Raw genomic sequence first — 250,519 nt, 5'->3', positions numbered from 1 at the left:
TAATAAAAAAAAAATATATATATATATATATTCTCGAAATCACCAACACCATTACCACAGCCCAAACCAGAGACATACCAGAACCAAAGAATCTTCCACTCCACAAACAAAATGGAAAATTACATATACAAAACCACACTTGCCATCCTAATACTTTCACTACTCATTTCCAACTGGCAAACCACAGGATATCACCTATCACCCATCCCAATTCTGACAACAACCTACAGACAACCACAACCACCCAGAAAAATCCACACCACGAGAACCCTAACATCCTGCCCACTGACCAGCCAAGACCACATTCCCACCACCTGGGGAAAAAGACCTCCACCAAAGCACAAGACTACTACTCAAAAACAACTCACACCACCAAAAAATATCCTCTACCTTAATTGCAATCCTAATTCCAACACAAAATATACCTCGTTAACCTGTGCCTACATGAATATAAGATCAATTAGCCCAAAAGCAAACCTAATTAAAGACTGGCTGACTGAAGAACAACTAAGCTGTCTCTTCCTAGCCGAAACCTGGCTAACATCCAATTCGGACCCATGCATAACCGAATTCTGCCCCAAAGGGTACAAATTAGAGCTGGTTTGTCGAGAAAACAAACGAGGGGGAGGACTAGCTATTCTAGTACAAAACAACCTCAACCTAAAAGTTCTACACAAACACTCAACCCCTCACTTAGACCTTCTTGCATGCCAACTCTCCGACAATACACTAACAGACACCTTGAACTGTCTATTATGCTACATCACTCCAGGAAAATGGAACACTTCAAAACTTGAACTCGAAGAATTCATATTCCAAAACTCTCTAACCTCCACATACAATTTGCTCCTAGGAGACATCAATCTCCACCTCGAGGACCACACATCCAAACAAGTAGACGATATACTCTCATACCTCGACGTCCTATCCTACCAGATCTTCAATCCTGAACCCACGCACGAAAAAGGCCACCAACTTGATATAGCAGCATTCACGTCTCATAACCTCCACACCCCAAAAATTCATATCACCAATGGTACCTGGCATCCCTCTCTTTGGTCAGACCACCACAAATACACTTTCACCATCAACTGGCCTCAAAATAACACAAAACCCAAGCCACAAAAAACAACCTTCAAATCTAGACAGAAAATTGAGCCTGCCACATTCTGGGATAAAGTTGACCCTATAATCGCCCCCATCGACCCAACTGACTTCGTAAATCACTGGCGCATCCTAAGTGAAACAACCTTGAACGAGCTAGCCCCTGAAAAAACCAAACATAGAACCTGCAGATCCTCAGACAAGTGGTTCGACTCCGAACTCCTCCTACAAAAAAGGCATTGCAGACAACTTGAAAGATCTTGGAGAAAAAAGAAAAATGATCAAACCAAATCCGCTTGGAGAACCCAAATCAAACTATACAACATCAAACTTAAAGAAAAGCGCAAAACATACTACTCTAAACTAATTGGCACAAACACCTCTGACACAAAAACACTCTTCAACTTAGTAAAAAAACTTACGGACACAAACCCATTCCTTGCCACTCAAGGCAATAAACCACCAACAGCTTCTCAACTAGCAGACCACTTCAAACACAAGATCACTACAATCAGAAATACCTTCAACAACTCAACCACCAAACTCTACGAGATAATAACCCCCACAACGGAAGAAGCCATATCTGCAGACAGAACATGGACCACATTCCCAACCCTACAATGGTCTGATTTGAACCGACTATACAAAAAATACAGCCACACCTCATGCGACTTGAACTACTGCCCATCGTATCTGCTTACAAATGCCTCCCTTAAATTCAAAACCAACCTCATGCAATGGATTCAAAGCACTCTCATAGAAGGTCAATTCCCACAAGATCTTGGAGAGATCATAATCACACCCCTACTGAAAGATCAAAAAGGCCCTATAGACGCTCCTACCAACTACAGACCTATCGCTTCGATCCCATTATATGTCAAACTGATTGAAGGACTTGTGGCTCAATACCTCACCGACTACCTATTTGACCATAATATACTTCACTCCTCTCAATCAGGATTTAGATCTCACCACAGCACGGAAACACTACTAGCAACACTACTAGACATAGCCCGTCAACACCTCAGTAAAGGACACAGGATCCTAATTATCCAACTAGATCTTTCCGCCGCCTTCGATCTAGTCGATCACACCATATTACTCCAGATACTTGATGCAATCGGGATCTCAGGGGTGGTTTACAATTGGTTCCAAGGATTCCTTAAAACAAGAACGTACAGAGTTAAGACAAACAACACGAAATCTAACCCATGGTCAAATCCATGCGGAGTCCCGCAGGGGTCACCACTATCGCCCATTCTATTCAATCTCTTCATCTCCTCCCTCGGCACCACTTTAGACAACCTAAATGTAACATCATTCAGCTACGCAGACGACATAACTATTCTCCTCCCCTTCGAAATCCAAGACCACACCTCAACAGGACACCTGGAAATAATTCTGGATGAAGTAGAAAAATGGATGACAAACCACAAACTGAAACTAAACTCGGACAAAACCAAATTCCTAATGCTTGAAACGGACAAAAACCCATCCATAACAGACCTAGAAATTAAAGCAACCAAATACCCAATCCAGACCTCACTCAGAATCTTGGGAGTGCTGATAGACAGATGCTGCACTATGCAGACCCAAATCAACAAAACTACCCAAAAAGCATTCTTCACAATGCGCAACTTAAGAAAAATAAGGAAATTCTTTGACAAAGAACACTACAGGATAATTGTACAATCCCTGGTACTAGGTCTCGTGGACTACTGCAATATCCTTTATCTACCATGCCCCACAAACATGATCAAAAAACTTCAAACTGTTCAGAACACAGCCCTTAGACTAATTTACTCACTCGGAAAATTTGACCACATCACCAATGCCTACCTAGACTCACACTGGTTACCGATTCGAGCCAGAATTCAATTCAAACTATACTGTCTACTCTTCAAAGTAATTAACGGTACTGCACCCACCTACCTAAATGACCGCCTAAACCGTAACCTTCCAACCAGAACAAGAAGAACACTGACATCATTCACATACCCACCACTCAAGGGTACTCACCGCAAAAAGCTTTATGATAGCCTCCTGGCAACACATGCTGCAAAACTCGAACCTTCCATCACCAGATTGTTAACCACAACATCAGACCTCAAGACATTCCGTAAAGAAATCAAAACACTGCTGTTCAAAAAGCATATACAATCTACCTAACCTCCCTCACCCCATCCCCCAAGAAACCAAAACACTGCCGTCCAAAACATCTTCCGAAGCTATTAAGTCTTTACTATCATTCTGTTATTAAGTCTCTATCCTCAAACTGTATTCTCTATTGTCATGTACCATCCTGGAAATGTCCAGTTCTCTTCTTATGTAATCCGCTTTGAACCGCAAGGTACAAGCGGAATAAAAATCACTAATGTAATGTAATGTAATGTAATATATATGTATATGTATGTATGTGTATATGTAAGTATATGTATGTATGTATATGTATGTATGTGTGTATGTATGTATATGTATATATATGTATGTATGTGTATGTATGTATGTGTATGTATGTATATGTATGTGTATGTATGTATGTATATGTATGTGTATGTATATATATGTATTTATATGCATGTATATATGTATGTATATGTATATATATGTATTTATATGCATGTATATATATATATATATGTATTTATATGCATGTATATATGTATGTATATGTATATATATGTATTTATATGCATGTATATATATATATGTATTTATATGCATGTATATATATGTACGTATGTATGTATATATCTATATGTACGTATGTATATGTATTACATTACATTACATTACGGATTTCTATTCCGCCTGTGCCTTGCGGTTCTAGGCGGATTACAATATAGAAAATATCTGGGACATTCCAGTAGAATTACATTTCAGGATAGGAGTAAGTTACAGGAACAGTGAAGAGTTATGATATTACAATTTCACAGAAGATATTACTTATTACAGAAGATAATACATATAGCAGAAGATAATGCATTTTGCAGAGGTAATACTTGTCAGCTCGATCAGTTAAGTCGGGTGTAGTGTAGAAGAGTTACAGTACATTCTTGATCACAGACAAAGAGATGATATGGATGAGTGATTCCGAAGTCGTTGAATGGGAACTCATTGGGCGGTGGTTAGAGTGATGGGAGATATTTTTTGAACAGTAGTGTTTTTATTTCTTTGTGGAACTCTTTTATGTCTGTTGTTTTGGTCAGTAATTTAGAGATGTCAGAGTCTATTTTGGCTGCCTGTGTCCCCAGGAGGTTGTCATAGAGTTTCTTACGACAGGTACCGTTGAGTGGTGGATAGGTGAAGAGGTTCTGTGTTCTCCTTTTTCTTGGTGGGTTGTAGTAGTGAAAACGGTTATTTAGGTAACTGGGTGCCGTGCCATGGGTTACTTTGAAAATGAGACAGTAGAGTTTGAATTGTGTTCTTGCTTTTATTGGTAGCCAGTGGGATTCTAGGTATGCATTGGTAATGTGGTCGTATTTGCTGAGTGAATATATGAGTCTGAGTGTTCTGGATGGTCTGTAGTTTTTTTATTGTGTTGGTCGGGCAGGGTAAGTAGAGGCTGTTGCAATAGTCGACGATACTTAGTACCATGGATTGGACAATGATCCTGAATTGGTCTTTTTTAAAGAATTTTCTGATTTTTCTTAAATTTCGCATTGTGAAGAATGCTTTTTGGGTGATTTTTTGGATTTGTGTTTGCATTGTACAGCATCTGTCTAAGTGTATTCCTAGGATTTTGAGGGAGTTCTGTATAGGGTACTTGATTGAGTTTACTTCCAGTTCTGTTAGGGATGGTTTTTTGTCTTTCTCTAGTAATAAGAATTTGGTTTTGTCAGAGTTCAGCTTCAACTTGTGATCTATCATCCATTTATCCACTGTTTCCAATGTAGTTTTCAGGTGTTCTGTGGAGATTGGGTTATGTATGTCGAATGGAAGGAGGATGGTAATGTCGTCCGCGTAGCTGAGAGAAGTAATATTTTGGGCGTCTAGGACGGTACCTAGGGAGGATATGAATAGGTTGAAAAGTGTGGGAGAGAGGGGAGAGCCTTGTGGTACTCCACATGGATTGGACCATGGTTCAGATAGAATGTCTTTAGATTTGACTCTGTATGTTCTATTTTTGAGGAAGCCTTTGAACCAGTTATGAACTTTACCTGAAATTCCTATTGCGTCTAGTATTTGGAGGAGTATGTCGTGGTCCACTAGGTCGAATGCAGCTGATAAATCAAATTGGATGATTAGCAGTTTATTTCCTTGGCTGAGGTGACTTCGAGCTATGTCTAGTAGAGATACTAGTAGAGTTTCGGTACTGTAGTTGGTTCTGAATCCGGATTGGGATGGGTGTAAGATATTGTGGGATTCTAGGTACGTGGACAGTTGTTGTGCGACTAGTCCTTCTATTATTTTGACGTATGTAGGGATAGAAGCGATTGGTCTGTAGTTTGATGGGCTGTTTGTTAGACCTTTGGGATCTTTCAGTATTGGCGTGATTATAATTTCTCCGAGGTCTGGTGGGAACTGGCCTTCCCTGAGTGTGGTTTGCAGCCATAATGTGTAGCAAGCTTTGAAGTTGGTGGAAGCTGTTGCTAGTAGGTATGGTGGGCAGTTATTCAGATCACATGCTGATTTGCAATATTTTTTGTATAGCCTGTCCAATTCGGTCCATTGGGTATGTATGTATGTGTTTGTATGTATGTATATGTATATATGTATATGTATGTATATATGTGTGTGTATATGTATGTATACATGTATGTATATATGTATGTATGTATATATGTGTATGTATGTATATGTATGTATATGTATGTATGTATATGTATGTATATGTATGTATATGTATGTATATGTATGTATGTATGGCCCGCGCTGCTCCCGACACTCAAAGGTTTCGTAGAAGAGGGAGCATGTTTGATAAAGCTTCTTTGGCTTCCAGTGGAAGCCAGAACATGGTTGGTTTTTTCGTGTGCTGTTTAAAATTTACCAAGGAGAAGCACCAATTTATGTCTTTTTTTTTTTACCTTATCCTGAAGCAGGATTTCACGGCTTAAGACAAAACTCTTTATTTTGATTTCCAGAGGTGAGGGGAATGAAATATATTAGATCAGTGTTTCCCAACAGTGTCCTGGAGGACCACCAGCCAGTCGGGTTTTTAGGATAACCCTAATGAATATGCATGAGAGAGATTTGCATATAATGGAGGTGAAAGGCATGCAAATCTCCTCCATGCATATTCATGTATTTTCCTGTCCCTGGAGGGTTACAGTCTAGGTCTGAACCTGAGGCAATGAAGATTTAAGTGACTTGCACCAAATAAGAAGCTGTAGCAATAGGATTTGAACTGGGCTTCCCTTGTGCTTAAGCAGGCTACTCATTCACTCTGAAAGGAGAATAGGTCTTGGAAGTTGGTACAGATTTATTGGGCTAAACTAATAAATTACTTTTGGAGGGAATTCTGTGCTAGTGGAGGCATAGCCTGATGGATAGTGAAAAAAAATTCAGGGGACTTAGAAAATATTCTGAAAAAATTTCAGGTGTATTAGAAAAAATTCTAAATAAAATGTAGGGGTCTTAGAAAAAATTCAGGGGTCTTAGAAAATATTCAGGTGACTTAGAAAAAATTCTAAATAAAATTTAGGGGTCTTAGAAAAAATTCTGGGGTCTTAGAAAATTTTCAGGGGACTTAGAAAATATTCAGGGGACTGAAAATATTCTGAAAAAAATTCAGGGGACTTTGAAAAAATTCTAAATAAAATTTAGGTGTCTTAGAAAATATTCAGGGGACTTAGAAAAAATTCTAAATAAAATTCAGGGGTCTTAGAAAATATTCAGGGGACTTAGAAAATATTTAAGGGACTTAGAAAATATTCTGAAAAAAAATTCAGCGGACTTAGAAAAAATTCAGGGGACTTAGAAAATATTCTGAATAAAATTCAGGGGACTGAGAAAAAATTCTAAATAAAATTTAGGGGTCTTAGAAAAAATTCTGGGGTCTTAGAAAATATTCAGGGGACTTAGAAAATATTCAGAAAAAAAATTCAGTTGACTTAGACAAAATACAAAATAAAATTAGGGGTCTTAGTAAAAAATCAGGGGTCTTAGAAAATATTTAGAATACTTAGAAAATATTCTGAAAAAAATTCAGTTGATTTAGATAAAATTCAGGGGACTTTGAAAAAATTCTGAATAAAATTCAGGGGACTTAGAAAAAATTCAGGGGTCTTAGAAAATATTCAGGGAACTTAGAAAATATTCAGGGGACTTAGAAAATATTCTGAAAAAAATAAAGGTGACTGAAAAAATTCTGAATAAAATTTAGGGGACTTAGAAAAAATTCTAAATAAAATTTAGGGGTCTTAGAAAATATTCAGGGGACTTAGAAAAAATTCTATATAAAATTCAGTTGACTTAGAAAAAATTCAGGGGTCTTAGAAAATATTCAGGGGTCTTAGAAAAAATTCAGGGGACTTAGAAAATATTCAGGGGACTTAGAAAATATTCAGGGGACTTAGAAAATATTCTGAAAAAAATAAAGGTGACTGAAAAAATTCTGAATAAAATTCAGGGGACAGAAAAAAATTCTATATAAAATTCAGTTGACTTAGAAAAAATTCAGGGGTCAGAAAAAATTCTGGGGTCTTAGAAAATTTTCAGGGGACTTAGAAAATATTCTGAAAAAAATTCAGGTGACTGAAAAAATTCTGAATAAAATTCAGGGGACTTTGAAAAAATTCTTAATAAATTAATTTTAGGGGGTCTTAGAAAATATTCAGGGGACTTAGAAAATATTCTGAAAAAAAATTCAGGGGTCTTAGAATAAATTCTAAATAAAATTTAGGGGTCTTAGAAAAAATTCAGGGGACTTAGAAAATATTCTGAATAAAATTCAGGGGACTTAGAATAAATTCTAAATAAAATTTAGGGGTCTTAGAAAATATTCAGGGGACTTAGAAATAATTTTATATAAAATTTAGGGGTCTTAGAAAAAAATCAGGTGTCTTAGAAAATATTCAGGGGACTTAGAAAATATTTAGAGGACTTAGAAAATATTCTAAAAAAATTTCAGGGGTATTAGAAAAAATTCTAAATAAAATTTAGGGGTCTTAGAAAATATTCAAGGGACTTAGAAATAATTTTATATAAAATTTAGGGGTCTTAGAAAAAAATCAGGTGTCTTAGAAAATATTCAGGGGACTTAGAAAATATTTAGAGGACTTAGAAAATATTCTAAAAAAATTTCAGGGGTATTAGAAAAAATTCTAAATAAAATTTAGTGGTCTTAGAAAAAATTCAGGGGTCTTAGAAAAAATTCTGGGGACTTATATTCTGAATAAAATTAAGGGGACTTAGAATAAATTCTAAATAAAATTTAGGGGTCTTAGAAAAAAATCAGGGGACTTAGAAAATGTTCTGAAAAAAATTCAGGGGATTTAGAAAAAAATTCTAAATAAAATTTAGGGATCTTAGAAGAAATTCAGGGGACTTAGAAAATATTTAAGGGACTTAGAAGATATTCTGAAAAAAATTCAGTTGATTTAGAAAAAATTCAGGGGACTTTGAAAAAATTCTGAAACAAATTCAGGGGTCTTAGAAAAAATTCTAAATAAAATTTAGGGGTCTTAGAAAAAATTCAGGGGTCTTAGAAAATATTCAGGGGACTTAGAAAATATTCTGAAAAAAATTCAGGGGTCTTAGAAAAAATTCTAAATAAAATTTAGGGATGTTAGAAAAAAAAATCAGGGGACTTAGAAAATATTTAGGGGATTAGAAAATATTCTGAATAAAATTTAGGGGTCTTAGAAAAAATTCAGGGGTCTTAGAAAATATTCAGGTGATTTAGAAAAAATTCTAAATAAAATTCAGGGGTCTTAGAAAATATTCAGGGGACTTAGAAAAAATTCTATATAAAATTTAGGGGGTCTTAGAAAAAACTTCAGGGGTCTTACAAAATATTCAGGGGACTTAGAAAATATTCTGAAAAAAATTCAGGGGTCTTAGAAAAAATTCTAAATAAAATTTAGGGATGTTAGAAAAAAAATCAGGGGACTTAGAATATATTTAGGGGATTAGAAAATATTCTGAATAAAATTTGGGGGTCTTAGAAAATATTCAGGTGATTTAGAAAAAATTCTATATAAAATTTAGGGGTCTTAGAAAAAATTCTGGGATCTTAGAAAATTTTCAGGGGACTTAGAAAATATTCTGAAAAAAATTCAGGTGACTGAAAAAATTCTGAATAAAATTCAGGGGACTTAGAAAAAATTCTAAATAAAATTCAGGGGTCTTAGAAAATATTCAGGGGACTTAGAAAAAATTCTATATAAAATTTAGGGGGTCTTAGAAAAAACTTCAGGGGTTTTACAAAATATTCAGGGGACTTAGAAAATATTCAGGGGACTGAAAATATTCTGAAAAAAATTCAGGGGACTTTGAAAAAATTCTAAATAAAATTTAGGGGTCTTAGAAAATATTCAGGGTCTTAGAAAATATTCAGGGGACTTAGAAAATATTCAGGGGACTTAGAAAATATTTTAAAAAATATTCAGGTGACTGAAAAAATTCTGAATAAAATTCAGGGGACTTAGAAAAAATTCTGGGGTCTTAGAAAATATTCAGGGGACTTAGAAAATATTTTAAAAAAAATTCAGGTGACTGAAAAAATTCTGAATAAAATTCAGGGGACTTAGAAAAAATTCTAAATAAAATTTAGGGGTCTTAGAAAAAATTCTGGGGTCTTAGAAAATAATCAGGGGACTTACAAAATATTCAGGGGACTTACAAAATATTCTGAAAAAAATTCAGGTGACTGAAAAAATTCTGAATAAAATTCAGGGGACTTAGAAAAAATTCTAAATAAAATTCAGGGAACTTAGAAAAAATTCTGGGGTCTTAGAAAATAATCAGGGGACTTACAAAATATTCAGGGGACTTACAAAATATTCTGAAAAAAATTCAGGTGACTGAAAAAATTCTGAATAAAATTCAGGGGACTTAGAAAAAATTCTAAATAAAATTCAGGGAACTTAGAAAATATTCAGGGGACTTAGAAAAAATTCTATATAAAATTTAGGGGGTCTTAGAAAAAACTTCAGGGGTCTTACAAAATATTCAGGGGACTTAGAAAATATTCTGAATAAAATTCAGGGGACTTTGAAAAAATTCTAAATAAAATTTAGGGGTCTTAGAAAAAATTCTGGGGTCTTAGAAAATAATCAGGGGACTTAGAAAATATTCAGGGGACTTAGAAAATATTCTGAAAAAAATTCAGGTGACTGAAAAAATTCTGAATAAAAATCAGGCGACAATGCAGAAAGTACCCTGTGAGACCCCACCAAGCCTCCTAAGGGCACCTAACAGCTTGCGCTCAACCCCAGATTAACAAAATATGAGACCACTTCAGGCATAGCCCTGAGCTCCAGAGAAAACTATGCAGGCTGGCTAACAGGTACCTAGTGGGATCGGCCTATTAGCTACAGACCGAAGTCTGTGATCTTTCAAGCAAGCAGAGCTACAAAATCGCTCCAAGCACTGAATTACCCAAAAAGGGTATGAAATTGCATTGAATTAAAATAATACAATGGAGAGAGCAGAACAAACATTCCTGCAGGCACGCGTGCAGAAGAACTGAAGGTGGAGCTAGAGAGCCCAGTGAAGTACAACAGAAGCAGAGTGAATAATCCGGAGTGGAATCCTTCTGCAGCAGCACACGGCTATAGGGAAATAACCCTACTGTCTAGAACAGGGGTCTCAAAGTCCCTCCTTGAGGGCCACAATCCAGTTGGGTTTTCAGGATTTCCGCAATGAATATGCATGAGATCTATGTGCATGCAGTGCTTTCAATGCATATTCATTGGGGAAATCCTGAAAACCCGACTGGATTGCAGCCCTCAAGAAGGGACTTTGAGATCCCTGGTCTAGAATGTCTCACCTATTGCACGAGAAAAAGAAATTAATATAGTCCTTTCTACATCAAAGGCAGGTAAGCACAGATGGGTTTTTTTTTTTTTCTTTAGAGGTCACCATCAAAATCATCATCTGTCTGAAAAAGACAAAGTGCAGAGGCCTGATTTTTAGCAGGAGTAGAAAAGGAGGCAAATGAAGAGCAAGGCATAGGGGTGCTGAAGAAACAAGATGGTTGGGACTTAGTTGACGACTCTCTTGGCTTCTCATGGTCCAGCTTGCTGTAATCTTTCCAAATACAGTTGTCTTTAAGCTCTTTGGAAGGTGTGTCCCCCAATTTGGATCCTGTTATACCACTGCCAGCAGATGTAGTCTTAGTGCTCGATACTGTACCACTGAAGGACTTGAGCGAGTGCCCCAGTGATGTTTTTCCTCGATACTTGAAATGCTCCACATCCTCATCTTTGAATGGATCTATAGAACATTGCTCTTGTGACTGAACTATAGGTAGGGCCATAGAAGCGCTGCATGATTCTGACTCTGCCCAGTTTTTTTGGGTCTTAGATTTAGCATATGTACTGTCATTCTCATCATATTTGAAATTGTAATCAAATCTTCCCCATTTGGAAGCTCTGAAATTAGCCTGTTCAGAAAGAGAAATCACAGAATAAAGACTCCTTGTAAGCAACAGAATTTTATTACTTGACAGAGCCCTAAAATCTTCATATATTGTATGTCTGTGGCAAAGTTCAGCAACAACTGTTGAATTTTTCTAGCTCTGTAAAAGTGATAACTATGGGAATTTATTTTAATTATCTTGATAGCATAAGGAATCAAAGTGGTTAATACTGCAATACAAATAGCAAATTAAATTTATCCTAGGCTGAAATTATCCAGAAGTTTCATAGCTCAGCACACACAGCTACCACTAGAATATTCAGTCTGAATTATTTGAGAAAATTATTATACTTGCTACATATGTGATCAGGCAAGGAAGTACCAAAAAATAAAATTATACAATAATGGTTTTTAAAAATTCTGTTGCTCCAACTAGATTTGCTACTGAAATAAGTCTTAAAAGTTGTTTGTGTTGGTCTCTCTCATAATTGGAGTCACAGAAACGTGGTGGACTGATGACAATGAATGGGATGTGGCTTTACCAGGATTCAAACTCTACAGGAGAGATAGGTCACACAAAAAGGGAGGAGGAATAGCGCTATATATAAAAGATTCTATACCTTCAACCAGGATGGAAACAACAGCAAGGGCGGACGACTTGGAATCACTATGGGTTAAGCTACCAGGAGGAACTGGAGCAGACATAAAATTGGGTCTGTACTATCGCCCACCTGGACAAACGGAAGAAATCGACCAGGATCTGGAGGCTGAACTGAGGCAGGTATGCAAAAGCGGAAGTGTGGTGGTGATGGGAGACTTCAACTACCCGGGAATAAACTGGAGTATTGGGCACTCAAACTGCATGAGGGAGACCAAATTCCTGGAGGTCACAAGGGATTGTTTCATGGAACAGCTGGTCACGGAACCAACACAGGGTGATGCCACTCTTGACCTGATCCTCAACGGACTAGAGGGACCCGCTAAGGAGGTGGCGGTACTATCCCCGCTAGGAAACAGCGATCACAACACGATCCAGTACAGGCTAGAAATTGGATCATCAAAGGTGAAAAGAACTACAACGACTGCACTTAACTTCAAAAAAGGGAATTATGATGCCATGAGGAAAATGGTGGGAAAGAAACTCAACGACAGCGCAAGGAAGATGGAATCTGTAGAAAATGCCTGGACCATACTCAAGGGCACAGTGCACAAAGCACAGAACCTGTGCATCCCCAAGTACAGGAAAGGGTGCAAAAAAAATAGAACAAAAAACCCAGTCTGGATAACAAATGCAGTGAAAAAGGTGATAAGTGACAAGAAAGCATCATTCAAAAAATGGAAAAAGGACAAATCAGAGGAGAACCAAAAGGAACACAAAAAACACCAAAAGGAGTGTCATCGAGTGGTTAGGGAAGCAAAGAAAGAATATGAAGAGAGACTGGCAGGGGAAGCAACAAACTTCAAATCATTCTTCAGGTATGTTAAGGGGAAACAACCAGCAAGGGAGGAAGTGGGACCCTTGGATGATGGGGACAGAAAGGGAGTGGTAAAAGAGGAAAAGGAGATAGCTGACAGGCTAAATAAGTTCTTCACGTCAGTTTTCACGAGGGAGGACACAACCAACATTCCGGAGCCCGAGGAGATCGTAAAAGGAGAGCAGGATGAAAATCTGGTCCAGCTAGAGGTGAGCAAGGTGGATGTCCTCAGGCAGATAGACAGGCTAAAGAGCGACAAATCGCCAGGTCCGGATGGCATTCACCCAAGGGTACTCAAAGAACTAAGGAACGTAATAGCTGAGCCACTTCGACAAATATGCAACCTATCCCTAAAGACTGGAGAGATTCCGGAAGACTGGAAAATAGCAAATGTCACATCCATCTTCAAGAAAGGCTCAAGGGGAGACCCAGGAAACTACAGGCCGGTGAGCTTGACCTCGGTCCCGGGAAAGATGATGGAAGCGCTGATTAAAGACAGCATCTGGGAACACATCGACAACTATGGGCAGCTGAAGTCGAGCCAGCATGGCTTCTGCAAGGGTAGGTCATGCCTCACGAACTTATTTTACTTCTTTGAGGGGGTAACCAGCCAGGTGGATAAAGGGGAATCCATAGATATCATTTACCTTGACTTCCAAAAAGCCTTCGACATGGTGCCACATGAAAGACTACTAAGGAAGCTATGGAACCATGGGGTGCAAGGGGAGGTCCACCGATGGATCAAAAACTGGCTGGAAGACAGGAAACAGAGGGTTGGAGTAAAGGGACATTACTCAGACTGGCAATGCGTCACAAGCGGAGTTCCACAGGGGTCGGTGCTGGGACCGCTCCTATTCAATATATTCATTAACGACCTGGAGGCAGGAACAAAGTGTGAGGTTATTAAATTTGCAGATGATACCAAACTATATCGCAAGGTCAATAACATGGAGGACTGCGAAGATCTCCAAAAAGATCTGACAATACTGGAAAAATGGGCCAAAAAGTGGCAAATGAGTTTCAACATAGGGAAATGCAAGGTCATGCATATAGGGAAAAAAAAACCCGATGCATATAGGGAAAATGTGACTAGCGGTGTGCCCCAGGGCTCGGTACTTGGGCCCATCTTATTTAATATCTTCATCAATGACCTAGAGGATGGAACATCCAGTGAGATCATCAAGTTTGCAGATGACACAAAGCTATGCCGGGCCATCAAATCACAGGACAGTGAATTCCAGAGTGACTTGAGCCGATTGGAGAATTGGGCAGATAAATGGCAGATGAAGTTTAATGTAGAAAAATGAAAGTGATGCACTTAGGCAGAAAAAATAAGGAACACAAGTATAGTATGTCAGGTGCAACTCTGGGAAAATCTGAACAGGAAAAGGACCTGGGAGTATTAATCGATAGGACACTGAAGCCGTCGGTGCAATGTGCGGCGGCAGCGAAGAACGCGAATAGAATGCTAGGCATGATAAAGAAGGGAATCACGAGTAGATCGGAGAAAGTCATAATGCCGCTTTATAGAGCGATGGTCAGACCACACTTGGAATACTGCGTCCAGCATTGGTCTCCATACCTAAAGAAGGATATCATACTGCTAGAGAGGGTGCAGAGACGAGCAACAAAGCTGGTGAAAGGTATGGAGAACCTGGATTACGAGGAAAGACTTAAGAGACTGGGGTTGTTCTCCCTTGAGAAAAGGAGACTACGAGGGGATATGATCGAGACATTCAAAATACTGAAAGGAATCGACAAAATAGAGCAGGAAAAAAACGTTATTTACAATGTCCAATGTGGCAAGGACAAGAGGACATGGGCTGAAGCTAAGGGGGGACAAGTTCAAGACAAATATCAGGAAGTTCTGCTTCACACAACGAGTGGTGGACACCTGGAATGCTCTCCCAGAAGAGGTAATTGCGGAATCCACCATTCTAGGATTTAAGGGTAAGTTAGATGTACATCTCCTTATGAGTGGCATGAAGTGACATGGGTAGGGGTAGGCTAGATGCACTTCTCTTTACGAAAAGCTTGGAGCGATATGGGGACCAAAACTATGCCAGGGTACACCTGGCGGGGCCTCCGCGTGTGCGGATCGTCGGACTTGATGGACCTAGGGTCTGTTCCGGAGATGGCGCTTCTTATGTTCTTATGTTCACTTACAAAATGGGGGGATCAGCGCTAGGGGTGAACGACCTTGAAAGAGACCTGGGAGTGATGGTAGACACGACATTGAAGGCGTCGGCGCAGTGTGCCACAGCTTCAAGGAAAGCAAACAGAATGTTGGGTATCATTAAGAAGGGTATCACGACCAGGACAAAGGAAGTCATCCTGCCACTGTATCGTGCCATGGTGCACCCGCACCTGGAGTACTGTGTTCAGTTCTGGTCGCCGTACCTCAAGAAGGACATGGAGGTACTTGAGAGGGTCCAGAGAAGAGCAACTAAGCTAATAAAGGGCATGGAGGACCTCTCATATACTGACAGACTGAAAAAGCTAGGGCTTTTCTCCCTGGAAAAGCAGAGACTTAGAGGAGACATGATAGAAACCTTCAAGATCATGAAGGGCATAGAAAAAATAGACAGGGACAGATTTTTCAAATTAAGGGGATCAACAAGTACAAGGGAGCACTCAGAGAAATTGAAAGGGGAGAGGTTTAGAACGAACGCCAGGAAGTTCTTTTTCACACAGAGGGTGGTAGATACATGGAACGCGCTACCAGAGGATGTGATAAACAGGAGCACGCTACAGGGGTTCAAAGAAGCTTTGGATAGGTACTTCGAAGACAAAGGGATTGAGGGGTACAGATAAGAGTAGAGGTAGATTATAGGGATGGGATTAGAGGTAAGTTACAAAATTAATCAGGGACCACTGTTCAGGCACTAGGCCTGATGGGCCGCCGCGGGAGTGGACCGCTGAGCAGGATGGACCTCTGGTCTGACTCAGCGGGGGCAACTTCTTATCTTCTTCTTATGTTTTTATACTGCTAAAAAGCTGACAACCAGCCAAAACAAAATATTACAGGTCAATGCAAATGATGTTTAAAATTTAGCTAAGGCCTTTGGTTGAAGCTCAAGATGAGTTACATTCAGGTACAGTATGTATTTTCCTGTCCCTGGAGGGTTACAGTCTAGGTCTGAACCTGAGGCAATGAAGATTTAAGTGACTTGCACCAAATAAGAAGCTGTAGCAATAGGATTTGAACTGGGCTTCCCTTGTGCTTAAGCAGGCTACTCATTCACTCTGAAAGGAGAATAGGTCTTGGAAGTTGGTACAGATTTATTGGGCTAAACTAATAAATTACTTTTGGAGGGAATTCTGCGCTAGTGGAGGCATAGCCTGATGGATAGTGTAGCAGCCTCAGAACCTAGGAAACTGGGTTCAATTCCCAATGCCTTATGTAAGGAACATGCTTGCAGAAGGGAAAAAATGAGGAGCTACAGCATTAGCCCTGTGGAGAAAGAGGTGGAGCTGAGAAAATAATTGATGCCTTCTGTAAGGAACATGCAGTTTGGAGATGACTACCCAGTTGGTTCAGGACCTCTACACCTGTTGCACTGAAAATAAAAATTATACAAACATTTACTTTCATAAGCTGATAAAGAGAAAGATATGGACATGAACACAAACCTTGCACTGATTTACTTTCTTTGCCTCATAGGTGAGTGCATAACAATTGCTTTCATCATCACAATCCTTGCCATCATAACCATGGAAAGTCTTCTTGCATTTTCTGGAAGAAAAGTTTACAGATTTATACTGATTAGAAGAGGAGGTTAAAAGTATAAATTTAATTAAAAATGCATATCAGTCTCTACAATATGAAAATGTGGTTGGGCTTCTGGCTTTGGGGTTTACATACGTTAACAAAGTTGGTCTGCAAATGTCAAGGAGAGCAAGCCAGCACCAACTTTGCTCCTGACCTAGAAGCAGCCATTAGGTATGAGCTATTAGTGGGGGTGGGGGAAGGGCATATACTCGTAATAATGATTCTGTCTGAAGAATTATGGTATAGTAAACAAAGGAAGCCCAAGAGTTCCACAGTAAGAGAAGGATATCAAAAAGGCAGAGACTGTGGAATACAATGTTCTTGAAGTAATGTTTATTAAAGATGGTTGAATAAAATCAAGGCAAATACATCCACTGTGCAGAGCATCTGACCCTAATAGTAGTGATGGGCCCAACATAGTCCGTGTTTCAGCTCACATCAGCCTTCTTCAAGGGTCTTAAGAATGTGAAAAGAATGAAAATGTATGTATATTTTAATCAAGTAAAGGAAAGTGCTATCTTGGTGGAATGCAAAGTGCTCAAAATTGTGATGTGGCAGTATTGCATAAATTTGTGTCTTCTGACTATTGAGATAGTAGAACCCTTAGAAAACATGGATTGGACAAAGAATGTGAGGACTGAAAAGCATGAGATAAGAGGATATGAGAGCGCAAAAATAGTGAGATGGTGCTAGTTATATGCCTCTGACATGAGGGAAGGTTTCCGGGTCAGCCGTGAGCCTCATGCTGAAATCAGTGACGGTGGCTTTGTGAAGTGCCACTGGGAAGAGAGAGCTGGCCAGAGGAGGTAAACACCCGCAGGAGGCATGAGAGGGGGGTGGGGTGGTCAGGCTGCCAGGTCAGCTGCGAGCTGCAGCTTTGCAAAGAGAACTGCGATGGGAAGAGGGAGCTGGCCAGAGAAGGTAAGCACTCGTGGGAGGCATGAATTTGGGACACAAAATGGAGAGAAAGATGACGAGGGTTGCGTTGGGACATAGAAGGGAGAAGGAAGGTCGCGTTTGGACAGGAAATGAGGAAGAAGGGGCGCATTGACAAAAGTGCGATAGGATCCTGGTTCGTAAGTACAAGTTTGACGCAAGTCGAGTGTTCTTAAACCGGGGATTGCCTGTACATGCATTTTAGGCGAGGCTTAAAAACATACTTGTTCAATAAGTTCCTAAAAGAGCATGAAACCCTGTGCTCTCTCCGCATGTCACTCATTCTCTCCCCTCCCCAGAAGACTGTAAAAGCTCCATGCAGATACATTACTACCTACGCCCACTTTCGTTACCTGCATTTGGGATTGATTCCCTTTCTACAATTTTATCTGTATTCAAAAGATGTTCACTTGAGTTTTTTGTATTAACTTGTATGATTGTATTTGATGTTGACCTTGTCCTGCTCCTAAGTTAATTTCTGTTAACTGCATTGAACTTCAAGGGGTACTGAGATATACAAATAAAATTTTATGTTATATTGATATTCAAAGCAATTTAAGTGGGCAGGAGAGGCTGCTGGTTGGTTAAAATCATTTGAGGGGCTCTCCGCTGAAATTCAGCACCACTTAACTAGTTATTTTGTGGGTGATCTGGGGCAGATTTGGCAGTTATGTGGTTAAGTGCTGATATTTAGCACTTAACTGCCTAAGTTAACTGGACAAATCGAAACATAGAAAACATAGAAAATGACGGCAGAAAAGGGCCACAGCCCATCAAGTCTGCCCACTCAATTGACCCACCCCCTACTGTCTTCTTAGAGATCCCACTCTGATGACCCCTCCCCTTAACTCTACCCTCCTAGAGATCCAACAAGTGCATCCCATTTATTCTTAAAATCTGGTACGCTTCTGGCCTCGACCACCTGTACTGGAAGCTGATTCCAATGATCAACCACTCTTTCTGTGAAGAAATATTTTCTGGTGTCGCCGTGAAATTTCCCGCCTCTGAATTGAATGCATTAAACAGTCCTATTTTTATCCCATTTTACTTAGGGCAGTTAAAGTGCTGAATATTGTACTTAACCAGATAAAAGACAGGCAGCAGCATAAACCTGGTACTGATTATCTGTGCGTAACGACAGCAGTGGCCAAAAAATTGCTGACTATAGCTGGTTGACTATTTTACCCCTTTGTATCGATTTAAGATACTAAAATAATGAACCAATTACATTTTCTCTCTCCTTTTTTTCCCTTTGAGCTAGTAATAACATGCTTCTGAAGAAAATAAGAAACCTGTTTTGCTTGATAATGCACAACTCCTGAATTAGTTACATTCACTTTGCAGTCAAAGCTAAATATCATAAAATAGCGTTAAGTCACTTGCACCTTTTTTCTTTGGCTCTATTCTTCATATCCAAGTAGAACTGCTGCCTGTCTGTATAAAGTATTTCTTCTTCTTCATGTTCTTTATTTAACTCTTCATTGTTTTTCTCCACATATTTACTCCATCTGCTGACAGGACATTGTTCCCTCTGCAATAAGTGAGCAAATACATAAAAACCTGACCGATCTTGTGTTCTTGGACATTTCAGAGACTCCTTTCTTTGGCCAAGAAATTCCTCCTTTGCAACTACCCAAAGATTTCACCCCTATTTTATTAGGCCCTTCTACTCTTATTATTCTGGCCATGCAAGAAATGGTTCAGAGGTTGGGAGCAAAGGCTCCTTTTAAAAAGTCTGTAGCATTGATTTTAATCCAGCCACTAGGTTTCACCCTTAACAATGACCAAGCTTTTTCCTCTCCCTTCCCCCTCAGAGGGTGTGTGAAGGAGGGGTGTATTAAAGATCAAATCCACAAATTAAACTGGGGAATACTGGTCCTTACAGAGCCCTTTTAATTAAGGGTGGGAATTCACAATCATGGAGGTTCCTGAAAAATTTTGGTCAGCCCATCCTACAAAATAAATTACTATTATTGTTGACATGATTCATAGTTTTAAAATTTCTGAAGTTATTTTACAAATAAATATGGACTCTGGACTGCTTTATTGATGTCTTTTTTTTTTTTACAATAAGCTCCAGTTTGCATTCAGCACCAAATGACAAATCATTAACCACATTTAGAGGAGGTATTCTGAGTTCACCCACAATGATAATCTTTGAACCACTGTACAGTTTTTGCAGTACAGCTTCTGATTGACTCAAAATGTTCCTGCTACCTGGGTAATACTAGCTTATTTTAACTTATTTGCTTTCTCTTCCAAAGTTTTTAGTTTCAGAAACTATTTTTTAAATCCTGTCTTCCATTAAGAAAAATAAACATTTTGTATCTGTTACAAATTTAGAGTCTCTTTTACCTGTAGGTTGGCACTTTCATCCAACTCACTGGGCGTGGTCTTGTTTAAATTATCTGGAGACCTAAAGAACAAGAAGTATTGATTTGTTTATATCTTCGTGCTATACATTTGGCTCTGCTACCATCTCTATACTTAACCTTTTGGCAAACAGTCAAAAGACTTGTTTAAAAATAATCTTTTTTCATTTTAATTTTAACCTTACTCAACCAGAAAGTTACCTATCTAACACACAAGAACTTACCCCTCTTTTACAAAGCCACGCTGCAAAAGTCCCGAAGCCCTTTAAAGCCCTATGAGCTTCGGAGAAGTTAGCACAGTGGCCCATGCCATTGGCTTTGTAAAAGAGGGAGGTTAAATTTCATCACCAGTGGCAAATACTGCCATCAAATATTCATAATGTACTTAATTAACCGATCCAATAAACACTGCTAATCTGTCACACTTAAAGGAAAATTTGGTCTTACTTGCTAATTTTCTTTCCCCGAGTTCCACTTTACCAGTCTAGAACCAATAGATTGTGCCTGTCACCCAGCAAATGGTGAGAGAGACAAGTTTGTCTTTAAGCTCATCCCTATAAAGGGCATGGTGCAGTTCAAGCTCACTAGTTTTTTAAACAAAGCATTGTGAACAACTCTTATTTCCACCCTTAGAAAACAAATCAGAGGAACCTAGGGTGTTAGGTAAAAAACATAATCTAAAAAGGTCAGTACAATGCTAAAAACATCTCTTCTCATCAGAAATAGCAGTAAACAGAATATAGGGAGGAACACGGGCCTGGTTTGGGGAGGACAAAAAGGGATTCTACCTGCTAATTTTCTTTCCTTGCATACTACTAGACCAGGTCAGAACCAATGGGATATAAGAAACGCAGCTCTTAGTGAGCAGGAAATGAAAACTCCTGCTTTAAAGCACCTTGGCCCATATGCTGCAAATTCTTTGGCAGTCACACCCAACCAAGTACTTAGAAAAACAAACAGGGAGGACCAAATTCCAGTCCTACAAAAACCTTCTTGTGACACAGCATGAACCTCCATCTTAGAAGCTGTTGAAGTTTAAATTCTTCCTCAGAATCCTCTTTCCTAAATAAAGGAAGGGGGGGAGGTGACATGAAAAAGAGCAACCATTTCTAGCAGATGGTGGTATTGTCCAGACAGAAACAGCTCTTGTGATCTGTAAAACATGTTCTCTAGAAGAACATAAGAAATGCCTTCACCGGATCAGACTGAGGTCCATCTTGTCCGGCGATCCGCGCACGCGGCGGCCCATTTAAGTACTCCTTTTTGGAGACCCGAATTTCCCGTATCCCTCAATATGATTTTCAAGGTGTGCATCCAACTTGCGCTTGAAACTCGGAACAGTAGTCTCCGCCACAAACTCCTCTGGGAGAGCATTCCAAGCGCCAACCACTCGCTGTGAGAAACAGAAAACTTCCTAACATTTGTCCTAAACCTGCTGCCACTCAGTTTCAGGCTATGACCCCGCGTCCATGTCACCTCCGAAAATGTTAGTAATTCTGTTTCCTGGTCTATTTTATCAAATCCTTTTAATATTTTAAAAGTCTCTATCATATCCCCTCGTAATTTTCTCTTCTCGAGGGTGAATAGTCCCAGTTTTCTGAGGCGTTCTTTGTAGCTCAAATTTTCCATACCTTTGACTAGTTTCGTGGCTCGCCTCTGCATCCTCTCCAGCAGAGTCATATCCTTCTTAAGGTATGGAGACCAGTGTTGGACATAGTATTCCAAGTGAGGTCTGACCATTGCTCTGTAAAGTGGCATTATGACCTCTTCCGATCTACTCGTGATCCCCTTCTTAATCATGCCCAAATCCTGTTTGCTTTCTTCGCCGCCGCCGCACATTAAGCCAAAGGCTTTAGGGTTCTGTCTATCAGTACCCCTAAATCCCTTTCTTGTTCGCATTTGGCTAATGTCACCCCCAACATCTTATACTCATGTTCTTTGTTTTTCTTTCCTAGATGCATCACCTTGCATTTGTCTATGTTAAAATTCATCTGCCACTTTTTCGCCCAAGTTTCCAGCTGGTTTAGATCCTTCTGGAGATCCTCGCAGTCCCCTAGAGAGCCAACCACCCGACATAGTTTTGTATCATCCGCAAACTTTATATTGCATGTTGTTTCCTCTTCAAGGTCATTTATAAAAATATTAAACAAGATAGGCCCAAGAACCGATTCCTGGGGCACGCCGCTAGTCACTCTCTCCCAGTCCAAGAATTGCCCATTTATGCAAACTCTCTGCCTTCTGTTCTCCAGCCATTTGCCAATCCATCTGTGCACTTCTCCTCCTATTCCATGGCTCAGTAGTTTTCTCATAAGCCTTTCATGCGGAACCTTGTCAAACGCTTTTTGGAAGTCCAAGTAAACTATGTCCACTGGATCTCCACTATCCAATTGTTTGTTCACCTTCTCGAAGAATTGAAGTAAATTTGTCAGACATGACTTCCCTTTCCTAAAGCCATATTGACTAGCCCTTATTAAGTTATGATCTTCCAAGTGTTGTACAATGCTATCTTTAATTAGTGCCTCAATTATCTTCCCAGGAACTGATGTGAGGCTCACAGGTCTGTAATTTCCTGGTTCACCTCTTGATCCTTTTTTGAATATTGGGATGACAGTAGTATAATGGGTACACCTCATGTCAAACTGATTGACAGGTGAGATAAGATAAGGATCGACCAATCAGCGTTCACTTCCGGGTTAAGCCCCGCCCATTGTCCCGCCTTAGTCTCCGCCCATAGCCCCACCCCCACCCATGGCCACGCCCTAGTCTCCGCCCATGGCCCCGCCCCTCCCATAGGAATGAATGGTGGTAGCCCCGCCCATGGCCCCACCCCCCACCCATGGCCCCACCCCACCCTTCACCTAAGCCCCGCCCCTCCCATAGGAATGAATGGTGGTAGCCCCGCCCATGGCCACACCCCCCGCCCATGGCCCCACCCCTCGAGCCCCGCCCCCCACCCTGTCCCCACCCCTCAAGCCACGCCCCCACCCATGACCCGCCCCCTCAAGCCCCGCCCCCGGAAATGCACTTTTGATGACATCACCGGAAGTGGGGGCGTGTTTAACCCCGAAAATACGCTTTCTGATGACATCACCGGAAATGGGAGTGCCTGCCCCCTACCGGAAATGCGCTTTTCTGATGACATAGGCGGAAATTGGGTAAATGACGCGGCGGAAATGCGCTTTTCTGAACACGTAGGCGGAAGTAGGGTAAATGACGCGGCGGAAATGCGCTTTTCTGAACACGTAGGCGGAAGTAGGGAAACAGACTCGGTCAAAACACCCACCCAGAAAAGAAGCGTCTTTATTTTAACAGTTTTTAGTTAAAAGACAGGGTTTAAGAGCTCACAGATAGAGCAGAGCACAAAACAAAAGGCATTCACAAAATCTTTCCTGCTTTTTAAAACAGAGTAGGGGCAGAAACAAACGAGAAAAAAAAAAAAAAAAGTTGCATTTGCTTTTAACACCCTTTTCAGTAGGAATTCTGAGCTAATGGTTAATGGGTCAGCTCCCCTATTGTCATGGTAACAGCTGATAAGACCCTTGCAACACCCCTCCCCCTGATAAAACCAAGGGGAGAGATGCGGATGTGTGTTTAAACATGTCTGAACTTGTCCCGGCCCCCCTACTGTTGTCTTAACAATCTGAAAAAAAAAAAAACACAAGGCAAAAGTCTTTATTGAAGCAAATTTATTATGATCCACACGAGGCAGGAAGCTATGGAGGCATTAACCCTCTACTTCAAGCGGCTAAAAAGAGTGATATAACAGTTCGGAGAAAAGATGTGGTGGATTGGGTCACCGGTCAAAACGCATACAATTTACACAGACCGGCTAGAATCCATTTTAAAAGAAATAAAACAACAGACAGTGGCAAAGTGACTTAGTCAACATGTCAGCCTTTGCCCCCCTTATAACAACGGTTACAAATATATCTTAACGGTAATAGATAACCTGTCAAAATATGCACGGGTCGTTTCTTTAAAAACAAAAACCGGTCGTGAAGTTACCGAAGCCTTTGAAACAATATTTAATTTAGGGCGTACATCTGAAAAACTTCAAACAGACAAGGGTAAAGAATTTTGTGACCCATAATGATGTTAAAGCAGCTGTAGTGGAAAGATTTAACAGGACTTTAAAATCCATAATACCTTTACTTACCAAGACGTCCTACAGGCTATGGTGTACATCCGTATGGGCACGCGTTTCCGGTTGCCGCGCGGCGGTACACGTACGGCACAAAGGAAACATAAGTTTAACCCCCACCCTGACAGGTAACACCCCCGGAAATACGCTTTCTGGTGACATCACAGGAAAAGGGAGTGCCTGCCCCCGACAGGAAATGCGCTTTTCTGATGACATAGGCGGAAATTGGGTAAATGAAGCGACGGATATGCGCTTTTCTGAACACGTAGGCGGAAACAGACTTAGTCAAAACCCCCCCACCCGGAAATGAAGTGGGGTTTAAGAGCTCACAGATAGAGCAGAGCAGAAAACAAAAGGCATTCACAAAATATTTCCTGCTTTTTAAAACAGAGTAGGGGCAGAAACAAACGAGAAAAGTTGCATTAGCTTTTAACATCCTTTTCAGTAGGAATTCTGAACTATATATATATATGATGCTCAGGTTTCTGTGATGTACGTACTTAGTAAAGGCATTCTCTATTTCGCCGCTTTTACAGGCAGAATCCATTAGATCATCTATAATAACCAAGTTTACTTTATGGGGTGGAAACATTCGGTCATCGTTAAAAGTATCAGGCAAAATGTCCGTAAAAGTAATAAAAGGATATTTATTTAACATTTCTTTATACAAAGGCTGTCAACAACTATAACAACAAACAATATTTTCAGGCATGACAGACAATACACGGCCAGCGTGTTCTAACAGTTTTTAACAAAGAAGCTCTTGCCAGAATTGGACGGTCCTGCTAATATACAAGAGAAAGGGTGCGACCAACGGGCATCCACCGTTCTAGTATCCGTAGGGTAGTGTGCTGAACCCATCCTCCTCCTTCACTCTTTTGTCATACACAACTTGCTGTGTTTTTTTAATCACACCGGTCTCTATAGCCCACCTCTTTTTGTTTCTTATAATACCGGTTTGTTGCACCCCTATCTTTTTCTGGGGTAAACCCTCTGCACCCGGTTTGTAGTCAAAAACTAGATCTTTTAAACTAGTAAAATTGATTTTCTGGCTGTTTTCTACATTTAACGTTATCCCTTTCACTTTCATACAGGTCTTTCCACTTGTCAGTTTGTAACCGTATGTTTTAGGACCAGCTGATACATACTCTGTTATATGTTCATCTGCAGGTATCTCACTGGTGAGCTCCCCTAAATAATCGCCCAGAGGGGGGGTTCCAGTCACCTTTGCGGCTCACAAATATCACAGAATCTGTATCGTGGTACAGACAACGTTCTTGTAGATTGTCTAGAAGTTTGTACAACTCTAAACGCGCATAGGCTGTTGTAAAACAGGCTATGAAAACATTAGTGTTACCGGGCAAAGTAGTGCGGTCTTTTGAGTGCTTCCAAGACACGCAGGCTGTTTCATCATCGATAAAGTCACACGATGAAACCTCAAATTCAGGGGAAAACAGATATTTAAAGAGATCATCAGGCTCTCTGACAATGCTAACGGTAGGCAGGTTTGTCCTTTGCCCAAATTTCCCCCACAGAGAATTTAAGAAAAGTTTTGCTATTTGGCGTTTAGCAGGGTTTAACTGAATATGGTCTCCCCGCAAAAGTACACCTTCTTTTCTATAGAAATCAGAGATGTACATGTTTTGTTTTTCTGTATCATTGCACCACCGGGGGTAGTCAGAAGCCTCTTGTTTTTGACGGAGGTGTATTTTGATGTATTCAGAAAAGAGACTGTCAGATTTTTGCTCGAAATGCCAGATTTCATAGATTTCAACAACCACATAACCTTTTGCAATGGCAACATCCATCTCAACCGTGCACCAAGTCCCCACGAAAGCTCTCTCCTCATCCGTATGGGTACACGTTTCCTGTTGCCGCGCGTCGGCGCACGTACGGCACAAAGGAAACATAAGTTTACCCCCCACCCTGACAGGTAACACCGGGAAAAAGAGATTTCTTGGAGGATATACTTTTGCTTTTATAAAACCAAAGTAATTTGTGGGTGGACCAAAGTTGTCATAAATGATTTGCGGATGGCCTGTTGGATATTCCTTTGTTTTGTTGACAAATGGGTATAGGCTGGTAAAATCGTAATAGTGTATTTTTTCCTCAGGTTTTGTTTTATAGTACAGAGAAACAGCATTTGTTCTACCCCCAAAAAGGGCATCTCGTGGGGCCAAGGGTTGTGGTAATGCAGCGCTAGCCAGGAAGTCTGCACAGCCCCTATCATTTTCTTTGACCATCCGCTTCCACTCATGCTCCCACAGACTTACGACCTTGAAGCCCAGGCTTTCCAGGTAGGCTGTCTTTAGCTGCTTTTTGTAATAAAGAGAGCCATAGGTCGTGGCTGTTACAGGATTCTGGTCTTTATCATTATAACAGACCGGACAGCCGTGATAAAAGCAACCATCAAATTCAAAAGCTGTTTCTACCCCATCAATGACGGCGTAACCGTCAAGAAAATAAGACCCCACCTTTCTTTCACCCCCATTCAGAGCATGCATGATCTGTATATTTTGTGCAGCCTCTTGATACAGCAACCATTGAATAGAGGGGGTTGAATATCTCTTTATGTGTCTGTGATAGTTATCCGGGGGGATGAGCGCCACGGTCTTGGGTTCTAAAAACATAAATCTGAACATGGCCATACATACAGAGGCTAGGGTTATATATTGGAAAGGGTCTAAACAATTCATTAGAATTTCTGAAGTACCCTCACGTTCTACAACCACATCTTTCTGTGTCATTTTCATGATTTCTGCTCTGTAGAGAACACATGCCTGTCGCAAAATAGCCACATCCTGTTGACAGTAATAAGCCAACTCTTTTTGCAAATCAAACATCTTGTGCTGGTTGTCCTTGTACCATTTTAAAAATTCCTCTTTTTCTTCAGGCATCATGTTTCTTACACCATAATGCTCCTTATCCGGCATACACCCCACATAGTTTTGATTTTCCTGAGTATTAAAAAAATGTGGGAAATAACCCTTACAGCCTGGAAAACCTAAGGCCTTTGGAAGTTTGCTAAGTTTCATAGGTAGGAAATTTAGAGAGTCTATGAAACGAATAGCTAAAGGTTTTACTGTGATTTGTAAAAGCTTACCACCTTGAACCAACAGATCTGTGTCCATCTTTTCCTTTAACAGTTGGCTAAGAACAAAATACCCGTCATAGCCTTTGGCATTATGGGCTATGAAGGTATAGTCTTTAAATTTTTTGTCACAAAAAACCTGTATAAAAGCAAAAATACACTCTAGACCCTTGAATTCCCATTTTCTTGTTTCGTACAAGTCCTCGGCATATATGTAATTAGGAATGTGCCAACCTGTTTCCTGCATACACTCGCAATCGTAAATAATATACTTTTCAGATGTTTTGAGTTTATCGATGGGTGTCATAAAACATAAGTGTATGTCATCACCGCTTAAGGGTTCACGGCATAGCTTACACATCCTACCCTTACATTTATGTTTTTCGTTCACATAGGACTCACATTTCAGACACAGTGTTTTAGATAAACACTCCACTTCTTTTTTCTGCGCCAGCTGCGTATGTCTATCTAAACAGTCTTTAGAGCGACAACACATCTTGCAGTTAGGACACCTCTGCTGTATACCGTCATTGTTCAAACATGTCTGTGTCGAACAAAGACGGCACCATAATGTACAGGAGTGGTCGTGACTATAGGGCTTCTGGCAAAAAGTACAGAAATTACGCTCCCCATAGAATTTTTTGACATCGGTTATGCCGTAGAAATGATCGTCATGTAGCAACAAGAAAACCGTTTTTGGATAAATGGGCTGGTCTGATGTTTTAAAACAACACCACGAGTTTGTATAAAACACAACTCTTATATTTATCTTTAAATGTTGTTCCATGGTTGCTACATCATCGAGCATGACTTTTTTATGTACCGACCACCCCAAATCATTATGTAGCTTTTCAGCACCTATTAACAGTTCAGCATCTGTGAGTTTTACGGGGGATATAAGGGCTGTAAGGCTACCGGCAAAACACAGGTTATTGCCTGTGTTATTCAAATCTATTAAATACATCCTTTTTTTCTGCAAAATCTGGCTAAACAGTATAGATTTTAACACCCTACGACCCCCACCACCCTTGTTTCTTATTACAAGCACAACAACACGGAATAAATCACAGACCTGTATTTCTCTGTGACTTTGAAGGAGTTTAGCAACCTGGTCTAAGAATTCATCAGCATCTAGCGATTCGGGGTTTAATTTACCAGAAAACAAGGAGTTGTGAAAAAGTGACGAATGTAGGTGCACTTGTACGTAGTCACCGGGCGATACTCTGCTGCTAACATCGTCCAGGATATGTTGGATGCCTTGGCGTATAGCATTTTGAGCATCACTTAATGATGTTATCCTGTCTAAATTAATTAAACGAAATTCTTCTGAATAAAGCACACCATGAAACTTGTCCAGTTTACGATCCCATCTTTTCACAAATTGGACATAGTTGATTGGTTCTGAATCTTCAGAAGGACCTAATGCACCCTTATTTGAACCATCCTCTGACACTTTGCTGCTATCAGGATAATTATCAACTTCATAATATTCTCCTTCTTCTGTGCTGTCCGGCTGTGCTTCTGTGCTGTTAAACTTTTCTGTCGGTTTCACGTTGTCTGTTTGTGACTTTCTAACATTTTCCCGATCTACAATTTATAACATAGCATAACCGTTAATACTTTTTCCCCATCAACCATTATAAAAGTAATGACATTTTCTTTTACATGAGTCTCCTTACAAAATCAGAAAACTTACTATTTCGTTTATCTTTTGGTTTCCTGTAAGCAGCTTTGGACTCTGGTTCCCCGTGTAAGAAACTTTTACTATGCGATCTTTTCCTGTTATTCTTTTCCGTCAGGTTCATGGTATCTGCTTGCGACTTTCTAACATTTTCCCGATCTACAATTTATAACATAGCATAGCCGTTAATACTTTTTCCCCACCAAACATTATAAAAGTAATGACATTTTCTTTTACATGAGTCTCCTTACAAAACCAGGATACCTACTATTTCGTTTATCTTTTGGCTTCCGGTAAGGAGCCGGTTGTTGGTTAGAACTTGTCGATGTAGAAGGTGTCGGCTCTCCAGCCGTTTCTTGGCCTAATCATAACAAAAAAAAAAAAAAATGTTTTGTACATGCTGTTTTTAAAAACGTAAGAAGCTTTTACTATGCGATCTTTTCCTGTTATTCTTTTCCGTCAGGTTCATGGTATCTGCTTGCGACTTTCTAACATTTTCCCGATCTACAATTTATAACATAGCATAGCCGTTAATACTTTTTTTTTTCCCCATCAACCATTATAAAAGTAATGACATTTTCTTTTACATGAGTCTCCTTACAAAACCAGGATACCTACTATTTCGTTTATCTTTTGGCTTCCGGTAAGGAGCCGGTTGTTGGTTAGAACTTGTCGATGTAGAAGGTGTCGGCTCTCCAGCCGTTTCTTGGTCTAATCATAACAAAAAAAGAATGTTTTGTACAATGTTTTTAAAAACCAACATATGTGCCATATAATACATTTGTCACTTACTGTTTAATATCTGTTGTCTTTTTCTGGTAAGAGATAGTTTATTTCTACCATCAGATCCCCGTTCCTGTTTTTAAATGCAATGATAGATTCAGAGAAAGAAAAAACGATATCCCTAAAACCAAAAATAAAAACCCCCCTTTTCTACTCACCATGTTAGCAGTTGATGTATCCGGGGCCCCGGCGTAGCACCCACAAAAACCAGAATGTTTGCTGGTCTTCTCATAGTTTATTTTATACACTTACAATCCCCTCTATAGAGGTTATCCATTCACGAAGGCTTTATTGTATGTCTAAGACCTCTGATAGAGCTTGTTTGTCTTGGTTAGTCAATTTAGATACCAAAATGACTCCTACGTGTCTAGAACCTAGTTCCTTATAACCTGTCACACCTTCTATTGTTTTAGTTTGGGTTGATAATACATTTTCTAAAACACACCACACATTTTATAATTTTTAAGAAAATCTTTATTTTACAACAATAAAATGTTTAAACTTTTATACAAACAAACATACCATTACACATTGTATTTCCCACAATCCCGAGAATAAAAAACAAAACATGTTTTAAAAAGCATTTCTTTTGAAGAATGATTTATAATCGGTGTCACGGATTAAATCATTTACAATCTCTACATATGTACCATCTCTCATGACATTGACCATTCTGTTGAGTAGCCGTGGCCCATTTATAGAGGTTTTAATATCTCTGATTAAATCAATGATTATATTAATGCTTTCATTACAAAGCATCAATATTTTCATTTTATAGCCTACAAATGTGACTACATTTACCACACGTCCTAGGCATAGCATGTCACAAGTTTTTTTGAGTTTCTGCTGTATTTCCTTATGTCCCCATATCAAGCAATCGTGGTGTTTTTGCCCCCCAGTACGTATTAAGCAGGCTCCACAATCTTCATCCTTCACGCCTTGCAGACATTTATTTAGAACGCAGTATACAACGACCTTTATAAATGATTTAAGTTCTGTTGGTGTTTTGGAAAGGCCTATGCCTGTCCACAGTCCATAATCACAAGAATCTTCAGGTTTACGCACATTCACCGCCGGTTCTCTTTGAAACGAGCAGAAAAAACACAAACATGATAGATTTATCATCGGCTTGTACACCTTGTCCACAGGTTTCTGTGATCGTGAAGATCCGCCACTTCCCTACAAAAAAAAACAAACATACAGAAATAAATTTTCCTTTTTAAAACACATGAACACATACAGCTTCATAAACCCCTTCAACGACCACTGGTAATAAAAAGTGCGTGTGTGTCTCTCTCTCTCTTACCGTGAAAGATCCTGGCTTTTCCAACATGTCTGTTGCTTCGGCTTCAGCAGCGGCTTCATAAAATTCAATATCTGAAGCATTATCCTCTGGTAGTTCATAGCCTACATCTTCATTTTCTATGTCTGAATCATATAGCTTTTGAGCATCTGGAAACTCTTGTATTTCAGAATCTGTTAATTCGTGCGTATGCTCCCCGGTATCTGCCGTCAAGTCAATCGGTTTTTCAGACGGTGAGTAACCCTCTTTCTCCGCATTACAGTCTTTAAGAAAGTTACGAGGCCTCTTGGTAGGCCTTTTTTCAGTTACCTGCGTGTTAAAGGGATCCATATTTTCTTTGTCTGATTCGTACAGTTTTTCGGTCTTTGGGTAACCCTCTTTTTCTACATCACGATCTTTAAGAAAGTAACTCAATCTACGAGCCTTCGTGACAGACATTGAATTCCTACTGAAAAGGATGTTAAAAGCTAATGCAACTTTTCTCGTTTGTTTCTGCCCCTACTCTGTTTTAAAAAGCAGGAAATATTTTGTGAATGCCTTTTGTTTTCTGCTCTGCTCTATCTGTGAGCTCTTAAACCCCACTTCATTTCCGGGTGGGGGGGGTTTTGACTAAGTCTGTTTCCGCCTACGTGTTCAGAAAAGCGCATATCCGTCGCTTCATTTACCCAATTTCCGCCTATGTCATCAGAAAAGCGCATTTCCTGTCGGGGGCAGGCACTCCCTTTTTCTGTGATGTCACCAGAAAGCGTATTTCCGGGGGTGTTACCTGTCAGGGTGGGGGTTAAACTTATGTTTCCTTTGTGCCGTATGTGTACCGCCGCGCGGCAACCGGAAACGCGTGCCCATACGGATGTACACCATAGCCTGTAGGACGTCTTGGTAAGTAAAGGTATTATGGATTTTAAAGTCCTGTTAAATCTTTCCACTACAGCTGCTTTAACATCATTATGGGTCACAAAATTCTTTACCCTTGTCTGTTTGAAGTTTTTCAGATGTACGCCCTAAATTAAATATTGTTTCAAAGGCTTCGGTAACTTCACGACCGGTTTTTGTTTTTAAAGAAACGACCCGTGCATATTTTGACAGGTTATCTATTACCGTTAAGATGTATTTGTAACCGTTGTTATAAGGGGGGCAAAGGCTGACATGTTGACTAAGTCACTTTGCCACTGTCTGTTGTTTTATTTCTTTTAAAATGGATTCTAGCCGGTCTGTGTAAATTGTATGCGTTTTGACCGGTGACCCAATCCACCACATCTTTTCTCCGAACTGTTATATCACTCTTTTTAGCCGCTTGAAGTAGAGGGTTAATGCCTCCATAGCTTCCTGCCGCGTGTGGATCATAATAAATTTGCTTCAATAAAGACTTTTGCCTTGTGTTTTTTTTTTTTCAGATTGTTAAGACAACAGTAGGGGGGGCCGGGACAAGTTCAGACATGTTTAAACACACTTCCGCATCTCTCCCCTTGGTTTTATCAGGGGGAGGGGTGTTGCAAGGGTCTTATCAGCTGTTACCATGACAATAGGGGAGCTGACCCATTAACCATTAGCTCAGAATTCCTACTGAAAAGGGTGTTAAAAGCAAATGCAACTTTTTTTTTTTTTTTCTCGTTTGTTTCTGCCCCTACTCTGTTTTAAAAAGCAGGAAAGATTTTGTGAATGCCTTTTGTTTTGTGCTCTGCTCTATCTGTGAGCTCTTAAACCCTGTCTTTTAACTAAAAACTGTTAAAATAAAGACGCTTCTTTTCTGGGTGGGTGTTTTGACCGAGTCTGTTTCCCTACTTCCGCCTACGTGTTCAGAAAAGCGCATTTCCGCCGCGTCATTTACCCTACTTCCGCCTACGTGTTCAGAAAAGCGCATTTCCGCCGCGTCATTTACCCAATTTCCGCCTATGTCATCAGAAAAGCGCATTTCCGGTAGGGGGCAGGCACTCCCATTTCCGGTGATGTCATCAGAAAGCGTATTTTCGGGGTTAAACACGCCCCCACTTCCGGTGATGTCATCAAAAGTGCATTTCCGGGGGCGGGGCTTGAGGGGGCGGGTCATGGGTGGGGGCGTGGCTTGAGGGGTGGGGACAGGGGTGGGGGGCGGGGCTCGAGGGGTGGGGCCATGGGCGGGGGGTGTGGCCATGGGCGGGGCTACCACCATTCATTCCTATGGGAGGGGCGGGGCTTAGGTGAAGGGTGGGGTGGGGCCATGGGTGGGGGTGTGGCCATGGGCGGGGCTACCACCATTCATTCCTATGGGAGGGGCGGGGCCATGGGCGGAGACTAGGGCGTGGCCATGGGTGGGGGCGGGGCTATGGGCGGAGACTAGGGCGGGACAATGGGCGGGGCTTAACCCGGAAGTGAACGCTGATTGGTCGATCCTTATCTTATCTCACCTGTCAATCAGTTTGACATGAGGTGTACCCATTATACTACTGATGACATTTGCTATCCTCCAGTCCTCTGGTATTTGCCCGGTTCTAATTGACATGTTAGCTAAGGATTGCAAAAGTTCTCCAATTTCTACCTTAAGTTCCTTTAATACTCTCGGGTGAATTCCATCCTGTCCAGGGAATTTGTCACTTTTTAGTTTGTCAAGCTGAAAGTATATCATGTCCAATTCCACATATACTGTTGTGAGGCTGTCCTCTATGCCTACGGTGAATATCTTCCCTGTGTTTGGAATTGTTGTAGTGTCCTCATTTGTGAAGATAGAGAAAAAGAATGCATTTAACTTATCGGCAACTTGTTTGTCTTCTTTGATTGACCCTTTCCTTCCTTGGTCATCGAGAGGGCCCACTGCATCTCTTGCTGGCTTCCTTCCTTTTATATATCTAAAAAGAACGTGCTAGTAGCTCTTAAATTATATGAGCTAAAGAAACAGCTACTAGAAACACCTGCCTTTTTTCAATGGCTCAATGGGAAACAAAAATAAAAGATTGCAGCAACAAATTTAGATTCCATTCAGCAAAATTCAAAAATAATTTGAGGGGGGCAAAGATGTGCCACTCCCTTTAGGGGTGAACTACACCTGGATGAAGTGTTATCTCAGAGGCTTGTGTTTTACATGGTTCCTTGTATGCAGATTTATGTAGTCATATTTTAATTCTCTAAAGGAATAGCTAAATTAAAGAGAACATGAGGATACTGCAATTATAAGCAGCCATACTGAAATTTGATTCTACAGTATTATAAAAGTTCAACAACTGTCAGCTGGAGCATATGGAAAATTTGTCAATATCTAGGAATTTTAAGATTCCGTAATTTTCCTAAGGCTTCATTCCTTTTTCCTACAGAGCTGTAAACTTTTTTATATTTTGAAAATTCTTAATATTGCTTTGGTTGACATGAATTTTGTCTCCAGGATTGAATATACCTGTTGAAACAAATCATTCATGATGCTGCAGATGGTCAGGATTTGTTGACTGAACGGTGAAATTTTGGATGCAGCAGCTTTCCTGGAATCTCCAACAACATTCCTAATAGGGTTACTTTGTTGGTTACATTTGAAAAATATGCATGGGAAGCAGCCAAGCTTTAACATACAAGTGCTATGCTTATATTATCACTCTCATCAAGTCACTTCATCGGCTCTCTATCCACTTCCACACACAGTTCAAACTCCTTTTATTGACTTACAAGTGTATTCGCACTACAGTTCCTCAGTCCTCAGTCTTTCTAATTTCTTTTCTCTCCCTATACTCCTCCCTTATGTCTCATCTCGAGCACTACAATCTAACAGTCAGAATCTATTAACTATTCCATCCATAAGGGACTTATTTTACGATACTATATGCAATACTATATTCTCTGTCAGAGCCCCCACCCTATGGAACGCTCTCCCATTGGATATCAGACTGGAAGAACCTCTAGACAAATATAAGACCAAACTAAAAACTTTCTTATTTAGGGACGCATTTCTAACATGAGAAGGGGCAATAGATCTAGCCTACATACTCAGTGCCCAATAATGAATAGCAACCGCTTTTAAGAAGCATCATCCCCCCTCCTTTGTTTTTCTCCTTGCCTTCTTGCCACCCTTTTATATTTATTTTATCTCGATGTATTTTACTCTGTACGTTTAATGTCTTGTCTATTGAACATTTATTTTTTATTCTTTTAAATTTTTAGTTTTGGAAACAGTCTAGGTACAAGTTGATAGACGGTATATCAAGTACATAATAAACTTGGAACTCTATTCATGGATTTTATTTGTATCCTTCCCCCCTGCTGCCAACTCAAGACTCCATCCTTTCTATCTTGCCTGGAACAGGCTGCCTGAGTCAATACGTCAAGCTCTGTCTCTGGCAGTATTCAAATCTAGGCTAAAAGCCCACTTTTTTTCAAGGCTGCTTTTAACTCTTAACTCCCACTCAGCTGGAAAGTACCCATGTCTGTTTTATCATTCTCTCTTTAAGAAATCCCATAACCCCTATTGTCCTGGTTTTTTAGTTAGATTGTAAGCTCTATTAAGCATGGATTGTCTCTTACATGTTTAATGTACAGCACTGCATACATCTAGCAGCACTATAGAAATTATAAGTAGTAGTAGTATTAGCAGGAGAGGGGGAAGCAGGAGCCACAGTTACCCTGAGGGCCATTTTCTGAATCACAGCATCCTCTGTGGCTTAAGAATCCGATTTATAATGTTTCACAAAAAAAAAAAACTAGTGAAACAAAGACCAGAAAGCTGCCTTATAAATATCTTCTTTAGAAAATAAATCTCTGTCCCAACTTAGAGCTCCACAACATATCACTCTTAGTATAATTCTTTTATTACAACTCTTCAATTCTTCTTTTTTGTGTTATATATCATCTTGTCTTAACTCCAACAGAAGACCTCAGAAACACCACTCCTCTGTCCCATGTATTAGGTTACAAAAAACATTTACGAGAGTCAGATGACAGCGGTTATGGACGGATCCTTGACAAAGCCGTAGCGAAACATGTCGGGTCCAGCCGCCTAGTCTATCAACATAAAGCAAAGACTAACTACTACAAAATAAGTAACAAGAAATAAATAATACTGAAGAAATAAAAACACAAAAGCACCGTATTTTTCGCTCCATAAGACGCACTTTTTCCACCCAAAAAAGTAGATGGAAAAAAGGGTGTGTCCTATGGAGCAAATACCCAAATCCCACCCTTACCCCCACCCCCGTTACCTTCCAGGACTGTCGCCCGCCCCCCCGCTGCGGGTTGCTCACTTCTGAAATTAGAAGAAGGGAAAGGCCAGGCGGGTGCAGCGATTGCATGCTGCCAGCCAAGAAGCCTTACCCCCGACGTCAATTCTGACATTGGGGAGAAGGTCTGGGCCAGTGCACTTTGGTTTCCCTCTGAAACCCAGTCCCTGTATTGCCGAGCATACTTCTCTCCATTGAGCATAAAAAGCTCAAGTCTTTTGAAAGAAAAAGAGCTTATTTTTCCACATCAAATATACGTAGTCCAATTTCCCCAGTAGCTGAGTCCTTGTAGAGGCTTTTTTCAAGGCTACTGCCAGCACTAATCTACTGGCCATAAGCATACTCACAACCAGCTTATGAGCATGAGCCCAGATATCTGAGCCAAATACCTGGAGACTGCATATTAAGAAAGCAACATTCCAAAGTTTCAGGTACAGTAAATCCGTTATCTCTGTAAGGAGGATAAGCACCAAATCCCAATGTTTCAGCCTTAGGACAAAGTTCACTAAATATGTTGATGTCCCCCTCCTTCACATTCACGTCAACATTGGTCATACATTCGCTTCAAACACATCGGGGTATAATACCATTTATATCCCTTTTCAATAAGGCTATTATTTATAGAAGCTTCAAGTAGAGATTTTAAAATTCATTCCCAGTATCTTCCAGCTGTATACCAAGTTCTCATTCCCACTAAGAAAGATATTTAACCCAAGGACTGCTTGCAATAGTAATGCCTTGTGGTAGTACTACAGGGTGAGGGTTGTAGGGGAAGACTCTCTCTAGTGGGGTTTTCTCTGTTCCTAGTTCCTTCCAATGCCCTTATCTTCAAAAAGGCAATATTTGACCTTCTATCTACTGCCTCAGGGTGCTGAGGCTCTAACTATCCCATCTTTTATAAGAAGGATCCTCCTGGCTTGACCCAAAGCCGTTTACACATTGGGCTGGAGTAGAAGCTAAGTACAGTCTGTTTTTGAGAAGCCTAACCCTCTGCTGACCCAACAAAGTTACTGAAAGGTACGTAAAAGGGAAAGCCCCATGTTGTGGCCTCCACAGCTCTCTTAAAAAGAGAGCCAAGAAATAGTCCATAACGGAACACCTCCAAGTAAGTGTTGCCAAATAGTGAAATAAAGTCTGGCACAATTACTCCCTCCCTGCCTCCAGAGCCTAAGAGTACTCCCTCCAACACTGCCTCAGGAGCATCCCACAGGGTTTTATGAAGGGAAACACTCTAGAGAGCTTCTGACCCCCCTCCCCCTTTTCTAGGATTTTATTTCTTTGTAACCCCTCCTCACTCAATGCTTCAATGATGCATAGAAAGCTGTGTTGTATGGAATGTTAACGCTCTGCTGGAACAAGGAGATGGAGGGCTCCTCACCTCTTCCTGAGGAAAATTCCCTTCTTCTAGAGACAGGCTGCCAATGCGATAATTGCCAGGTCAATTACATTTAAGTGCAGAATGAGCTGGTTTTAAAAAATTATTAAACACACAACTATTTGTGAATTCATGTGAATGTGATGTTAGTTTGAACAGAAGTGCAGTAAGCAGTGCAGAAGGCAGCTGTTAACATATGTATTATATATTGTTTGTTTGTATTATCTTATGTGTGTTCTTTTGGAAACCGCCTACGCTTTAGGCGGTGTATAAATTTTAAAATAAACAAACTCCCTCAGTCTTTCTCCAGAAACAAGGATAGAATGGACTCAAAGATCACCTCAGTCTCTTATGGCCTAAGGCGGTGGACATCCTTCATAACTCTTCCCAGACCAAACAGCCCAGTGACTGCACAGAAACTTTGCTGAAGGCATTGTATGAGTGTAGATCCCACCAAAACAGGGTGTCTCAGGGATTCCAATTCACCATGGCCAGTGGCTCAGATTCTGCTCTTAAGAGCACTAGAGATGCAGCTGGGATCCAAGATGGCCACTATTACTACTGGGGCATAAGTCTCTACTTGGATGGGGGTGGGGTGGAGCACGAGACTGCATACCTGGTTTGCCCCACTGCACTTCTGCATTCAGAAAAACCTCAGTGTCATCCTATTTACACTTGCTCAGTGTGATTGTATTTAGGACAAAAGAGCTGGTCAGTGTCCTAATATGCTAGCTCCCAGGAACAATTGCAGTCTCTCACCTCCCCCCCCATGTCATTAATACCTGCTCTGGCATTCTATTCTCTCTCCTCACCCCCTCCAAAAAAAAAACAAAACCCACACCTTAACTCCCTAGTCCCTACTCATGCAAGGAAAGGAGCCATGATAGAGATTATGACGAGGTGGGGGAAGGGATATGAGATTACCACTTTGGCTTTGATCCCAGGACCCTGACCTACCTCACTTCCCAACCTCACAGGTGTCTCACAGGCCAGCTATCAGGTCTGACCTTCCTAAAGCAAAGGTCTGCAGACCAATGCTTATGAAAAGATCTACAGACCGATCTCTGAGAGATCCTGACCAAATAAGGCTTGCTCCACCAGAAGACAAAAAGACTCCCTTAAGCTCAATCTATCCAGAACTTCTGCTGCATCAGTACAAGATGTGCCATCACTTTCTGGAGACAGAATGCTATTAAGTTCAAGTGCTGCACCACTACTTAACACCAGTGGTGATACCTTATTCTCTCTGTCTTCATCTGCTGGCAGGGTGGTATAAACCCAAGTGTTGTACTGGTCAAGCTGGATGATAAAGAGGGTTTTAAAAATATATTTCATGAACCTAGTCAGCCAGTTATGTTTTTGAAGTGAAGGATGATTCCAGGGATGGTTATGACTGGCAGGAGCTTTGAAAATGGATTTGTAGGGCTGGCTACAGACAGCATGTGTTTATTATTACTGTCCCTCAAAGTAAAGATGTTTACAAGTATTTGGGGGGAGGCGAGGGGGATACAGCATACAAAGAAAGATACTGAACGTGTATGGAGGGGAGTAGAGGGAGGAAAGGAAAAAGATAGATACTGGACTGGGGAGGGGGGTAGGAAGGTACAATGCATTCTACTATTGTTAGGATACAACATATCTTTACATACACACACATATATATGCCAAAGTTCAAATACCCTGCTGTTCTTTCAGCCTCTTGCATCATCTCGCCTCGCATCATGTTTAATTTTTGCACATGGTGCCTGCAGTCCGCTCCAGAGCCTTGTCCGTAAGACTTACAAAAACAACAAAAAAAGAAGCAGCAAGATCAGTCTGCTGTGAACATTTACTTGCTTACTGGATTATTTGATAAAACACTATTTGAACCACATAGAACAAATCATTGCAGATGCAGAGAAACAAGACACAGATTTTGAACTAACCACATTAGAAATAGGACAACAAAATCAATCACATACACCAGAAAAGAAGAGAAACAGAAATGAATATCAAGGAGCAGGCCACACTATCATCTGGGAGAAATTAGTTCTAACAATCTGGATCTGAATGTTTGATAAATCAAGTCTAAAGACTATCTTTAAAATTTACTATAAAAGAGCTTTCCAAGTTGAAGGACTTTTGGATGCCACCGCCTAAGCATCCCTGTTTGGGCAGCTATAAATAGAAACATAGAAACATGATGGCAGATAAAGGCCAAATGGCCCATCCAGTCTGCCCATCTGCAGTAACCATTATCTCTTCCTCTCTCTAAGAGATCCCTTGTGACTATCCCAGGCTTTCTTGAATTCAGACACAGCCTCTGTCTCCACCACCTCTTCTGGGAGACTGTTCCATGCATCTACCATCCTTTCTATAAAAAAGTATTTCCTTAGATTACTCCTAAGCCTATCACCTCTTGACTTCATCCTATGCCCTGCCATTCCAGAGCTTCCTTTCAAATGAAACTCGACTCATGTGCATTTTTGCCACGTAGGTATTTATTTTAAAATTATTTCTTTATTGAATTTCAAGTTTTCATGACCATAACAAAAATTAAACACAATAGCTGTATAATGGAAATTATGACACCACAAAAAAAAAATTATTACAAAATAAAATAATAGGAAACAATCTTTATAAAGAGAGGGGTGGTGATATCAACGGAGATTTTATACTCCAATTTTTAAAAGATAAAGAAAAAAAAATGAGTGCCTTACTCTGGGCTAACCTTCCTTTTCTTACAAGTTTGTGCCTGAAGATCCAACGGGGTACTAGAAGAAATAACCACTTTACCCACTATAAATTTAGTTAATTGTGATGCACAATGGGAAGTTAAAGTTTGACGTCAATTCTAACATCGGAGAGGACGTTCTAGGCTAGCCAGGCAGCGATTGGCTGGCCCAGAACGTCCTCTCCAACGTCAGAATTGACACGAGTGGCGAGAGTTGGCCGGCCCCACAGGGAAAAGCAGGGAGAACTTGGCGCCGGCCTGTTCCCGATGGCGGCGGTGGCACTCAAGTGGCTAAAGAGCCGCAGTTTGCCGGCCTAGGGAGAACACTGGAGGGTGGCCAGCTGTGCACCCCCTTGGGACGTAAACTCGGGGCGGGGCGGACCGCCCCCCCCCCACCCTGATATGCCACTATCTGTACCTCCCTCCCTCCCTATGACCAAAAATTCTCCTTTCTTCTATTCCCCGTGTACACAACCATCTCTTACCCTCCCTTCCTCTCTCCCAAGTCCATGCCTTCTGTGTCCATAAACCCATTCCCTCCCCCACCTCAGCATCTCTTTCCCTCCCTTCCTCTCTCCCAAGTCCATGCCTTCTGTGTCCAAAAACCCATTCCCTCCCCCACCTCAGCATCTCTTTCCCTCCCTTCCTCTCTCCCAAGTCCATGCCTTCTGTGTCCAAAAAACCATTCCCTCTCCCACCTCAGCATCTCTTTCCCTCCCTTCCTCTCTCCCGTCCATGCCTTCTGTGTCCAAAAACCCATTCCCTCCCCCACCTCAGCATCTCTTTCCCTCCCTTCCTCTCTCCCAAGTTCATGCCTTGTGTCCAAAACGCACTCCCTCCCCCCTTTTGTGTTCCGCGTTTGCCTCCCAGCCCATCTTTGCAACTTTCTCAGCAAAACGGAGCTCGAGCCAAGAGGCTTGTCTCCTGTTTCCTGCCTGCCCTGCCGCGCACAAATAGCCGACCGGAAGTATTCTCCGACGTCAGCGCTGACGTCAGAGGGCAGGCTTTGCTTAAGCCCTCCCTCCGACGTCAGCGCTGACATCAGGGAACACTTCCGATCGGCTATATGTGAGCGGCAGGGCAGGCAGGAACAGAAGACGAGCCTCGCGGCTCGAGATGTATTGAACTCCGCGGGTCGCCCGTCCAGCTCTCTCCTGTCCACGTGGGGCGGACCGCCCCCCGCCCTAGACTGTGGCCTAGGACCCTGGGGGAGCCTAGGCCCTCTGTCAGCTCCAGGCCCCTAAATGCAGGACTGGTGGTACTGCCCTGATGGCGGCCCTGGTTGTCACACATAGGAAGGGAGAGTGGTTGATCCAGAGCTCTTCGTTCTTCTGGGGAGAAGCTGACTGCCTCCAGGGAGGACATTGACTCCGTTTGGCTGCCACCTCCAGCCGAGGACTTTTCACCCGGCACAGCTGATAGCCCCCGCTCCACAAAAGCATCCATTGGACCGGATAGGTGCTGAGCCGACCCAGGTTCAGCTGGATAGATCCGGGTCTTAGCCTTCCTCTTAACCACTGAGCAGGTAATAATTTTCTCATGGCATCCTGTCGAGCGCTTCAGGCACCCATTTTGTTCAGTCTCCACCCCACGTAGGTATTTAAACATCTCTATCATATTTCCCCTTTTCTGCCTTTCCTCCAAAGTATACATTTTGAGATCTTTAAGACTGTACCCATATGCCTTATGATTAAGGCCGACCCCATCCTTTTTATATCTTTTTGAAGATGCGGTCCCCAGAATTGTACACAATATTCTAAATGAGTTCTCACCAGAGTCTTATACAGAGGCATCAATACCTCGTTTTTCCTTACTGGACATATCTCTTCCTATGCACCTTAGCATCTTTCTAGCTTTCGCCGTCACCTTTTCAACCTGTTTGGCACATAAGTTCTTCACCCCATAAACTGTACCGTTCCTTTGGGTTTTTGCAGCCCAAATGCATGACCTTGCATTTCTTAGCATTACATTTTAGCTTCCAAATTTCAGACCATTCATCATGCTTTGCTAGGTCTTTCCTCATGTTATGCACACCATCCAAGATGTCTATCTATTGTAGATTTTGATATCATCTGAAAAGAGGCAAATCTTACCCAACAGCCCTTCAGCAATATCACTTATAAAAATGTTAAAGAACAGGCCCAAGAACAGAACCTTGAGGCACACCACTGGTTAACATCCCTATCCTCAGAGTGATCTCCATTGATCACTGCCCTCTTGTCATCTTCCACTCAACCAGTTTCTGACCCAGCACTCAGTTTATTTATTAGACATCTGTGAGGAACACTGTCAAAGGCTTTGCTAAAATCTAAATACACCACATCTAGCATACTCTCTTTATCCAATTCTCTGGTCACTCAGTCAAATAAATTGATCACACAAGACCTACTTCTAGTGAATTCATATTGCCTTCAGTCCTGTAATCCACTGGATTCCAGAAACTTCACTATTCTCTATTTTAAAAGTATTTCCATGAATTTGCTTACTACAGAAGTAAGACTTACTGGCCTGTAAAGCACAGTTACTTACCGTAACAGGTGTTATCCAGGGACAGCAGGCAGATATTCTCAACATATGGGTGACATCAACCACAGAGCCCTGATGTGGACAGCTTTACAAGCACTTCCTTGAAGAACTTTTAGAAAGTTCATGAATGCTGCACAGCGCATGCGCGAGTGCCTTCCCGCCCAACATAGGGCATGCGTCTCCTCAATTCAGATACCTAGCTAAGAAGCCAACCAGGGGAGGTGGGTTGTGAAAATATCTGCCTGCTGTCTCTGGATAACACCTGTTACGGTAAGTAACTGTGCTTTAACCCAGGACAAGCAGGCAGCATATTCTCAAACGTAAGGAGTTCTTCTTCACCCAGAGAGTGGTGGAAAACTTGGAATGTTCTTCTGGAGGCTGTTATAGGGGAAAACACCCTCCAGGGATTCAAGATAAAGTTAGACATGTTTTTGCTGAACCAGAATGTACGCAGGTAAGGTAGTCTCAGTTAGGACACTGGTCTTTGACCTAAGGGCCGCCGCGTGAGCAGACTGCTGAGCACAATGGATCACTGGTCTGATCCAGCAGCGGCAATTCTTATGTTATGACCACATCCAAGTAACCCTTGCTCATCAGGGCCACCTACTCAACAGCCATGCCGTAAGCCCACAGTATTCTGGATTCTCAATAGAGACTACCAAGTGAGATCTACTTGAACTGGCAGTCTGAAACCTTCGTCCCTCTGGAGACTAACAAGGTCCGCATACCATGGTCTGTGGGGCCAAATCTGGAGCAACCAGGACTACCAACCCCAGATGACTTCTCCTAGCATGGGCCATTGGGGAAACATGTACAAGAGCCCTTTTTCTAGCCACTGTTGAACTAATGTGTCCAATCTCGTGCTTCCAAGCTCGTATCTTCTGCTGTAAAAGTGATCTGCCTTTGTGTTTACAGCTGAGGTCATCAGATCCATCTATGTACGCACCCACTGCTGAATTATGGAGATGAATGCCTGGGGGGATAGAGACCATTCCCCCGGGTCGAGTCTGCTGACTGAGAAAGTTGGTCAGCACATTTTCCACTCCTGCTACATGCACGGCTGAGAGGGCCTGCAAATGAGATTCTGCCCACTGAAAGAGAAGTTGAGCTTCTAGGCGTAATGGGGCACTTCTGGTGCCTCCTTGACTGCTAACACAGACCATCGCTGTCGCATTGTCTGAGAAGATTGACTGCTTTGTCTTCCAGAGACTTCTCCAGTGCCTAAAGTGCTAGTCAAACGGCTCTGAGTTCTAGTCTATTTATGGACCACTTTTGCTAAGAGTGTCCAACAACCATGAACTGGGTGCCTGTTACAATGATCCTCCCCCTCCCAAACTGTAAAGGCTGGCATAAGTTGTTAGAATCTCCCAGGAGGAAATTTGGAGAGGCATGCCTCTCGAGAGGGCAGTCAACTGCAGCAGCCACCACCACAGACTGCTTTTCGCCTTCGGTAACCAGGGAAGAAGTTGCCGAAGCGAGTCCGTCTGAGGAGACCAGCGAGAAAGAAAAGTCTTGGGGAAGCCTCTTGTGCACTCTTGCCCAAGGGACCATCTCTATGGCTGCGACCATTGACCCCCAGGAACTGCAGATAATTCCATGCGGTGGGAGTCCAACTCTATAGCAGTTCTGAAATCTGTTTCTGGAGCTTAAGTCTGTGTGGCTCTGGAAGAAAGACCTGGCCCAAAGCAGTGTTGAAAAAAACTTCCACATATTCCAAGCACTGAGTTGGCTCCAGCTGGCTCTTCTTAAAGTTGACAATCCATCCCAAATCCTTGAGTTGGACCAGTTCCAAAATTGCTAGTTCGCCTTCCTCCTTGGACCGGGTTCTGATTAGCCAATCATCTAAATATGGGTGCACTTAGATCTCTGCCTTATGGAGGTGCACTGCTGCCACCACCATCCTCACCTTGGTAAAAGGGTGAGGTACCAAAAACGCAGTTAATTGTCCAAAGAAAACAAATTTAACTGAGCGGTGGCAAATAATACACTTGCAAGGATGTCTCAAATAGAATGTTGTCCCCAGTGAAATGACCTCTGGTCTCAAAAGAAGACATTCTCTACGACACTTTTGAGTTTCTCTTGAAAGATCAGGAAACATTTGAATTTTACATCCAAGAAACTATTTCTGTTTGTTTTTAAAGAAAAGCCTAAATAACCACATTTTATCAATTGAAAGAGCTACTGTTAATATCATCGTAGATGGTATTGCAATGTCTCTATCTGATATTTCCAAAGTTTCTGATATATTTAATGATGCTTGGTCAGTTATTTTTGTTTGTAATTGAGTCCCATTTTTGTTAGGCAAATAATACACTTGGGAAAAAAGGTGGAAAAGTTTCCTATGGAACTTGCAGAATTTCTACCAGTTATCTCCTAAGCCAGGGGTGTCCAACCTTTTGGCTTCCCTGGGCTGCATTGGCAGAAAAAAATGTTTCTGGGGGCCGCATAAACGCGCAAACGCTGCAGCAAGACAGAGGAGGGAGCCGGCAAGATGGTAAACACCCGGGGGCAGCAGAGGAAAACACTGCATTGCCCTCGACCGGGGCATCACAAAATACTTCACAGGGCCGCATGCGGCCCTCGGGCCACAGGTTGGACACCCCTGTCCTAAGCATTTCCCTAGGAGTTACTATTGTTAATCTAGGAAAATTAATAAATCTCAGATTATTATTCTGTGAATTATTCTCAAGTGTTTCTAACTTCTTCCTAAGTTTCACATTGTCCTTAACTAGGGACTGTTGTAGTTGTTTAACTGATATTAAGTCCTGGTCAAGCTTTTGAACTGCAGATTTTGAAACAGTCAGATCCTCTTTTAAAGCCTTAAGCTCCTTAGTATGTTGAATCAATTTATCTTCAACATATTGGAAATTGGGACTAATAGTCTTTGTAAAATTTGTAATTAAATCCCATAAAGACTCGAGTCACTTGTTCTGGCTTATCCAAAATTGAAAGCTTTTGCTGAGTGTAGAAATGCTCACTCGCCCTCTGAAGAAAAAGATTCTTGGCTTTGCTCCAGCTGATTATCTTCACCTCCCATTGCTGAATCTACCCCGGTTTCTCCTACAGAGGCACCCTGAACCAGGGGCTCTTTCTCCAAGCTCTCCGATGGTAAGCTTCTCGCCTCAGGGGAAAGTACCTCCCCCCATCTCTGGGGTTTCCTCATCTCCTGGAGAGCTGGTAACCCGGGGTTGTGGGGGTAGGGCTCTCACATCGGGACTGAGCGTGGTATCCAGCCCAAAAGAAGCGACTCTGGTCTCGCCATGTCCAGGCGCCCTCAGTAGCTGGCGTCAAAACTGCAGCTCCTTGCATCGGCCGCAACAACTCATCAATATTGCAAAAGGTCAGCACATAGGAGCGCAGCGAGGCTCTAGCAGCACTCCTGCCTTTCCTCTTCGGCATCAGATAAGGTAGGCCACAAGAGCCGTCAGTAGAAAGAAAAGAAAAAAGTTCTAAATGGAGCGGTTCAGGTGCATGCCTCTCAGCATTTCTGTACCATGGCCTTATCCCAACTAGATGAAGGAAAATCAAGTGCTCAATAGTTAATTAAGCCACTCCTACCTCAGCACTACCTGTAGTTCATCTTGCTATATAGCACAGTTACTTACCGTAACAGGTGTTATCCAGGGACAGCAGGCAGATATTCTTGACTGATGGGTGACGGCACCGACGGAGCCCCGGTACGGACACTTTTAGAGTGATTGCACTCTAAGAACTTGGAAAGTTCTAGAGACCGCACCGCGCATGCGCGAGTGCCTTCCCGCCCGACCCCGACGCGCGGTCCCTCAGTTAAGATAAGCCAGCTAAGAAGCCAACCCGGGGAGGTGGGTGGGACGCAAGAATATCTGCCTGCTGTCCCTGGATAACACCTGTTACGGTAAGTAACTGTGCTTTATCCCAGGACAAGCAGGCAGCATATTCTTGACTGATGGGTGACCTCTAAGCTAACAAAAAGAGGGATGGAGGGAAGGTTGGCCATTAGGAAAACAAATTTTGCAAAACAGATTGGCCGAAATGTCCATCCCGTCTGGAGAAAGTATCCAGACAATAATGAGATGTAAAAGTATGGACTGAGGACCACGTAGCAGCTTTGCAGATTTCCTCAATGGGTGTGGAACGGAGGAAAGCTACAGATGCTGCCATAGCTCTAATTCTATGTGCCGTGACAGAACCTTCCAGTGTCAGTCCGGACTGAGCATAGCAGAATGAAATGCACGCAGCAAGCCAATTAGATAGCGTACGCTTAGAAACAGGACGTCCCAACTTATTAGGATCAAAGGACAGAAAAAGTTGGGGGGATGATCTGTGGGGCTTAGTACGGTCTAAATAGTAAGCTAAAGCCCGCTTACAGTCCAAAGTATGAAGAGCCTGTTCCCCGGAATGAGAGTGAGGTTTAGGGAAAAAAACAGGTAGTACAATAGATTGGTTGAGATGGAACTCAGAAACAACCTTAGGGAGAAACTTTGGATGTGTACGTAGAACCACCTTGTCGTGATGAAAGACAGTGAAAGGTGGATCAGAAACTAGTGCATGGAGCTCACTGACCCTCCTGGCAGAGGTGAGAGCAATAAGAAAAAGTACCTTCCAAGTGAGAAACTTGAAAGAGGCAGTAGCCAAGGGTTCAAATGGAGGCTTCATCAAGACGGAAAGAACCACATTCAGATCCCAGATCACCGGAGGTGCTTTGAGAGGTGGTTTCAAATTGAAAAGACCTCGCATGAATCTGGAGACCAGGGGATGAGCTGAAAGGAGTTTCCCCTGGACCGGCTCATGAAAGGCCGTAATGGCACTGAGATGAACTCTGATGGAAGTAGACTTGAGACCAGAAGTAGACAGAGAAAGCAGATAATCCAATAGAGGTTCCACTGCAAGAGACTTGGGGTCATGATGATGTAGGAGGCACCAAGAAGAAAACCTCGTCCACTTTTGATGGTAACATTGTAGAGTGGCTGGTTTCCTGGAGGCGTCCAGGATGGAGCGAACAGGCTGAGATAACAAAAGATCAGCTGAAGTCAGCCCGAGAGATACCAAGCTGTCAGGTGTAGAGACTGCAGGTTGGGATGGAGGAGGGTTTCCTGATCCTGTGTAAGCAGAGATGGAAACAGTGGAAGTAGAAATGGATTCCTGGAACTGAGTTGAAGTAGAAGGGAGAACCAATGCTGTCTGGGCCACCGTGGAGCAATCAGGATCATGGTGGCTCGTTCCCTCTTTAGTTTGAACAAGGTCCGAAGCATGAGAGGCAGAGGAGGGAAAGCATAAAGGAATAGATTGGACCAATCCAGAAGAAACGCATCCGCTGTCAGACGGTGAGGAGAGTAAAGTCTGGAGCAGAATTGGGGCAACTGATGATTGTGAGGAGCTGCAAAAAGGTCCACCTGAGGAGTGCCCCATTGTGCAAAGATGGACTGTAGAGTCGATGGGTCGAGAGTCCATTCGTGGGGTTGGAGAACTCTGCTGAGCTTGTCCGCTAAGAAGTTCTGTTCTCCCTGAATATAAATTGCTTTCAGGAATAAGTGGCGCGAGGACGCCCAAGACCAGATTCTCTGGGCTTCCTGGCATAAGAGGCGAGAGCCCGTTCCCCCTTGCTTGTTGATGTAGTACATAGCCACCTGGTTGTCTGTGCAAATTAGAAGGACTTGAGGAAATAGAAGGTGTTGGAAGGCCTTGAGGGCATAGAACATTGCCCTGAGTTCCAGGAAATTGATGTGATGCTTCTTTTCCTGAGGAGTCCAAAGGCCCTGAGTTTGGAACTCGTTCAGATGAGCTCCCCATGCATAAGGGGAGGCGTCGGTGGTGATGACCAGATGATGAGGAGGCAGATGGAACAGAAGGCCCCTGGAGAGATTTGAGGATATCAACCACCATTGCAGAGACTGACGAAGAGACGATGTCACAGATATGTGTCGTGAGCAAGAGTCTGTCGCTTGAGACCACTGGAGAGCCAGGGTCCATTGAGGAGTGCGCAGGTGAAGCCGCGCCAGGGGTGTGACATGAACTGTGGAGGCCATGTGACCCAAGAGAATCATCATCTGCTTTGCAGAAATGGAGTGCTGGGACAGCACCTGCTGACAGAGCGATTGGAGGTTGTGAAGACGGTTGTCCGGCAAAAAGGCTCTCATCTGGACCTTGTCCAGTACCGCTCCAATGAATTGAAGTCTCTGCGTAGGCAGAAGGTGAGACTTGGGTATATTGATTTCGAACCCCAGAAGTTGTAGAAAAAAGATGGTCTGGTTGGTGGCCAGAAGAACAGTTTGAGATGAAATGGCCTTGATTAACCAATCGTTCAGGTAGGGAAAAACCTGAAGGTGGTGGGAGCGTAGAAACGCTGCCACCACTACCAGACATTTTGTGAACACTCTTGGAGAGGAGGCAAGACCGAAGGGGAGCACTCTGTATTGGTAATGACAGTGATTGATCATGAAACGAAGGTACTGTCTGGAGGCCGGATGAATTGGAATGTGAGTGTAGGCCTCTTTGAGATCGAGAGAGCATAGCCAGTCGTTGTGATCGAGGAGAGGATAAAGCGTAGCTAGAGATAGCATCTTGAATTTTTCTTTGACCAAACATTTGTTGAGATCTCGCAGATCTAGAATAGGTCTGAGGTCTCCTGTTTTCTTGGGTACTAGAAAATACCGGGAGTAGAATCCTTGCCCTCTTTGGTCCAGAGGAACTTCCTCTATGGCGTTCAGAAGCAGGAGGGACTGAACCTCCTGACAAAGGAGGGCAGATTGAGGAGTGTGCAAAGCAGACTCTTTTGGTAGACTTTGGCCCGGAAGGGTGTGAAAGTTGAGAGAGTAGCCGTGGCGGATGATGTTGAGGACCCACTGGTCCGAAGTGATAACTTCCCACCGGCTGAGAAAGAAAGACAGTCGTCCTCCTATCGGTTGAGGGAGGAGAGGAGATGGTTGAACGCTGGCTATGCCCTCGAGTATCAAGTCAAAAGGGCTGAGTCGATTTTTGTGGAGGAGGCTGCTTAGCTGGTTGTTGCTGCTGAGGCCTAGGTGTTTGCCGCTGCTGTTGCCGCTGCCTCCTAGGTTGCTGAGTGGAAGGCTGCAAGGGGCGAGCCACAAAACGCCGCTGATAGGCCGTTTGGTGTCTGAATGGCCGTGAAGGTGGAGGTTTTTTCTTAGTCTTAAGAAGGGTATCCCAGCGGGTTTCATGAGCCGAGAGCTTCTGGGTCGTTGAGTCCATAGAATCTCCGAACAGCTCATCCCCTAAACAAGGGGCATTAGCCAACCGGTCTTGATGATTAACATCAAGCTCAGAGACTCTGAGCCAAGCCAAACGGCGCATGGCTACAGATATGGCTGTTGCTCTAGAGGTAAGCTCAAAAGTGTCATATATAGACCTTACCATGAATTTTCTGAGCTGGAAAAGAGCTGAAGAGCACTGATGGAAAGCCTCACGATTTCCCACAGGAAGGTACTGCTCAAAGGAAGCCATGGTGGTAAGGAGATGCTTTAAATAAAACGAAAAATGAAAAGCATAGTTACCAGAACGATTAGCAAGCATCGCATTCTGGTAAAGTCGCTTACCGAATTTGTCCATGGCTTTACCCTCTCTGCCAGGAGGGACAGAGGCATAGACACTAGCTCCCAAGGACTTCTTGAGGGTGGATTCTACAAGAAGAGACTCATGAGAGAGCTGTGGTTTATCAAAACCAGGAATGGGGATTACTTTATAAAGGGAATCCAATTTGCGAGGAGCTCCCGGGATAGTAAGAGGAGTCTCCAGATTCTTGTAAAAGGTCTCCCTCAGGATGTCATGTAAAGGGAGTTTCAAGAATTCCTTTGGAGGCTGGTCAAAATCAAGAGCGTCCAAAAAAGCTTTGGACTTTTTAGACTCAGCCTCCAAAGGAATGGAAAGAGATTCACACATATCTCTTAAAAAAGAAGAGAAAGAGGTGGAATCAGGTTTGGAGGAAATATCCTGCAGAACAGGCTCGTCTTCCTCTGATGAACACTCACCTTCTGACTGAAGGGGTTCTTCAGAGTCGCCCCACAGATCAGGGTCTCGAACATGGGGACCACGGTCCCGAGACTCAGGGGTGGATGGTTCTCGGTGTCGGGACTTCTGTACCGACTTACCCGACCTCACCGACGCGGTACCGGGCGATGTTATCGGTCGCACCGGAGCCGATGTCTGAACCGATTGGTGATGAGACCTGGGCTCCGGTGCGAGGACAGGCATCGATGCCGATGAGGCCAAGTGTACCGGTACCGAAGGAGTGGATGGTGACAATACAGACTGTTCCACGATCGGTACCGGTTGCTCAGTGGGGACCGATACCGGAGGGCTCGGTGTCAGGAGAGCTGGAAGGAGTTGTTTGAGCTGTTCCTTCAGCTGTACCTGCAAGATGGCCGCAATGCGATCATCAAGGGAGGGCACCGGTACCGCTTTTTTCTTCTGCGGTACCTGCGGTGCCGCTCGACGCCCCGGAGATGAGGAGCCCGATGTCGAGGGACTCACCTCAATAGGGGCGGAGCGCTTCCGCTGGCGCCTCACGGTCGGCAGGATTGGACTCTCTGCAATGGAGACCGGAGGACGTTCCAGCGGGGAAGGCTTCTTAGCCGGCTTACCTGCATGCTGCGACGTCGACGCGGTATCGCGTGGCGTCGATGAGGTGGGTGCCGACGAAACAGGTACCGAGACCGGCGCCGAAGACGTGGGATCGGACATGTCGGTGCCGAAAAGCAGTCTCTGCTGTATCTCTCGATTTTTGAGAGTCCGCTTTTTCAAAGTGGCACAGCGGGTGCAGGTAGAGGCCTGATGTTCCGGACCCAGACACTGAAGGCACCAGTTGTGCGGGTCTGTTAGGGAAATAGGCCGTGCACACCGCTGGCACTTCTTGAACCCGGGCTGAGGGGGCATGAACGGAAAAACGGCTTCTGCCAAATCGAAGGCCGAGGCCTCGATAATGGCAGTAGGCCCCGCCGGGTCAAATTAAGAAAACTCGACAAAACAAGAGAAAATTTTTTTTTTTTTTTTTTTAAAGAAAGAAAAATGGAAGGGCAAAAAGAACCCGAAAAAGTTTACGCGAGCGGGAAGGCGAATGAAAAAATTTTTCAACAGCCGTTGAAAATGCGACTTCTTAGCTCCGCGGAAACTAAGAAACTGAGGGACCGCGCGTCGGGGTCGGGCGGGAAGGCACTCGCGCATGCGCGGTGCGGTCTCTAGAACTTTCCAAGTTCTTAGAGTGCAATCACTCTAAAAGTGTCCGTACCGGGGCTCCGTCGGTGCCGTCACCCATCAGTCAAGAATATGCTGCCTGCTTGTCCTGGGATAATGTTGTATTTCCCCCTTGTTTTTTCGCCTATGTGTACTCGAATGGAATTGGTCTTCAGGCCAGAGTGAGATAAATGAAGCAAATACTCCAGAACCAAAGATACAGGGACCGACACCGGGTCCTGGCTGTGAGAGGAGCACCAGGACGAGAATCTAGTCCATTTCTGGGAATAGCAGAGTCTAGTTGAGACTTTCCGAGAAGCCTCCAACACCTCCCTGACCGACTGAGATACAGGGAGAGAAGTCAGGGGGAAAGAAACCAAGCAGTCAGATGAAGAGACTGAAGATTGGGATGTAACAGTGAACCCCGACTCTGAGATAGCAGAGAGGGAAACACAGGCAGAAGCAAAGGTTCCCTGACACTGAGTTGAAGTAGTAGGGAAAACCAGGGCTGGCGAGGCCACCGAGGGGCAATCAAGATCAGAGTGGCCCTCACCGATTTCAAATGAACCAGCGTCCGCATAATCAGAGGAAAAGGCGGAAACGCGTAGAGGAATTTCCCCTCCCAATCGAGGAGGAAGGCATCGGCCTCGAGACGTTCCGGGGAGTATATCCTTGAACAGAAGAGAGGCAGTTTTTGATTGTCGGGGGAGGCGAACAGATCTATCTGAGGAGTCCCCCACCTGTCGAACACCTGTCGCACGACATGAGAATGCAGGGAGCACTCGTGTGGCTGGAGGAGGCGGCTGAGCCTGTCCGCCAGACAGTTTCGCTCTCCCTGTATGTAAACCGCTCGAAGGAAGATGTTTTGGGAGATCGCCCATTCCCAGAGACGCAGAGCCTCCTGGCAGAGGAACCATGACCCCGTCCCTCCCTGCTTGTTTACGTAATACATCGCCACCTGGTTGTCCGTGCGGACGAGAACCACCCGGTCGCGAAGCAGATGTTGAAAGGCCACCGCGGCGAGGTAAATGGCCCGTAGCTCCAGCACGTTGATGTGGCAGTGACGATCCTCTGCTGACCACATTCCTTGAGTGCGGAGACCATCCAGATGAGCCCCCCAAGCATACTCCGACGAGTCCGTGGTTAGGACCTTGTGGTGTGGAGGGGCGAGAAAGAGCAAACCCTTGGAAAGATTCGAAGAGTCGGCCCACCAACGAAGCGATCTTTGCAAAGAAGGAGTCACTGTCACGGGGCGGGTGATCGGGTCCTGGTCCTAACGCCATTGTGAGGCCAAAGTCCACTGCGGTAACCGCAGATGAAGACGGGCGAACGGAGTGACATGGACGGTAGAGGCCATATGACCCAGAGCGTCATCATTTGTCGCGCCATGACGGAGGTCATCCTCGAGATCCGGCGGCTCAGATTTACCAACGCCTCCAGACGCTGAGGGGGGAGGAAGGAACGAAGGCGGACAGTGTCCAGCACGGCCCCGATGAATTGTAAGGACTGAGAGGGGCACAGCTGGGATTTTGGAAAATTTACCTCGAACCCCAGACTCTGAAGAGAAATAATAGTCTGTTGGGTCGCTGAGATAACCCCCTCCCTGGTCAGAGCTTTGATCAACCAGTCGTCCAGGTAGGGAAATACTTGCAGGCCCTGGGAGCGCAAGGCAGCCGCGACCACTACGAGACACTTCGTGAAGACCCAGGGAGACGAGGTCAGGCCAAAGGGGAGGACCCGGTATTGCAGATGAAGGTCTCCTACCTGAAAACGCAGGTATCTGCGACAAGCAGGGTGCACCGGAACATGGGTGTAGGCCTCCTTCAGATCGAGGGAGCAGAGCCAATCGCCCTCGTTGATCAAGGGGTAAAGAATCAGAAGGGAAAGCATCCAAAACTTTTCCCGCACTAGAAACTTGTTTAGGCGTCTTAAGTCCAGAATGGGGCGCACATCTCCCGTCTTCTTCGGTACCAGGAAGTAACGGGAGTAAAACCCTTGGCCCCTCTGATTGTGGGGGACCATTTCCACCGCCCGCAGGCGAAGGAGATCCTGGGCCTCGGACAGAAGGAGGGACAACTGCGCTCGATTGGGGAGACACGCTCTTGGCGGGCTGTCGGGAGGAACCTCTCGAAAGTTGAGCGAGTACCCTGATGAGATCACGCCAAGGACCCATGAGTCCAACGTTATGGCTTCCCAGCGAGGGTAATAGGCTCGCAGGCGGCCCCCGATGGGAAGAAGGCCAGGCGGTGGCGCGGAGGGGGCCAGCCCCCATCCGCACATCCCGTCAAAAGGACGGAGACGGCTTCGCAGGCACAGTAGGCTGTGATTTCGGTAAAGCCCTAGAGTGAGCCTGGGGGCGCCGAGGCGGCGGCCTAGAAAAGGCCGGGGTGGACTTCTGAGGGTAACGACGAGGCAATCCCCGGAAAGGTCGAGAGGCCGGCGGTTTAGGTTTTGGACGGACGAGGGAAGCAAAGGATCGTTCGTGTTCTGATAACCGCTTCGTAGCCGCCTCGATAGTGTCGTCAAACAGTTCCTTACCAACGCAAGGAAGGTTAGCTAACCGATCCTGGAGGTTAGGATCCATATCGACCAGCCGCAGCCACGCCAGCTGGTGCATGGCCACAGCAAAGGCTGCGACCCTGGATGAAAGTTCGAAGCCGTCATAAGCGGCGTGGAACAAATGCAGGCAGAGGTTTGAGAAATCCTCGAGGAGGAGGCAGAATGCTGCCCGGCGAGCGGCAGGTAAATCTGCCGAGAAGGCGCCCAGCAGCCCAATAAGGTGTTTTAGCCTTCGCGTCCCGGAGGAACCTCCGCGGATACCCTAGAGGGGTGAGCTTTCTTCAAGGAAGACTCCACCAGCAAGGACTGGTGGGACAACTGTGGTTGCTCGAACCCCGGGCAGGGCACCGTACGGTACTTAGACTCAATTTTAGATGGGACAGCCGTCACCATGTAAGGAGTCTCGAGGTTCCTGATGAGGGTCTGCCGGAGCACCGGGTTCAGCGGCAACCGGAGAGACTCTCGGGGCGGAGAAGGCATATCCAGCTCCGCCAGGTATTCCTTGGAATACCTCGAGTTAGATTGTAAGTCCAAGTCAAGGGCACGCCCCATGTCCTGGACGAACCTCGTAAAGGAAGGGCGGTGCGTTCCCGTAGCCCCTTGCGGGGACGGTGAACGAGACCTCTGTTTCGCTGAAAAGGAAGGGGAAGCCTCCCTCGAATAGCGAGGTTCTCGCTCGGACCCTCGATCCAACACCGGGGACACGCTTGGGAAGCGCTCCAGGGTCGAGGACCTGCGTCACCTCGAGGAGCCCCTCGGGGACGCCGCCGGGGTAAGGGGCACCGACCGATGTCGGGTCAGAGACCTCTCCCCGAACTCTCTCGGCGAAAGCCTGGAGCCTCGGACCGGAGCCCCGGACCGAGGGGGAGTTAGTAATAGCTTAGGGTTAGCGAGGGACAGCTCGGTAACCTGTAGCGGTCCTCCCGATTGAGTCGAGGGCGAGCGGCCTCGGGTCGGAGGCGAACTCCGAGCCTTCTTGGAAAGTCGGTGGCCCGAGGACTCGAGGGGCTTCGACCTACATTTCGCCCTGCGCAGCTCCACCGGGGACGAACGCCTCGAGTGGCTCGGCGAGGAGTCGGAGGAAGAAGAGAGGCGGCGAAAACGGCGCACTTTGCCCCGAAGGGCCTCGACACAGGGCTCAGGCTGGTCCGGCGCACACGAGGTCGAGGTCGGGGCCGGGTGAAGGTGAGCCAAGGCAACAGATAGCTCCGTCGTGATCATTGCCCGGAGCATATCCTGGAACACCGGCACAGACAGCATCGATGGCATGTCCAAGGCCGCGGTGCACTCCACCGAGGGCGATCTCGACTTTGAGCATTCCCGAGTGATGGAGGCACGTCCAGAGGGTTTCGCCGGGGCCGTGGGTAAGGAACCCCTCCCATGCCCGGACATCGTCCCCGAGGTTGGCTTCTTCGGAGGGATGGACCCTGAGGAAGGAAGAGGGGACTTACCCGGAGTCGAAGACTTTTGAGAACTCAGGGTCTTCGAAGTCGAGTCCCGAGGCGGGGCCAAGGGACCCGAGGCTGAGGTCAAGGCCGGGGCCGAAGCCGACCTCGAGGCCGAGGTCGAGGGTTGGTCGGCAGCAAACAGGTCCACCATGCGGGCCCGGTGTTGGAAAGTTGCGCACCGGGGGCAAGTTTCGGTCGGATGATCGGCCCCCAGGCAAAGGATGCACCAGCGATGCGGGTCTGTGATCGATAATAGACGCTCGCACCTAGTGCACTTTTTAAAGCCAGTAACAGGCCGGGACATAGAAAAAACCAGCGGCTGCGGCCTACCAGGCCACGCAGCCGCGACGACCTGGGGGCCCCCGCGTCGCGAAACGAAATCGCGGTTCGCGATGAGCAGGAAAAAGAACTAAAAAAACAAACAACTATGGGCACAGCGACTTTTTAAACGAATAAAACAAGAAATCGCGGTGCTTAGAAGGCACTTGGGGCAGAGCTAGGAAAAACAAGTCTTCTTAGCTCCGTGGAAAAAAAACGAACTGGAGACCACAAGGAGGGGATGCGCCCTCTAGTGGAGCAGGAGGCACGCATGCGTGGTGCAGCACAGCAAGCTTGAATCTTCAATCAAGTTTGCTTGAAATGCTGTCCGCATCGGGGCTCCGTAGATGACGTCACCCACATGTGAGAATATCATGCCTGCTTGTCCTGGGATAAAATTATTTTCCTGTTTTGTTTTTTTCTTGTTATAAAACTGTGTTAAGGTGTAATATGACTTACATTTTATGAAGTTGTTTTCAGACTAATCCACTTTCTGTACAAGTGTTTTACTTGATATGTAATAATGAAAAGTTATAAATAAAAAAAAAATAAAAAAGGTGCGAGGACTGCTGGGCACGATGGACCACTGGTCTTATGTACCGTCATAAAGCCAAAGGGGAACACCGAGAACTGAACTGCTGCTCCAGCACATGAAACTGCAAGTACCTCCTGTGTGCCAGAAAAATGGGAATGTGGACATAGGCCTCCGTCAAATCGAGGGAGGCAAGAAACCCCCAGCATCCTTTCCACTATGATCAACAAAAGTCTCCATGCAGAAATGCGGCACTTTCAGCATAGCACTGAACGGTACAGTTTAGGGGGTGAAGAACTTATGTGCACAACAGACGAGCGAGACTTGGGTATGATTGTATGTGATGATCGTAAGATGGCTAAGCAGGTTGAAAAAGTGATGGCGAAAGCTAGAAGGATGCTGGGGTGCATAAAGAGAGAAATGGGTAGTAGTAAAAAAGGAGATATTGATGCCCCTGTATAAGATTCTTGTGAGATCTCATTTAGAATATTGTGTACAATTCTGGAGACCAGACTTTAAAAAAAAATATAAAAAGGATGGAGTCAGTCCAGAGGAAGGCTACTAAAATGGTACATGGTCTTAGTCATAAGGCGTATGGGGACAGACTTAAAGATCTCAATATGTATACTTTGGAGGAAAGGTGGGAGAGGGGGGGAGATATAGAGATGTTTAAATAACTACAAGGTGTAAATGCACATGAATTGAATCTCTTTCATTTAAAAAGAAGCTCTGGAATGAGAGGGCATAGGATGAAGTTAAGAGGTGATAGGCTCAGGAGTAATCTAAGGAAATACTTTTTTACAGAAAGGGTGGTAGATGCGTGAACAGTCTCCCGGAAGAAGTGGTAGGGATAGAGACTGTGTCTGAATTCAAGAAAGCGTGTGATCTCTTAGAGAGAGTAAAAAATAATAGTTACTGCGGATGGGAGACTGGATAAGCCATTTGGCCTTTATCTGCCATCATGTTTCTATGTTTAAAAATAGAAAGAGAACTTCAGAGTTGTGCACTGGGACCTACTGATGTAGCCCAAGAAAGAAAAACCAAAACAGAAAACTTAAACAAGAGGCATATTTCAGATGTATACCAAGGAGCACAATGTACTCTAAGTGCCCACTTGTGACAGGTATACAGTGCCAAGTGCTCGAATTTAAAAACCAGTAGTGCTCATCACCTTTGGCATCACTGGATATCAGTGGGTAGGACTAGCAATCAGCATGAGCAAGGGAAATCACAGATAAGAAAGAAACTAAAGAATAAAACGCCAGATTAAAATACAAAATGTCAACAGTGAAATAGCACTTTTATGTGGCTTCTGTGGTCTGAACTGAATGCTATCTAAATTGAAAAAGATGTGTATCATTGCCTGAAAGCCAAAAAGTGTTGCATGTGCGCTTGATATGAAAACAGAACAAATAAAGTTTACTGTGGTTATTATAAAAAAAATCACCAACAATATATCATCAAATTTTACATTAACAGTTAACATAGTAAAGTATCATAACAACTGTTTGGCATTCAAGGGGATCTTACAACAGTGTATTGAGCTCATATATGTCTCTCATTTCGTGCTAAACTGCACAAATGATATTGTTGCCCGAAAGCAAAAAGTAGGTACTGTGGATGGAGGAAGCTTACCCAAATGAGTAGCTGTGAGCAAGGGAATATATTGAGGCTGCAAACTGGGCAGACTTTGTTATGGGGGGGTTGATATCCATAATGACTAAGCACGAGAGATTTATATGCCTACTACATCTATTGTCTGCTGCTTTCTCTCATGCATATTTATTGAGGATATCCTTGAAAGGACAGTTATTTACCGTAACAGGTGTTATCCAGGGACAGCAGGCAGATATTCTTGATTGATGGGAGACGGCACCGACGGAGCCCCGGTATGGACAATTTTAGAGTGATTGCACTCTAAGAACTTGGAAAGTTCTAGCAGGCCGCACCGCGCACGCGCGAATGCCTTCCCGCCCGACGGAGGCGTGCGGTCCCCAGTTAGGATAAGCCAGCTAAGAAGCCAACCCGGGGAGGTGGGTGGGACGCAAGAATATCTGCCTGCTGTCCCTGGATAACACCTGTTATGGTAAGTAACTGTGCTTTATCCCAGGACAAGCAGGCAGCATATTCTTGACTGATGGGTGACCTCCAAGCTAACAAAAAGAGGGATGGAGGGAAGGTTGGCCATTAGGAAAACAAATGTTGCAAAACAGATTGGCCGAAGTGTCCATCCCGTCTGGAGAAAGCATCCAGACAATAATGAGATGTAAAAGTATGAACTGAGGACCAAGTAGCAGCCTTGCAGATTTCCTCAATAGGAGTGGAACGGAGGAAAGCTACAGATGCTGCCATAGCTCTAACTCTATGGGCCGTGACAGAACCTTCCAGTGTCAGTCCGGACTGAGCATAACAGAATGAAATGCACGCTGCAAGCCAATTGGACAACGTGCGCTTAGAAACAGGATGTCCCAATTTATTCGGATCAAAGGACAGAAAGAGTTGGGGAGTTGATCTGTGGGGCTTAGTACGCTCCAAATAGTAAGCTAAAGCCCGCTTACAGTCCAAAGTATGTAAAGCCTGTTCTCCAGAATGAGAATGCGGTTTTGGAAAGAATACAGGCAGAACAATTGATTGGTTGAGATGGAATTCAGAGACAACCTTAGGGAGAAACTTTGGATGTGTACGCAGAACCACCTTGTCGTGATGAAAGACTGTAAAAGGAGGATCCGCAACTAGTGCATGCAGCTCACTGACCCTCCTGGCAGAGGTAAGAGCAATAAGGAAGACCACTTTCCAAGTGAGAAACTTAAAAGGAGCTGTAGCTAAAGGTTCAAACGGAGGCTTCATTAAGGCGGAAAGAACCACATTGAGATCCCAGACAACAGGAGGAGGCTTAAGAGGTGGTTTTACATTGAAAAGACCCCGCATGAATCTGGAAACCAAAGGATGAGCTGAGAGAAGTTTACCATGAACTGGCTCATGAAAAGCAGCAATAGCGTTGAGGTGGACTCTGATGGAAGTAGACTTGAGACCAGAGTCAGACAAAGAAAGAAGATAATCTAACAAGGTCTCCACTGCAAGGGAAGTGTGATCATGATGATGAAGAAGACACCAAGAAGAAAACCGTGTCCACTTCTGATGGTAACATTGAAGAGTGGCAGGTTTCCTGGAGGCATCCAGAATAGAATGAACGGGCTGAGACAAAAAAGTATCATTTGAAGTCAGCCCGAGAGATACCAAGCTGTCAGGTGCAGAGACTGGAGGTTGGGATGCAGAAGGGTCTCCTGATGCTGTGTAAGCATATAAGGAAACAAGGAAGAAGAATCGGCTCCCTGGAACTGAGTACCAATGTTGCCTGGGCCACCGTGGAGCAATTAGAATCATGGTGGCTTGTTCCCTCTTGAGCTTGAACAAGGTCCGGAGCATGAGAGGCAGAGGAGGGAAAGCATACAGGAACAGATTGGACCAATCCAGAAGAAATGCATCCGCTGCTAGACGGTGAGGAGAGTAGAGTATGGAGCAGAAGAGGGACAGTTGATGATTGTGAGGAGCTGCAAAGAGGTCTACTTGAGGAGTGCCCCATTGAGCGAAAATGGACTGGAGAGTCAAAGGATCGAGAGTCCACTCGTGAGGCTGGAGAATCCTGCTGAGATTGTCTGCTAAGGAATTCTGCTCTCCCTGAATGTAGACAGCCTTCAGGAATAATTGGTGATCTGTCGCCCAAGACCAAATCTTCTGGGCTTCCTGACACAAGAGGCGAGAGCCTGTCCCACCTTGTTTGTTGATGTAGTACATTGCAACTTGATTGTCTGTGCACAGCAGGAGAACTTGAGGGAAGAGAAGATGTTGGAAAGCGTTGAGAACATAAAACATCGCTCTGAGTTCCAGGAAATTGATGTGATGCTTCTTTTCCTGGACTGTCCAAAGGCCTTGAGTTTGGAACTCGTTCAAATGAGCTCCCCAGGCATAAGGGGAGGCGTCGGTGGTGATGACTAGTTGATGAGGAGGTAGATGGAACAGAAGACCTCTGGAGAGATTTGAGGATATCAACCACCATTGTAGAGATTGATGAAGAGATGATGTCACAAATATGTGTCGTGAGCAAGGATCCGTCGCTTGGGACCACTGGGTAGCTAGGGTCCATTGAGGAGTGCGCAGGTGAAGACGTGCGAAGGGGGTGACATGAACTGTCGAGGCCATGTGACCCAAGAGTATCATCATTTGCTTGGCTGGGATGGAACGTTGTGGAAGCACCTGCTGACATAGAGATTGAAGAGTGTGAAGACGGTTGGACGGCAGGAACGCTCTCATGAGAACTGTGTCTAGGACCGCTCCAATGAATTGAAGTCTCTGAGTGGGGATGAGATGAGACTTGGGTAGATTGATCTCGAACCCCAGAAGTTGTAGAAACAGAATGGTCTGGTTGGTGGCAAGGAGCACTGTCTGAGAGGAAGTGGCCTTGATTAACCAGTCGTCCAGGTAAGGAAAGACCTTAACCCTTTCAGGACCAAGGGACATATTTGTCCCATAACTTTAAAATCCTATAAATTTTGATTGGGATAGTCTACAGTTCTAAATTTGATATGTACGGATTCCATATGATACTGCCTTTATGTAAACAAACTGGTTCCGACATTCATTCATTAGCGTCGTTGCTAGATTGACGAGAAGATTCACTTGCCATACTGTCCATAAGCCAGAAGTGTGATTTTTTTAAATAAAAATAATGATATTTCACAAAAAAAATCAATTTTTTGGCATCTGCAAGCCCTTTTTACCATAAAAATGTCGTCAAAACCACAAAAATTGGCCTACGATCCTTATGGTCCTGAAAGGGTTAAGGTGGTGAGAGCGTAGAAAAGCAGCGACCACAATCAGACATTTGGTGAACACTCTTGGGGAGGAGGCAAGACCGAAGGGTAACACCTTGTACTGGTAATGACAGTGATGGATCATGAAGCGGAGGTACTGTCTGGAGGCCAGATTGACCGGAATGTGGGTGTATGCCTCTTTGAGATCGAGGGAGCATAGCCAGTCGCCTTGAGTGAGAAGAGGGTAAAGAGTGGCTAGAGAAAGCATTCTGAATTTTTCCTTGACCAAGCATTTGTTGAGATCGCGAAGATCTAAAATGGGTCTGAGATCTCCTGTTTTTTTGGGGACGAGGAAGTAACGGGAGTAGAATCCCTGCCCCCTTTGATCTAGAGGAACTTCCTCTATTGCGTTCAAAAGGAGGAGGGATTGAACCTCCTGAAGAAGAAGGGAAGACTGAGGAGTGTTCAAAGCAGACTCTCTTGGCAGACTTTGGGCAGGAATAGTCTGAAAGTTGAGAGAGTAGCCGTGGCAGATGATGTTGAGGACCCACTGATCCGAGGTGATGATCTCCCAACGGCTGATGAAGAAAGCAAGACGTCCTCCTATGGGTTGAGGAAGAGAAGCAGATGGTAGAACACTGGCTATACTCTGGAGAACGAAGTCAAAAGGGTTGGGTAGACTTCTGTTGTGGAGGAGGTTTCACCTGTTGCTGTTGTGGTGGCCTAGGGGTTTGCCGTTGTTGCTGGCGCTGACGCCTAGGCTGTTGAGGAGCTGGTGGGAAAGGGCGAGCCACATAACGGCGTTGATAGGCCAATTGCTGGCGAAAAGGCCGGGTAGGTGGAATCTTCTTTTTGGTTTTCAGAAGAGTGTCCCAGCGAGTCTCATGGGCGGATAATTTCTGGGTGGTGGAGTCCATGGAATCACCAAACAGTTCATCCCCCAGGCATGGAGCATTAGCTAGGCGATCCTGATGATTTACATCAAGCTCCGACACCCGGAGCCAGGCTAGGCGCTGCATGGCAACAGACATGGCCCTGGCTCTGGAGGTAAGTTCGAACATATCATAGATAGAACGGACCATGAACTTACGAAGCTGGAGAAGAGAGGAAGAGCATTGGCGGAAAGCAGATCTCTTACGATCAGGAAGGTACTTCTCAAAAGAAGCTAGAGTCTGAATGAGATGCTTTAGGTCAGGGGTGTCCAATGTCGGTCCTCGAAGGCCGCAATCCAGTCGGGTTTTCAGGATTTCCCCAATGAATATGCATTGAAAGCAGTGCATGACATAGATCTCATGCATATTCATTGGGGAAATCCTGAAAACCCGACTGGATTGCGGCCCTCGAGGACCGACATTGGACACCCCTGCTTTAGGTAAAAGGAGAAATGAAAAGCATAATTTCCTGACCTTTAGCCAACATAGCGTTTTGGTATAATCTTTTACCAAATTTATCCATGGCCTTCCCTTCTCTGCCAGGAGGGACTGAGGCGTACACACTAGCTCCTGCTGACTTTTTAAGCGTAGATTCCACCAAAAGAGATTCGTGTGGAAGCTGCGGCTTATCAAAGCCAGGAATGGGGATGACTTTGTATAAGGAGTCCAATTTACGAGGGGCTCACGGGATGGTTAGAGGAGTCTCAAGATTTTTATAAAAGGTTTCCCTCAATATATCGTGGAGGGGTAATTTGAGGAATTCCCTTGGAGGCTGGTCAAAGTCCAGTGCATCAAGGAACGCTTTGGATTTCTTGGACTCAGCCTCCAAGGGGATAGAGAGAGACTCTCACATCTCCTTCAAAAATGAAGTAAAGGAGGCAGTATCTAGTTTAGAGGATGGATCTTACACCGAAGGCTCCTCGTCACCAGAAGAACATTCACCCTCAGAGAGAAGAGGCTCTTCGGAGTCACCCCACAGATCAGGATCCCTGATTTGGAAACTTCGATCCCGAGACTCCGGTGTCTAGGGTTCAAGGTGTCGGGATTTGCGCACCGACTTACCCGACCTCAAAGAAGCGGTACCGGGAGAGGTTAAAGGCTGTACCGGCGCCGAAGTTTGGACAGCCTGATGTAACGCTCTCGGTTCCGGTGCGAGAACCAGCATAGAAACCGAGGAGGCAGAATGGACCGGTACCGATAAAGTGGAAGCGGACAATAGAGGCTGCCCCACTGTCGGTACCGGTGGCTCAGACCGGACCGGGACTGGAAGGTTCGGTGCCAATAGAGCAGGAAGGAGCTGCTGCAACTGCTCTTTAAGTTGCACCTGCAGGACGGCTGCTATGCGCTCGTCCAGTGAAGGCACCGGTACCGTTTTCTTTTTCTGCGGTAACTGTGGTGCCGCTCGACGCCCAGAGGATGAGGAACCCAATGACGAGGGACTTACCTCTATGGGGGCGGAGCGTTTGCGCGGGCGCCTCGTGGTCGGCAGGACTGGGCTCGCTGCCACAGAGACCGGTGGGCGCTCCAGCGGGGAAGGCTTCTTAGCCGGCTTATCAGGGTGCGACACCGTCGCGGTGTCGCATGGCATCGAAGAAGTGGGTGCCGATTGCGGGGGAGCCAACACCGGGGTCGATACCGCAGAATCAGCCATGTCGGCACCGAAGAGTAACTTTTGTTGAATGAGTCGATTCTTTAACGTTCTCTTTTTCAAAGTTGCACAACGGGTGCAGGTAGAGGCCCGATGATCTGGACCCAGGCACTGTAAGCACCAGTTGTGCGGGTCAGTGAGTGAAATGGGCCGTGCACACCGCTGGCAGTTCTTAAACCCTGGCTGAGGGGGCATGAACGTAAAAATGGCTTCTGCCAAATCGAAGGCCGAGGCCTCGATGATGGCAACAGGCCCCGCCGGGGCGAAACCGAAAGGAAAAATTTTTTTTTTTTTTTTTAAGAAAAGAAAAGAAAAAAGAAAGAAGGAAGAAATACTTCCTCACACAAATTTTTGCGAGCGGGAAGGCGAGAAAAAGGGCTTTTCAACAGCCGTTGAAAAGAACGCGTCTTCTTAGCTCCGCGGAAACTAAGAAACTGGGGACCGCGCGCCTCCGTCGGGCGGGAAGGCACTCGCGCGTGCGCGGTGCGGCCTGCTAGAACTTTCCAAGTTCTTAGAGTGCAATCACTCTAAAATTGTCCGTACCAGGGCTCCGTCGGTGCCGTCACCCATCAGTCAAGAATATGCTGCCTGCTTGTCCTGGGATAAAACCTCATTTGCTTCAAGCTCTTGAAGACTGAACTTGGTCAAGCCTGATGTTAATATTTTTTTTCCCTTATTTGGATGGAGAGAATTTTCTTGTCTTTCAAAACTGGCAGATGCTCACAGCTACTCATTTGGGTAAGCTTCCTCCATCTACAGTACCTACTTTTTGCTTTCAGGCAACAATATCATTTGTGCAATTTAGCACGAAATGAGACGTATATGAGCTCAATACACTGTTGTAAGATTCCCTTGAAGTCTGCCCAGTTTGTGTATATATATATATATATACATACACACACACACACATACTCAAGGGCTGCAAACTGGGCAGACTTTATTGTTATATATATATATATATATATATATATATATATATATATATATATATATATATATATATATATATATATATATAATACCTGTAACCACAGGGTTTTAATATACCAAAGCACATTAGCATTAGCTCTAGCATTCAGTGTGCTTAAACATGTCTTCAAACTGAAGCAAACCTCAGTTTCCTAACATGCTCAGTCTGTTTACTGGATTCCAGTAAGAAACTCGTTCAGAAGGAAACCCACAAACAAAGCGTATACAAGATATTTATTACATTCAAAGGGTTTAATTTTTGTTAATTCCCCCTCCAAAAAAAGGAAAAATAACAAATGAACAATCCCTTTCCTCTCGCCCCATAAAAAAAACCCTAAATCTGGATGCAATCTAATCAGATTTTACATTTAAGAAGTAATATAGGGCTCCTTTTATCAAGCCACGCTAAACCGCCGGCCGCCCTAGCCGCTACCGCCTCCCTTGAGCAGGCGGTAGTTTTTAGGCCAGCGCATGGGTTAATGTGTGATGAAACATCGTGCGCGGCTTGATAAAAGGAGCCCATAGTCTTATAGACCTCACCTTCAAAAATGATTGCTTTTCTCCACATAATTTGCAGATCCATATTTTGCTCTTTTTTATCTACAAGATTAAATACAAAAATTCCATATTTATATTATTCAACAAAAAATAAAACTATAAAATATTTCTACTGGGTCAATACCATTATTTTATTTTATTTATACTATTTTTAAACAATTACCAAGCAAAAACATCTTGCACAGAAAAGTGTGCTCAAAACATACTAACTTAAATTTATTTACAAACTTGAAAGATAAATCACTCAAATTATTTAAAAAGAAAAGGAGAGAACCTCACTTAGGGCTCCTTTTATCAAGCCGCGCTAGCGGGGTTAATGCACGTGACGTTTCATCACACATTAACCCCCATGCTGGCCTAAAAACTACCGCCTGCTCAAAGGAGGCGGTAGCGGCTAGCGTGGCCGGTGGTTTAGCGCACAGTATTGCGCGCATTAAACCGCTAGTGCTGCTTGATTAAAGGAGCTCTTAATCACACACCAGTCCTCTAAGCTCAGATCCAAGACTTAAAGAGTAGAATAGTTAAATTCACATATTCATCAAAAGAAAACACATTAACTACTGCAGAACAGAGAACTAATCCTTATTAGGCGCAGTTGTTACTTCATTCTCAAGACATTTCATTGAGAGAAAACTTATCAAACGAGATGGGTTTTCAAAAACATATTTCAAGGAACGATATCTAACAACACACTTGCATGGCTATCTTAAAAAGAAAAGACCCCCTATTTGGGTTTCAAAATTAAGAATTCTCTTCTTTTTTGAGTCTCCCTAGAGACATCAGGAAAAATCTGAATGTGGAATCCCAGGAAGTCCTTAGATCTATTTTTGAAGAAAAGTTTTAGGATCCAATCCTTGTCTGGAGCCCAGGCCACAGACAGCAAGAGTGTGGCTGGTGTAGCCACTTCTCTATCTGATTGTTCCAGTATAGCCGAAATTTTTGGATCATCCTGAGACTTCCCAACCTTTTCTTTTTTTCCCCACTTGAGATTTAACAGGAAGATAATAAGCCCTTGTGAGAGGAGGTAGAGAACTTTCAGGTATTTGAAGAATTTCCATGAAGTAGCGTTTTACCATTTCTCAGGAAGAAATTGATAGGATCTTGGGAAAATTTATAATCCTCAAATTATTAGCTCGACTATTATTCTCTAGAGCAGGGGTGCCCAATATGTCAATCGCGATCGACCGGTAGCTCAGGAAGGCAACGTGAGTCGATCGCAGAGCCCATCTCGGGCTCCGTGATAGACTCGTGTTGCCGTCCCGATCTACCGAACCTATCAATCTTCCTCTCCCCGACGTCAAAGACGCCGAAGCCGGGCATCCACTTTAGGCTGTTTTTGTCATTTCGGGAGGGGGGGCGTGGTGGCGGCAGCAGCAGCAGCCTGAAAAAGAAATCATCCTGGCCCAGGTCGGTGTCATACTCCGGAACTTCTACCTCTTCCAACAGCCCTCTCCCTTCTACCTGCTTCCGGCCACACCCCCTGCTCCGCGGCTCTCTTCGGCAACTCAGCAGCAGCCATCGACACAAGCTTCTGATGTCGGGGCCTACCCTCTGCGAGTCCCGCTTGTTTCAACTTCCTTTTTCCACAAAGGCGGGACTCGTAGAGGGAAGGCCTTGATGTCGGCAGCCTGTCTTGATCACCGCTGCTGACAAATTGCTGAAGAGAGCCGCGGAGCAGGGGGTGTTGCTGGGTGCAGGTAGAAGGGAGAGGGCCAGATGCAGGACTCGTGAGTGAGGGAGCAGAAGAGAGAGGGGAGGAAAACAAAAGGAAATATTTCATACTGGGCTGGGCCGGAGTGGAGGGAGGGTGGAAAGATTCTGGCTACAGGGTGCATTAACAAAGGAAAAGGGGGGAAAGCTGAAAATGGAGATAGTGACACAAAGGGTAAGCAGGACCTACTGAATAAGGATAGAGATACAGAGGGGACATGAAGAGGAGGTGAAATAGAAACACAGAAGTAATGCTGAAAAAGTGTGTGTGTGGGGGGGGGAGATAAAGACATTGAAAGGGCAAATGGTGAACATGGGATAAAGACAAGGACAGAGACAAATGAAGATTCTGAAAAAGTGGCGAGATAAGGATATAGGTGAGATGGACACAAAGAAGGGGGATGTTGGAAAATAGGTGGAATGGTAATTCTGACAGACACAGAAGTGAAATGCTGGATCAAGGAGAGATGGGGCTCAGGCTGGATGGAATGGGGAGAAATGCCTTGTTGACGTCAGGGAGCAGAATGCTGGTCAGCGCGACGCTTCTGCAGGGAAAGCTTGGGACGGCGGTGGCTTGGGGGCTGTTCCCCAATGGCGGTGGCAGCACACCGAGTGGCTTGGGGGAGGGTACGGAGAAAGAAAGAAAGAAAAGGGGCAGACAGGGAGACAGAAAGAAGGGGGAACAGGGAGACAGAAAGAAAAAGTTGGGGGAGAGAATGAGGTCTGGAGGAGAGGAAACATACAGGAGGCTGAAAGAAAGGAAGAAAGATTGGATGCGCAGTCAGAAGAAGAAAGTGCAACCAGAGACTCATGAAATCACCAAACAACAAAGGTAGGAAAAATGATTTTATTTTCAATTTAGTGATCAAAATGTGTCTGTTTTGAGAATTTATATCTGCTGTCTATATTTTGCACTATGGCTCCCTTTTACTAAACCGCAAAGCACAGTTACTTACCGTAACAGGTGTTATCCAGGGACAGCAGGCAGATATTCTTGACTGATGGGTGACGGCACCGACGGAGCCCCGGTACGGACAATTTTAGAGTGATTGCACTCTAAGAACTTGGAAAGTTCTAGCAGCCGCACCGCGCACGCGCGAGTGCCTTCCCACCCGACGGAGGCGCGCGGTCCCCAGTTAGGTAAGCCAGCTAAGAAGCCAACCCGGGGAGGTGGGTGGGACACAAGAATATCTGCCTGCTGTCCCTGGATAACACCTGTTACGGTAAGTAACTGTGCTTTATCCCAGGACAAGCAGGCAGCATATTCTTGACTGATGGGTGACCTCCAAGCTAACAAAAAGAGGGATGGAGGGAAGGTTGGCCATTAGGAAAATAAATGTTGCAAAACAGACTGGCCGAAGTGTCCATCCCGTCTGGAGAAAGCATCCAGACAATAATGAGATGTAAAAGTATGAACTGAGGACCAAGCAGCAGCCTTGCAGATTTCCTCAATAGGAGTGGAACGGAGGAAAGCTACAGATGCTGCCATAGCTCGAACTCTATGGACCGTGACAGAACCTTCCAGTGTCAGTCCGGACTGAGCATAACAAAAAGAAATGCACGCTGCAAGCCAATTTGACAACGTACGTTTAGAAACAGGATGTCCCAATTTATTCGGATCAAAGGACAGAAAGACTTGGGGAGTTGATCTGTGGGGCTTAGTACGCTCTAAATAGTAAGCTAAAGCCCTCTTACAATCCAAAGTATATAAAGCCTGTTCTCCAGGATGAGAATGAGGTTTCGGGAAGAATACAAGCAGGACAATCGATTGGTTGAGATGGAATTCAGACTTTGAATGTGTACGCAATACCACCTTGTCATGATGAAAGAATGTGAAAGGTGGATCAGCAACTAGTGCATGCAACTCACTGACCCTCCTGGCAGAGGTGAGGGCAATAAGGAAGACCACTTTCCAAGTGAGAAACTTGAAAGGAGCTGTTGCCAAAGGTTCGAACAGAGGATTCATTAAGGCGGAAAGAACCACATTGAGATCCCAGACTACAGGAGGGGGCTTAAGAGGTGGCTTCACATTGAAAAGGCCCCGCATGAATCTGGAAACCAAAGGATGAGCCGAGAGAAGTTTCCCATGAACAGGCTCATGAAAAGCAGCAATAGCACTGAGGTGAACTCTGATGGAAGTAGACTTGAGAAAGAAGGTAATCTAACAAGGTCTCCACTGCAAGTGAAGTGGGATCATGATGATGAAGAAGACAACAGGCAGAAAACCGGGTCCACTTCTGTTGGTAGCATTGAAGAGTGGCCGGTTTCCTGGAAGCATCTAGAATAGAACGAACAGGCTGAGACAGAAGAGAATAAGCTGAGGTCAGCCCGAGAGATACCAAGCTGTCAGGTGCAGAGACTGGAGGTTGGGATGCAGAAGTGTCTGCTGATGCTGGGTAAGCAGAAAAGGAAACAGTGGAAGAAGAATGAGCTCCCTGGAACTGAGTTGAAGTAGAAGGGAGAACCAATGTTGCCTGGGCCACTGTGGAGCGATGAGAATCATGGTGGCTTGTTCCCTCTTGAGCTTGAACAAGGTTCGTAACATGAAAGGCAGAGGAGGGAACGCATACAGGAACAGATTGGACCAATCCAGGAGAAATGCATCCGCTGCTAGACGGTGAGGTGAGAAGAGTCTGGAGCAGAAGTGAGGCAGCTGGTGATTGTGAGGAGCTGCAAAGAGGTCTATCTGAGAAGTGCCCTATTGAGCGAAAATGGACTGGAGAGTCAAGGGGTCTAGAATCCATTCGTGAGGTTGGAGAATTCTGCTGAGATTGTCCGCTAAGGAATTCTGCTCTCCTTGAATGTAGATAGCCTTCAGGAATAATTGGTGATCTGTCGCCCAAGACCAAATCTTTTGGGCTTCCTGACACAAGAGGCGAGAGCCTGTCCCACCCTGTTTGTTGATGTAGTACATTGCAACTTGATTGTCTGTGCAAAGGAGTAGAACTTGAGGAAGGAGAAGATGTTGGAAAGCCTTGAGGGCATAAAACATCGCCCGAAGTTCCAGGAAATTGATGTGACGTTTCTTTTCCTGAGCCATCCAAAGGCCCTGAGTTTGAAATTCGTTCAAATGAGTCCCCCAGGCATAAGGGGAGGCGTTGGTGGTGATGACTAGTTGATGAGGAGGTAGATGGAACAGATTCCAATCTCTGGAGAGATTGGAAGATATCAACTATCATTGAAGAGATTGACGAAGAGACGATGTCACAAATATGTGTCGTGAGCAAGGATCCGTCGCTTGGGACCACTGGGTAGCTAGGGTCCATTGAGGAGTGCGCAGGTGAAGACGTGCGAAGGGGGTGACATGAACTGTCGAGGCCATTTGACCCAAGAGTATCATCATTTGCTTGGCAGAGATGGAGCGTTGTGGAAGCACCTGCTGGCATAGAGATTGAAGAGTCTGAAGACGGTTGGACGGCAGGAATGCTCTCATGAGGACTGTGTCCAAGACCGCTCCTATGAATTGAAGTCGCTGAGTAGAGATGAGATGAGATTTGGGTAGATTGATCTCGAACCCCAGTAGTCGTAGAAAAAGGATGGTCTGGTTGGTGGCAAGGAGCACTGCCTGAGAAGAAATGGTTTTGATTAACCAGTCGTCCAGGTAAGGGAAGACCTGAAGATGATGAGAGCGTAGAAAAGCAGCCACCACAATTAGACATTTGGTGAACACTCTGGGAGTGGAGGCAAGACCGAAGGGTAATACCCTGTACTGGTAATGACAGTGATTGATCATGAAGCAGAGGTACTGTCTGGAGGCAAGATTGACCGGTATGTGAGTGTATGCCTCTCTGAGATCGAGGGAGCATAGCCAGTCGCCTTGATTGAGAAGAGGGTAAAGAGTGGCCAGAGAAAGCATTCTGAATTTTTCTTTGACCAAGCATTTGTTGAGATCGCGAAGATCTAAAATGGGTCTGAGATCTCCTATTTTTTGGGGGACCAGAAAGTAACGAGAGTAGAATCCCTGCCCCTTTTGATCTAGAGGAACTTCCTCTATGGCGTTCAGAAGAAGGAGGGATTGAACTTCTTGTAGAAGAAGGGAGGACTGAGGAGTGTTCAAAGCAGACTCTCTTGGCAGACTTTGGGTAGGAAGAGTCTGAAAGTTGAGAGAGTAGCTGTGGCGGATGATGTTGAGGACCCACTGGTCCGAGGTGATGATCTCCCAACGGCTGAGGTACAGAGGAAGATGGGCGGATGGTAGAACACTGGCTATGCCCTGGAGAACGAAGTCAAAAGGGTTGCGTGGACTTCTGCTGTGGAGGAGGCTTCACCTGTTGCTGCTGTTGCGTCCTAAGGGGTTGCCGTTGTTGCTGGCGTTGACGCCTAGGCTGCTGAGGAACTGGTGGTAAGGGTCTAGCCACATAACGGCGTTGATAGGCTGATTGCTGGCGAAAAGGCCGGACAGATGGAGTCTTCTTCTTGGTTTTAAGAAGAGTGTCCCAGCGAGTCTCATGTGTGGACAACGGACAACTTTTGGGTGGTGGAGTCCATAGAGTCACCAAAAAGCTCATCTCCGAGACACGAGACATTAGCTAGGCGATCCTGATGGTTAACATCAAGTTCTGATACTCTGAGCCATGCCATACGACGCATGGCAACAGACATGGCCGTGGCTCTGGAGGTTAGTTCAAATGTATCATATATAGAACGGACCATGAACTTCCGAAGCTGGAGCAGAGAGGAAGAACATTGGTGAAAAGCAGATCTTTTGCGGTCAGGTAGGTATTTTTTAAAAGAAGCCAGATTCTGAATGAGATGCTTCAAATAAAAAGAGAAATGAAAAGCATAATTACCGGACCGGTTAGCTAACATAGCATTTTGGTATAACCTCTTACCAAATTTGTCCATGGCCTTCCCTTCTCTGTCAGGAGGGACTGAGGCGTACACACTAGCTCCCGCAGACTTTTTTTTAGAGTAGATTCCACCAATAGAGACTCGTGTGGAAGCTGAGGTTTATCGAATCCAGGTATGGGGACAACCTTGCATAGGGAGTCCAATTTACGAGGAGCTCCTGGGATAGTCAAGGGAGTCTCAAGATTTTTATAAAAAGTCTCTCTCAAAATATCATGGAGGGGTAACTTGAGAAATTCCCTTGGAGGCTGGTCGAAGTCCAGTGCATCAAGGAACGCTTTTGATTTCTTGGACTCAGCCTCCAAGGGAATAGAAAGAGACTCACACATTTCTTTCAAGAAAGAGGTGAAAGAGGCAGTGTCTGGTTTAGAGGATGGATCTTGAACCAAAGGATCCTCTTCACCAGATGAACATTAACCTTCAGAGAGAAGAGGCTCTTCGGGAGTCACCCCACAGATCAGGATCTCTGATTTGGAAACTTCGATCCCGAGACTCCGGTGTCGAGGGTTCAAGGTGTCGGGATTTTGTAGCGACTTACCCGACCTCAAAGAAGCGGTACCGGGAGAAGTTAAAGGCTGTATCGGTGCCGAAGTTTGGACAGCCTGATGTAGAGCTCTCGGTTCCGGCGCCAGAACTGGCATGGACACCGAGGAAGCTGAATGGACCGGTACCGATAGAGTGGAAGCGGACAATATAGGCTGCCCCACTGTCGGTACCGGTGGCTCAGACCGGACCTGGACTGGAAGGTTCGGTGCCAATAGAGCAGGAAGGAGTTGCTGCAACTGCTCTTTAAGTTGCACCTGAAGGACGGCCGCAATTCGCTCGTCCAGCGAAGGCACCAGTACCACTTTCTTTTTCTGCGGTACCTGTGGTGCCGCTCGACGCCCAGAAGATGAGGAGCCCGAGGACGAGGCACTCACCTCTATGGGGGCGGAGCGTTTGCGCGGGCGCCTCGTGGTCGGCAGGACTGGACTCACTGCCACAGCGACCGGAGGGCACTCCAGCGGGGAAGGCTTCTTAGCCGGCTTACCTGACTGGTGCGACGCCGGCGTGGTGTCGAAGAAGTGAGTGCCGATTGCGAAGGAGCCAACGCCGGGGTCGATGCCGCAGAATCAGCCATGTCGGCACCAAAAAGTAATTTTTGTTGAATGAGTCTATTCTTCAACGTTCTTTTCTTTAAAGTTGCACAACGGGTGCAGGTGGAAGCCCTATGATCCGGACCCAGGCACTGTAAACACCAGTTGTGCGGGTCGGTCAGAGAAATGGGCCGTGCACACCGCTGGCACTTCTTGAACCCTGGCTGAGGGGGCATGAAAGTAAAGACGGCCTCTGCCAAATCGAAGGCCGAGGCCTCGATGATGGCAACAGGCCCCGCCGGGGCAAACCCGAGAGAAAAAAATAAAGGGTTTTGTTTTTTTTTTTTTACGACAGAAAAACAAATAAAAGAGAACAAAAGAAGGAAGAAACACTTCCTCACAGAATTTTCACGAGCGGGAAGGCGAAAAACAGTACTTTTCAACAGCCGTTGAAAAGAATACATCTTCTTAGCTCCGCGGAAACTAAGAAACTGGGGACCGCGCGCCTCCATCGGGCGGGAAGGCACTCGCGCGTGAGCGGTGCGGCTGCTAGAACTTTCCAAGTTCTTAGAGTGCAATCACTCTAAAATTGTCCGTACCGGGACTCCGTCGGTGCCGTCACCCATCAGTCAAGAATATATTTTGAGAGAGACTTTTTATAAAAATCTTGAGACTCCCTTGACTATCCCAGGAGCTCCTCGTAAATTGGATTCCTTATACAAGGTCCTGGGATAATAACGTTTTTTAGCGCAGGGAGCCTATGAGCATTGAAAGCAGTGCGAGGCATTCAGCGTAACTCCCTGTGCTAAAACCTACTATCGTGGTTTAGTAAAACGGGAGGGGGTATATTTGTCTATTTTTGTATTTTGTTACTGAGGTGACATTGCATAGAGTCATCTGCCGTGATCTCTTTGAAAAAACCCGGAATATGAATAATTAATATTTTCTCTGCCTTTCAGTGTGCTTTGTGTTTTTTAAAAAATGTTATTGTTAGTAGATCATTTTGACTTAGTCATTATAAAAGTTGCTCGCAAGCCCATAAAGTGTGGGCACCCCTGCTCTAGAGCTTCCATCTTAACGTCGGGACCAGCTGTAATAAATGAACTTGAAGTACAAACCGCAGCCATGTTTAAACTACAAATGCAAGCTCCCACAATCAGTATGCTTATGGCTTTTACTTTTTGAGAAAAGGACGAAGTAAGTTGGTGGCAAAAGGATTGTTTAAGTAAATCTCTGGGGCAATATATACATATACACACACATTGCTGATTAGAAGCTTTTATACTAGAATTTTTTGTGATTTTATATTTTCAGCTCCCCTCGACCCTAAATAAAGCTTCTTTTGAAACATGCACGTTGGGAGAGGCGGTTACATTTAATGAAAGGAAGCTGAATTTAAGTTAAGTAATATTTATATAAAAATATAAACAAAGAAAAATGAAAGAATGATTATTTATAAATGATTTTAATAAAATTTGGACCGATGAAGTTTTCAGCAGTTGGAAGGATTCAATTCCCATCTGCACCCTGAAGGTCAATACAAAAAAATTGTTTCAAAAATGTTTTTCTATTCTTGTACCGCTATATGTTTAGCAGGTACATGTAGCTGCATGATATTTGAATAAGAATGCAGTAGTTTCATTAGTTCTTAGTTTAGGAATATAATTAATAGAACCGACATGTGCTGTGTTTCAGCATATCCACTTGCGTCAGCGATCTATATATATCTCAATCAAATCAGTATAAATTGGTAATAAAACAGTCAAAAAGGAGTAATGTTTGCTGTTAATCAGAGGAAGTCTGAGGGCACATAGAAACATTTATGATGCCTGTTGCACCTACGGATCCAAAGAGTAGGATTCCTGTATTTCTTGGAATGGACTTCTATAATAGTGTTCACTTGGTTTATCTGGAATGGTAAATAACTGCATATTACACTAAGCAAACCACATGCCTAAAGATCAAGGACTTAACTTTCCCAATTTTTATAACCATTGGCTACAGATATAAAGCTTAACTAAGGATGAGCTGGTCTGATTTGGAAAGTGACCTATTATTTTCTTTATAAACACATGGCTAACCCTATATAAAGCATCAAATCTGGTTTTAGCTTCCTCTTTTCAAGCACTAAAATTACTGAACTAAGAACTGCAGAATCAGTTAACTGGCTGCTATGGAGCAATCCTAGCTTGAGGACTAATGAGAAATTCCCTTGGGAGCTATGGATAAACAGGTGTCACAGCCTTACAACATGTTATGATTCAAGGAGACTCTTGTCTTTTCAGGAATTGAGACGTACGTATGTGTGTCATCTTTGCTATTTTAAATAAATAATAGAATGTTGGAGTGGAACAGATCATTGGATAAGCTACATGATATCTTTTTTCTGTGCGTTTTAAACTTGACATTTCTGTTTCAGCCTAATTTTTACAACATGAATAGAAGTCTTCCATCAGTAATTTTAATGGACAACCTTTCTTTTTAGGCAAGTAGGTACTCTTATGCACAAAGAATTTAGACTAACTATAATAAATTTTCTACACATTGTTGAGTCCCAATTTCTCTCAGCATTATGTCTGCTTAGGTCATGCAGATGGGGCATGAAGCTTCTAAATGATATAAAATTATCAGCAGTGCTCAACAAGAAGGTAGTAAGTTGGCTGGTCTGCAAGAAGTCTAGTCTAGAGAACTAAATTTTACCTGCATAAGTCAATTGTCCCAGTTACAGATGAATAGACTTTCTTGCAGCTTATCAGCATCCTTAAACAATCCCTACTCTTTGTAGCACGCCAAGCAATATGGACTCCAGTAAAACTGAGTAAACTAGTAATAAAACAAGCACAGCATAGTGATAGCATTGCGATGTGGAAAGAAGGCAACAAAACAAAGGAGAAAGTCCAACTTTGTCTGCAGAAAAAACCAAGCAGGAGAAACAAACAAAACTGCAGACTGTGTACAAGATGCAGGCAAAAATTTATTGTACCAAAATTAAAATGCAAATAATATGCTCTTAAACCAAGGTACCACTGTATGTAGTATTGCATATGCTTTGTTTATTTATATGATCCTGTTTAATGTCATACTATCAGCAACCATTTTATATTTTATCCTTTTATTGGTTGTTAGGTTCTTATTTCATATACAGGGCCGCCATCAGGGCAGTACTACCAGTCCTGCATTCAGGGGCCCGGAGCTGACAGGGGGCCCGGGCTCCCCCAGGGTCCTAGGCAGTGTTCTAAGGCAGGGGCGCCAGTAGCTCGCCAAGGCAAAGTGAGTCGATCACCCAGGACTCACTTTGTCTTGGCGATCTAATCTATCGGGCCGATCAGTCTTCCTCTCCCCAACGTCAATTCTGCAGTCGGAGAGGAAGTTCGGGCTAGCCAATCGCTGCCTGGCTGGGCGGAACTTCCTCTCCGACGGCAGAACTGACGTCGGGGAGAGGAAGACTGATCGGCCCGAAGCAGGGAGAGCATGCGTCGGCATCGGCTTTGGGGCCTGTTATCCATTGGTGGGTCCTGTTTCCCGATGGCAGCAGCAGCGGCTTGGGGAACGGCAGGGAGAAAGAAAGAAAGAGGGCAGGCAGGGAAACAGAAGAAAAGAAGAGAAACAGAAAAAAAGAAAGGAAGGTCAGGGAGAGAGGAAGAAAAAGTTGGGGGAGGGAATGAGGTGTGGAGGAGAGAAAGCATACAGGCTGATAGAAGGGAAGAAAGATTGGATGCACAGTCAGAAGAAGAAAGTGCAACCAGAAATCACCAGACAAGGTAAGAAAAATTATTTTATTTTAAATTTAGCAAAGTGGAGGCAGTATTACCACAGTTTTCAAAGGAATTTGCCCAAATAACTTAATAGTTAACTGGGTAAATTCCCAGAGATGAAAACTTCCCTTCACTTACTATGCACAGTTCTGAATTTATATCTGCTGTCTATATTTTACAATATGGTCCCCTTTTATACTAAACCGCAATAGTGGTTTTTAGCGCAGGGAGCCTATGAGTGTCAAGAGCAGTGCTGGGCATTCAGCGCAGCTCCCTGCGCTAAAAACTGCTATTGTGGTTTAATAAAAAGGATGGAGGGTATATTTGTCTATTTTTGTATGGTTGTTACTGAGGTGACAGTGCATAGAGTCATCTGCCTTGACCTCTTTGAAAAAAAAACAGAATAGGAATGATAATTAACATTTTCTCAGCGTATAGTGTGCTTTGTGTTTTTTAATTTTATTGTTGGTAGATCATTTTGACTTGGTCATTTTAAAGTAGCTCACAAGCTCAAAAAGTTTGGGCACCTCTGAGCTAGAGCGTTGAAACTGTGTATTTCTATTTTATCCCCCCTTTTACAAAACTGTGGAGGGTTTTTAGTGCCAGCCGTGGTGGTAGCAGCTCTGATGCTCAGAATTCTATGAGCGTCAGGGCTGTTACCACTGTGGCTAAAATCCACACTACAGAGTGAGGGGTTAGTTTGTGATGACATATTCCATACTAGGCGAAGGTGTTTTCTGTGTTCTGTGTGTTCAAAAGACATGGTTTTCTGTTAGGATTGACGGTGTAGGATTGATCTGTGCTGGTCTGGCTTGTTTAGTTTTACAATGGGTGTATTGATGTACTGCTCACTGCAATATGTAAGATGCTGCCTTTTCCTAGGTACTCATGTGTGACGTGTGGTTTGTTACTAAAAATCATGTTTTTCTTACAGATGGGGGGGGTGCCAAAAAATGATGGGCCCCGGGTGTTACATATGCTTCGTACGCCACTGTATGTAAAGATACCAGAAAGCTGGCGTAGCAAAAACTTTAAGTAAATTGTTATTCTTCTAAGTTTTGAGTATTTAACCCTCCCACAATCTCACGTGCACTCGTTTCAAGTTTATTGAGATTTTGATTTAAACGCAATATCAAATATTTTCAATGCGTATAACAAAAATAAATTTGGGGAAATAAATAAAACCATTTGAACAATAAACATACAAACATATCCATAGATGATTAAAATTACATAAGGAGTACAAGGATAAACTACATTTGTTTAAAAATGCGTTCTCCGTGCCTGCTCATAAATTTGTTGACTGGAAGGATCCAGCAATGTGGCCAGATGTCATTCAGGACAAAGACAGAGAAAAAATTGTGCAATTTGGATTAATGATGGAAGATGATTTAAAGCAAATGGCACAGTCTATGAGTAAAGATCTTGACGGACGTTCTTTTTATGAATATCTCCTCTATGCCAAATCACCCAATGGACGTGAGAAGATTTTAAGGGACTGGCTTAGGTGGAGCATTAGCAGAAAAGTATGTGTGTATTCGGCCCATGGAAGAAGGAGGGGTGTCGGGGGGGGGGAAGGGGTGCGTGGGGGGCCCAATAGGATTGCTCAGTAAGGGGCCCAGAAATTTCTGATGGCGGCCCTGTTCATATATCAATATTATATATGGTCTATTACTGGTTTTATTATTGGTTTATGGTCATAAGTTCACATCATGTTGTATCTTTATGTTTTTCAATATAGTTACTTATCTTCATTTTTTTATGGTATGTCCCAACCTTTTTCACCCTGGTAGGTGCCTCTTTTTTACCAAACTCCTATGGGTACTTATTCTTTTAATTTCTCACTTTTCCATTTTGTGTCACGTTCTTTTGTCACTAATTCCTTATAGTGTTTTTTTGTTTAACGTTATCATTTTCCTTATATTCTTTTTTAACTTACCTTGATGTTTATCTTACTTTGCATGTTTCCTTACTATTTCACACACCCTCTTTCTTGTCATTCACGTCACTTGACCACAAGCCTTAGTAGCATGGCATAATAAACACCATCTTGTTACTTTTCACTTTTTATAAGAGTTTACAAGAGTTTTTAATGTTTTCTGTATTGTATTTGTATTTATTAGGACCCCTGACGAAGGTTTGTCCGAAACACGGACCGTGTCGGGTCCCTTGATTGGTAAAAGGGTTTTATTTTACTTATTTGCATTTTAATTTTGGTACAATAAATTTTTGCCTGCATCTTGTACACGATGTGGAAAAGCACAGTTACTTACCGTAACAGGTGTTATCCAGGGACAGCAGGCATATATTCTCACATGTGGGTGACGTCATCTACGGAGCCCCGATGCGGACAGCTTTTTCAAGCAAACTTGATTGAAGATTTAAAGTTTGCTCTGGTGCTCCACGCATGCGTGCCTTCCTGCTCCACTAGAGGGCGCATCTCCCCCTCGTGGTCTCCAGTTCACTTAACCAGCAAAGAAGCCAACCTCGGGGAGGCGGGCGGGTTGTGAGAATATATGCCTGCTGTCCCTGGATAACACCTGTTACGGTAAGTAACTGTGCTTTATCCCAGGACAAGCAGGCATGTGGTGGAGGCACGGCCCGAAGGCTTAGAAGGCTTCGCCGGGGCTGAAAGCATGGGGCTTCCACCATGTGTCGCCGGTGTCCCCGAGGCTGGCTTCTTCGCTGGTGCGGAACCTGAAGAAGGAAGAGGAGACTTACCCGGGGCCGAGGCTTTTTGCTGTCCCGAGGTCTTCGGGGTCGAGTCTCGAGGTGGTGCCAAGGTATTCGGGGCCGAGGTCAAGGCCAGGGTCGAGACCGGGGCCGACCTCGAGGCCGAGGAAGAGGGTTGGTCGGCGGTGAAAAGGTCCGCCATGCGGGCTTTTCTTCGACGAAGGGCCGGTTCTGAAAAATAGCGCACTGGGGGCAGGAGTCGGTTGGATGGGCGGCCCCCAGGCAGAGGATGCACCGGCGATGCGGGTCTGTGATGGAAAGAAGCCGCTCGCACTGGGTGCACTTTTTAAAGCCGGTCAAAGGCCGGGACATAGGAAAATGAAACTGGCCGAGGCCCAAGCAGCCATGCTGCCGCGGCGACCCGGAAGCCTCCGGGTCGGTCAAAAAGAAGCAGGAACAGATAAAAAAATTAAATAAAAAAACGCACACAGCGACTAAATCACTAAAAAAGAAAAAATCGCGGTGCTAGAAGGCAGTTGGGGCAGAGCCTAAAATACACGTCTTCTAGGCTCGGCGGAAAAATTTGAACTGGAGGCCACGAGGGGGAGATGCGCCCTCTAGTGGAGCAGGAAGGCACGCATGCGTGGAGCAGCAGAGCAAACTTTAAATCTTCAATCAAGTTTGCTTGAAAAAGCTGTCCGCATCGGGGCTCCGTAGATGACGTCACCCACATGTGAGAATATCATGCCTGCTTGTCCTGGGATAAGAGGTACACTTGATCACTTGTTATATAGCTGTTTGGTGGTACAAATTTTTTGGCAACAAGTATGGAATATCGTACAAAATATTCCAACCCCAAGTCTCCCTCTTACATATTCTGGTATGCCATTCTGTTATTTTGACTCAAGCTGGGACTTACTGGATGAGCAAAATATCTGCACTAGCAATACAAGCAATATTGAGATCACATGGATACATGCATTCTTCAAATGTGCTTTTTGGGTGGAATACATTGTCTTATATGTATATAAAAATGGGGTGAACATAGCAGAATCGTGGGATTGAAAAAACTATGATTCAAAGCAATACAGGCTCCAATGGAATAACACATTAGAGGTACACTACAGGATTGATACAAACCTGTAAAGTCTTGGGACTGCCATGTATTAGATACAGTTTATATACTACCTTTAAAAGCATTAGGGACAGTGGAAAGGGTGGAAGTAAGGGAGGTATGTGTAGGGGGAGGGGAGAGAGGTATCTGTTGCTGTATTAGACTGGTGTAATGAGACATATGTATATTTTCATAGGATATACCGTACTCGATGAATAGTTTTGAATGTTTTATGCTCATTTTTTCCTATTTGAGCAAATATAACGTATACAACTTGATACATATCAGTCTGATTATTTGTGTATGTATGTTACACTATCCCCATGCCCCCTTTTCATTGGGTGACATAGGTTATCACTTATCTTGTCATATATTTTTTTAAAATAAAAGGACAAAACTGTCCTGGATCTTCTTGCTCCTCTGCTATTATACAATCGTTATACTTTCTCCAACACTGTGCATTATGGACACTAAGAAAAGCCAAGTAATGCAATTCCTCAACTACCGACATGTGTTGGTCATGTCACAAGTAGGTACTCTTATGCATAAAATTTATCACTACAACAATTTTCAAATTTTGGGGACTGACATATGGTCTAAGATGAAAGCTATTCTTGCATTTATGGATTCATTTTCCCCTGGACATATACTCTTCAAATCACTGGCTCTTACCACACAACTTTCCCATGATGACAAAGCCTTTTTTGACTTATTTTCCTAGCTTTAAAAGTCATCATAAACAACTGCAAGGACAATTCCCATTTATCATTACACATGTGGTGGAACTGGATACTGATATACAAAAAATACAAAGACAACCTTTCTTATAACTCTCCAAATTACTCTTTAAGGATCAGAAAGTGGAAGTCTCTAGACTGTTTTCGTTCATAATTCAGGAACAAATTTCTTTATTCATTTCTATTTTGTGCCTTATTACATACAAGCATTTAGGCCCTGATTCTACATAGTGCGTCCCGATTTTAGGCAGCTGTAGGTGTCCTACAGCTGTCTAATCAGCCAATCGGGATGCACGTTTTTTTTTTTAAATGCTCCCCAGGCAGGCTTTCTATATTGAAGGCGAGGCCCGCAAGACACCTAAGCTCAACAAGGGCGGCCCTACGCGTCTCCCTAGTAGAGGAAGAGACGCTTACAATGAAGGCCAACAAAATGCTGGTCTACATTGTAAGTAGACGTGGCCGCCATACTTATTGCGGCAAGGGATCTCTCTGCTGCTATAAGTATACCGACCGCCCCCCCCCCCCCCCGATCACTGGCAGGAGGGTGCCCAATCCCTCCTGCCGGAAGATGCACCCCCTCCGCACCCCCCCCCCCCCGCTAACAGCCCTCAATCCTCCCCCCAACCAAACTAACCTTTCCTTGTTGGCCAGACGGGACTTGCCCGTCCAGACGCCAGGCCCGTCTCGTCGAAATGAGACGGGCCCGCCCCTTCCCGGCCCATCCTTCCGAAGCCTAAGGCCTGATTGGCCTAGGCTCTAGAAGCCTGGACCAATCAGGCCTTAGGCATAGCGGGTCTGCCCATCCCCACTTAATCTAAGGTCTGATTGGCCCAGGCTCTAAGGCGCCTGGGCCAATCAGGCCTTAGGCTTTGGAAGGATGGGCCGGGAAGGGGTGGGCCCGCCTCATTTCGACGAGACAGGCCTGGCAGCTGGACGGGCAAGTCCCGTCTGGCCAACAAGGAAAGGTTAGTTTGGTTGGGGGGAGGTTTGAGGGCTGTTAGCGCAGGGGGGGGTGCGGAGGGGGTGCGTCTTCCGGCAGGAGGAATTGGGCACCCTCCTGCCAGCGATCGGTAGTGTCGGGGGGGGCATCTTCTGGCAGGAGGGATTGGGCACCCTCCTGCCAGCGATCGGTAGTGTCGGGGGGGGGGGGGCATCTTCTGGCAGGAGGGATTGGGCACCCTCCTGCCAGCGATCGGTAGTGTCGGGAGGGGGGGGGGCGGTCGGTATACTTATAGCAGGAGGGATTGGGCACCCTAGGTTCACCTAAGGCCCGCCTAAGGCCCTTAGGCGAGCTTAGGTGTCTTGCGGGCCTCGCCTTCAATATAGAAAGCCTGCCTGGGGAGCATTTTTTTTAAAAAAACGTGCATCCCGATTGGCTGATTAGACAGCTGTAGGATGCCTAAAGCTGCCTAAAATCAGGACGCACTATGTAGAATCAGGGCCTTATTGTTCTCTTTACGTTCATGTTTATGAATCTTTTGTATTGTAACAATTTAAAATGTCAATAAATATTTGGAAAACAAAGGTGCAAGACTGACTTTGTTAAAGTGGCAATTTTTTCTTCCTAACCACAGTCAGCTTCACTGATTTATTGCTCCCATCTATAGGTGCACCCTCTGCACTAAGTTATTATGACTCTTAGGTAAATCTGAGTTCTGATCTTTATAACCAGAATTATGAAAGAACTTTCAAAACCACTATCTCTTTGAGAATAAAATATAAAAAGTCAGTAGGCAACGATAACCGAATTAGCTACATGTATTTTTTCACTAGCACCAGAAACAAATACTGAGTTGGACGCCAGGCAGCTGAATTTCTTTTCCTTCTGGCTGCTTACGTTGTCTCAGTCCAGCAAGAATTAAAAGATGCGCGAGAGGACACCTGCAGAGTTTAAGAAAAATCGCATGCCTAGGGTCACGGAAACGCACCTGGTGAACCTGGAAACATTTGCAAGAGAAGCATGCAAGGACTTGGAACTCCTGCACCATTTCCTCTTTGCCGCTCCACCTCCGGCACTATCCGTATAGAGCTAAAGAATTCGGCCCAGGCCAGCAGTGAAATACAAAAGGGTGCTGAAAGATAATTCTCCTACTCACAAACACGGTAAAACGAGTCTGCAATTATAAATAATATTTTCTCAGAGCAGCAATGAAAAACAAGCATCCCTAGCGCACTAACTGCAAAAACGACAATTTAACCATTTCCCCGACGCTCTTCTTCCGCTTCCGGTTCCCGCGCTTTTTGAGCGACTACCTTCGAGCGGAAGGTGGTCTTCTTCGGAAACTCCTGTCATTTCTTGTTAGGAAGCAATAAAAACAGATACTGTATTCCTATTGGAATTTGCCATATACTTTGAGTAATCCAGATTGATAACCGTAGGAGCTAGGATATTGGGTTACAACATACTGGACTAGCCCTCTGACTATCAAATTTAAGTTCTGAGAGGCTCCTCTCCCTGTATAATAGATCAATGTTTCACAACCTTTTCAAGCCAAGTACCCCCCTAAGCCTAACAAATAGCAACCGAGTACCCCACCCAAACTCTGCCCCTGACTCTACCCCTATAATACTACTACTAATTGTAATGCAATTTCTTCCATCCATTTTTCATATACACACAATATAATCTTATTAATACACAATGGTAACCACAAAATTTAAAAATAAAAAAACCCAACAAAGCACACTAGGCAGAGAAAATGTTAATTATCTCTATAATAAAACCCTAAGCGGCGCATGTGCACTTCTACTTGTGCGTTCCGTATGTCCGTGGCCGGAAGGAGTGCGCATGCGCACCTATAACTGCCCCACACTCGCGGCCCTGTTTGCTGTTCCGAGCTCTGAGGACTCTCCTGAAGGCCCTGGCGGAGGGTCGGACACTGCTCCTGCGCAGGACTGGTGAGATGAAGGTGTTCGCCGCTGCGGCTGTCGGCGGCTGCAGGCTGCCAGTGGCTATAAGTCCCCTGCCCACCCACCCCACTGCAAGGCCAACGCACCTATCTGGAGTCCCCTGCTGTCGACCCCCCCTCACAAAATCTGGTGCTTGCTCATCGTTCTCGCAGTGCTGCTGCTTTAACTCTTCGGCCATAGGCAGCATGAGTGAAGTAACCAAACTGCCTTCGGTGACCCAGAAGCTTTTCTTCTGCTACTGCTTCCTGCCCCCACATAGGCGGAAAACAGTAGCAGAGAGAAAGCTTCCAGGTCACCAGAGGCAGCGTGTTTACTTCACTCATGCTGCCTACAACCAAAGAGTTAGAGCAGCACCGCAAGGAGATCAGTGAGCAAGCAGTGAGGGATGGGGATGGATCACGCAGTGAGGGATGGGGAGGAATAGCATGGTGAGGGTAAGAGATGCTGGACCTCAGGGATGGGGAGAAAAGTAAAGTAAAGGACCAGACCTGCTAGGGAAGAAAGGGAAGGGGCAGATAGAGATGCCAGACCATGGGAGGAAGAGGAATAGGAATGAAAGGGGATGTTAAGACTACTGGATGGGAAAGGGGGTGGGGGTGGGGGAGAGAGAGAATAGAGAGATGTCAGACCAGGAAAAGGAAGGAGGGGGAAGAGGTTCAAGACTAAGGCAAGGGGAGGGGAAGGGAAAGACAGAGATGCCAGAACAAAAAGGGAGGGGGAAGAGAAAGAGGGGAGAGAGATGCCAGACTGGGAAAGAGGATAAAGATACCAGACCATAGGAGGGGTAAAGAGAGGGAGAAGACGGTACACAGGGATGGAGGGAAAGAGGAGAGATAGGGAGGACATGGTGTACAGGGATGGGATGAGGTAGGAGGTGACTAGAGAACAAAATGAAGTAAGCCAGAGAAGCATAAGAGCTACCATACTGAGAAAGACCACAGGTCCCAAAGAGTAGAACAAATTTATGCTGCTTAAAATAAAGCAGTGGATTCCCCCCAGGTTCGGGGGAGGGAGTGGGAGAAGGGAGAGATGTTGGACTCAAGTGAGGAAAGGAGAGAGAGACAGATGGTTGAGAAGGACAGAGGGGCTACTAGGGGGACCAGGAGAGATGGTAGGGGATAGGGAGAGATAGATTTCAGGGAGTGTGGAGGGGCAGGAGAGAGAGATGGTCTTGGGGAAAGACAGAGGGGGACAGGAAAGGGAAAGGGGTGAAACAGGGTCAGAGAGAGATGGTAGAGGGTGTGAAAGAGGGAAAGGGAGAGATGGAAATGGTAGGACCACTGCTGCTTTGGGGCACTGAGGGAGGCAAGATTGGTATGTCAGGACTGCTGCTGCCGCCTCGGGTGATAAATGCAATGGAGGATCTATGAGGGCCAAAAAGGTACAAAGGAAATGGTGAAAGGTGAGGTGGTGGGACTGAGATCAGTGGGAGGCAGGGTCCGGGCATGATAGAGGCGGGGCATGGGTGGGGTCAGAGTCAGGGTATAGGTGGGGCTATTCTAGCACCTGTTACTATAACGAATGTAACGGGCTAAAACACTAGTCATTTATATTTGGGTTTTTTCAAAGATGTCAAGGCAGATGACTAAAATATGCAATGTCACCTCAGTAACAACCAAAGATAGTGAAAAATAGACAGCAGATATAAATTCTCAAAACTGACACATTTTGATCACTAAATTTAAAATAAAATCATTTTTCCTACCTTGTTGTCTAGTGATTTCATGAGTCTCTGGTTGCACTTCCTTCTGACTGTGCATCAATCTTTCTTTCTTTCTCCTGCATGCTTCCTCTCCTCCAGACATCATTCCATTCCCCAACCAGCATCTCTCTCTGTCCCTCCATCATTTCAACTTTTCTTCCTCTCTCATCCCCCAGATCATTTTTCACTACTGGCCACCAGCCCCATTTCTCCTTCTATCACCCCTCTCCAACACCATGCCACATCTCTCCCTCCATCACTATGCCCAACATTCCTCACCCTTGCATCCCCTTCAATCTCTCCCTCTGTTCCCTCTCCACCCATATCCAACATTTCTCCCTCTCACTCTATTCCCCATGCATCTCTACTGCACTCCTCTCTATGCCCAATTTTCCTCTTCCTTTTCCCCCATGTGCACCATCTCTCTCCCTCTCACTCACACTCAGGCCCAACAATTGTCCCTTTCTATTCCTTCCCTCCCTCCTTCCTATGTCCCAGTTAGTGCCCCCTTCCCCTCACTGCCTTTATCTTTCCTCCCTCCCGCCCACGCTGAAGCCTGCCTGCCTCCCTCCTGTGCTGAAGCCTCCTCTCACGCAGTCCACTGCTGCCGCAGCTCGCCACAACAGCAGGAAGGGGCAGGAAGAGCCAAGCACAGCCCACAAGCCTCCCCCCGATGTCAATTCTGACGTCGGGAGGCTTGTGGGCCATGCTAGGCCCTTCCCTTCCTGCAGTTGAGCCAGCGAGTGGTGGCGATGGCGGTGGGCAGGGAGCGGATAAGGGGTGGTCAGCGGTCAGCCTGCGTACTCCCGATTGGCCCATGTACCCCCTGGGGTATACATACCACGCATTGAAAAACCCTGCAGTATATGACACTTTTGCTTAGATTTCAATAAAGCCTTTGACATGGTACTTCATATCATAGGAGACTCTTGAATAAACTCGAAGGCTGAAGTTAGGGCCCAAAATGGTGAAGTGGATTAGAAACTGGTTGATGGACAGACACCAGAGGTTGGTGGTTAATAGAATTCACTTGGAGGAAAGAAAGCTGAGCAGTGGAGCGCCTCAAGGATCAGTGCTAGGGCCAATTCTGTTCAATATGTTTGTGAGCAACATTGCTGAAGGGTTAGGTCAGGTTTGCCTTTTTGCAGATGATACCAAGATTTGTAACAGAGTGGACACCACGAAGGATCTGCAAAAGCTAGAAGAATGGTCTAACTTCTGGCAAACTAAAATTCAATGCAAGAAGTACAGAGTGATGCATTTGGGGAGTAGAAATCTGATGCAGCCATATGTGTCAGGAGGTGAGAGAGGCTAATATACATGGATGGGGAAAGAGACCGTGGCGTGATAGCATCATGAGGATCTGAAGATAATGAAGCAATATGATAAGGCAGTGGCTTTAGCCAGAAGGATGCTAAGCTATATAGAAAGAGGAGGAACCAGACGAGGAAGTATTGCTGTGCTTGTTGATGCCCCTGAATTAGTGCTGCCCAATTCAGGGAAAACATTTTCAATTTGATTCACTTTTTTCTGCCTAATAGGGTGTTTGTTTTTTTCCAAACATCCTGGCAGGTTTATTTTGTAGCCTCTTCACGCACCCCAGCCCCTTTTGCCCTCTCCAGTCCCATGCCGGCGCTATAGTGTAAACAAAATAAACAAGAAAGACTTTTCCTATCTCTGTTAGGTCCTAGCTCACACTCCCAGTCTAATACCAGCTCTGGCAGGATATACATTTGAAATCTGACATATTGTAATCACAAAATAGAAAATACAATTATTTTTTCTACCTTTTGTTGTCTGGTCATTTTATTATTCAAATCATGTTGGTCCCAGGATCTGGTTTCTGTTTGTCTTCTGTTAACTCACTCACCAGGGTCTCCTGCTCATTTGACGTTTTCTTCTTTCTCTGTGCTCACCATTCATCTTCCATCTCTGAACCTTCCCTTCCACTGCCATATCCAACATTTCTGTTTCTTGCCTACTGTCTACCATATCTCTCTCTCTTCCTGCCTTGTGCCCTGGATCAAACCTCTTTATTCCCCTCCATGAAGCATCTCTCCCTTCCTCCCCTCCATTATCATGTGCACCATTTCTTTCTCCCCATGCACCATCTCTCCCTGCCCTCTATTCTATTTCTCCCTCTCTCTTCTCTATGCATGTCTCCCTCCCCTCCACAATATGCAGGATATCTCCCTCTCACCCCTTTCTACCTCTACTGCATCTCTCCCTTCCTCTCCTCCATCCCATCTCCACCAATTCTTCCTCCCTCCTCCCCCCCCCTCATGTGCAGCTGCTGACACCCCCCCCCCCCTTTTCATGCCTCCTAAAGTAGCAGCAGTGGTGACAGTGACTGGCTTGGCAGAGGCAGCATGGCTTCTCACAGCCTGCCCGCAAGGCTTCCCTCTGCCGCATCATCAGTGACACGGCAGAGGGAAGGCCCTAGTGAGGCAGGCCAGGAGAAACCTGTTCATTGTGCTCTCTGCCAAGCCGATCACTGCTACTACTGCTGCTACTTTAGGAGCGTGGAGGTATGTCAGGACTCACTAAATCGGTGAGTCAGGCAGCACTATCATGTACAGGTCATTGGAAGCCACACTTGAGAGTATTGTGTTCAGTTTGGGAGGCAAAGGATATAAGAAGACTTGAAATGGTTGAGAGGAAGGCAACAAAAATGGAAGGAAGTTTTCTCCAAGAGAAGTACGAGAAGAAAGCAGAAGACCTGAATACGTATACTCCAGAGAAGAGGTGGGACAGGGGAGATATGATAGATATTTAAACATTTGAAAGGGGTTAATATAGTGTAGAACCAAATTTTTTCTGGAGAAGGGAAAATGATAATACTAGAGGGCATAAATTGAGATTGTGGGGAGGTAGACTTAGGAATAATGTTAGGAAATTTTTTTTTTCACAGAGTGGTCGATGCCTGGAATGCCCTCCCAAGGGAGGTGGTGGAAAGGAAAACTGTGACAGAATTTAAAAAACATGGGATAAACACAGAGGATCTCTAATTAGAAAATTAAAGAACTGAGGCCAATACTGGCACTTACATGGTCTGTGCCCCATTATATGGTGATTTGGTGTAGGATGGGTTAGGGAGGTCATTGATGGGAACGCCAGTAACTTGGAACATGAGGACATTGCTGGGTAAACTTTACGGTATGTATCCCGCAAATGACAAGATAGATAGACTGGAGTAAGCTTCGATGGCAACTCTGGTAGTTGAAACCTAAGGACAGTACTGGGTGGACTTTATGGTCTATGTCTCAGAAATATTAAAGAAAAAAGACAAGTTAATCATTAATTTATAAGATGTGTAATTAATGGGCAGATTGGATGAACTATTCATGTCTTTATCTGCTGTCATTTACTATGTTACTGGAATGTAGTGGAGAGGAGACTTGGATCCCATTCTCTTTGCTACTGCTATTGTTAAATAATGTTTCTGTAGATTTGTACTATTGTTGGCACTTCAACGACCATTGAAAGTCAGTGTCTGGCTAATCAGGGATTACAGTATATAAGATCCTCTGTTAGGGTAGAAGACAATCCTCAGCTAAAGAAATTTAAGCAAATTGCTCCCTATGTTGTCTGTATTCTTTCAGAGGCACCAAGAAAGCCTGGGATAGGCACTTGGGATCTCTTACAGAGAGGAATAGATAATGGTTACTGCGGATGGGCAGACTGGATGGGCCATTTGGCCTTTATATGCCATTATGTTTCTAAAACCACCATTATTCATTTGCAAAGCAGTATTAAACTTAAATCATTCTATCTAGATCTATACCCTGGGCATGCTATCTGAAAAATTTTACTCCTTGATGTGATATATATCACTCTGGGATGGTTTACTCTTGGCATCTCTGGGACATAGAGTGAAAAGAAATATGACATGGACAAGGAGACACTAGCAAGATAGTTAAGACAGAGGAAAGCAAAAATCAGAGCCTGGAACCAACACCATTAGAAAAATAAAATGGCCCAACAACAAAGGTTGAATTTTGTAAAAATGTATATTTATTGATTAGAATGTGTCTGTATTTTGTAGTGCATCTCCAGTCTCAAATATTCAAAGTTTTAAACCTATTTTATTATTATTCTTAAGAAAAACTCTTTATAAACTTTAAATTTTCCATAGAACCTCAGAAACACCACTCATAGTAACATAGTAGATGACAGCAGATAAAGACCCGAATGGTCCATCCAGTCTGCCCAACTTGATTCAATTTAAATTTTTTCTTCTTAGCTATTTCTGGGCAAGAATCCAAAGCTCTACTCGGTACTGTGCTTGGGTTCCTACTGCCAAAATCTCCATTAAAACCTACTCCAGCCCATCTACTCCCTCCCAGCCATTGAAGCCCTCCCCAGCCCATTCCCCACCAAACGGCCAGACACAGACCATGCAAGTCTGCCCAGTACTGGCCTTAGTTCATTAATATTATTTTCAGATTCTAGATCCTCTGTGTTCATCCCACGCTTCTTTGAACTCAGTCACAGTTTTACTCTTGTCACCAGCGGGATCAGGGCAATGGGTCCCGAGCCGCTGGGACACAGAAGTTTTGGCCCTTGTGTGCTGTGACTGGCGACACAAGGATAAGTAAGGATAAGCACAAAAAGGAAAAACACACTGCAAACAGGTAAGTAAGAAAACCAAAACCTGGACTGGATTTAATGTGAAATATTCAAAAACAAAAATAGTTGCTTCACTCTTCAGCTTGAATATCAGTCCTCAAAACAAAGTTATCACAAACTAAACTTGTCAGGAAATGACCATTACTAGGAAAGTCTTGTAATATTCAAAAGAGGTAAACTCATTAGTCTTATCATCTCTCCCACCAAAAGAAAAACACAACCAAAACAGAAAAGAGGAAAAACAAACTCCAAAATCTGTATCCTTTAGTCTGATTAGGAAATAGGTGCAGCACAAGTCCTTATTTCCCTCCTAAGCAGATTTAGCTTAAACCAGTGCTACGGCACTGATTTCTTCCAGCATCCAAAGTGCTGGGCAAGGTGGTGTGCCTCACGTGATGAAATTTTGCCAGATATTGGCCCACTCTCCCACCACATGTAACGTGAGGCTAACCCCACACACCTTGACTACAAAACAGTCTGACCTGCTCAAAAAATAGGCCTTCCAGGAAAACCTGGACACTTGTAATCCACAGTGATACAAAACAGTTGCAATGCCCACAAAAATAGTCCATTCAGCAAACACCCGGATATTTATAATCCACAGTTTAGAGGCTTTAAACACTTGCCTTGGCTTAGCTGACTTCCATGGGCTGCACGCTGGATGGTAACTCTGTCACTGGCTCTGGCTCCAAATCCAGTTCCATACCCTGGACTTCTTCCAAAGGGCCTACTGGTGATTCTGCTCCAGCCTCAACCAGTTCCATGGATTCAGGAACTGAACAGCTAGGCAGAGCTCCCAGCCCTGAGCCTTGCGACTGCTTCCCTTGCCTCCAGCTCTCCTTCTCGCCATGCAGACCTAAGGTTTAGAAGTTGGGGACCACGCCCCAAACGCTCAGGTGTGCCGGATATCCTGATTTTCCTCCCCTGACTAAGTGGGGGAAGGGAAACCTGCAGTTTAGCACTAGCACTCCCTCTGCTAGATACAGGAGTCATGGCAGGCAAAAGGTTACCTTGGGGATTAAGCAGAGCAACTTGGGCACTATCTGCTCTAGAAATGGGCTTTACATTAGGAACAGCCCTAGCAGGCATACCTTGCATATCACACTCTCCACCACCTCTCTCGGGAGCGCATTCCAGGCATCCACCACCCTCTCCGTAAAGTAGAATTTCCTAACATTGCCTTTGAATCTACCACCCCTCAACCTCAAATTATGTCCTCTAGTTTAACCATTTTCCTTTCTCTGGAAAAGATTATGTTCTACGTTAATACCCTTCAAGTATTTGAACGTCTGAATCATATCTCCCCTGTCTCTCCTTTCCTCTAGGGTATACATATTCAGGGCTTCCAGTCTCTCCTCATACGTCTTCTGGCGCAAGCCTCCTATCATTTTCGTCACCCTCCTTTGGACCGCTTCAAGTCTTCTTATGTCCTTCGCCAGATAAGGTCTCCAAAACTGAACACAATACTCCAAGTGGGGCCTTACCAATGACCTGTACAGGGGAATAAACACTTTCTTCTTTCCACTCGCCGCTCAACTAAATATCACAGTGGTTGGTAGGAAGTTCTTGGCGGGTTCCAGGCAGAGGGGTTAACAATTTCATCTAATAATCATACAGATTGCAATAATAGAAATGTCATTTACATCATTGTCTGCCCTTGTGAATTAATGTACATTGGGTGGACAAGTAGACCTGTCAAGTTGCGATTGACAGAACATAAATCTAGGATTTCAACAGAAGCAATGCAGGCTCCATTGGTCCAACATTGGGTAAGCAAAAAAACATAATTTAGGAGATTCTAGATTGCAAATTAAAGATCAGATTGAAGGGAGATAATGATGAATGGTGTTTAAATTTACTTGAACAGAGGTGGATTTACAAATTAAATTCAGTGGAGCCGAGAGGATTGAATGGGAAGTTAAAATGGGCATCCTGTCTGTATGATGACATCAAGAATCAGCTGGTTTGGAGAGAGGTTAAAATGAGGTTGGAAAAAGCCGCTGCCATCTTGACATATTTTAATCAATTTGTTGGATGACAACAGAATGATTGTGGGAGTGCTTGTGTAAGAAAAGTTAGTTTATCGATTGCACTCGTTGCTATTTTTATTAAGTGTTTTGATATATGTTTATGGATCTTGTTGTAGGGAATTGATCCTTGATAAAAGCATATTATATGCAAAACATGTCGGATCAGAGCTTTCCCCAATCATCATAATAAAGTAAAGCTTTTTCTAATAATAAATTTATTTGAATTTGCACTGAAAGCACTTTAAAAACATTACGAAGCACTTTTCAAAACAAGCACTTAAAGTATAAATGCACTTTAAAATATTATGAAAATTACCCAATGAATATTTATTAAGGACTAATGAGGAGGCAACACGTCAAGCTTACCGCTGTGATATTTAGTTGAGTGGCGAGTGGTATTTCAGAGGTTCTATGGAAAATTGAAAGTTTATAGAGTTTCTCTTACTAATAATAAAATAGGTTTAAAACTTTGCTGAATACTTGGGACTGGAGATATAGTACTTGTTTGTGAACCCAAGTTTAATGATTTAATTAAAGGTGAACATCTGATTTGTATTTTGTAATGCGCATCTGCCAGAACTGGTTTTAGACATGGCTGAAGCCTTCAAGAGAAACCTCTCATTGGCCTTCAATCTCCAACATAGTGGTGATAAGTCTCCAGTTTTGGGATGGGCCTCCATTTGTGTCTCTGTCATTGTTCCGAATCCAATCTCTTGTTAAAGTGATGGTGGAGGATATTGATTTCCCCATGATTTGTGTATGTATGTGTGTGTGTGTGTGTGAGGGGTTGAGATGTCAATCTAGTTTGTTACCCAGCATTGGGCAGGAAATTTAAAGTAGAGAATGACACGGTGACAAAATTCATCACCGTCCCCGTCCCCGTGGATAACCGCAGGAAATAAACCCATGTCATTTTCTAGTGTCTATTTCATCCTCTGTCCTTCTACACCAGCATTATTCAAAGCAAAGCTTGTGGGTCAGTGGTTGTGGCCATTCATACTCTGATTCTTCCCTCTTTCCTTAAAGAATGACATGAAGATGGTTTCCCGCAGTTATCCGCGGGACGGTAATGAATTTTGTCACCGTGTCATTCTCTAATCTAAAGCTAAAATAAAGGTCATATTCCTGTCTATCTTTCATTCTATACTGCAAGAAGCTGGATTTGAAGATATCTGAAGGCCTTAACATTCAATAGAAAGAAATTATGTTCCTTGCCACATTACATCTATTGAAGAATTGATTTTCTTTGGCGTCCAAGACCTTACTTCTCAATATATTACATACTCATTAGACCAATCACAATTTCTGACCACAATACTATATCACCTCTTTACTAGGGGGGCATGCATTATGCACTTTTCCTTGCCAGAAGAGGCTTAACACTGGTTTCCTGTGAGACAATGAATTTCAACAAATAAAAAAAAAATATGCAGTAGTGCGCTTTCTTTGGGAAGAGGGAGTGAAACCTTTAGAAATTCACTGTTGGATATTGACTCAGTATGGACATAGCACCATAAATCAATGAATGGTTTATGAGTGGGTAAAAAGGTTTACAGCGGGAAGAACAGGTGTAATCGACAAAGGTTGTTCTGGTCATCTATCAACATCGAGCACACTGACAGGGCAGATGCCTTGATTAAAGAAGACCGACAGATAATGGTGTCTCAATTGGCTGAAAATTTGCATATCAGCTATGGATCTGCATCTGCCATAATACATGATAGGATACAGGAAAGTCTGCGAACGATGGGTTCCCAAACAGCTTACTGATCTGCACAAGCAACAGCGTGTGGAAGTTGTAACCCAGTTCCTGAGATAGTATGAAGAAAATCTGAGTATTCTGGAGAGAACTGTCACCGGCAACAAGATAAGGGTGCATCACCGCAAACCTGAGAGCAAAAGACAAAAGCATGTTGAAGTAAAGAAAGCGACACTCACCTGGCTTCAGAAGCAGCCAAAAACTTCTATGCAGGAATGCAGAAGCTAATTGAACAATACCACATGTGGACTGTGTGGAAAAGTGATATGTTCGATTGCCTTTAAATATATTTCATCTTTATTCTTTGATCTTCCATGTAATAATTATTTTAAAAATGTATATACCGCTTACAATTCTAAACAGTTTACAGTCAACATACAAAGTATTTAAAATATATCTTATATCTAATAAAAGCTTCTGGTGCCCACATTGCTGACCATATCCCTACTTATTCACAAAATCTCATAGATTAAATACATCTTCTGCTTTATAAGAAATACCACAAATTCCATTCAACCATCAATCATATTTGCTCTTTTCACATAAACACATCAACAAAAAGCTGTGTCTTTAAAAGCCTCTTAAAAGTATCTCTGCGACTACACAAACATAACTCAATTTCATTCACAGAAGCAAAAGTTTATATTCAAATGCTGGAAGCTCACAGCTAGAACACAGAAATAGTAAAACTGTACATTGTTATGTAGAATTTTGATCCATTTATTGAATACATTGTACAATCAGACATGAGCAATTAAAATAATTATCATTTCTAAAAAGTAACAATAAATTATTATATAATTAATGAAGACTGTAGTTCTGCTCAGGTAATCCTCACAGAGACAGGAAAAAATTCCTAAATATCTGATTATCAACAATAAGGAAACACAGGTAAACTACACCAGTAAGACATCACTTTGGAAACAATCTAGCCTTTCTACACCTCTACTTTCCTTCATGTAGAAAACATGCCTTTTTCTTCACAGCACTTGTTGGTAATGAGACAAAATTTGTAGTATGAGGCTCCTTCAAAATCTCTCTCTCTCTTGAGTGCTGTACATCTCTTGATGGGATACCAACAGTCCCGTAAAGAGATAAGGAACAAGTATGGAAAGAAGTGATGGTCCCTTGCATGGGGGGAAATCCAATCACAACCAGACTTCAATTCACTCTGGTTACTGGCCAGCAAATGAGGGCCATATCAAGGCATTCCTATACAAACTAGTCACTTTCTTTTGTGATGTCCAATATGACATGCCAAGACAGTGTGAACTATAATATATGAAAGTAATAGCCCATCCAGAAACGATATTAAACAGGCAGTGCAGAGTATACATACCTAATTCACTTTACCTCATAATCAGATATGGCAAACAGAAAACAAAGATTACCCAGTGGTGCACTTACTATATAAACTTGCATATAGGTCACAAAATTTATGACCAATTTTTAGGGTCAAGCATTTTGGGGGGGGGGGGGGGGGAGTGGCAAACCTATGCAGCTCCCTCTTCCCTAACCCACCTATGCTGATTCCAGGATATTCCCTGCCCTTCCCTATTCCCCCTGAGGGTCCAGCATCTTGTGGGCTTTCCTATGAGCATATATGGTACTTTTTAACACGACAATCCAGTAAATTAGAAATATGGCTAATGCTGTTAAATTACAAAAAATGCTTGTATCTCAGAAAACACTGGACTGCAGCCCCGAGCTACAGAAAAATGAACCACTCAATATTCTGGTAAGACTATGTTGAATAATACTTTTATGTGGGTATTTCAATGCTTAATGGTTGTGATTGGGGCAGGTCATACAATGACCAAAGAAAAGTGATTTCAATGTTATATTAATACTTTTACACCCCCCCCCTCTCCTTTTACAGAACCGCAGTGGTGGCTGCTGCGTGGCAACAGCCCTGAAGCCCTTTAAATCCCTACGGGCCTTGGGACAGTTATTGCAACAGCCTGCGCTAAATGGCTTCAAAAAGAGGAAGAAAAAGTGGCAAGGATAGAGAAGTTTGAGTGTTGATAGTAGCTTTTGTCACAAGTTCTCATATTAAAAGCAAAACTAAATTTAAAGATGCTACATTTGTGAACCAGCTATCACTACTGGGCAGAACAATTCAACTTGGACATGTAAGCGCTGGTTACCCAATGGAGCTTCACTTGCAAGGTCTGAATAACTCTACAGCTTGCATCAAGCCCTTTAAAAGAAAATAAGTGTAAAATGGGATTAAAAATAGTGATCCCGAAAATTTCTTTGTAAAATGTGAACCTCACATTACTTCAGTTCTAATACATGGTTGGCATATAGCAGGGGTAGGGAACTCCGGTCCTCGAGAGCCGTATTCCAGTCGGGTTTTCAGGATTTCCCCAATGAATATGCATTGAAAACAGTGCATGCAAATAGATCTCATGCATATTCATTAGGGAAATCCTGAAAACCCGACTGGAATACGACTCTCGAGGAACGGAGTTCCCTACCCCTGCCATATAGCATTAAGATAAATTAAACAAAAAATATATATTTATTCAGATACCACATAACCTCTATGAACCTGTAAGGCTCTGCTTCTCAGGCCACATAACCATACATGATCTGAGAACCTACAACTCTGAGGCATACTGAAGTATAAGTTTTATGAAAGCTAGTAAGATACCCAAGGGCATAGGGGAACCTCCTTCCTTTAAAAACAAAGTGTTATGCAGAAATCCATAGCAATGATGGCTTGTTTTATCCTACCTCAACAGAGCAGTATATTTAGGGGCCAGTAAAACTATGCTAGTGTCACTATTCTCCAGTGCTGTTATGACAATTCATTGCTGAATAATTAACTGCTGCCTCATAGCTAGGTTAATACTATATTCAAACTAGCAGGCAAGCTGACTGCAATTTGGCTTGGTTTGAATTAGTTTCCAACTACTTGGTGCAATTACATATTCAATAAAATCTTTCAATAAAAAAAATACATAAAGACGAACATGCATAATTTAAAATGCTAATTCTAAACCGATGGGACAATTATATTCCACTGGCTTTCATGCTCTTCAGAAACACAGCATGATTCCAATAACAAAAATCTCTGCTAAGGCATCTGCTTCAGCTAGACACTGTGGAGAGATACACCTGTAGTTGGACCTTGTCAAAGTAATGAGTTACAAACTCTTGGAAAATGTCTTGGTAAAAAATCTTCCACTAACTGGCTGCAGGGTCATATTTCCCCTTCCTTCCAAATGTCAACTACATTTCAGCCATATTTATTTGTCATCCAGAGACAGAAGATAATTCATAATCGCTGGATGAGCTTATTTGTCTCTCAACCTTCTTCTGCTGCTTGATCTTTTCATTGATGTCGATCTTCTTCTCAAAGTAGTTCACTAAAGCTGCCTCAGTTAGCATGGAGGCCAATATCTGCTCAAAGGAAATTGCCCAGTCAGTGTCAATACTGCTGCCATACCTAGGAGAAGAACCATTGCCTTCACATCCAACCAGGACTGTATCATCTGCAATATCCTCACACTGCAAAGAGCCCGTGCTGACCATGGAGTAAGAGGACATAGATAAGTCATCCTTTGTTTCATCATCAGATAAAAGTTGTGTGGGGGATCCTGTTTCTTGTACGACTCTTTCAACTTCCAAATTTTGGTTGGCTTCTTGGATATTTCTAGGGCAAGTAGCTCCTGAGCCACTTTCGAAGAGCTGCTGTTCTGCATCCTGGCTGTGTTCTGAATTATGCGACAATTCTTCATCATCACTTAGAAGGTCTTTGGCAAGTTCTGGTTTACTCTCTTCAGTTTTCTTCATGGACACGTTGGAAAACTTTTTGCCAACTTCACCAATGCGCAGGAGAAGACTAGCCACAGTAGCAATGGCATGATACAGATCTTGTTCTACTGGATCTTCACTGAACATATTATAAAAGGTTTTGCACAGCTCAATGAATTGTTCCTTCAGAAGAAAAGAAATCACAAGTTAGGTCTTTTCTTTCATTAAAAAAACACAAACACACAGTACATAAATAATAATAATAATCCTATATAATAAAACGCTAGCCGCGCATGTGCTCTCCCACCTGCGTGTTCCATGATCCATAGGCCGTGGCAGGCAGGAGAGCGGATGCGCGGTTAGGGCCCACACTCGAGCGCTGTGGCCGACTCAGGATCATGGGAGGAAGCGCTGAGTAAAGTGCTGCACAGGTACTGGAGGGGGAGGGACATACCGCTTCTGCACATACCGGCACAAACCTCCCTCCAGTGTTGGCAGCCGCAGCACGCTAAACAGGCTGTTTCGCGGCTTTCTCCTGCAGTTGAGTCCCTCTGCCCTGTCACTGATGACGTCATCAATGATGCGACAGAGGGACTCAACGGCAGAAGAAAGCCGTGAAGCAGCCTGTTTAGCGTGCTGCAGCTGCCAACGCTGGAGGGAGGTTTGTTATTAAAGTCATCTCGCTGGGAGGGTCGTAGAGTCAGCGGGGGTTGGGCTGGGAGGGGAGAGAAGCGTCTCTGTCTCGGGTGCTTCAGGCAGCAGCAGCGTTTACAATTCGCTGCTGTTGCCGGCTTCAGGCCTTCCTCTCTGGCCAGTCCTGCTTACTTCCTATTTTCATGAAGACAGGACCCACCAGAGAGGAAGACCTGAAGCCAGCAACAGCAATGAATTGTGAATGCTGCTGCTGCCCGATGAAGTAGTTCAAGGAGGAAAGGGAGCAGAGGGGGAGAGAATGGCTTGGAGGAAAGAAGAGATGGCAGGGCATGGAGGGAAGGAGGAAGGTATGCCAGACCAAGGGAAAAGAAAGGAGGAGATGGAGAGAGGCCATATGGAACAGAGAGAGAGAGAGGGCGGACACTGGATGGAAAGAGAAGAGAGAGCAGTGAATGGAAGGGGCAAGATAGAGGGTGAATAGTAGATGGAAGGGGTAGAGAGAGGGAGACAGACACTGAATGGAAGTGTGGAGGACAGGGGGAGCAGACGTTGGAAGGAAGTGGGGAGGAGAAAGAAAAAAGGGCACATGCAGGATTGAGGGAAGAGGATAGAGTTAGAAATAAAGATAGACAGACAGGGGACCAGGGAAAGACACAGACAGAAAGAATGACAGCATCCAAGGAGAGAGAGACAAATTAAAAAAAAAACAAAAAACAGACAGACATCTACTCTAGCACCCGTTAATGTAACGGGCTAAAACACTAGTCAGTTTATATACCGCAAGGCCGTAAAAGTTCTATGCGGTTTACAATAGTTTAAAAAAAACAATAAAAGAAGTTGAATAGAACTAAAAAGTTAAAAGCCAATAATTAGAGACATTAAGATGATCAAAACAGTGCATAATAAAATTTTTACGAATTAGCTGCCTAAATACTTTGAAAACAGATATGTTTTTAGATGTCTCCTAAATTCCCCATAAGTGTCAGTAAGCAAAAGCAATTGTTCTAAATCCTTACCCCATAAGGTTGCTTGATATGAAAAAAAATTTTCATGATGTTTTTTAAGTTTACATCCTCTAACAGGCGGAAAAACAAATATTGACAGTTGCTAAATTTGCCTTAACAAAGGTTTAAAGTCAAGAAGGGTATCAAACAGAACTCATGTCCTGTCAACATATAAAATGTTCTAGTGCGACAGACTCTTTGGGCTAGATTCACTAAGCAAACTGATCGTTTACCGATTGGTTTGCGACCCAATTGTTCCCTGACCCGATTCACTAACCTTTCTCCCGATCCAATCAGCACATACAAATGAGGGAAATAGCATGCAAATTTTGGAAGGCAGCAATTCACTAAACAATTTCTACAACACCGAGTGGGTTGATCAGAAAAGAAGCAACTGCTGAAGACCAGTTGCTTCTATCCTTGTGACTCTCCTGCCCTTTAAATCCATGGGCTCGCAATGCTTTTAGCAGAATATATAAAAAAGGAATTTTTCCTTTTTTATATATTCTGCAAAACGCCTTGTGAGCCAGTGGTTTTAACCTGACAGTGCCCTCTCTCCCCCCCAAAATGACCCCCCCCTGCACCAATGCCCGCTGTCACCGTTGCCCACCCATCCCCTCCCCGCATGCGAATGAATATGGCAGGAGGGATGCCAACTCCCTCATGCCATTGCAAACTCGGCCTGCCTCATCTCCCTCCCCAAACCTTTAGCTAGACTGGCCGGCCAGCCCTGGCCCACCCCCCTCCCTGTACCTTTAAAAACGTTGGAAGCAGGTGCTCAGTCCCTCATAGAAACATAGAAACATAGAAGATGACGGCAGAAAAGGGCTACAGCCCATCAAGTCTGCCCACTCTGCTTACCCACCCCCTGTCTATGCCCTAATGACCCAATTTCCTTATCTTGACCCTCGTAGGGATCCCACATGGGTATCCCATTTATTCTTAAAGTCTGGCACGCTGTCTGCCTCGATCACCTGCACTGGAAGCTTGTTCCAATGATCAACCACTCTCTCTGTGAAGAAATACTTTCTGGTGTCGCCATGAAATTTTCCGCCCCTGAGTTTGAGCAGGTGCCCTCTTGTGGCCGAGGGTCCCTTGAGAAAGAAAATATCATCTTCCACTTCGACACGTCCCGTGAGGTACTTAAATGTTTCGATCATGTCTCCCCTCTCCCTACGTTCCTCAAGAGTGTAGAGCTGCAATTTGTTCAGTCTCTCTTCGTACGAGAGACCCTTGAGCCCCGAGATCATCCTGGTGGCCGTCCGCTGAACCGATTCAATTCTGCGCACATCTTTACTGTATTGTGGCCTCCAGAATTGCACACAGTACTCCAGATGAGGTCTCACCATGGCCCTGTACAACGGCATTATGACTTCAGGCTTTCGGCTGACGAAGCTTCTATTGATACAACCCAATATCTGCCTTGCCTTAGATGAAGCCTTATCCACTTGATTGGCAGTTTTCATGTCTGCACTGATGATTACTCCTAAATCTCGTTCTGCTGAAGTCCTAGTTAAAGTTTCTCTGTTCAAGAAGTACATCCTGCATGGATTTCTGCTTCCGAGGTGCACTGAAGCCTAGCTGCCAGGTTGAGGACCAACTTTCCAATGTAAGCAGGTCCTGCGCCATATAATTCTGTAAACTGCATTCACTTACTATATTACATAGTTTGGCGTCATCGGCGAATAGTGTTATTTTACCTTGAAGCCCTTGAGTCAGATCCCCTATGAATATGTTGAAAAGGAGTGGACCCAGGACTGAGCCCTGCGGCACTCCACTGGTCACCTCCGATGTTTTAGAGAGGGTACCATTAACCACCACCCTCTGAAGTCTGCCACTCAGCCAATCACTGACCCATGCAGTTAGTGTCTCTCCTAACCCCATCGATTCCATCTTGCTTAGCAGCCTGCGGTGTGGGATACTGTCAAAAGCTTTACTGAAGTCCAGGTACACGACGTCCAAAGACTCTCCCAAGTCCAACTTTCTTGTTACCCAGTCAAAGAAGCTGATGAGATTGGATTGGCAGGACCTACCCTTGGTGAATCCATGCTGACTGGGATCCCGAAGATTCCCTTCATTCAAGATCGTGTCCAATTTGCTTTTAATTAGTGTTTACATGAGTTTGCACACTATTGATGTGAGACTCACCGGTCTATAATTCGCAGCCTCTGCCCTGCAACCCTTTTTATGCAGAGGAACGACATTAGCTAATTTCCAGTCCAGGGGAACTTTCCCCTTACTTAGGGAGAGATTGAATAGCTCAGCCAATGGTTTCGCCAGGACATCGCTCAATTCTCTGAGCACTCTTGGGTGCAAATTGTCTGGTCCCATGGCTTTGTTCACCTTGAGTCTTGCCAGTTCACTGTAAACACCCTCCTGCTCCAGGCCTCCTCCTCCAACGCACTTTGGCCTTAGGCCACACCCCGGTACATCATGTGATGTACAGGCCCTGAGGCCCTGATTTGCTGAGGTGCCTCGAGCTCCTCCCTTGGGAGGGGCCTGGGGTGCCTCAGCCAATCAAGGACTTCTTTAGGGAAGAGTCTAAAGAAGTCCCTGATTGGCCATTGTCATAAGTCGGATGTTCATAAAATGGGGACTGCCTGTACATAAAATTAAGAAATTTTTGGTATTTGTTAATGAAAGAAGAAATCATCACATTGCAAAGGGCTCAATAGGCCATGAACCAGCCATTATGATCTCCCTCCAGAAACTATTCTAGATACAAAAAGCAGAAGGCAGGGATTTTGACTGACCAGCGTTTCCAGCAGGATAAACACAACTATATGCTAAAACTGCTCTTGAGTTCACTCTACCTGGTTCATTTTAGGTAGATCTTTGATAGTCTCTTTCTTTGTCTCTTTCTGCTTTGCCCACATTTGCAGGTAATACTTGTAGTCTGGAGGACTGTTCTCCTTCTCTTCTGCAATGGTAAAAGGCAACAGGTCACTTGAGTCTGACTTTCATCTAATTCTATGCTAATTGCAGTGGTCTAACTAATTAATGAAAAGTCTCTCAAATACATCTGGGTTGGATGCAATCATTTATTTTAGTCAAATTTACATGTTACAGTTTCTTATATGACTAGGTTTACCAGATATTCCCCGGGCCATGGCCACTTCCCCAGGATCTGCCCTTTCTGTCCCCTGGAGAAGTGTATGTTGAGTCTCTACAAACGAAAAAAGTAAAAGCATCTTTTTGGGTTGATGTTTTTAATTTATTTCATTTTACTTTTTTCGTTTGTAGAGACTCAACATACACTCGTCCTGGGGAAGCCATTTGTGGTGAAACTCAGATCTGGGTTGGGGAGTGCTATGAATTTTAACTTACGGAGCACTTTATCACTCACCTTGCAATGTAAATAAAAATGAAAAAATAGGACCTACTGGTCGAACTGATTGAAACACAGTGCATTTTACATCATTAAGAAGATAAGTGATTATTTATCTCTAGTTCATTATTTTCATCATTGTGCTGTTACCAGTTTAGAACACCATACATATATAGTGGTATTTTCTATCAGGGACTTGAAAGAAAAAAGTGATGATGGTCCCATTTTGTTTCCCTAATGGTTCGCAATTGTAGAAAGCACTTTTACACTGAACACTTTTCACTATTTATTATTAATTTATTAGAAGTTTAATATAAAATATGCTATATAATTTTGAGTGATTCCACATGGTTTTACAGCCATCTTTCCACTGATGGGTTTTAAATATTTTCTAGTAAAGTCAATGCTAGTTAAAATAATAGATCACTAGAAGAATAAATATCATAGGGGCAAGCAGTGCAAGTTGGTCCACATTCCTGTGATAAATGCACAGTATGGTTGATCAGACTGCCCAAGGCTTCTCTCCTATGAAAATCCAAGTTTTCATTAATACATTATGAAATGCTTACACACTTTTAATCTGTAGATGCAATTTAAAAACATACACAACTTACTATCCACATTGACCTGTAATGTCTTCTTGTCTATTTGTTGCTTCTTGTGTATGTGGATATTGTACAGTCATGTAAAAAAATTAGGTCACCCCATGAAATATTTAGTATATTCATCTCTTTCTTAAGAAATGTTCACATATCGATGTCAAATCTTTTTTTTAATTATCTCTGGAAAAGAAAGTGATGTAATTCCAGGTAAACAACAAAAATTTTCCTTGATTTACTCATGAAACAAAAGATATCTACAAAAATGTGTATTCTAACTGAGGAATAAATTAGGACACCCCCATATATCCTCCCATTTAAAGTGGCTCAAATCACACACAAGTGTATCTCATCAGGTGCACATGATTAGAACTTCGTTACTCAGCATTTTGAAGGAGGTTTGCCCTACTTAAACCTCAGCCATTTAGTTTGGGGTGATCATGACTGCTACGGTGAGAGTGAACACCATGGTGAGATTAAAAGAGCTGTTTGAGGCCTTCAGAAAGAAGATTGTAGCAGCTTATAAGTCTGGTAAGGGATTTAAAAAAATCTCAAAAGAATTTGACATTTGAAATTAGCCATTGCACAGTCTGGAAAATAGTGTACAAGTGGAGGACCTTCCAAACAACATGCCCAGGTCTGGCCAACCAAGCAAGTTGACCACCAGAGCAGACCGCAAGATGCTAAAAGAAGTCTCCAAAAACCCTAAAATGTCATCACAGGACCTACAGCAGGCTCTTGCTACTGCTGATGTGAAAATGCATGTCTCTACAATCAGAAAGAGACTGCACAAATTTAACTTGCATGGGAGGTGTGCAAGGAGGAAACCTTTGCTCTCTAAGAGAAACATCAAGGTCCAGCCTGAAGTTTGCCAGAGAGAATGTACACAAACACCAGGACTTGACAAATCTAAAATTGAATTATTTGGACACCAGAAAATAGGACATGTATGGCGTATACCAAATACAGCATTCCAGGAAAAGAACCTCATACCAACTGTGAAGCATGGAGGTGGAAGTGTCATGGTTTGGGGATAACTTTGCTGCAGGAGGACCTGGCCAGTTCACCATCATAGAATCCACCATGAATTCTACCGTGTTTCAGAGAGTGCTTGAGAAACATATTGAGACCATCTGTAAGAAAAATACCCTGAAACACGACAATGACCCAAACCATACCAGTAAATTCACCAAGGACTGGCTGAAAACTAAGAAATGGAGAGTCTTGGAGTGGCTGAGTCAAAGCCCTAATCTTAATCCCATTGAGATGCTGTGGGGTGATTTGAAATGAGCTGTATATGCAAGAAACCACTCACACATCTCACAGCTGAAAGAATTCTGCATTAAGGAGTGGGTCAAACTTTCCTCAGACCAATGTCAGAGACTGGTAGATGGCTACAAAAAGCATCTCATTGCAGTTACTTCAGCCAAAGGGGGTAACACTAGCTATTAGGGTGTCCTAATTTATTCCTCAGTTAGAATACACATTTTTGTGGGTATCTTTTGTTTCATGAGTAAATCAAGGGAAATTTTTGTTGTTTACTTGCAATTACATCACTTTCTTTACCAGAGATAAATAAAAAAAAGATTTGATATCGGTATATGAACATTTCTTAAGAAAGAACTGAATATTTCATGGGATGTCCTAATTTTTTCACATGACTGCATGTTTGCTGTAACTCACCTTGAACATTGGCAAGTTGATGAGTAATAAAATTAGTTAATAAATAAATAAAATGTTAAAAAAAGGAAAATATTATTGTAATATTGTAACGAGTAAACACCATTTTCTATTGTAATATACACCGTCTAATGATTGGGGGAGGGGGAGGTATATTTTACATTTTTCTTATTGGGGAAATAATAGAGGAATGATGGGAGGGGAGGGTGGTAATTTTATGTATTGTAAGATAAATCAGAAAGATTGTCAAGTGATGTGTTTAATTGTATTGTTTTATTGTTTGTGCACTTGATGTAAGATTGAAAACGAATAAAGAATTTGAAGAAAAAAAGGAAAATAACTATCTTCTCTGTAATTTGAGACTTGAGCTCCTAGGACAGCAGAAAATCAGAAGGCAGATGGGAAAAACAGTACCCAGAGACAGGCAGGGACACCATAAGAGAAATACCTCGACAGTCCTTAAAGGACCCACGGCAACAAGAGGGCATCCGTTGAAAATCAGGGGTGGGAAATTTCATGGCGACACCAGAAAATATTTCTTCACCGAAAGGGTGGTTGATTGCTGGAATAATCTTCCACAACAGGTAATTGAGGCCAGCAGCTTGCCAGATTTTAAGAAAAGATGGGATTGGCATGTGGGATCTCTTCAAGGAGGTAGTTAGGGGGTGGGCCATTAGTGTGGGCAGACTAGATGGGTCATGGCCCTTTTCTGCCGCCATGTTCTATGTTTCTATGTCAGTCTTTTTCTTTAGTATGTACTGCAGTACAATACTATGCATTTCCAAGCATCACTAGTTTTAGCTGGCAATACTAACACATTTATTCCAAAATTGGTCTGTCAAAACCCACCACCATAATGCTAAGAAGTAGAAAGTACCTTTCTTCTCCTGGGAACTTTCATATCCAGCTCCTGATTTGTCTTTCTGTCCAGCTGTTTCTACACAGAAGAATGTAAAAGAGAAACTCAGCCAAATAACTCCTTTTAGACTGCAAAACACCCAATAAACAAGGCAAGTGGGGCCTCTAATAGTCAGACACAACTAATAAAATAAAGAATCAACTTTCTTTCATTTAGTTCAGCCTGCACTCACCCAACATGACTTATTTCTTTCAAGTAGGAACTGCAGGTGGGAGAAATATGGTTTCCTACAATAAGTGTGTCTGCCTTTAACCTGTAGCTAAAGGATGAAGGCATTCCCCCATGCATCATTCCAAAAACTTTTATAAGTGATGGAATTCAAAACACAGAGGTTCCCTGTACAATAGCGCGAGTACTACTTATAGTAAAACTTAAATAACTTACAAGTACATAAGAACATAATAGCCATACTGGGTCAGAACAATGGTCCATCTAGCCCAGTCTCCTGTTTCCAACAGTGGCCAATCCAGGTCACAAGTACCTGGCAGAAACCCAAATAGTAGCAACATTCTATGCTACCGATCTAGGGCAAGCAGCGGCTTCCCTCATGTCTGTCTCAATGGACTATGAACCTTTCCTCCAGGAATTTGTCCAAGCCTATTTTAAACCCAGCTACACTAACCACTATTACTACATCCTCTGGCAACGAGTTCCAGAGCTTAACTAATCTTTGAGAAAAAAAAAATTTCCTCCTATTTGTTTTAAAAGTATTTCCATGTAATTTCATTGAGTGTCCCCTAATTTTTGTAATTTTTCAAAGGGTGAAAAATCGATTCACTCATCATCGTTCTACAGCACTCAAGATTTTGTAGTCCTCAATCATATCCCCCCTCAGCCATCTCTTGTCTAAGCTGGAGAGATTTAATCTCGTCTTTCCTCATACGAGGAGTTCCATCCCCTTTATCATTTTGGTCGCTCTTTTTCTGAACCTTATAACATTCTTAGTCTTGTTTACCATCCCTTTTCTAATAATTTTTAGTATCTTGTTTGCTTTTTTTGGCCACCGCCACACATTGGAAGGAAGGTTTCAGCATATTGCAGTGCATCATAAACTGTGTGCCACAACAGATTCCAGGTGTGCCCCAAGACACTGGCAAGGAAATGAAGCACCAGCTGATTGCTTACAGGACGTGCCTCTCGCAGCGAGAAGCACGTCCTGTAGGCAGTCAGCTGGTGCTGATGACTCTCCTCTTCGCCAGCGTCTCTCCTCTCCCCGCACCTCCCCTTCTCCAGGATCCCCCACCGGTGAAGTGACAGGTTCAGGGTTGCGGCTGCAGGGCCTCTGCGCATGCACAGTTGTTGACGTGATGACATCATGCATGTGTATAACATCATCGCGTCAATAGCCGCTCACTTACGGATGCCTTCTGGCCGGAGTCCCGGGTTTAGTGTGCCGTGGCGCTAAAAAGTTTGCGGGAAACTGGTCTACAATAACACCCGGATCTTTCTCTTGGGTGTTGACTCCTAAAGTGAATAAGGTAACTATGATTTGGATTATTCTTTCCAAGGTGCATCACTTTACATCTGTCCACATTAAATTTAATCTGCCATTTGGATGCCCAGTCTTTCAATTTCCTAAGGTCGTGTGTGTGTGGTGGGGAGGGGGGGGAAGCAGGATTAAACTGCACCGGGTGTCAATTACAACTCTAAAGACCAAGGGCATGGTTGGGTTGGGGTCACAGGCACATCCCTAGCCACCTTTCTAGACAAACTGGATAGGGCAGGCTTGTCTTTATTTGCCATCATTTAATATTCTACATTGTTATAGTCATTACTGTGAGAACTGGAAATAGCTGTTCATTCCCAAGAGACAGCACAATTATGGAAATACTGTTAGCTCTGCATTAATGGAGGACCTCACCACCAATAGCACTCATATATCATCCTCAAGAGTGAACTCCAGTGTGCCCTGAAAAGCTTGGAATATTCCCAAATAAATTTTGCATTATTTTAATCCTCCTGGGTTGATGCTAAAGGAGGACTATAAATCTAGGTCATTTATGAGTCTACAGAAGAATAGGATGATAGGGGTAAACTAATGAGATTAATATCATCATGGCAAATTAGATCTGCTGAAACATTTGCAGATTATCATGACTTTAAAGCACACATAGAATGTGTAGGACTAACCTGCGGACTCACAGTGCAGGAAGAGATCCAGCTCAGAGGCAGAAGGAGTTACTGTGGTAGGAGAGCAAGAGGGAGAACCAGAGAGAACAGTTCCACAATTGACAGCAGTAGCAGACAAAGAATTTAATTCAGTAGGAGGAAAACAGATAAGAGGCAAAATGAAGTAAAAAAAAAAAAAAACAAGAACACATAGTAAGAAAAATTATAGCTGGACAGATCAGCTTTGGACTTTATGTAATAATTCTCATATCTGAACATTTTATTTAGGACAAAAGTGAGATCTTGTATTGAAAGTGATGATTCTCTGGTAAGAATTTTCTTCAATCCTGAGCCAGGCTCCCTTCTCCAGGAAATAATGTTTTTTTTTGAACAGTAATTTGTTCGGTGCTTTGAGGTTTAGAATGAGATGATGATTTATCTTAGAATCTGCCCATATTTTCAAAACAAACATAAAAAGCACAGTTACTTACCGTAACAGTTGTTATCCAGGGACAGCAGGCAGATATTCCCACACATGGGTGACGTCACCGACGGAGCCCCGCAGCGGACAGCCTCGAAAGCAAACTTGCTTGAAGATCTCGATCTTTCGAGCACTGTACCGCGCATGCGCGCGTGCCTTCCCGCCCGAACTAGGGGGCGCATCTCCTGAGAGGATCCTCAGTTCAGATACCTAGCCAAGAAGCCAACCAGGGGAGGTGGGAGGGTTGTGGGAATATCTGCCTGCTGTCCCTGGATAACAACTGTTACGGTAAGTAACTGTGCTTTATCCCAGGACAAGCAGGCAGCATATTCCCACACATGGGTGACCTCCAAGCTAAGTAAAAAGGGATGGAGGGAAGTTGGCAATTTACGAAAAAAGATTTTGCAAAACAGATTGGCCAAAGTGGCCATCCCTCCTGGATAAAGTATCCAGACAGTAATGAGAGGTGAAAGTATGAACCGAGGACCAAGTGGCAGCCTTACAGATTTCCTCAATAGGAGTTGATCGGAGGAAAGCTACAGATGCCGCCATAGCTCTAACTTTGTGGCCCGTCACTCGACCTTGCAGAGGAAGACCAGCCTGAGCATAGCAGAAAGAAATGCAAGCAGCCATCCAGTTGGAGATGGTGCGCTTTGAGATAGGACGACCCAACCTGTTCGGATCAAAGGAGATGAAAAGTTGAGGAGATGTTCTATGAAGTTGAGTGTGTTGGAGGTAGAAAGCCAAGGCACGTTTACAGTCCAAAGTATGAAGAGCCGCTTCTCCAGGATGAGAATGAGGCTTTGGAAAAAATACAGGTAGAACAATAGACTGATTGATGTGAAATTCTGAAACAACTTTAGGTAAGAATTTAGGATGAGTACGTAGGACCACCTTGTCATGATGAAAAACTGTGAAAGGTGGATCTGCAACCAAAGCTTGTAACTCACTGACTCGTCGAACAGATGTGAGGGCGATCAGGAACACAGCTTTCCAAGTGAGATACTTGAGGTGAGCTTTGTCAAGCGGTTCAAAAGGAGGTTTCATCAGTTGAGCCAAAACAACATTGAGATCCCAAACCACGGGAGGTGGTTTAAGCGGTGGATGGAGATTAAGAAGTCCTTTCATGAAGCGAGAAACCATAGGATGTGCAGAAAGAGGTTTTCCATCTAGAGGCTGATGAAAAGCAGCAATAGCACTAAGATGGACTCAAATAGATGTAGTTTGAAGTCCAGAATGTGACAAGTGAAGCAAGTAGTCCAGAACGGATGCTAAAGAAGAAGATTTCGGTTGCAATTGACGTGTAGAACACCAAGTAGAAAATCTAGTCCATTTTTGGCCATAACATTGTCTAGTTGATGGTTTTCTGGAAGCAAGTAAGATATCTTGAACAGACTGAGAAAATTGAGGAAAGTCTGTTATGCAGAAAGGTACCAAGCTGTTAAGTGTAGAGACTGCAGATTGGGATGAAGCAAGGATCCGTGACTCTGCGTGAGCAGAGAAGGAAATATTGGTAGAAGGAGAGGCTCCCTGACGCTGAGTTGAAGTAGAAGGGAGAACCAAGGTTGTCTGGACCATCGAGGAGCTATCAGAATCATGGTGGCATGTTCTGACTTCAGCTTGACTAGAGTCCTGAGAATCAGAGGAAACGGAGGAAAGGCATAAAAGAACTGATTCCTCCAGTCCAGTAGAAATGCATCCGCTTCGAGACGTTGAGGAGTGAAAATGCGGGAACAAAATTGAGGCAGTTTGAAGTTGAGAGATGACGCAAACAGATCTATCTGTGGAGTTCCCCAACGGGCAAATATTTGACGAAGAGTAGGAGAATTGAGTGTCCATTCGTGAGGCTGTAGAAGACGACTCAATTTGTCCGCCAAATAATTGTGTTGACCCTGAATGTAAACAGCTCTGAGGTAGATGTTGTGAAGGATTGCCTAATGCCACAATTTCAGAGCTTCTTGACAGAGGGAGTGAGATCCTGTCCCTCCCTGTTTGTTGACATAATACATGGCTACTTGGTTGTCTGTACGTACAAGAATCACCATGTCGTGAAGGAGATGTTGAAAGGCTTTGAGAGCATAGAATATCGCTCCGAGTTCCAACAGATTGATATGACATTGACGGTCTGTTGAAGTCCATAGACCCTGAGTACGGAGACCGTCCACATGAGCCCCCCAAGCGTACGTTGACGAGTTGGTTGTGAGGACTTTCTGATGAGGAAGATTGTGGAACAGCAAGCCTCTGGAAAGATTTGAAGAGAGCATCCACCAGCGGAGAGACTTCCGCAATGAAGGAGTTATGGAAATCAGTTGAGATGTTGGATCCACGGTTTGCTGCCATTGGGATGCCAGTGTCCATTGAGGAATATGAAGGTGAAGTCTGGCAAAAGGAATTACGTGAACTGTAGAAGCCATGTGACTGAGCAGCACCATCATTTTCCGTGCTGGAACGGATGGAAGGTGGAAGAACTGATGAGAAAGTTGAAGAAGTGCATCCTGATGTGGTTGTGGAAGGTATGCTCTCAGATTGATAGTGTCCAGAGTTGCTCCTATGAACTGGAGAGACTGAGAGGGAGTCAACTGAGATTTTGGAAAGTTTATGTGAAATCCTAGACTTTGAAGAAAAAGAATAGTCTGCTGGGTCGCTGCAATAACCCCTGAAAAAGAGGGAGCTTTGATGAGCCAGTCGTCGAGGTATGGAAATACTTGGAGACCCTGGTTGCGAAGAGCTGCAGCCACTACCACCAGACATTTTGTGAATACTCTGGGAGAAAGGGAGAACCCGGTACTGCAGATGAAGGTTTCATACTTGAAATCTGAGGTACTTGCGAAATGCTGGATGAATAGGGATATGAGTATACGCCTCTTTGAGATCGAGGGAACACATCCAATCTTCTTGATCCATTAAGGAATATAAAATCAGCAGAGTGAGCATTCAAAATTTCTCTTTGACTAGGTATTTGTTGAGAGCTCTGAGATTCAGGATAGGTCGCAAATCCCCCGTCTTCTTGGGAACTAGGAAATAACGGGAGTAGAATCCCAAGTTCCGTTGGGCAAGAGGAATTTCCTCTACAGCTCGCAGGCGAAGAAGAGCCCGAGCTTCTTGAAGGAGAAGGGGAAGGTGCGACTGATTGGAAGGACACTCTCTTGGATGGCGATCTGGAGGCACCTGAAGGAACCGAAGAGAGTATCCCTCTCGTAGGATGGTAAGCACCCAGAGATCTGATGTGATGAGCTCCCACTGGTGATAAAAAGTGGAAAGACGACCCCCTATGGGAAGGGGAGAATTGGGAAACAGAGAAATTTGAATGCTCAAGTTGAGACTGTCAAAAAGACTGAGCTGGTTTGGTGGCAGCGGGAGGCTGAGACTTTTGCTGGCGCTGTTGCTGTGGAGGATGACAAGGAGGAGGCCTGGAAAAAGCAGGAGTTGTTTTCTGAGGATAACAACGTGGAGTCTGTTTAAAACCTCTAGTTGGTGTAGATTTAGGTTTTGGTCAAATAAGGGCAGCAAAAGAGCGTTCATGTTCTGAGAGACACTTAGTAGCTGCTTCAATAGAGTCATCAAACAATTTGTTCCCCTGACAAGGTAGATTCGCCAAACGATCTTGAAGATTGGGATCCATGTCTACAATGCGTAGCCATGCCAAACGACGCATGGCTACAGCAAAGGCAGAAACTCGAGAAGATAATTCAAATGCATCATAGGAGGCTTGTAACATAAAGAGTCACAACTGAGCAAGTGTCTTGAGAATGAGTTTGAATTCTGAAAGACGAGTGGTGGAAATATCCGGGTAAAAAGATGGTAATATTTTCAGAAAATGGTTGAAATAAGAAGTAAAAATGTAGTTGTAATTAAAAACTCTATTTGCCATCATGGAGTTCTGGTATAGACGGCGACCAAATTTATTCATGGTACAACCTTCTCTGCCTGGAGGAACTGAAGCGTAGATTTTGGAAGGATGAGCTTTCTTTAAAGATGATTCTACTACCAAGGATTGATGAGAAAGTTGTGACTTTTCAAACCCTTTACATGTAACAGTTCGATAACGGGATTCCAATTTAGATGGAATGGCAGTGATGGAATAAGGAGTCTCCATGTTACGAATAAAAGTTTGTTTGAGCACAGGAGTCATTGGTAAGCGTAGGGACTCTTTAGGTGGATGAGGAAGCTCCATATCTGCTAGATATTCAGGAATCAGAATGGAGATCCAGTTTGAGAGCTTGTCCCATATCAAAGACAAATTTCGCAAAGGAAATGGATTTGGAATCAGATGCTTCCTCAGGAGACAAACTGCGAGATTTAGGAAGCGCTGAGTAGGAAGGAGAAGCCTCTCTAGAATATGGTGAGAGTGGTTCTGATTCAAGACGTAAGGTTACAGAAGAAGCTGTACTATGTGGTGGAGTAAGAGAATGTTTTCTCTTGAGGCTTCTGGATGGAGAAGTACCAGGTGTACGTGGCACTGAATGAGTCGAAGTCTGAGAAGTGTCTCGACGAGTTGGCTTCGACGGTGGAGTCTTCGATTGAGAAGGACTTCGTGTCGATGCTCGGTGGTGTCGAGATCCGTGCTTCGACTTCGAAGAACGAGGCAGAGAAGTCTCGGTATTCAAGACAGAGGACTCCCTTCGAAGCTTGGAAGCAAGATGCCTCGAATGCTTCGACCGATGCTTCAGAGGAGGGGACTCCAGGGAAGAATCAGTAGAAGGTATCCTCTTCGGTGTCCGGGATCGGCCTCGAGGCACTGGAAGCTCTGGTTGGGTGACAGGCTGATCCACCCGAGGCAAGGTCGAGGACGGGACCAATTGAGCCACTAATGAGGAAATCTGAGTGGTCAAGATAGATTTGAGCATGTCCTCCAGCATCGGCACCGAGACAGAAGGTTCTGATCTCGTAGGTGCAGCAGTACGCTCCGAAGAGGGCGACCTCGAAGGTGAGTATTCCCTTATCTTGGAGGTACGCTTAGAAGATGGGCGTGAAGAGGACTCTGGTGGCTTCTTGGGTACGGCACCTGAAAGAGAACCAGGAGACTTACCCCCCACTGAAGACTTCACCAATGTCACTGTCTTCGAGGGCACCGAAGTCGGCAAGATCGAGGCCTTCGAGACCGAAGCTCCAGCCGGAGCCAAGGTCGAGGCCTTCGAGACCGTGGAGGTCGTGGTCGTCGAAGTCGAAGCCTTCGAGACCGGGGCAGCCGCTGAGGTCGAGGTCGTATCAGAGGGTTGCTCCATGTCTCCAAACAGTTGGAAGGGGGGCGTGGCTTAGCGTGCACACAAAATGGACGTTTGATCGCGGCGCTCCTCTTCAACTAGGCAACGGCTATTTTAAAAAGTTATCCCCTACATGCCGATTTCGGCGAAAAACTAATGCAGTCGATATTGAAACTCCTCCGACGAAACTGAAATAAAGCCCTGAGGGAAGGGAGCCAAAAAAGACCTGTTTCTCCTTCGCCGGTTTTTTTTTTCTGTGCTGGAGCAGCGCGGCATCGAAGGCAGTTACTGACAGTGTGGCTGACAGAAGTTAAAGATCACTGTGGAGATAAAATTGTGCCTGTCGATGCTAAAACTGTGGCAGCTTGATATTACCCTCCTCCGCCGAAACTAAAATAAAGTCCTGAGGGAAGAGAGCAAAAAAAAAAAAAAAAAAATCTGTTATTTCCTCACCGGCTTTCTCTGTGCTGGTGCAGCACAACATCGAAGCTGACAGAAGTCCTAAAGACTGTGGAGAAGATAAAATCGGCGAAAATATAAAAAGAAGTGCAGGAGCATGGCAAGCACCCGACAAAATAAAAATGAAACTGGTATGTCGGCAAAAAGGCAGAAGCAGGATCAAATTACACCAAGTAAGGTCCCGCTTCCTGCTGAAGAGTCGAATGTGCTGAGCAAAGCAGAAGTTATGGAGGAACTGAGACAAATTAAACAAATGCTTAAAGAGACTGTGAGTAATATGACTGAAATGAAGGAAGAAATACTAAATATCCACAGACAGATGGAAATAAATAATAAAAGAACAACTGACTTAGAAACTAAAATGGAGGTTTTAGAATGTGAAGGAAATAGATGTAAAAATGACAGTTTGGAACTGATTCAATTGAAAAATCAGCTGGAAGATTATGAAAACCGAGGAAGAAGAAAGAATATAAAACTTTTTGGAATGCAGGAAAATTTGGAAGGGAAAAATGCCATACAATTTTTAGAAAATCTAATTCCCAAAATACTGCAATTGGATTTTAAACAACCATTAGAAATAGAAAGGGCGCACAGGATCCCAGTAAAAAATATGGAAAATCAAGGCAGACCAAGACCATTAATATTTAAAATGCTAAGATACCAGCAAGCAATAGAAATTTTAAATGCTGCCAAGAAAGATAAAAATTTAAATTACAAAGGATCCAAAATATGGTTTTTGCCTGATTTTGATAAAAACACAGCAAATAAAAGAAAGAGATTCCTAGACTTGATACCTCAATTAAAGGCAAAGGGATATAAATATGGTTTGTATTACCCAGCAAAAATGAGGGTATCTTCTGGAGATAAATCCTTGTATTTTGAAGATCCAGAAAAACTAAAAACCTTCCTTTCAAAATCAGAACCTATGTCATTCTAACATAATGATCAGAAGATTTTAAGACTGGTTTTGATGTACATTGTGAAAAAAAAAAAAAAAAAATTTCAATATAAAACTGTGAGACTTTGGAATACTGAAGAAAGAAGAACAGGAAATAAAGAACAGGAAATAAAACAAACTAAAGAAAAAGAAGAAATAGACAAGAAAGATGGACTGGAAACTCAAGAGTCTAAACTTTAGAAAAGTCAAAGTTGGATGGCTGGAGTAAAGAGTGATCATAAAGTAATGAAAAACTTGAATAAATAACAAAAGGAGGAAAAAAGAAGAATACATCAGATAATGATACAATTTGGTAAAAGAAGAAAGCAGAATGGAAAAAAAAAAAGGATATTAAATAAAATGACTAACGACACTCAAGAGACTAAAGGGAAGAAGGATATAAATAAGAAAACATGATCTATGACATTTAGATGCAAATAAAAGAAAGGAAATGAAAATGTAAAATAAATAAGAAAAATATACTAAATATTAATTATAAATTTTGATTTTGTAATATTATAGTTTCAAAAGGATTTGGTATTAATTCGAAAAGAAAAAAAATATATATATAATAAAAATTTCATTTTTTAGAATGAAAGGAAAAAAAAAAAAATTTGTTGAAATATAAATAATTATAAATTTATAATCAATTTTTAAAGAAGTATATTAAGATATGGATATTTATTTTTATATATTAAAAGGAGGATATGAATTGCTGGAATAGAATATATGAGATATAGAAAAAAAATAACATTACTATATTAAATATATGTTTATGATAGAATTTTGTGATATAAACTAAAATATTGGAGAAATATAAATTAAAGATTGATGAGTGGATAAAGATACATTAATGGAATGTTAGGAGTAAAATATGATTAAAGTTATCAAAGGTTAATATAACAGATAGAAAATATAATTATTTCGAAAATGGTAAAATGGTAAAAAAAAAAAAAAAATAGATTTTATGTTTAGAAGGAGATATACTAAGATACAATGTGAAAGATTAATGAATTTATTTTAAGAAATGATAAAGGGGATATTAATTAAATATTGGTGGCCTAGAGGGGAGGGGAATGTTCGGGTTGCTGTTCCAATGTGTGTCCTTAACCCTTTCAGGACCAAGGGACATATTTGTCCCATAACTTTAAAATCCTATAAATTTTGATTGGGATAGTCTACAGTTCTAAATTTGATATGTACGGATTCCATATGATACTGCCTTTATGTAAACAAACTGGTTCCGACATTCATTCATTAGCGTCGTTGCCAGATTGACGAGAAGATTCACTTGCCACACTGTCCATAAGCCAGAAGTGTGATTTTTTTAAAAAAAAATAATGATATTTCACAAAAAAATCAATTTTTTGGCATCTGCAAGCCCTTTTTACCATAAAAATGTCGTCAAAACCACAAAAATTGGCCTACGATCCTTATGGTCCTGAAAGGGTTAAGCAGTCATTATATTGGGGGGGAAAGGGTGGGAAAAAGATGGGTTTTACTAGAATGATTAAGGAAAAGATTAATAAGGGATTGGATACTCCAGGGGTAAAAATGTGTGTCATAGAGAAAATTTTTTGGATTTTAAATATGAAGGAAGAAAGGAAAAAGATTATGATGATAAGTTTTAAAATATATAATGTCTTTTAAGATATATTCTATTAATGTCAATGGCCTGAATCATGTAATCAAAAGGAAAAAGGTATTAGCATTTTTAAAAAAGCAAAACGCGGATGTTTACTGTTTGCAGGAGACTCATCTGAATATAAAGGAATCAAAAAAACTAAAGGAAGGGTGGGTAAAAGAATGTTTTTTTGCTCCAGCAACAGGTAAAAAAGCAGGGGTAGCAATTCTTATAAATAAAAAAATGTATGGCCAATTTTAAGGCAATAAATTCAGATCCACATGGAAGATGGATACATATTGATATAAGTATGGGAAATAATGCCCTGACGTTGTTCAATATATATGCCCCTAATTCGAATCAATCAGAATTTTTTAAAAAGTTACAGAGTATGTTGTTACCACTGGCTGCTTCTAATTTAGTGGTGGCTGGAGATTTTAATGCTGTAATGGATCCATTATTGGATAAAAAACCAGGTAAAAGCATAAAATCTTTAGGTTTAGATAATTTGGCTCCATCATGTGATTTGAAGGATATATGGCGTATTCTTCATTTTAATGATCAGGAATTTTCATTTTGTTCACAGGTTCATAAATCATTTTCAAGAATAGATTATATTTTTGTTTCAACAAATAAGGTGCAACAGGTTATTAAAGCTTCCATAGATCCTATTATTATTTCGGATCATGCGGGAGTATGGATAGAATTACAATTGGATCAATTGGAGAATGGTAGACCTCTTTGGAGATTTGATAATGCATTGCTTGTGGATGACAGATTTTTGGAAAATTTTAAAACACAAATTAATGATTTCTTTCAAATAAATTTAGTGGAAGATGCATCTATTGAGAATGTGTGGGATGCATTTAAAGCAACTATGAGGGGTAATATTATATCATATTCAGCTTTTGTTAGGAAACAGATTAAAATGCAGTATATAGAACTAGAAAAAGAAATTAAAATATTAGAAGCTAAATTGGTAAGTAAATGGGAACATGAGGTTTTGCAAGCTCTTTTGAAAGCAAAAGGTAAATATAATGAATTAACTTCAAAAATGATAAGAAGAGATTTGTTTTCCAAACAAGCGGTGTATTATGGAAATTCTAATAAGGCGGGAAGATTATTGGCAAATTATCTTAAAGCAAAAAAAAGAAGAACTAATATAAATGGGATAAAAGATGATAATGGTATAATAACAAATCAAACAAATATAATTTTAAAACAATTTCTAAAATTTTATAAGGACCTGTATTCTTCCGAGCCTTATTTGGAGAGACAAAAAGATGGTAAAAATTTTTTAGATTCTATTAATGGACCTAAGATTCCTGATCATATAAAACGGAGTTTAGATGAACCTATATCATTAAAAGAATTAGAAACAGCGTTGAGATCTCTTAGAGTTGGATCTGCTCCAGGTGGTGATGGTTATACAGTAGAATTTTATAAAACATTTCAAAATGTCCTTTCCCCATTTTTACTAAATTTATATCAGACACAACTTATAAAAGGTGAAATTAAAGGTACTATGGCTGAATCAATAGTAATTGTTTTGCCTAAGCCAAATAAAGATCCTACTTTGGTTTCAAACTACAGGCCTATATCTTTAATAAATGTGGATAATAAAATTTTGGCGAAAATTTTGGCTTTGAGATTAGCCAAAGCTCTCCCACATATTATAGACACGCATCAGACGGGTTTCGTTGCTAAAAGACATTCCTCTAACAACTCTAGATTATTGTTTCATATGTTAAATTTATCAAAAAAAATGGATGAACCGGCTTTTACAGTTTCATTGGATGCAGAAAAAGCGTTTGATAGGGTAGAATGGAATTTTATGTATCAGGCTTTAGAATGGTTTGGTATAGGTTCTGGATTTATACAAATGGTAAAAACTTTGTATAGCTTCCCGATTGCAAGATTAAATATTAATAATATGATATCTGATGGTTTTCAATTGCAGAGGGGAGTTAGACAAGGTTGTCCTCTATCTCCTTTGTTATTTGATGTTGTATTAGAACCCTTATTGTTAGCAATACAGCAAGCAAGGGGGATACAGGGTATTCCATATTCTGATATGGAATATAAAATTTCGGCTTATGCGGATGATATTTTACTTTATTTGAGGAATCCAGAATCTACCTTATCTTGTCTATTGGAATTAATTGATATGTTTGGCAAATTTTCAGGATATAAAATTAATTGGAATAAATCTGAAATTATACCTTTAAATGTTCATTGTGTAAAAGGATTAATTGACGCTTTTCCGTTTATATGGAAAGAAGAAGGATTTAAATATCTTGGCATTCAAGTTAAAAATACAATTGAAGATACCGTAAAAGAGAATGAAAAATTTGTATTAAAAAAAGTTACGGAATTGTGTGAGCAATGGAATCCTTTACATATTTCTTGGTGGGGTAGAGTTCAAACTATTAAAATGATGATGTTGCCTGTAGTTTGTTACCAAATGAGTATGATACCTATTTATTTTCAGGGGTCCTTTTATAAAAAGCTTAATAGCATTTTAACAAAATTTCTTTGGCTTGGTAAAACACCTAGAATAGCTTTAGTAACTTTGCAAAAATCAATTAAGGAGGGAGGGGTAAATTTTCCAAATTTCTATAGGTACCATCAAGCCTATATTCTACGTCAGGGTATGTATTGGATCCTCCCAGAACTTATAGATAATGCACCAGATTGGTTATATTTGGAATGGCGCCTTATGTTTCCCCTAAATTTAGTTCATCTTCCAAGTATTAACATACCTAGAAGATACAGAGAAAATAAAATATTAATGGATACTTGGAAAACGTTGAGGTTTATAAGTAAATTAACACCTATCCCAATAAACAAATCAACTAATCAATCTTTATGGATAAACTCCAAGATCAAAATTGGCGGAGCTCAAATCCTTTGGAAGAACTGGATTATTGCAGGCATTAGATCTCTAGATGATATTATTTCAGAAGGTAAACTGCTGGAATTTTCACAATTGCAACATAGATTTGGTCTTAGTAAAACACAAAGTTTTAAATGGTTGCAATTGAAGCAGGCCATTCAGGTTGGGTTCCCTGAATGGAAAACATTGAATAATCAATATAGTTTAAAGTTCTTATGTTTTCAAGCAGACTTCCTAGGGCATCAAGCCGCATTGTGGTATAAATTAATATCTGGATATTTGAATAAAAAACCAAAAAATGGTCTGAGAGACATTTGGAGCATTGAGATTAAGCATCAAATTAATGCATCTCAATGGCCACTAATTTGGTCTTGGAGAATGAGATGTACAGTGTCAGCGTCTATGAGACAAACTTGGTTCTTTTTAATACATAGAGCTTTTTGGACCCCTACACGTTTGCAAAAATTAGATAGTTCCAGGTCTAATAGATGCTGGCACTGTAGTCTGGAACCTGGAACGTTGGATCATTTACTATATCATTGTCCCTACATTAAAAGTTTTTGGAATGCAATTTGGCCACAAATTAATAAAATGATGGAAAATCATATAGCAATATCATATGATACAGTGTTATTTGGAATGATGATGAGGAAAAAAAGTCAAATTTCACCAGATAATAACAAACTTTTATTAGTTATGACAGGGGTTGCCATTCAACATATAACTAACAATTGGAAGAATTATAGTAACCTAAATTATACATTTTGGTGGAATACAATATGTCATATATTCAAAATGGAAAGAGTAATAGCAATACAAAGAGGGACATATACTAAATTTATAAAAATATGGGGGCCATTGACAAAATATTGTAATGAATAATTAGTAGGATTTCTCTTCTTCTTTTCTTCTTTTCAATATCTTCTTTGTGACACACATGAAGGGGAGGGTAATGAAAAAAACTTTTACATAATATGATATAATATGATATACAATATGTAATATATGATTGGAAAATACTAGAAGGGTGGGGGGAGGGAGAAGGGATAAAAATATATTTAGAATAATATGTATTAGATATAAAAGTGATATTGTGTATTCATTAATTGTATTTCAATATTTTGTACACTTTATGTAAAATTTGAAAATGAATAAAAATTATAAATCTCCAAACAGTTGGAAGAATTGGGCACACCGATGTCGAAAGGCCCGTGGAGTGAGAGTGAAGCAACGATGACAATCTTCGGGTGAATGGGTCGGACCCAAGCACTAGAGACAGCGGCAGTGGTGAACGGTTACCGAAATCACACGATTGCACTGACGACAACGTTTAAACCCGGTGAGAGGCCGGGACATAGAAAAAATAAAGTCCGTGTCGAACGGAAGGAGCAATTGGGCCTAGGCCCAAGGCTCACCGGCCGGACTAGCGAAACCAGAGAAAAATCAAATAAATTGTTTCTTTTTTTTTTTTTTAAAAAGAAAGAATAACGAGCACAGCGACCGAACTTTTTGGAAAAAAAGAAACAGCCGCAGTGAAGAGAAGGCAATATCGCTGAGAGCCGAAGAAAAACGTGTCTTCTTGTCTCCGCGGAAAATAACGAACTGAGGATCCTCTCAGGAGATGCGCCCCCTAGTTCGGGCGGGAAGGCACGCGCGCATGCATGGTACAGTGCTCGAAAGATCAAGATCTTCAAGCAAGTTTGCTTTCGAGGCTGTCCGCTGCGGGGCTCCGTCGGTGACGTCACCCATGTGTGGGAATATGCTGCCTGCTTGTCCTGGGATAATAGATAGCTTTTTTGGAAAAGCAAAATACGCTACTTCTGAATGTTCACACTTTGTGTATACAGGCAGTCCCTGGGTTAAGCATGTCCAACTTACATCAGACTTGTACTTACATACTGGGGTCCTGCTTCCCCTTTCCTATGCCAACGCAACCCTCTTCCTCCCAACATGCCCCTCGTTGTACTTTTGTTCTATCTCCAAATTTGTGCCTCCCTCCCACGGGTGTTTACCTCATCTGGCTGGCTCCCTCCTCCTAGCTGCACTTCTCTTCACAAAACCATGAGCAGCAGCTCCTGCACACTGTCCATAGCTGACCTGAAAGCCTTCCCTCTGACATTTCAGGGAAAGCTTCCAAGTCAGCTGCAGCTCTGTGAATAAAAGTGTGGCTGGGAGGAAGGAGCCAGGCAGAACAGAAGTGCGTACCAAGGGGGGAGGGGGAGCAGTCTGCCCCACATGCAGTCAGCATTGTGAATTTCTTCCAGCAGTGGCAGCGTTCACAATTCACTGTTCTGCCAGCATCAGGCCTTTCTTCTGCCAAGTCCTGCCAGGAGAGAGGGGAGATGCTGCACCCAATTGAAGAGAGAGGGAGGGAGAACCAAGACCAGGGAAGGGAGAGGAGAGGAGAGGAAAGAGAGATGCCAGATCATGGGGAAGGAAGGGAGGGAGGGCAAGGAAAGAAGGAAAGGAGATACCTGACCAGGGGAGGAGAAATTCCAGGGCATGATGGGGAGGGAAGGAAAGAAGACAGAGATGCTAGACCAAGGGGGATGAGGGAGGGAGAGAGGGAAAGGAAGGAGAGTAGATGCCAGACCATTGAGGGGGAGGGAGAAATGGAAGGGAAAGAGAGGAGAGAGATGCCAGGGTATGGGGTGGGAGGAAGGGAAGATGTGGAGGCACAGAGGAGCAGTGGAGGAGGAGAGAACAGGCCTGGTGCTGGTGAAGGAGCATAGGGGAGCAGTGAAGAAGAGAGGCCTGTTCAACAGGCACACGACTGCGGAAGAGGTAAGAAGGAAGGCAGAGCTCAGGACCGGGGTAAGTGAAACCTCCTATTTTTTCTATTAAAACTACATTATTTTATTTTGAGGACTGTTTCTTTAATGTTTTTATAGACTGTGTACTGTACAGGAGAACATAAATACATGCAGATTTTCACATGATGCGAGTTACATATAAATTCAACTTAAGAACGGTTTCAAAAACAGAATTCGTTCTTAACCCAGGAACTGCCTGTATTCACTGTTGACATCCTGACTTGCTGTTGGTTTCAACAATGAAAGGAGACAGAGTGTTCTAGGTGGCTGTATTGACTACTTCCCTTCTCTAAAAATGATCTTGTGAAAAAGAGGATTTACATAATATGTATCTAATGCTTTGTAAACAATAACAATTATTCATTTAATAACTAACTCTATAGAAATAATTAATAGTAGTAGTAGTAGTAAACATCAACACACTCGGTGTGCTGGGGAGTGGCGGTGGGAGGAAGACTTCTACGTGTATAGAGGCTTACATTTAAAAATTTCCCATATTATCACTTCTGTTTGCAATAAAATATCGTTGGAAAGTGACAGTAACAATACTAAGAAAAAAACTGATTAAGTCCTATAAATAACTCTGTCTGTCATTAGAGGGTGAAAACAATAAAAAGCAAAAGTGAGAAAACAGGATCTAACTAGAACAGTATATAACAGCAGAGATAACGTGCAGTCACCAATCTCTACCTTCTGGGGTCATGTCTTCAGGGAAGAAACTGGTGGCTTCCAGAGCAGACTCAGCTTCCTCAGGACTCAGAGCTGCAGAAACAACAAAAGGAAACAGAGAACCATCAGGGAAACAGGCAGAGGAAATCACAAGAATGACAAACTCCTGTCTGGGTAGTGCCAAGTTCATCAGACCTGCGAAAGAACATTCTACCTTTTAACGCTTATCAAAATTAGTCCTACAAAAAAGGGCATTCCCCTTCTTTTCTTTTTTTCAATTTAGTACCTGGATAGCTATCTGAGCATAGTTAGAACAGCATTATATGTGATCTAATGTGTCCAGTTAGCTATGCAGGCACCAACATTAAATATCCGCAGTGATCAGATAATAAGACTTATGTTCTCAGGAGAATATGGATTGAGGTCATATTGTCTAGCATACTGAGGAAGACCCTCACTATTGTATAGATTGTGAATCGTCACCAAAGTCTTCAAAGACTTCAACAGGTCCAGAATACTGCAGCTAGGTTGATCTTTTAAAAAAGCAAATATGATCATGTTTCCCTGCTTTTGTTAAAACTTCACTGGCTCCCAGTAATCTCTAGGGTTTACTTTAAATGTGCCTGCCTAACATTTAAGCTCTTGCATGGCACTCTTCCCCCTTTAATTCCTCTATCCTGGAACTCTGTGATACCTGATATTACCAGATCTATCCAAAAGCTTAAATTATCTTTCCCCTCATTAAAAGGCATCTATATTGGAAAATTAGGGAAATCTCTTTACTTTAAAATTACTGAGCTTTGGAATAATTTTCCTGTCCAGCTGCATAACTTGGGCACTTTCCAATTATTTCAAAAACCGTGTCAAGCTCTATCCTTATAGAGAAGATACGGTATATAAGCTTAAGGTTTAGTTTAGTTTACTGTGACACTGGCCACATTCATACCCCCTCCAATCAAGGAAGTCAAAAGAACAAAACTACACGACGGCCTCCTAGCCACTCGAGCCGCAAGACTGGACAACAAGATCTCCAACCTTCTGATGACCACCCCAGACTATAAGACGTTCAGAAAAGAAATAAAAACCATACTTTTCAAGAAATTCCTGAAGCAGCAATAACATCACGACCTCCTAGTAACTCTAAAACTGACATTAGATCTACCCATTACCGCACTAATAATAACAAAGAACCTCCACTGTGACCACCTATTAATTCTTTTACAAACCACCTCACCCACAACAACACGTTAAATGTTTATAAGATCTACAACTTACCTCTCTAGCTAATCATTGTAACTCTACTTTTTTAATTAACCTTTTGTAATCCGCCTTGAACCGCAAGGTAATGGCGGAATAGAAATCCCTAATGTAATGTAATGTAATAAGGGCTGAACACTGGCACACAGCAGACAGACATTTACTGGCAGCTGGTAAACTTAGAAGACCTAGTGAAAATTAACCCTCCACTTATTTTCTTTCTTCAATAAAAGAACCAAGGATTTTAACAGAAAAGCAAAAGGATTTTTGAACTTGGGAGACGTGAGAAGCTGCCTGTATCAAGCTGTTACTTAAACACTCGCTCTTTTGGTAACAAAGTTGAGTTTGAGATTGGTTTCTTATTTTTAACAGAGATATGGTGAGGGGGCGTGGCTTGGCACGTGCAGTGGATGAAGGTGTGATTGTGGAGCTCTGATAGCCAGGCAGCGGTTATTATAAATATATTATAAATTTTTGCCAAAAAATTAAATTTTTGTCGTCCAGGTGCTGTGAGAAGATGACCAGCACACGCCAGGGGAAAATTGAGGCAGCTTTTGCGACATCCGGTACGGCAAAGCGCCTCAAGCAAGATTTGGCGGCGGCGGCAAAAGCCCCACTTCCTGAGGAAGAAGAAATCGGAAAAAAAGACATAATGGCTGAACTTAAAAAAAATTTCAAAACAGATCCAGAAGAATGCAAAAAGCATTCAAGATGTAAAAGAAGTATTAAACATTAACAGGCAGTTAGAGGCTGCTTCTCAAAGAATGACAGTTTTAGAATCCAGGATGGATCAGATGGAACTAACTGCTGTTCAAGCTAAGGAAGATAATAAAATCATCAAAGAGTTACAGAAAAGGCTAGTGGATTATGAGAACCGGGGCAGAAGAAAGAACATTAAAATTTTTGGTCTGGCAGAAAATTTGGAAGGGGGAAACCCGGTTCAGTTCCTGGAGAATTTGCTCCCAAAGCTGCTGCAGCTGAATACTAAATACCCCCTAGAGCAGGGGTGTCGAACTCAATCAGAGAAGGGGCCAAAATCCAGCCTAAATCGCGGGCCGAATGGTTTACTGAACAGTCATAAACTGACAATGTTAACCAGAAATGTGAATTTAAAATGAGTGGAACAATCTTTTCCTTAACAGTGCTGTTAACCAACTCACATGCTATCAAGCAAAACAGTAATATTGGTATCAAGCAAAACAGTAATATTGGAATGTACCTAAAATGCTCATTGTTTTGTTTTCTGGCTAGATGTCTGACACCGTTTTCCCCGTATCAATGAGTTAATGTTCGGTTTTATTTCTTGGGCTGTAGCAACCCGCAAAACAGCATGGAGGTTGTCATCGGTAATGCGTGATCTGTGCTTGTTTTTGTTCAGATTCATTATTGAAAACATCTGTTCACAAAGATAGGTGCTCCCGAACATGGATAGAATACGGGCAGCATGAAGTCGGAGCTCTGGCATTGAGTCAGGGGGCAGTAGAGGGTAGAAGTCCTCAATTTCAACATCCTGAAACCTTGATTTCAGGCCACTGTCAGACTGAAGCTCGATTATCTCTATCTGAAGGTGATGGGGCACATTGTTGACATCAACTGTAAAAGGATTGGCAATGATGTCAAAGCCTGAGTGCTGTGTTCTAAAGTCAGAGAAGCGCTGCTCAAATTCACTTAGTAAACGGCTAACTTTGGTAGCCAGCCGACTGCAAGGAAAAGTACCAGAAATAGTGGTTGAGATACTCAAACAAACGGGAAAGTGGGCAAGATTGTCCTGTTCCAGTTGGGACTTCCATAGTTGAAGTTTACGCTGGAATGCTGTGATCATGTCAGACATCTTCGTGATGACTTGTTTGCGTCTCTGCAGCTTCAGATTCAGTTGGGCGAGATGCTCGCATATGTCACACATCATAGAAAAATCACATAGCCAGGCGGGATCCGACAGTTCAGGCAAGGGCTTTCCTTTACTTTCCATGAAAAAAGCAATTTGTTCTCTGAGCTCAAAAAATCTTTTGAGGACTGCGCTCTTGCTCAGCCATCTTACTTCTGTGTGGTATGGCACGTCTCCATGCTCTGCACCCACCTCCTGTAAAAACTGCTGGAACTGGCGATGATTCAGGCCACGTGCCCTTATAAAGTTAATAGTTTTAATGACTGTGGTCATTATGTCATTCATGTCCAGAACTTTTCCACACATAGCCTCTTGGTGGATAATGCAATGATAAGTAATCAAGGGTGTGTGGCAGTGACTTTTTTGCATTCTTTCCTTCATTAGTCCAACCAAGCCTTTCTTTTCTCCGCACATTGAAGGTGCGCCATCGGTAGTTAGCCCCACCAACTTTTCCCAGGGTAATTTAAAATTATTTATAGATTTCTCCACAGCCTCAAATATATCTCTACCAGTCGTCGTCCCATGCATGGCAGCTACATCCAAAAGTTCCTCAGTGACAGAGAGGTCAGTCTTCGTAGCACGTATAAAGATGGACAGCTGCGCTGTATCAGTGTTGTCTGTGCTTTCATCGATAGCAAGTGAAAAAGCGAGATAACTGCATGCCTGTTCGGCCAGCTGTGATGATAGATTTCCAGAGAGTTCTTGAACTCTGTCTGCAATGGTGTTTCTTGACAAACTGACAGTTTGAAAACTCTGTATCTGGTCTGGGCATACTTTCTCACACACTTTTAGCATGCTTGCTTCAAAAAGGCACCCTCTGAAAAACACCTTGAAGTACGGGCAATTTCTTCAGCCACTATAAAGCTTGCTTTCACTGCAGCATCATTTTTCGCTGTAGCCTTTGTAAACATTTGCTGCTGTGATTGTAGTTTGCCTTTTAGTTCTTTAACAATTTTATGCTTTTCTTCCAAAGTATATTTGCCATACTTAACATTATGTTTGGTGTCAAAATGACGACGTATATTGTACTCTTTCATCACCGACACTGTCTCATAACACAATATACACACTGGTTTGCCCTCACTAAGCACAAACATGTATTCATTTTCCCATTTGTCATTAAATTGTCTGCCTTCACCGTCAACTTTTCTTTTCCTGGACATTTTGGGATCAATATTGGCAGTAAAAGATGTAGTTTATTGAAAATCTGCGTTAGAATGAAAAAGTCAGTCAATAAATGCCTGGCTGGGTACAGATAGCAGATTCTGTTGCGATTTTTATGCCTACACTTTATGCCAGGAACTGGCAGCTTCTGCTGTGTATTTTTTTTACATAGTTCCCCCCCCCCCGACGTCCGATTCACCCCAAGCAGGACCGCTCGCACGCACCTGCACCCCCACCCCGAAGGACCGCCGACTCCCCGACTCCCAACACGATCGGGGCAAGAGGGAGCTCAAGCCCTCTTGCCCCCCCGACTCCCCGACACGATCGGGGCAAAAAGGAGCCCAAGCCCTCTTGCCCCGCCGATTCCCCAACTCCCCGACAATATCGGGCCAGGAGGGAGCCCAAGACCTCCTGGCCCTGGCGACCCCCTCCCCCCGCTAGTTGTTCGGGCCAGGAGGGAGCCCAAACCCTCCTGACCACGGCGACCCCCTACTCCCACCCCGCACTACATTATGGGCAGGAGGGATCCCAGGCCCTCCTGCCCTCGACGCAAACCCCCCTCCCCCCATCGACCGCCCCCCCCCCAAGAACCTACGACCCCCCTGGCCGACCCCCACAACACCCCCACCCCCCTTCCCCGTACCTTTTTGTAGTTGACCGGACAAACCCGCCTGTCCGGCAGGCAGCCAATGACGGAATGAGGCCGGATTGGCCCATCCGTCTCAAAGCTCCGCCTACTGGTGGGACCTAAGGCTCCCGGGTCTATTCTGATTGGCCCAGGCGCCTTAGGCCCCACCAGTAGGCGGAGCTTTGAGACAGATGGGCCAATCCGGCCTCATTCCGTCGTTGGCTGCCTGCCGGACAGGCGGGTTTGGCTCCCGTCTGTCCGGCCAACTACAGAAAGGTATGGGGAAGGGGGGTGGGGGTATCGTGGGGGTCGGCTGGGGGGGCGGTCGGAGGTTCTTGGGGGGGGGGGCGGTCGATGGGGGGAGATAGATAGCTAGTACGGCCAGCGAGATCACAAGCCTCCTATGTCACCGCGCGTCATTGTGATGGAACGCAGCGGCGTGCAGTGATGACAGCGCGGTGCGGGCCACATTGCAAGGCCTGGCTGGCCGGATTTGGCCCGCGGGCCTTGTGTTTGACACATGTGCCCTAGAGATTGAACGAGCACACAGGATTCCTTTCCAACAGTCAGCAAATAACTCCAAGCCTCTGATTTTCAAACTTCTGAGGTTCAGTCAAGCATTTGAAATATTGAGCTTAGCAAAAGCAGATAAAAATTTAAATTACAAAGGCTCTAAGCTGATATTCTTGCCAGATTTTGAAAAAAGTACTGTGGCTGTAAGGCAGCAGTTTCTTCAATTTAGAGCGCAATTAAAAGAGAAAGGATACAAATATGGCTTATACTACCCTGCAAGAATGAGAATTTCCTCTGGAAATAAGTCACTTTACTTTGAGGATCCAGAAAAACTGAAAAGTTTCCTTGCCACCTCAGAGCCAATGTCTATGTGAAGTGTTTCCAGGAATAAAAGAAAGAAGAAATGAAAAAGATTGACTAATTTCCAGATATGTTATTTCAGAAAAAGAAGAAAGAAGATATGAAGAGGATTAACTGATTTCTAGATATATTATATTAGAAATAGAAGAAGGAGGAAATGAAGAGGATTAACCGTCTTAAAGTTATATTATTATTGAGCTTTTGTTAAGTCTAAAGAGAGTCTATTGCTTTTCAAGAATGTTTCTGGTCTGAGTTTATTTATTTGTGTTCTTTTCAGTATTTTTTCTTTTGAATGAAGGTCATGGTATGATGATGGAAGGATGTCATAAATGTTATGTGTCATTTGTTTACTGGGTTCTTTTTAAGATTTGGTTGGATATTATTAATTGAGGCAGTGGATTTAATGAATTAGAGGAAATTGAGTATGAATTTAAGAATTTGAAGCATGGTATCTCGATTTTATAAGATTTATGTCTATGAAATGTGATTTCATTAACTGTATAATTGATTTGTTTATTTATTTATTTTTAAAATAATGAGTTATGGAGCAATTATATTAAATGTGATTGATTGATAATATAATTATAATGGGGGTAAAGGATAGTATATGAGAGTAATTAATTGATTTTTGAGTTAAGAATTGATCAAATATAAAGGTTTATGAATTTTACTTTATTAAGAGTATTTAATTTTTTAATTAAATGAATTAAGATAAGGCTATTTTAAAAACAAATATATTTTTATTATTATGATAAAGATGAAATGTTTTAAATGTTGCCTGGGGGAGTGTAGGGGTTACATATCCTATGTGCGTTACAAGTGTTACCAATTGGTAGGAGGGTTTGGGAGGGATGGGGATGGGTTTTTTTTTAATAATATGCTTAATGATGAATTTTGGGAATAAAGAGAATGGATATTTAATCTATTTATTATTAGAAATTAAGATAGTGCTGGTGTCTAATCATTCTTTAATAATTAAAAATGTATATTATTATTGGAATAGATTTTTAGTTGAATGATGGTTAAATTTTTTTTATTAAATGTAAATGGCCTCAATCATATAATTAAGAAAAAGAAAATGTTAGATTTCCTTAAAAAGCAGAACTCTGATGTATATTTCATTCAAGAGACACACCTGTCATTTAATGAATCTAGGAAGCTGGAAGGAGGATGGATTTCAAAATGTTTTTTTGCTCCAGCAAATGGAAAAAAGGCGGGGGTTGCTATATTAATAAGTAAGAAATGTTTAGCGAATTTTCAGATGGTTGCTGCTGACCCGTTGGGAAGGTGGGTGCATGTCAAAATGAGCATGGGAAATAATACCCTTGATTTGTTTAATCTATATGCTCCTAATTCGAATCAAATGGAGTTTTTTAAAAGTATATAACAATTATTACCACTGGCTGCTTCCAATTTGGTAGTGGCTGGAGATTTCAATGCTGTAATGGACCCGATTGTAGATAAAAGTCCAAGTAAAATTATAAAATCATTAGGGTTAGATAATTTGGCTCAATCTTGTGATTTAATAGATATATGGCGTATTCTTCATTTTAATGATCGGGAATTTTCTTTTTGTTCACAAGTTCATAAGTCTTTTTCAAGAATTGATTATATATTTGTTTCAAATAAAATAGCTCAGAAAGTGACTAAAGCCATCATAGATCCTATCATTTTATCTGATCATTGTGGTGTTTGGATTGAATTACAATTAGATGAACAAGTTGAGGTAAAGCTGATTTGGAGATTTGATAATACTTTGATTGCAGATTTAAATTTTCTTGAAGAGTTTAAATCAAAAATGATTGAGTTTTTTCAATTTAATGATTCTGGTGATGTTAATAGTGAGGTGTTATGGGATGCATTTAAAGCAACAATGAGAGGTCATATCTCATTTTCAGCGCATGTTAGAAAACAAACTAAAAACAATTTTATGATTTGGAAAAATAAATTAAAATTCTAGAAAATAAGTTAATTAATAAATGGGAACAAAGTACATTACAAATTTTGTTAAAAGCTAAAGCCAAATGTAATGAATTATCTTCAAAGCTTGTTAGGAATGATATGTTTTATCAGCAAGCTCAGTATTATGGAAATTCAAACAAGGCTGGGAAATTATTAGCAAATTATCTTAAGGCAAAAAAAAGGAAAACAAAGATTGTTGTAATAAAAGATAATAAAGGAGAATCATATACTAAAAATGAGCATATTTTACAACAATTTTTGGCTTTCTATAAGGAATTATATTCTTCAGAGACTTATAGAAACAAAGAACAAGATGGTAGGCAATTTTTAAACTCAATTACTGGACCACAAATTCCTGAGCATATAAAAGGAAGTTTAGAAGAACCTATATCTCTAAAAGAATTAGAAACAGCATTGAGGTCTCTTAGAGCTGGATCCGCTCCAGGTGGTGATGGATATACAGTAGAATTTTATAAATCATTTCAAATTAACCTTTTACCACATTTGTTAAAGTTATATCAATATCAACTGACTAAAGGTTGTATTTCAGGTACTATGGCAGATTCGTTGGTTATTGTTTGACTGAAGCCAAACAGAGATCCTACTTTGGTTTCAAACTACAGGCCTATTTCATTAATAAATGTGGATGGGAAAATTATTGCTAAATTATTGGCTTTAAGATTGGCAAAAGCTCTCCCTTTTATTATTGATACTCATCAAACAGGATTTGTTGCAAGGAGACATTCTTCTCATAATACTAGATTGGCTTTTCATACTTTAAATTTAACAAAAAATATGAATGATCCAACTTTCTTGGTCTCTCTAGATGCAGAAAAGGCATTTGATAGAGTGGAGTGGAATTTTATGTATCAAGCATTAGAATGGTTTGGGGTGGGATCTGGTTTTATTCAAATGATTCAGATGCTGTATAGCTCTCCTGGTGCAAGATTATACATTAATAATAGTTTATCAGATAGATTTGACTTGCGAAGGGGTGTTAGACAGGGTTGTCCCTTATCTCCATTGCTCTTTGATGTTGTTTTGGAGCCCCTGTTAATTGCTATTAATCAGGCAAGGGAGATACAGGGTATTCCTTATTCGAATTGGGAATATAAACTCTCTGCTTATGCGGATGATATTCTGCTTTATTTGAGAAATCCAGAGACCACCATTCCATGCTTACTTGAATTGATAGAGAGATTTGGAAAGTTTTCAGGATATAAGATTAATTGGAGTAAGTCTGAAGTTCTCCCGCTTAATGTTCATTGTGTCAAGGGACTATTTGATTCTTTTTCCTTTAGCTGGAAAGATGAAGGTTTAAAGTATTTAGGTATCTTTATTAAAAACAATATTGAAGATACAGTAAAGGAGAATGAAAAACTTTTATTGAAAAAAGTAACAGAAATGTGTGAAAAATGGAATCCGTTGCACATGGTGGGGGAGAGTTCAAACTATAAAAATGATGATATTGCCTGTGGTTAGCTATTGAATGGTATTCTAACGAAATTTGTTTGGTTGGGTAAAAGACCAAGAATTGCATTAGTATCTTTACAAAAATCAATTTCGGAGGGAGGGATAAATTTTCCAAATTTTTATAGGTATCATCAAGCCTATATTCTACGTCAGGGTATGTATTGGATCCTCCCAGAGCTCATGGAGAATGTCCCAGACTGGTTATATTTAGAATGGCGACTCCTGTTTCCTATACATCTGGTGCATTTGATTAGTATAAAAATACCTAGAAGATATAAAGAGAATAAAATATTGGTTGATACCTGTAAAACTTTACGTTATATTAGTAATTTGACACCTATTCCAATTTCTAAATCATTACATCAATCCATTTGGCTGAACTTCAAGATTAAAATTGGCAGATGTCAATTCAGCTGGAAGCAATGGGTTAGTGGAGGTATTCGTACTTTGAATGATATTATTTTAAATGGTTCGATGCTTAGTTTTTCACAATTGCAACATAAATATGGTTTAAATAAGACACAAAATTTTAGATGGTTGCAGTTGAAGTAAGCTATTCAGGAGGGGTTCCCTGAATGGAAGAATCTTAATAATCAATATACAGTGGTACCTTGGATTACGAGCATAATCCGTTCCAGGAGCATGCTCGTAATCCAAAATGCTCGTATATCAAAGCAAGTTTCCCCATAGGAAGTAAGGGAAACTTGCTTTGATATGTTCCCCCCCCCCGAGGCCAGCAGCGCTGCTCCCCCCCCACGAGAACCGGCATTGCTCCCCCCGAAGGCCCCCCCCGCGAACCGGCACCCTCCCCCCCGCGATCCGGCACCCCTCCCCCCGCCGCCATCAGGCACCACCCCCCCCCGGCTGCCATCGGGCACCCCCCCCCCGCCGTGACCTGAGGTCCCCCCAACCCACCCGAACCCTCTTCTTACTTTTCTGTAGCCTCCGCAGCGGTACCAGCATCAGCATGTCCTGTGCATGCCGGTGCCTGAAGATCTGCTTCCTGTGCTGGGCCTGAGAGTTCACGTCGAACGTGAACTCTCACGTCGAACGTGAACTCTCAGGCCCAGCATAGGAAGCAGATCTTCAGGCACCGGCATGCACAGGACATGCTGATGCTGGTACCGCTGCGGAGGCTACAGAAAAGTAAGAAGAGGGTTCGGGTGGGTTGGGGGGACCTCAGATCGCGGCGGGGGGGGTGCCCGATGGCAGCGGGGGGGCCCGATGGTGGCGGGGGAGGTGCCGGATCGCGGGGGGAGGGTGCCTGTTCGCAGGGGGGGGTGCTCGCAAATCGAAGCGCGCTCGGTTTCTGAGGCGCCGATTTTGCGAATGTTTTGCTCGTCTTGCAAAACACTCGCAAACCGGTGCACTCGTAAACCGAGGTACCACTGTAGTTTAGAATTCCTTTGCTTTCAGGCGGATTTCTTGAGTCACCAAGTCGCACAGTGGTATAAATTACTTAATGAATATCTGAATAAAAAAAAGAAAACTGGGTTGAGGGATATTTGGAGCATTGAGATCAAGCACCAAATTTCTGCATCTCAATGGACACAAATTTGGTCTTGGAGATTAAAGTCTACAATGTCGGCATCTATGAGGCAAACATGGTTGTTTTTATTGCATAGAGTGTTTTGGACCCCAGTTCGTTTACAAAAAGTAGATACTTCTAGGTCTAATAGATGCTGGCATTGTAATAAGGATGCAGGGACTTTAGATCATTTAATTTATTTCTGTCCTTGTATTAATGCCTTTTGGAAATCAATTTGGCCCCAAATTAATTTGCTATTAGAAAACTTTGTTGCCTTGTCATATGATACAATTTTATTTGGTACTTCAATGAGGTTTAAAAGTCAAATTTCAATGTCTAACAATAAATTACTATTAATATTGACAGGAGTTGCCATTCAACACATCACTAGGAATTGGAAAGACTATACAAGACTCAATTCTACCTTTTGGTGGAGTTCAGTATGTTATATGTATAAGATGGAAAAAGTTCTTGCTTTACAGAATGGGAATTATGATAGGTTTAGAAAGATATGGGGGCCATTGATTGAATATTCAAATGATTAGACACCTTTAAATACTTGAAATTTTATAATAAGAAGGGATATAATACATATATGAATGAATTTTATTGATATAGGAGGGCTGGGAGGATGGGATGGGGGGGGGTAACTTAAAGTATTTAAGATTTATGGTTAAGAATGTACAAGTGATTTTGTATAGTATAAGATATCATATTGTATACTTGTTAATTGAAGTGAAAATGAACAAAGAATTAAAAAAAAAAATCCCAAACAGAGATATGGTTAAAATCTGACCAAGACCCAACATTGAAAAATAATATGTTCCTCGGGTTATAAATTCCTCTCTATATTTAGCACTCTACCAAACACATTATCCATATTCAGCCAAATAGTGATTTAAATTCAAATACGAATAATTCAGAGCTCTACTGTGCTAAATCCTACTGAAATAAACACCGGATCTCTGATTTCACCTTGTTTCTTTTATTATTTATCATGTTAAAAGCTAAGTGCCCATTATTCATATTCGGCCAAATAGTAAAATATGCTATTCAGTATACACACACATACTTTACACATAGCAAGGGCAGTTGCCAAATAATCTTTCCCCTTCCCCCTGCATGCCAGATGACCTTGTGAAACAGAGAATGTACAGCATGCAGTACTTGATGTGCATTTATGGACTATTGGTGTACTTATGCACTTTGACAGTAACAGATGGAAATTTGCTCTTACCTGGAAGCAGATGCAGTCTGTAGAGAAATTTCAGCTTCTCTGTCAGGTCTCCATGATACATACCTCCTGTTAAAGTTTTTGGAATAATTTTTACCACATTTTACAGATTCCCATTTTCCAGCTTATTTCCAAAGATGATTTTTTTTTCTCTACAATAGCCAATCCCTCTTCCTCTTGCCTTTGCTCTCTTATCCAAGAATATGTTTACCAAAAAAGGGATGACTAGTATACCAACATAGCCTCCTTGCAATCCCTCAACCTATCTTCCCTTCTGAATTAGGGAAATGGTTTTTTGTTGCAGACATATTATTGAGTTGGGAGATTGTGTTAAGCTCACTGGAGCAAAGATGGGTACCAGGATGAAATCACATGCAAATACAGAATACAGCTGTTCTAAAGATTTGGAGGCAACTGCCAATCTTTTAGGTGTAGAAAGATGTGATGTAGCAGCAGTAGTTCAGGTTTGGAAAGAGGGAGATCACAGTAGCTCTTTCAAATTGCAGAACAGGAAGGAAAGCTAGAGAGTAGAGCCTGACTGAACCCAGGATGTTCCGTTTCTGCCAAAACCAAATCCACAACCAAAATTGGCTACTCTATTTCAGCAGAAACCAAAGCTGAAAATGAAACAGGTCAAGTTCACCACCCACTGTCACAGCATTGCCCCCACTGCACACAGCCTCTTCTTCCCATCCTTCAATCAGTTCCCACCTCCCTCTACCCCATGCCTACCTCAGGCAAACTGATGGCCTAACCACAGCAAGGACAATTCACAGCCACTATCATCCAGGCCATCTCCACCACCATAGAATAGGAGCCAGTATAGCTCCTGTCTATACTGGCTCCAATCCCAATATGGCTGCATAGATGGCCAGGGCGAGAGCAACTATGAATTGCTCTTGCCTTGGTTAGGCTACTAGACCACTCCCTGGTGGTCTAATAGACTGGGGGAGGGAAATCTGGCTGACAGGCAGGTTCAGAAGGGAAGGCTGTGTGTATAGCAGTGGCTGCAGTGAGGGAGGGGAGTTTTAGTTTCTACCAAAAATGCCCTGGCATATTTGGTCAAAGCCTGAATCTGAATTTTGGGCCAGTTTTGGTGCCAAAATTGAAATCAAAATCAGTCAGGCTCTTATACAAAGGAACTTTTTCAAACTTCCCTCTCTACGATCATTCCATTTGAAACTAAAATATGGTCCTTTCAACAAAGAGCACATACCAATTCCTGTTACAAACTCCTTAAAGTTGATGAGAGAGTCCTTGTTCTTGTCCAGAAGGCGGAATAATCGCTCAGCCAACACAGGAGTATGCTGACCACAGGTCCAGGGTGTCAAATGTGCAAAGAGTTCCTTGAATTGTTCCAAGTCAATACGGTACTGTTCTAGGTAAGGCAAACTTGGGTCATGTCGGATGGCAGTTGTGCGGTTGTTGCCCCAGTAACAGCTCATCAGGTGCTGTGCCTTGAGAGGCATACATTTAATATTTAATAGTATATAGGTATACATTCTAATTAATGCAGAACTAGACAGACACACAGAGAACAAGAACACAATAAAACTGTCTCACCTCTAATCAAGTTTGATCCTTCTCCTGCCCTCAGGTTTTATACTTTCATCTGCACACTTTTATAAAGTTATGACATTTCACTGAACTTGTCTGTTTTCCTATCCACCACTCTGATTTTTTTCAGGAAGCTTTACCTATGAGTGCATAGACAACACAGCCAACAGTTTCCAGTGCCAAATGCTGAAAGGTACAGAAGCGTTTCCACCACCTCCGTAACAGCAATTCAAATAATAAAATTCAGTGCAAGCCCTGGCCTGGGACACCTTGCCCCTTGTATCGGTTTTCCATGGTGACAGGAAACCCATGCAAAAGAATGGGGCATGGTGTTAAACGTGTGAAGGCTTGCAGGTCTCATACTGAATGAAGCCTGTCATCAGAATTACTGTTGCTGTATCAGGTCTCTCAATAGGACAAGCACTGAATGTGGAAGGGGATGCTGGGAGTGGGGGGACAAATATTAGAAAAAAGAAAGTCCGTTTTGATGACTTCTGGGAGGGATACTGCTGCCTTTCTCAGTTGCCTATAAGTGCCCTGAACACAGCACCCATATACATCACTGGAATTCTCGGTAAAAATGAATGGATTTAATGCATCTCAATGGCCACGTATTTGGTCTTGGAGGATAAGATGTACAATGTCTGCGTCTATGAGGCAAACATGGTTTTTCCTGTTGCATAGAGCACTCTGGACCCCTGTTCGTTTACAAAAATTGGATTGCTCTAAGTCTAATAGATGTTGGCATTGTCATCTTGAGGCTGGAACTCTAGATCAGTGTGCCGCGAGATGTTGCCTGGTGTGCCGCAGGGCCGCCATCAGGGCAGTACTGCCAGTCCTGCATTCAGGGGCCCGGAGCTGACAGGGGGCCCGAGGCAGGGGCGCCAGTAGCTCGCCAAGGCAAAGTGAGTCAATCACCCAGGACTCACTTTGTCTTGGCGATCTAATCTATCGAGCCGATAAGTCTTCTTCTTCCCGACGTCAATTCTGCAGTCGGAGAGGAAGTTCGGGCCAGCCAATCGCTGCCTGGCTGGGCGGAACTTCCTCTCCGATTGCAGAATTGACGTCAGGGAGAGCATGCGTCGGCGTCGGCTTTGGGGCCTGTTATCCATTGGTGGGTCCTGTTCTCCGATGGCAGCGGCAGTGGCAGTGGCTTGGGGAACGGCAGGGAGAAAGAAAGAAAGGGGGCAGGCAGGGAAACAGAAGGAAAGAAGAGAAACAGAAAAAAAGAAAGAAAGGTCAGGGAGAGAGGAAGAAAAAGTTGGGGGAGGGAATGAGGTGTGGAGGAGAGAAAGCATACAGGCTGATAGAAGGGAAGAAAGATTGGATGCACAGTCAGAAGAAGAAAGTGCAACCAGAAATCACCAGACAAGGTAGGAAAAATGATTTTATTTTAAATTTAGCAAAGTGGAGGCAGTATTACCACAGTTTTCAAAGGAATTTGCCCAAATAACTTAATAGTTAACTGGGTAAATTCCCAGAGATGAAAACTTCCCTTCACTTACTATGCACAGTTCTGAATTTATATCTGCTGTCTATATTTTACAATATGGTCCCCTTTTACTAAACCGCAATAGTGGTTTTTAGCGCAGGGAGCCTATGAGCGTCAAGAGCAGCGCTGGGCATTCAGCGCAGCTCCCTGCGCTAAAAACTGCTATTGTGGTTTAATAAAAAGGATGGAGGGTATATTTGTCTATTTTTGTATGCTATAAAAACCAAATACAGAGAGAGACTGAGAGCTGTTGATGAAGAGCTACGTGTGTGTCTTTCTTCGATTCCAGCCAGAATATCAGCTTTGTGTTCAGCCAAACAGGCCCAGGTTTCGCACTGAATAAAGTATTTTATAATTTTTCACTATTCTGTTTACTTAATATTTCATAATAAAGTAATTATAAAATACTTTCTTTGTGTTTATTTGATTCCTATTCAAGAGAATTACTTTATATATAGTCAATATAGGCACAGAGTTAAATTTTTTAACATTTTCTAATGGTGGTGTGCCTCGTGATTTTTTTCATGAAACAAGTGTGCCTTTGCCCAAAAAAGGTTGAAAAACACTGCTCTAGATCATTTATTATTTTATTGTCCTATTAATAATTTTTGGAAATTGATCTGGGGTCAAATAAATTGTATGCTAGAGAATCATGTGGCCCTATCATATGGCACAGTTTTGTTTGGGATGTCTATGAGGGCCAAAAGTCAAATCTCCTCAAATAATAATAAGCTGTTAATGATTTTAACAGGAGTTGCCATCCAACAAATTACACACAATTGGAAAGACTATAGAGGGTTGAACTACTGTTTCTGGTGGAGTTCGGTGTGTCATGTGTATGAAACGGAAAAAACATTGGCGGTTAGAAAAGGTTATTATAAGAAATTTAAAGATGTGTGGGGACCATTAATAGATTACTATAATAAATAATTGTATTTATCCCCATCTAGTAGGTATATGGTGGGAGGGTGGGTGGGTTTATGAAAATGTGATAGGTAATTACAAATATATTTGGAAAGGGAGGGATGGGACCGTGGGAGATAATTTATAGTATAAAATGACTATAGAGTTTCAAGTGAAGAATGTATATTATGACTTGATTTATTGTACACTTGTTTTCATATTTTAAAACTGAATAAAGATACATAAAAAAAAAAAAATGAATGGATCAAAATCCTGAGAAGTTTCAGTGCTAAACATTATGCTAGCTATGCATTTAAAACATAGATGATGAACAAAACATTAATTGCAAATTTTGAAGCTCTCTGTGGAACTCACAGTCTGCTTTTAAAATAAAGGCTAGTATGCACAATGCAGGTACTTTGTATCTGCCCGAAAATAAGTCATCATATATGAACCAGAAAGCATATTCTGCAATATTCAAATACGCTATCACCAAATATATGTTCCCTCCTCTGATCTAACTCCACTGGCTTTTTCCTGTAGGCAAATATATACATACTATTTCACAGTGCACTTATTATACCTGCAGTAAGTATATGGGGAATAATCTAACCAAACATTTAAACAAATAAATACAATGTTTTACCCACAGTGCACCTACTTTACCTTTAGTAAGTATGTGGGGGGAATAATCAAACCAAATGTTTAAACACATAAATGCATGTTTACCCATATGAACACATTAGATTACTACCCTGTAAATTGTATATTTAGGAATTAAGTCAGCACCAAGTGCTATACCTGGTTCAATTTTCCAAAATAAGCCCCATTACTTTTTATTACTTTCCTTCTACAGAACTCACTATAGGATTTTGCTGGTAAGACTTAAAGCTACACCAGAATGTAACCCACCCCCAGACGAAGCAGCAGGGAAATGTTTAAGACGAGGCTTCCCAGACCTGTCTTGGTGACCCCACAGACATTCATATTTCCAGGTTATCCATATGCATGAGCTCAACCTACATATACTGGATGTCCAATGGATACAAATTTATCTCATGAATATTCATTGTAGTTGTTCTGAATAACTGACTGGCAGTAGAGGAATACTGATTTAAGAGGGGGAAGGGAATGGGAGGACTTGATACCAACTTTTCGTGGCTTTGGCATTTCAAAACTGACATTCAAAGTGGTGGGCACTGGAGGATTAAGTGACTTGCCCAGGGTCAAAAGGAGCAGCACTGGGATTTGATCTCACGACCTCCAGGTGCAGAAGCAGTTCTACCAGTGAGCCACACCTTCCCATTTAAGGCTATTCTGCACATCAGTTTGAGTTATCCCAGCTTTCATTATGAATTGTCAGGCACACCTAAGTGCCTTACATGGATAGCAAGGAAACTAGAATGGAAGGATGAGTAACTGAGAACCAAGAAGATGCTCTGAGAGGTTTTTGTTTTACTCTCACATATCATGACCTGAACCAACAAGTAAGTACATTTGAAGCCGCACCAGCTGGTGATCATGAAAATGACAAGACAGAGAGGAAGATGTAGGAAACAGGAGGTGTAGTTCTATAGACCATTTTCTCATGACCTAGTTGGTGAAGTTGGAAGACCACAAGAATGACCTCAACTGCCAAAATATTTCTACATGATAATACAGACAAAAAAATACTAGAAAATATTGCTTTCCAACCAAAAGTATGGTGATCAGTTTAGATTTGCTTCCTGGTGTATAATTAGATCCTTGTATATCCAATAACTTCTCTTTCTATAAAACTGCTCAAATTACCTTTCATCTCATGTTCTCTGGCATATTTTTCAAAATTTCACTTCAAGTAAAAAATCCCTTCCTATAAAGATGATAAATTCTATTATTCTTTAAACTTGCATGGTACATTAAACTTTTGTTCCCCGTTAGTTTTCCTGAAAATATTATATTTCTGTTGTGGGAGATACTACATCTTCAAGTTTATCATAAATGACCAAACATCACCAAAGCTGCTATGCTAGAATGTTCATAACACGTCCCCAGATAATCAGCAACTGAAGTCCATCCTGATGTCCTGTTTCCATGCAGACATTTTTGTATTCAACTGGATTTGACAAATGCTACTTGAGCCACAAAATGTTGCTATACCAGGCAGGGGACTTCCAAACAAACTTATTTTCTGCTGTTTTGTAGAATGGTGCATGTGGAACCTAATCCCACCTACTGAATCCCAAGATCCAATAATCAAAATGCTCATGCAGCAAAACATTCCCCCCCCCCTGTTTTACGAAGCCACGCAGCAACGGCCCCGAAGCCCTTTAAATCTCTATGGGCTTTGGGGGTCATTACCGCAGCGCAGCCGCTAGCGCGGCTTCGTAAAACAGGCCCATAGTGAGGGCCAGTTCTTTCAACTTTTATCTATAGCTTCCTAAGTGTTTAACATTTGGAGTCCTTTAAAAAAAAAAAACAACCCAAAAAACATGTGTGTGCACATAAGAATTCTAAATGTCTCTGGGCATGACCTATAATTACATGCTTAATTTCTAGTGTATCTTATTCATGGTACTTCTTACCTTAAACACCACATACAGCTCTTCCAATTCATCCATTGAAAAGCCCAAGTCAGTTGATATGGCACGGACCTTTATAGAGGGAACAAATGAATGCAACTTACTGTTGCTACTACTTGGCATTTCTATAGAGCTAGCTGATGTACTAGAAACACCCAAGAATTAGCTTGCATTGAGTAATGGACCCAATATTAACAGTAGCAGAAACAGACTGCATCAAGCTTTCACTGGGGAAACCTGCAAGAAGAGCAGAGACAAACGCAAGCATAGTAGCGGGTAGAGCTCTGGATTCTTGCCCAGAAATAGCTAAGAAGAAAAAAAAAATTTAAAATTTAAATTGAATCAGGTTGGGCAGACTGGATGGACCATTCGGATCTTTATCTGCCGTCATCTACTATGTTACTATTTAAACTTAACAGCCTACAGCCGTCTTACAAGGAAGGCACTAGGATTACCTGCATGGAGTGACCTTGCTTAGAACAACTTCAAAGAGCATGACAAAGAGGCTAGCTGTGTTGGACAACGGCTTTGAGGGTTTTGGTAGATTTGAAGGTTATCAGAAATCTTGGTAAAAAGATAGGACGGAGACCTGGATGTTAGATTTAGCATTCGTCTTGTAATAGCCACACTGAAACTTGACCCAGTTTGAAATGGCTTACTAGCAAGATAGTAGTGGTCAGCACTCAGAGCCAGAATTAAGGGGTGGCAAAGATGACAATTATCCTGATTCCCCAAGTCTGCTTCAAACTGAAGGAAGCATAGCATGTAGGCAGGCTTTCAGGCACCCCTCTCTCCAGTTTTTGACTTGGGCCCCTGCATGTCTAACACCAGCACTGCCAGCACTTAAATGGATTCTGACACATCTGGGACTGATGAGGGATAATGTAGGAATTTAAATGCTCATATCCCCCAAATAAAAGCATCACTATTGGGCAGACTGGCTGAGCTAACTTGGTTGTCTTCTGCCATAATTTAGTACTTTACTATGAAATAACAGGAAAAAACCAATATATTGTGCAAGCAAAAAGAATTTTAAAAACAAGGCAATTATTCTGAGTCAAGAGGCAGGGAAGGGATGTTTGGGCAGAGTTTTCAAATGAATGTTTGTTCTTCTGACATTAAAGTGTACATCCATGTATTTCTTGTTTGTTAACAAAATATCCAGTCCAAAACTCACAGCGATCAGCAATCTTAAGATCCTGTGTGACCTTGTAATGCCTTTTATCATCAATAAAAACACTGCAATAATTCAAATCTGCTCTGTTCTCTAGGAGAGGTTTACACACCCATAGGTGGTTACTTGATAGAGCTTGGTGCCTACAAAGTAGTACTATCTCAACATTTTTGGGGCCTGTAAAATTCTGATCTTGAATGCAGTTTGCTTAAAAAGGTTTCTGATCTTGAATGCAGTTTGCTTAAAAAGGATAATGATCTTGAATGCAGTTTGCAAAGGCCACAACAGAATTATGCTCCTAACGGCACAGTGGATGATCACAACACTAAAACTAATAAAGGAAAATTTCTCAGTTCACACCCTACACTTGGGATCACAATTAAAAAAAGGAAAGCAATCTATTTACAGACCTTCTGCGTCCCTGGTCATGGGCCTTTTCGGCTAAAACCCAACAATGTATTATTTCTAAAGCCTGAGAGTCCCTGCCCAAGAGAGCATACAATCTATATGCTACTCAAGTAGGGAATTAGAAGGGAAATGATGAGGCCAATAGGGTAGGGGACTATGGAGGGAATGACCAGCAGAAATGGGTGCTTTTCAAGTTGGTTAGGACCTAAATGATGTTTTAAGTGGTATAGAAATTAAAAAACATACATAAAAACATACATAAATAACTTGGCCTCCAGTCTTAAGGGAGCACTTCTGGTGCCTGCCTCTCTGCCGGATGACATAAGCCACCACTATGGCATTATCCCAAAAACACCCTTCTGCACGGCTCGCAGTTGGGGGGAAGTTAACCCAATCGTCAGGATTCGTATCCCATGTGCACCAGAAAAATGCATTAATGTGCAGCCCTTCAAAATAGCATAACTGAACTTCAATGCAAGTCTGCAAAGAATGGCTACCTATAGTTCCCTTGACTTGTGAAGCAGAACCGATAATGACTGAGCAAGAATACAAGACATTCAGTGTTCTACCTACCACACTCCTCTTGGCAGTGTCCTCCAGGGACTGAATCACCTTCAGTCTCTGCTTGAAGCGCATCTGCTCAATGTGATTGGCATTCAAGTTGCTGAATTTCTACAAAAAGAAGACAATTCTTTATGAGTCTGACAATCAAATGCTCTTCCTTTTCCCATAAAAAGAATTTCTAGAACCCAAAACAGGAAAAAAAATCAGAGTAATGGAAGAGAGACAAATAGGATCCCATATACAATAAAGTCAGTTAAAGCTCTTTATCTCTAACCTCATAGGATGCTTTGATGAGGTCGAAGATGTCAATTTCAGGTGGTGGCTCATCCCCGCTGGTGAGCAGAGCATGCAAGTGTGGGATTGGTGGAGACACACTCTGTCTGTTCACCACATTGTCCAGGTACCTGTGAAGGGCAAGTAGTAAGCCTGAGAATGATGACCTTAGACTAGTACTAGACTGGGATGATTTTGGTCTCTTGCTCCATGGCTTGGTAGCTACACAGTTTTGTGCCAGGGGACTGGAAGGGGCTAGGGAGGTTAGGAAGGGATGGAGATGAATGTTCACATGTAATTAAGACCAGAGTACATAGCAGAAAACATAGGAGAAGGAAGAACTAATTAAAAACTAAAAGTACATAAGAAAAGCAAAAGAAAAATAACTATAATATTATCATTTCATTGAGACTGTAAAACCATTTAAAAATTGCGAGAACTTTTACGAAATAATTGCAGCGGGCCTAAAAGCCTAATGGAGTCGGGAAGTTCATTCCAGATCTCTACAAACTTGAAAACAAAAGATCAACTGAGCTTCCCAGCAGATTTAATTCCCTTAAAGGAAAGGAAGGCTAACGTATATCTTGGTGTGTTTCTCAAATGGCAAAGTCTAAGGGGATTCCAACATAAGAGGACAAAAGGATCAAATATTCCATAGAGAAGCTTGAAGATTATGCATGCGCATTTAAACTGGATCCTAAAGATATGAACAAAACATCAGTTGCTTCTAGCTCAGAGGTTCCCTGTGGTCTAAGAGGGTAGTCATGATGTAATCCACGTGTCTGGTGATCAGCAGCTGCCCATCACAAGCCAAAAGCAGAGGAAGTAGCAGCAAGATCAGGAGTAGTCAGAAGGGACTGTGAACAAGACTGGTGGTGGTGGCATGGGCCAGAATCAGCAGTAGTAATGGTGGAATCACAGCTAGCTGGAACAGTAACAGTAGTAATGGGTACAGGAGCATAGTACCGGGTAAAGCATTGGATTCTCGCCCAGAAATAGCTAAGAAGAAAAAAAATAAAATAAAATAAAAAAAAATTTAAATTGAATCAGGTTGGGCAGACTGGATGGACCATTCGGGTCTTTATCTGCCATCATCTACTATGTTACTATGTTACTAGTAACATTAGTTGCAAGTTGGGAACATTAACAGTGGCCAAATCAGTAATGCAGTAACAACATGGTCAGGGAGCTATGCTGTTGGTGGGACTGGGCTAATCATTGAAAGAAAGTGGCACAACAGAGTGGTAAATAGTTTGGAAGGGGAATCAGAGAGAGAGAGAGAGAGAGAGAAAAAAAAAAAGAAGAGACAAAGACAGTCAAGAAAGATTGGCAAGGACAGAATAAATTAAGAGGCTGAGAGATAGAAGAGTAGCAAGTGGGAAAAGGATAACAAGGAAAGGAAGAAACTTGTGAGGGTCAACTAAGAGGAAACATACAAACTGGCGGAAAGAGACTGATGGGAACTCCTGAAGGGAGGGGGTGGAGAGAGAGGGGAAGGGAAAGATAAAGATCACCTGGGAGGAGAAACAGAATGGCTCTTTTAAGGGGAAGGGATCTGGTGGCAAAAAGGGGAAAACATCTTGGGGGGGGGGGGTTAAGGATAAAATGCAGAGATGAAGATGAACTAGGGGGTCCACATATTTTATGGAGGCTAATAAGGAGTCTATACAGCCCAAAAGGTTGAGATCCAATGGCTCAGAAAACATTAGTCTTGCTACTGACTGTTTCCACAGCTTTAGTATTTTACTTTTTTGTACCTCATTTTACTCAGCTGAAATCTGACAGAAAAATAACATCCCACCATCACTGCAATCACAATAAAACAAACAGCAGCGCATACATGAGGAAAGGAGCATATGGGACACACCAGAATGGCCAAGATGATAGATATGAGAAGTAAGAAGAGCTGTACCTGCCCAGAACTGTCATGGCTTCCCCCTCATCAGAGCACTTCAACAACTGCTCCATGTTAGCATCCAGGACGGCCAATGACACCTGCAGGATGAGCTTTATGCCCTCATAGAAAAAGCAATCAACAATGATCACAGCACTTTCAAAGGGCATGACGCTGAGAAAAAGTGTGAGGAACCACGAAAGAGAGATGGTGGAGATCACACCCAGGTCCTGCATCTTCTCCGAAAGCTGGGGTAGATAGTCCCGTGTCAGCTCCTCAAACACCCCTTGATCCACCAATGCACCTATCCCAAAAAATGGAACTTTCAATATGATTTGAAAGTACTAGGTATCTATTTATAAGATGGGTCAATGCCAAATCAAATTTTTTGTTTTAGATGTTTACTTTGACACAGTCCTATTAGCAGCTGCTCAATGCCTAGTTACAGTACTTGCATTTTAATATTTTATTTGTGCTGACTGATGTTTATTATTTTCAAGTTTCAAGTTTACTTAAAATTTGTTATACCACCTATCAATCTTCTAGGCAGAATACATAGTTAAAAATCCAGGTTTAGACATACCCAATGACACGGACTGACAAACAAAAACAGGTAAGGATAGGGGGTGAACTCTAAAAATAAATAGGAAAGAAAGAACAAATAGGGTAAAGACAAAAAGGGAAGGAGCCCATCTGTAATAAAAATGCAAGGGAAAGATTTATACATCAAAGGCATCTTTAAAAAGGAATGTCTTTAGTTTTGACTTGAATCAATCTAATGCTGCCTCTTCTCTAATGTGGATAGGAATAGAATTCCAAAAATGGGGGGCAGTGACTGACAAAATGGATGAACGAGTTATATCATAGTTAATTTGGCGCAAAGATGGTATAGATAATAAATGTTGGGTGGCTCAGGCTCTGATAGGAAAGTAAGGCTTGAATGCTCAGAACCCCCCTCCCCCTGCAAATTAAAAAAAAACCAGCAACACAAAATCGAAGATCGGCAGGAGAGATGCTCACTCCCTCCCGTCACCAAGCAATGCCCCTCTCCCATGCTTCCAACGATCCCCCGCTCCCTCCTTTATTTATGAGGGATGCCTACTCCCTCCAGCCAGCAGGCCTACCTCTTCAAAATGGTGGACCATCCCCTCCCCGGTGCATCCTAGGATGTGTCAGGGAGGGGCCTTAAACAACCTGGGGCAATCAGAGCCTTAAGCCCCACCCCAGCGCATCCCAGGATGCACCGGGGAGGGGAAGGCCTCCATTTTGAAGAGACGGGCCTTCTGGATGGAGGGAGTAGGCATCCCTCCAGCCAGTCATCATAAATAAGATAAGGAGGAGGGAGTAGGGGATCATTGGAGGCATGGGGGTTGTTGTTTGGTGGCGGAATGGCCCGCTACCATGGGGGGGGGGGTTGTTTGACTTTGGTGGCGGGAGGGAGTGAGCAACCCCCCTGCCGATCTTCAATTTGGAGTTTTTCCCTTAATTTTTCTGTTTATTCTGCACATGTGCCCATCGCCATCACCAGCAATGGGCACATGCAAAATTTAGCAAATCTTCGCTACTCTCCATCAACCTCATTTGCATGCAAGGTTTTTGGAGAATGACCCACCTTTTTGAAATCACTACTATAATGGCTGAGACAGCGGTCCATTGGATTTTACCTTGAAGCTTTAAGAATCTTGCCCTAAATCTTTACTGCCATGTGTACAAGAGCAAATATGCCTAAATAACACATACTGCACCAGAGAACATATCCACCTGGCTCCACACAATTTATGCTCAATATGAATTGGATTAAATATATACGAGGATCTCTCTTTAAAATAATCTGGTACTCATCATTTTGGTGTGTTCATTATATATATATTATTTTCATAACAGGGAAGATACTGAAAGACTCACCCACCACACGGGAGTTGTAGTAGTCTGGCAGCATCCTCTCACACAGTGCCACCAGCAACCAGAATGCCTGTTCTTCGTTGCAGTACAGCAGGAGCACAGATGTCACAATGTTCATGGCCTAAAACAAAGGGGAATGGGAGGCAAAGACGCAGGAAGAGGGTGAATTCACTCTGCTGCTTCTAAGCTGGTTACATTATTTTAAAAATGGGGGTCTTTGGAACAAAATCTTTTAGTGGACACTAGGGATGTGCTTTCATTTGAAATAACAGAAAAATATACACCATTTTTTAGGGGGGAAATTGTTGTTAATAGTATGCAAAGAGGGCCTTCTCTTCCCAGTATTGAGCACATGTGCATATACCTTGCGCACACACTCTTTCTGAAAGTGTGTGTACTCTTAATGAGATGTTAGTGTTACAGAAAGAGATACTGGAAAATCACAAAAATTCCTATAAAATGACAACTTTTTGGGTTCCACTGTCCTACAAATCACTTGGGGCCCATTTTACAAAGCTGCGGTAGCCATGCTGCCACGGTAAATGCACCAAAGCCCATTCAATTCCTGTTTATATTTTTTTTATTCATTTTTCATATAACAAGTGTATCATAAAAATTCATACAATTGCATTAAGTATACACTTGATATTTCCATAACTTACTGTAAATATAACATATCATTATATAGTCCTTACTATAATTTTAGACATCATATAATATTTAATAATTATATCAACTATTATTCAATTATAATCCCTTTCCCTCCCCTTATTTTAATAGTTGCATACAATATAACACATATTATGATAATTTATTTATATTTTGTGATAAAAAGAATAAACCTACCCCCCTTTATTAAGTATCTTATTATGGGAAAAATTATATTAATCATTGCAAAAATCTGTCAATGGTCCCCAAATCTTCTTAAACTTATCAATATATCCTTTTTGTGTTGCAAATGTACGCTCCATCTTATATATATGGCAAACTGAATTCCACCAAAAGTTGTAATTTAATCTGTCATAATTCTTCCAATTGTATGTTATTTGTTGAACTGCTACTCCAGTCAATATAAATAAAAGTTTGTTATTATTTGACGAGATTTGACTCCGAGTTCTCAATGCAGTACCAAATAAAATTGTATCATATGTCAAGGCTACTGGATTTTCCAACATCCTATTTATTTGAGGCCAAATTGATTTCCAAAATAATAATATGAATGGACAATAAAATAAAAGATGATCTAATGTCCCCGCTTCTAGATGACAGTGCCAGCATCTATTAGACTTAGAGCTATCAATTCTATGTAAACGAACAGGGGTCCAAAAGGCTCTATGTAAAAGAAAAAACCATGTTTGTCTCATAGATGCTGATACTGTGCACCTTAACCTCCAAGACCAAAGTCGTGGCCATTGAGATGCCCTAATCTGAGGCTTAATCTCAATGCTCCAAATGTCTCTTAGACCATTTTTTAAAAAAATTTACAAATCCAGATATTAATTTATACCACATTGCGGCCTGGTGACCCATGGAATCTATCTGAAAACATAAAAATTCCATACCATGATAATTAAGATTTTTCCATTCAGGGAACCCCACCTGAATGGCCTGCTTCAATTGCAACCATCTGAAATATTGTGATTTATTTAAACCAAATTTATTTTGCAATTCCTAAGGGCTTGGTACATTTACCGCGGCAGCATGGCTACCACAGCTTTGTAAACGACTACACTAATGTAGCCTTTTAAATGAAATGAATTTTGCTCTTCTTGGTTCTACACAGTCGACATCAAACAGAGATTACAAAACTGATCCAACAGCTCATTTTGCTGAGAAGAGGCACAGGGCTGGCCTGAAACAAAGGCTGAACTCTACAATCACCGAGTACAAAGACAGAGCGTGGAGGTTGTGAATCAATGGGCTGTTTGTGCCTATTGCTTAAGTTTCACCAGCACAAATATTCACTTTAGAAATTGTAATGACATAAGAGGAGGAGGTGATGTGCCAAGAAACAATGTCTCATCTCAGAGATGTTACTGCTCCACTGTGCGATTCCACTCATAAAATATAAAGCAAGCTACAGAGTCCACTCCTCATTATTAGGTTATCTGCTGTAATTGTTCTTGTACACCTGATTACTGAAGTCCATGAGTACCTTGGATTATGAGCATAATCCGTTCCAGGAGCATGCTCGTAATCCAAAATGCTTGTTTATCAAAGCGAGTTTCCCCATAGGAAATAATGGAAACTCGCTTTGATACGTTCCCATCCCCATCCCCATCCCCCCCCAGAACTGGCATTGCTCCCCCCAAAGGCCCCCCCTGTGATCCGGCCCCCCCCCCCCCCCCCCCCCCCCCGTCGCTGCTTACTGTCATCTGGGCACCGGCACCGGCATGTCCTGTGCGTTGGTGCCGGTGCCCGAAGATCGGCCTCCTCTTCTTGCTGGGCCTTGAGCATCTGCGCATGCTCAAGGCCTGCGAGTTCACGTTCTCTCTGAACTCGCAGGCCTTGAGCATGCGCAGATGCTCGAGGCCCAGCAAGAAGAGGAGGCCGATCTTCGGGCACCAACGCACAGGACATGCCGGTGCCGGTGCCCAGATGACAGTAAGCAGCGGCAGGGGGGTGCCGGATAGCGGGGGGAGGGTGCCGGATCGCTGGGGGGCGCTCGTAAAATCGAGCCATGCTCGGTTTCCGAGGCACCAATTTTGCGAATGTTTTGTTCGCCTTGCAAACCACTGTACTTGGTAACAAATGCAGCATCCCTGGTTTTCAAGAATAACTTCAGAGAAAGCAATGCTCTGAACTCACTGGATGCAAATCCAGGCATCCATTGTCTTTACCTGACAATACCCAATGTTAGGGTTTCGGAAGGCATAGGCGGTGAGTACCCTCCTGAGGGCAGCCATCCCCAACTCATTATGGAAAGCAGGGTGCTCGGGCATGGAGCGATGCAGGTCTCTCTCGATCTCTTCTGTAGCCAGATTATACCGTCCCATGGACTTTTCCACCAGATCTGCATAGTACCCGGGATGAGTAACCATCTCGTTCCAGGCTCCTATAATGACAGTACAAACCCTAAATCACTAGTCTTCCCTCAAGGAAAGCCTTCAGGGCCGACCCTCCCACTCTGAGTTAACTTCTCACCTGAGAACAGGAGCCACAGCTCTCCTCGGAGGTTCTCAGGTATTCCCTTCAGCACCAGTTCTCGGGTTTTAGCTGTGCGATACATGCACATACCACGCCCATACTCAAAAAAGTGAATATTCCATGACTCTTCCTTCATCTTCTCTTTTGCCTGAGTGGAAAAAGACAAAGGAGAAATTAATTCTTACCCAATTTACCTTTCCCAAATCCAGCTAGACTTGTTCAAACTGATGGGTTTATGCCCTTCTACTAGCAGATGGCAACACAGAACAACTAGTTTGTCGACACCAAACCATATAAGGGCATTTGCAGACCTCAGCTTTCTGATATTTTTACAACAAAGCTTAGTAGATATCATCAGAACATAAGAGTTGCCATACTGGGACAGACCGAAGGTCCTTCATTCCCAGTCTCCTCTTTCTAACAGTGGTCAATCCAGGTCATAAGTACCTAGCAAGATCCAAAACTGATTTTTTGCTGCTTATCCTAGGAATAAGTAGTGTATTTTCTCACATCTATCCTAATTGCTTATAGAGTTTTCTTTTAGGAAATGATCCGAACCTTATATAAAACCCTGCTAAGCTTTTACTACATTCTATGGCCAAATTCCAGAGTTTAATTACATACTGAATAAAGAAACATTTTCTCTGGCTTGTTTTATATCCACCTTCCAACTCATGAGAAATTCCTCAGGAATTAAAAAACAATAATAATCACAAGACATGCCTGTTGTAGATTGGAAACTGTCTAAAGTTTTCCAGATGCAAAAGGGTTAATAATGGAGTGCCCTAAAGGTCTGTACTAGGACCTATGCAAGGTCAGCCACACGGTCTTGAAAGCAACTGTGCTCATCTGACCTGGGAAGTTAAAATAGTTTAGGCATAAGTACTTGGATAGGACCATTGAGTGAGCTGATCAAACAGGGAGGTCACTAAAAACAGAAGATTGTGAGCAATTAAGAAGGATCTTGAATCTAGATATCTATAAATAACAGACAAAAGTTAATGCACACAAGTGCAAAGTGAAGCATATCGGAAAAGTAATCCAATTATAAAGTACAAAATATTGAGTGGGAGTAATTGGCCAAGAAAAAAATCTGGGTTATTGCAGCAAATATGTTGACATTTTCAGCCCAGTATGCCACAATTTCCAAAAATGCTTACTGGGGGAGGAGGGGGGAGACCTGGCAGTGACTGATCAACTTCCGATCCGGGAGAATGTAGCGTTTAATCTGAGGAGAGAGAATTTTGCCTTTCAATGCTGGGAACACTTGGGCTGACGTTGATAGAACACTTGGAGATATCTGGGCAGTTGAAACCTCTCCCGTGACTCCAGGAGACTTTGGGTGTATGCTGGGGAGATAGGTTTACATATTGTCAGATTAAACACTATATCGTCTCACTTTCTCAAGAGTTATTGGGGAAGAATATAGGGCAGCGTGTGAGAGGTTTCTTTGCAGATATGGAAATGGCTAATTATTCCATTTCGGCCATCCATATAGCCCTGGTTAATTTGGACAATTGCTTGGATTTATTAACTATCAAATTAAAGTGGGAGAAGGAGCTGCGTTTGGATCTGGGTTCCTCGGACATGTTGGTAGTAGGGGCGGGTTTAAGGGAATGCTATTTTAGGGTCCTTTTTCGGTCCTTCTTCTCACAGAATCAGCTCTTTAAAGTGGGCGGTATTAACCCCCCTCCTATGTATTAAATATGGGGGGAAATCTAATACATTGACTCACTCCTTCTGGAGTTGTGGGCACAGCCAACAATTTTGGTCAGTTATAGCAACTTATTTGGATAAACTATTAAAGTTTGTGCTGGATATTCCTGGGACATTTCAGGATCTTCCCTGAGGAGAGCTTTGATGTGTCGGAAGGTGTGGTTCCTGGCCCATAAATGCATATTACAGTTCTGGATTTCATTGAAACTGCCTTTATTCTGACAATGGAAAAATCAGGTTCATACATTGGTTCTATGGGAAGACCAGGCAGTGGAGGGTTATCCAAAGAGAAAGAAACAATTTTTAATTATCTGGAGTACTTATCTTGACTCCTTGAACCTCAGGGGTACAAGTCTAATCATGAATATTTTGTAGTGGGCCCTGGCGTTGGCCTGGCTGGGGGGCGCTTCGGGTGATGGCAGTTCTCCATGGTGAGTTTAAAAAAAAAAAATCTTTGTTTTGTTTGGTGCTTGTTTAGATTGATATGAAGGTTATGGGGGGTGAGAAGTAATCCTGGAGGTTATAAGAACCCTCTGGGGATTTGATATTATTTTGTACAGGGAGTGTTGTTGGGGGTGTGTGTGTGAGACTTTTCTGATAATTTCAAGCCATATGATCATACTGGTTGCCTTTCAATTGCCTAGGAACTCATACTTTTATTACTTACTAGTTGGAAGGGTAGGATTCGGGGGGGGATGGAGCTTGGGCAGGGTGCGATTCCTGAGCTCTCCTGGGATTCTTGTGGGATTACTGGGAGATTAGGGGGGGGTTTGCTCTTGCTTATCGTTATTTGGACTTCAGGGGAGATTGTTGGAATGGGGGGAGGAAAGAGGGGTGGGTAAGGTCATATTGTTAAAATGATTTGATGACTATGGCAGTTTCTTTGTCTTAGCTGTTACACAATGATGTATACGTTATGGTTTGCTATGTCGTTGCATTGGCTGTCATCAATAAAAAATTGTTTCAACCAAAATTGATCAATTAATCTCAATTAAAACTTTTGATTGAACAACAGCTATAATAATAATAATCATACAGTAGCCTGTTAACTGGAACTCAAGCAACCAGCAAAAAAAAAAAAGAAATACTTTAAATAAAAATGAAAATAAAACCAATTTCTGGCAGAAATTTAAATGTAAACTTTGCACACCACACCCGAGTATGCCCATGCTTTGCATACCACATGTCCGGTAGTTTGTCTGGAACAGTTGATGGTATGGCATTGTATGGGGTACAGTATTAGTTAGGTCTATTTTTAATAGTAACTCTCAAGCAACCGGATACATTTATCCGGTATCTATCCCAACGGGTGCCGGTTAACTGAGTCTACTGTAATAATAATAAAAGTTAACATAAACCTTGCTACAGACCCATAAAAATGGCCCCAAAAATGATGCAGATCTCAGTCAGTTGAGTAATCTCATTTCTCTTTAAAAGTGGTTTAACCAAAAGCCTGGCTACACATCCAGGTTTTAAACTTTTGCCTAAATAAAAAAATCTGATCTCTAGGTTTCAAAATCCATAGAATGAGGATTTAAAAAAAATCTGAAACCAATGCCTCACTTAGCAAACTCCAGCACACAAAGAAATGTTTATCGAGACAATCTGAGTGTTCATGTTGGAACATAATGGCAAAGCAAAAAAGCCAAATATTTAGGCCTCACATGATTCAGTGACTTACAGAGCAACAAAAGAAACTTAAAAGGCTACTCTCTACATACGAGGAAATTCAGCTCCTTCAGAACTTAGACAACATAAAGCACAGTTACTTACCGTAACAGGATGTTATCCAGGGACAGCAGGCAGATATTCTTAACGTATGGGTGACGTCACCGACGGAGCCCCGGTACGGACCTTTTTAACTAGAAAGTTCTAGTTGGCCGCACCGCGTATGCGCGAGTGCCTTCCCGCCCGACGGAGGAGTGCGTGGTCCCCAGTTAAGATAAGCCAGCTAAGAAGCCAACCTGGGGAGGAGGGTGGGACGTAAGAATATCTGCCTGCTGTCCCTGGATAACACCTGTTACGGTAAGTAACTGTGCTTTATCCCAGGACAAGCAGGCAGCATATTCTTAACGTATGGGTGACCTCCAAGCTAACAGAGGGGGAGGAGGGATGGTTGGCCATTAGGAAAATAAATTTTGTAACACGGATTGGCCGAAGAGTCCATCCCTTCTGGAGAAGGCATCCAGACAGTAGTGAGTAGTGAACGTGTGAACTGAGGACCAAGTGGCAGCCTTGCAGATTTCCTCGATAGGTGTGGAGCGGAGGAAAGCCACAGAAGCAGCCATAGCTCTGACCCTGTGGGCCGTGACAGCACCTTCCAATGAGAGACCGGCCCGAGTATAACAGAACGCAATGCAGGCAGCAAGCCAGTTGGAAAGCGTCCGTTTAGAGACAGGACGACCTAGACGGTTAGGATCGAAGGTCAGAAAGAGCTGAGGAGACGAGCGGTGAGCCCTGGTACGATCAAGGTAGTATGCAAGGGCACGCTTACAATCCAGCGAGTGTAACGCCTGTTCCCCAGGATGGGAATGGGGCTTAGGGAAGAAAACAGGCAATACAATGGACTGGTTGAGGTGGAAGTCCGAGACCACCTTAGGCAGAAATTTAGGATGGGTACGCAGAACCACCTTGTCATGGTGAAAAAACAGTGAAAGGTGGGTCGGCAACCAGTGCATGCAGCTCACTAACCCTCCTGGCAGAGGTGATGGCAATGAGGAAAAGCACCTTCCACGTAAGAAATTTGAGTGAAGTTGTGGCAAGGGGCTCAAATGGAGGTTTCATGAGGGCTGATAGAACCACATTCAGGTCCCAGACGACTGGAGGAGGCTTCAGAGGTGGTTTGACATTGAAGAGGCCTCTCATGAACCGGGAAACCAGGGGATGAGCCGTAAGAGGTTTTCCGAGGATAGGCTCATGAAACACAGTGATGGCACTAAGGTGGACTCTGATTGAGGTCGACTTGAGGCCAGCGTCGGAGAGAGAGAGAGCAAATAGTCTAGTACAGTTTCCACCGCCAATGAAGGTGGGATTGTGATGATGAAGGAGACACCAAGAGGAGAACCGGGTCCACTTCTGATGGTAACATTGGAGGGTGGCCGGTTTCCTGGAAGCATCCAAAATACAACGGACAGGCTGAGACAGATTCTCTGGAGAGGTCAGCCCGAGAGAAACCAAGCTGTCAGGTGGAGCGAGGACAGATTGGGATGTAGTAGAGACTGATGCTGCTGTGTAAGTAGAGTAGGAAACACAGGAAGAGGAATGGGCTCCCTGGAGTTGAGCTGAAGCAGGAGGGAGAACCAGTGTTGGCGAGGCCACTGAGGGGCGATGAGGATCATGGTGGCTCTGTCCCTGCGGAGTTTGAAGAGCGTCCGCAACATCAGAGGTAGGGGAGGAAAGGCATAGAGGAACCGATCCGTCCAGTCGAGCAGGAATGCATCCGGGGCCAGACGATGAGGAGAGAAGAGTCTGGAACAGAACTGGGGCAGCTGATGGTTGTGAGGAGCTGCAAAGAGGTCCACCTGAGGAGTGCCCCAGAGAGCAAAGATGGAGTGGAGTGTGGGAGGATCCAGGGTCCACTCGTGAGGTTGAAGGATGCGGCTGAGATTGTCGGCCAGGGAGTTCTGTTCGCCCTGGATATAGACAGCCTTGAGGAAGAGACTGTGGGCCGTGGCCCAGGTCCAGATGCGGATGGCCTCCTGACAGAGGAGGGGAGATCCAAGTGCCGCCTTGCTTGTTTATGTAGTACATGGCGACTTGGTTGTCTGTGCACAGGAGAAGAACCTGAGGGTAGAGAAGGTGCTGGAAGGCCTTGAGAGCATAGAACATGGCCCTGAGTTCGAGGAAGTTGATGTGATGTTGACGCTCCTGAGGGGTCCAGAGTCCCTGGGTGCGAAGATCTCCCAGGTGAGCGCCCCATGCATAGGGGGAGGCATCTGTGGTTATGATCATGGAGTGAGGGGGTAGATGAAAGAGTAGACCCCTGGAAAGATTGGAGGAGTTCAACCACCATTGAAGAGATTGCCGAAGAGATGATGTCACAGAGATGGGATGAGAAAGAGGATCGGTGGTCTGTCACCATTAGTTGGCTAGAGTCCACTGAGGTGTCCTGAGGTGGAGTCGCTCCAGAGGAAGTACATGGACCGTCGAGGCCATGTGGCCCAGGAGGATCATCATCTGCCGAGCTGGAATGGAGTGATGAAGGAGCACCTGACAGCAGAGGTGGAGCAGAGTTCGATGGCGGTCAGAGGGGAGAAATGCCCTCATTAGAGTGGTGTCGAGAACTGCTCCAATGAACTGAAGTCGCTGTGTGGGAAGCAGATGCGACTTGGGGTAGTTGATCTCGAAACCCAAGAGATGGAGGAACGAGATGGTGTGACGAGTGGCTTGAAGTACAAGCGGAGACGTAGGTGCTTTCACCAGCCAATCGTCCAAGTAGGGCAACACCTGAAGGTCGTGAGACCTGAGGAAGGCCGCCACCACAATAAGGCACTTGGTGAACACTCTGGGCGATGATGCGAGGCCAAAGGGTAGCACTTTGTACTGATAGTGATGGTGCTGTATGTGGAACCGTAGGTAGCGACGTGAAGTCGGATGGATTGGAATGTGAGTGTAGGCCTCCTTGAGGTCTAGGGAGCATAGCCAGTCGTGGTGGGCGAGAAGAGGGTAAAGCGTGGCTAGGGAGAGCATTCTGAACTTCTCTTTGACTAGACACTTGTTGAGGTCCCTGAGATCGAGGATGGGACGAAGGTCTCCTGTTTTTTTGGGGACCAGGAAGTAGCGGGAGTAGAATCACTGACCCCTTTGGTCCGGAGGTACCTCTTCGATGGCATTGAGGAGAAGGAGGGATTGGACCTCCCTCAGGAGGAGGGGGGTTTGGGAGGAGTGAGAAGCAGACTCTACGGGAGGATGGTCTGGTGGAAGAGTCTGGAAGTTGAGAGAGTAGCCGTGGCGAATGATGTTGAGGACCCACTGGTCCGAAGTGATGACCTCCCAACGGCTGAGGAAAAGCTGAAGACGTCCTCCGATAGGTTGAGGGAGAGGCAGCGATGGTGGGAGAATGGCTATGCTCTGGAGAAAAGAGTCAAAAGGGTTGAGATGGCTTAGATGAAGGAGGAGGTTTGGCAGGTTGAGTCTGTGGGCGAGCCTGAGTCTGATGTTGGTGGCGAGGACGGCGAGACTGTTGTTGAGGCGGATTGAGAGGTCTGGCCGAGAACCTATGCTGGTAAGAAGACTGTTGTCTGTAGGGATGAGCAGGTGGAGTCTTCTTTTTAGTTTTGATCAGTGTCCCACCTGGTCTCATGTGCTGAGAGTTTCTGGGTTGTTGAGTCCAGGGACTCTCCGAAAGAGTTTATCGCCCAGACAAGGTGCGTTAGCCAGGCGGTCCTGGTGGTTAATGTCTAGGTCAGAGACTCTCAGCCATGCCAAACGGCGCATGGCCACCGCCATGGCAGAGGCGCGAGAGGTCAGCTCAAATGAGTCGTAGATGGAGCGAACCATAAATTTCCTGAGTTGGAGGAGGCTGGAAATTTGTTGCTGGAACTGAGGGACCTTACGTTCAGGAAGATATTTCTGTAAGGAGGAGAGCTGTTGCACCAGATGCTTCATGTAGAAGGAGAAGTGGAAGATGTAGTTGTTGGCTCTATTGGCTAGCATGGAATTTTGGAAAAGGCGCTTACCAAATTTATCCATGGTTTTTCCCTCTCTGCCAGGAGGGGTGGAGGCATATACACTGGAACCCTGAGATTTTTTTAAAGTAGATTCCACCAGGAGGGACTCGTGGGGTAATTGAGGTTTGTCAAACCCTGGGATTGGGATAACCCGGTACAAGCTATCCAATTTACGAGGGGCTCCGGGAACAGTGAGGGGAGTCTCCCAGTTCTTATAGAAAGTTTCCCGTAAGATGTCGTGGACAGGCAACTTTAGAAATTCCTTGGGAGGTTGCTCAAAGTCTAGGGCATCGAGGAAAGCCTGAGACTTCTTAGAGTCGGACTCTAAGGGGATGGAAAGAGCTGCTGACATTTCCCTAAGGAATTTAGAGAAAGAGGATTGCTCTGGTTTGGAGGCGGTGTCGGTCATGGAGGGTTCTTCGTCGGTTGACGAAGCGTCCTCTTCGGTACCGTGAGGGGAGTCTTCCCACAAGTCTGGGTCCCTAACGTCGGGGTGCGTACGTTTGGACATCGGTGTGGAGGGCTCGGCATGGCGGGTCTTTGAGAGAGATTTGCCTGAGCGCACCGAGGCGGTACCGGGTGAGGAAGACCGATGTCGTTCCTGGGACCGGACAGGGTCGGCAGTAGCACGGGTATGCACCGTAGGTGTTTCGGCCAAGAGCACCGGCATGGAGGTATTAGTCGGTACCGAGGTCGACACCGATGGGACAGTGCGAGGCTCGGACCGGTCCTGTACCGGAAGGTGCGGTGCCAGCAACGCCGGCAACAGTTGTTGGAGTTGTTGTTGCAGCTGCTCCTGTAACTGTGTTTGGAGTATGGCTGCAATGCGGTCATCCAGGGGAGGCACCAGTACCGCTTTATTCTTCTTCGGTACCATAGGTGCCGCTCTACGCTCCGGCGATGAGGAGGCCGATGATGAGGCACTCACCGAGATCGGAGCGGAGCGTTTGCGGGGCCGGTGCGGCGCCGGAATGGCCGGTGTCGCAACCGTGGCAGGAGGGCGCTCGAGGGAAGTGGAAGGCTTCTTAGCCGGCTTACCTGGGTCCAACGACCCCGAGGAAGGGTCCGGTGGTGTCGACGTCGTCGGTGCCGACTTTTGGGGTGCCGTCGACGTCGCGGCAGGTTCCATGGCAGATCCGGTACCAAACAAAATATTTTGCTGGATCTGCCTATTTTTCAAAGTGCACTTTTTAAGCGTAGCACAGCGGGTGCAGGTGTCAGCCCGATGCTCTGGACCCAGGCACTGGAGGCACCAATTGTGCGGGTCTGTGAGAGAGATCGGGCGTGCACACTGCTGGCCCTTCTTAAAACCCGGTTGAGGGGGCATGAAGGGAAACACGGCCTCCGCAAAATCAAAGCCAGAGGCCTGTATGGTGACAACAGGCCCCGCCGGGGCCGGCTCGAAAAAATAAAGAAAACTCGACGAGTTTTTTTTTTTTAAGGAAAAATAAAGTAATCCAAAGGGAAAAAAAGAAGAAATTCGGAAAAAATACGCGAGCGGGAAGGCAAACTAATGATTTCAACGGCCGTTGAAAAACATGCGACTTCTTCGCTCCGCGGAAACGAAGAAACTGGGGACCACGCACTCCTCCGTCGGGCGGGAAGGCACTCGCGCATGCACGGTGCGGCCAACTAGAACTTTCTAGTTAATAAGGTCCGTACCGGGGCTCCGTCGGTGACGTCACCCATACGTTAAGAATATGCTGCCTGCTTGTCCTGGGATAATCATAGGGCTTGTTTTCTCCACTGTCAGCAGTGTAACTGTTGTATCTGAAGAAGCTGAAATCTTTTAATGTTCTTCTACAGGCAAACAAATTGCAGTAATTAAACCGACCAGCACTTGTCAAGCGGATCATACTATAGATCAACAAGTTATAGACTTTCCACAGCGAACAAGAACCAGAAATACAGGATGTAGAAACAGTGATCCTGTTTTCTATGCAACAGGACACAAGCTATCATACCCCTTTGGGCCCTAGTTCCCCAGGTGAATTTTGTGGGAAGAGTTTGAGCAGCCCCTGCAAAGCAGTTGGTGCATCTCCACTGCAGAAATTCTCAAATTGGTTGATGCTCCGGATTGGGCTGCTGGAAGGCACATTAAGAATTCCCTAAAAAAAAAAAAAATAATAATTGTAATGAAGGCAATTTTTAACAAAACAGAACTGATAATTGAAGCTCTTGCTGTCTGACAAATACACAGAGAGCTTCATGCTTGCTATGAAGCAGACATGTCAACCTTTCAGACCCGACAGTGCTAAACAACTGGCAGTTAAATGTTATTTTTTACATCTTGGGAGAATAAAATGTTCCACTGCTCTCTCTCCCACTTTGTCATTGTCACCACTCGGCAACAAGGTGCACAGCAGAGTTCACAGATACACAGGAATCTGCCAAACAGCGGTGCTATTACTTCAGCTATGGTCCCTGGAATGGGACTGAAACCAGCACCTCCTCAGCAAGGATTTAAATGTTTAGCCTAGAGGGGAAAGGGGAACTGGACACAGTGTTCCAGAGCCTTCTATTTTCTGAAGCCATCCATGCATACAGTTGGGGTGGAGGGTTGTGTAACTCGGACAACATTTGGGTGAAATCTGAGGTGGTGTGCTGCTGCCCTATCTGTCCATTTTTGAATATCTCAAAGTAGGAAGCATTTGTAGAGGGAAACAGGTCATTGGCAGTGATTGGCCTTTAAATATATCTAAATCTGTAATCTGGGGGGGGGGGGAAAAGACCAAGAATTTCCATTGCACAGTATATCTTCCCTGAAGTACTTGTGAATTTAGCCAGTAAAGAATCTGGTGTGTCTGAAACAGGAAAAAAATTCTTCCAGAGTTGGAAAATGTTCCTTTCCCTTCACCCCTTCCCAAAAGCACATCAGGATCATCTCTGATGCTGCCTTCATACCTCATATCCAGGGTCACCAACACTGGTCTTCTGCTCGGCCTTCTGCTTCCCAACTGCACAGTCTTCGTTTGATTTTTTGGCCGAGGTCCTCTGCAGGAAGTCAGATATTCTCTGAACCAGAAAGTTGCGATCCCTCAAGTTGGCAAAAAGGAAGGTCATTTTGCTCTTGGTGCTAATGGAGAGGGGGCTGGGCAGAACGCTGGAGCTGTCTGCTTTCTCCACAATTGTTACCTGAGAGGAAAGAGCGGCTTGCAAAGAGATCAGATCCAAAGTCCCCCATCCCATTTCCACTATGTATGTACACAACCAATCAAAACGCATGGTGCCTTACTCCTTGATTTCACAGGGTTCTAACTGAGTAATAATTTCCTTTGGATGGAGAAATATTTGTGTCAGAGTAAAATTAGTCATTAATTTGGGCCTTCCAAAATCTGACCCAGTAACCACAGAGCCAATTCTATTTCCAGGCTATCAGCAATGAATATGCACAAGATTGGATGAAGAAGTGGCCTAATGGTTACAGCAATGGGCTGTGAAATAGTGAAGCCAGATTCAAAGCCTATTCTACAACTGATACATCATATGACTTTGGAAAAGTCACTTTTCTCCCATTACCTCAGATACTGTTAGATTGTAATTTCTCCAAGGCTTGGAATTATAAGGAGAAATTAGGTTCTTACCTGCTAATTTACTTTCTTTTAGCTTCTCCAGACCAGTAGAGGTTAATCATTACAAATGGGTATATATCCAATCATGACCAGCAGGTGGAGACTGAAAACAAAACTGTGGGACAGTATATAATATACTCCCTTCTCTATTTACCTCAGTCTGCCGAATAGCCAAGCAGAACCAAGAACTGGAAAACAGAAAGAAAACAATACTCCGAACAGGAGTAACAACTAACATACCCAAATGCTGTTGGAAAATGCAGAGGAGAAATACCCGAAGGAAAATGTCCCCACAGCTCGCCAGCTAAGCCAGCCGAGCCACAGCCGCTGTTCTTTAATTCTCCCCGGCCCTAGAAAAATACTAGAACCCGCAGCAAAAAACAAAAACTGCCCGCGAAACAACCCCAACAACACAACAATAACAACAACAGACAGGGTGGGGACCTCTACTGGTCTGGAGAAGCTAAAAGAAAGTAAATTAGCAAGTAAGAACCTAATTTCTCCTTCTTTAGTACTCTCCAGACCAGTAGAGGTTAATCATTACAAATGGGACGTACCAAAGCAGTCCCTCTCACGGGCGGAACCCCCGCAGGGCCGATACCAGAACACGCTCACCGAACACCGCGTCCCGACACGCCTGAACATCTACCCGATAATGTCTAACAAAGGAATGCAAGGAGGACCAAACCGCAGCCTTACAAATATCCACTGGAGGCACGAGCGATGACTCAGCCCAAGAAGCTGCCTGACCCCGAGTGGAATGAGCCTTGAGAAACTCCGGAACAGGCTTCTGTCTCAGAAGATAAGCGGAAGCAATCGTCTCCTTGATCCAGTGTGCAATAGTAGCCTTAGAAGCGCCAGCCCCCCGACGAGGACCCGCCAGAAGGACAAAGAGATGATCGTATTTCCGGACTTCCTGGGTCCGCTGCACATAAGAGCGAAGGACCAGACCGACATCCAACTTGCGCAGCTGCCGTTGCTCAGAAGAGCCCTCCCGACTACCCAAGACTGGGAGGACCACCGATTGATTGACATGAAAAGGAGAAATTACTTTCGGCAGAAAGGAAGGAACAGGCCGCAAGACAACCCGCTCCCTAGAAAACTCCAAGAAGGGAGCCCTACAAGAGAAAGCCTGTAGCTCAGAAACACGCCTAGCGGACGTAATGGCCACCAAAAAGACCGCCTTCACAGTAAGGTCCTTCAAAGAACAGCCATCCAACGGCTCGAAAGGCGGGCACACCAAAACAGAGAGAACCAGATTGAGATCAAAAGAGGGAACAGAGAGCCGTAGGGGAGGCCTGAGCAACTTGGCCGCCCGCAAAAAGCGAATCACATCAGGAATGGCCGACAAACGTTGACCTGTCACCAACCCTTGAAAAGCCGACAGGGCCGCAAGTTGAACCCGGAGAGAAGACCAAGTCAGGCCTCTATCCAGGTCATCCTGCAAGAACTCTAGAATGGTAGGCAGGGAAGCGCGAAAAGAGACCACGCCCGGCACCACCCCTCAAAGAGACGCCAAACCCGCACATAAGCCCGAGAGGTAGAAAGCCTCCGGGACCCCAAGAGCGTAGAGATCACCTTATCTGAATATCCCTTCTTACTAAGGCGACCCCTTTCAAGAGCCAAGCCGTAAGACAGAAGAGAGACGGGTCGAACATGGGAATGGGACCCTGCGTCAGAAGATCGTCCAAGAGAGGCAGAGGAAGAGGATCCGCCACCAGATGCCTCACCAGATCCGCATACCATGGACGTCGAGGCCAATCCGGAGCCACCAGAACCACCAGACCCGGATGGTGAACAATGCGAAGAAGTACTCTGCCCACTAATGGCCAAGGAGGGAACACATACAACAGCCCCTCCATTGGCCACGGTTGGACCAGAGCATCCAGACCCTCGGCCAGACTGTCCCTGCAACGACTGAAGAAGCGGGGCACTTTGACATTGGCACTCGTGGCCATCAGGGGCTGCCCCCAAGCCTGCACTATCAACTGAAACGCCACGGAGCCGAGACACCACTCTCCTGGATCCAAGAAGCGACGACTGAGGAAGTCCACCTGAACATTTTCTACCCCGGCTATGTGAGAGGCCGAGAGGTCCAGAAGATGGGACTCCGCCCAAAGCATGAGCCGAGCCGCCTCCTGCGCCACCTGAGTGCTCTTGGTGCCCCCCTGAAGAATGACATAAGCCACCACCGTGGCATTGTCCGACAGGACTCTGACTGACTTGCCCAACCAAAGGGAGCGGAAAGCTAACAGCGCCAGACGGACCGCTCTGGTCTCCAACACGTTGATCGACCAGGAGGTCTCCTCCGTGGACCAGGTGCCCTGAGCTGAGTGACCCAAACACTGAGCCCCCCAACCGAGGAGACTCGCATCCGTAAGGAGCACCGTCCACTTCGGGAGATCCAGACCCACCCCCTGAACCAGGTGAGGGGTCCGGAGCCACCAACGCAGACTGCAGCGCGCCACGCCTCGCAGGGGGACAGGAACCTCCAAACCGTGCCTCTGGGGTGACCACCTCCGGAGCAGAGCATACTGAAGAGGACGCATGTGGGCCCGCGCCCACCTCACCACGTCCAGGGACGCCGCCATCGACCCCAAGACTTGGAGGAAATCTCGCGCCCGAGGACACCGGGACACCAAAAGCAGGCGAATCTGAGATTGCAATTTGCTCACCCGGGCCCCTGGAAGGAAGACCTTCCCCAAGGAGGTGTCGAACAGAACCCCAAGGTACTCCAGACGCTGAGCCGGGACCAACCGACTCTTGGAAAGGTTGACCACCCAGCCCAGCGACCGGAGAAACTCCACTACCCAAGCCGTAACCCGGGAGCTCTCCTGCAACGACTTTGCCCGAATCAACCAGTCGTCCAGGTAGGGGTGCACCAGAATGCCCTCCGAGCGCAAGGCCGCCGCGACGACCACCATCACCTTGGTGAACGTCCGGGGAGCCATGGCCAGACCAAAGGGAAGCGCACAGAACTGATAGTGCCGACCCAAGATCGCAAAGCGAAGGAAGCGCTGATGAGAGGCCCGAATGGGAACATGCAAGTAGGCCTCCGTTAGATCGAGAGAAGTGAGAAACTCCCCCGGCTGAACCGCCAGAATGACCGACCGCAGAAAAGAGGGAATCTTGAGAGCCCTGTTGACCCCCTTCAAATCCAGGATGGACCGAAAGGTCCCCTCCTTCTTGGGCACCACAAAGTAAATGGAGTACCTGCCGGTGCCCCACTCCGGAGGGGGCACTGGAACAACTGCCTTGAGATCTAGCAAGCGCTGAAGGGTCTGGCGAAAAGCCTGCGTCTTCCAAGGAGTCTGACATGGAGAGGCTAGGAAAAGGACCGGTAGAGAGCGGGCGAACTCCAGGGCATAACCGTCCCGCACCACCTCCAGGACCCACTGATCAGACGTGATCTCGGCCCATTTGGGGAAAAAGTCGCGCAGCCGGGCCCCCACCGCAACCAAAGGGGGCGCCGGCAAGGAGTCATTGTGCAGGACGGGAAGAGGGGGAACCGGCGGAGGGATTCCCTGCCCCCCCGACAGGCCCCCCGAAAGGGCTGCATGCGCTGGAAGAACTGACCCCGGGAAAACCCTGGAGCTGGGAAAAAAGCAGCCCCATGCCCAGATGATACTTGCGAAATTCCTGCAAACGCCCCCGGGCAGTGCCACCCCGAGATGCAGGGCGGGCACGGTCCGCAGGCAGACTTTTGAGTCCGCCAGAGTCTGAAGCAACTTATCTAATTCCTCCCCAAACAAAAAGACCCCCGAAAGGGAAATTTAGTAAGCTTAGCTTTGGACGCAGCATCCGCCGACCAAGCGCGCAGCTACAAAATACGCCACGCGGCCACGCCAAAGGCCATAGACTTAGCCGAGATCCGCACCAAGTCATAAAGAGCATATGAGAGGAACAAGGCAGCCATCTCAATCTTCGCCACCTCCTGATCCACCAAAGACCAGTCATCAGACTCCCGATCCAGGACACGCTCAGCCCACCGAAACACGGCGCGAGCCACAAGCCCCCCACAAATAGCTGCCTGGACCCCAAAGGCAGAGACCTGAAAATTTTGCTTAAGAATGTTCTCCAACTTGCGCTCCTCAGAGTCCCGCAAGGCAGAACCGCCCTCAACAGGCACGGTATGCCGCTTAGAAATCGCCGAGACCACCGCGTCTACGACTGGCGATGTTAAAGTAGCCCGATCCCCCTCTGGGATGGGATACAAACGAGCCATGACGCGCGCCAAACAAAACGGCGCCTCCGGCGTTTTCCACTGTTCCAGTACAATATCCCGAATATCCTGATGCATGGGAAAAGAGCGGGAAACGGTATGGATCCCCTGAAGCAGAGGGTCTCCCACACGCGGAGTCTCCGGCGGCGCATCCTCAAAACGCAACACCGAAGAAACCTGTTGAATCAGGTCCGGTAGCTCATCTCTCTGAAAAAGGTGCACCACGGACGCCTCTTCGCCGGAGGACGGGAAACCCGACAACCCGCCGCCAGCGGCCGTCCCCTCGAGAGGGTCCTGGAAATCCTCAAAAGGGTCCAGGTCCTCATCCAAACCGACACGCTCCTCAGACCATAAATCCTCGTCCCAAGACACCCGCGGACACTTGGACAAGGGAGGAGGAGGAGGGGACGCCACAACAGACGAGAGAGACAAAGCCGCAGGGAGCGCGGAGGAAACCCCACTCCACGAAACCCCCTGGGCGCATCCGGGACCCCCAGCCGCCTGAAAATAGGCTCTGCACAAAGAAAAAAAAAGAAATCAGGGGAAAAACCCCCGAGGGTCCCAAGGGACTCCCTGCCACAGCAGGGGACCCAGCAGAAACCTGCCCCTGTTTTTCCAATACAGGGGGAAGGTCACCTGAGGTGGAAGACAAAATGGAGGGGCCAGACTGTGAAAATGGCGACTTTCCCGCCAAAAATGTTCCCTCCATAGCCTGTAGCGGCTGAGAAGCCTGAACAGTCCCAGCCGCTAAAACAGGCAAGTCGGCATCAGCTGTCAAAAAATCAGCTGAGAGGGAATCCTTCGGGGAATCCCTCCGTGGGCGGTTGTGGAAGACCGGGCTTCCCCACTGCTCCCAGCCGCCTTGCGAGGCACCATCGGCGGGGAGCTCTGGGCGCCTGCAGCTGCTGCCGACGGAGCTCCACCACATCACCGGGCCAAACTACCGAGTTCAGTCCGGCCGCGAGTGCCTCGCGGCTGGACCTAATTGTGTCCCACTCCCCCGGAGAAGGGCACATTTGCTCCATACGTGACCTAGCTAGAAACAAAGTGCCAGTTAGATGAAAAAATACTGTAAAAAACAGTAAACTGACAGGGAAGCATCCTGCAGACTGGCATGACCTCAGGATTTTTTTTTTTTTTACAGAACAGACTCCACAGGCTCTCGAAGCAATATGCCTTGCTTGATTTAGGGGGCAAGGCTTACTGCTGAGGCTCCTCTAAAAAAATGTGGGGAGGTGGAGGAAGTGGGGGGAGGGACCCCGCTCGAGACCTGCCGGGTTTGACACCCCCGAGGTCGGACGGACCCCCAAACAGGGCCCGCCCAAGCTCCTTCCGGCCAAAAACAGGGACTAGAAACCCCCTAAACAAATTCCAACAGCCCTACCAAGGGAGATGGGTACAGATCACTCAACACCTGCTGGAGACTGAAAGAAGACTGAGGTAAATAGAGAAGGGAGTATATTATATACTGTCCCACAGTTTTGTTTTCAGTCTCCACCTGCTGGTCATGATTGGATATATATCCATTTGTAATGATTAACCTCTACTGGTCTGGAGAGTGCTAAAGAATACCTAATTACTTATCTCCTTTGTGTAGTGCAAAATGCATCTAACAGTGTTATAAAAATGATAAGTATTGTATATACTCAAATATAAACTGATCTGAATATAAACTGAGAGAACTTTTTTCTCCTAAAAAAATTTTTTTAATAATCTTGGAAACTTGGTCCTAAGGATTTTTTCTCTGAAACAAGGCAGAAAATGTACATTAGTCAATAGTTTAGCTGTTATCTCAGCAGGAATATATAAAGACCAGTGGGAAGTTGTCAGACTAAGTCAATATCCTTCACAAATTTTTAGCTGTGGTTAACAGGACCCTATGAATGAGATTTCCAGCAACCAAAATCTAATTTGCCTTGTGAGTGTTACCATTCCTGAAACCGAACGGGCTCATGCTATATAGCGATTTTCCTTATAGGGGTCTGTTCTAGTAAGAGAGGAATTTTTCATGCTAAAAAAAGTTCTAAGAGCCTTGAGGGGGAGGGTACAGGCACAAAGAACAAGCTGCAAATGAAGATAGGAAACAAGATGCAGTACCTTGGACTCCAGGTCACAAAACAGAGGTTATCAACAATTTATTTAACCACCAACAATAATGTAAAAGGCAGAATTTTGTAGTGCCAAACAGTAAAAGGGAAACGAATCAACTACACTTCTTCCTCGTTATTCGCGGGGGATACGGGCAGAGCCGGACCGCGAATGGCGAAAAACCGCGATTATCCGGCTCTGATCCACCCCCAGCTCCCTGCTGCCTTCCCGGCCTTACCTGGTGGTCTAGAGGGCTTTCGGGGCAGGAGCGATCTTCCTACGCTCCTGCCCCGTGCAGATCGCCATGAGGAAATGGCTGCTGTGAGTTTCCGTAGTCTCTCGAGACTACAACGGGAACTCCCTACAGCCATTTCCTCATGGCGATCTGCACGGGGCAGGAGTGTAGGAAGATCGCTCCTGTCCCGAAAGCCTGCTAGACCACCAGGTAAGGCCGGGAAGGCGGCAGGGAGGTAAAAAATATGAGTTTTTAAATTTTCCCCCTCCCCAGAAAAAAATCGTGATTATGTGAAATCGCAAGTGCGAATGGGGAGGGGGAAGTGTAGTCAACTACTTGGACCCTCTGTCTTTTCTCTATTTAACTACACTAGTGGTTCCCAAACTTGGTCTTGGAGGCATTCAAGTCAATCAGGTTTTCAGGCTGTCCACAGTGAATGTTCATGACAGAGGATATGTACATATGTAGTGGAGACAGTGCATGCAAAGCATTTCTCATGAATATTCACTGTGGACAGCCTGAAAACCTGACTGACTGGGGTGCCTTCAGGAGTAGGATTTGGAATTGCTTATCAGTTTTCCACTCCCTGATTCTCAACTCTGGAACTGAAGAGGTCCTCACCTCCCGAAGAGGGATAATCAGATGACAGGCATCTTCCTCTTTGCTGGCAAAGCAGATGTAATTATTAGAAACAAACATCTGTCCTGGGATGTGTATCTTGGCAAATGGGGTCCACAGTGTGCAGTCAGTGTGTCCATCCAGACGTTCATCTTTTGGCAGTCGGAAGGTCGCTCGGTAATGCTCATTCTTGGCTCGAGCATCCAAGTCTCTGATCATTTTCAAAATAAGGCACAAAAGAAAGGAGGAGGAGATTAAAAGGCACAAATGAGAAGAAAAAAAATGAAGGGCAAGAGACACAACTTTAAAGTCTCAATTCCATTTCAGTAAGTAACCCTGTGCAACACAAAGGAAATCATCAAAACTTTGACATCACTGGCTACAGAATCCTAAAATTACTATGTACAAGGACAGTCAAAATAATATTTATTCTCGGGTCTTTTGAGGGATCTGAGGGTGGGGTAAGACTCCCTTTGAGCTTTTGTTAGGACCGGTGCTCAGGAAGGGAGCTCTCTCTGCTATATATAGATGCCTCAATTGTCGGGGGACCCCACATTCCTACATGAGGGCATGGAAGGGTGATTGGGGCTCTGATATATCCTGGGACACCTGGGGGATATCTGGTCAGAGATTTCTTCGGCGGGTATAGCGGCCTTGTTGATCGAAAATGGATACAAGGTTCTCTTTCGTTGGTATTATACCCCTCAGGTGGTGGCTTGTTGGCAGGGAGGTGCAAGTGCTCTTTGTTGGAGGGGCTGTGGGGAGGTGGGTACCTATTTCCATATGAGGTGACAGTGTGGGCGGGTGTCTGGGTTCTGGATTGGGATTTTTTCTCGGGTGTCTCGGATCCTGGATATCCCCATTCTGGTGGATTGTTCTGGCATCAATTGGATTTAGCTTGGGGTGATTCTATGTTTTGTAAGTTGGCCTTCACTGCTGCTAGATTAGCTATTGCTTCCCTTTGGAACCAGGTGCTCCCCCCCCACGTGGGCCATGGTGGAGCATCGCTTGCTTACTTGGCAACTTCTTTACCACTTAACAGCCCTACGCCATGGTAAACTCCATGGCTATGCTCATATTTGGCGCAGATTTCGGGCTTCTGTGGGGATCAGTGGCAGGGGTGGATTGGGGCACTGAGTTGACCATGGGGCTGGACTGGGATGGCGGAGACTAGGGGGAACCTTTATTTATATCCCTATTCCATTTTTTGGGTTTTTTTCAGGTTTTGGATGCTTCTCGACCTAATTGGGTGTTGTGGGAATTGTGTTTTGTCCCTGGGGGGTGGGTGGGGGGGGAATTTGACTGCGTTTTGGAGGGTTTTGTAGTTTGTTATTGTTAGATTGGGGGGATTACATTTGTATTTGTTCTTGACTACACTTTGGGTGTTATTTGGAGTGTGGTTGCTTGCACTTTATTTTCTTGCTGCTGTATTCTATATGTTTATGTTATGTTTGAGGTGTATCTCAATAAAAGCTGTTATTTTAAAAAAAAAATAATAATATTTATTTAGGTTTTCTTGCATCTTTTTCAGTAATAGCTCAAGGTGAGTTACATTCAGGCACTTTAGATATTTCTCTGTCCCTAAAGGCCTCACAATCTAATCTTTGTAACTGAAGATTTTTACTAAGCTGTGATAGCGGTTTTAGCACGTGCTGAATTGCCACGCGCGCTAGACCTTAACACCAGCATTGAGCTGCTGTTAGTTCTAGCCGCATAGCGCGGGTTTAGCGTGCGATAAAATCCTGCGTGCGCTAAAAACGCTATCGCAGCTTAGTAAAAGGAGCCCTAAATGACTGATTCAAGATCATAAGGAGCAGTAGTGGGATTTGAACTGGGTATCTTGTCAAGCCCAGTGCTCTAACAATTAGGCTACAACTGCACTCCACATGAACTTGCTAAAGAACTTCTTCACTTAAGAATGAGAAAGTTTCTTTTAGAGCTGAGAAGGAGGGTTTTAGTCTAAGGTCACTCTTGCATAATAAATCTGCATCATATGTTTAATTAGCAATATAATCGATGCACATAGTACCGTATAAGAACTTTACCTGACTGTAAATCACCCCGATCTAGAATTTAGAAAGGTGAGTAATTAAATCTAAAATCCAAATCACAAGTACAATAACTAGGCCAGGGAACTCAAAGTCCCTCGAGGGCCGCAATCCAGTCGGGTTTTCAGGATTTCCCCAATGAATATGCATTGAAAGCAGTGCGTGCACATAGATCTCATGCATATTCATTGGGGAAATCCTGAAAATCCGACTGGATTGCGGCCCTCAAGGAGGGACTTAGAAACCCCTGAACTAGGCAGATCTCTGCAGTTTATATCTTAGTGGAAATGGAGAGACAGAAGGAATATGAAGGTAGTATTCACTGCACAGATAAAGATGATGATTGGATGATAGAGACTACTGGCATGTCTCTCTAAAGAAGAATTATCTTCAGACAACACTCAAAGATAGAGAGAGGAGAGATTCAGAGCATTACAAAGTGAAGTTTAATTGGGCAGATTCAAAAAGAGCTCAGAGATGAGAGGAAGTGAAGACAACCAAGTAGAAATGACTTCAAGGTACAATACAAGAGCTATAAGAGAAGAGGGCAAAAACGTAAGCAGGACTTTGAAAAAGAAAAGCAATTTGCATTTAATGCAGATTGATGAATCAGAGTCAGAAACAGATTTTGGAATAGCAAAATGATTCTTGCTCCTGCATTTGGAAAAAATATGAGCGAGTTGGGAGGGGTTGATTAAGGTGAGACATAATCATGGACTGGAAAGGAGAAAACAAAATCTTCACTAAGTTATGGAGACAAAAATAAGAGAAGCTTGATGAGTGAAAAAGGAGTCACCCACTTGACTTCAGAGCAGCAGGACTTTGAGGATGGTGCGAGGGAATATGAGATCACAGAAAGTAGCAGTCAGTCCTATCACCCTCTAGTGGGCTGTAACAAGGAAAACATACCTTTTGAGTGCAGAGATGTTCTTGAGGGGTCGGCTGGGTTTGGGGAGCAACTTGTCTTCTAGAAAGCCCTCATTATCAAGTAGTTGCCGCATAGCGATGTTAGCCAATTGTTCCATCAGTTTAAAAGTCTCATTGATATTCAGGAACATGGAGAAGTACAGCTCACTGTCCCGGGTGCTCACCTTGATACATTCTGGGAATAGCAATGTAGCATTCTTCTCCAGCTGTGTCACATCCAGCCATTGCACAATTAGAGTCACTGCAAGGTGGGGTGGGGGATCACAAAAAATACAACCATTACACAGAAACCAGTTGACAGGGGAGGGGATGTTCCAATCTCCTACAGAAGCTCAAGGACTCCCAGGTGCTTAGCAAGGATTTGAACTAGAGACATTCAACACATTTTTGCAATGCTAGAAAACTGCATGTTTATCAGCATCCCTGCACACTGCAGAGGTTCTCGGCGTCTCTGTTCACTAAGACATAGTGGATGCAGACAACTTCTGTAGTGTAGAGATGCTGATAAAACTGTAGTCATTGATGACGGCTCCTGAAAAAGGATTCCGAAAACACAGTACCTTATCAAGCAAGATCTAGAACAGTTACTTAAGCATGCTAATAACTATGGGGAATTTAAGAGATATCTAAAAGCATATCTGTTCCTGAAGTACTTAGGTAGCTGATCTGCACAATCTTTCCCACAACAATTGATCTCGAGAACCATTAGTCACTGTTGCAACTGAAGCAGGCTATTCAGGAGGGGTTCCCTGAATAGAAAGATCTTAATAATCAATATAGTTTGGAATTCCTATGTTTTCAGGCAGATTTCTTGGGTCACCAAGCCGCTCAGTGGTATAAATTGATATATGGTTATTTAAATAAAAAACAAAAAAACGGGTCTAAGAGACATTTGGAGCATTGAGATTAAGCATCAAATTTCTGCATCTCAATAGCCACGAATTTGGTCTTGGAGAATTAGATGTACAGTGTCGGCATCTATGAGACAGACTTGGTTCTTTTTGTTGCACAGAGCTTTTCTGACCCCAGTTCGTTTACAAAAGTTTGATAGCTCTAAATCTAATAAATGTTGGCACTGTAATCTAGAAGCAGGGACTTTGGACCATCTAATTTTTTTTTGTCCTTGTATTAATGCCTTTTGGAAGTCAATTTGGTCTCAAATTAATTCTTTATTAGAAAATCCAGTTGCTCTGTCCTATGATACAATTTTGTTTGGAACATTGATAAGAGCAAAGAGCCAAATTTCAGCAAGTAATAAATTGCTAATGATTATGACAGGGGTTGCCATTCAGAATATAACTAGAAACTGGAAAGATCATACAAGACTTAACTACACATTTTGGTGGAATTCTATATGTTATATATATAAAATGGAACGAGTTCTTGCTATACAAAAAGGAAATTATAATAAGTTTAAAAAAATTTGGGGGCCATTGATTGTATATTCGAATGATTAGACACCTTTTAATAGAAAGAATAATATGATATAGGATTGGGAGGGTATAATATATAAGATTCAAATAAAGTGTTAATATGTGTGGAATGTGGGGAGGGGGGATAATATAGGATTTTCTGTATGAGTTATACAAGTGATTTGTATGAATATATAAAAATGAATAAAGAATTGGAAAAAAAAAAAAAGAACCATTAGTCACTAATTTCTAACTTTGTTAATTCTACTCAATTTGTAGCATTTTTAATCATGGTAAACCGCATAGAACTTCATGGTCCTGCGGTATATAAACTGTTATCATTACCTTGTTGAATAGGGATCCTTGGCTCTTGCAGATAAGTCCTGCACTACAAGTTTTGAGCTTTATGCTGTTAAACTACAGACACAATACAGCAAGTGTTCTCATATGCATTTCACTGACCATTAGAGAAAGTTGCAGAACTGGAAACTGAATCACAAAAAGGTTATTTTTTAGTTGTTTCACGAAGGTATTGGGACACACTTAGCGGGAGACAGATGATGGAAATATGAGCATGTGAAAACAGCTGGAATAAGCTCTGGTTTATACTGTGATTCTCTCTCAGGCTTATTCCAAAATTTATAAGAAGAAATACTTGTATATGCATAAAGTTTGGTTAAGTTTCTTCCCTTGTTATCTGAATAGAGGGTGACTTAAGGAAGAACGGAGGCTTTCCCATTCTGTTCCAAATATGTTCACTGGTTCATGAGCTGCTCTGATTAGTTAAATGGCTGTATCTGGATACTTATCAGGAGTCCCAATTAAAAAAGAATGCATAGCAATGGCCTTGTAGTTCAGCGACACTGCTGAGGACTGTTATATAGCAGATGTAGAGATTAATTCCTGAATTGGATGGCCTAGGATGGCAATGCAGCAGAAGCAATATCCTTACTGGCTGGGGGAGGGAATCCTAGTCATTGTGCAATGACACCACCTAGTGGCCAACTTAGAGACTATGAGCTCAGGGATCGAAGAAACCCTCAGGCATGGCTGGCTCCCTGTTGTCATTGTGCAGATGAGGCTGATTTGGGAAGCAACATAAACTAAGAAAAAAAATAAATCCTCAGATAGTTGCAATTAAAGCCTCATAGTGCTGATACTAAAATGAGAGGAAGGATTGCCCACTATTGCTAAGAACGCAACAAACAGCTGGTGCCAGGGCATATGTGTGCTGGCTTTCAGAGGACCTTTTAAAGGTGTGCTGCCAATGCAACTGTGATAAACAGGCCAGGGATTAATGATTAGCAGCAACTACTCAAATGGAGTATGCCAACTAGAAGCTCTTTTTTTCTTAAAGGGGTCCTTTTAGCACTGTATAGCTCCCCAACTGCTCGTTTATATATAAATAATAATTTTTCGGATGCTTTTAAATTGCAGAGGGGAGTTAGACAGGGTTGTCCATTATCTCCTTTGCTTTTTGATATAGTTCTTGAACCCTTGTTGTTAGCTATTCGACAGGCAAAGGACATACAGGGTATTCCATGTGCTGGAGTGGAGTATAAAGTATCCGCTTATGCAGATGATATTTTGCTTCATTTGAGGAATCCGGAAACAACAATTCCATGTCTACTTGAAGTAATAGATACATTTGGAAAATTCTCAGGATACAAAATAAATTGGACTAAATCAGAGATTTTACCTTTAAATGTGCATTGTACAAAAGGTATACGTGATTCTTTTCCTTTTATTTGGAAAGAGGAAGGAATAAAGTACTTAGGTATTTGGTTGAATAAGACACTCGAAGAGACAATGAGAATAAATGAAAAATTTTTATTACAAAAAGTAACAGAGTTGTGTGAGCAATGGAATCCTTTGCATTTGTCATGGTGGGGAAGAGTTCAAACTGTTAAAATGATGATTTTGCCTGTGGTTTGCTATCAATTGGGAATGATACCAGTGTTTTTTCAGGGGTCTTTCTATAAAAAGTTAAATAGTATTCTGGTTAAATTTATTTGGCTGGGTAAATTTGCAAGAGTGACTCTAGTGTCTCTACAAAGACCAATTGAGGAGGGTGGGGTAAATTTCCCCAATTTTTATAGGTATCATCAGGCCTATATCATGCACCAAGGTATGTATTGGGTCCTCCCAGAGCTTTTGGAACAACTACCAGAATGGTTATGGGTGGAGAGATCACTTATATTTCCACTCAGGCTTGATCTTCTGCTTAGTATAAAAATGCCTAGAATACGTAAAGACAATAGAGTATTAATGGATACTTGGAAAACATTAAGACTTATAGACAAATTAACTCCTGATTCTATTTTAAAATCGACACAACAATCTATTTGGGTAAACTCCAAGATACAAATAGGCGGGTTTAAGGTTGTCTGGAAGGATTGGATTAAAGCAGGTATAAGATCCTTAAAGGAAGTAATTGATAATGGTAAGCTGCTTGATTTTTCACAATTGCAACATAAATATGGTCTGAATAAAAAACAAAGTTATAAGTGGTTGCAATTGAAGCAGGCTATTCAGGTGGGGTTCCCTGAATGGAAATCTTTAAATGATCATTACAGCTTAGAATTCTTATGTTTCCAGGCAGATTTTCTGGGACACCAGGCCGCAAAGTGGTATAAAATTATATCTAATTATTTGAATAAGAAACCTAAAAATGGATTAAGAGATATTTGGAGCATTGATTAATGCATCTCAATGGCCACGTATTTGGTCTTGGAGAATTAAAGGTACGATGTCGGCATCTATTAGGCAAACATGGTTCTTCTTGTTGCATAGAGCATTTTGGACCCCTACTAGATTACAAAAATTAGATTGCTCTAAGTCTAATAGATGCTGACATTGTAAAATTGAAGTTGGAACTTTAGACCATCTTTTATTCTATTGTCCATGTATTCAGGCATTTTGGTTGTCAATCTGGGATCAAGTTAACCTAATGATGGAAAGTCATGTGGCATTGTCCTATGACACGGTGGTTTTTGGAATGTGTATGAGGGCTAAATGCCAAATATCTGCAGCAAATAATAAGTTACTGATGATTCTTACTGGTGTGGGGATTTAACTGATTAATGCATATAAGAAATATGGTATATATGTATGAACAGAAAAGGAAAGGGGGTAAATATATTGGAAATATATTGCTATGGAATTTTAGGGGATATATGTAATATGATGAGTTATATTTGTTGTGCATTTAATTTATATAATACAATGAACAAAGAGTTTGAGGAAGAAAGGGTGGGGGGAGGGATAGGTTAATGTAAGATTAATTGTAATGTAGAAGAGAGATGTCTAGGTATGTATATGTTTGGATAGATTATTTTGTGGATATGGGGAGGGATGGGAGGTGGGTGGGGGGGAATTAAAATATGTAAGAATTGTTTAAGAATGTCAAGTGAGTTATGTGAATCATTTGTAATAATATTGTACACTTGTTGAAAGAAATAAAATGAATAAATATTAAAAAAAAAAAAAAAAGATTCACTTATTTAAATTTTGAGTGTTTGCATGGGTGCTCTTTGCTTGCTTATTTTTTGGTTTCTTTCTTGCTTATAATCTGGCCTGGATTCCTCTTATTAAAGTAGACACATTTCTGAGAACTTTTTAAAAGAGCCCTGTTGTAAAATTGCCACTTCAGTTCACAGATAAGGAAGCTTGGTATGTTCTCTGAATGGATATGATCAAATAATGGCTGCCCTGAAAGATTCACTAATTTCCACATTTAACTGCTCACCACACCAAACATTTAAGAATACAAGAGTGCTGAGGTATTTCCTTAGAAACATATTTCCTCAGGAAACATGGTGGATGATAAAAACATGATTTATTAGCCTTTCAGAGTACTACAGACATGGGCTGACCAGGGAAACCAGTAGTAGAGCTGAATGCTGTCACATGGGACACCTGAAGCCGATTCCTGAGCCAGATGTCTGCTCCCCAGAATAGCCAGATAAGTTTGCTTTGTAGGCAATATTCAGAGCCCCAAAGAAAAAAAAAAAAATCTTGGCTACAGCAAGATGGCAACATGTAGTGATCAGATTAAGGGAGCAGCTCTTGGAGGAGCTATGGTCTTTGACATCTGGTGAAGGACCACTACTGCGATGGCTGGACTAGATTTGAAGGAGGCAGAAAAACTGGCAGGTCAAAAGGAAAGTTTGGACGCAAAATCCGGATAAGAGCAGATAAATTTTGCTCACCAGGTTATTCCCAGATTTTCAGCAGAACTTACCCAGATAAATGCTGCTGAAAATCCAGTCAGATTATCCAAGCAGTGCCAGAGTAGTCTAGGTAAAGAAAATCTGGTTACCTGGTCAATATTCAGTTCACCAAATGAGTACGGTAACTATCAAGATAGTCAGAACATCACAAAGGATGTCCCAGCTTTATCCAAGCACTTATCTGAATATTGACACTACCCAGCTGCATTATAGCTGGATTTCAAGCACAGATATCGAGTTATGGCCCAGCACCGAATATCCAGGTTGTAAAAAGCCCATGATGGCCAGTGTTAAAAAAATATGCAACAATTATTGAGGGCAGTAGGTTGACCCACATGTTGCATTGGTTGCGAAAATACACAGGATTCAGGAAGCTGCTTAGTGCCGAGCAGCAGCGCCAAAGCACACTCCTGGCTCAGTATCGCTCAGTGGCTGAAGCCGGAACTCGTGGCAGTGACCGACCAGGTTAGCAGCGGGGCAAGAGCGCAGAAAGCTCGCTCATGCCTGCTACACCTCTGTTCCACCAGGTATTCCAGTGGCAGAGGAGGTACAATGGACAGGGCAAGGAGGGAGGGAAGGGGGCTGTGTGCAGTGCCTGGTAGGGAGGGAGCTGGGTGCAGAGCCTGGCAGGGCAGGGCACTTGAATATTAAGCCGCCCGACTTATATTTGCGTCAACCATTTTTCCTCATTTTTTGAGGGAAAAAATGTGAGACTGGACTTATATTCGAGTATATATAATAAGCTTAAATGTTGGCATGAAAAATAGAAAAAAAAACCCCCTTTAAGATACATGTTAAAAATAGTACCCCTGGCTGCTTTCTTACCTTCCTTTCCGAGCAGGAATGAGTAGAAGCAGAGATGATTGACAGTTAGGTAAAGCCAACCCTGACGGGGGACCCGCCCCTTCCAGTAGCTACAGGAATAATAATTCACTAGCTTTTCCTCTTCTGGCATCCCAAACTGTTTGCGCATCTTCAGTTCAGCCTCCTTGAACTTGCCAGGATCCTCCTCATCCTTCGGCTGAAGGCTTTTGTTCTCCTCTGCTATGATACCCTGTGAAGTGTGAAGAAGAAAATAATTTTTGCTAACTGCAGCAGTATGAGTGGACCCCCAAATCTGTCCCAGAATGAACTGTGGCGGCTGGAACACCATTCTGCCGCAGGGCAGCATGGGAGATAGAATTCAAACAAAACACACGACAGCCCAGATGATAATTTGTAAGCCCAACTTTTAAAGGGCTAGATTCACTAACCTGCCCGAATTGGAACAATCAGTTTCTGATTCAGGCAGGTCCACCAAATTCACTAACCTAAAATATGCAGATGGGAGCGATCGGAGGAACGCCCCCATCTGCTGCACGGATCGCACATGCGCAATCCATGCACATGCGCAGACCCGTCCTAGCCGCAACTTTTTTTTCCTTTAACTTTAAACTTTTGCAGCAGCAGTGGCGGCAGCCTCTTTCCTCCTTCCCTTCAGTGCGAGCTCGCGGGTTTAAAGCTGGTGCAGCCCCGCTTTAAAACCATGGGCTTGCACTGTGGGGAAGGGCGGCAGAGAGTTGGAGCGAGCAGGCAGGAGAGATCGGGGCAGGCAGGCAGGCTCGTTCGGGGCTGCAGGAGATGGGGGCTGACAGGTTATAAAAGCAGGGCAGCAGAAGGCAGGGCAGTCGCAAAGGGCTTCAGTGACTGGTCCTGAGCAGTCGCTTTTTGCGAGCCCAGTCAGATCAAAAAAAAGTTTAGTGAATCGCGTCCCTGCCTACTTTGCATGCAGTTCTCCTCATTTGCATGCATGCACCGGAAGCAGATAGCTACATAGGTTAGTGAATACTGCAGGAGGGAAATATGGTCGCTAAGGGCTTGCAAACCAATCGGTACATGATCGGTTTGCTTAGTGAATCTAGCCCAAAGTATCTAAAACTGTTTCAACTTACACGAGACAAAGTCAAATTATTTTTGAAGAATCAGCCCCAAATCCTTCTCAGGCTAGAAATATTCTGCTAACTGATGCAGAAACTTAAATAAAATGAGAAAAGAACAGCGGTATTAACCTGATTTTCTACTTCTTAGCACAATGCAATACTGGTCTAGATTTAGAAAGAAATTTCAATATCAAGTATACAATACAGCCTGACCTTTAATAAGAGTAGATTTCTGTCCAGTTAGCACTTTCCTGGCTGTTAGAAAACCTGAATGCTTTGATAATTTCAGCCATTGAGACCTCTCACTGCTGCATTCTTATGCCTACACAGGTGTGCTCCTTACATGTATCTTGCCTTTGACAAAAGTGGTAATGTCCTCCTCGTTGTCAAAAATGGAGAGTGTTTGTAGCAGGTTGTTCTCCAGCCACTCCCAATGACTGGTGATCTCTTTCCGCGAAGAACCTAGGGAAGGGAAAAAAACATCAGAAACAGCAAGGAAAAAGCTGAGTCTACTCCATTTGTTTGTTTGCATTTATTAAGCTCTTCTCTCTTCCTCCAGGGCTTCAGGCGATGTAAGGTTTCAATAAAAATGTTGCTCAAATAAAATACAGCTGATGCCTAAAAATACCCAAAGCAGCAAGTTTGTTATCTGATCTCAGAGAAAGCTTCATAAATCCATTAGCATAAAACATGACCCAGGATCAGAACCGCCTAAATAGGGATTGGTCCATACTGAAAAGCCATCAATCAATACTTTCAAAAACAAGATTTTCACCACACTGGATTTCAAAGGTTTTCCAAATGATTCCATATTAAGGCCTTCTTTTACTAAGCTACGGTTGAGGTTTCTATCACGGCTCAGGGCGCTAATGCTCCAACACTGCTCCGACGATTCTATGAGCGTTGGAGCATTCAGTGCTCTGGGCTGCTGTATAAACCTCAACTACCGCAGCTTAGTAAAGCGAGGGAAGGAGGGGGGGGTAAGTTTTCTGAAAAAGGGAAAGACAAAGAAAGAGGGATTATGCTCTGAGAAACTAGACCAGCAGCTCTGTGGGCTTTTAAAAACCCACACCACCAGAAATATGTGTGGGTGAGAGGGACAAGTGACGGTCATTCCTTATCTATCTATCTATCTATCTGAGGCTCACGAAGTACCAAGATCAAAGAAAATAGAAGTTTAAAATCACCCTGGCCTTTTCTAACTCTGGTTCAAGTTTAAATATTATTTTAATTTGATTGTTCAGAAACCACAAATAAATTCTTTGTGGACCAGATATCAGCTGCACATACTGAATAATTTTTAAGTGAATTTAAAACAAAGCACACATATTGCTCATTACAACAGACTCAGGTTTAAAGGAGGGGTTTGCACTAGAATGTGGATTTCATGTATTTTGCTTAATAATATGATATTTCTTGGATATTACTTACATGAGGGCAGGCAGCCAGCCTTCCTAGGCTTAAGAGAATATTTTTTATATGATCAGTGTTCTCCCCAGGGCCTTTCAGCCGGGCGCTCCGCCCAGCTAATTTAGATGAGCGCCCAGCTGTAATCTCGATTGCAATCCTGCTGCTACTGCCGCCTTCTGCTCAACATTAAAAAAAACAACCCTTCTCACCGGCTTGGAGATTTACCGGGCTGACTCGGCACAGCCTGAATCGCAGGAGCCTGACTTTTTTGTTTTGTTTTTAACGCCAGCAAGCGACTTGAACCCATGCTCCGGGGCTCTAACATGTGCATGCCGCTTCTCTCCGAAACCGGAAGTCACGTCCTGAGGGAGTTAGAGAAGGGAAGTCGGCATGCACATGCCCCGGAGCAGGTCAGCTTACAACTTGCTCTTGCTTGCTTCGGGCTTTCTTCGCTGCCGGATCCTGCCTACTTTCTGTTTCCAAAAGTAGGCAGGACCCGGCAACGAGGAAGGCCCGAAGCAAGCAAGAGCAGCGAGTTGTAAGCTTCCTTCCGTTGCTGACTTATGGAAGATAGGTCAGCGATGGAAGGAAGCTTACAACTTGCCTTAGTCCAGCCCTGCACAACATGCGGCCCAAAACGGATCTCACTGCCGATATGGCTCTCACTCCGCTCTCCTTTGAAGATCAGCTCAGGAGGCAAGATTTAGCCCGAGATCAGACGAATATTAAAGGGCATTTGAAGGCATCTGAGCAGATTGAGGAGAACACGTCCTGTTTTTCCATGCCTAAAAATACCACCTTCTCTAATGTAATCTCTGATCAGATCCTTAAGAGTGATGCAACTATATATGCTGGACAGTCTCCTCCAGTAAACAGAGCTTTAAAGCCTGCAACCATACAGAACCAGATGGTCAAAGGGCTCTGAAGTGTAGTATTGCCAAGGGATCTGTCTCACAAGTTTCTGCCGCTGGCAGATGTAAGCACAGCACAAGAAATAGAGACTTGTGGCATTCTGTGTAGAAAGCTGATGCATAATGAATTTACTATTACCCATGTAATAGTGCCAAAGCAGTCTGCTGGACCAGACTACAGTACAGTGATATGGAGAATGTGGAAGAATTATTCAGTGTTCAAGATCAACATGATCTCCTCACAGAAGAAAGACGGAGAGAAAGAGAGAGGCCTAGACCAAAGAGGAAAGACAGGAGGCAGATACTGGAGAGGGGGGGGGGGAGAGAAGGGAAGGAGATAGAGATGTCAGACCATGGGGTGGAGTGGGAAGGAAGGAAAGGAGAAGAGAGAGATGCCAGAGCATATGGGTGGAGACAAAAAATGGAGAGGGGTTGAATCTGAAATAAATCATGTACAAAGGAGAGAAAGGGCACAGGATATAGAGTTTATTGAAGGGACATAGAAAGAAAGACGATACCATATGGAACAGAGAGAGGGCAGACACTGGATGGAAAAGGCAGAAAGGGTGGACAGTAGATGGAAGGGGTAGAGAGAGGGTAGAGGCTGGGTGGAAAGGGTAAAGAGAGAGGACAGATGTTGCATGGAAGGGAGCGAGGACAAATGCTGAATAGAAAGAAGAGAGTGAAGAGATGACTAAAGCAGAAACGACAAAAGGTAGAAAAAAATATTTTTGTTGCTTTACGTAGAATCAAGTAGTATTGTAACTGTATTGATTAAAATTTATCAATAGGAAATGGAAATAAGGCAATTTTGAGAGGGAATAAACCCCTTTCCTCAGGTCAGGACAGGATACTATAACAGCTGTACTGTACTGTCTTGAAGAAAGATTTGGCCTCTGAAAGCTAATTGAAAAATGGATTAGTCCAATAAAATGGTATTTTCATATTTCTCATTATTTTATTTCTATTTGTTAATTTGTAAAGTGGTGACTGTTATGTAGAAGATTTTTTCAAATTTACATCTACTGTCTTTATATTTTGCACAGTATCAGGGGACATGTGTCACTGTTTCTGTGGTGTTGCATTGTATGCAGAGTCTGGTTTCTTGGTTCAGTTTAACTTTTGACTACATATTTCTATTTTTAATTTGTGATTATTCCATATTGGGCGAGAGTGTATCTGTGTTCTGTGTGTATGAAAAGGACATGGCTTTCTGTTAGCATCGACTACAGGATCAATTGACTGTGTAGGATCTGGTTTGTTTAGTTTTACAATGCGTGTGTTGGTGTTCTAGTGCTCACTGCAGTGTTTAAGATGCTGCCTTTTCCTAGATGCACCCTTATTGTGTGACTCATGGATTATTACTAAAAATATATTTTTTTATATAGAGGAGGGGGTTGTTAAAAAAATGATTAGCACTGGTTGTCATATATACTAGGTACACCACTGGATTTAATGACTCTATTCTAACTTTACTGTTGACGTAGGTGTTGTCCCCCCAACACACAGACACACATTATAAAGAATTAAATTAAAGTTGTATTATCATCAAGTAGCTTTCAAATGACATTATAAGCAAATAAAAATAAAATATTTTTAATACATTGCTAATTATTACCTGCATCTTTACCTATACTGTTTTGCCCTAGCTCTTACTTTGCACTATAGCAAAATAAAAAAGAAGCAGATAAAGATCAATCACACAGGTGCCCTTCAAGGCTCAGTAACACCTCTCCATAAATTATGTGGAAGAGGTCTGGAAGTGGGGATAGCATCTATTTCATATCCACAGTGAGACCTCAGGAAGGAACCTAGTGATCAAAACATTATTAGAGGTGTTGTACAGCCATTTCTTGTATGACTTGATGAGCTATATTTATCTATTTTTTTTTTAGTTGTTTAAATTCATGCAGAAATAAATGGCTAGATTGAACCTAATGACTTCATTAACGCATTTCCCTTTTTTAAACCTCTATACTATTTGAGAGAGGGTGAATATCTAATTATTCATTTCTAGAATTGGATACTTCTTAAATTTAGTAAAAATATTCTGGCACAAGTGTCAAACCTTAAAAAAGGAAGTCATATCGAGCATTGGAAAATAATAATAATTAACTAATAAAAATAGTATACATTTAATTTTCCCCATTACCAAATTTCCCCGCCCCGCCCCACCCTGCTACTTTTTCATGCCACCCGGCTGGAAAAAATTTCTGGGGAGAACACTGATGATATTCAGCTGATTATGTTTGAGCAAAATTAATGGGAGAGCCCACTCTGGAAGCGCAGGTCTGGATGCTCTGGTCTAGTCATGGCCAAAGAATGAGCTCTTGCACGTGTTTCCTCCGTGGGCCATGATAGGGCGGATACTCCACAAGATTGCACGTCATCTTGGAAAAGTCATTCTCGTGGCACCAGATTGGACACACAGACTGGGGTATGCAGATCTAGTGCATCTTCAGAGAGGTGCGTGTCATAGACTGCAAGAGCAGCCGCACTTTCTTTCTCAGGAGCCAGCGGTCATAGAGATCCGAATCACTTTGCTCTTACAGCATGGCTCTTGAGCATGCAGCGTTAACGCACAAAGGATAAGCGGAGGTAGTAATTGCTACTCTTTTCAGAGTCAAAAAGCCTACTATGATCTCTGCTTATGCTAAGGCATGGGAAAATTTCCAGCACTGGTACAGTAGTGTTAGCTTTCATCCAGGCTGGCCTTGACAAGGAACTTACTTTGGAGTCCCTCAGAGTCCAAGTGGTGGGACTCTCTTGTTTCAGGGCTCGAGAGCATAAAGCTTCCATGGAGTCTCATCTGGACATAGCTAATTCCTACAGCTCAGGTCCCTGGTAAAACACCCAGTTCCATCATGGAACTTTAAACATGGTTTTGCAAGGCCTCAATCAGGCTCCTTATGAGCCACTTGAAGAAGCGTTCTTGATGGATCTTACACTCAAGACTGTTTTTCTCATGGCCATTACTTCAGTGAGAAGAGTCTTGGAAGTACAGGCATTTTCATGCAGAGAGCCCTTCCTCAAGATCACGGAGGCCAGAGTTGCTATGCGCACCATTCAGTCCGGATTATTTGCATAAATATGAAAGACTGCACCATGTGCTATTTAAAAGACTTTTGCAGCATTTAAAATTTGCTGAATTCTTAGAATCTGTTCCTGCTGGTGCCAGAAGAGATGAGAAGGACAAGAAGGCCAGGCTCCTCTCAAACACTTTATAAGAAAAGAAATATACTCTATAAGTCATGACCTCCCCTCTAATCAGATGATGCGTGCAAGTCACTTCTGTGCAAGCTTAGTGCCTCCTAAACAGGAACATGCCTGTGATCCTTTTTTAATGGCCACGCAATAATGCTACCATTAGAAGACAGCCATTAATGAAGCATATTGAAAATAAAAAGCCCTTTTTGATGACTACACTAGACTTGGGCTAGCATGCAGGAAAGGCTCGCATAAGCTTAGTAAAAGGACCCCAATATCATTCAATTTCATATGGGTGGGTAGTCAGGAGAGGGTATTGATGAATATGAGTAAAACCGAAACCTGAAGGAGGAGGAGTGATGTGTCTACAAATCAAAAACAGAAACAAACTAATTTCAAAAACAGTCAAAGAAAAAGCAACAATCTCTCTATGGCGCTTTTATAAAAGAAATTAAGACAGTATTATTTGACAAATTTATCTCAATCTGTGCTTTTATCTTTAACATAATTAATTTTACTCCATTAATTTTAAATTTTTAATGTCTCTTTAATACAACAGGCTGTATTTCTTTTCTTATTATTTTCTATTTCACCGATTGTCCAGTTTTTCTCTTTTGTGGAAACTGCCTAGAATTCTTTTGATTAAGGCGGTATAGAAAAATAAAGTTATGTTATGTTATGGTCTCACTTTCAGAAAACAAAATAAATAAAGGATGACATGCAGCCACAAAAGTCTAAGAAAACAAACACTCTGAAAGCAAAAGCTCCAACTAATAACACACTGCCCATTCACACATCAAAGGCTCCCTTCTGCAAACATAAAAATGAGAGAACACAAAGAGGTTAAGTCAGACAAGCGACTCTGCTCTCTCTCCGGCTCCCTCAGACCTAAAACAGAAGGGACAATGGAGTAACCATGTGTTAGAACTATACAGTAAAGCTCAATTCACAGTTTCCTAACACATGAATAAAGAAAACCATTTTCATTAACCTTGTACAGTAGATACAATTTGACATAAGGGCAAAAGTTAGAATCATTCTGTTAACAACATAATAGTGAAATGACCAAATATAAGCAGAAACACAAACTCACAGACCAGCAAACTGAATCCTAATACACTTCACCCTCCGTATTCGTGGTTTCAGCACTCGCGGTTTCGCTTATTCGTGATTTTTTCACATGCTGACTCCTCCCCCTCCCAAATTACATCATGCGTAAAGTACTGTGCCGATAAAAAGATTGGCACTTACCAGCTTTCACCCTGAAAATTGCTGCTTCCCAGCGTGCACAGAGAAAATCGCTGCTTGTTATTCGCGATTTCAATAAATTAACGGTGGCTGTTACAAAAAAACCCGCAAATAACATATAAAAAATTATTCACGGTTATGTTCTGCCCCTAACCACCACAAATACCATGATACAGTGTCAAATATACACATTAAAACAGCACAGTACTGTGCCCAATGTAATAAATAATCAGTATGCAAATTAGCTGCATGCAAAACATGTGCCCAAATATGGGAAAGCTCACCAGAAACGGGCACACATGGGTCTACATTAGCAGCATATTTTGTGTGAAAATAATTCATTAACATATACACTTCCCCCTCAATATTCGCGGGGGTTAGGGGCAGAGCCAGCCCGCAAATATTAAAAAACCGTGAATAATTTTTAGGGCTGACTCTGACCCGCCCCCACATCCCTCCTGCCTCCCGGACCTCTCCTCCGCCTCCCTCATCTCTATACAGCTTATCTGGTGGTCTAGCGGTGAAGCGGGGCAGTAGTGCTCTTCCTATGCTCCTGCGCTGTGCAGAGCCGATCACAAAAATGGCTGCTGTGAGTTCCTGCTGTAGAGTCGTGAGACAACGTGAACTCACAGCAGTCATTTTTGTGTACGGCTCTGCACGGGGCAGGAGCGTAGGAAGAGCACTGCTACCCCGCTTCACCACTAGACTACCAGATAAGCTGTACAGAGGTCCGGGAGGCGGGGGTGCTTCCGGGTTTTTAAAAACTTGCGAGTCTTAAATGCACAAATCGGGAGGCGAAGTGTATACACATGCATTAGACTACTATTCTGTTCATAAATATTATTGGTATTATAAAAAACTGTTATCAGCAACTTAATTCAAGGTATGTTTTCATTTTTTGGCAGGAAGCTATTGCTTGGGAGGAGGCTTGCTGGAAAACTGTTTTCACTTGTGTATGAAACGATACATTTGCACCTGGACTAAAGAATGCTATTCTGTGCATGCATGTGTAGCCAGTGATAGCTACAGCATCTACCCCTTATCTCTTCTCACACACACCCTGCCCCATTGGATTCAACAAATCAAGAAAAATCTTGCAGGTCCTGTAGACAGGAGGAAAGCACAGACATAAAATTCCCATTAATGTCAGCCAGAAAAATAGCTTTTGCTCCTCAGACCCGGTACACTTCTCCCTCCGTATGCGCGGTTTCAGCATTCACGGTTTCGATTATTCACGGTTTTTAGCTTGCTGGCTCCTCCCCCCAAAATTACATCAGCTTGCATAGAGAAACCGCTGATTCCAAGCATTTACAGAAAAAAATCGCCAATTCCCGGCACTTTCTTCACTGTGTTTTGCCTCTCCTTAAGGAACAGGCCAGGTCTCCCACCATGTTATTCGCAGTTTCACCATATTCACAATGGTTTTTAACAGAAAATAGCGAATAACATATGAAAAAGTTATTTGCGTTTTTTCTGTATTTGTGGTTCTGTTAATCCCCTATCACAGCAAATACGGAGGGAGAAGTGTATTAGACAGGGACAGATTTTTTAAACTATGGGGAACCTCAAGTACAAGGGGGCACTCAGTGAAATTGAGAGGGGAAAGGTTTAGAACAAATGCCAGGAAGTTCTTTTTCACCCAGAGGGTGGTGGATACATGGAACACACTACCGGAGGATGTGATAAGCAGAAGCACGCTACAGGGCTTCAAAGAAGGTCTGGACAGGTACCTGGAGGACAAAGGGATTGAGGGGTACAGATAAGAGTAGAGGTAAGGTTATAGGGATAGGATTAGAGGTAAATGGTAAAATTAGTCAGAGACCACTGTTCAGGCAGTGGGCCTGATGGGCCGCCGCGAGAGCGGACCACTGGGCGAGATGGACCTCTGGTCTGCCTCAGCGGAGGCAATTTCTTATGTTCTTAGAAAACCCTGGGCTCAGCCTTTAGTCTTTGGTGCATTTTTTTGCATCTGGATTTAATTGCTAATATCTTCAGTACCACAGGATTTAAATGAGCTGTGCGCTGTCAGTGGGGTCCACAGTTTGCTTGTGTGCAAAACACCTTTTAGTAGCGGCACAGAAGATTGTGCACAGAAACTGCATTAAACTGTGCGTCAAACATCCTGCATTTTATTGCATCAATCTCAAAGATGGGTAAAACAAGGATGGAAAGGAGAAACACTGCAATCCATCAAAACAAGTACTTGACTGATGCAATTCTAGTGATTTAATGTGTGCTCCAGGCTCCTTGGTGGATGAGCCATGTTCCAACATTCTGCCTGGCAGCTAGAGAATATTCCTTTTCACTGAATTCCATTCAATGAATGGCTTCTGCAGGAAGCAAAGAGCTATTACAAAGAAGGCACATTAGACAAAGCAATTTGGAGACATCTATCCACCCTGTAATGCTAAACTCACCACAGGCCACTGTCCAATACACCTGGGAGTCTTGTATTTGATGCAGAATTCGGTAAGGAGCAACGCGGGCACTGGAGTCCAAGACCACATCCAGAGTTCCCACCAGAAGACCTGGAAGAGAAGCGAGGAAAAGAGATTTGAGACCTCCCACTCTAGGCCTCTTTGATTCATTTGTTCTATTGAAGTACACAATTACAAAACTAGGCATATTTAAGTATCCAGCATTTGATCTCCATCATAAACATCCTTGGCCTACCAATCTGTTTCTAGCCTTGCAATATGGCAGTGAAACTTTTGTCTGCAGGAAAGCAGGAACATGGTAAATTCTCAGAAGGCTCACTCTCTCGCTAGTGTGTCTCTACCATAGCCTGCAGGTTGTTTTTTTAAGTTCAAAGATTTTATTGGTTTTAATAAAAAATAAAGTATACATATGGTAACAAAGGCATGATACAGTCAAGTTACATTAGTAAAGATAATTGTTTAAAAAGCATGTTTCATAACCTGCAGTTTTATAATTAGGCAGAAAATGTGATTTTCCACAAGTAGACTTCTGGACTCAAACAGAAGGGTTTCCTGCATTTTCTGTATGAAGAGGATGATGCCCTAAAATGAACAGTGTCTAAGAACACAGTGATAAGAGCGGCTGCTTTTACTGTCCAAAACATTCCAAATTCTTCTGACCATGGCAAAAGCATCTTGACTTGTTCTTATATTCATGAATAAATGCTGAAAATCTCATATCATCTAGTAACAAGGTGGAAGACTCAGAACTGGGTTTTAGTTGTGAATCTAGTTATCACTCAGGAGGAGACATGCACTATTGACCAGCAGCACTTAAAAGCCAAACACACATGTCCATTTTCACAAGGTTTTGGGAGATCAGTCAATTAAGTCCTCAGCCACGGGACTGCCAATGCAAGGCCTGCTGACCAAAGTGCATGTAAGTGAAGAAAGAAGTCTGATAGTGTAAAATGATAACACTGGCCAACACTCATTTTGGTGCCTCAAATGTTAGTCCTGTTTCTGGGTATATATGACCTGCTGATTCCAAAAATGGCACCAGTTTTCTCCTATCAGCTCTAGTGTACGAGATACAGAACATGTGCCATATACCACCCTTCATTCTGCTTGCCCATTTAAAAAAAAATCAGGATATTTTAATGTAGTGTTTAAATTAATATATTTTAAGTATGAAAGAAACATTAAAAATTAAAAGAAAAGTATATAACATGAAAATCTACTTATTTCATACCAAAAGTACAAATTTATGATACAAACTTTCCAGTCATTCGACACACAAGAAGCTCCATTTGTAAGACTTCCGAGAGTGGATCTCCCAGGACAATCCCGCACAAGATTCCAACAATAGTTTGCCATCATTATGTTATTATTTTTGTATGTAAATTTATAACCTGCCCTGGGTAAGGGTGGGATATAAATGAATAAACAAACAAACAAATCATGTGTATATCCTATCTTCCTTGGTATCTGGCTTCCAATGTTTTTACCTTGCTCTTCACTTATGTCACCAAGGTTCTCGGGAAAGCTAAACCTGCGCTACACAGTTAGAACTAACGCCAGCTCAATGCTGGCGTTAAGGTCCAGAGCGCACGGCAATTCAGCACATGCTAAAACCACTATCGTAGTTTAGTAAAAGGAGCCCTTGGTTACTTTGTAATCTTGTAATTGCTTGGCTTTTTATTTTAAGGCACATGTGTAAGTTGTTTATTGTATGCTGTTATTTTAATAATCTGCTATGCTTTGTTAGATTATGTATGTAATGTTTTGTTTTAATTATGTATCGTTATCTGCATAGATGGTTGATATGCGGGCTATAAATGTCTTAAATAAATAAATAAATAAATAAAATAAACTTCAGGCGAGCTACTTAAAACAGAAAATAAATCTAGAGTTTTGGGCGTTATTTTAGATTCAAACTTATCATTCGAGCTTCAAATAAATGAGCATTGAAAGAAATCCTTTCTTAAATTTACGTTGTTTAAGAGCTATAAGATCATCCTTAAGCCGCACAGAGCTTCAGAACTATTTCTCAGGCTGTTTTAACTCCCTTCCTGGACTACTGTAATTCTTTATATTGCTCTCTTTCACTGAAATTATACAGGAAATTGCAATTGTTACAAAACATAACAATTGCAATGGCGGATCTTTTTGCTTTGGGGAAATTTAATGAAGCAACTCTCCTTTTAAACAAAATACAATGGCTCAAAATAGATTTATGTCTTTTTTCTTTTAATAGCTTATATGGTCTACAAATAGTTTTAAGGTCTTAACATAAGTTTTTATTTTATTTATTTATTTATTAAATTTTCTATACCGTTCACCCAGGGGAGCTCAGAACGGTTTACAAGAATTTATTCAGGTACTCAAGCATGTTTCTCTGTCTGTCCCGGTGGGCTCACAATCTATCTAATGTACCTGGGGCAATGGGGGGATTAAGTGACTTGCCCAGGGTCATAAGGAGCAGCGTGGATTTGAACCCACAACCTCCGGGTGCTGAGGGTGTAGCTTTAACCACTGCGCCACACTCTATGCTTTCTGAATGATTTCCCATGAACAGGTCTAACCCAAGAAGATTAAGGGCCTGTTTTACAAAGCTGCACAACAGCTCCGAAGCCCTTTAAATCTCTATGGACTTCGTTACCGCGCGGCTTTGTAAAACAGGCACTAAATTTAGGGCTTCCTGTGCTATAAGGTCTCGCACAGTTTGGCACCTAATTACCTTGCTGACCATTTTACTTTTACAAGATCTAGAAGCTCGTATCGCGTACTGCAACTGTAAAAGGCCGTTTACTTTCATTTCAAGCAGATAGTTGGATGTTGACTTTCGCTGATTATTAGATAATTCAAATTCTTATTTGCATTTTAGGAAATTATTGAAAGTTTATTTGTTAAATTTTATAAAAAAGTGATGATTTATATTTTGCTGTGAATTACTCAGTCCTCTTATTTTGTTAACCGCACTATCTGCAAGGTATTGCGGTATATACCGGTAAATAAATTTTATATTAATGTTATGTTCAAAGAGAAAAGTATTTTTAAAGTTGTTTTGGGAACAATCTTTTACTTATCACAGTGCTAAAATTTGGAAAACCATCCTTTACAAAATTTGTCAAATACCATCTTATATTTTTTTTCCGAAAGGCACTCAAAAGTTATTTTTAAATCAACATTATTAATCTTTTGTTTTTAGATTAAAAATAATAGATGTTAATTCCCTTATGGGCTTTTTGATTTGTAATCTGTCTTCAATCTTTAGGGTTAAAGGTGGAATATAAGATACATTATACAAAACAATAATGAGATCATGTGGGTTCAGCAAAGAGCTCTTGCAAGTAAGCAATCGCTGGTATTTCTTCTGCTATGGGGACAGACTTAAAAATCTCAATCTGTATACTTTGGAGGAAAGGTGGGAGAGGGGAAATATGATAAGAGACGTTTAAATACCTATGTAATGTAAATGCTCATGAGTCAAGTCTCTTTCATTTGAAAGGAAACTCTGCAATGAGAGGGCATAGGATGAAATTAAAAGGTGATAGGCTCCGGAGTAATCTAAGGAAATACAGTCTCCCAGAAGAGGTGGTAGAGACAGAGACTGTGTCTGAATTCAAAAGAGCCTGGGATAGGCATGTGGGATCTCTCAGAGAGAGAAAGAGATAATGGTTACTGTGGATGGGCAGCCTAGATGGGCCATTTGGCCTTTATCTGCCATTATGTTTCTAAGAGCAGAGTCCAGGTGCTAGTATGGCATATGTGAACATATCAAAAGACAAATTGATTGAGAAATACTGCCTTAGAACACCAACAGGCTAATTTTCAAAGCACTATGGTATTTTGTGTGTTTAAGTGCTTTCTTCTTCAACTCCACAAGAGGGCTAGACTTAACAAGTTTCAAGTTTATTAGGATTTTATATACCGCCTATCAAGGTTATCTAAGCGGTTTTTACAATCAGGTACTCAAGCATTTTTCCCTCTCTGTCCCGGTGGGCTCACAATCTATCTAACGTACCTGGGGCTATGGAGGATTAAGTGACTTGCCCAGGGTCACAAGGAGCAGCGCGGGATTTGAACCCACAACCCCAGGGTGCTGAGGCTGTAGATCCAACCACTGCACCACACACTCCCTTGTAATATCAGGAAACATCTGTACTTTACAACCAAGAAAATCTTTTTGTCTATTTTTAAAGTAAAGTCTTAACAACCATGTTTTATCTAACGGAAGCGCAACAGTTATAATCAAAGTTGCTGGTAATGCTAAGTCCTTATCAGAAGTCTCTAGTAATTCAGAAACATTTAAAGTTTGTTGAACCAAATGTTTTTTGCTGCTCTGGAAATGCTTTTAAAACAGAGAATAGTGATGTTTCTGGAATTCAGTGGGTTACAGGATCCAAGGCAACGTGGATTCTCTAGAGGCAGGTCTTGTCAGACAAATTTATTTGATTAGGTGACCAGAGAATTGGATAGAGGGAGTGTGCTAGATGTGGTGTATTTAGATTATAGGAAAGCATTTGAAGCATTTGACAGTGTTCCACAGGTGTCTAATAATTAAACTGAGTGACAGACTGGGTTAAGAACTGGATGAGTGGAAAGTGACAAGAGGGTAGTGGTCAATGAAGATCTCTCTGAGAAAGGGGATGTTACCAGCAGTATGCTTCAAGGTTCAGTTCTTGAGCCTGTTCTTTTTAACATTTTTGTAAGCAATATTGCTGAAGGGCTGTCAGGTAAGATTTGTCTCTACCGATGATACCAAAATCTGCAATAGATTAGACACCCCTGATGGTGTGAATAACACCAGGAAGAACTGATCAAAGCTTGATTGGTCTGAAATTTGGCAGCTAAGATTTAATGCTAAGAAATGCAATGTTATGCATTTGGGCTGCAAAATCCTGAGACAATGGGACAGTAATCTCTCCCCCCAAACTCTCTTGCTCCTCTACCCCAGTACAGTAATCCCCTTCTCATTCTCTTAGGATCTCCCTTCTGTACTGTAGTTATCCCTCCTCCCTCTCCATGTATTTCCTCAATTCCATCTTCTCAATCCTCCAAATCCCTTCCTCTATCTCAGTGGTTCCCAACCCTGTCCTGGAAGACCACTAGGCCAGTCGGTTTTTCAGGATAGCCCTAATGAATATGCATGAGAGAGATCTGCATATAATGGAGGTGCCAAGCATGCAAATCTGCTCCATGCCTATTCATTAGGGCTATCCTGAAAACATGACTGGCCTGGTGGTCCTCCAGTACAGGGTTGGGAACCACTGCTCTATCTGAATCCCAATCCCCCCCCCCCCTCCATGGTACCCCAATAATCTCTTCTTCAGATGGGGGAAGGGAGCTCCTGGGGGAGTGAACCCCCCCCTTAACCCCTCCCCCCCCTTCTCCAGCCTCTCCATCCTACCTACCTACCTACCCCAAGGCTCCCTCCCCTGCCTCCCAGGGCGCTCTCACCGCTCAGGCCGCCCCCCTTGCCGTGGCCCCTCCTGCGCTGCAGCAAGAAGAAGGGATTGGCTCGCTCCGTCACCCATAGCGCGTTGGCCAGCAGCACCTCCTCCGGACTCAGCCACATCTCCGGGACCCGTGAGCCGCTCAGGCCCGGCCGGGGATGCGATGCAGCGGCCCGAACCGCCTTCGCCGTCACTCCAGCGCCAGACCACTGAGCCGCGCCGAGGGAAAGCGGAGGTGAGCGGCGCCCTCTGCAGGCTGCGCCAAGCCACGCTCGAACGCCGCGCCCCGCCCTGCTCGTCCTTCACGTTCTGCTACTGAGCGCTTCCTGGACGCACGAGACCTTGCTTTGGAGGGCTCGTGCTAGGCTAGGAATGATGCCGCAAAGATTCGTTCACGTTTTCTGTCTTATATGGATGACAGAATCAAGGTTCCAACCCCTGGCGGTAATGCTCTGGCTTGCAATTCCGGTCTAGTGTAAACAAAGGTCACTGTTTCCGTTAAACAGTGTTGGTCAAAGCATTTCAAAATAAATGTGAAAGAAAAGTGAATAACACATTCAAAATTGGAGGACTGCAGCTGTCTCTGCTGGGTCAATTGAAAGCGGTTTGCACCTCGAGATCTTGTGCTGCAGAAACTCTTTCCTGAGGACTGAACTGATATTATGTTTTTAATTATTATTTATTTTGTTATTCTGTTATGCTAATATGTTAGTATATTAATAAATTAATATGGTGCTTTAGTTAGATTGTGAGCCTTTTGGACAGATAGGGAAGTTTTAAGCACCTAGAGGTCCTTTTATCAAGCTGCGGTAGGGATTTAACGTGCAGAATACCGTGCGTTAAACCGCCTGCCGCGCTAGCCACTAACGCCTGCATTGTGCAGGCCTTAGTTTTTTAGCCAGCCGCGGGGGTTAGCGCGTGATGAAATGTCCGACGCACTAACCCCACTAGCGCGGCTTGATAAAAGGAGCCCCTAGTGTGGTTCGCCTTGATTTGGCACTGTTGAAAAAAGTGGTACACTTCCCCCCTCCCTATTCGCGGTTTCAGGGTTCACGGTTTTGAATATCCGTGATTTTTTTTTTTTTTTTGGGGGGGGGAGCATAGTTTAGGACCTTCCCACCTTCAGCATTTCACAGATTACTCCTTACCTGGTGGTCCAGCAGGCTTTTGGGGCAGGAGCGATCTTCCTACCCTCCTGCCCCGTGTAGATCACCAATAGGAAATGGCTGCCCTGAGCTCCCGTCGTAGTCTCAATAGACTAAGGGAACTCACGGCAGTCATTTCCTATTGGCGATCTGCACGGGGCAGGAGCGTAGGAAGTTTGCTCCTGCCCTGAAAGCCCGCTAGACCACCAGGTAAGGCCATGATGCCAGGGGGAAGGCGGGGGTGGGTCAGAGCCGGACAAGAAGTTATTTGCGGTTTTTCACACTTCGCGGTCCGGCTCTGCCCCTGCCCCACGCGAATACTGAGGGAGAAGTGTATATCAATTGAACTAAGTGTAGCTTAAGTGAAAGTAAAAAAGTCATTGAGTAAAAAGTGAAAGCCCGAATGATGAAGTTACAACTGTCTTATTTTGGTCACACTGTCAGAAGAGAGAGGTTACTGGAGAAGAACGCCAGGTTTGGAAAGATCGGAGGAACTAGGCGAAGAGGGTGATCTGCAGTTAGATGGCTGGACACGTTGAAAACAACCATGGAGATGACCTCGGAGGACCTTATCGGACTAGCACAAAACTGATTTCTTTTTAGATCTGTAATTCATCAAGTCACTAGGACTTGAGCACGAGTCAATGGCACCTAATACACTAAAACTCAAATGCGACTATTGGGAATGTCTTTCCAACAACTTTGGGCTCCTTTTACAAAGGCACGCTAGCGGTTTAACGCGCGTAATAGCGATGTGCTAAACCACCGGATGTGTTAGCCGCTGCCGCCTCCTCTTGAGCAGGTGGTAGTTTTTGGCCAGCGCGGGGGTTAGTGCGTGATGAAAAGTCACGTGCGTTAACCCCGCTAGCGGCCTTTGTAAAAGGAGCCCTTTGTGGCTGTGCAATTCAATCTACTTTGCTTTTAATAAAATTACTTTTTTGAAAATGACTCATGCAAGTGCACTTGAGAGTCATTAATCCAGCACAGCTAAAAAGGTAAAAACAGCTGTAGTAGCAGAAAGGGGGCTTCTTCAGTCTGATAAAAAGTTCCTTCATATAGGGTTGTTTTTTTGTTTTTTTTTTAAATTTATTTATCAGCAAATTGCAAAACAGAGTGCACAGGCATCCAACAGTACAAGAACGCAATGCGCAAAATGAGCACAAACTGTATGAGAAATGCAAAACAGGCATTATACAGGAAGAAATGAATGTGGTATCCATATACACTCAAGTCGCAATCCGCAATTTTTGTTTTGTACCAAAGAATCTCCCCCCAAGCGCAATTCACTTTCTCAAACCACAATCACACCATCCAGATCTCAGCTTGCGCACCACATACACACCACCACACACACTCGGGTACTCACTCCATCCCAGGGAGCCGCCTTGTAGGACCCAAAGACAAATAGAAAGAAAGAAATGAAATGAGGATATTCAAGGGAATCTCTGAAACACATGACTTCTGTATAGCAAAGACTAATTTATCATCAATGTTGTCATTATCATCTGCACTAGAAGTAGTGCAGTCTAATTCATCACTTGCATCTTCATCTTTGATATCATCGTCATGCTGTCCAATTATTGTTGTGCTAATATTTTTTCGTCTAATGGCAAACTCGGAATAACGTCAAGCACTAATACGAGAATGTTAAATGTGTGAGAACCCTTCAAGTTTTTTTTTTTTGAAAATATGTTTATTAAAGGATCAATGCATACGGGAAAATACAAAGTATGACCATACAAGAAAGACATCAGATACAATAATCAAGGGTGCAGGTAAAGAATAAACAAAGGTCGATAAATCCACAACATATCATCCACCATGCAGATCCAATTTTTGAATGAAACCCTCCCTTCCAACCCCTCTGTAAAATTTAATATGGGATGATCAGCAGTCTGTTGTGGAGACAAATGTCTGTCTGTTCTGCTTGGCTGGAGACCAGTAACTAGTTGAACAAACTTAGGTAACTCCACTGTTCTTACAGGCTATATTCACTGAACAGCAAAATTTAAGATGAGACTTGCAATAGCAAAAATCTTGCTGTTTCATGTAGTTTACTAAGGAATTGTCGTTTACATCTTGCTTCCACTTTTTACTTTTAATTGCAAGCATCAGGTGTAACTGAGCAAGAGCAGTAAAAATTGGTGAAATTATTACCTCAGTAAAAGTAACAAATGTTATCCTATATTTCTTTACAAATAAAAGTGACAAAGGTTTGACTTAAGTACAGTAACCGGTTACATTTATTTAGGGCTCCTGTTACAAAGCTGCAGTAATCGCTCCGGGGGAGCATTTCTCGCGCTGCATCCGCTCCTGCAGCTATGTAAAACCTCCCATCCACAAAAGATCTTCACTACAAATGAGTTTTCCACTCCCTGCTTACCCTTCTAGGAGTAAAAACTTGGAATGGCCTTACAGAAACGACCAGAAATGAACTTAGTCACATCTTTCGAAGAAAACTGAAAACCCATCTGTTCGACACCTAACCTCCTGTATTCTCTCCTCTCTCCCCTCCTATCTATCCACCTCCCTACTCTCTCCCCTCTCCTCTCCTCTCCTTTCTCTCCTCTCTTTAAGTCGCCTTGAGCCTGTTTAGGTATGAGTGACGCATAAATATTAGATTAGATTATTATACAGTACTGCCATTACGATATCAAAGCTGAATTTAAAAAAATGTCCGTATTTGATTATTACTCTGTGATATACTGCCTAAATACACTAACTCCACCCCCCTTTTACAAAACTGTAGCACAGTTTTTAGCACCGGCCATGGCTGTAACAGCTCCGATGCTCACTATGAGTGTCGGAGCTGTTACCACCATGGCCGACATTAAAAATTGCACTACAGTTTTGTAAAAGGAAGTGGGGGGGGGGGGGGCGGGGGGAGAAGTGGTTTCCAAACTAATAGTCTGAATATGAAAAGGAAATACAATATTAATAGGAAAGAAGAAAACCATAGGGGAGGGGAAGAAGGGAAGTAAAAATAAAAAACCTCAACTGAAAAAAAAACAGGTTTTGAAAAGAGCCTTACATTTCTTAAAAGAAGGATCTGTGCAGAGAAATTCTTGAAGGGGGTTCCATAGGCGCGGGCCCACATAATTGAATGCATTCAATTGTGTGGAATCAAGCCAGATGACAGAAGATGGAAAAACAAACAGGAGGATTTGAGCACACGTGGTGGGACATATGGAATAATGAGTGAGTGGGGGATATTTGGATGCAGCTGGGAGATGGCTTTAGTAGGCCATTATCAATATTTCAAATTGAAAGTCTAAATGGAACAAGCAACTAGTGTTTTGCTGAAAGAAGAGGAGTTACATCGTCATATTTTTTGGCACTGTGAAAGTAATTTAACTGTAGTAAGAACATTAGAATATTTGGTGTGTGGAGGGGGTGTAACACACATGCACTGTTTCTGTTTATCTTGCTTATTTCTGTGGCTTGGTTTCTCTTCCCGTGTGTGTGTGGGGGGGGGTTGTATTGCTTTATGTGTGTGCATTCTTGCCACTCTCAATAAAAATTATTTGAAAAAAAAAAAAAAAGAATAGCTTTACTGGGTCAGACCAATACTCCATCTAGCCCAGTATCCCGTCTTTGCGGAGGCCAGTCCAAGTCACAGGTACCTGGAAAAACCCCAAATAGTAGCAGCATTCCATGCTACCAACCCATGTCTGTCTCATCAGCAGACTATAGACTTTTTCTCCAGCTACATTAACTGCTCTTACCACAAATTCTGGCAACGCTTTCCAGAGCTTAACCGTTCTCTGAGTGAAAACATATTTCCTCCTATTGGTTTTAAAAATATTACTTTGTAACTTCGAGTGTCCCCCTAGTCTTTGTAAATCTTGATGCAGCAATAAAAACGATTCACTTGTACCCATTGCACACCACTCAAGACTTTGATCATATCTCCCCTCAGCCATCTCTTTTCCAAGCTGAAGAGCCCTAATCTCTCTAGTCTTTCCTTATGCGAGAGGCATTCCATCCGCTTTATCATCTTGATCACTTTTCTTTGAACTTTTTCTAGTGCTGCTATATCTTTCTTGAGATAAGGAGACCACAACTGAACACAATACTCAAAGTTAGGTTGCACCATTGAGCGATACAAAGGCATTATAACATTCTTAGTCTTATTAACCATTCCTTTTCTAATAATTCCTAGCATCTTCTTTGCCTTCTTGTCCGCTGCTACACATTGGGTGGAAGACTTCAGCATATTGTCTACGATGACACCCAGATCCTTTTCTTGAGTGCTGACCCCCCCAAGGTGGTCCCTAGCATCCAATAACTGTGATTTGGATTATTCTTCCCAATGTGCATCACTTTGCATTTGTCCACATTAAATTTCATCTGCTATTTGGATGCTCAGTCTTCCAATTTCCTAAGGTCTTCCTGCAGGTTTTCACAGTCCGTATGCATTTTAACAACTTTGAACAATTTAGTGTCATCTGTGAATTTAATCATCTTGCTCGTAGTTCAAATTTCTAGATCATTTATAAATAAGTTAAATAGCACTGATCTCAGCATAGATGTCTACGGCACACCCTCCTCCATTGAGAAAAATGGTCATTTAACCCTACCCTCTATTTTTGTTGGATAACCAGTTCATAATCCACAATAGAACATTGCCTCCTATCCCATAACTCTTTAATTTTCTCAGAGGCCTCTCATGAGGAACTTTGTCTAAAGCCTTCTGGAAATCTAGATACACTACACCTGTTTATTCACACCTTCAAAGAAGTCAAACAAATTGGTGAGGCAAGACCTCCCTCGGCTGAACCCATGCTGACTCTGTCTCATTAAATCATGTTTGTCTACATGTTCCACAATTTTATTTTTTATAATTGTTTCCATTATTTTGCCCAGCACCGAGGTCAGGCTTACCAGTCTGTCATTTCTCAAATTTCCCCTGGAACCCTTTTTAAAAATTGGCATAACATTGGCTATCCTCCACACTTCAGGCAATACAGATGATTTTAACGACAGTTTACAGATCACTAACAACAGATCAGCAATTTCATGTTTTAGTTCGTTCAGTACCCTGGGATGTATACCATCCATTCCAGGTGATTTATTACTCTAACTTGTCAATTTGGCTTAATACATCTTCCAGGTTCACCAAGGAAGGAATTTAATTTTCTTTAGGGATTTAGTAGAGAGATGAACATAGAGTGAATTGCAGTAATCATTTGGCTAGATTATAAGGGCCAACAAAAGTGTGAATCAAATTTGAGGGAAGAAAAGATTTGACTTGAGAGAAAAGAGAGATGAGAGTCTAAAGATAATACCCAGAATCTATTCTGAATTATGGGAAAAGACAATGGTGCCATCCAAATGCAGCAATGAAGGACAGAGTACACATGGGTTTGAAAGTGATTTGCTTTATATTTGGTAGCATTCAAGAAGAAATGATTAGAGTGAACCTAGGAAGAGATTGCACTCAAGCAGTGAATTAAAGGATGCAACATTATCAGTGGGAGATTGAAATTTGAAACAAAAGCTGAATATCATCAACTTAGTGGTAGGGGCTACTGCAAGAGACTATATAACTAGAAAGAGAGGTTCAAGAAAGATATTTAAAAGAGTAGGTGCTAGAATCAAGCCCTGGAGAATACTACAAGGCGATTGATAACTGGAGAAAAAAAAACTGAGGGATGAGATGCTCTGACTTGGAAAAATTAAGACTGTAACCAAGAAAATATTGTGCCAGAAATACCTAGGTTGTAAAGAAGTAAATGTTTTCGATCAACCAGATCAAAAGCAGAGCAAAGGTTGAGTGAGATAAGATTAACTGAGTGAGCTTGATCTGATACTGTATTCAGTGATTCAATATCAAAACTGGTGCAGCATTCTGTTAAGAGTGCAGAAATTAAGTCACCACAGATGAAAGAGTTGGCTTAAGTTAATAGAGATGTCAGGTTACTCCGTTCCAGGCTGCAGATTTTGAGACAGTCCTGGTTTTGAACTTACATTCCAAGGCAGTGTAGGATTTATAGTGCCTAATCTTGGCCCATTGAAATTAGTGTTCCAGGTCTCATAATGCACCAGATTGGGGTGGTCAGAAATCCAGGAGTGTTCTAAAATCTATAACTTTGCATCTCTGTACTAAGCCTATAAAAGACTCAAAATATATCCAATTAATATATAAGATGTAACAACTTATATTGAGAGGAGGAAAAGACTTCAAGAGCTCAAGGAGATAGGACTTTGGAACATACAAACGTTCCTGACCAACTCACACATTGTTGAGCCATCATTAGTCATAAAAACATCCCATATATCTTCTTTCTACTTTTCTTTTTTCTTTTATTGTGCCCACTTTTTTACTCTGGGAAAAGCAGAAAAAAGAAGATCCAATTTTTCACAGGAGAAGGATCAATCCAAACATAAGCGTCAGAAACAGCGCGACTCGGCTCACCCTTATAAGGGAGAGCCGCGGAGATCGAGTACAGCCGGTGGGGGAGGCAGGAACCACCGGAGCAGCAAGGAGATATTCTTTATTCTTTTTTAAAAAGCACTAACACCAGCAAAGGCTAGGAGAGATCGCAGGCAGCGCGGGGTAGGCGAGAGGTAGCTCCGCCCACCCCCAGCGCGTCAGAAACAGCGCGACTCGGCTCACCCTTATAAGGGAGAGGGCTAACGGCGCGCAGCCATTAGGCGCGTGGCGAAGGCGAGCGGCAAAGGCGCTCGCCTTAGCGAGAGCGCCTTTGCGAAGACGCCTTAAGAAAGAGCCAGGAAGTAAGGCCAACAAATTAATTGATCCCAAATCCTTGGGTCATAAGGAGGCTATGAGCGCCCACGGAAGCCAGAAGATGAGCTTTCCAGTCTTCTGCAGTATGTATGAATACCTCCCCTCTGGGACTATGGCATACATTTGCAGTCAGTGCAGAGAGCTGGAAAGCCTGAAACAGCAAGTCTGGTTGCTGGAGGGAACGGTGAAGGAACTAGAAGAACTTCTCATTATTAAAGAGGATAATCGCATGCAGGAGAGGTTGACTGTGGAGTCCAGCTCTAGTGAAGTGATTGAAGAGTTGGAGAGATACATCGAAGATGCCCATCAGCAGATTGTGGAGACCCCAGGGCTTGAGATCAGCAACCACACAACCAAAGAGGCTGGAACAATTGAGGCAGAAAGAGACAACAATCCAATCAGCAGAGACGATAGACCAACTGAGGACGAGACACAGATGAAGGCAAACATGACTTACACCAAGGATACAGACTTAAGACTCCCGAGGATCATCCAACTAGAGAAGATTGGGATTATAGTCGGAGATTCCATAATAAGAAATGTGGACAGCCACGTTGCGGGAGGAAGAAGGGATAGATTAGTCACCTGCCTGCCTGGTGCAAGAGTCAAGGATGTGGCCAGCAGGCTCACCAGGATCATAGATGGAGCAGGGGGAAAGGATACTGCTGTGCTCATCCATGTGGGAACCAATGATGTTTGCAGACGGAAGTACGACAGGGAAGAATTAAAGGATCAGCTCCGCTCACTTGGAAGGCAGTTGAAGGTGGAAGAGGTGAAGGTGGCTTTCTCGGAAATCCTTCCGGTACCGAGAGCGGACGTTACGAGACAGGATGAACTGAGAGCTGTGAACGCCTGGATGAGGCGTTGGTGCGAAGAAGAGGGTTTTGACTTCGTGCGAAACTGGACAACATTCTGGGGAAAGAGCGGGTATTACAGAAAGGACGGACTTCATCTAGCCAAACAAGGAGCGAGAGTTCTGGCTGAGAACATAAGAAGTTCATTGAGAAGGCTTTAAACTAACGAACAGGGGAGAGCCGACAGTCGACAGCCGGTCAATGGCCCGGACACCAAGATATCCTGAGGAGGTAACTACAAGCAATCATACAGATATAGGGCATGAATATGAGGACACTACAAGAGGTAATAAAAAGGAACAATTGGATACAAAAAAGGATGGGTGGATCACTAAATCCAGTAACATAGCACGAACAGAACTTAAATGTATGTACACGAATGCCAGAAGCTTAGGAAGCAAAATGGGAGAGCTGGAAGAAATAGCAAGTAGACAACATCTGGATATCATAGGAATAACAGAAACATGGTGGAATGAAGAAAATAAATGGGACACAGCATTACAAGGATATAAACTATACAGAAGAGATAGGATAGGGCAGAAAGGGGGAGGTATTGCTCTAAAAGTCCAAGAAGAAATAGAGTCTGTTAGAGAAGGAGAAATAGAAGCAAATGGAAAACTAGAATCACTTTGGATAAAGATTCCTGGACATAAAGAGGCTGACACACAAATTGGCCTCTATTATCGACCTCCGGGACAGACTGAGGAAACAGACAAAGAAATGATGGAGGAAATTAATCGGGGAAGTAAATCAGGCAAAGTGACGATCATGGGAGACTTCAACTTTCCGGGGATAAACTGGAATTTGGGAATGTCAAACAGCAGCAGGGAGATAAAATTCCTGGAAATGATAGGAGATTGCTTCATGGAACAAATGGTAGGAGAACCGACAAGAGGAAATGCAGTCCTGGATTTGGTCATAAATGGCATTACGGGAAGAGCAACAGATGTAAAAGTTAAGGCTCCGCTAGGGACAAGTGATCACAATACGATCTATTTTACCATTAGCATCAGAAAGGGGAAACCAATCAGGAATAAAACCACGACCTTTAACTTCAAAAAAGGGAATTACGATAGCATGAGATCCATGGTTAGAAAACGGCTCAAGAAGCACAAAGCAGAAAACCAAACAGTTGATCAAGCATGGTCTCTGCTGAAAAACACCATCACAGAAGCACAGAATCTTCACATACCGAAGATATCTAAAGGAAGGCGGAAGAAGAACAAAGGAGAACCAGCGTGGTTATCAAAAGAGGTGAAAGATGCAGTGAGGGAGAAGAGGAATTCGTTTAAAAAATGGAAACGAGAGAAAACATTAGAGGCCTGGAACTGTCACAAAATGGACCAGAAAAAGTGTCATAAAGTGGTAAGAGACGCCAAAAAAGTCTATGAAGAAAAGATAGCACAGGAAACCAAAAATTTCAAGCCCTTTTTTAGATATATAAAAGGTAAGAAACCAGCAAGAGAGTCAGTGGGCCCTCTCGACGATCAAGAAAAGAAAGGGTCAATTAAAGAGGATAAACAGGTTGCCGATAGGTTAAATTCATTCTTTGCCTCTGTCTTCACAAATGAGGACATTTCAACAGTGCCAGACACAGGAAAGATATTCACCAGAGGCATAGAAGAAAGCCTCACAACAGTAAATGTGACGTTGGACATGATATACTTTCAGATTGACAAACTGAAAAGCGACAAATCCCCTGGACCGGATGGAATTCACCCGAGAGTATTAAAGGAACTTAAGGTCGAAATTGGTGAATTGCTGCAATCTGTGAATTGCTACAATGGTGGGCTAGGGCTGTGGTCAATTAGAACCGGGCAAATACCAGAAGACTGGAGGATAGCAAATGTTATCCCAATTTTCAAAAAAGGATCAAGAGGTGATCCAGGAAACTATCGACCTATGAGCCTCACTTCGGTTCCTGGGAAGATAATTGAAACACTGATTAAAGACAACATTGTACAACATTTGGAGGATCACAACCTAATAAGGGCTAGTCAACACGGATTCAGGAAAGGGAAGTCGTGTTTGACAAATTTACTACAATTCTTTGAGAAAGTGAACAAACAAGTGGATAGTGGAGATTCAGTGGACATAGTTTACTTGGACTTCCAGAAAGCGTTTGACAAGGTTCCACATGCAAGGCTTATGAAGAAACTACTAAGCCATGGAGTAGGAGGAGAAGTGCACAGATGGATCGGCAAGTGGTTGGAGAACAGAATGCAGAGGGTTACCATAAACGGGAAATTCTCGGAATGGGAGAGGGTGACTAGCGGCGTGTCCCAGGGCTCGGTTAATGGACCCATCTTGTTCAATATTTTTATAAATGATCTGCAAGAGGAAACAACTTGCAATATAATAAAGTTTGCAGACGATACAAAACTATGTCGGGCGGTTGACTCTCAAAGGGACTGCGAGGAACTCCAGAAGGATCTGAACAAGCTGGAAGCATGGGCAACAAAGTGGCAGATGAATTTTAACATAAACAAATGCAAGGTGATGCATTTAGGAATAAAAAAACAAAGAACACGAGTATAAAATGTTGGGGGCGACATTAGCAAAATGCGAACAGGAAAGAGATTTGGGGGTACTGATTGACAGAACCCTAAAGCCTTCGGCACAATGCGCGGCAGCGGCGAAGAAAGCTAACCGGATGTTGGGCATGATTAAGAAGGGGATCACAAGTACATCGGAAGATGTAATTATGCCACTTTATAGAGCAATGGTCAGACCGCAATTGGAATACTGTGTACAACACTGGTCTCCATACCTCAAGAAAGATATAACTCTGCTGGAGAGGGTACAGAGGCGAGCTACGAAACTTGTCAAGGGATTGGAGAATTTGAGCTACAAAGAGCGCCTTAGGAAATTGGGACTGTTTACCCTCGAGCAGAGAAGACTGAGAGAGGATTTAATAGAGACTTTTAAATTAATAAAGGGATTTGATAAAATAGATCAAGAAGAATCATTACTAACTTTTTCGGAGGTGACACGGACAAGAGGTCACAGACTGAAACTGAGTGGTAGCAGGTTCAGGACGAATGTCAGGAAGTTCTTTTTCACACAGCGTGTACTGGGAATTTGGAATGCTCTCCCGGAGGACGTTGTGACAGAGATTACTGTTCTGGGATTCAAGCGCAAGTTGGATGCACACCTTCTTGCAAATCATATTGAGGGCTACGGTATAACTGGGTCTCCAATCAGGAGTACCTAAATGGGCCGCCGCGTGTGCGGATCACCGGAATGGATGGACCTCGGTCTGATCCGGTGAAGGCTTTTCTTATGTTCTTATGTTCCTTTTATTTCTTGCACAAATCTCCAAACAATGTTAAAAACTTGCTCACATTGATTACATTGAGATTCGACGGACCTGACAAGGGCCGTGTTTCAGCAAACAAGCCTTCTTCAAGGGTCCAAGAAGGAAGTGTTGACGAAATATGCAAATGTAGAACTAGTTGTTCAAATCTTGAAGTAACGATGCGCAGTCTGAAGCCAAAGGCACGACACTAATGCACAGTTAAACTGCTGTCAACACTTCCTTCCTTGAGGAAGGCTTGTTTGCCGAAACACGGCCCCTGTCAGGTCCGTCAAATCTCACTTTTTTACTCTTATAATATTTTCACAATCAATATATAACAGGAAATAAATGTTCCACTTAGCTTTAACTGGGCAAGACCAATGATGGGGAAAAGCAAACTACTTGTGTAATCCTCAGAGTTTGCTCTGTGATAAAAGATCAGACATCCACAAATGCTTGGATCAGTACTGGAACATTTGTGGATGTCTGATCTTCTATTGGAGAGCAAACTCTGAGGATTACACAACTAGTTTGCTTTTTACTCATCATTAGAACTGCCCAGTTAAAACTAAGTGGATTTTACAAAATGGTCTGCCGATCACTGATCATTTTGTAAACTACATATAAAGCCTTGCAGCAATGCTTACAATTTAATTTTTGAATGTAAGATAAATGGAGTGTGAATTAACTTGCCCAAAGTTAGGATTGCAATGTTGGTTTACCTGCTGCTCTAACATCTAGGCCAGTGGTTCCCAACCCTATCCTGGAGGACCACAAGGCCAATCGGGTTTTCGGGATCGCCCTAGTGAATATGCATGGAGCAGATTTGCTTTCACTTCCATTATATGCAAATTTCTCTCATGCATATTCATTAGGGCTAGCCTGAAAACCCGATTGGCCTGATGGTCCTCCAGGACAGGGTTGGGAACCACTGCTCTAGGTTACTCCTCTCTACCATAAAAAGTCCTGATATGAGGTTAAAAAGAGTAGACTTAGCAATAACTTTATAATGTATGCCTTTTAGGCACATGGAATAGTTTTTAATGTAGAGGGAGACCAAAAATGGCACAAAATTTAAGAAGCCCTGGAATACTTGCAGGAAGGCTGATATCAATTGGTTCTCAGGTGATGCAATAGGAGTTGGATTGGACAGAATGGATGGTCCTTATGCTCCTTTTCTGCCATCCTATGTTACTGACAGTGAATCACTTCATTATCAGAGGAGTGGTCTAGTGAACAGAACAATGGGTCCCAATCAGAGTTTAAATCCTGTTTCCCTCCAGTAAGATTCCTTCTGACTTTGGTGTCTTCTGTTGCCTCAGGTACCCACGTAGATTATATGCTTTATAATCAGGGACTGATCTCTATATGTAGTAGGCTTAGGCAATGATGGAGCCTGTCTGTGGTCAGAGGGTGGGGGGTGCACATGTATGCATTAGCATCATACTCCCTGTCACGCTTACCTAACAGAGTATAAGGAAAAATAAAAGGGTGATATGAGAGGGGTGTGGGATGCTCCTCCACAGTCTGTTGTTGACAGCAGCCCTTGCACTGGGCTGCCAGCAAGATATGGGACAAAAATGAGCCACTGGACTGGACAGGATCACAGAACCTGAAGGAGGTGTTGAGCTGGTGGATGCTCCCATTCTGTGCCTGTGTTGACTAAGAATTCATCTGTTCACCTATCCGACAATAAAAGCCTGCCACTACAAAAGATTCTTGGACAGAACTTTTGCCTTCCAGGCAGGCAAACGGAACGACTGGCTTAGTAACGTTTTCGCGCACTCTTCATCCTACTTCAATTTTAGAAAACTATTAAAAGGAAGTCCGTTCAATCGATTTGTTAACTAAGAATCTACTCAGCACTGCTTATTCAATCCTGTAACCCTATGAACCTTTTAGTTTTCATATTCTTTATTATGTAAGATTGTATTGCTGACTTTGATTGTAACCTCTTCGCTGATTGTCCAGCGCCTCTTGCTATAAACCGCCTCGAACTTATATGGCTTATGATGAATTCAGAAAACGTCTAAAAACTCAATTGTTCCTAAAGATCTAGACAACTGACCCACTCTTCTTCTTTCTCCTCCATAATGATTCCTCTGTCCTCTTAATCTCTTTCTCCTCAACAACGCATTTCCGGTCCTATTAAAATCTCCTCTTCTCCCCTCTTAAATTCAATCAATTTGTACCTCGCTTAATCTATTGTAAACCGCATAGAACTTAACGGGATTGCGATATATAAACTGTTATTATTATTATTATTATAAGAATAGCCTTACTGGGTCAGACCAATGATCCATCAGCTCATGGTGGCCAATCCAGGTCCCTAGTACCTGGCCAAACCCAAAAGAGTAGCAACATTCCAGCATCTCAAAGAATAGCAAAATTCCGGAACCCCAATGAGAGCAACATTCCAGAGCTGAGATTGTGATGTCATAAATGCCTCATTCCACAGTGCCTCAGAGCCAACCTCAGCAGTTACAATGGCTTCATTGTCCTATACTTGGCACAGATAAGAACATAAGAACTCAACTGTTCCTAAAGTATCTAGACAACTGACCCACTCTTCTTCTTTCTCCTCCATAATGATTCCTCTGTCCTCTTAATCTCTTTCTCCTCAACAACGCATTTCCGGTCCTATTAACTCTCCTCTTCCCCCCTCTTAATTCAATCAATTTGTACCTCGCTTAATCTATTGTAAACCGCATAGAACTTAACGGTATTGCGGTATATAAAGTTTCAAGTTTATTCGATTATTTGATTAAACACGTATCATGAAATACTAAGTGTTGTACAATAATAATTGAAACATTAACAGGAGTATGGGAAGACAAACAATTTTTTAACATACTTAACTATTTTTAAACTATAAAGACACAATAGGAAGGGAGGGGAGAACTACAATATTTATTATTATTATTATATAAGAATAAAATTATTATTATTATTAAATATCAGGAAGAGGAGAGTGCTAGTACATTCAGCTGCCTTCTCTTGCTCTGCCACCTGGGGGGGGGGGACTACTGATTTGAATTGAGTGGTTCAAGGAATAAATCAGCCCCAAACAACAGAAGAGTAAGATGCAGTCCAGTGTCCTGATGCTCTCTTCCTCCTCTTCCTGAGGCTCAATCAGTGCAGGAGGGTTGAAGGATAGGATAGGGGTTCAGCTGTGAGGACCAAAGAGGGCATGCGAGGTTGAAAAAAGAAGAGGAGAGGTGGAAATCAGACAAGGAGGATGAAAGAGAGACTGGGGAGATGTGCAAGAATGAGGATTTGGAGTATTGGTTGAGTGGGAACTAAAAAGATGGAGGAGGGCATATGTGTTTATATATTGACACGGGAAAGAAAGGAGTGAGGATACAAAGGAAAAGGAAGTGAAGGAGAGTCTGAGTGGGGTGGGGAGGGGGAGAAATGGAGCAACAGGTAAGAAGGAAGAAAAGGGGAGGCTGCTCAGATCAGGCTAGGAGGGAGAGGAATGAAAATGCTATTTGAGCCTGGAGGCTGGAGAAGGGAGCAGAATGCCCAGGGTGGAACAACTGGGGAAGAATTTGGGAGGAGGAGACCACCTTAGGAGTTTTGTCTATTCTGCTTTATGCCTTACCTGTGTTCCATTCATCTTGTCTTTTTTTTAAATTTGATCCTTTCTTTGAGTGTTTTTATTTCTTTTCATTTTAAATGTCTTGCTTTACTGTTCTCTTTTTCATCTCACCTTTGCTAGTCTAATTGTATTTCCCATATTTGTATCTTTCCTATAATTATTGTAGTTCTCCCCTGTCCCTTTTGTATCACGTTGGTCCTCGTTTGATTTTATTATGTTTTTAATCTGTAATATTGCATCCTTGTTTTTATAATGTGCATCACTTAGAAGTATTATAATCAATATTATCACATTTGAAATCAACCTGAAACTACTGGATTCTTTTATTGGACCAGTATAAGAAGTATTTGAATAAGTCGCCATAGAGGACAATTTGAGACCACGCTGGTTCCTTTTGTAGGTTTGCAGCTGAGTCTCAAAATATAAAGGAGAATATTTTGTTCTATGGATAATTCTTAAGGCGAAAAACATAAGTCTGCAAGGAATCCAGTCTTCCAAGATTATTTACAATTATTGGCATTCACTTCACCACTTAAAAAGTTGGTTTCCCCCCCCCATCAATGTATTTCTTTCTTGCTTTATTCGGTAGGAGGGAGGGGGAGTAAAATAGATGGAGCTAATAATAAAACATGGAAGATCAGTGGCCCACATATACCCTGGAAGCTTTATAGTTGTAGATGTCCTGAGATGCAATCTGAGAACGTTTTTTGGCACGTTTCACATTGATATTAACTGTAAGAAGTGATTTATTAGTAAGTAAATTATTCTGAAGAACATTTTCTCACAGGCTTATTTAGCTATTAACTTTTAATCCCCTCTCATCTTTCTCTCACTCTGTCTTTCTCAGTGCTGCTTCTCTTATCACACTTTGCCTCAGTGGCATAGTCAGAACTCAATTATTAGGGGGGGGGGGTAGTCAAGGTTAACGTGGAGGGTGGGGTTGCCAGTTCTATTCTCCACACCTCCCAGCATGCCACTTACCCATGATGCGCAAGCCCTCTCTGCATTCTGCATCCAAAAATTTGCATGCATAGTTTGGCTCAAGGTGACTTTCTGTGTGGGTGTCTGTGCACTTCTCTGCATTGGAGCTGATTAGCTAATTCACCTCACTATCATTGACTTTGCACAGGTTAACTTCTGCCCAAAACCTTTTCTGTATCATATTCGCCTAACAATATGCACTAATTTCAAATGAATGTCTGTGCCCTCTGGCTTTTCTGTCATTTTGTTGTAACACAAGCAGCTTAGGGGGAGAGTGTGGCGCAGTGGTTAAAGCTACAGCCTCAGCACCCTGAGGTTGTGGGTTCAAACCCACACTGCTCCTTGTGACCCTGGGCAAGTCACTTAATCCCCCCATTGCCCCAGGTACGTTAGATAGATTGTGAGCCCACCGGGACAGACAGGGAAAAATGCTTGAGTACCTGAATAAATTCATATAAACAATTCTAAACTCCCCTAGGAGAAGAGTATAGAAAATTAAAATAAATAATGTAAAGAGTTTCAGCCTCTGATAACCAGAACTGATATTGTGACATCATAATGCCTCATTCCACCAATATCCAAGAGCCAACCTCATCAGTGATGTCACAATGGTTGGATTGTCCTATATATGGCTCCCTTTTACTACATTTTTTATTTCTAGAGTGGTTCAGTGGTTAAAGCTACAGCCTCAGCACCCTGGGGTTGTGGGTTCAAACCCACGCTGATTCTTGTGATCCTGGGCAAGTCACTGAATCCCCCCATTGCCCCAGGTTAGATAGATTGTGAGCCCACCAGGACAGAGAGGGAAAACTGCTTGAGTACCTGAATAAATGCATGTAAACCATTATGAGCTCCCTTGGGAGAATGTGATATTGAATAAATAAATAAAAATATCAGACAGTCAAACTGGTACATCTCACTCCCTTCTGAACAGCTACCAAAACAACCTGGCATATGAGCAGCTCAGTCCTGTGAATACCTTGATGTACAGAGGACTGTATGAAGTTAGTAATTAGATTTGAAAGGGTTAAACGGAAATGAGACAGTTCTGAGGTTGCTCCAGAGAAGACTTTTTCTAATCTTGTTTCTCAGGATATTATGTAAATTCCTGTCTCCAGTGCAGAAAGCACAAGTTAGAAATTGGGTTTTTAATCTGGGCTCCTGTGAGCTCTGTTGTGAACGTCCTTTGCGCTCATTTAGGCTAAAGATCAATGAAATGAAAATGAAGTAGCTTGGTAGAGACAACACTTTTATAAAGCTACTTAATAGAGATGCATGTTTTTGGAATGACAAAGGTCCCTTCCTCAAGAAGTGGGTGAATAGTCAAAAATTACAAAGACTAGGGGACACTCGATGAAGTTACAGGGAAATACTTTTAAAACCAATAGGAGGAAAGATTTTTTCACTCAGAGAATAGTTAAGCTCTGGAACGCATTGCCAGAGGATGTGGTAAGAGCGGATAGCGTAGCTGGTTTTAAGAAAGGTTGGGACAATTTCCTGGAGGAAAAGTCCATAGTCTGTTATTGAGAAAGACATGGCGGAAGCCACTGCTTGCCCTGTATTGGTAGCATGGAATATTTTTGGACAGGTACTAGTGACCTGGATTGGCCACCGTGAGAACGGGCTACTGGGTTTGATGGACCATTGGTCTGACCTAGTAAGGCTATTCTTATGTTAGATACTCCACATTCTGGCCTGGATTCTTCATATGGCAACGATGTTGGTGGCCACCTAAAAAGTGGGTGCTGATAATGTGTCAATCATGCGATGACGCTGTATAGAGAACTGCGCCTCCGGAAAAGATAGGTGTCAGAAACGTAGACACCTATCTTTGTCATGAATTGCGCCTGTGTAGGTGCTTTATGGCACCTAAAGCACAGTTACTTATCGTAACAGGTGTTATCCAGGGACAGCAGGCAGATATTCTCACATGTGGGTGATGTCATCTACGGAGCCCCAACGCGGACAGCTTTTCAAGCAAACTTGATTGAAGTTTCAAGCTTGCTATGCTGCACCACGCATGTGCATGCCTTCTTGCCCACTAGAGGGTGCATCCCCACCTCGTGGGTCTCAGTTCCATAGCCAGCAAAGAAGCCATCCCCGGGGAGGAGGGCGGGTTGTGAGAAAATCTGCCTGCTGTCCCTGGATAACACCTGTTACGGTAAGTAACTGTGCTTTATCTCAGGACAAGCAGGCAGCATATTCTCACATGTGGGTGACCTCCAAGCCAACCAAAAAAGGGCAGGTGGGAGGATGGCAATTTAGGAAAACAGGTTACGCAAAACCGACTGGCCAAACCGGCCGTCGCTCCTGGACAAAGTATCCAGACAGTAGTGGGAGGTGAATGTATGAACCGAAGACCAAGTGTCAGCCTTACAGATGTCCTCAACCGGTGCAGACCGGAGGAAAGCAACAGAAGCTGCCATAGCCCGGACCTTATGCCCCGTGACTCGACCATGGAGCGTGAGACCAGCCTGAGCGTAGCAAAAAGAAATACAAGCAGCCAACCAGTTGGACAAGGTGCGCTTGGAAACAGGACGTCCCAACTGATTAGGGTCGAAGGACAAAAACAATTGAGGAACCCTCCGATGAGACTGAGTGCGTTGAAGATAAAAAGCCAACGCCCTCTTACAGTCAAGTGTGTGAAGCGCCACCTCACCAGGATGAGAGTGAGGCTTCGGAAAAAACACCGGAAGGACAATGGAATGATTGAGGTGGAAACCAGACACAACCTTAGGCAAAAATTTAGGATGGATGCGGAGAACCACCTTGTCATGATGGAACACAGTAAAAGGAGGATCCGCAACCAAAGCCTGTAGCTCACTAATCCGGCGAGCGGAAGTGACCGCAAGCAGAAAGATCACCTTCCAAGTGAGAAACTTAAGATGAGATTTGTCAAGAGGCTCGAAAGGAGGCTTCATCAGTTGAGCCAAAAGCACATTAAGATCCCAAACTACAGGAGGAAGTTTCAGAGGAGGATGAACATTCAAAAGACCCCTCATGAAATGAGTAACCAGAGGATGAAGGGAGAGAGACCTACCCTCAAGATGCCGATGGAAAGCAGCAATAGCACTGAGATGCACCCGAATGGAAGTCGTCTTCAGCCCAGACTGGGATAAATGAAGCAAATATTCCAGGACCGAAGTCACTGGAACCGAGCTCGGATCCAGATGGTGCGAGGAACACCAGGATGAAAATCTGGTCCACTTCTGGGAATAGCAAAGCCGAGTCGAGACCTTGCGCGAGGCTTCCAAAACCTCCCTTACAGACTGAGAAACAGGAACCAAAGTCAAGGGGAAAGGAACCAAGCCGTCAGATGTAAGGACTGAAGATTGGGATGCAACAGCGAACCCCGACTCTGAGACAGCAGAGAGGGAAAAACAGGCAGAAGCAGAGGCTCCCTGACACTGAGTTGAAGGAGCAGAGAGAACCAGTGTTGACGAGGCCAACGAGGCGCAATGAGAATCATAGTGGCTCTGGTCGATTTGAGATGCACCAACGTCCTCAAGATCAGAGGGAAAGGAGGAAACGCATAAAGGAACCTCCCTCCCCAGTCGAGAAGACCCAGGCCTCGAGACAGTCCGGGGAGTACATCCGAGAACAATAGAGAGGCAGTTTGTGAGTCTCCGGAGAGGCAAACAGATCCACTTGAGGAGTCCCCCAGCGGTTGAAGACCTCGTGCAGAACTCGGGAGTTGAGCGACCACTCGTGCGGCTGGAGAAGACAACTGAGTTTGTCGGCCAGACAGTTCCGCTCTCCTTGAATGTAAACCGCCCGAAGAAAGATGTTCTAAGAGACCGCCCACTCCCAAAGGCGTAGGGCCTCCCGACACAGGGACCAAGAGCCTGTCCCCCCTTGCTTGTTCACATAGTACATTGCCACCTGGTTGTCAGTCCGCACTAGGACTATCTGATCGTGCAGCAGGTGGCAGAAAGCTCGAGCAGCCAGAAAAATGGCGCGAAGCTCCAAGACATTGATGTGACAAAGACGGTCCTCTGCTGACCACAGTCCTTGAGTCCGCAGACCGTCGAGATGAGCCCCCCAAGCGTACTCTGAAGAGTCTGTGGTCAGGACCTTGCGATGCGGAGGGACGAGAAAGAGCAAACCCCCGGAAAGATTGGAAGAGTTGGTCCACCAACGGAGCGAGCGTCTCAAGGAGGGAGTCACTGTCACAGGGGAGGTGACCGGATCTCGGTCCTGACGCCATTGTGAGCCCAACGTCCACTGAGGAAGCCTCAGGTGCAAGCGGGCAAATGGCGTGACATGAACCGTAGAAGCCATGTGGCCCAGTAGAATCATCAGATGCTGCGCCGATACTGAGGGCAGCAGCGATATCTGGCGACTGAGTCGAAGCAGGACCTCCAACCGTGGAGGAGGGAGGAACGAACGGAGGCGAACCATGTCCAGCACGGCCCCGATGAACTGAAGGGATTGAGCCGGGCACAATTGAGACTTGGGAAAGTTCACTTCGAACCCCAGACGCTGAAGGAAGATGATAGTCTGTCGGGTCGCTAAGATAACCCCCTCCCTGGAAGGAGCTTTGATCAGCCAATCGTCCAGGTAGGGAAAGACCTGCAGACCCTGGGATCGCAGGGCCGCCGCGACTACCACCATACACTTCGTGAAGACTCGAGGGGACGAAGCCAAGCCAAAGGGGAGGACCCGGTATTGAAGGTGCAACTCCCCCACCTGGAACCGTAGAAACTTGCGGAAGGCGGGATGCACCGGAACATGGGTATAAGCTTCCTTTAAGTCCAGGGAGCACATCCAGTCCCCTTCGTCCAGCAGCGGGTACAGGACCGGTAGAGATAACATACGGAACTTCTCCCGGACAAGGAACTTGTTGAGCCTCCGGAGGTCCAAAATGGGGCGTAAGTCCCCGGTCTTTTTCGGGACCAGAAAATAGCGGGAGTAAAAACCCTTCCCCCGCTTGTCGGGGGGCACCCGCTCCACAGCCCGGAGACCCAACAAGGCCCTGGCCTCTGAAAGGAGCAGGGGGAGCTGTGACCTGTTTGAAGGACACGTGCCGGGTGGACTGTCCGGCGGGATTTCCCTGAAGTTGAGGGAGTAACCCTCCGAGACGACTCGGAGCACCCAAGCATCGGAGGTGATGAGAGTCCAGGCAGGATGAAATGCCCTCAATCGACCCCCGATGGGTAGTGGGGTCGACAACAGCGCGGAGGGGGCCCACCCCCATCCGCTCAGAGCGTCAAAAAGACGGCGCCGGCTTGGACGCCCCTTGCGCCTGAGGCTTCTGTTGTGGAGCCCTGGCTTGCTGAGGGGGCCGCCTGGGAGGAGGCCTGGAGAAAGCAAGCGTGGACTTCTGCGGATAACGCCGCGATGGAGGCCAGTACGGCTTTGGAGCCGATGACTTCGCCTTGGGGCGGACCAGGGAGGCGAAGGAGCGCTCATGTTCAGACAGGCGTTTAGTAGCCGCCTCCAGGGACTCATCGAAGAGCTCCGAGCCCACACAGGGCAAATTCGCCAGGCGCTCCTGCAGATTGGGGTCCATATCTACAATGCGCAACCACGCTAGGCGGCGCATCACCACCGCGAAGGCGGAGACCCGTGATGTTAATTCGAAAGCGTCGTAGACGGCATGGAAAAGGCACAGCTGGGACAGAGAATCCATGAGCTTGCCAAAGTCCCCCTTATGCGAGTCGGGCATGACCCCGTGATAACAGGGCATGGACTTGACCAGATGGCGCAGGTACGAAGAGAATGTAAATGCATAGTTAAGCACCCTGTTCGCCATCATGGAATTTTGGTAGAGGCGGCGCCCAAACTTATCCAGGGTACGCCCCTCACGCCCGGGCGGAACCGCTGCGGACACTCGAGAAGGCTGGGATTTCTTCAATGACGACTCCACCAGCAAAGACTGGTGGGACAATTGAGCCTTCTCGAACCCCTTACAGGGGACCGTGCGGTATTTCGATTCCATCTTAGAGGGGAAAGCCGTGACCGCATAAGGGGAATCCAAATTCCGCAAGAAGGTCTGTTGCAGGATCTTGTTTAAGGGCAGGCGTGGAGATTCCCTCGGAGGAGAGGGTAAATCCTGTTCCTCCAAAAATTCTTTGGAATACTGGGACCCCGTCAAAAGGTCCAGGTCCAAAGCCTTCCCCATATCCACCACAAACCTCGAAAACGAGGAGGGCCTCGAGGGAGGGGAAGGGGAGCGAGAGGCCCGCGCCGCCGAGAAGGACGGAGAAGCCTCGCGTGAGTATCTGGGCTCACGACCCGTTCCAGCCTCCGACCCCCAGGAAGCCGCCCCGAGGGACCGCGTCGGGGTCGGAAACCTCCGAAGTCCCGAGGAGCCCCTCGGGGAAGTCCCCGGGGTACGGGGTACCGAAGCCTTCCTCCTCCTCGGGGAGGAATCCCTCGATCCCTTTCCCGCCAGGGAACGGAACAGCCGCGGATTAGTCAGGCTGAGTTCCGAAACCTGCAAAGTCTCCGCCTCCCGGGTCGGCGAGGAACTACCGCGCCTCCGAGGCGACCCACGAGGGCGCTTGGACTTACGGGACCGGCGCTTCGCCCGAGGCCGACCCGAGAGCGAGGAACCCCGTCAAGGACTCGGAAGACGAAATCCTGCGAACCCGGCGCACCTTGTCCCGAGGTCGCACGCTCCGCGCAGGCTGGTCAATAGTCGAGGCCGAGGCCAAGGCCGGGGCCGAGGCAGGAACAACCCCCGGGACCGAGGCCGGAGCCGAGGTCGGGGTTGCAGTCGGGGCCGAGGACGGCTGCAGGTGGGCTAGGGCACAGGACAGCTCCGAGGAGATAAGCGCTCGGAGCATGTCCTGAAACACAGGGATGGCCATCATGGACGGCATGTCCGTGGCCGGCGGGTGCTCCCTCGAGGGCGACCTCGGCAGCGAGTATTCCCGCGGAGCACCCGACTTTGACGTCCGGGGCGGGGCCGAGGACGACCCACCCGCCCCCGTCGAGGAGCCCGAGGACGGCTTCTTAGAGGACCCTGGAGTAGAGGAAGGAAGCGGAGACTTACCCAGGGCCGACTTTGGTGTTGAAGACGCAGGCTTCGAAGTTGAAGGCATCCGCGGCGAGGTCGAGGTTGCCAAGGCCAAGGTCAAGGCCGGGGCTGAGGCCGAGGCCGACATCGAGGCCTTCCCCGCCGCGGGATCTACAATAAAGAGCTCTGCCATGCGGGTGCGCCGGCGGCGGAGCGCTCGAGGTTGAAAAGTGGAGCACCTAGTGTAAGAGTCCGTCGGGTGATCCGCACCCAGGCAGACATGGCACCACCGGTGGGGATCGGTGATGGAAAGCAGCTGATCGCACCGGGTGCACTTTTTAAAGCCCGACAAGGGTCGGGACATGAATGAAAAACTAGGCCGGGAACGAACGAGGGCCCGCGGCCGCGGCTACCGGGAGCCCCCGGAGCCTGGAACGAAAACTTGTGGGTTTTTTTTCGACGGATTACAACAACACGATCAAAGCAAAAACAAAAAAAGGCACAGCGACTAAGAAATAAACCCCAGCCGCGGTGACAGAAGGCAATAAAGCACGGAGCAAAAACTCAACAGGGCTTCTGGCTCCGTGGAAGAAACAGAACTGAGGACCACGAGGTGGGGATGCGCCCTCTAGTGGGCAAGAAGGCATGCACATGCGTGGTGCAGCATAGCAAGCTTGAAACTTCAATCAAGTTTGCTTGAAAAGCTGTCCGCGTTGGGGCTCCGTAGATGACGTCACCCACATGTGAGAATATGCTGCCTGCTTGTCCTGGGATAACGCCACTTCCGGTTTTAGCCAAGCTCCTAGTGGCATTAGATGCTGGTAGGCGCCGCTGGAGGTGTGACTCCGGTGCCTTTTCTGTAAGTTATTTGCCATTTCAAACGGAGTTTCCCTATTAACTTAAATTAACTTTTATTAACTTGTGCCTATGTTAGGGCACCGTTTATAGAAGTTCCATCTCTGTGCACATTATTTTGAAATACTGCAAAATTCTGCAGTTTGATTGTAGTGTTTTGTGCAAAATCCCTCCATTGTAAGGCCTGAAATTCCCTCCTGCTTTTTCCAACCTCAGGCTCCAGCCTCTCCAGTTCTCTCCCTCTAACTCCCAGCATGAACACCCTGAAGGCTCACTAAGGTATATCTTCTTTTTTTTTAATTTATAAACTTTATCGAACCATATGAAGCAAAATACAAAAAAAAAAAAAAGGCTGTATTACACCTGACAATAGCAAAAGGACATAAAAGTTCAACCAACATAACATCATAGGCTTCATTTATATGTACTGTAACTCTTCACTACATGGCTAGACAATGTCGCCTACAGAAAGTCTACCAAACAAACAAGGCAATTCTTAAAGTATTCCTCTACACACTACCCAACCCCTCTCTCTCCCCCCCCCCCATTACGAAAGGTGTATCAAGTAAAAACTTGAAAAACAGGGTGTGACTACAAAATCATAGATAAAAAAAGAAGTTCTCATAAGTGCTGAAATGCTGGGCAAAATATTATACTGTACTTTCAAAGCACACCAAAACTGAGCACATCCTGACCTGGACATTCCAAGTAAATTGAGTCTCATGATGACTTGAGGGTATAGGCTTCTTTGTAACACCCAGCATGTCCAGAACAGGGTCTGATACCAGGCTTAGTGACACCCAGGTCCACAGTGGTCATAAACCTTGAGGTACAATATGTGCCTTCCCTAAAGAGCTTACAGTCTGAATGGGTACATGAGATAGTGAGTGACTTGCCCAAGGTCACAAGGGGGGGGGAGGGAATTCTATAAATGGCACTGAAAAATTGGTGCTGGAAAACAGTCAGTGCTAAGCACTATTCTATAAAGGGCATGCTGGGATGACAAAATACAAAAATTGTGGTGAGAGGAGGGAAAAAAATCGATCCACTTGATCCCGTTCTACTCCACTGAGGATTCTGTAGACTTCAGTCATATCTCCCCTCAGCCGTCTCTTTTCCAAGCTGAAGAGTTTAACCCTTTCAGGACCATAAGGATCGTAGGCCAATTTTTGTGGTTTTGACGACATTTTTATGGTAAAAAGGGCTTGCACATGCCAAAAAATTGATTTTTTTTTGTGAAATATCATTATTTTTATTTTAAAAAAATCACACTTCTGGCTTATGGACAGTGTGGCAAGTGAATCTTCTCGTCAATCTAGCAACGACGCTAATGAATGAATGTCGGAACCAGTTTGTTTACATAAAGGCAGTATCATATGGAATCCGTACATATCAAATTTAGAACTGTAGACTATCCCAATCAAAATTGATAGGATTTTAAAGTTATGGGACAAATATGTCCCTTGGTCCTGAAAGGGTTAACCTTTTTAGTCTTTCCTCATATGAGAAATGCAGTTTTCCACACCTGTAGCTCTTTCTTAATTGTAATAGAACACTGTAGGACTGTGTGTTTATGAGGATTATTGTGTTTCTAGAGCGGGGGGTTCTTAATCCAGTCCTCAGGACACAAATAGCCAGTCAGATTTTCAGCTTATCCTCAATGACTATGCAGTAGTGCATGCAATTCATTGTGGATACCCCAAAATTGTAGCTCAGCACCGACAGATACCTCTCATTTCAGTGCTTGTTCAAAATCTATTAATAATAACGAAAAACCAAAATGATCAATAAAATTATATAATTTTATAACAACCCCTTTCACTAAACCGCCATAGCAGTTATTAGCGCTGAATGCTCCGCACTGCTCCCGATGCTCATAGAAACTCTATGAGCATTGGGAGTAGCGTGGCTCCTTGCGCTTAAAAACTGCTATCGCGGTGTAGTAAAAAGGGGGGGCAAATAAAGGCCCTCTTTTATTAAGGTGCGCTAACCAATTAGCACACATTAATTGAATTAGCGCACGCTAAACGCTAACGTGTGTGCATGTTAGTCTATGGCTGCGTTAGCATGCGCTAATTTGATTAGCGCACCTTAGTATAAGAGGGGAAAAGTGTATGTAATGCTCCTACTCACAGGTCAATCAGAACTTGACCAATGATAAAGGGAACCATCAACGCATCACTTTGTTCCCTGGATTATAATATATAAATTGTAACTAAAGTAGTTATTCATCTGTGAGCTGTAAAATGTTAAAGCTTAGTCCAGGAACAGTTCAAGATCCTTATTCGTAGTGGCCTCCCAAATCAAGGTCCATTATGATATTCCAAATGAATAACCAAAAACCAAGAAAAAATAAAAGTTGAATGAAAAATAGAAAAAGAAAACCTTCTTGTAATCCCACTAACAAGTGAAAAATATAAAATGTCCATATTGTCTGAAAAATTAATCCAAAATGTTCTTTTAAATAAATTCCAAATGTGGGCCAAACATCCCCCGACTCAGGTTGAGTTTCACTAAGCTTCTTTAGGAGAAATGAAACATGTCTTTGATATTCATTGTGGATATCATGAAAACTTGACTAGAAGTGTGTCCTGAGGGATGGGTTGAGAACTTCTGTTCTAGAGTGAAGTTGGGCTTTTAACCATATTACTCAAGAAATCTGGAAGAATTTAAAATATGATCTCTGCGGGAGAATAAATATGGAATACTGATTCAAGCGCATGACTGCCAGATCTGTACATGCTTTCACGGAAAAATGGGGGATTAAGAATACAGATTTATTTCCTCAGTACAGACCACAAAAATTAGTACCAAGTTTTATTAATGTAGAACTTGATAGTGGTGGACAGAAAATCCCTGATGTAACTCACTTTGAATTTAAAAACAAACCAAAGAAAGTATTTCTTCACTCATCAGGTAATTAAACTCTGGAATTGGTTGCTAGAAAATATAGTGAAAGTGGTTAGCTTAGCAGTGTTTATAAAAGGTATGGATAATTTCCTGAAAGAAAAGTCCATAAGCCATAATTAAGATGGATAAGGGGAAATCCACTGCTTATTTTAAGCAGCATAAATATGTTTTACTGTTTGGGATTTTGCCAGGTACTTGTGACCTGAGTTGACCACTATTGGAAATAGAATACTGGGCTTGATGGACCTTTGATTTATCACACTATGGCAATTCTTATGTTCTTATGTTAGTGAGACATGAGCTAAATCCAAATTCTCAGGCTTTTCCACTAGGTGGCACTCTAACCATTAGAAACAGACTGCAGATGTTGCCTAAGTCACTAAGGCAAATGCTAAGCATAGGATAGGTGTCTGTAAACTGTAATTTCATTTTTTCAGAACTCATTTATAATTGCAGTGGCATAGTATGGGGGTGGGGGGTAGTCCGCCTCGAGCACCATCTTTGCGGGGGCTTCGGCAGTGACACCTCTCCTTTCTGTCCCCTCCTGTGCACTTCTTGAAATGTTTGCCGGCGCGAGCAACATCTTCCACCTGCTGCTCCTGCCGACTTCGGCTCCCTTCTGATGTCACTTCCTGGTTTTGGGACCAGAATATGACATCAGAAGGGAGCCATGGCCGGTTCGAGCAGCAGATGGAAGATGCTGCTCGCACCGGCGAACATTTCAAGAGGTATGCAGGGGGCGGGGGAGGCGCTTAAGCGATGAAGGGCAGGGGGTGTACAGCATGGTGGGAAAGAGCAAGGGAGCGCATGGTGTGGCAATGCTGGGTGCCACCACTCCGGGTCCAATCTCCCTAGCTACACCACTGTGTATATTATCTTCTCCCTCTGCACTACTGATAAAAATGCAGCACTTGATTTCTCACACCACCAAATCCCCTGACACCCCAACCTGACACCCCCTGAGCCCCTGATACTCCCAACAGCCCCCCCCCCTGTACCTTAAATGAAAATCCAGCAGGAGGGATGCCCACTCCTTCCTGCCGACAGGCCTGCCTCCTCAAAATGGCGGGCCTTCCCCTTCCCCTTCCCAGTGCATTCTGGGATGCACTGGAGAGGGGCCTAAGGCTTTGATTGACCTAGGTGGGCCAGATGGGACGGACCTTAAGCAACTGGGCCAGAGTCTTAGGACCTCTCAGTGCATCCCAGGATGCACCAGGAAGGGTGGTTATTAGCTTGTCAGTCAATTAAGGTGCATGCATGTTTAGGAAGCATGTTCAAATTTGGGGGCCATATATAGAATCTGAAGGTATCTGCATAGTGCTGGGGCTGAGTTACAGCAGAGCCAGGAGTTACCCAGTTAATAGGGGTGTTCAGTCTGCTAACCAGGTAACTATCTGAATAACATTAGGACAGTCTTAATTTTATCTGGATATTCTTTGAATATCACAGGTATCAGGATAAGTGCTGGCAGCCACTTTGAGCCAAATTCTGTAATTGGTGCCTAAAAAGATAGAGGCGCCTAAAGATATGAGCCTACAGCATGTCAGTCACACTTAGGTGCCCATTACAAAATTGTCTCTCCCTATACCGCACAAGAGACGCTTTGTGTGCATTCCCTAAGGTGAAGATCGATTGGCGGTTTACACCCTGAGGCAGCAAGAAAATTGTGAAACGCTGACCATCGTTGGTGCGCCAATCCCGGACAAAGATAAGTAACTTTTTTTTGTTGCTGTTTGGACCTTTTGAATATTTTCCTTGATCAAACCGGCTATGTCACTCCAAGCCCAAATGATGAAATTATGATTGTCTTATTTTGGTCACACCATCAGAAGAGAGAAATCGTTGGAAAGGTCATCATGTTTGGGAAGACTGAAGGAACCAGGCAAAGAGGGTGAGCTGCAGTCAGATGGCTGGACACGTTGAAAACAACTATGGGAATGACACTGGAGGACCTTGTTGGGCTAGCACAAAACCGATATTTTTTTAGATCCGCAATTCATCAAAACCATAAACGGCGACAGCCCAACCTACCTGAACAACCGCCTCATCCAAACTACATCAACTAGACATAGGAAATCCCACACGCCATTCACACACCCTCCAATCAAAGAAGTCAAATGGGAAAAACTATAGGATGGCCTCCTAGCCACACAAGCAGCAAAACTCGACAACCAAATCTCCAATCTACTAACTATGACCCCAGACTACAAAACATTCAGAAAAGAAGGAAAGATGCTACTTTTCAAGAAATTCCTGCAAACGACTTAATACCACTAGCTCCTTCCCACTTCCCAATACCTTCCCGATTCCCCAAAGCAACCTCATCTACTCTTTATCTCCTCCAGAAATTACCAGATATCTTCTTGTAATACGTTTTTAGTAATTCTTTTGTAATCCGCCTTGAACCGCAAGGCAATGGCGGAATAGAAATCTCTAATGTAAAGTAATCAAGTTGCTAGGACTCGAACATGAGTCAATTTCGCCTAACAGCAACAACAACAACAGAGCAGCTACACACTTGTGTTTGACAATTTGTGCACGACTGGAGCTGAATCTAGGTGCCTGCATTATGAAGACGTGTGGAGTAGAGGTCTGCACAGGAAAAGGGATTACGGCGACCCCCCTCAGGTCCACGGGACTGCTACGGGGATGGACCCTGGTTCTCTGGGATTCTCACGGAAATGCCGGCCTACCTTCGTTCCAATGTTCCCTCTAAGAACACTTTTCAAGCAAAATAAAGGAGGGTTTTTTTTAAAAATACTCCTGAGGTATCGTTTAGCCTTGCCTTTAAGCCGTTATCACAGCTGGCTTGTGTGATGTGGTCTGAGGCTTTTTCCTCCTTTCATGCTTGAGTGGCTCGAGCATATGCAAACGGTATAGTATAAAATATTGAAATTTAGACTTGTCGATTGTTTACTGATTGGTTTTCACTTTACTGTGTTGTTTTTGATGTACCTAAGTCTAGATACCAACTTATAGAATTGCTCTGACAGTCTTCTATATCCCTCAGAGATGGGTTTTTGGGTTACCACATCATTTGCATTCCCCCCGGACAAATTCATTGCATACAAATCTAATGCATGACTATTCATTTCAGGAATCCTGAAAACTTGTCTGACTGGGGTTCTCTTAGGACACATATGAGAACCACTGGAATAGCACCTAACACTTTTGCATGTAATTACCAATGAGTTGCACCAATTATGTCTAAGTGCTATTATTTCATAACTTATGTACAATTGCTCCCTATCTATAGACAACAATTTATAGAATTGTCCTTCCCATGTGTACACTCACATTTTACAAAATACATATACACTTCTTTATCCATTTTCACAGGGGTTAGGGGTAGAGCCGGCCCGCAAATATGGAAAAATTGCAAATAACTTTAGGGCTGACTCTGACCCACCCCCGCCTCTTGGACCTCTCCACTGTATTTACTTTTTAAAGCCTGGCGGTCTAGTGGTGAAGCGGGACAGAAACGATCTTCCTACAATCCTGCCCTGTGCAGAGCCGGAAACAAAAATGGCTGCCGTGAGTTCCCGCAAGACCATGATGGGAACTCATTGCAGTCATTTTTGTTCCCAGTTCTACACAAGACAGGAGCATAGGACAATCGCTCCTGCCCTGCTTCACTGCTAGACCACCATGTTTTAAAAAGTAAGTGGAGAGGTCCGGGAGGCGGGGATGGGCCACCCAGATAAAAAACACGAATAACCAAAGTCACAAGTTCTGAACCTGCGAATATGGGGGGGGGGGGGGATGTGTAGCTATATATCACAACCCCACTTCTGCTCCATCCAAACCAGTGGTCTCAAAGTCCCTCCTCGAGGGCCGGAATCCAGTCGGGTTTTCAGGATTTTCCCAATGAATATGCATGAGATCTATTTGCATGCACTGCTTTCATTGTATGCTAATAGATCTCATGCATATTCATTGGGGAAATCCTGAAAACCCGACTGGATTGCGGCCCTCAAGGAGGGACTTTGAGATCCCTGATCCAAACTATGTCCTGGGATGACTTTATCTGTTAGACTGCCAAATGTATCCAGATTTGTAAGATAGGATTGATCCGGTCCTGGCTTGTAGTTCTGATTTCTCCATTGCATGACCTAAGAAGAGCAAGACTACAAGTCCAGCATGCATTGTGATAAACCCAGGACTGGATCAACCCTGTCTTGTGACTCTGAATCCAGTTGGTAGCCTTACCTATGTGCAGTCATGTTAAATTAGATACATACTTCCTGTATGTGTACTTTTTATGTGCGCATGCTGTGACACAATTTTCTTAAAAGTTCTTTTCTGTATATTAAACAGGCTTTATGTGGAATAAGCTTTATTTCAAATTATATGTACAGTATGTGTGTGTGTGTGTGTGAGATGTCTGTGCTTATCAGCTACATCTTCCAAACCAACTGCATTTCACATACCAATCAGCATTCCCTCAGACCACTGGAGACTACAAGAGTCTTTTAGACATGGTCTGAACACATTATCTAAATTCCAGCAGTGGTTGTGGGGGGATAAGAAGCAAAAGGCCACAGGTTAAAAGTAACTGGAAACATTTTATCTGGTAACTCCTCCCCTCCCAGGCTAATCAGGGAGTTTAATAACAAGATTTAGAGGCCTGTTGGTGAAAGGTTTTCTCCATGGACAAGCAGTATAAGTCAGCCCCACTTTTGGTGATGTCATCTACGTCCCCAATTCGGATTTGCTCTCCCAGAGCTCAGGTGAGGCTTTGGGAGCCTCATCTGAGCATGTGCAGGTAGCCCTATATATACCTGTGCTGACCCTCACTCATCCAGTTTAGTTCATCCGCCCTCCCAACGGCCGGATCACAGCTCTCCACAAAAAAAAAAAAGAAAGAGAGAAGAAGAAGACAAAGAAACCAGAAGAAAAGGGCAATGGAAGCAGAAAAAAACACTGCAAAACCGGGATTCAAGAAGTGCCCGACCTGCAAGAGGAAAATGAGCTCCACAGACCCCCACGAGGTGTGTGTCCGATGCCTAGGAGAGGCTCACCTCATGGCCGCCTGCCCTCAGTGCCTCAAGATGTCCCCGAGAGCCCGCAAAAATCGCCTGCACACGCTTCAGAACCCAGGGGAAGAGAAGCAGAAGGGGGAAAAAATCCCCACCAGCAGCAGGGAAGACACCATCGGCACACCCGATGCCGGAAAAGCCCCCCGGGGAGCCCAATCGGCAGCTGTAGCAAATCCTGCTTACCTGCTAACTAAAGAAGCCCAGCAACAGCCGAGCAGGCTGCTTTTAAAACTCTCTGGCTTAATGAGACATTCCCCGTCGGCTGCTCCAAGGCCCGGGTTGAATGCAGAGGCACAGACAGTGGCAAAAACGGCCGAGGGTCTCCTATCCCCTCTGCCAGCCATTTCACAAGCAGAGATGCAGGTCGGCTCTGATTCTGCTCGACGCCATGCTGCCTGCAGCCCCAGGACTCCAGTGGCTTCGACTCGATCTCAGGATGATGTCAGCGTGCCAGGCTCCGCCTCCGTAAAGGCACAGCCACAGCAAAAGGCAAACCTGACTACAGATACTGCCTTTGCAAGCATGGATCCATCCTCTGCCCACTCACAGGACGACATGTCTCACAGGATCCAGCACATTCAGACCTGCAAGGAGGGAAGAAGAAGATACAGAGCAAGTTCTTCCTCCTCCTCAGCTGCCTCACCAAAATGGCGAAGATACAGAAGATCAGCAGGGCAAGAGGCCAGGAGCAGGGGCAGCCCCCACCAGTCGGAGGGTTACCCACACACATCCGCCACTATCGCTGACCATGGTCTGCTTGAACTCTTCAACAGATTCATCGCACAACAACTCGCCGAGCAAAGGGTGCAGAGACAAAGCCCAGTGCTGAACGCAGAGCAGACACTGCAGCCACCGACTGATTGGAGCCATGGAACAGAGACAGCCGCAGCACACACTCCAGCTTCCGACGGCTATACCTCCGACCACAGTGGGCGCTACCAGCAAAGCTATGCTTCAACAAGGGGCAGGCCACATACATCAGCAATCCAGGAGACCCCAGACACAGAGCCTGCTTCGGGTACAACACAGTCTGACACTCCTGCGGAGGACCTAACCTATCTGAAGTTCCTCCAGAAGGTAGCGTCCACACTAGCACTCACTCCAATACAAGAGCCAGAAGCGACCGACGAAGCACCAGGACTGCTAAAATACCTGAAAGTGCAAAGAGCCACAGCGGCACTACCAGCTCACAAGATACTACTAGATCGCTGGGACGAGATCTGGAAGACCCCAATGTCAGGCACCGCTGTGTCCAAGAAACTAGACCAAAAATACCAGATCAGTGAGGCACCAGGCTTTGACAAACCACAGCTCCCTCACCAATCTATCATAGTAGAATCTGCACTCAAAAAGGCTAAGAGCAACCGCCCTCATGCCAACGATCCCCCGGGCAAGGAACATAGGACCCTGGATTCCACCGCAAAAAAGGTCTACCATGGCTCCAAGCTAAATGCAAGAACTGATACTCACCTATTTCACCTTACCCTGTACAACGATACCCTCCATAGAAAAGTAGAGGAAACCCTAGATACACTACACCCGGAGGGAAAAGCCTGCATAACTCACATACTGCAGGATATGGAAGAATGCGGAAAACATATGATAAAAGCAACCTTTGACGCATTCGAAACCTCGACCCGCACAGCTGGAGTAGCCATAGCAGCCAGACTTCTGGCATGGCTACGAGCCTCAGGGCTCCGAGAGGACACCAATGAGCGTATCGCAGACGCGCCATGCGCAGGGGAGAACTTATTCGGAGACAAAGTGACAGAAGCAGCAGACAAAATGAAAGAGCATTGCACTACTCTCCAAACCCTCTCTTCAGATGGCCTTGTAAAAGCCGCAACAACAAGACGGCACAACATCAACCAGTACCGCCGACACAACACCAATGGAAGGCGGTATGACAACCAGACCAGGTGGCCGTCATACAGACAAAAGACACAACAACCCAGCGCCCCTTACCAGCAAAGGCAGCGCCAAAGGGAACGAAAGCAGCACAAGCCAGCCACTTCCACCGGTACGAAAGCGGGGCCCAGTTTTTGACTCATCAACAAAGCCCCCCACCCCAGTAGGGGGCCGCCTCTCTGTTTTCCACAAGACCTGGGAAAGGACAACCACAGACAAATGGGTGCTGCGAATCATAAAAATGGATACCGCATCAGATTCCGCACCCACCCACCGTTCAACCCACCAAAAGGAAACTGCAAGGAACCGCAGCCAGAACTCATCTCCAGAGAGATAAAAGCTCTCCTCCAAGCAAGAGCAATAGAGCCAGTACCCAGGTCACAGCACAACCAGGGATTCTATTCCCGTTATTTTCTCATCCCCAAGAAGACGGGAGAGTTCAGACCCATCCTAGACCTACGAGGACTGAACAAACACGTAGTCAGGGAAAAATTTTGGATGCACTCCCTAGGGACAATCCTTCCATTAATTCAAAAAGACGACTGGCTGGCCTCACTGGACCTTCAAGATGCATATTCCCACATCCCTATGCATCACTCCCAAAGAAAATTTCTACGATTCAGGACCCTAAACCAGCACTTCCAATACCGGGTCCTGCCCTTCGGACTCTCATCTGCACCGAGAGTCTTTACAAAATGCGTCGCCGTAGCAGCGGCCCACCTCCGCAAGAACGCCATATGCATGTTCCCCTACCTGGACGACTGACTACTGGTGGGTCCATCAGCCCAGACAACAGCAACAGCAGTAAATACGACGATGTCACTCCTGCAATCCCTGGGGTTCATCGTAAACATCAAAAAATCCATACTACAACCAACACAATCAATAGAGTTTATAGGGGCAAGAATTTGCACACCCCAGAACGCAGCCTTTCTGCCCCGCTCAAGGGGAACAGCAATACAAAAATTAACTCAGAAAATATCAAAGACACGTACAGTCACAGCCAGAACGATACTACGTCTCCTGGGACATCAAGCAGCCACCATACACGCTGTCCCGCTCGCCAAGCTCCACATGCGACCCCTGCAATGGTTTCTCAGAAAAAATTGGAACCAACACACACAGCCTCTGTCCCACAGAATCATAATGGACCAGAAAATCTGCAACAGCCTCGAGTGGTGGACACAACAGCAGAATTTGTTCAAGGGCAGGCTCTTCCAGCAGCCACAACACCAACTGACACTCACCACAGATGCCTCAAAGCAGGGGTGGGGAGCCCACCTCCTCCACCTGAGAACCAAGGGCCCCTGGTCCCCAACCGAGGCCAAACAACACATCAACCTGCTAGAACTCAGGGCAATTGGGAATGCCCTACAAGCCTTTGCCCCCTGGATCTCCAACAAGAGATTCTTACTGATTCAGACAGACAACCAGGAGGCATTGTTCTATATCAACAAGCAGGGAGGCACGGGCTCACTCACCCTCTGCAGAGAGGCCCACAAAATCTGGACCTTCGCTTTAGCAATCAACACTCATCCAGGCCACCTACCTCCCGGGCCAGAACAACGCCCTGGCGGATAGCCTCAGCAGAAATCTGGACCCCCACGAATGGTCCCTCCACCCGGAAGTAACCCAGGACCTCTTCCACAAGTGGGGCCTCCCAACAAAAGACCTCTTTGCAACAGAGGACAACAAAAAGTGCCCACAATTCTGTTCCAAAAGACCAGCACAATACAGCCAAACCAGGGACGCTTTTGCCATACATTGGGGAAAACACCTACTCTACGCCTTTCCCCCCCATACCACTTATCCACAGAGCGCTCCAGAAGATCAGGCAGGAGGAAGCCTCAGTGATCTTCATCGCGCCCTACTGGCCGAGACAAGTGTAGTTCCCCTTCCTACATCGGCTATCGACACGGCCGCCGATCAGCCTACCACTGCTACCGGACCTGATCACCCAGGACCAGGGACAAACTTTGCACCCCAGTCTGAAAACTCTAGCACTTACAGCATGGATGTTGAAAGGCTAATCCTGGACCCTTTCCACATGTCAACAGGGGTGACTGAGGTACTACTAGCAGCCAGACACCCGTCAACTAGAAAATCATACAGGCTCAAGTGGAAAAGATTCCACTTGAAAGGAGAAGACCCACTGAACTGCCAGGTCCCAACAGTACTCCAATACCTACTTAACCTATCCAAGACGGGCCTCAGAACGTCCTCCATAAGGGTCCACCTGAGCGTTATCTCAGCGTTCCACAACCGCATCGAGGACAGGACCTTAGCCACACACCCGCTAGTGTCCAGGTTCATGAAAGGGCTTACAAATCTGCACCCCCCGGTGCGCCGCCCACCACCTGCGTGGGACCTGGACATCATCCTCCACAGGTTAACAGCGCACCCCTTCGAGCCATTGGAGAAGGTGCCAATCAAATTCCTCACCTGGAAAGTAGCTTTTCTCATCGCCATCACATCAGCAAGACGCATTAGCGAGCTACAGGCCCTGGTGACATACCCACCTTACACACAGATCCTTCATGATCACGCAGTGCTGAGAACTCACCCAAAGTTTCTACCAAAGGTAGTCTCACCTTTCCACATAAACCAAGCAATAGTACTTCCCTCCTTCTACCCACATACCAACATACCAACAGCACGGAACAACTCCTACACACTTTGGACTGCACCCGTGCACTCCGCCTATACATTCAACAAACACAACCCTGGCGGAAGGCAGTACAACTATTCGTTTCCTTTGATCCCAACAAACCGGGATCACCAGTGGGGAAGCGCACTATATCCAACTGGATCTCAAACTTCATTGCCTTCTGCTACGAGCAGGAGGGAGTGTCCCTTGAAAGAAAGGCCACAGCACACCAACTAAGAGCCATGGCTGCTACTTTGGCAAACCTCAGAAACACGCCACTCCAGGACATTTGCAGAGCAGCCACATGGTCTACCCCACACACCTTCACTAGACACTATTGTCTGGATCGCCCGCTGCAGACCTCCAATGACTTTGGCCTCAACATATTAAGATTGGGGCCCAAAACAGACACAGCTAAGGACACCAATACCTGAACTAGCTGAACAGGACTATGAGCCTGAATCAGATAGAACAGACTGTTAACAGATTATATTCTGCCATGTTGGCACAATTTGCACTGTTTGCACATGTTAGCGCAATTTGCACTGTTTGCACATGTTAGCACAATTTGCACTGTTTGCACATGTTATAACAATTTGCACAGTTATTTGTTATAATCGCATGTTATTGAGATACATATTCTGCCATGTTGGTAAGAAAGAAAGTGTCGATCCAGTTCTGAGGACCAAAATAAAGTTCCTATTGTTTACAACACATAAACTCTGACTGGCTTCAGTAATTGGGGTTTTATACCTGTCCCTCTCCTGGCTCTTATGCAGCCTCACCCTACCGCAGCAAAGTAGCGGAGACGCAGAGGGGACCATCCCCTGATGGGGACCCTGTCCTCTTACACCCTCTGCCCCCCCGCAGCTGGAGAGTCACCAAAAGTGGGGCTGACTTATACTGCTTGTCCATGGAGAAAGCGAAGTTACTTACCAGTAACGGGAGTTCTCCGTGGACAGCAGGATAAGTCAGCCACACTGACCCTCCCTCCTCCCCTAAGGGGTGATACTGCAATAAGACTCAAGCTAGGGAAATCACTGGATTAGTGAGGGTCAGCACAGGTATATATAAGGCTACCTGCACATGCTCAGATGAGGCTCCCAAAGCCTCACCTGAGCTCTGGGAGAGCAAATCCGTATTGGGGACGTAGATGACATCACCAAAAGTGTGGCTGACTTATCCTGCTGTCCACGGAGAACTTCCATTACAGGTAAGTAACTTCGCTTTCTCCTATTTTGTGTGATTGTCAAAAATACATAGTAACTTGAACACTTAGAGTAATATGAACTAAACTAAACTAAACTAAACCTTGGGTTTATATACCGCACCATCTCCACGAATGCGGAGCTCGGCACGGTTTACTGGAAGAAAGATGAGAGAGAAACTACAGTGGAGAGATTAAAGAGTTAGGTGTAAAGGGGGAAGGTGAGAGGCCTAAGAGGGGGGAAGTGTTACAGTTTTGAGAATAGCCAGGTTTTTAGGTGTTTGCGGAAGAGTTGGAGGGAGCTTGAGGTTCGGAGAGGGGAGGTGAGGTTATTCCAGATCTCAGTGATTCTAAAGGGGAGGGATGACCCAAGTTTGCCTACATGGGAAATACCTTTTATGGAAGGGAAGGATAGTTTAAAAATTTGGGAGGATCTGGAGGAAGTAGGGGTTGGGGAGTTCCAGGATAGAGGGATAACGGCAGGAAGGATGCCATGTAGGATCTTGTAAGCCAGACACGCACATTTGAAGTGGATCCTGGGGATTACTTAAGAATATATCTGTCAGCACAATCAGCATTCCCTCAGACCACTGGAGACTACAAGAGTCTTTTAGACATGGTCTGAACACATTATCTAAATTCCAGCAGTGGTTGTGGGGGGATAAGAAGCAAAAGTCCACAGGTTAAAAGTAACTGGAAACATTTTATCTGGGAACTCCTCCCCTCCCAGGCTAATCAGGGAGTTTAATAACAAGATTTAGAGGCCTGTTGGTGAAAGGTTTTCTCCTATTTTGTGTGATTGTCAAAAATACATAGTAACTTGAACACTTAGAGTAATATAAACTTAAGAATATATCTGTCAGCACAGCTTCAATATTTATCTGTATTTTTTTTAATATTTATTTATTTTGACCCAGCTGTACCCCCCCCCCTGCTCCCATGGGCATCAGGGGCTGGGATCTGGTGCAAGGACCCTTCGTATGCAAGTGCCCTGGGTCTTTTTCTCCAACTATATTTCTCTCTCTCTTGATATACTTAGGTTGCATGCTGCAGTATTGCTCCTTGGCTAGGGGACTTGTACCAGCGTTGCAAGTCTCATATGCATCAGGATGAGGTGGTTGACAGAAATCCAGGTAAGGGTCATATGGGTCCTTATATGGAAACATGATCCTTAATGGTAGTACTGAAAGACTACCACTAGGAGTCACCAGCACCATTTTGGGTCTGGACCTGTGAGGGTAGGAATTAGAGAATGACATGGGGACATATTTTTCCCCGTCCCCCCGGGAACTCATTTTCCCAACCCATCCTTGTGAGTTCTTTTCCTGTCCCCGCCCAATTCCTGCAAGCTCCATCCTCATCTGTACAAGCCTCAAACACTTTAAAATCATAAGTGTCAACAGAGAATATTTAAGATACAGCTGAGGGGGAGCCTTCAGGAAAGTGTGTATGTGTATCTTCTAGATCTGGGAGGCAGGACTTCCGGGTAGAGGGACCCTTTGGGTTGGAGGGAAGGCACAACAGGGTCTTTCTGTTTGTGGGGCATGTGGATGCCTCACATTTTTTTAAAGTTGCTGGCCCCTTTTGAGAAACAGCTTGGGACATAGGCTTGGAAGGAGCCTTTGTCCTTTATGAAAAATCCTGAGTGGTGTAGAATGAGTAGAAGTGGATCGATTTTTCGCTACGTCAAAAATTACATAGACTAGGGGACACTTGATGAAGTTACAGGGAAATACTTTTAAAACCAATAGGAGGAAATTTTTTTTCACCCAGAGAACAGTTAAGCTCTGGAACGCGTTGCCCAGAGGATGTGGTAAGAGTGGATAGTGTAGCTGGTTTTAAGAAAGGTTTGGACAAGTTCCTGGAGGAAAAGTCCATAGTCTATTATTGAGAAAAACATGGGTGAAGCCACTGCTTGCCCTGGATCGGTAGCATGGAATGTTTCTACTCTTTGGGGTTCCGGAATCTTTTGTTACTCTTTGAGATTCTGTATGGAATGTAGCTACTCCTTGGGTTTTGTCCAGGTACTAGGGACCTGGATTGGCCACCCTGAGAACAGGCTACTGGGCTTGATGGACCCTTGGTCTGACCCAGTAAAGCTATTCTTATGTTCTTAAAGAGGGGGTTAGTTGTACACACATGCGTGGCTGGTGCAAATGTGAGCACCTAAATTTTAGGCACATTTATAGCAGGTTACGCTAGTATTCTAAAATGGAACATGTGTGCCTAGGTTGCTACTGTGGGCCCTCCAGGCAATTAGGTAATTGGAGGAACTTGCCTGTAGAATCAGTCCCTCGATGCGGGAACTCAGGCACACTGTTCGGCCACGCACTAATTCCCATGTTAGGTGCTTAACACGCTCCAGCACAAAGGGGCTCCTGAATGTATTCTTTGCTTCAGCCTTTACTTAGGACAGGGGTGTCCAATGTCGGTCCTCGAGGGCCGCAATCCAGTCGGGTTTTCAGGATTTCCCCCAATGAATATGCATGAGATCTATTAGCATACCATGAAAGCAGTGCATACAAATAGACCTCATGTATATTCATTGGGGAAATCCTGAAAATCCGACTGGACTGCGGCCCTCGAGGACCGACATTGGACACCCCTGACTTAGGAGAATGCTGCGGAAACACCCATACTGGAAATATTCTGCCAGAGAGGATTTGGAGCACATCGCAGTGAAAATGAAAGATGCAATCCAGCAAGCCGAACTGAACGCTATATATGTATCTCAGAGTTCGGAAATAACTCAAACATGACATTGCACACGTATTGCTAGCAATCTGCAACCTACCCTGTTTCCCCGATGGTAAGACACTGTCTTATTTTTTTTGGAAGGCCAAAATATGCTCTAGGGCACAGGTGTCAAAGTCGGTCCTCGAGGGCCGCAATCCAGTCGGGTTTTCAGGATTTCCCCAATGAATATGTATTGAAAGCAGTGCATGCAAATAGATCTCATGCATATTCATTGGGGAAATCCTGAAAACCCGACTGGATTGCGGCCCTCGAGGAGGGACTTTGACACCCCTGCTCTAGGGCTTATTTTCGGGGTGATGCCTTATTTACCCATGAAGAAGACTACAGTACACAGTTATTGTTGAAAAAAAAACAGAATTTCATTACGTTCGGCGATAGGTACGTTCGCAATGCGTTCGTTGGAGGAAGAAAACGATCGGCTGAAGAATCGGTCGGCCGAAAATTCGTACCGTGTATGGCCAGCTTTATCCATCCTACCATATATTGTACCATTTAATGTCCCCAATGTTCTCCATCAGGGAAACACAGTAAAGAGATTATTCTGTAGTGCAGCATCAGAGGGGACTTGACAATGTGAAACCATTGTTTATATACCGTATGCATTTTAAACAGGCTTTATATACAGTAAGTGGTATTGCTCACAGCAAAAGAAACCTGTCTGCGTGTCTCACTTTTGGATGTTCTGGCCGTGAACAAACTCCTGCAGTCTCCGTTAGGGAGGGATGAGGGAAGCTGCCTGTGTTTCCTTGCGCGGAGTCACGTGCGTGCGCTGCAGTCCTGTCACTTCCTCCTCTTCACTTCATGACGAGGCGCGGCACGCAGCAATGGAGGCAAATATGGTAGACGGAGGGACCACACGGAGTCACCCACCGTACCACCTGATTCGGGTAAGCGCAGGTATCGGTGGGTGGCTTATTTGCGGGGGGGGGGGGCCTTATTTTACATTTTTTTCTAAAAAGGGGGGGCTGTCTTATTTGATGGCCCTGCCTTATCATCGGGGAAACACGGTAGCACTGAAATCAGCTACGGCACCTCAGGATTGGAGTGTGACAATGTAGCAAGCTGAGCATGACTCCTTTGCAGTCCCTGTGTGCGAATGCCACAAAATTCTAGACGATGTGCTGAACAAAAAGGCCCTGGCCTTCTTGTGCAGTCTTTGATTTTTTTAATCATATAGAACAGTGGTTCCCAAACCTGTCCTGGGGGACCCCCAGCCAGTCAGGTTTTCAAGATTTCCCTAATGAATATGCATGAGAGAGATTTGCATACCTGTCACTTCCATTATATGCAAATCTCTCTCATGCATATTCATTAGGGATATCTTGAAAACCTGACTGGCTGGGAGTCCCCCAGGACAGGTTTGGGAACCACTGGTATAGAAACTATAGAGCAGGGGTAGGGAACTCCGGTCCTCGAGAGCCGCATTCCAGTCGGGTTTTCAGGATTTCCCCTAATGAATATGCATGAGATCTATTTGCATGCACTGCTTTCAATGCATATTCATTGGGGAAATCCTGAAAACCCGACTGGAATACGACTCTTGAGGACCGGAGTTCCCTACCTATAGAGTATTGTAATTCATTGCTTAGTGGCCTTCCACTGTACCAGCTAAAGCACCTGTAAACTTATGCAAAATACTGTGGCTGACTGTTAATGCTAAATATTTGGATCATATCAGTCTGTTACTTATGTTCTGGCTAGGATTAAAGTCAAGGTCCTTATACTTGCTCCTGCAGCTTTTTATGCTGGCACCCCAAATTATCTTGCTTTTGTTTTCAGTACTGTTTCCTTTACTGTACTCCTTTATGGATGCTCAGATAATAATAATAATAACAGTTTATATACCGCAATACCGTTAAGTTCTATGCGGTTTACAATAGATTAAGCGAGGTACAAATTGATTGAATTTAAGAGGGGGGAAGAGTTAATAGGACCGGAAATACGTTGTTGAGGAGAAAGAGATTAATAGGACAGAGGAATCACTATGGAGGAGAAAGAAGAAGAGTGGGTCAGTTGTCTAGATCAGTGGTTCCCAACCCTGTCCTGGAGGACCACCAGACCAATCGGGTTTTCAGGCTAGCCCTAATGAATATGCATGAAAGAGTTTTGCATATAATGGAAGTGACAGGCATGCAAATCTGCTCCATGCATATTCATTAGGGCTAGCCTGAAAACCCAATTGGCCTGGTGGTCCTCCAGGACAGGGTTGGGAACCACTGGTCTAGATACTTTAGGAACCGTTGAGTTTTTAGACGTTTTCTGAATTCCTCATAAGTAGGGGGCGAAAGCAGTTGATCTAGGTCTTTACCCCACAATGCTGCTTGATGTGAAAGAAGGTGTTCATGGTGTCACTATTGTAAATCACTATTGTATCACTATTGTAAATAGTGTAAATAGGACCAGAAATGCGTTGTTGAGGAGAAAGAGATTAATAGGACAGAGGAATCACTATGGAGGAGAAAGAAGATGAGTGGGTCAGTTGTCTAGATACTTTAGGAACCGTTGAGTTTTTAGACGTTTTCTCAATTCCTCATAAGTAGGGGGCGAAAGCAGTTGATCTAGGTCTTTACCCCACAATGCTGCTTGATGTGAAAGAAGGTGTTCATGGTGTTTTTTCAGTTTACAACCTCTAACTGGGGGGGGGGGGGGAAACGAAGTAGGAATGAGGGTCACGAGCGGAGTTCCGCAGGGGTCGGTGCTGGGACCGCTCTTGTTCAATATCTACATAAATGACCTAGAGGCGGGAACTAAGTGTGAAGTCATTAAATTTGCAGATGACACCAAACTATACAGCAGGGCTCAAACCAAGGAAGACTGCGAGGATCTCCAAAAGGATCTAACGCAGCTGGAAAAGTGGGCCGAAAAATGGCAGATGAGCTTCAACGTGGGGAAATGCAAGGTCATGCACGTGGGGAAAAAGAACCCGATGTTCACATACAAAATGGGGGGAACACCACTAGGGGTTAGTAACCTGGAGAGAGACCTGGGAGTGATGGTAGACGCAACACTGAAGGCATCGGCGCAATGCGCCACAGCCTCTAGGAAAGCAAACAGAATGCTGGGTATCATTAAGAAGGGTATTACAACCAGGACGAAGGAAGTTATCATGCCGCTGTATCGTGCAATGGTACGGCCGCATCTGGAGTACTGTGTCCAGTACTGGTCGCCGTACCTCAAGAAAGACATGGCGGTACTTGAGGGAGTACAAAGAAGAGCAACCAAACTGATAAGGGGAATGGAAAATCTCCCATATAACCGACAGATTGAAGCAGTTGGGACTTTTCTCCCTGGAGAAGCGAAGACTTAGAGGAGACATGATAGAAACCTTCAAGATCCTGAAGGGCATAGAAAAAGTAGACAGAGACAGATTTTTCAAATTAAGGGGCACCACAAGCACAAGGGGGCATTGGGGGAAATTGAAAGGGGACAGGTTTAGAACAAACGCTAGGAAGTACTTTTTCACTCAGAGGGTGGTAGATACATGGAACGCGCTCCCAGAGGCTGTTGTAGACAAGAAAACACTAAATGGTTTCAAAGAAGGTTTGGATAGATTCCTAGAAGAAAAAGGGATTGGGGGGTATAGATAGGTATAGACCATTGCTCAGTCAATGGGCCTGATGGGCCGCCTATGGTCTGCCTCAGCGGAGGCAACTTCTTCTTCTTATGAGAGCTTCTCTTGTGTCTGTTGGCAGAGAAGGAGAAAAGGTCAATTATGTATTTAGGGGCAAGTCCGTTTAGCGCTTTAAAGCAGAAGCAGGCGAATTTAAACTTTATGCGTGCTTCCATTGGTAGCCAATGTAACTGCCGGTAGTAGGGTGATACATGATCGAATTTCTTTAGTCCGAAGATTAATCTGACCGCTGCATTTTGCATTAGTTGTACACGTCGCATATTTTTTTTGGGAAATGGCTAAGTAGGCGATGTTACAGTAGTTAAGTTGACTTAGTACGAGGGATTGGACCAGGGTTCTGAATGCCGACGTATCGAAATAAGCTTTAATGGATCTGAGTTTCCAGAGAGTGAAGAAACCCTTTCTGATTGGTTAGGCCTTGATCTAGAGTTACACCTAGTATCTTTATGGTGGGCTGGATGGGGTGATTAAGTTCATTGATGCATAGAGGTGTTTTGGTGTCAAACGGATGTGGTGAAGCAATGAAGAATTTTGTTTTTTCTTAATTAAGTTTGAGCTTGAAGATCTCCTCAGTAGGGAATGACATGGAGGCAAATTTTTCCCTGCCTCCGCAGGAACTCAATTTTCCCATCCCGTCCCCGCGAGTTTTGTCGCTGTCCCTGCCTCTGCCCCATTCCTGTCAGCTCTGCCTTAACCGCACAATCCTCGAACACTTATGATTTTAAAGTATTTGAGGCTTGTGCAGATGGAGATGGAGCTTGCAGGAATGGAGCAGGGACAGGAAAAGAACTCATCAGGACAGATAAAGGCGGGGAAAAATTTGTCCCTGTGTCATTCTCTACTTCTCAGGCCAACCATCTAATTATTACCCACCTCCCCCCATTATGACAGCATTTTGCACTGAAAAGTAGTAGCAATAATAAGAAATAGAACATACAACAGGGACATTATAAGAAATTTATGGATGTATGGGAGCCATTGTCAGAATTTTGTAAGGAGTGATTGTTGATTTTGCCCTTTGATCATAAACGTCCAGGGTGAGTGGGGAGATACTTATAATTAAAGTGCAATTGTTGGATATGTATAGAGGGGGGATGTCATAAATATAATTTGATAGAATTTAAGTATTGTTAAAGTGTGAAATGTCTGTAAAATATGTTGCACTTATTTTTGGCTTTAAAATGAATAAAGATATTACAAAAAAAGAAAAAAAAAAAGAAACAGAGTGAAGGCTAAATGGTCAGTTTTCTCATGAAAAAAGATCAAGTTTCAAGTTTATTAGGATTTTTATATACCGCCTATCAAGGTTATCTAAGCGGTTTTTACAATCAGGTACTCAAGCATTTTCCCTCTCTGTCCCGGTGGGCTCACAATCTATCTAACGTACCTGAGGCTATGGAGGACTGAGTGACTTGCCCAGGGTCACAAGGAGCAGCGCGGGGTTTGAACCCACAACCCCAGGGTGCTGAAGCTGTAGATCCAACCACTGCGCCACACACTCCTCCAGGGATCCAAATTGAGACTGATTCTTTTTAACATAATTAGACATGATCTAGAAAAGGGCAATGTGTCAGATAATCACACATGTAGCTAAAACAAGTGCTATTCAAAGCTGTTAGATAATCTTAGATTATAATAAGTTGCAGGGGGACTTTGAGAGACTGGGAAGTTAGGCATCTCAATGGCAGTTGAACTTAACCGGAGGAAAAGTCCACCCATCGTTATTAGCCATGTAGACTTGGAAATGCCACTGCTTATCCCTAGAAGCGAGCAACATGTAATGGATCTACTCTGAAATCCTGCTGGGCACTTGTTTCCTGGATTGGCCACCGGCAGAGACCAAATGCCGGTTTGATGGACCTTTGATTTGATTGAGTGCGGTACACTTATGTCCTTATGAGTATCCACCCGGTTGAAATCTTTTCCAAAACGAGTCTACAGTTTCAAAGCTGTATGAAAGCGCTGTGATTGCAAATTGATTGATGGCTTGTATCTTATTCTGTGCTGTTAAAGCACTTTTCGGTATTACTGTACTTTTTCTCCTGAAGTACTTTTTGCTGATCTTTTCTCTCAGTAATTTCTTCTGAATAATGGCATCTTCATCTTCTCCTAGACATTTATCTATAGCTTCCTGTTCAGGGTACTTGGCATTTCAGTTTTCTGTCAGAGATGATTTTGCTTTTGCTTAAGTTTCCCTTTAAGGAAAGGTGCCTTTGCTCAGCTCATTTCTCCTGGCTGAATGTCATCATGGAGATTTCTTCACCACTCGGAGCTCTTGAAAACCTGAAGATGGGGGGGGAGTCTTTCTCAAAGAATTCAGGAATGGTGGGGGAAATGAAGTTTTCCTTTGTGCATGCATTGTGCTGACAGGGATACCGCCTTCTCTGCCCGAAGGACACTTTCTTACAAGCTCTACGCCAGGATTCTCAAAAAAAACCACATTAAAAAGCGATGGTCTGCTAACGCAGCCGTTTTGATACCGAATCTAAAAACCCGAGACATTCTTTAAAAATTGTGCATGCAAGTAAGATCAGTGGACAATAGCAAAGATTTCTTACTTTTGCATGTGCCCATTGCTGATGGACACATGCGCAGAAAAAATGCCATCAAAAAACAAAAACAAAAAACACACTTTTATCAATCGCGCATAAAATATGCCTTTTTCTCCAAAAAAACCTACTATAATTCAGGTAAATCTTGTAATTTTTTTTAAGTAAAATTTATCAAGACCCACAGCCAGAAACACATGACAAGAAAATCATATACGCATACAAGAAAAAACGTTGGCTTTTAACAAGCGCACATGAAACATGCCTCAAAGAAGCGTGATTTTACTCCCCTCCACTTTAAACTATATTAGATACATATTTTTTTTTATTAGCCACAGTCAAAACACAAGTCTTGGCACTGTAACGGCACCCCTGGACCAGTTGCTGCTTTTTGTCGCCAAAAGCCAATGCCACTCTTCGAAAATGCCTCGGCAATTTTTTTAATCCACTGGAGGGCTCATTTAAATGTTAGAGAGCATCTTTGCATGCCATTGTCGGAGACTGCTATAAACCTTGCTAAAGACAGAGATAATCTTATTGTATTTTTCACTAATGAAATATTGCACTGCTTTTCTGTGTGCTTTGTATCATCACTGGAATGTCCAGTCCTCTTTATTCTGTGAACCGCCAAGAACTTTTTGGGTGTTAGCGGTATAGAAAAATAAAGTAATTATTATTATTATTATTACGATAATCCACCGCTAAAATGCGTGTAGGTTAAACCACCGGAAAACAGTTTAGCGACGGCGTTAAAGTTTTGAGAATCTTGTCCTCCGTCTGAGAAGAAGGGATGAGCCCCAGCAGGTCTGACACTTTCAAGGAACAATGGTTTTGACCAGTCTGACTTTATTTTGTAGTGTGTTGAATGCTGCTGGCTCCCAAACCCCTTATAAATGGGGGGAGAGGGGGGTCTCACAAGTCCCAGCCACTTACAATAGCGAGTGGTAAATTGAAGAGAGTGCTACTGGAACAGAGAGACACAACTAGTACCTCTGCCTACTGAAAAATCTGCTAGGGGTGTACGGAAGGGTTCACCGTGCTATCATCTTTCTGTGTCAGCATGTGTCTTGCCCATTTGTAGCTAGAGAATGACATGGGTACAAATTTGTCCCTGTCCCCATGGGATCTCAATATCCCCGTCTCATCCCTGTGAGTTCTGTCCCTGACCCATTCCTGTAAGCTCTGCCTTAACCGCACAAGCCTCGAACACTTATGATTTTAAAGTGTTCAAGACTTGTGCAGATGAGGACAGAGCTCGCAGGAATGGGGCAGGGACAGAGCTCGCGGAGCCAAGTTGAAGATAGAGATTCCGCAGGGACAGGGAGAATGTGTCCCTGTGTCGTTCTCTATAGTTTGTGGTTCTTTGCTCCATCCTGGAGGCGCGTCTGCTCAGTCTGGTTTTCAGCACTGCCCCAATCAACATGCATGAAATATATCTGCATACAGTGGAGACACTGCATATGCATCTCTCTTTTATGCATACCCATGGCGGCTATTTTGAAAACTGGTTGGGCTATTATTATACATGATTTAAATATATATATAGTAGAAATATTCAAATGTTTCATTTCAATTGCTTTAATGATCTTTTTTATATACATCATTACAACACAAAAGTAAGCACGTTCCTATCTTTGTGTTGAAAAGATTACATGTACAAAAGGTTGTTTGATTGCGCTAAGCTCTGGTGGATTATGCTTACAGAATTTCTGGTCGCCTGTTACTAGAGAATGACATGGTGACAAAATTCATCACCGTCCCCGTCCCCGCGGATAACCGCGGGAAATAATCCCATGTCATTTTCTAGTGTCTATTTCAACCTCAGTCCTTCTTCAAAGCAAAGCTTGCGGGTCAGTGGTTGTGGCCATTCATACTCTGATTCTTATGTGAGTCAAGGATAATGAAGCCATTGTGACATCACTGATGTGATTGGCTCTTAGGCACTGGTGGAATGAGGCATTATGACATCACAATATCTGCTCTGGATACCAGAGACTGTCATTCTTCAGTGTCTATCTCAATCTCAGTCCTTCTACACCAGCATTCTTCAAAGCAAAGCTTGCGGGTCAGTGGTTGTGCCCAATTATACTCTTGATTCTTCCCTCTCTCCTTAAAGAATGACATGAAGATGGTTTCCCGCGGTTATCCGCGGGGACGGGAACGGTGATGAATTTTGTCACCGTGTCATTCTCTGCCTGTTGCTTCAGTAGCTTCTTTTGCAACTCATCTTATCAGCACTTCAATCTCCGCTCCTGCCGAAGACTCCGAAACGGAGCTCTGTCGAGTGGTGACACAAACGTTTTCTGGGATTTAGCCAAGTATTTTTCATTAATAGCTACAGTTTTTCAATGACTTTTTAATGTCAGCCCATTGCACTTTAAAGCTTCTTATGCAGATTTTTGATGAATTTTGATACTGGGAGATTAAAACGTTCTTAATTCTTTTTTTCACCTGGTTTGAATTTATGCCAATGGTCCTGTGGATTTTTGCATTAATAAATTTAAATATTGGACACAATGATGTACAGGGCAGGTCTTATTTAGACCTTGTGTCTGGGGCTTGTCATGTATGAGATCCTGCCCGGGGCTAAATCTCTTTCTAAACAGTGAACTGTGCCCATACTGATGTCCTATTATTATCATAGATTTATTTTCTAATATTTATTTGAGCTTTACATTCTGGCATATTCGTACTAGGGGAAAACAAGTTGTTGCCAATTGTGTTTTGGGTATTACTATTGGCAAATCTTTTGGGCTCTTTTTTGAAGCCTAGTTACATAAAATTATGAAATTAGCGCTTGCTATGCAAACATTCCCCCAAACACTATTGTGCCTTTAATAAAATAGTGCAAGGATTGGTCCAGAGTACCTTTAAGTATATATCAGGAGATAGTTCAATATTTCAGCCATGTCCCCAGATTGTGAAACTGTTCACAAGAAAAATGGGGAGATCCAATGATCCACAGTGAAAACAAAAAACTGTGGATACAGATGTTCTGGAGATAATTTATTATACACTAGTGTTTTAGCCCGTTACATTCGTTACAGTAACGGGTGCTAGAATAGCCCCACCTATACCCTGACCCTGACTCTGGCCCCACCCATACCCTGCCTCTATCATGCCTGGACCCTACCTCCCACTGATCTCAGTCCCACCACCTCACCTTTCACCATTTCCTCTGTACCCTTTTGGCCCTCATAGATCCTCCATTGCATTTATCACCTGACAGGGTCTTTACTTACCCGAGGTGGCAGCAGCAGTCCTGACGTACCAACCTTTCCTCCCTCAGTGCCCCAAAGCAGCAGTGGTCCTACCATTTCCATCTCTCACTTTCCCCCTTTCACACCCTCTACCCTTTTGCCATCTTTCCCTTTCCTGTCCCCCTCTGTCCTTCCCCAAGACCATCTCTCTCTCCTGCCCCCTCCACACTCTCTGAAGTCTATCTCTCCCTATCCCCTACCATCTCTCCTGGTCCCCCTAGTAGCCCCTCTGTCCTTCTCATCCATCTGTCTCTGTCTCTCTCTCCTTTCCTCACTTGAGTCCAACATCTCTTCCTTCTCCTACTCCCTCTCCCGAATCTGAGGGAAATCCACTGCTTTATTTTAAGCAGCATAAATTTGTTCTACTCTTTGGGACCTGTGGTCTATCTCAGTATGGTAGCTCTTATGCTTCTCTGGCTTATTTCCTTTTGTTCTCTAGTCGCCGGCAGCCGACATGACCTACAGCCGCTGACAGCCGCCACGGCCGACATCCACCTCGGGGGGAGAAAGAGAGAGAGATTCGCGCGCATGCGCACTCCTACCTGCGGTGCCCTACAGCGCATGGAAAACGGGAGCACGCAGGTGGGAGTGCGCATGCGCTGCTTAAGGTTTTATTATATTAGATGGCAGCTATGACAAATAGCGTAGCACTTGCTGATCTGAATGCCTTTCCTCTAATATGTACTAACAATCTTCCATCAAGGATGATTCTTTCAAGATAGCTTCTTAGGAAGGCCACAGCTACCAACCCAACAAAATGCCAAATAAGAGGTCCAACCCCCTTCAAAAACTTAAAGTTTAAACAAAGAGCCTTAATGGGGGATCAAGTATTTCAGTGACAGAACAATGTCATTTGGTCAATATGTTTTATGATCCCTCATACACTCCCATAGCATTCACTCTTCCTAGTAACTCCTTAGCTTTTACTCCTCTACACCTCCTTCCCTGACACTGACATTCTCTAGCATTCCCTAGTCATTTAATATCCTTTGTATCCTCTTCTCTAGTATTCCTCACCCCCTTGAATTCCTTCTCCAAGCATTCACCTCATGTCTGCAGCCTGGAGAACAGACAACTGAGACTATGTATGTGGCCCCCCTACCTCTTTTGTCCCAATGGCAGCAGGTAGCATTGCAGGAATACAGAGGGGTTGGAGAGAGTAAGCTGTATTTCCTTCTTTGTTCACCTTTGAGCTGAACATCTATGGTCCTGTTTCTTGTTAATCTGTAATATATCCAGTGAGTAACAAAAATAGCTTTGTCACCGCCTGCCTCTGCGGAACTCTCGCAGCTCCTCCTCTAGTCATCTACACTGGCTCCGTGCTCCGTGCTTGCCCGCCGCGGCCTGCAGTCGCTGGCAGCCAGCAGCCGCCACGGCCTGCAGCCGCCGATAGCCACCGTGGCCGACATCCGCCTCGGGGGGACAAAGAGAGAGAGAGAGATTCGCGTGCATGCACACTCCTACCTGCGGTGCCCTACAGCGCACAGAAAATGGGAGCACGCAGGTGGGAGTGCGCATGCGCGGCTTAGGGTTTTATTATATTAGATTGACATATAAAAACATGAAAATAAAATGATAAAAAATACAGTGGTAAAAATCCAACCGGACCCTACACGGTCCGTGTTTCGGCGAACATGCCTTCCTCAGGGGTCCAGTGGTTTGCAAACTCACATATAAAGAATTGGACTGAAAACAGTCTAATGTGAGGTCATAAAATTCGCAGACGATACAAAACTGTGCGGCAGAGTTAGGACCAGGGAGGAGTGTGAGGACATGCAAAGGGACCTGGACAAGCTGGAAGACTGGGCAAACAAATGGCAAATGAGCTTCAACATGGACAAATGCAAGGTCATGCATATAGGGAAAAAGAACCCGTTGTTCAACTACAAATTGGGGGAGGTATTGTTGGGAGACAGCAGACTCGAGAGAGACTTGGGGGTGCTGGTGGATGCATCACTGAAGCCATCTGCACAATGCGTAGCAGCCTCGAAAAAAGCCAACAGGATGCTGGGAATCATAAAGAAGGGCATAGCAACCAGAACACGGGAAGTCATCATGCCATTGTATCGAGCGATGGTGCGTCCACATCTAGAATACTGCGTTCAATATTGGTCGCCGCACCTCAAGAAGGACATGGCGGTACTTGAGAGAGTCCAAAGGAGAGCAACGAAAATGGTAAGAGGGCTGGAACACTGCTCATACGCCGAGAGGCTGAATAGGCTGGGGCTCTTCTCTCTGGAGAAAAGGAGGCTCAGGGGAGATATGATAGAGACCTTCAAGATCATGAGGGGCATAGAGAGGGTGGATAGGGACAGATTCTTCAGACTGAAGGGGACAACAAGTACGAGGGGGCATTCGGAGAAACTGAAGGGAGATAGGTTCAAAACAAATGCAAGGAAGTTTTTTTTCACCCAAAGGGTCGTGGACACTTGGAATGCGCTACCGGAGGAAGTGATCAGGCAGAGTACGGTACAGGGATTCAAACAGGGATTGGACGGATTCCTGAGGGATAAAGGGATCGTGGGATACTGAGGGAGGAGCTGGGATGTAACACAAGTATAAGAAGTAAACCAGGTAATGAGTAAACCAACCAGGTCGTGCATGTGCAAGACCGGAGGGCTAGGACTTCGATAGGAAGGCAGGACTTAAAGGGGAAACCAAGGTGGCAAGGGAGCCCCTTCTGATGATTCAGACAGATCTTGATCTGTTTGGGCCGCCGCGGGAGCGGACTGCTGGGCAGGATGGACCTGTGGTCTGACCCGGCAGAGGCACTTCTTATGTTCTTATGTCTTTATACATGTGAGCAAAGAACACTGCAGACAAGCTGAAGTAGCTAAAAAAAAATTCTTTATATGTGAGTTTGCAAACCATTGGACCCCTGAGGAAGGCGTATTCGCCGAAACACGGACCGTGTAGGGTCCGGTTGGATTTTTACCACTGTATTTTTTATCATTGTATTTTCATGTTTTTATATGTCAGTGTATAATAAATTATCTCCAGAACATCTGTATCCACAGTTTTTTGTTTTCATCAAACTGTTCACAAGGACATAGTTTGGATGGAGCGTCATTCAGAAGCATATTTACGTGTAAAGGTTATGGAATCCTGTAATCCGCATATGTTCTTTAGTGCAGGGTTGTCAAAGTCCCTCCTCGAGGGCTGCAATCCAGTCGGGTTTTCAGGATTTCCCCCAATGAATATGCATGAGATCTATTTGCATGCACTGCTTTCATTGTACGCTAATAGATCTCATGCATATTTAATGGAGGAAATCCTGAAAACCCGACTGGATTGCGGCCCTCGAGGAAGGACTTTGACACCCCTGATCTACACCAATGTTTCTCAAACATTTTTAGCTCCTGCACACTAAACAGGGCACATTTTTCACAGCATATTATAACTGAAATTATAAAATTACAAAAACCAACAAAAAATTACCTCCTCCCCCCTTTTACAGAACCGTGCAAGAGCACCGGGCAATGCACAGAATGCTCTGCGCTGCTCTAACAGCCACAGCCATAGAGTTGAGTGTTGGAGCAGCACAGAGCATTCAGCACACTAGCTGGCATGAAAAACCTTTTGCAAGGTTTTGTAAAAGGGGTTGGGGTGGGGTAAATTTGAGAGCTATTTACCATATTTAAAGTTCTTTAAGCTATGTATGGGTAATTGTAACAACAGTGAAACTAAAGTAAATAGAATAGAATTGCTTATCAATACGATGGATGTGCTTGTTTTTGAGTGCAAATTAACTCAAAGTGTGGCTCAATGCTCGACATGCAAACGTACATTTCATCATCGAGCATCTATAGTCGTTCTCTTTTTTTTTTCAATTTTATTTCTGTCAGAGCAGAAAATCCAGGTTTGCAAAGATAAGATGATCCAACTGGTAACACAACCTTGATTGCTTTGTTGCTCAAGTTAGGATAACTAAAAAAATTCCTCGACAAAACCCTCGCCTTCCAAGCCACTAAGCTAAACCCATGGTTATCCCAAATGGCCCTCAAGGCCCCCAATTACCTCGGCTTTAGAAAACTACTCAAAACCCGCCTCTTCCAAGACCAGGATCCCAACGCCCCTTCTATCTAAACAACCCCTCCCCCCTCTACTTCCTTCCCTCACCCCCCCCCTGGCAACTTTGATCAATTTGATATTGAACCGCTTGTAACCCAGCTCAATCGATGTAAACCACTTGTAACCTTGTTTAATTGATGTGAACCGCCTAGAACTCTTCCGGGTATGGCGGTATACAAAAATAAAGTTATTATTATTATTACTAAATATATAATAAAAAGTAAATTACTCGCCTTTAGATTTCAGGGACCAATCATGTCAAGGAATGATGCTTGTCCTGGCGGTTATATCCTTATGCACACAGACATTCATAACATTGACAAACTCTTGAGTAAGGGACATACGTCATCTATTCTAGTGTATACTTATGAAGGGAATTAAAAAAAAAAAAAAAAAATTCTGGAATCTCTCTTGGCACACCACTGTGCCCTGGCACACAGTTTGAGGGTACGGGTATATTCTTGGCACTTACACTAGTATTCCACGAGGAGAAATAGATATCTACTTTTCTTTACAGAATGGGCTCCATGTAGGCACCTCTTGAAGAATCTTCATACCACCCAGAGCAAGTTTTTGAAATACAAAATCATATTCTATATTTAAAACAAGGCCTGTTTCACTGATTTGATTCATATATTCAGAAAAACAATGTGTCTTTGTCCAGCAAGTTTTTTAGTTTTATTAGTTGGTGGGTATTAAACAATGCGGAACATAATTCTGATACTGTAATACTGAGCCCTTTTCATGACACAATGCTTTTGTTTTAAATACCACAGAGTTAAACGGAGATTATGTTTACACTTGGAAAGTGAGAATGGAGAATGCAATGTGGTTTTGAGACCTAGCTTGCTGAGGGTCATATTTATTAAAGTGCACGCCTGTTATGGCGCTTTGGTTAGCTATGGGCCCCGCTG

General features: G+C 43.7%; 2 protein-coding genes across 5 annotated transcripts; both read right to left on the bottom strand.

Annotated features, from left to right (window-relative positions):
• Window positions 1-11,029: 11,029 nt before the first annotated feature.
• On the bottom strand, window positions 11,030-83,988 carry MRNIP (MRN complex interacting protein). 2 transcript variants are annotated; one of them, XM_033926926.1, is made up of 7 exons: window positions 83,749-83,988; window positions 65,890-65,949; window positions 39,408-39,505; window positions 20,167-20,227; window positions 19,197-19,342; window positions 16,737-16,839; window positions 11,030-11,653 (listed from the first exon to the last, which is right to left on the bottom strand). In XM_033926926.1, exons 1-7 carry the CDS (start codon window positions 83,806-83,808, stop codon window positions 11,120-11,122), a joined length of 1,062 nt encoding a protein of 353 aa, XP_033782817.1. In that variant the 5' UTR covers window positions 83,809-83,988; the 3' UTR covers window positions 11,030-11,119. The 2 variants fall into 2 exon arrangements, with proteins under 2 accessions (XP_033782817.1, XP_033782818.1); XM_033926927.1 differs by lacking the exon at window positions 65,890-65,949.
• An 11,566-nt stretch (window positions 83,989-95,554) lies between these two features.
• TBC1D9B (TBC1 domain family member 9B) lies at window positions 95,555-195,548 on the bottom strand. 3 transcript variants are annotated; one of them, XM_033926984.1, is made up of 22 exons: window positions 195,182-195,548; window positions 189,719-189,829; window positions 180,869-180,987; window positions 179,432-179,660; window positions 172,945-173,203; window positions 169,991-170,198; window positions 162,157-162,387; window positions 161,217-161,360; window positions 151,865-152,015; window positions 151,561-151,775; window positions 148,724-148,841; window positions 146,837-147,122; window positions 144,926-145,055; window positions 144,661-144,759; window positions 142,509-142,577; window positions 137,209-137,449; window positions 135,996-136,061; window positions 124,010-124,081; window positions 108,927-108,977; window positions 106,755-106,814; window positions 103,084-103,190; window positions 95,555-98,795 (listed from the first exon to the last, which is right to left on the bottom strand). In XM_033926984.1, the coding sequence occupies exons 1-22, from the start codon at window positions 195,297-195,299 to the stop codon at window positions 98,112-98,114; spliced, it is 3,768 nt and encodes a 1,255-aa protein (XP_033782875.1). In that variant the 5' UTR covers window positions 195,300-195,548; the 3' UTR covers window positions 95,555-98,111. The 3 variants fall into 3 exon arrangements, with proteins under 3 accessions (XP_033782875.1, XP_033782877.1, XP_033782876.1); XM_033926986.1 differs by having other exon boundaries at window positions 180,880-180,987; window positions 195,182-195,318; XM_033926985.1 differs by lacking the exon at window positions 108,927-108,977.
• Between the last annotated feature and the right edge of the window lie 54,971 nt (window positions 195,549-250,519).

This window comes from Geotrypetes seraphini, chromosome 18 (assembly GCF_902459505.1).
Source record: "Geotrypetes seraphini chromosome 18, aGeoSer1.1, whole genome shotgun sequence".
In the NCBI taxonomy this organism is placed as follows: Eukaryota; Metazoa; Chordata; class Amphibia; order Gymnophiona; family Dermophiidae; genus Geotrypetes; species Geotrypetes seraphini.
The sequence above is the reverse complement of the archived record's forward strand: the minus strand, read 5'-3'. Positions and strand labels throughout refer to the sequence as shown.

Excerpts from the sequence above, each read along its gene's own strand:
- TBC1D9B (XM_033926984.1), bottom strand. The coding sequence starts at position 195,299 with ATGTGGCTGAGTCCGGAGGAGGTGCTGCTGGCCAACGCGCTATGGGTG. Across the intron at positions 189,830-195,181 it reads CAAGGGGGGCGGCCTGAGCG|GTCTTCTGGTGGGAACTCTG; the intron begins GTGAGAGCGCCC and ends CTTCTCTTCCAG. Across the intron at positions 179,661-180,868 it reads TTGTCAAAGGCAAGATACAT|GGTATCATAGCAGAGGAGAA; the intron begins GTAAGGAGCACA and ends CACACTTCACAG.
- MRNIP (XM_033926926.1), bottom strand. The coding sequence starts at position 83,808 with ATGGTGCAGGAGTTCCAAGTCCTTGCATGCTTCTCTTGCAAATGTTTC. Across the intron at positions 65,950-83,748 it reads AATGTTTCCAGGTTCACCAG|ATAAAAAAGAGCAAAATATG; the intron begins GTGCGTTTCCGT and ends TTAATCTTGTAG. Across the intron at positions 20,228-39,407 it reads GAGGCTGAAAGAACAGCAGG|GTCTCCAGATAATTTAAACA; the intron begins GTATTTGAACTT and ends CTTGTTCTTTAG.